Below are 240,094 nucleotides of genomic sequence, written 5' to 3'. Positions count from 1 at the left end.
TTATTGTGACCGCTGTATTATTACTGATTTGATTTCAAGCATAGATCAGATCTATAGAATGTGAACTGAAGAGAACCCACGTTAAGGTCTCTAAGAGCAGGTTCCTGTGCAGCTGCTTACTTTATTTTGGCTAGCAGGCAGTGCTCATCTTTTTGAGCAGCAATTTGTGCAGCTGGTGGTAATATGCTGCTTATATTTAAGCAGTTGTCTTAATTGGTATTTCTAATGAAATTCTTAATAATATTTTTTGCAAATAAAATTTGTAAAAAAAATTGAAGGCAAATGAAAAGAAGGAAAAAATGGTGAAGTGACATGTCATTTTTCCCATCTGGCAGATGCTGCTTCATTTTAGCTCCTCATTTCTAAGCTTATTTTCAATCTAAGCTATAGCTGCTCTCCTAAAATAAAGTATATGAGAACACTTTATAAAGTGTTTAAATTTAAGCAGATTTTTTTTATAAGCAGCTGTTTGGGGATATGGGGTAAGAAAAATAGATGTAATAACTTAAATTGTTATTGTTTAGTATAGATGTAATTGTTTGAAAAGTGAACTGAAGACAATAGGTGCGAAGAGTTTGGGTTGAAATTTGTTTTTCTTATCAAGCAAAAGCATTGCACATGAATACAAGGGTCATATTGCACCCATTAGGATATAAAAAATGGACATACGATTTCATCACATCATGTTTAACACGTAATACATTTGTTATATATCGTACGTACAAAGTAAAACAAAATATGTAGGAATATATTGTTGGCCATGTATCCAAACACTTATCAGTTGTGTTGCAAAGTAATGTTCACATCAAATTTTGTACTTACATATTTGATGCCTTTAATAGGGATTTCAGTACCAGAAGAATGAATGAATGCATATTTATGACCTCGGTCTAAGGGCCCAAGATAAATACAATTAGCACGTCTAGATTTCTTCAGATGTTAGCTCTTCTATCATGAAACTGATCAAGAAGCTTATTGTTTTGTGAAGCTTTGCCTCTTCAAATAGCTTGTTCAAATTGTCCACCTTCAAATCACTTTCAAACTAATTTGGATATATCCTCATATGTTGCAGACTTTATAATGGAGTGCCACTTGGTTTCATCCACTCCTTTGCTACAAAAGGTGCTAGTTTTTTATTCTCTCTTCCTTTGGGACTATCCATCTACCTGTTTCATATCTAAGTTTATGAGAATCGACCTTTAATTGTACATCTAAATTTTAGCCTTTTCTTTAATAATGACACTAAATAGGCTTATTTAGCATGCTTCCATGTGAGGTTGAATTTTTTGACATAGTGTTTCTTGTCTATTTTGTCTACACGACAATCTTGCATTTTGTTAACACCAATTTTTTAATCTCCTTATTAGTCTTATGACATTCTTGTCAATTAATGTCTCATTTGTTCATCTACTTGATTTGCTTCCTTCAGGCCTTTTTTCATATGGTTTAACTCCTCAACAACCATTCTGGGCCAATGGTGCTTATTTGTGTTTTCAACCTTTTTTAAGTATCTTAACAAATGCATTATCATCGATGCCTCCACTGGGTATGTTTCTCAATTCGTTTCTCCAATGGTGCTTATTTGACTTCGATACTATTAGTAATTAGATGTTTCTCAATTTGTTCTAATTGTCTCCACTTGTGGTTTGACATGCTACTCCCCCAAATTTCACAACCATAGAGGACAATCGACACAACAAACAAACTAAAAAGGGTTTCCTTGGTCTTATGATTTCATAACTCCACTTTCCTATACCTGTTTTGAAGAAGGTGAAACTCTCCACCCTCCTTGAATCCTTTTTGTCCTATATGTTTCCCAGTTGATTGAAATCAATATTTAGGTACGTGTATTCTTCCACTATCTCTAAAGAACTTCCCTCAAAGATAAAGTTAATCTATTACTTCTTTCCTTTTTAATGAAAAGATCATGACTTTGGTTTTGTTGGTGTTCATTTACAAAAAAACTATGACAAAAAAGCTCTAAAGTCTTCAAATGTTATCCCAATTCTTAGGTAACTTTTGCAATTAGAATAAGATATTTTGCATACAAAAGCAATCTCACCACATAGCTCGCTAGGTGGATAGCCTCTCCAATGGTGGTGTTTAACCATTCTTTTAGCTTATCAATATATAAATACAACACCTTGGAGGAAAGAGGATAACCCTATTTGACTCTAATGTTGCTACCAAAGCCTTAACCTCATTTAGTGATGCCCTCTTTAGATTTGATTTTAGCTCTAACCTACACTTATAAAGTTTATGGACAATCTTTGTATACTCATTTGGAACCCCAAGTCCTTCCATTGTGCTTCGAAGTTTGTTCCTAGAAACAATGCAATAACTTTTTTTAAATCAATGAAACAATAAAAGGCCTGTGCACCTTGGGTGTCGTAAATCTTTTCAATGAAGTGCCCATTAGTGATGGATGGTCAATGGTATAATGCTTTGGCCTAAAACCAATTTGCCCTTTTCCCTTTTTACTTTCTTTTTTTGCCTAATTGCTAATTTTGCATTCTATTATGCTCCCAATTTTTTTTTTCAAAAGAGAGGATCGACCATGATAGTACGGTAATTAGAAGGATTATTGATATTACTACTTTTGTAAAGATGAATAAAGACACTAGTTCTCCACTCAATTAGAACTTTTCTTTGTGTGACATTGTTATAATTCTTTTGATGTGTGGGGCTAGGATCTGAAAACCCCTTTTAAATTTTTTTGCTTGAAACCCATCAATGTCTTAAGCTTTAGCACTTGCTAAATTCTTTATACCTTCTTTGATATCCTCCATTGAGAATAGCTCAGTTGTATTGCCAATTATAGGAGAGCTACTTTTCTCTTGTGCTTGTACAAAGGAGCTTTACATAATCTAACCAATGTGTTTTTGTGATATTATTTTCTCTTTGTTTTTTCTTTTGTTGTAGTTCCCATCAAAAGCCTTCAGGGTTGTGTTTTCTCGAAGAAATTAATTCTTTTTCTCTTAATATTTTTTTTACATAACTTTATTGTAAGGTTGAAATTGTTTATTTAATGATTTTTGTTGTTGTGCTCATTTTGGTCTCCATCCAGTAGGCATGCATTACATTTATTTGATTTGGTTTGTACTCATTATGTTCACAAAAAGGATAAAATAGGAACTACCTAATTTTAGGAATATTTTACAAGTTGCTCATGAAAGCTTGAGTGATTGGCTCCTCAAGTCACCAATGTTTTGTGTAAGTTCAGATTTTCAGATTTAATTATTGATGACAATTTGTGCTACTAATCTTTACTTCCCTTTGAATAAGACTTAATTATAGAGCAATGCAAAAAGCAACATATTGATCATTGAAGATTTGAAGCCCTTATAGCTGCTAAAGTCATGGATTGTTTGTGATCTTTAATCACATTCCTTTAATCCTCCATTATACTTATTTGGGAACTATCAATTACCATTTCGTCTCACCCTGGAAGCCACAACCCAAAATCCTTGACATAGTCTTCTCCATTCAAATTTGAATTTTTTCTCTGGAGTATTCCTTTTTTGTGATCTCCAACTCTCTTTTATAAATTTAAGTTTTAATTGTGCTTTTCTAGAGGTTGAACTATACCATTATAGGTAATCTTCTAAATAATACCCATTTTTCCTTTTCATTTCAACTTGGAATATCTCAAATTTGATGTATGTTTGCAGTTAGAGAAAATTAGAACCACAAAATTATGTACTCTCGATAAAGTACAAAGCAACATTGAAAATGTTTCATCAAGATATTAAAGAGGCAAGACACACCAAGCCCCCAAGGATTAGGATCTTATCAACCTAATATCAAGATAAAAGGAGCAACACATGAAGAGAAAAGAAAGCATGACTATGCTAGCCTAGTAAGGTTTTTGCTTACTATGAGTCATGTTGATTTGAAAAAATTGAATTAAAAAATCGGTGCAAAATATCACAAAGCAAAAGGCTTAGTTTGCAAAGTAAATTGAATAAGTGAACTTAACCAACTGCAAAATAGGTACTGCAACTTGTATCAAACATGTCATAGTGTGTGATCAAAACTGTACAAACCAAGTCTCATGGTGTGTGCACGAAGTGTATGTCCCCACGTTAAAGTGATCGTGTATGCCTTACCGGGGAGCAATAGCTTTAAGGTAGCATACATGCATCCAAAAGACAAGCATATTGCCACAATACATGCCCCCAAGCAAGGACAAATCAAGGACAATGGTCACAAAACATAATGTGAAAGCACATTAAGGATCCACTACCAGGGTCAATATGTGCATTTGATAAATCATGTATATCAAGTATGATTGGATTGAATTAAATTGTGTATCAAGTAAATCATGTATATCAATGGGAGAAGAGCACATAAGATATAAGTCTTTTTGGGTAGACATGGTAGAGACTACAAAGAGAGATATCAACGCTTTGCATCATCCCTAAGTAGACAACACAAAGACAAATTTATGAACAATAGCACATATATAACATAACATAGATATGACATATAGAAGAATTGAGATACAAATAAAAGAATGCCACAATAGATTTGGTCTCTTTATTACATTACTTTAATAGAGCAAAACGGGTCATCCAAAGAGAGCCTAACATAACATTAAGACATATCAAGCAACAAATAGCGAAGGAAGCACATTATGCACAAGCAAACACACATCAGAGTCTACTGCACAAGTAAATCTAGTCAAGCAAATTGTCTGCCTTCCAATCTTGATTAACATGATTTAGGGATGGTGGACAAGATGCAAGAGGAGTAACAGTGAACACAAAAGATGGAGCTACTACAAGTTCCAAACAAGGACCATACTCTAATGATGAGTCGCTTTGTTTGTCACTAGGAGCTAGGGTTAATGCTTTTGAAAATTGTGAAGATAACTAATGATTAACCTCAATAACATCATACATATCGTCAAAATCATTAGAATCAACATTGTTAGCATTAGCATCATTATCAAATCATCCCCTAAATAAATTACAATAGGCTATTTAACAAGTAAAGGAAATGAACAATCATTTGCATAAACATCTTTAACTTTTGACATGGTGGATTAAGTTGAAATTCCTCCCTATGGTTAGGTGAAGGTTGAACAAATGGAACCGAGTCAACATTTGGCATATTCGAGGAGGGTTGGTTTGGTAAGCAAGTTCATGAGCCTTGGCACAACTTCTCCATCAACATATTTTCACACTACAATTTCTCTAGTTCAACTCGAAAGTTGTGAAGGTTGAGGATCAATCAACATAGGCTTGTTTTCTTCTCTTGTAAGAGAAGGAACAAAAGAAACCTCACTAGGTCGAGAGATACGAGATGCTGGGCATTTTCCTTTATAAGATGTAGGAGGTGAGATTGCAACATATATAGGAGGAATAAAAGGAGTAAGAAGAATTCCAGGTCCAGGATGAGGAGGACGAATATCCATAGGTGACGAATCCCTAGTTTTACTCAAGGTCAATATCATTTCATTTTTTCATTTTTGATAAGATACAAATAGAGCATCATTTTGAGGTTTCAAAGGTTCAGGTTGTTGAGGCCAAAAGTAATTAAGGGTGAAATTCACAGTTCTTCGTGTTGTTTGGAAAAAGGCTATGATTGATTGTGATAATATGCTCAATTTGAGGGAACTTCAAACACTTATGGATGGTTGAAGGTATAGATTTCATGGAAGAGAGCCAAGGATGTCCCAACTTCACACAATATTGATCAGAGGTAGGGATAATGACAAAGGTAACATCTAAGCAATTGTACCAACCTCAATTGGAAGAGTGATTGAGCTTATAGTAAGACAAGTCAAACCATCATGCACCTTAATCATAACATCATATTTATGATAAGTATCTTGATGAAATTGTTGAGTATAAAGATGTTCTTAAGTAATAACATTCACCATACATATTGATCAGTGAGAACTCCTCATGAGAGATTTCCTTTAATTTTCCCAGTAATGTATAATGGTCCATCGAGTATATCAATAATCTCCCTAGAATCAAAGGTGATGCTAGGTTTAGGTTTATGTTTAGGTTTGGATTGTTTAATAAGGTTTACAACAATGCTTGATTATCCGCCTATATCATTAGGAGTAAGTTTAAGTCCATTAAACTCAACAACATTAGTAGACTGAGAAGACAAAGGTTTAGTAAATATTTGTAAATTTTGATTAGGAGGTACCACATATTTGTTTCCTTGATCATTCACACCTTCCATAGATATAGTATTGGAATCAATAAGGTCTTAGATCTTATGCCTTAATTTATAACACTTTTTAGTATCATGGTTGTCTTGACGATGGTATTGACAAAAGGTTCTATGGTCAAAAGAATTTGGCAAAGGCTTAGAGGTATCTACAGGTTTGACGGGAGGAAGTTGCAATACATTAGCATTCATCAATCTAAGCTACTATATAATGATTTAGATAGAGGAGTCAATTCTCTTCTAATTATTGATGATAAAGGGGCCACACTTGGTATTGTGGCTGCCACTTGCATATTAATATGATCGAAAGAATTATCATTAATTTTGATGAAACCCTTGTTTTGTTTATGAAACTTTAGGAATGATGGTTATGAAGCACTACACACAATTGTGTGAAAGATGAAAATTTAGAAAGTAGAAGCTTATCTCTAATATCCTTTTGCAAATTAGTAATAAAAATTCTTTGAACATCACCATCAAGTACACGATAAACAATTTGTGAATGCAAATTGATTATATCTGACAATGGAATTAATCACTTTTTCTTTAAATCCTTGCTTGCAATAAATCAAATCAGTCAAAGTAATTTGGGACCAATGTTATTTTAAAATTGTTGAATGAATTGATTAGCCAATTGCTGAAAATAAGTGATAGAATAAGGAGGCAAAGCACAATAACATTGCAAATCTTTATCTCTAGAAGTGCAAGAAAATTATTTTTCCATGAGTCTATTATTGTGGGAGAAATCACTACACAAGGTTTGAAATATTTTCACATGAGTCAAGGGGTTACCTTTTCCATTATATAACTCGAATTGGGGAATTTCCACATTCTTAGGAGTAACCACACGAACCACATCATCGGATAGTGAGATACCTACATCATATTTGGAGACATTGAACTTAAATTGCATTAAAGAAGTTGTTTGTTGTTGTAAAGATGAAAAAATTTGAGCTAGGCTATTGATAGTGGCTTCAGTGGATGAGTTGGAGTTTGTCATGTTGGATTGAGGTCGAGGTGTAACATTGTGATAGATAAGTGGAGGTTGAGAATAACGAGGTGGAACATTATGGTATGTTGGTAAAGGACATGTTTGCGAAACAAATGGAAGGCTAACAAAATGAGGTATGTACAAGTATTGATTAATAGGATTGCCCCCATGACTAACATGTGTAGGATTAGCATTTTGTGTAGATGTAGTCATGATAGAAGATGTATATGTAGACACATTAGGCAAGGATGTAGGCATAAGAATGAAATGCTCAACTTGATTTTTAGGATTAGAGTAACCAAGAGATGGTACAATTTTTTATTGGCATAATATTGGTATCGCATAATATTGGTATCAACAATATGAGCAATGCCATGCAACACTTCCATGCTATGATCATCACTTTGAATCATCCTCCTCAATCCTTCAATCAAGGGGATTGCCTCACTATTTGAGTATTCTTGACCAATATATTGTTGAAGTTTATCCAATCCTTTGTCAAGCTTCCCCAATTGGTCAATTATTACTTAAGTTAAGGAGTCATCCTCATCATGAGAGTTATGAGATGAATGACTCTCTATAATGCTAGGTATGTCTTGTGTAGGGTTAAAGGAATTGCCCAAATTCATGTGGAATAAATTATTCAACTCAAGCTCAATTCCATTGGAAAAAATCATGCACAAAGAAGGAAAGTTAGATGAATAGACTTGAAATCACAATACTTTTGATTAGGCAAGCTAAATAAATGATTAAACAATGCATTTTCTTTATAGAATGATATATTAACCAATGAATTAAGCAAATAGATGCTTCTAAATCTAAAAATAACATGCAATCGAAATCAAATATGAACAAATAAACCATGAATTATGCAACTGACAAGTCAATTTTTAATAGAATATTTAGGGTTTTTGTGATTTGAACCTGCAAATATTTGTATTTTAAGGGGACAAATGATTTATGATTAGATATGCAAACTATATTAAATGTGTAAACATTAGATTTGAAATCAAAATCAAAAGAAATTCAAGAACTATGATGGGTTCACCAAAAAATGTAGTGGTGGAAAATAGGGTTTACAAGTTTATGCATTCAAATAAGGAATTTTAACTTACTTTCCAAACATTAAACATTAAAGGAGAGTGAATTTAATTGACCCAATCTCACTTTAAGTATGAAATGGGTTGAATATAGAACAAATTCGCTTCCTTTGTGGAATTGAGTTGAATGTGTATTAAGAATTGAAATTGAAAGCTAGATATAGGGCCAAAGATGCAAAATTGACATAAAATGACATGAACAATAAGTTTCAAAAGCGGTATCCAGACACAAAGCTAGATTTGAGGTAAGGGAACAAAGAGGAACCTATGTCCAAAAAATGGCTTGAAAGTACAAGACAAGGTGGCTTTGAGTGATCCTATCCTCTAGTTGTCAGATGTGGATGAACAGGACACTTAGAATCAAAATGTCGCTCAAAATATTTTCACTCCTCATCTGGTGGAAGTTCAACCTCATAAGCAATGTTGCCAAATTCATCAACCTTGACTACAAGGTTGGCCAAACCCTCAACTCTCAATTACAAAATTACATCACACGATACATATGTGAACCACCAGACCATTATAATGATATACACAACATAACATGGACCCAAATCAAATCTCCAAACACGCATCACCACTGGAGATCTCACCAAGATCAACCGCAACACGCTATAGCACTAAGAATACTGCATAACACAAAGAATATCACCGAATCGATAAAATGAGCAAGAACGCGAACACGAATCAATGCGGACCACCAAAACAAATAGGACACGACCAGGAAACACCAACAATCACATTAGAACCATCTATAATAGCTGCACCAACACCACTTATGCAAATCTTCATCAATCAACATGCTAACTCACAAGAACACTCAACAACAACAATTTGAATTAGAAAGATAGCTTGTGAAGCACCAAATCATAAACCATCTGAACTAAATATACACATGAACATCCAAAAAACTCTCCCAAATCCACAACCAAAAATATGATCATACTAAAGCTCATCGGATCAAATACTGAACTCTACCAGCCACTGCACGGAAAGACTGAACTACAAACCGGATCAAATAATATGATCAAGAAATCTTTCGGATCATTGAAACCAATAAGGAATGAAGTATTCCAACATCTCAAATGGATAAACCATCCATATCAGCTCAATGCAATCACTAGAACGCCAAACAACTCACAACAACACAAGAATATTTTGACATCAATGACAACAACATATCGTAGCAGCAAAAACATCCAACAATCTCCCCCTTTGGCATTGATGGCAACATATGAATGTGAAAAACAATCAATGCAAAGGAAATAAATCAATGCCAACAATCTGCAACAAACTCCCCCTAAGATCATGCACACAAAGTTCCAAAGATAAATAAGTTTTTCACATGACTCTCTCCCCCTTTGACAACAATGCCAAAGATAGAATACACATTATGCTCTCTCTCTTCGAAAAATACATCTTCTAAGAAGGACAATCTCTCCCTTAGGATAAACCCACAACTGAACATCAAAATCACACACTGACAACTCCGGTTGAGTAGCAGCACAAACTCATCAACCCAGATAAAAGGATAAGGCTTTTGAAGTCCACCAAATTGATGCAACTTCAGGCATCTAGTTCTAACTTGTCTCTCAAATAAACAACTGTATCTACAAGAAAAGATTTAGTAAAAATATCTACAATATGATCCTTTGTAGATACATATTCCAATCTGACTTCCTCATCACTAACCTTCTCCCCCAAGAAATGACATTTTATACACATGTTTTGTTTTAGAATGCAACACCATATTCTTTGAAATATTGATAGCACTTGAATTGTCACAATATATAACAGTAGGCTCATCATAAATCACCCTAATATCCTTCAACATCTGCTTCATCTAGACTACCTGAGTACAATTACTAGCAACAACAATGTATTTAGCTTTAGTAGTAGACAAAGATACAACATCTTGTTTCTTGTTGGACCATGAGATCAACTTATTTCCCAAAAAGAATGCTCCACCGGTAGTGCTCTTTCGGTCATCAACATCACCAGCCCAATAAGCATCAGTGTAGGCACACAACAAGAAATCATCATTCTTTGAATACCACAAATCATAGTCAACAGTCCCCTTCAAGTATTTGAAAATCCTCTTCACAACAGTAACATGAGTTTCTTTAGGATCTGAAAATCTACCACAAAGACAAACAACATGCATAATATCTAGTCTAGTCTGAGTTAAGTACAATAATCCACCAAGCATAGATCTATACAAAGTCTGATTAACTTTATGAGATTCATCATTATTAGACAACTTGCATCCAGTAACCATAGGAGTTCCAATAGACTTAGAATCAACTAATCCAAACTTCTTCAACAATTCCTTCACATACTTAGATTGAGAAATGAAAATACCTTTATCGGTCTGAGTAATTTGCAATCCTAAGAAGAATTTCATCTCACCTACCATAGACATCTCAAATTCCTTTTGCATACCGTCAGAAAACTTCATACTCAAATCATCATCATCACCAAAAATGATATCATCAGCAAAGACTTCAACAATCAAAATGTTATCATTCTCAACTTTGAAGTACAAATTACTATCAGCAGTACCTTTACAGAATCCCAACTTCAACAAATATTTATTCAATCTTGCATACCAGGCTCTAGGGGATTGCTTAAGTCCATACATATCTTTCTTCAATTTGCATACCATATTTCCTTCATCTGATAAAGAAAATCCATCCGGTTGCTCAATGTAGACTTCCTCCTCAAGATCACCATTCAAAAAGGTTGACTTGACATCCATCTGGTACACCTTAAATTTTTTATAAGTAGCATATGCAAGCAACAATCTAACAACTTCAATTCTATCTACATGAACAAAAGTCTCCTCATAATCAATACTTTCCATCTAAGAACACCTTTTGCATACCAATCTTGTTTTGTTTCTGAAAACTTCATCGACTTCATTTAGTTTATTCTGGAACACCGATTTAGTACCAATCACATTCTTGTCTTTAGGTCTCAGAACAAGCTCCCAAGTGTCATTCTTTTCAATTTGATTCAACTCTTCTCCCATTTAGTTTAACCAATTTTGGTCCTTACATGCTTTTGCAACATCCTTAGGTTCAATCTTTGAAATCAAGCATATCTCTTTGGCATCAATCCTTCTCCTTGTCATTGCACCTTTATTCTTATCACCAATAATTTGATTTTTTGAATGATTCAGCCTCACATACTTCAGAGTCTTCTGATTATTCTGATTTTTCAAGATCTTGCACTTCTTCACTGGCAGCAGCAATATCCGGATTACCTGTCTCCACTAGATCAATTTGCTTCAAGATCTTTGTTTGCACAAGCTTAGGAACAACATATTCATCATCAAGATCATAACTGCATGTTCTGATCTACTTTCCAAGACATTCATCTACCTTTACATTTGCACTCTCAACTATCTTCTTCGGTCTCTTATTTTAGCACTGGTAGGCCTTGCTCTTAGTGGAATATCCCAAGAAGGTTCTTTCATCACATCTTGCATCAAACTTACCCAAATCCTCATCTCTCTTGATATAACATTTACTTCCAAATTTTTTAAAATATCTAACTGTAGGAACATGACCAAACCATAGCTCATAAGGAGTCTTACCGGAATCACGTTTAGTATAGACTCGGTTGAAAGTGTAAACAACAGTGCTAACAACTTCTCTCCAAAAGGTTTGCACAATATTTCCTTCAATCAACATAGTCCTTGCAACATCTAAGATAGATATGTTCTTCCTTTCAACTATTCCATTCTGTTGAGGGGTTCTAATTCCATTCCTCTCATAGAATGTATCAAATTCTCTTGATGTAAATTCTCCTCCTTTGTCAGATCTCGGGAATTTCAACTTCAACCCTGTCTCAGTCTCCACTCTGGCTTTGAATATCTTGAATTTCTCCAATGCTTTTGATTTCTCCCTTAAGAAGGTGACCCACATCATCCTTGAATAATCATCAATCAACAACATGAAATATCTGTCTCCCTGAATGCTTCTCACTCTAGTAGGACCACATAAGTCAGTATGAACTAGATCTAGCAATCCATTAGATTAATACAACTTACTCTTGAATGATACTTTTGTTTGCTTTCTCATCTGACATTCCTTACATACCGGATTCACAACCTTCACAATCTTAAGCATATCTCTAACAAATTGAGTAGAACTTATCCTTACCATGTATTCAAAATTAACATGAAACATCCTCATATGACACAACAAACTCTCATCAATATGAGCAATCAAACAACTTTTCTCACCCGCATTCAAGTGAAAGATACTACCTTTAGTTTTAGTACTTGATGCAATCTCTATAACGGAGGCATTTAGCATCTTACATTTAGCATTCTTGTATCGCAAATCATATCCCTTGTCAACCATCTATCCAACACTCAAAATATTATGCTTCAATCCTTCAACATACAAAACATCATCATTATTATGCTTACCATTGAAAGATATAGAACCTCTACCACGAATCATACAAGCTTTATCATCGCCAAATCTCACCATACCACCATCATACCTTTCCATATTAACAAATTTACTTTTATCACTTGTCATATGATGTGAACAACCGCTGTCAATCACCCATTCATCTTTCTCTTCAATCTTAGCAGCCAAAGCTTTCTCCTCAACAATGGAGCTTGTAGGATTCACTAATACCATATCATCTTCCTTGATAGCAATAAATACATATTCGTCTTCTGAATTCCCATTCTCTGATTCCTCATCTGTTACACCTTCATCAACAACATAATAGAATCTCTTCTGATTTATGTACTTCTGGTAGGGCTTATAGGGTTTATCATACTGATCGTGCTTCTCATATTTATCATTCTAATCAGATCTATCATGCCTTTCAAATTTATCATGCTTATCATATCTAGACATCCTCTAAGGGCACCTAGAAGCAAAATATCCTATCTTATTGCAAGAGAAACATTTCAACGGTAACTTTCCATCATACTTACCGGCTTCTTTAGGCAATCTCTAAGCAATAAGGGCTTCAAGCTTATCCAGTTCTCTTTCTTGCTCTTCCATCTCTCTCTTTTCTCTTTCAAATCTGGATACCCAACAAGAACTTTCTCCATATCATACTTTTGCTTCCCAGATACAGAGGCTCTAAATGCAGTCTCTGATTTACCATGTGATTCTCCAAATTAGCTCAACTCAAATGTAGTAAGCTTCCCAACTAACATGTCTCTAGTCATTGTAGTCACACTCTGAATCTCATCAATAGCAACTGCTTTATATTTATAAGCAGGAGGCAATGATCTCAACACTTTAGCAACAATCTCATCTTCTTCAAGGGTTCCGCCAATAAATATGATATTCATGACAAGATCATTCACCTTAGCCATGAAGGTTGATATATTTTCATCTTCTGCCATCTTCAATGCTTCATACTTTCCTTTCAAGCTCTGCAACTTAGCAACTTTAACTTGCACATCACCTTCACACAAGGTCTCTAGATTCTTCCAGATCTCATGTGAAGTCTGCAAACCCATCACATTAGTCATCTCTGAATCAAACAAGGCACTCAACAATGCTTCCTTAGCTCTTATATTATGTTCAACATCCTTGATCTCAGCAGTAGTAATCGGTCCATTCTGAGGAACATTATAAACATTCTTTGTAATATTCGAATACTCATCTCCAAGACATTTCAAGTGAACTTCCATCCGATCCTTCCATACAGTATAATTGCTTCCATCAAATCTAGGACTCTCCTTCTTGAACACATAAGTTGACATCCTGAATCTCCTCAAGCGGTCAAGCTTCTTCTGGAGGATCCATCTCTGATACCAATTGTTAGCAACAACCAAGAAGGAAAACTGAGAGGGGAGAGTGAATCAGTTTCCACCGGATTAAACAATTTAAGAACAATCTCATATCTAAACAATTGCAGCAAGAATAAAGATAAACACAATAGCACCAACACACATAACACCAAGATTTTGACGTGGAAAACCTAGTTAAGTGAAAAACCACGGTGGGAAACTACCCACAATAAGATGATACTCTGTAGTAGTATGTGTAAATATTGCAATGGGGAATGCACATGCATTCAGACACACTACCTAGAGCTCACTGCTCAAAATAAGATGACCCAGAAGGCTCCAACCCTCAGGGAAGGTTCACTACCTTACAATAATATTCAAACTACAATCCGGATTACATGAATTGCAAATATAGCATCTCCTTATGCATGATGACAGTTTCGGTTAAGCACATATGTTTGCCCTGCAACAATCTTTGCTCAATTCACCACACCGAAAGATAAATTCATTTATTCTCACATACACCATTCTTTGATAATACAAACACAACACTGATACCCAAATTATATGAATCTAACACCTATTTATACAATTCATCAACTTTGACTACAAGGTCGACCAAACCCTCAAACCTTAATTACAAAATTACATCACACAATACATAAATAAACCATCGAACCAATACAATGATATACATGACATAACATGAACCTAAACCAAATCTCCAAACAAGCATCACCACCAAAAATCTCGCCAAGATCAACCGCAACACGCTACACCACCAAGAATACCGTGTAACACGAAGAATATGATCAAATAACACTCTACCAACCACTGCACGAAAAAAATGAACTACAAACTAGATCAAATAATATGATCAAGCAATCTTCTGGATCACTGAAACCAATAAGGAATGAAGTATTCCAACATCTCAAATGGATAAACCATCCATATCATCTCAATGCAGTCACCATAACACCAAACAACTCATGACAACACAAGAATATGTTGACATCAATGAGAACAACATATCCTAGCAACAACAATATCCAACAAGTTTAGCCTTGCAGTGAGGTGGAAGATAAGGACTCAACATTATAGTTGTATGGAATACAAGGAGTAAGTATTAACTGCATAAAATTTGTACTTTATCTTTTGAAGTTTATATCCACACTATGAATTAGTGTTTCATTGATGAATCATAATTTTTTTATGAGTTCCATATCAAAGATATTTGATTTTGGTGACTAAGTTAGGTGTGATAGTAATTACAGATGATTGAAGTGATTTGCAGTTATCCAATGTTAGTTTGTTGTATCTCGTATACTGGAAAAGTGCAAAAGAGTTGCATACATTCTAAGGAAGAGACACAATAATTTGGTTTGCATTCTTCCGTATTGCTATATATTATCTTGCAATCTTAAAGTCAAGTCTAGAGAGTGAAAAAGATGTTATATCCAATGTTTGAATTCATAGCCTCTTCTACAAAGAAAGTTAGAGATGACAGTGTAGCAAATTGCTCTCAGGCAGTGTAAAGGGTCTCAAAGGACAAGCCCGAATACTCCACATTCCATCATAATAATTGACATGGTCATGCAGTTTGAGGGACATGATCATGGATGCCTAAGCTATGTTCTATTTAGCTTTAGATGATTTAGTGTATCTCAAGTTTAGTTTTCAAAGTGTTTAAGTGATAAAATTGAACTAGTTCGTTGTGTCCTCACTTGTACAGGTAATTATGTATTTGTGTTAGTAAAAGATTGTATGTTTCAGCCATATGAGCCTATCTAGACTCTTCACATATCTCACAAATGCTCATGGTTTGAAGTGCATGAAGGTTCTCCATGTTCTTAGTTCCACAAGTTGTTCATTATTGTTTCTCTACATAACTAATAGTTGATGGGCCGACTAAGTGAATGTTTTTTAAGCTTGTGTCATGTTTCTTTGTGTCTACACCACTTTGAGAGGTTGCATCAAGATGATTTTAGGCCCGATTGAATCTTGTCATGCATAAACAAGTTATCTCTCTTGATATTTTTGTTTTGTGGCCAACAAGCATTGCACTGCATATTTCATTTATAGCTTACCTAATTGATGTATTGATTACTGCATATTATGTGGTTGATTGGTGAAATCCATATGTATCTCATCTATACTTCATGTTGAAACTGACTTAGTTGATGTTTTGCACATTGTGAAGGATGTGTAAATAAAGAAGATCAAGATTGTTGAAAGATGAGAGTTTGTGTTGAGAATGAGCAGGTAAATGCTAAAGGTAGTGAGTCTAAAGTAGTTAATGCTATTGAGCTAATCAATGTTGATTTTTTAGTGGAGTCAGGCCATCAAAATAAATCATATTCCAATCCTATCAATTGTATATCAAGGAGTTGTTGCTTATGTGGGTTGATGCCCTAAAATAAAGTACTAGACTGTATTTCAGGGAGTTGTAGCTTCCTTAGGTTGCATCCCTAAAACAAAGTTAGAACATTGTATCATATTATTGTGAGGTTGGATTTCGGTAGTAGATCAAAGCAGCTTTCTCATTGTGGTTTTTCCCTTATTGGTCTTTCAATGTAAATTTGGTGTTATGGTTGTTTTCTTTTGTGTCCCTCTTCTTGCAATTAGATAATTACATTTGATGATTTATTTTTTATCAAATTAAAGAAATTGTTTATTTACTTACTCAACCCTTCTCAGTACTCTTGTGTTCAACAATTGGTATCAGTGCAAGATTTCTTTGTATAGCCTAATAGATAAGGTAGATCTTGGAGTGGAACAATTGGGATCTAATTGACTAATCAATCCTCCTGAAGATGATAAAGACATGTTTGACTTCAATGAATATGATTGTCAAGTTGATTATGAAGGAGAACTCATACATGCACTAGAAGATATAGATGCAACAAGAAAAGAAAATGGAGAGCTTAAAATCAAACTCAAAGAGTCAAAAGAAACAATCACCATACTAAAAGTTCAAGTTGAGGAAGGAAACATAATTGAAGACTGCCTAAATACTAAGATCAATGACAAATCAATTGAATGTTGAAAGCTTGAGGAAGAGATTGTCCTTCTAAGGAAAGAACTAGAGAAAGAAAAGGATCGGACTGATAAAGGTGTGAAACTCAAGAATAGTTTGAACATCCTTGATGAGATAATCAATAGTCAAGAATCCCAAAAAGATAAGGGTGGTCTTAGATTTGAAAATGGGTGAAACTCAAAGTTAGATGCTTCTAACACCTTTGAGATAAAGAAGAATGAAGGTTGTGTTGAGGTATCTAAGAATACCAAAGATGATAAGCAAAAGTTGAATGATGGTCATAATAAAGATAGAAATCAGATGAAAGACTTCAAGAAATCTTCTAGACAAGGTGCTAATCCTAGGTACATATAGAAGTTGATGATCAACCATAGGAGCCAAGAATAATCTACAATTAAAACACCTATCATGTAATGCCCCGCCAGGAAACCCCGAAGGGATAAGCCAAAAATACAAGATAGAGTGCAATAAATTTTTTTTTTTTTTTTTTTTTAAAGATACACCACATTAAGATACAACAAGATATCAAAGATTCAGATTACATAGCGGAAGACATCAACTAACACCTAAAGAGTTTCCCAACGAGATTACTTAAATTTCACAATTCACTTAACTCACACAATTAATCCAATAAGCTAATTATCTTAATAACGAGATAATTCTTAATCAGAATAATTTCTTTCAGAAGATGGAAATATAAATCACAAGCAAAGATTCATCCATTAAGATCTATTCATAATCTTCATTCAAGCTTTTCATTAAAAATAGAAGCCAAACATCTACTATTCTAACACACTAGAATTTCATCATAAACATATGAGATCTTTTCAAGCATACTTAATTTCCTTAACAACAACTGAATATATTCCATTACTCTAAGTTACATTCTTTCATATTCCAATTTAATACATTTTAATAGATGATTGCATACATGCATCTACAATAAATCTCATCTAAACCACTTATGCATTCGATCAAAATGGCATTCAAGAAAGAACTGCATATAAACTTTTAAAGTTAATTCCATCTTATCCACTTATACATTCTAATGTAAGCAAATCATACATGATAAAGCTGAATAAAGGAACATAAGAGAATAACATTACATAACACCATAATGATCTCAGAGTTCACCCCTAAAGGGCTACATCTCCGGGTCTGCTCAACTGCAAGACCCCTCTGATAATTAATAAAGATAAGAATACAAGAGGTTACACCATTACAATCCGGCCATCAAGGCGAAACATAAACAATATACAAGCGATCGCATTGGTCAATAATACATAAACGATCCTTGAAAAGAAAAGGATCCAGCTGAACATAATCAAAGCTAATACAAAGGTCCAGAAGAGCATCCATAAGACTGAGCCATCACCACCCAAGGTCTAACATGAACCGATACTCACAAGGGCAGAGACAAAAGGACGACCCACAAAGGTACTCCTAACAGGACAAAACGACAACACACTAGCAAACGTAGGGACAAGTGTCATCACACAACCTGGTATGGTTACCATGGCAAGTCTTCATAGGTCCCGACCCCATACACTAGGTTACCCTGGCAACCTAATCCGAGATTCCGGCCCATCCAAGCCTCATGTGGACCCACACATCCTCTCGTGAAGACAAGGATGATGGTTTGCCATTTCAGGCCTTCTCACAACATGTCGAGTCTGTGTTAGCACTCATCCCATGTGTGAGGCACAATTATCTTACTTAGATATTACATTCTAATCTACTGATAGGTTATCACTTATTAGACTCACTTTTGACGGGTTACCCAGCAGCCACTTTGGGCGCGGCCCCCAATCAAAAGCCACTTTCCCATACGACACTAGACTAAACTCAGACGAACTCAAAAACCAAGGAATAGACATGGCCAGACGAACGGAGTTCAAGAAGGAGGGAACAACCATCTGGTCAAACACGAATCACCATTCGACACCCACACAAAGGATATGACCACTATGACACCACCACAATACAACAGTCAACTCAGGACCGAGGACTGAAACAGGTACCCCAAATCATTCCATACGACAGGGTCCTGTCAAACAAAGCATGACTTGCCATTACATAAGCAAAAGCGAATACAGAAATTAAACTCGCATAGGCAATAATCGGGAAAGACAATATTTTCTCAAAATGATTAAACCAATAAAGGTCGATCAAGTTTTCTACATGACCTATGTTTCCAAAATACACTAGCAGGAAATCATCATTGCAAGGTGAATACAAAATCACAATTTGCAATCGTACCACTGTCTATTTCTCAAACAAAGGGAAAATATAAATTAACCATTCATTTTACTAAATGAGAATATCAGTAACTAACAATTTTCCCAAATGGTACTTAATTAAATTTCCAAAAGCACATCGTTTAAATGATCAAAATATCCTACGATAAAAATATTTCACTTACTTCTCAATTACTCAAATGATATGTTCTTGAATAATATTTAACATTATCAATTAGTAAATATGTCATATTTCAACAATTTTCCAACAACATAATATTCTATTTTATTTTTAAACAATACTTCCTCAATCAGACAAATACCCAAATGAGCTATTAATTAAGGTATGTATCTATTACTCCAAGATTAATCAAAATATAACCTACTAGTATATAATTGCGAAAATTGGCAACTCTAGAATTTAATTTGAAACAGTACATTAATCATACAATGAAATCGAATATTAATTTAACGTAAATATTCCCTCATACCATTGCTTAATATCCAGTTAATCATTATTTATAAACTCACGCCACATTAATCATAATTAAAACTCAATAAAATTTAACATTTGATAATATTAAAATATTATATATATATATATTTTTTAAAAAAAAATACATATAAAAAAAAACATTTAAAAAAAAAAACTAATAAAAAAAACATTAAAAAAAAGGGCGGCGAGGGCTGGGCCCACCTCCCAACGCAGATGGTTGGGCGCCCAAACCCTAGCCGCAGGAGAGCATCTCGCGCGGCGGCGCCACTGTGGTGCCCGCAGGTCCCGCGGCGCCCTGCGGCCACCACAGTGAGCCTGCGGCCACTGTGAGCAGGACAAGCGAAGGGGAGGGGAGGAGGAGGCGGGTGGAGCTCTGCGTCCGCCCTCCAAACCCCAAACCACAAATTTAGTTTGCTAAAAAAAAATACGATTTACATAAAATTTCGAAATAAACAACCAAAAACGCCACTCCAAAATTGATAATAAATTTCGATTTAATATCAATTCGGTTAAAAGGAACTATGTTTTGGTATCACATTTTTTGATGGGATTCATTTTATTCAACCACAAATGGGATTCAACACCCAAAATAGATTAAGGAACATCAAAACTCCAAATAAATTTATTTTTATTTAAGAAAAACCAGACATGACAAAAAGAACCATTTTAACACAATGGTTTATCTATGTAATTTTCTTGAAGAACACAAGCTAAAAGCATAGTTCTAAACCCACCATTCCAAATTTCAATCTGATAACAATTTTAAAAAGATTGGATTTTGACAACAAGCAATTTCATTTAACAACAGACTATTTCCATGGCAACAAGGGAGGCAAAGAAGGTAATTCCTACCTCCATACGCATTCCTGGAAGAACTGAAGGAGAGCCCACCTGCTAGATCCAGAATATCTCCTTCTTCCCAAAACCCCCCAAATTTCATCCAAAAAACTTTCTCCAACCAAATATTTTCCAAAAAATATCCCTCTCCCAAATTTCCCAAAATTTTAGGTTATAAGGAAGAGTTGACCAAAATTCCATTTTTTTTTTGGAATTAAAATTTTTATTTAAAATTAATTCTCAAAAATAATTCTTTTCTAACTATTACAATAAATTAAATTGCTTTCCAATTCAAAATCGATTTTCTCATTTAATTCAATTTAACCTTTCTAATTTAAAAGGCTAACAGAATACAATTAAATCTATTGCAATTAAATGCAAAACTTTCTTTTTCAACAGCGTATACAAAATGCATTTATTATTCAAAATCACCCATTTAATCGAACTTGCTCCCAATTTAAATCGAGAAATTCAAATCAACGATAATTCACATAAAGAAATCCTGATTAATTTAGTCCATTAATCTCTAATGCACGAATACATATTTAATCAAAATAATTACTAAGGACTAATTAATCAATTTAACCATACACACCAAGCACGCAAACCGAGAAGGTCAACCAAACAGACGACTCGCAAACCCAACCAAAAAGGGATTACCGACGGTGACTGACGATGCTCGCTTGAGCACGACTAAGGTCAACTAGGGTCTTACGACCACCTAATCCAACTCTAAGGATTAAAGAGGTACACTCAAACCTGCAAATCCAGGTGAAGACGAACCTCGCACTCATGCGGCGTTGTACCTGAAATCCCCTGCAACCAAGAGTCATACATGCATACGTATATAAACTTAATGAAAGCGTTAGCCCGATATTAATACCACGAAATAGGAACACTAAAAAAACTTGCATACAACTAGTGTGAAAACCACATCAACAGCTATGCATGAAATCAACATCTGACTATAACATTATATTATGATAAACTAACTAAGATAAAACTGAGATTAGAAATTGATTACGGCAGGGGTACTACATATCACACAAAAGAGATCAAGCAAAGATTGTATGCTCAATAACAATTAGAGAATTGTGTATTATACACCAAGAATGATTGAAAATACAATATTGGAGGTACAATTACAATGAATTAATGAATCCTTATAAAGGATGAATGAAACCATAGGTGCAAACCCTAATGCTAAAATTAGGAGAACTAAAGCAATGCAAAGTAGGAGATAAATTAAGCTCAACTACATCTATAACTAATGTTAGAAAAACAAACTCTAGATAATAAAATAACACCCAAGTTTAGCTTAAGTGAAAAAATGATTAAAGGACCTAATTAATAAATAATTATATGATTGTCCTAAAATCACTCCAACAACCCCCTTAATATTAACTTAGGGATTAACTAAAGATCTAATGATGAATACAAAATGCATGCATCAATGAGTCCCCATAATGAGGCCTAATTAGGTACTTGTGTACAAACCAATGCAATGCAATGCAACTCACACCAATGAGATCTCTCTAAATAGAGAAAATGAGAAAAACAACATGGGAAAATAACCCTCTCCAAAAGCGAGAGATGCAATGAAATGAAAAAGGTACTACATGTGACTAATATGGACTCCAAGTGGCCTTCCAAATGCAAAATTTGTCATAGAATAATGAATATCATCCCATAACAGAGAGAAGAAGAGACGATGTATCCCCCCATAGGAGAGAAGCTCTTATGTTGAAGATGAAGGCTCAAGGACATATGCTAATGAATATCCAAGAGTGAAAAACCACATGTCTCCCCTTAGGAAAAAACAAGTCAAGTTGTCAAGGCTTAAACAATTTCAAGAAAGGAGATGGAAGGAATAGACTCAAAATTTATACCATGGAAAATTGCTCAACTATCGAACTATCTGAATCATGATATGCCAAATCAACTGAAGCAAATCAAAACTATTGTGAAGTTACTTGTTGAACAACTTCTGAAGGCACTGAAGATGGGATGACAAGAATGCTCAAACTGCCATCAAGAAGGAATGGAATATCCTTAGTCATGTCCCCAATCTATGGAATGTGTGATGTATCAAAAAACCCTACAATATCTACCAAGTACTAATCCCACTCTATTGAAACTGGAAGGAAACAATCAACCTGCTAAATTGAATTGATATCTAAAGATGCAAGAAGTGGAGGAGGGTCAAAACAAGTCTCAAGAACTATTGTAGATGACTGAAGCACACATAGATTCAAGTGACCAAACCTCTCCTTAGATTTATAATCCACTTTCGATGCATGAGAGATAAGACCAAATAAATGCTTGATAGGAGGAAAATGAGAGAATCCATACAACCATGCTACATGATCATCTCTACCAACTACAACAAGCTCTCTACTATGCAAATCTTTCATGAGCATTGAATCAGGGATGAACTCAACTATCTTGTATGTCCCATTGTGAGTAATCTGGTAAATGGAAAGAAGGTTGGAAGATAATGCAGGGACACAAAACATTATTGAATGTGCCACCATCAACCTCAATAGAACCACTCAAATTAACACTCATGTAAGTGTTATTACCCATACAAATTTGTGGAAAAGGATGATGCTCAAAAGAAGAGAACATACCCTCTGATGATGCCATATGATGTGAAGCTCTTGAATCAAGAAGCAATATGGAGGATTGAAAATTTGTTCATGCAAAGAGAGCATGGACTTTCATATTGTCTTCACCACATGCCATAGATGAAGAACTAGAATGTCCATGTTTTGAAGTGGTGGAAGAGGATGCACTAGATGAAGGCGATTGAATATTCTTCTTCTGAAGAAGTTTTTTCATCTCATCAATCTTCTTTGCATAACACTGATGCTCATTGTGACCTGTCTTGGTGCAACCAAAACACTTATGCTTGCCCTTCCTAGACGAAGACCTCTTGGAACACTCTTGGAAGAGGTGGAAGAATTTGAATCATGTCCATGTGACTTTGAAGTTGGAGGTGGTTGATTAGACTATGTACCTTTGATCTTCAACTTCTTATTTTGTTTCCTTGTATGTAGGAGTCTGAGAAACCAAGGCCTAAGATTTGGAACTAGAAATTGAATCAAGTTGTGATAGCTTGGCCTGATCCCATGTCAAGCACTCGTTAGGGTTTAGACAGATATGGAAAAAATACAAATCAACAATTATATGCGGATACAAACACAAAAGATGAAGAAAAATACATAACACAAATAACACATAGATTTAACATGGTTCACCCAATATGGGCTACATCCACAGAACACAGTCGCCCAATCTTTTCTTATTATCTTGTAAATTAGTACAACACCATTACAATGCCTTTTATATTCCAATTACTTATAACATGCAATTTTTAGAGAAACATACAAAGTCGGCTAGGATACATAACGAGTGTACAATACTTGCATGGTCAATCGCCACATATCAACAATCTCCCACTTGGAGACTGGCTAGCCAAAGGTGCATCAACTATTTTTGCATTCTGCATGTTAAATCTTTTCAACAACTTCTTTATATACTCACTTTGGGACAAAGTTAATGTTTGTTTTTTCATGTCCCATGAAATCCTCATACCAAGGATTTTCTTAGTTGCACCCAAATCCTTCATAGCAAATGACTTTGCCAATTTATGTTTAAGTTCATTTATATGTTGCATGTTAGACCCAAAAGCAAGGATAATATAACTGCCATTATCCAATCTCTTAAAATAAACACAATGATCAGAATGACATATATGGTAACCTTGTAAAACCATGAAACTATCAAATTTCAAATACCATTGTTGGGGTGCTTGCTTTAGGTCATATAGACTCTTCTTCAACTTGCATACTAACTCCTTACCTTTGACCTTATATCCCTATGTTTGCTGCATGTAGATTTCCTCCTCCAAATCCCCATGGAGAAAAGTTGTTTTAACATCTAGCTGTTCAAGATGCAAGTCTTCTGCAGCCACAAGACTTAGAATAGTTCTAATTGAAGTTATTTTTACAACTGAAGAAAATATTTCATCAAAATCTATACCCTTTTTCTGTGCAAAACCTTTTACCATGAGTCTGGCCTTATATCTTTTCTATCCTCCATCCTCCTCCTTTAGCCTATAAAACCATTTGTTTAGCAAGGCTCTTTTTCCTACAGGTAATGAGACTAAGTCGCAAGTTTGATTCTTCATCAAGGAATCCATTTCCTCTTTCATGCCTAGCTCCCACTACTATTTGGCATCCACATGCATTACTTCTTCATATCCTTTTGGTTCACCAGAATCAGTTAATAAAATAGAATACAAAGAAGGAGAAAATCTTTTAGGAGGTTACTTAACCACGTAGAATGTCTAACACTTGTAGGAGTTTGTGGGATATTTTTTTGTTACTAAGCATTAGGTACTAATGGCATTTTATTTTCAGGAATCTCATCCAGCACCACATATTCCTTTTTGATCTGTTCATGCTTCGTTTCCTGCATTTTCTCTTTATACATGACCTTCTCATTGAATATAACATCTCTACTTCTAATTATTTTCTGATTTTCAAAATCCCATAACCAATAACCAAAGTCATCTATTCCTGATCAGGAAACAAGCAGTGATGGGAAATATCAAAAATATACATTTTTCGGTATTTTCTATGTTTTAGTAAATGTCATTTTTGGAGGTCTTCGGAGCATTTTTAGCCCTCAAAACTTTGGACACATGCCCATAAAGGACTGGAACTAGAGCTCTTGGAAATCTTTCCAACGATGAAAATGGTTTGTAGTTTTGAGTTCTGAGTGAAAAGTTATGACTTTTCAAAGTTGGACTACATTTTTATATAGTTTTTTGAGGCTTGGGCTTTGCTCTTGAGAACACAATCAATTCAGAACCCGTTAAAGGGAGGGTGATAGAAGGTAGGCGTGAGAGATCCCAATCAAGCGGCAAGACAAGACACTATCACTCTTTAAAGCCTTCAAATACATACAAATAAACTCTGGATGGGTAGGGTAGGCTCTTTCCTACAGTATAGCTGATGGAAGGGATGTTAGGGGCTTGCTTGGATTACATTTTTATATAGTTTTTTGATAATTTTGTTAGTTTTTGGTTTTTATTCTATAATAAATATTCTAGATTGTTCATTTTCAATTCCAAGGGGATTTTAGTGACCCTTTGGATCCCATGAAGTTTGTATATGGAACATTTTTTGAATAGAATGAATTGACTTTTTGGCTTGCTACAATTCTTGCTTAGTTTTGTTCTTGAAATCAAATTGACAATACCACAAGTTCACACCAGGTATTGTACTCCGAAACCATAATTCAGATCAATTCCATATCCAATCAAGGTACATTTTTTAGATTTAGCATCAAGCGTGGTTTTGTTTTCTTTATCAACATGGACAAAAGCTTCACAACCAAAGGTTTTTCAGAAAATAATAATTTACCTTTTTACCACTCTGTGCCTTCTCTGGAATGCCACCATCCAAAGGATTTGAAGGTCCTTTGTTTATCAAATAAGTAATAGCATGTACAACATCTGCCCAAAAATGTAGGGGCAATCCATCATGCAATCTCATGCTCCTTGCATGCTCCATAACGGTCCTATTCATTCTCTTAGACACACCATTTTCTTGTGGGGTTCTTGGAACCGTCTTCTTCCTTCGAATTCCATTGAAAGAATAGTAATCTTCAAATGGTTTTCTGCAATACTCACCTCCATTAATAGATCTGAGACACTTCAACTTTTTTCCCGTCTCATTCTCAACCAAAGCTTTCCATTTCTTAAAAGTTTAAAAAACATCTGATTTTTGTTTTAGAAAATATACCCATGTTTTCTTGGTTGCATCATCTATAAAAATAACATAATAACAAGAGCCAACAAGAGATGATACTTGAGCCGGTCCCCATACATTTGAATACACAAGTTCTAATTTCTCACTCTTCTTCTCTTTCCCAACCTTGAGAAATCTAACTCTTTTCTTTTTACCATAAACACAATTTTCACAGAACTCTAAATCAATCTGCTTCAATCCTGGCAACAAATTTTTAGAGTGATGAATTTTCATCCCTTTCTCACTCATGTGCCAAATTCTATGGTGCCACAATTTTGAATCCATCCTTACAACATCTAAAGTAGCAATCTCTACAGTAAATTTTTCTGTAGCAACTAAGGTAGAATAAGTATTACCAATACACAAATATAATGTGCCTACCTTTACTCCTTTAGCTACTACTAATGCACCTTTAGTGACCTTCCAAACATTGTCTATAATGGTAACTATACATCCTCATTGCCTAGTTGTCTTGCAAAAAATAAATTTCTTCTTAAATTAAGAAAATGCCTTACCTCATACAACAACTAGTCATTTCCATTCTACAACTTGATTTTATCTTTCCTTTTCCAACAATGTGACAAGGCTCATCATCACCCGAATATACCTGCCCAAAATCACCTTGAACATAATCTAGAAAATATTTTCTATGGGGTGTGGCATGAAATGAAGCCCCCGAATCTATTACCCAAGAATTATTAACATTATCTAAACACAAAATCAAGTCATCTTGCAAAGTATTACTTGCAACATTAGCTTCCTTACTATCATCTTCATTTCCATCTCCTTGTTTGATTTTCCGAGACCAACAATCTTTCTTTAAATGTCCTAGCTTTCCGTAGTACCAACAATCCTTTCTTCCTCTAGATTGAGAACGTCCTTTCTTTGACTTACATCGTGACTTCTCACGCCCAAGGCCTTTTCCTCTTTCCTTTTATCTTCCCCTATTCTCTACATTCAAAACAATACTCGATGATGTTGAATTCTCACCTGTGTTTTTTCGTCGTATTTCCTCGCTTAGGATAACACCAACAACATCATAAAATTTCAAAGTGTTTGTACCAGAGACGAAGTTACTTACAACCATAACCAAGCTATTCCAGCTTTCCGGAAAAGAACATAAAATTAAAAGAACCCTAACCTCTTCATCAAAGTTAACTTTTATAGAAGTCAATTGGTTGGTAATTGTATTAAATTCATTTAAATGATCTGCTACAGATCCTCCCTCCATCATTTTCATACTAAACAAACGCTTCATAAGAAATACCTTACTCGAAGTTGAGGGTTTCTCATACAGTTTAGCCAGTGCCGGCATTAGCTATGTAGCTGTTGTTTCTTTTGATATATTGAATGCTATAGACGGTGCAAGACACAACTGATAATGGCCGCATCATCTATAAAAATAACATAATAACAAGAGCCACCATGTAGTTATCTTTCCTTCTAATGGCCACCATAGATCCTTTTGATACAGGTAATCCTCCATCTTTATTTTTCATAACTGATAATTCTGGTCATTGAACTTCTCGACCTTGAATTTGTTTTCTTCCATTGCTCCCACTCAAATCTAAAAGTCCCTACCAATTTACACAAATACACGACTCTGATACCAATTGTTAGGGTTTAGGCAAATCTGGAGAAAATAAAAATTAACAATTATATATAGATACAAACACAAAAGATGAAGAAAAATACATAACACAGATAAACACAATGATTTAATGTGGTTCACCCAAGATGGGCTACATCCACAAAACATAGCCGTCCAATCTTTTCTTATTATCCAGTAAATCAATACAACACCTTTACAATGCCTTTTACATTCCAACTGCTTATAACAAGCAATTTCTAGAGAAACATACAAAGTCGACTATTTTTAGGGTTTTTTCAATGTCAGGTTTTTTCAACAAAAAACGACAAAACAAATTTCCTCAATCCTCGGCGAGGATACATAATGAGTGTATAGTACTTGCATGATCAGTCACCACATATCAACAACACTCACAAAACACCTCAAATGAAGGTATAGTGAATGCAGTAGCCAAAACATCTACAGTGGAATATAATGATAAATCAAAGAATTGAAATCATCATCTAAGCTTGGACAAAATCAAGAAGATCCACTCCTTATCAGTCTTCAACTTGCCACAACCCTGTAACTATGATATGATGGATTTGAAATTCTCTAAAAAGTCCTTGATGGAAGGAAATGAATCAAGTATCAATAATGTCAAATCTGTCTCAAGCTAAAATGCACAAAACTCATTAATACCCCCCAAAATTTGCTCAAATTTTGAGCCACATAGCCCTAGGAGTGGTGCAGGAATCAATATGGAATTAGAGATGGTCTAAAACACGTAGGCTAATCAAACCCATAGCCTGATATGTCTTGTTTGTATGCTGAATGATCTCGTACTCACTAGCCAAGTTGGGTTTGGTCTGATCTAAAAAAGGCCATAAAATTATCTAGTTGTTATAGAGCATACAATCTCTTCTTGATCTCTTTTGTGTGATAGGTGTTTTGTTTGCAATTGGTTCTTGGCTCCTATGGTTGATCGACTTCTACATTGTATCAGAGCTTCAAATTTGTCAAGTTCTTGTCTGCATGCTTGAGGGATCCAACTTGGGGTAATTTTTGTGCACATTAGGCTCAAACGAAGGTTGTCATCGTGTCCGCAATGTCAAAAACCCCTAAGATCGACTGTCGTTTCATCAAAATTCAACTAATTGAAATTTTGGTCAAATTGGTTGAGGGCATGAAAATTGAGGCAAATTTGGGGGTAGCTGAAAATGAAGGTCACCATCATGCTCATGAGGTGCGATGATGGTGACCTTCATTTTCAGCTACCCCCAAATTTGCCTCGATTTTCAAGCCCTCAGCCAATTTGACCAAAATTTCAATTAGTTGAATTTTGATGAAACGACAGTCGATCTTAGGGGTTTTCGACGTTGCGGACATGATGACAACCTTCGTTTGAGCCTAATGTGCACAAAAATTACCCCAAGTTGGATCCCTCAAGCATGCAAACAAGAACTTGACAAATTTGAAGCTCTGATACAATGTAGAAGTTGATCAACCATAGGAGCCAAGAACCAATTGCAAAAAAAACACCTATCACACAAAAGAGATCAAGAAGAGATTGTATGCTCTATAACAACTATATAATTTTGTATTATGCACAAAGAATGATTGAAGATACAATATTGGAGGTACAATTACAATCAATGAATGAATACTTATAAAGGATGCATGAAACCCTAGGTGCAAACCCTCATGCTAAAATTAAGAGAACTAAATCAATGCAAAGTAGGAGCTAAATTAAGTTTAGCTACATCTATAATAAATATTAGAAAAGCAAGCTCTAGATAATGAAAAACACCTAAGCTTATCTTAAGTGAAAAAGCAATTAAAGAACCCGATTAATAAATATTTAGATAATTGTCCTAAAATTACTCTAATGACACTCTCAATCCTTTCAAAAAAATTGTTATTCTTGCAATAAATTTGGTCATATGCCTATTTATTATAGAACTAAAGCAAGAAGAAATGAGCACATAACTAAGAAATCATTTGTGCCTCAAAGATATGATGTTATGACTTCACAATCCATTTATGGCTATTGCTATGCATGCAATAATTGGCCATACACGAGTAGATTGTAGCACTAAGGTGAGGAGAAATAACTTTGGTTTGGACTACAATATTGTTTGCTTCACATGCAACAATCTTGGGCATAAAGAAAAGTTTTGTAGGAGTGGTTTTGTAAACCACTTTCTAGATGAAGAAGAAGGGAACTACAAAAGTTTGGAGAAAGAAACAAGGGAAGAGTAATGAGAAGAATAATGATAGTGTGTTTGTGCTTGGTGTACAAGACCTCATAATGAATTTAGAGCACAAACTTAGGGGGAGTTACCATCCACAAAATCTTTCAACCCCCTTGAAAGTATAAAATAGTAGTGTTTACAGTATACAAGTTGATTTGTGGCAATTTATCTGAAGTACATGATTGTGAAGATCTAGTGGTTTTCTCAAAGTTGCAGATCAAAAGCACATTATGTAGAGAATTGTGGAGGGTGTTATGGATCTCTGTAAAGTTACAAAGTTGTTCAAGAATAGAATACCTAACAAGGACATATGTATTTATGACAAAAAGGCTAGGGAAAAATGTTAATGTATTTTTGCTTCATTCAACCAATATGATCTCATTTAAAAGCAAACATTTGAGTAAAGAGCTGAGAAAGAAGGCATCCAAGGATTCCAAGTGGAAAAGGTGAAACCTTAGCAGAAATATGTATAGGTATTTTACAATCTTCTTGAAACCATAAATTAGAAGAATTTATGGTGGCCACTCCACAAGTGTATAATGTCATTGGAAGACCATGACCGAAGCACAAGAAATTTCCCTTCATTGCCATGAAAAATGATAAGTGTGGGGCATTCTCTTCTATATCATTAAACATGGTATATACATAGGATGCTCGGATCTACATTCACTCGACTCTAAATGAACTAATTACACTAAGTTCAAAGAAATCATATATGAACTTTTGGATAATAATGACTATTACAAACTGGAGTATGTTAATGTGGAAGCTAAGTGGTTGCATATCTGGAAAGATTACCCTAACTTCTGCTATGACCATGAATGGGTTAGGTATGTGTTGAGAAGGATTCATGATGACTTTATTTATCTTGACAAACCCTATGGAATTACCAAGGGAGCTATCAAAGTTGTTACTAGTTTGTGTTCCACCTCACCAGTAATATAACTGATCGGTGCAAAATCTGACAAGAGAATTCTAAGTGTCAATAATATAACCGATCTAGGTGTTTGGTATGCCATTATGGGGACAGAATATAATATACTATACAAATAGAGAAGGGTGTGCTACTAGTACCACAGTTCACACTACATACTAGATGCTGAAATAAAATACTTTGATCTCTGCGAAGTCATGAAAGATTTGTTGGCAACAACAATGAAGGAAAACTGAGAGGGGAGGGGTGAATCAGTTATCACCCGATTATCAAACTTAACCTTAAATGCAAATTGGATAAACTGCAGTAACAACAAAGATAAGCAAATAGATAGTTAAACACACAACACCAAGATTTTGATGTGGAAAACCCGGTTAAGGGAAAGGTCCACGGTGGGAACCTGCCCACAATAAGATGATACTCTATTGTAGTATGCGTAAATATTACAATGGGGAATGCACCTACATTTAGGGTCACTGCTCAAAATATAATAACCCGAAAGGCTACAACCCTCAAGGAAGTCTCACTGACTTACAACATGATTCAGACTACAATCTGGAAGGAATGAACTGCAATAATAGCATCTGCTAATGCCTAATGATAGTTCCGGTTAAGCACATATGTTTGCTCTGCAATCCTCCAAAACTCTTCTCAATCATACTATCGAAGGATGAATTACTTTGTTCGCACATACACCATTCTCTGATAATGTAGACGAACCGCCTTCACACAAATTACAAGACTTTATCACCTATTTATACAATTCATCAACCTTGACTACAAGGTCAGCTAAACCCTCAACACCTAATTACAAAATTTCATTACACGATACAAAGATCCACCACTGGACCAATAAAATTATATACATGACATAACATAGACCTAAACCAAATCTCCAAATAAGCAACACCATCGAAAATCTTGCCAAGATCAACTGCAACATGCTAGACCACCAAGAATACTGCATAACATGAAGAACATCACTGGATCATCAAAACAAATAGGACATAATTAGGAAACACCAACATGCACGTTAGAATCATCATTAACAACTCCACCAACACCACTTATCAAATCTTCATCGATCAACATTTGAACCTCAAGAACTGGTGCAATCACCGATTAGGAGGGACCTCAAAGAGATCAATCCAGACCGATCAGCAAGAGTAAACACAACAGAAACACAAGGATATGATGGAGGCAATACAAAAATGAATGAATTATATCATAAAAATTATTTACAATCAACCGATAACAACCGGGTTACAAAAACCGGCTCACTGGCCTACTAAAACATGCTTAATTACAGAACAGGTCACAACCAAGACCTCAAATCTTAAGATATATCTTCTATGTTCAATAGCTTAACTGATCTACATTCTAGTGCTCAACTACAATGATTTATACAATTCAAGCGAATCCGGTCGGCCCAAAAAGGGATCAAATGTCGAAGAACAAGACCTAACATGTAAAAACAACAAGGTCGACCTCTGCCAAAGAGATTCCTCCAGAAAATCTAAAGGATGAAGTGCAGATCAAAGGGAAGGTCAGCCACATGCCAAGGAACATCAAAATCAACGCTCAAGGCTCTGCAAAATACAGAAGGGATCCGATAGATTTCGATAGATTACAAATGCAAATAGGTCCAGGCAATTGGTACCAGAAAACTGTCTCGAAAACCGATAGCGATAACTTGCTAGAAAATGATCCAAATGCTCCACGGTTTGGGAATAAGGTAGATTATCAAGTCCTCAAGAAAAAATCCAACTCCTTGAGATTTGGTGAGCCAATGCCAGAAAATGCATAATGAAATGTTGAAACTACAAAACATAAAGCAAAACAGAAAGGAAATATTTTTGGTTGATGCAAGATTGCTAAGAACATAGGATGCTCTTGCATCAGACATTCGGGGCCATTGAAAAAAAGTGAGTCTCTCACTTTGTTGGGCTCAGAGGAAAACCAAGGCGGTCTACCTCTGCCTGAGAAATCCAAGATGAATCTTCAACTGTTCAACCTTTCCACTTTACTAGATACTCCTTATACTAACTGCTCCAGGCACTATGCCCAATCCTACTGTCCAAAATGTCTTCAATATAATCTGGTTCCTTCCGGAACAACTCTTTCTCCAAGTTTGTAATATTGTTCTCACTAAATTCTGGTTCATGATATTGATGTAGGTCTGCAATGTTAAATACAGGTGAAATACTCAGACTATCTAGTAACTCCACTTCATATGCATTTCCGGAACTGATCTTTCTCAAAATCTTGCAAGGTCCAAACTTCCTCATCTGCAACTTGTTATAAGTTCCAACCGAGAATCTTTTTTTCTTAGATACACCATCACTTCATCGCCAACTTCAAATTCCTTATGTCTCCTCTTCTCATGTTCTTTCTCCTTATACTTGTTGTTCATGTCCTCCAAATGTTGCTTAACTTGAATATGCAAGTCTTTATGTGATCTGCAAATTCTTTTGCTTCTTCACTTCTCCGGTCTTCACTGCTGATATCTCTTAATTATGATATACCTCTAGGGTGTGCTCAGGTAACAATCTCAAAGGTGCCCTTCCGGTACTCCTGTTTACTGAATTATTGTAGGCAAACTCTCCTTGTGCAAGAATCAAATCCCAACTTCCGGTTTTATCTCCAACTAAGCATCTTAACAAATTTCCCAAGCTTTGATTAACTAATTTTGTCTGTCCATCAGTCTGTGGGTGAAAAGTAGAACTGAACTTCAAATCTGTCTTCATCTTCTTCCAAAGTGTTCTCCAAAAATAGCCAACAAACTTTGTATCTCTATCTTAAACTATGCTCATAGATAATCCATGCAATCTCACCACTTCCTTGAAAAATAGGTCAGCTATATGCATTGAATCTATCCACTACTACAAATATAAAATCATTCCCTCTCTGTGTTTTAGGCAATCCAAGTATGAAATCCATGCTTATATCTTCCCAAGGTCTCTCCGGTACTGTCAAAGGTTTATACAATCCCACATTCTGACTACTACCCTTTGCTACTTGACAAAATCTACAACTTTGCACATATTTCATAACATCCTTATGAATCTAGGGCCATAAGTAATTCTCACTCACCACTGCTACTATTTTATCAACACCAAAGTGTCTGGCTAATCCTCCACTATGTTTCTCCTTTATCAGATTCTCCCGCATATAACTCTTAGGTATGCACAACTGAACTCCTTTGAATAACATCCCATCCCGAATGAAGTAATCCAACCACTTGCTTATATCTATCGTAACTGGTTCTCTACATGCTCTCCAAGGTTCTGCAAAATCCGGGTCATAATCATAGAAGGTCTTCAACAACTCAAATCCTAATACTGTCACTCTCATCTCTGTTAGCAAATTCCTTCTTCTACTCAATGCATCATAAACTTTGTTAGATTTCCCACTTTATGCTTTAACACAAAGGTGTAACTCTACAAAAATTCTACCCATCTCATATGTCTCTGATTCAACTTATTCCGACTATTCAAATACTGCAAAGCTTGATGATCCGTATACAACACAAACTCCTTAGGCAACAGGTAATGTCTCCACTTCTTCAAGGCTTGAACTATGGCATACAATTCTTGATCATACACTGAGTATCTCCTTCGGGCATCATTCAATTTCTCACTGAAACAAGCTACTGCTCTCCCTTCTTGACTCAATACGGCTCCAATTGTTGTTCCACTTGCATCACAATCCACTTGAAATACTTTGTTGAAATCCGGTAAAGCTAACACATACTACTCACTCACTTTCTGTTTAAACAATTTAAATTTTTTGTTTGCTTCGGTGGTCCACTTGAATTCCTTCCTATCTCCCCTCATTGCCTTAGTCATAGGGTTACAACATGAACTAAAATTTCTAATAAACTTCTGGTAGAAACTAGCCAATTTCTGATAAACTTCTGGTAGAAACTAGCCAATCCATGAAATGATCTTACCTCTCCAATGCTTTCTAGTGTAGTTCATTCAACAATTGCTTTTACTTTCTTAGGTTCCATCTTCAAACCATCCTCAAATATCACAAATCCCAAATAGACTAACTCTTCCTTCATGAAACTACACTTCTTAAGATTTATCAGCAACTTTTCTTATCTCAACCTCTGCAAAACTTGTCTTAAATACAACAAATGCTCCTCTTTTGTCTTACTAAAAATCAAAATGTCATCCAATATACAATAAAAAACTTACCCAAGAATTTCTTTAATACCTCATTCATCAGCTTCATGAAAGTACTCAATGCATTAGTCAATCCAAAAGGCATCACCAACCATTCATACAATCCTTCATTTGTCTTGAACGTTGTCTTCCACTCATCTCCTTCTCTGATCCTGATCTGATGATATCCACTCTTCATGTCTATCTTTGTAAAGTATTTGGCTCCACTCAAATAGTCCATTATGTCATCCATCCTAGGTAATGAAAACCGATACTTAACTATGATCTTGCTTATTTCTCTGGAATCGGTACATATCCTCCATTCTCCATTCTTCTTAGGTGCTAATACTGTTGGAACTGCACAAGGACTCAAGCTTTCTCTCATCAAACCTTTCTTCTACAACTCCTGCACTTATCTATTCAACTCTTCATTCTCTGCCAGTGTCATTCGGTGTGCAGCTTTGTTAGGCAAACTAGCTCTGAGAATCAGGTCGACTGATACTTCTCACAGGTGGTAATCCATCAAGCACATTATCTTAAATGATGTCTTCATACTCTGTCAAGAACTCTTTTATCTCTTCCGGTTGTTCTTCTTCATGCTCTGGGTTCTCAGTCTTTTAAGGAACTAGGGAAAAACACACATTCTCATGTCTCATCCCATCCAAGAATTTCCTTCCATCCACCAAACAGATTCTAGCATTCATACAAACTTCACTCTTCAAAGGCTCCTCCAAGGAGAACAAGGTTTGCTTCATCCCATTGGCCAAAATAGTGCACGTATTCTTTCTCCCATCATGTATTGCCTGTCTATCAAACTGCCAAGGTCTACCCAACAAAAGGTGACAAATATCCATAGGCATAATATCACACAAGACTTCATCATGATAATTCCTAATTTTCAATTTCACCAAACATTGCTCACTTACTAACAACTTATGATCATCCTGAATCCATGCTATCTGATAAGGCTTAGGGTGTTTCAATATTTCCATATTCAACTTATTCACCATCTCTTTTGAAACAAGATTATTCAAACTACCACTATCAATAACAACTTTACAACACTTATCGGATACCTTACATCTGGTTTTGAACAAATTCTTCCTTTGCAAGGGCTCTTCATCTCCTCCGGTATGACACAAAGGTCTCCTCATCATCAACAGTTCTCCATCCTCTGGTTTATTAGTTGATCCAGTGGGGCTTTCTTCCACCACTGTTGTTCTCCCGGTATTCTGTCTTCTTACACTCGAAGGCATGATGTCCTTCCCATCCACATTTATAGAAAGTTCCTCTAAACACTCTCTTGTCTTGTCTTCTATCTTCTTTTCCAAAATTTTCATTCTGGTAGCCATTCAGCTCTCTCCTCCGGTAGAAATTTCTATCATCCTTTTGGTATGAACTACCTTCTTTTCTCACTTCCTTGTCCTTATTCTGATCCGTACGGGTTCCTTTACCTTCGATATATCCTCTTCCTCCTTGAAATCCTCCTTTGGAAAACCTTCCACCTCTACCTCTCTGCCTCTACTCATGTCTTTTGTTCATCTTCTCTTCTGCTTTCAGGGCATACTAGTAAGCTTCTCCAACACTCTGCAATTTTATCAAACCGAGTTCATCTTGTATAGTCATCCACAATCCATTCAAATATCTTGCAACTTGTTCAACTTCATCATCAACATGTCTAGATCTGATATTCAACTTGTAAAATGCTTCGGTGTACTCCTTCAAACTAGATTCTTTATGTCTCAAATTTTGCAACTTCCAGAATAGATTCACTTGATAATCAACTGGCATAAATTTTGATTTCAACTTAGCAACCATCTGATCCCATGTCTTGATCTTCTCTTTACCTCTTCTCTATCTATCAACTTGCAAATGCTCCCACCAAAGAGATGCATGACCCTTCAATCGGGTACAAGCATATTTCACCTTCCTTTCCTCTGCAATGTTCTCAAAATTAAAATATTTATCCATCTCTGAGATCCAATCCATCAATTCATCCGAATCCAACTTTCCATCATATTCTGGTGGGGTAAAATGAGGTTTAGTATTCTCCCTACTCAAAACCCTCAAAAGCCTTTCTTCATCAAGATCAATTGCTGGTGGGTTTAATTGTTCTATCGGGGCTTCTTCTCCTTCATCTTCACTCACATCTTCAATATGTTGGCCTCTTCTTTGGGTTGTCTCAATGGCTTCCAATCGGGATGCAATTCCTTGCAACATTTCCATCACAATAGGGTTTGCATTCCCATGCGCTCCACCATTCCTATTTCTTATTCGCGCCATCTTCACGCCAATCCTCTATAGCTGTAGGTTGGATCCACGGTTTGCCACCCTACAATAAAATTTCTCAGGACAATGCAATCTCCGGAATGAAATCTCTCTCTAATACCACTTGGTGTAGTCACTGGTTAGGAGGGACCTCAAAGAGATCAATTCGGACCGGTCGGCAAGAGTAAACACAATGAAAACACAAGGATATGATGGAGGCAATGAAAAATTGAATGAATTATATCATGAAAACTATTTACAATCAACTGGTAACAACCGGTTTACAGAAACGTGCTCACTGACCTGCTAAAACATGCTTAATTACAGAATAGGTCACAACCGGGACCTCAAATCTTAAGATCTCTCTTCTATGTTCTATATCTTAATTGATCTACATTCTAATGCTCAATTACAATGATTTATACAATCCAAGGGGATCCGGTTGGCCAAAAAAGGGATCAAATGTGGAAGAACAAGACCTAACACATAAAAACAACAAGGTCGACCTCTGCCAGTGAGATTCCTCCAAAAAATCCAAAGGATTAAGTATGGATCAAAGGGAAGGTCGGCTACACGCCAAGGAACATTGGAATCAACGCTCAGGGATCCACAAGCTACGGAAGGGATTTGGTAGTGTAGACCCCTAAAATTGTCATGTCTAATTAAATAAATATTTTATTTATTTAATTATCTAAGCCTAATTCTTCTATTAATTAAATAAATCTTTATTTATTTAATTAATTCATTTATCCTCTTCTAGCCTTATTTCTCATTTAAATATATACATTTATTTATTTAAATTATCCCTTTCCTAAATTAAATAAATATTTTATTTATTTAATTGTCCTACTTCTTCTATTAATTAAATAAATCTTTATTTATTTAATTCATTCATTATCTTTTTCTACACATGACACATGTCATTCATCTCTTAATTCCTACACTACCTACCTCTTTCATTATTTTGGTATTTCTTATACCTACCCTCTAATCCTAGCCGACCTCTCTTTTTACACCTCTCAATCTTAACCCTCCATTTCCTATTGTGTCTTCTATTTAAGGAGATGCTTTCTTCATTGTCAAACCCTAATGACTAATGACTGATTTTGGAGTACTTGGCTACACTACGATCCTACTCGCAACCACATTCCGTTCTTTGTTGAGCTCTTGTGCATATAAAAATCTGAGAGCAAATATATCAAGCAAGATCAATGGAGATAGGAAGAATGGAGATCAAAACCCTATTGGACATGTGATGGTATAATCTTTGTGATTTTGAGTTATTTTGCATTGTCTTAGGTTATCTTCATATGTTATGGTGGATCTTTGTTCATTGTTAGGCTAGGGTTTAGTGGTTGGATTCATTTAGCCTTTCAATATTGTTATTATTGTTATCCATTTTCACCATAAACATTTTGGCACGCCCGGTGGGACCCTTGTCCCTTTGCATTTAACATTTTTGTTGCAGATTTTGCATTTTTGAAGTTGCAGATCGGACAGTTTTCAACTACTTTTTAGGTTTTTCCGCGTCTGCGAGTGTTCGGATCGCGTTTTTGTGTTTCAGAAGCGTCTGCGATATTGAGAATCGCGTCTGTGTTTCTGCCAATTTTATTTTTTGCAGGTTTCTGGAATCGCGTCTGAGAATTTTAACCGCGTCTGTGATGGATCTTATCGCGTCTGCATTCGAAAGCCGCGTCTGTGACCTCTGATCGCGTCTGTGAATCATAGAACAACGTCTGTGTCGTCCAGACGCGTCTGTGTCTGGTATAAAGGCGTCTGTGCATTCTGTTTTGCAATTTTTCAATTTTTCTTTGATTCGGGTTTTCGGATTTTGTACTTAGGGTTTCAGATCTGGTTTATTTTCGGCTAACCCTTGCAGATCTAGCTAACCTGGTTTGTGCAGCTTGCTTTGGAGGCAAAAACATTTTTGTTGAAGGCCCCTTTTCACAAAGTCTTTTGGGTTTTCTAAAAATTTACCTAACTTGTGTGCTTGCAGGAAGGGGTGATCATTTGAAACAACCCAAACTACTAACAATTTTGTTGCAGGGCCTTGGCTAGGGTTTTGTAGTTTTGTTGTGTGCCTTGTTTTCATAGATTAGCAAACACTTCCATTGGTGCACTAAAATTGAATCATTGTCTTTTGGGTCTTGAGCAATAGGCTCTTTTTGTTTAATCTTTAGAGGGCCTATCTTCCCGTGTGGTCATTAGGACTACTAGTGAGAAGAGAACGACCCAAGTGGTAGCGAGGAAAACCCACCTCATCCAAACCACTATAATCAAATGTATTCATGGTGAAAACTATGGATAACGTGTGCTGATTAGTTCATACCGACACTATGTCTCCCCATAAACCCGTTTGATCAAATTTATTTGATCATTTGTAGGGCGTAACCCCTACCGGCTGGGAGCCTTCTTTATTTACAGAGCTGAAAGTGCCGCATATATGGCCACACGAGCGGATGCCCTTACTAGCACCTCTTTGTTTTAGATGCCCAAATCCTTCTAGTTGTTGAGGCAGGAGGTCGGACCTCTGGTAGCGGCCCACACACATACGGTTCTTAGTAGAGATACAAAGTTCACCATGGGGAGTTTTCATGGGGACTGATGCTTGGCTGACCCGAGAAGTGAGTGCCGAGGGTGGAGTCAGTGAGGTCAAGCATCTAAGTATCCGCTCTGAATAGCGTAGCCTCGGGGGTAAAACCCCATGTGGGATCAACAACTATTGTCTTGGCCAGCCATAAGGATTGTGCTTGACTTATTTTAAACATTCAAACATTCAAGACAAAACAACAAAACATTGTGTCTTTTGTGTCTTCAAGTGTATGCAAAAAAAAAACTTTTTACATCAAACAACACACTTTTGGAGTCTAAACAGTTTGCAAACATTGAGTCATCAAGATTGTGTCCTCTTGTCACGAAAAACAGTCGAAAAATCAGATTTGGTCACAACAAAACAACTTCATAGATAGGAAAAATTGCACTAAGGTTACAGAAACGCGTCTGTGTCTGTTCAAACCGCGTCTGCGTCGGATAAGCGCGTCTGTGAAGTACAGAAACGCGTCTGTGTTTTTGTCCGCATCTGCGTAAAACAGAGTAGCGTCTGTGTCTGGGAATCGCGTCTGTGAAGTATACAGAGGCGTCTGTGTCAGGATTTGAAAACTTTAATAGTCAAGCAAACAAAGAAAATCAGTTTCAGCATACTTGAGCTTCTTAGGTTGTCTCTTCAGGTTTCATCTAGCAGTCAGCCTGTCCTAAGGTCTCATACAGTCCATCATTGCTTCACACCTCACTTTACATTCATACTTGTCTAAACTTGAGTCAAAAGGTCACTTGCTTGTCCTCATTATACTCTTTCAACACACTACATACAACTACACTTTGCTAAGTGGTCCCTCATCAAGGTTTCTTACCTTTGGGTCTCATTTGGTCTTACTTAGAGTCAAGGTCAGCTTACCTCATCAAGAGAAACTATCCTCTCTTTGGAAGTCACACCTACTCTACTACATACATACTTGGTCTTACACTTTGGACATTGCAAGTACACCCCAAGATTCATTTACACTCCATACAACTCTTGGTCGTCCATACTCTTGTCATTTTTCATCTAGTTTCTCACATCTTGGTCTAACACCTAGTTCATGGTTGAAACCCGCCTTCAAAAATCTAGGAGAATAGCTAAGGAAGCTCAAGAATCCGTAAACATGAGTTCTTATGAGTATGACAATGATCTATTCTACAATCCTGAGCACACTACATTACCAGACATGAATGTTTATAGACACAATCCAAATGTGGAAAGCGCAAACACTATAAACAACAATGCTACACACAATGACACAGTTGACAATTCTTCAATACTATCAGCAGACATACAAGAATCCATAATGGATCCTCAATTCAATAGATTGGTTGAAGAGATAATGAGGAGAGATCGTCAATACTTTCTAAACATGATGGCACAAAGTGGAGCTAAAATACCGCATGATTTTGACTTATCTCAACTTATGGAAAGTCGACCCTCACAACAAATTCAACCCAACATGGATCAAAGGAGACCAAATAGTGGAGGAAATAGAGGACCGAATAATATGATGTCGGAGTCACCATCAGCTTTGCTTCAAAAGCCAGCAATCCCACATACACAAGCTCAAACATATGATACTTATACTCAAGGACCATCATGGAGGCCTTATGCTCAATCACATGCTCAAGGTATGAATCAATCAAAACAAGTGGATACTCAAGGACATCCTCAAAATTTTGACACAAGGAGACCTCATGTCAAAATTGGGGGCAACACAATGGAAAATGAAAGGCCTATTGAATATGGTTTATACACACAAAACAGATATGGGGTTCCCCAACAAGAAGTTATGCCAAGTTCTCCATACATGTCGCAACAATATAGACCTCCATATGGACATGTCTACGATCAGTATCATCCATACATGCAACAAGATCCTCCTCAAATGGGTATTTCAAACATGGGGTATGCTACAAGAAATCCATCTCCTCCCAAGAATAATTTGGAGCAACAAATTAGAGATCTACAAAAGAAAATGGAGGACATGAGTACACCAAAACCTACATACACTATGAGAGATATATGTCCTTATCCCTTTGATAAGAGCATTCCAATGCCTCCATTTCCTCCACACTTTGTGACACCAAAATTCGACAAATATAGAGGGAGAGGAGACCCCAAGGCACATATAAGACAATTCTTCACAGCTTGCATTGAGGTAGCGGCAGAAGAAACATACTTGATGAGGTTATTCACACAGAGCTTAGGCGACCAAGCTATGGAATGGTTTTCTCAATTACCTCCTGGTATTAAGTCATGGGGTGACTTAGCAGAGGCATTCATTCAGCATTTCTCCTACAACATAGAAACAGATGTCTCAGTTACTACCTTGTGCAATACTAAACAAAAGGAAGGAGAATCTTTTGCGTCATTTTTACAAAGATGGAGAAACTTAGCTAGCAGATGCTCTTGCGAAATCCCGTAGAAACAAATGGTGGAAATGTTCACACAAAATGTTAACAAGGCTATTGGCTATGATCTCAGAAAAGCTTGTTTGTCTACATTCAAGGATGTCATTGAAAAGGGCCTAGCAACAGAAAAGGTCTTAATTGAACAAGGAGTTATCAAACTATTCAAAGAAAACAAAGAGGACTTCAAAGGAAAGGACAAACCAAAATTTTGGAATAAGAACAAGAACACAGTTAATGACGGCGTTGTTGATGCCAATACAGTGAGACCAAAGTTCGTCTTTTCTGGATCAAGTTCTACCAACAATCAGGTGAACACTCAAACAACTTCTAGACCAAGAAGGAAGTACACCCCATTGGGAGAACCACTTGAATCAGTATTCAAAAAGCTTGTAGCAAACAAAGTAATTACAGTTCCAGATTTTCCTCCTTATGAACCAAAGGTAAAACCAAATTGGTGGAATGATGATGAGTATTGTGAGTTTCATAAGAGCAAGGGTCACAAGACAGGTAATTGCCATCGATTGAAAAACATTGTGCAAGATCTCATTGATAGAGGTGACATTGAGATTGAGGGACATTCATCTAATCAAGAGCATGAGATGTTTAAGGAACCATTCCCAAAACATGACAAAGGAAAAGGCAAAGTCACAGATGATCAAGCCAATTACACTAGAGCACCTTACAATTATGATTCTACTATCAATCACATTTCGATGGACAATCATATTTCTACTATCACTATCAAAAACAAAAATCCTGAGAATCCTTCTCAGAGACCCAAGATTGTCCTAAAAGGTGTGGGATCTTCCTCCGAATCTACCTCTGAATGTCATGTTACAACCCGTCGAGGTAAAATCACATTGCCAGGTACCTCCACTAAGAATACCAATCCTTTATCAATCAAGCCTGAGTACGACCTTGTAGAACAATTAGGGAAGACACCTGCACTCATCTCTATTCTTGAGCTCCTACGTATATCCCCTGCACATAAAGCTATCCTTGACAAAATCTTGAGAGATACTGTCGTCCCTACTGATCTGAACGTGGACCAGTTTCAAGCCATGGTGGGATACCTTTCCATTCCACACTCCCTTACATTCACAGAAGCCGATGACGCCTCCATAAGTCAGCCACATAATGCACCTCTACATGTTGAAGCCTTCATACATAAACATCGAATAAAGCGAGTCTTGATAGATGGAGGAGCAGGTCTTAATATTTGTACCTTGAGTGCCATCAGACAATTGGGATATTCTGACAAAGCTGTGAATGCTACAAACCAAATCACCATCAAGGCTTATGATGATGAAGAGCGCTCGTCCAAGGGCACGATCGCCTTACCATTAAGAATAGGGCCAGTCACAAAGGATGTGGTTTGTCAAGTCCTAGATCTAGATCTCACGTATAACATATTGCTAGGACGTCCGTGGATTCATGAAATGAGGGCAGTCCCATCAACATACCATCAATGCATAAAGTTCCCTCACAATGGAGTCGAGGTAACGGTCAATGGTGATCCAAATCCATTCATATATTGTAATAACTTGAGATCACATACTGAGACTATCATTCCCAGTAACCGTGAGGCTACTCCCTCTTCGGCATACATTGACCCTGAGTCATTAAAACCCTCGACATCCAAACAAGGTGAACTTAGAGGTAAGTTTCAAGACAAAGGCATGGGAGAATACACTTTGAATCAAACAATGTTTTTACGGCAAGTCATGACCTCTCCCAAGGAATATGGGAGGCCACATCCTAACAAGCAAATCTCTATCATGATGCTCAAATGGGATCCTACCATCTTTCAAAAATGGGGTGAACTAGAGGAAGAAAATTTATATAAAATGCTCTATAAGGACGTTGAAGAGGACACACATGATCAGATTATTATACCCTGTGAGGACTATGGCAAAGGCTTCAAAATTTTGCAAAGATTTGGGTATGATGGAAAAAGCCCTCTTGGACTACGCAAAGAAGGTGTCATGGAGCCCTTGCAACCTGAGCTAACTACAAGAAGAGAACGCTCCAAGGGGCTTGGTTTTCTAAATCCCAGACTACAAAATAAAAGAACAAAAGAGGTATGGCGAATTAAAGTTGCCGAAGTTCAACAAGAAGATTACTATTCCACAGATTCCAATGAGTGGGAATGGGGTTCAGACAAATCCTCCAGTGACTATGAGCTCACTGAAACATTCAGAGAGCCAGATGAACCCACAGAGGAGGAGGAATTTTACAAAAAGTTCAGAGTTGGTCAAGAACCAACCCATAAGGATCCCGCACAAGCTTCGTTTCAAGGTCCTAGGTCAAAATCACATAGGATGAGGACACCTGTCCCAGAAGGCTCTACTAGTGATGACAATTTGGATTCGCTCACGATCGAAACTGATGAGGAGAGTGCCATCGATGACCTCGACGATTACCTTGACATACCCGAATATAACCACATCTTCACTATTAGTCCTGCAAAATCTGAAAACACTAAAGACCTTCCCCTTGTTCACCCCCAACTCATTGACTGGGATCATGAAGGACCAGCGCAATTTGATACATTTCAAAATGACGAAGCTATTATCGACTACCTTGGCATTCGAGATGATCTTCCCCCTGGAGACCACAAAGCAGGATACGCCATAGAGCTCAACAACATAGCATACTTTGGTGAGGGTGTCGGGCCTTCTAGTCGCAAAAATGTGAAAATAAAAACAAAACAAGGGTCTTATGGCGAAAACCACATTGTGGCGCTATCTGACCCCAAAAAAGTAAAAAGAAAGGACGTATCTGAGGGTGAAAACCTCTCTGAGGCGCCCGAAGATGGAAGGCTCGACATTCTCCCAGCATCATACGAGGAAAAATCATCCATGTTGGTAGAGGAGACTATAAAGACAAACATTGGTACAGCAGAGGTTCCACACAACATATTTTTGGCTCAATCATTGACAGAGGCCGAGAGAGCAAAATTCATAAGCTTCTTTAAGGGACGACAAATCAACTTCGCATGGTCTTACGCGGATATGCCTGGGCTAGACCCGGATTTGGTGATGCATCATTTAACAGTCAAACCGGGGGCAAAACCAGTAAAACAGAAACTGAGGAAAATGCATCCACAAGTGGCATTGCTACTCAAGGCAGAGCTGGAGAAATTATTGGATGTCGGATTCATACGCCCAATTGATTATCCTGAATGGATTTCCAATTTAGTACCTGTCAGCAAACTGGATCGCAGCATCCGAATATGTACAGACTTCAGAGATATCAACAAGGCTTGTCCAAAGGACGATTTCCCATTACCAAACATTGACTTGATCGTTGATCTCACAGCAGGCCATGAAATGTTATCTTTAATGGACGGATTTTCTGGATATAATCAGATCAGGATTGCACCTGAAGATCAACATAAAACATCATTCACTTGTCCATGGGGAACCTTCTGTTGGAATGTCATGCCCTTTGGGCTGAAAAATGCAGGCGCCACTTATCAAAGAGCGATGACCACTATCTTTCATGATCTCATGCATGTAACAGTGGAAGATTATGTTGACGACCTTTTGGTTAAATCAATAGACAGAAATACACACTTGGACATACTTTCAGTTGCTTTTGATAGGCTGGAAAAATACAAGGTAAGATTAAACCCAAAGAAATGTGTCTTTGGAGTAACCTTCGGGAAGCTCCTAGGATTCATTGTGTCTAAAAGAGGAATAGAAGCTGATCCAACAAAAGTCAAGGCTATCTTGGACATGCCGCCACCCAGAAATATCAGTCAACTTCGATCTTTACAAGGGAGACTCCAGTCCATACGAAGATTCATAGCACAACTTGCAGATAAGTGTAACCCTTTCCAGCACCTGCTACATAAAAACATCAAGTTCAAATGGGATGAGAACTGTCAACAAGCTTTTCAGACGCTCAAAGATTATCTTTTGAACCCACCAGTTTTGATGCCACCAATTCCAGATCAACCATTGCTACTTTACATATCGGCTACTCCGACAACACTGGGGGCACTCCTAGCACAGCAAATACCTGACGGCAAGGAAAAAGCAGTCTACTATATCAGTCGCACATTGGTGGGATATGAGCTAAACTACACACCAATCGAGCGTGCATGTCTCGCTGTGGTCTTTGCTTCACAAAAATTACGACATTATATGCTCACTCACAAAACTAAGTTGATTGCAAGAATTGATCCACTAAAGTATCTTCTTAACAAAGCTACACTTACTGGGCGGCTGGCCAAGTGGGTAATGATTTTGAGTGAATTCGACATTGAATACGTGGACAGAAAAGCAATCAAAGGACAAGCCATTGCAGACCAACTGGCAGATGCTCCCATGATAGATGATGCTCCTCTACAGTCAGAATTTCCAGATGAGTCCATTCTAACAATATCACCTGCAAAGCCATGGCAATTATATTTTGACGGCTCATACACACAGCACGGGGCAGGAGTGGGTATACTCTTTATAACTCCCCAAGGCGATTCTATACCAAAGTCATACCGTTTGTCATTTCCTTGCACTAACAATATAGCGGAATATGAGACATTAACAACTGGGTTAAGAATTGCAGTTCAATGGAAGATCCAAGAACTTCGTGTTTTTGGGGATTCTCAACTTGTCATCCGTCAAGCAACTGATGATTATCAAACAAAAGATGAAAAGCTAATGCCTTACAAACAACTGGTAGATGATCTGAAACAGCACTTTGCAAAGATAGAGTTTGAGCAGATACCAAGAGAACAGAATCGCGCTGCTGATGCCATGGCTACAATTGTTTCGCTCATTGATCTACCGCAAAATGAGACCTGCTATGAATTCCTGGTAGACAACCTACTGATTCCGTCATATGAGATCACTCCTACGGAAATGATATGTGTTGTTGGTCCTGAATCCCAATTATATGGTCCCATATTCACATACCTTCGCGACAATATCTTACCTCCCGATCTATCGAACAATCAACGCCGCACTTTCATTCGCCAATCCTCTCGATACGTCATTTTAGCAGATATCCTATACCGACGAGGTCTAGATGGCACCCTTCTTAGATGTTTAGAGAGTGATGAAGCTCAGATTGCGTTACGCGAAGTGCATGAAGGGATATGTGGTCCGCATACTAGTGGTCCTACCTTGGCCAAGAAACTCATCAGGACTGGATACTACTGGCCTACTATGGAAAAAGATGCATATCAGTTTGTCAAGAAGTGTAAGCAGTGTCAAATTCATGGAGACCTCATACATGCACCAACACAGGAACTGCAACCACTTGCATCTCCTTGGCCCTTTTGTCAATGGGGACTTGATCTCATAGGCAAGATTCACCCTCCTTCTTCCAATGGACATAAATTCATTATCACAGCCACAGAGTATTTCACAAAGTGGATTGAAGCCGTGCCTCTCACACAAGTTACTGGGAAACAAATTGCTACCTTCATCTTGAACTACATCATTTGCCGATACAGAATTCCTACTTCCATTATTACTGATAACGGGCGTCCCTTCAAAAATCAGGATGTTCGTGAACTCTGTGAGCGCTTGCATATCTCCCATCATTTCTCCACACCATATTACCCCCAAGGTAATGGCCAAGCTGAGGCGTCTAATAAAACAATTCTCAAAATCCTTAAAAAGACAGTCGACGACGCTGGCCGTAACTGGCATATCCAACTCAATCCTGCACTCTGGGCCTACCGCACAAGTGTCCGCACACCTACAGGAGCTACACCCTACTCACTTTTCTACGGCTCTGAAGCCATCTTGCCTATTGAGGTCGAGTTACCTTCTTTACGGGTCTCCTTGAGAAACATAATCAACGATGAAGACTACAGGGTCTCTCGCTTACAAGAACTAGAACTGCTGGAGGAACGAAGGCACACTGCTTTTAATCATCTCAAGGCTTACCAACAACGAATGAGTCGCAGTTACAATCACAAAGTCAAGCCTCGCACATTTAAGGTAGGTGACTTAGTCCTCAAAGAGAACCCCAAGAATCAACAAGACAGAGATAAGAAGGGCAAGTTCGAACCAAACTGGCTTGGTCCTTACATCATTACAGCGGTATATGGATCTGGGGCATATCAGCTCTCAACTACAGAAGGTGAACCTTTGGAGGATCCTATCAACAGCATGCACCTTCGCAGGTTCTACACATAGCTCGTCGGAGTATCCTAATTCAAAAATACAAAAAAAATCAAAAAAATTCAAAAATACAAAAAAAATTATAAAACAAAAAAATCGTTACTTGGTGAAAACCTGGCAAACAGGCGCCTTGTGACATAAAAAAAATAAAAATTGAAAAATCGGAAAAAGTAAAGAGAAATAATTTCGTCCAACGGTGAAAACCACTTCGGTGGCGCCCTGGGCAAGTACCATGGTGAAAACTGGGTCACCAGCGCCATGCGTAGAGACTTTGCTCCTCTCTCCTTCAGGATTCTCTTTCATCTTTCACTTTGCACACACTCACAACCTATTCACTCACAATAAACTTACCCATTCCCATCATGGCTTGTTATTGATCTACCCAAGATTGGTTAGCCATTCATAATAAACCTCCCTTTTCGCCTCCCTTTCCATCCATAATAAATCAAATCCTATCTGTGGCTAAGGCAAAATCCTACGTCTAGTGATGGGTGTGGAACTGAGAACATCACATGTTTCAAGGAGTACAGTTTCTTCCAGCTTCCTTCAGTCTATCTGCGCACAATCCGCAATAAAGCAACATTTGCATCACAGATCCAAAATAAATTTTCATCTTCTCTGCAATAAAGTATCAGTTTCATGGATTCAGTCAGTTTCAGATGAGACACAGCAGCAACAATGAGCTTCAACAAAATCAAATCTTTCAACAGACTCAGACAACATTATGGTTCAGTGCTATCTATCCTTTCTGTGAAAGTAAACATTGTGACCACAATCAAACATGACTTATACAAGTGACAAGGGACATTAAACTTGAGGACTACAGTGGATGTTGGTGTCGAGTCTTGGTTTTCTTTTGATTTCATCTTTTTTTGGTGACATGTCTTTTAGCTTTTCCAGGATGTCTTTGACTAGAGATTCTATCTCCAGGATGTCTTTGACTAGAAAGGCGAGGATGGGGTATCGTCACCTATTTGCATTTGCTGTCTGTGGATTGTCTTTTAGTAATGCTATGACTTGTCCAAGGATATGAGGACACTGTGAGTCTAGTATGAACTGGGGCATTCCTTGTTTGTGACTGTCTTATCTCCATGCAAACAGGTACAATGACTTTCTGGGTCGAACAAATACCTCGATTGTCATAACCTACTTGCCATAATAAAGCTCAATGATGATAACGCACAAGAAGCTCTTTCACGTTCATATCTCCTGTCTTCCATCCCCCCTTTCTTGATTGACTTCCATTGTCCTTCTCGAGTCCACGTAGCCTGCTATCACATGACTGAGTATAATGACACACCAAAAACATTTGCATGTCATATAGTTACACCTGCATCACCACATATAAGCATTTCATACATACATATAGATATCACAATTGCATCACATCCTGCATACAACACATGTTAACACATCTCACATTTTCATTCTGTAAATAATCATTTGCATAATCATATTCATTTGCATTACATACATTCACATTTGCATCATGCATCACATATACAACATAAAAGAACAAAAATATATTGCATTGCATCATATAAGCATCCATATCATAAAACATGTATTACACAAGAACATCTCATCACATAAGGTACACATGCATATAGCTGCCGCAAAAATGGACCATCTCTCATATATAATCAAAATGTGTCATGATACAATGATGTCAAAAGAATCATATGGCTACAAAAATCACCCGTAGGTGTCTACAATACAAAAATAGTACATATACTGATACAAAGGGGAGCCCTCTATGGCTATGATGAACTCCCTCCCTCGGAGCCGCCTGGCCTCGACGGAGTCTGAGCTATAGATGGACCCACTCCAGGATCCCCCTGTCTCTCTGGTGGTGGTGGAGGACCCATGACCCCACCGCTGGATGCCTGCCTCCTGCGACTCCCTCCCATAGCCGTCGCTGTGCGCGACGATCTATGGAAGCTCCTCGCCCGCTGATCCGCTGGCATGGCACCATAGTACAGATCCCTCCAGTAGGCGATCTCCTCCCCGGCTCGCAGCACATATGCATAGCCTGCCCCTGTATCCTCTGCTGCCCGCCTCCCTGCCCTCAGAGCTGTCTCGGCCTCAGTATATCTCTGGATGGCCTGGTCCCTCTCCCACTCTGTGTCCCTGAGCCTGATCCTGAGGCGATCCCTCTCCCGCACCAAATCCTCAATCTCATCTGCCTGGCCCTGGCATATCTCTCGCAGCTCTAACAGCTCATCCTCCTCAGGATCTCCGCCCTCAGCCTCTGCCTGTGGATCCTCCTCTGCAGGTGCCTGTACCTGTGCCTCCGCCTGCACTTGTCTAGGTGCCTGAATAGGTACCTGTGCCTGTATCTGTCCCTGTCCCTGCACCTGTCTCGGTCCCTGTGCTCTAGGACCCTGTGCTGCTGGTACATGTAGGGGCAATCCACCCCGACCTCTCACCACCTGAGCTGCTCTCTCCTGTCCTCCCTCCCTCCGAGGTGCTACTCGCCTCTCCCCCACCACTCCTCTCCGCCTCCGTCTGCCCCTGCCTCCATCTCCTCCACCATCATCATCATCATCCCCCCCGGCCTCTCCCTCCAACAGCTCTCCCGGATCTGTCAATCTCGGAAAGGGATGCTCTGCCCAATACGCAGAGTACTCTGCGTCCATCCCTGCATCCTCTACCTCCGGCCACATGTCCCATGGTAATGGCATCATCTCCGCCAGCTGTGTCATGGCTTGATCATATGATAACAGCGGCCCGAACTGTACCTGATCTCTGACTGTACGGGCATACATGCCCGAGCCTCGTGGCATCCGCTGAATACGGCCAAACTGCCTGCATACCCTGTCAACAAGCTGCCTCTCCAGAATATAGGGCGTCCGCCCAATCAGATACCTGCTCCTGAATGCATAGGGTAGCTCCAATGTGTCGTCATCCCACTCCTCGCACCCCAGGTACGGCCTCCAGATAACCATGTCAATGTCATCTATGACGCGCCTCCAATGCTCCAGTCGACCAATCCGAGGCTGTGATGTAATCATATCGTACAAATGCACGAAACTCCGTCCATGCCCTCTGCCCCTGAAGTGAATAGGCCGTGTGATGGGAAGGTGCTCATATGCCCACACCTGAAGGAGAGTCACTCCGCAGCCCAAGCCCACTGATCCATGATACACAAACTGATGCAGCTCATAGTATAAATGTGCCAAGACACATGGCCCCCATGCATATCTGGTGTGCTCTGTCATCAGCGTCTCCAGTGCCCCTCCCCAGCCAACTGCCAATCCCCGTGTGGCTCTGTCCGGACACAAGTAACCACTGATGGCTCCTCCAATAACCGCTAGCAAAGCTAAACCTGTGGCGGTCATGGTATCCCAGGCTACGTGACCTGCCCTCATCTCCAAACCGGGATCCTGAAATACCCGTCTCAATGCCTCCCTGTCACCGTCACGATCGTATGGAATCAACTCTCCATCGATCGGAATATGCAAAATCCTGTAAACATCCTCCAGTGTCACTGTCATCTCACCCATCGGCAGATGAAACGTGCACGTCTCAGAGTGCCATCTCTCAGCCAACGCAGTCAGCAAACCCATGTTTGCCCGGAACTCGGGCACAAATAGCACATGTGTAAGACCCATCTCCTCAATGGAAATCCTATCCTGGATCGACAACTCTGGTCGCAACCTCTGAGTCGATGGGAATCTCTCCCGTGACTCCAACATAGGCAGATACTCCTGCAGTCAACCAATCAATCATGTCAGTTATCGTGGCATTCACTGTTCATCACAAAATGCTACTTGCTATCTAAATGCATACGCTTACCTATCCTAGTGACACTCACTGTTCATCACAAAGTGTTGCTATCTATCCTAGTAGTGCTCCCTGTTCATCACAAAGTACTACGTGTGTGACATTCCCTGTTCATCACAAAGTGTTACTCACATTCGCACTCCCTGTTCATCACAAAGTGCTGACTATCTTGGTGCTCCCTGTTTATCACAAAGTGCCTTGATCTATCCTAGTCTTCCTAGAGGACCTGCTTGAGTGTATCCTCTCAGCAGCTTATCCAATCGACAGTGTATGTTCATCACAGAACTGCCGATTTGACCTAGAAGACTCAAACTATGCATTTTGACACACAAACACGCTTTAAACTCCTAAACGCGCTTATAGACTACACAAACGCGCTTCTGCAACACAGACGCGTTTTCTGAACACAAACGTGCCTATACCATGCACAAATGCGACCAGGGAACACAGACGTCCCTGCATGACACAGACGCTTCTACATTTCACAAACGCGTCCGTATTCAGCACAAACGCGGTTCCAGGCATAGACGCGCCTGGACCCGACACAGACGCGCCTGTCCGACACAGACGCGCCTGGCACTGACACAGACGCGGTTGCGCGTTTTTGCATTTTTTTAACTACCCTATTCCTAGCGCATTTATTGCTACCTATTGAGCATTAATGACAAAAACTTGAAATGCGTGAAAGTACGAGGAGGTTTTCTGGTACTTACCGGCTCTCCTGCATCGGCTGGTCGCTGGAATCGGCGAACACGGTCGAATCTATGAATGAAAGCCATCGCTGCTGACTGCTGCTGCTCTTTTCTCGCTCTGCACTGTGATCTTCTAAGGGTGTGGATGACAATGAGGATGTCTTTTGCCCGTGGTCTATCTTATAGCCTACTCCTAGCCCTGGCCTTCATTTCCCGAGTCAGTCTTTCTCATCCCGTGACTTTGTCACTTTATCCGATCAATCCATTCTAGCCTTTCTTTCTTATCGAGAGATTGTCTGCAATCTTTCCAGACTTTTTCATCCAATCTCTCGAGGGGGCATATCATTCCCATCCTGGGGCAACTCTGTATCAGTTCATCTTATCTTCTTTGAAACAACGCGACAAGCCACATTGTCTCAAAGAGGGGCAAAATGTAGACACCTAAAATTGTCATGTCTAATTAAATAAATATTTTATTTATTTAATTATCTAAGCCTAATTCTTCTATTAATTAAATAAATCTTTATTTATTTAATTAATTCATTTATCCTCTTCTAGCCTTATTTCTCATTTAAATAAATACATTTATTTATTTAAATTATCCCTTTCCTAAATTAAATAAATATTTTATTTATTTAATTGTCCTACTTCTTCTATTAATTAAATAAATCTTTATTTATTTAATTCATTCATTATCTTTTTCTACACATGACACATGTCATTCATCTCTTAATTCCTACACTACCTACCTCTTTCATTATTTTGGTATTTCTTATACCTACCCTCTAATCCTAGCCGACCTCTCTTTTTACACCTCTCAATCTTAACCCTCCATTTCCTATTGTGTCTTCTATTTAAGGAGATGCTTTCTTCATTGTCAAACCCTAATGACTAATGACTGATTTTGGAGTACTTGGCTACACTATGATCCTACTCGCAACCACATTCCGTTCTTTGTTGAGCTCTTGTGCATATAAAAATCTGAGAGCAAATATATCAAGCAAGATCAATGGAGATAGGAAGAATGGAGATCAAAACCCTATTGGACATGTGATGGTATAATCTTTGTGATTTTGAGTTATTTTGCATTGTCTTAGGTTATCTTCATATGTTATGGTGGATCTTTGTTCATTGTTAGGCTAGGGTTTAGTGGTTGGATTCATTTAGCCTTTCAATATTGTTATTATTGTTATCCATTTTCACCATAAATAGGTAGATTCCGGTAGATTATAAATGCAAATAGGTCCAAGCAACTGGTACCAGAAAACTATCTCGAAAACCAGTGGCGATAACATGCCGAAAAATTATCCAAATGCTCTGCGGTTTGAGAATAAGGTAGATGATCAAGTCCTCAAGCAAAAATCCAACTCCTCGATATCCGGTGAGCCAATGCTAGAAAATGCAGAATGAAATGTTGAAACTGCAAAAGAGAAAGCAAAAGAGAAAGGAAATATTTTTGGTTGATGCAAGATTGCCAAGAACCGAGAATGCTCCTGTATCAAGAACACTCAAACAACAACAACTATCATGGGGAAAGATAACTTGCGGAGCACAAAATCACAAACCATATGAAATGAAGATACATTTGAACATCCCAAACAATCTCCCAAAATCATAACTCAAGATATGATCACATCAGAATATACCGAAGGAAATACCAAACTCTGCAAAGTACTGATAAGAAAAACCAAACTGCAAACCGGATCATATGATATGATCAATTAAGCTTCCCGGATCACTAAAACCAATACAAAAAGATAAAACGACACTAGGAATACTCCATATATCGAACCATGATCCCAATAAACCAATCTACAACGGTGGTTGCAATAAATCATAGGAATATGTTGACATCAATGACAACAACATATCCTAGCAGCAACAATGTCCAACAATATCCCCCTTTGGCATTCATGGCAACATATGAATGTGAAAAACAATCAATGAAAAGAAAGAAAACATCTCCAACAAACTCCCCCTAATATTAAGCAGATAAAACTGTTTTTCACATGGTTCTCTCCCCCTTTGACATCAATGACAGAGGTCTTCAAAATAGAAAACCAAACTCTCCCCTTGGCAAACAAATCTTGATTCTCTCCCCCATAAACATATAACCAATTCAACCACAAACCGACTACTCCACCAGAGGAGCAACATAAACTCATTAATCCAGACAAGAAAATAAGACTGAGGTCCATCAGATTGATGCAACTCAATGCATCTAGTTCCCATCAGGAGGGGTAGATACCCCTAACTTGTCGTTCAAATAGACAAATGTGTTTGCAGGCAAAGGCTTAGTGAAAATATAAGAAATTTGTTCCTTTGTAGACACATATTCTAGCTTCACTTCCTCTTCATTGACTTTTTCTCTCAAGAAATGATACTTGATTGATACATGTTTAGTCTTTGAATGTTGCACCGGGTTCTTTGACATAATAATAGCACTAGAATTATCACAGTATATGATAGTAGGCTCATCATAGATAACTCTAATATCCTTCAACATTTGCTTCATCCAAATTACCTGAGTGCAGTTACTAGTAGCAACAACGTACTCAGCTTCAGTAGTAGATAGGGAAACTTAATCTTGTTTCTTACTTGCCCATGAAATCAATTTCTTACCCAAAAAGAAGGAACCACCAGAGGTACTCTTCCGATCATCAACATCACCAACCTAATTAGCATCAGTGTAAGCACATAAAATGAAATTATCATTCCTTGGATACCACAAACCATAATCCATAGTTCCTTTCAAGTATCTGAATATCCTCTTTACAACAGTGACATGACTCTCTTTCAGATCAACTTGATATCTAGCAGCCATGCACACAACATGCATAATGTTAGGTCTAGGTCGAGTCAAGTATAGCAATCCACCAACCATAGATCTGCACAAGGTCTGATTAGCTTTCAGAGATTCATCATTTTTAGACAATTTACAGCCACTCACCATAGGAGTTCCAACCCATTTAGAATCTTCTAGCCCAAACTTCTTCAACAATTCCTTCACATATTTAGTTTGAGATATAAAAATACATTTTCCAGTCTGTAAAATCTGCAATCCTAAGAAAAATTTCATCTCTCCTATCATAGACATCTGAAATTCTTTCTGCATATCACCGACAAACTTCATGCTCAAGTTATCATCTCCTCCAAAGATAATGTCATCAACAAAAACTTCAACAATTAAAATGTTATCATTCTCAATCTTGAAATATAGATTACTATCAGCAATACCTTTATTAAATCCCAATTTCAACAGATACTTATCCAATCTAGCATACTAAGCTCTAAGGGCTTGTTTCAGTCCATAAAGAGGTTTCTTCAGTCTGCATACCATGTCTCCATCATCTTGGTAATGAAAAATCCGTCAGGCTGCTCAATGTAGACTTCTTCCTCAAGATCACTATTCATAAAGGTTGACTTGGCATCCATCTGATATACCTTAAAATCTTTATAAGCAACATATGCAAGCAATAGTCTAACAACTTCAAGTCTAGCTACTAGAGCAAAAGTCTCCTCATAATCAATTCCTTCTTTCTATGAAAATATTGTTTCCATACCAATCTTTCTTTATTTCTGACAACTTCACCGGCTTCGTTTAATTTGTTCATGAATACCCATTTAGTACCAATTGCATTCTTGTCTTTATGTCTAGGCACAAGTTCCCATGTGTTATTCTTTTCAATATGATTTAATTCTTCTTTCATAGCCTTTATCCAATTTTCATCTTTGCAAGCTTCAACGACATATTTAGGTTCAATTTTAGAAATCAAACATACCTCTTCAGCAACTAATCTTCTTCTAGTCATCACGACTTTTTTTTATAACCAATGATTTGATTTTCAGAGTGATTCAATCTTTCATACCTTGGGGTCTTCTGATTATTATGATTTTCAGGTTCCTGCACCTCTTCACCGACAACAACATCATCCGGATTAACTGTCTCTACCAGATCATTCTTCTTCAATTCTACTGGTTGAATTTGCTTTATGACAACATCCTGATCATCATTATATCAGCATGCTCTGATTCCTTTTCCACAATTCTCATCAACCTTCAGATTTGCACTTTCCACTATCTTTCTCAGTCTCTTATTGTAGCACCGATAGGCTTTGCTCTTTGCTGAATATCCCAAGAAAATTCCTTCATCACTTCTTGCATTAAACTTTCTTACATCCTCATCTCTCCCGATATAACACTTGCTAACAAAAATTTAGAAATATCTCACAGTAGGAACGTGACCAAACCATAGCTCATAAGGAGTCTTACCGGTATCACCTTTCATATGCTTTTGGTTGAATGTGTAAACAACAGTGCTAATAGCTTCTCTCCAATAGATATTTGGATCATTTCCTTCAATTAGCATAGTCCTTGCAGCATCCAAAATAGTTTTGTTCTTCCTTTCAACAACTCCTTTTTGTTGTGTTGTTCTAGGAATAGATAATTTTCTTCTAATTCCATGCTTCTCACATAATGAATCAAACTCACCGGAATAGAATTCTCCTCCTCTGTCAGGTCTCAAACATTTCACCTTCAATCTTGTCTCAGTCTCAACGTTTGCTTTGAATATCTTAAATTTATCTAATACTTCTGATTTCTCCTTCAAAAAGACAACCCACATCATTCTGGAATAATCATCAATCAGTAATATAAAATATCTATCACCCTGCACACTTCTAATATTTGGAGGTCCACATAGGTCAATATGCACAAGATCTAGCAATCCATTAGATGTATACTGCTTAATTTTGAAAGAAATTCTTGTTTGCTTTCTCATTTGACATTCCTTACATACCAGATTAGCAGGCTTAACAATTTTAGGCAAATCTCTAACTTGTGTAGAGCTGATCTTAATCCTTGAGTCAAAATTAACGTGACACATTTGCCTATGCCACAACCAACTTTCATCAATCTAAGCAATCAAACAACTTTTCTCACCATCATTCAAATGAAAGATATAGCCGTTAGTCCTAGTTCCAGATGCAATCTCTATACCAGAGGCATTTAGGATTTTGCACTCCATTCTTGAGTTGCAAATCATAACCTTTTTCTACCATTTGTCCAACACTTAAAATATTATGCCTCAAACCTTCAACATACAAGACATCATCACACATGCTTTGTCATCTCCAAATATTACTATTCCACCATCATACCTTTCCATATTCACAAATTTGCTTTTATCATCGGTCATATGATGTGAACAACCACTGTCAATCACCCATTCATCTTTTCAACTTTAGCAGCTAAATATTTCTGCTCAATAATACAGCTTGTGGAATCAACAGGTATCGGTCCATCTTCTTTAATAGCAATAATCACAACTTCATTTCCTTCTGATTCTTCATCTATAACACCTTCATCAGCAACATAATAACAGTTCTTTTGATGCTTATACTTCTGGTTAGGCTTGTAAGGCTTATCATACTTCTCATGCTTCTCATGTCTATCATTCCTATCATGCTTATCAAATTTATCATGCTTGTCATATTTAGACATTCTCTCTGGGCATCTAGAAGCAAAATGTCATATCTTATTGCAAGAGAAACATTTTAGAGGCAATTTTCCATCATACTTATCAGCTCCCTTAGGCAATCTTCGGGCAATCAGTGCTTCAAGCTCCTCCAATTCTCTTTCTTTCTCTTCCATCTCTCTTCTCTCTCTTTCATATCTGGATATTTTGCATTATTCAAGATCATACTTTTGCTTTCTAGATACATATGCTCTAAATGTTGTCTCAAACTTCCCATGTGATTCACCAAACTCGCTCAGTTCAAATGCAACAATATTTCCAACTAGCATATATCTTGTCACAATAGTCACACTTCGGATCTCATCAATAACAACTACCTTATGTTTTTAAGCAGGAGGCAATGATCTCAACACCTTAGCAACAATTTCATCTTCTTCAAGGGTTTCATCGACACATCTGATACCTAGGACAAGTTCATTCACCTTAGCCATAAAGAAATTTATGTTCTCATCTTCTCCCATTATCAGCATCTCATACTTCCCTTTCAAACTCTGCAACTTAACAACTTTGACTTGTTTATCTCCTTCATACAACGTCTCAAGATTCTCCCAGATCTCATGTGCAGTCTGAAGTCCCATTACATTAGTCATCTCTGAATCAGTCAGGTCACTCAACAATACTTCCTTAGCTCTAATGTTATGTTTAACTTCCTTGATCTCATCAGCAGTAACTGGTCCATTCGGAGGAACATAATAGATATTCTTTGTAATCTTCCAGTAATCCTCTCCAAGACATCTCAAGTGCACCTCCATCTGGTTCTTCCATATAGCATAGTTACTTCCATCAAATCTCAAACTCTCCTTCTTCAAGATAACACCTCTAGTTGCCATCCCGGATCTCCTCAAGCGGTTAAGCTTCTTCCGAAGGATCTAGCTCTAATACCAATTGTTGGCAACAACAATGAAGGAAAATTGAGAGGAGGGGGGTGAATCAGTTTTCATCGGATTATCAAACTTAACCTTAAATGCAAATTTGATAAATTGTAGTAACAACAAAGATAAACAAATAGATAGCACAACACACAACACACAACACTAAGATTTTGATGTGAAAAACCCGATTAAGAGAAAAACCACGGTGGGAACCTACCCACAATAAGATGATACTCTGCAGTAGTATGTGTAAATATTACAATGGGGAATGCACCTGCATTTAGGCTCACTACCTAGAGCTCGCTGCTCAAAATATAATAACCCGGAAGGCTACAACCCTCAGGGAAGTCTCACGAACTTACAACAAGATTTGGACTACAATCTGGAAGTAATGAACTGCAATAATAGCATATGCCAATGTCTAATGATAGTTTTGGTTAAGCACATGTCTTCTCTGCAATCCTCCAAAACTTTGCTCAATCACACTACCGAAGGATGAATTCCTTTGTTTGCACATACACCATTCTCTGATAATGCAGACACACCACCTTCACACAAATTGCATGACTTTATCACCTATTTATACAATTCATCAACCTTGAATACAAGGTCAGCTAAACCCTCAACACCTAATTACAAAATTTCATTACATGATACAAAGATCGAACACCAGACCAATAAAATGATATAAATGACATAACATGGAACTAAACCAAATCTCAAAATATGCAGCACCACTGAAAATCTCGCCAAGATCAACTGCAACACGCTAAACCACCAAGAATATCGCATAACACGAATAACATCACCGGATGGTGAGAATCACCAAAAAATCGCACAACAATCAATGTGGATCATCAAAACAAATAGGACATAATTATGAAACACCAACAAGCACATTAGAATCATCATTAATAGTTGCACCAACACCACTTATCAAATCTTCATCGATCAACATCTGAACCTCAAGAACATTTAAACAACAACAACTGTCACGAGGAAAGATAACTTGTGGAACACCAAATCACGAACCATCTCAAATGAAGATACACATGAACATCCCAAACAATCTCCCAAAATCATAACTCAAGATCTGATCACACCGGAATATACCTAAGGAAATACCAAACTCTACAAAGTACTGATAAGAAAAAATAAACTGCAAACTGGATCATATGATATGATCAATTAAGCTTCCCGGATCACTGAAACCAATACAAAAAGATATAATGACACTAGGAATACTCCATATACCAAACCATGATCCCAATAAACCAATCTGCAATGGTGGTTGCAATAAATCACATGAATATGTTGACATCAATGACAACAACATATCCTAGCAGCAACAATGTCCAACAAGAGAAACTCCTTGAAAACCTAAAGAGAACAAAAGAAACAGGGTACAACTTTAAGTATGAAACCCTCATCATCTATTTAGCATTCTAGTTCTTGAATGAGCTACCCGAGTTCAAGGAAAAGTTTTGGTGACCACACATTCCTATTGTCACATAGATTAGGAGCCATATGAGAGAATTCAATGATGATAAGGTGTCTAATACTATGTATTGGGGTTTCTTCAAAAATTTCAAATTGAGATGAAAGCTAGGTACAAAATTTCCTTTGGTGTTGTAAGGCAATATGACGGTATAATCACTTTTCTAATGGATAAGGACAATTGCTACATGGAGAGCTAAGAATTGTTTGGATTCCAAAACTCCCTTATGAGGAAATTGAAGAAGAGATAATTGGTTATGTTGATATTATGCTCACCAAACTAAAGGATCCCACTGCAAAAATATTTGGAACTTCTGAGGAGATAAGAGACAAAACGAACAAAAAGAGTGAGAATGGACATATCAGCAAGCATAGAGATGAACTTCATAAGAGGTGGCATTCTGAAGCATCTTCTACAATGAACCCTTAGATTATTTGTGCTCATCTACAAGACATTCAAGGACCTAGAAGGTCTGGTAGATCCACTTTTACTACTACAATTGCTTTGCAACCCTTTGGAGCCATACAAACATCTTCTACCAAAATAAGAGCTACATCTAAAACTTCGAAGCGGATGAAAACTGCAAAGAAAGGGCATGCAAGACCTAAACAATTTGCCAAAAGAAAGAAGGTAAAAATTGTAAATATTGAAGATGAAGATGAAGAAGAAGAAGAAGAGGAAGAAACAACAAGGTTGAAGAGGAGAGTAAAGAAAACCAAGAAAACTCCTTTGGTGGCACCTCCACATGAGCCCCTTCAATTGGATGCAATCCTTATTGGAATTGAGCAATATGGGATTCTTAAGGAGTCTATCTAGAAGTGCCTCCCTCTCATCAAACTACCATTGAAAAGGCAATTGTTATGTATGTGATCAAATATAATGTGCTTCTTAGTGATATAATAGAACAAAGTCTCGAAGAGCCTTGCTCAAGTACTGAGACAGAAAAGTGAAAAAGTCACACAAGTGAATGAAAAATTGAAGCAACAAGCACAAGATACAAAAGGATCCTCTGTCTCACAAAAGGAAAATGATGCAAATAAAGCACATCCACCTCCTTCGGACTACACTAATGAACAAGACTTGAAAAAGGAGTAGGCCATACAAGAAGAAATATTGAATCCATTAATGTTTCCCTTTGGATGCTCTAGTTAAGGTAGATGAGCTTGAAAATCAAGATGAGCAAGAGAAAATAAGTATTCCAAAGAACAAACCCCTTGATCAGCAAAGAGCACGAGTACATACTAGCACAAAGGAAAGCTCAAAAAAAGGGGAAGAAGATTCCTCCTTTACTGCTCCAAATGATTTTGTCAAGGATATAATGGCACAACAAATGCAATTCCAACCGGTAATTACTGCCCAATTATTACAACTACCAACACATTATGGACAAGTCAATTTGTCCAATATATCTCCTCTCTACGAGTTCCAACTAGGAGTCATATTTCATTCATCCACGAGAAAGGAGATTCTTCAAAATGTTGAATGTGCAAAATTGTTAAATGATGCCATAAGAATAATCCAAAAAGGATTGCCTGAGGTAACAATTGACTCATCTCTGCCTCATATGCAACAAATGAAGTTTCTATTGGAATCATTCAAAACCCACTCATCTAGCATAGATAAGTAGGCATAACTAATGGCAATCAAGAAAATAAATGACAAGAGGTTAGCTGATGCTTCTAATAAACGTGCTAAAGAACATAGTACTTTGTAAGAGAATACAGAAAAATTCAAAAATGCTTAGATGATGCCACCCATTATATCAATATTGTCTAAAATGGCCAATATCAACAAAGAGCATAAAGGATTAAATAGACTCTATTGAGTCTCAAATAACTCAACTGGCCAACATCTATAATCCTATGAAGGATAAGGATGGAATTACAAGAGCACAAATTGGAAACTTGCATACTTAACTCAAATAGCTTTCAAACCAAAAAGAGCTTATCACAGGAAAGATTGGTAAGTTAAGGGAAAAGGCGAGCCTGAGGCTAGCATCCTTGACCGATATCTCAATAATTGAGGCTAGCATTCTTGATTGGGACTAGCTATAGTGGAAGAAGCTGAACAAGTATATGTTCAATCTAAATGTCGTATTCACATTTTGACCTCTGGAAAGAAACACTCGGATACTACTCTTGCCCAATTAAAGTTAATTTGCAAAAATATCTTGCCTTCCAAGTAATTAGAAGGACCATTGTTGTAGAAAGGACAATTTTGTCATCATGTGGATATGCAAAGAATAAGTATACATTAAGCAGTGCCATTTTTTACAATGCACTATACATATTATTGAAGCATGTCCTAATGCATTTGAAGATTTTTTTGATACATTAGTCTTGAGGTTACCAACACTACCTCTTAGGGGGAGCATGTAATGAGTTAATAATGCTAAGGGAACATGTTTTTGTTACAAATTTAAATGAGGACCCCTTACCCTTTGCCCTTGATGTCGAAGGGGGAGAGAAGACATTTCGTGAATAGTATTGTCATCAATGACAAAGGGGGAGATTGTTGCAGGTATGGAGAAGTATGTTGTCATTGAAGTCAGCCCATGATATATCTACTTAAATACACGTGTATGACTTAGGAGAGACCCATGACATGACTAAAAGGTAGATTAGTGCAGTTATGACATTCACATGTTATCATATGGTGTAGTTCAACCTTGTGGTGGTGTGGAAGACAATGACTCAACATAACAGTGGTATGGAAGACGAGTAAATATTAACTACACAAAAGTTGTACTTTATCTTCTTAAGTTTATATCCATACTATGTATTAGTGTGTCATTGATGAGTTAGTTTTTAATGAGTTCCATGTCAAAGATAGTCAATTTTGGTGACTAAGTCAGGTGCAAGGTGTAGTAGTGAATACACATGATTGAAGTGATTTGCAGTGATCTATTGTCAGTTTGTTGTATTTTTACATAATGACAAAGTGCAGAAGAGTTGTATATATTCTAAGGCAGAGACACAATAGTTTGGTCTGCATTCCTCCACATTGCAAGATATTGTCTTGTAGTTTTAAAGACAAGTCTAGAAAGCTAAAAAAAATGTTATATCCAGAGTTTCAAGTTACAACCTCTTCTACAGAGAAATAGGATAATGTACCTGTATGCGGGAAAAGTGGGCGAATAAAACTCAATATGTGAAAATATGTTATAATACTAGTCCACACACACACACAGGACTTCTTGGTGCAAGCTATGGAGTAATAACGTATTACTCAGCTTCCCAAGGAGGGTCCCATGGTTCTCTATCTCACAATGTCCCTCAAACCAATGTTTTTGCTCTCAGATCACTGAGCAAAATGGTTTAGGGATGGCAAATGTAAGAACGAGGGATGCACTGATAGTTTTTAGGATGAGACGTGTTAAGCTATGTATGATCTTAGAAATGCAATAGACTAAATGATAAGATGACAAGATTAGTATGAATACTATCCTAGCATACTATATTTAATCTATGATTGAGCTAAAATGATAAAGAAATTATTCTAAATATGCATATTAGTCTAATTCCTGATCTAAAAGAGGCTAAATGAGGAGCATATATGAAATGAGAAAGCTTGAAAGAATTTGAGCATAAGTATAATGCTTCAAATTTGAAAGATGATTGTTAAGAATGGAGGAATGAGAGCTCTATTTATAGCAAAAACAGGGCAATGGATGGTCAGGATTGAATGGTTTAATCAAGGGTTGAGTTTGAAAGTTGGGGATCCATGTGCACAATTGGCACCAATGAAACAGTGACAAGTGTCAACATAGGGTTGGGTTGAGAGAAGAGGTTGGAGGCATTAAAGGCCTGAGAAGACCTCATGGTTATCTAGAGGCTAAGGGTCAAGTCTAAATTAAGATTACCCACTGGATTAAGAGTTAATCCAAGGATAAACCTTTGTGCAAATGATTAAGAGATAATCATGGTCAAAGCATTAATGGCCTGATGAGACCCTTGGGTTGGATAGAGGTTGAGTCAAAACAAATGTTTTAACCATGTAGGAGGGTTTGAGTTAACCATTAATGGTTATTGGAGACTTTGGGGATTAAGTGGTTGAAGGTTGAAAGCCTTCAATGGTTTTCAAAGACTTTGAGCCATTTAGTGGTTGAAGGTTGAAAGCCTTTAATGGTTATCAAAGACTTTGAGGTTTGAGAAGTGACTTCCCTTTGCTTAGGGATGTGACAAAGTTTAGAAGAGGGGTTAGGTTAATTAGAAGCGATTAGAAGATTCTAGAAGGGATTAGAAAGGGGTTTGGGATTTTGCAAGTGGATGGAGGGATAATAGGATTTAATTGAGTAATTTAATTCAATTTGGTTGCAATTTGGAGAAATTAAATAAATTAGATTTATTCAATTTTAGGATAACTATTTAATTAAATTTGAATTTAATTAAAAGTGGATAGGGGGGATTTAATTGAATAAAATGATTTATTCATTAAATGGTATAGTGAATTTAATTTAAATAAATTGAGTAATTTACTTAATTAAATAGAGGAATGTGGATAATTAAATTAAATTGGATTTAATCAAATAGAGAAATGAACATAAAATATTTATTTAGGAATATGGTCATTTTTATACGTCTACATTTTGCCCCTCTTTGAAGTGACGTGTGTGCACATGTTATTTCAAAGAAAATGATGCTTTATCATGATTTATGATCTAATGCAATTTTTGTGTCGCTCTTTTGATTTGTCAGTCGTGCCCCAGATTCGATGTGATGCCCCAAATTCGATATTTGATGGTGATGCCCCCTCGGGAAATGAATCAATATTTTGAAAAAAAATTTGATTTAATTTGATGAGTTGCGTACCTTGTTTCAAGTTCAATGTGTGAAGCCTGATTTGTGTTACAAGCTGATATGGGTTGGAAACTTGAGTTGTGTTACAAGCTGATATGGGTGGGAAACTTGAGTTGTTTTACAAGTTTATGTGATTGTGGAGACTTGAGTTGTATTACAAGTTTTGATATGGTTTTTGATAACTTGAGTTGTTTTACAAGTTGATATGAAATGATAGGATTTTGAACTTGATGTAGATGAGCAAATTGTTTCATGTTGTTGATGTGAGTTTGATTTTGATAGCTTTGTTTTGATGTGGAAACTGATATTGGATTTGATGTTGAGATTTGATATGATAATGCCCCCTCGGGAGATCGTTCGTGCACACAAAGCATGAATGATCTCTCGAAAGAAGAAGAATGTTGTTTGAAAGATAGAAGAGTAGATAGTGATGGCATGCATGGGTTTGATAAGATTGATTAGATTGATTGGAATGAGAGCAAGTCTTGTTTCAGGTATGATTCCTTCTGTATAAGACATGGATGATCGAGCGTATGGTTTCAGGAATGATACCACTTGTATAAGATATGGATGATTGAGCGTCTGGTTTCAGGAATGATACCGCTTGTATAAGATATGGATGATTGAGCGTCTGGTTTCAGGAATGATACCGCCTATATAAGACATGGATGATCGAGTGTCTGGTTTCAGGAACGATATATCCTGTATAAGACTGATCAAAACGCCTGGTTTCAGGAACGATATATCATGTATAAGAGCTGATCAAAACATCTGGTTTCGGGAACGATATATCCTATATAAGAGCTGATCAAAACATCTGGTTTCAGGAACGATATATCCTGTATAAGAGCTGATCAAAACATCTGGTTTCAGGAACGATATATCCTGTATAAGACATGATAGAGGATAGTTTGGAAGAATGATAGAAGATAGTTTGGAAGAATGATGAAGATAGTTTAGAAGAATGATAGAAGATAGTTTGGAAGAATGGAAGAATGATGAAGATAGTTTGGAAGAATGATAGAAGATAGTTTGGAAGAATGATGAAGATATGAAAGTGAAGAAAGATTCCATGATGATGTGATAGATATGCATGCGAGGGATGCAATGATGAATGATGAATGATATTTTGAAAATGAGATGTATGATATGATATGCAACTAATTGTAAAATGATATGCAACTAATTGTAAAATGATATGCAACTAATTGTAAAATGATATGTAAATATGTGTAAAATGATATGCAACTATGTTTTTGGTAGCATCCTCATTCTGCATTTGCCATCCGATATAGCCATTTGTTTGCTTTCTTTGTAGATATCATCATTGAGCATTGATTTGTTTAGGATATGTTGAAAATTTATACAAGCATAATGGTATAATTGAACCATAATGACCTGAGAAAAATTTACATGATATTTGATTTTGCAAGATAGCACAAGCGTCAAGGTATAATTGAACCAGGACGACCTGAGTGCGTATTGCGTAAACAGACAAGATTAGATCATTTATATGCATGAAGTGGAATCAAGCCTTCAGTGATATTTGACGTATCACGTCTCGAGGCATGTATTCACACAGTACAAGTGATCGCCTCCCAGATAGAAGACTAAGAAAATATTGGAAATTCCGCTTGACCTCCAGCTGTGAAGCATGTAGTGAGACAAGGAAGAGAATCCAATAATTCAAAAAGTTCAAAATGCAAAACTAGTCAAGCCTTTATGCAAGAATGCAACATCTAGTACTTCAAAAAATCATCCATCCTTGATATTTGTGTGAATTGTTTTTGTTTTGGTTTTGGCGATGAAGCATAGTGTTGTGTGTTGGATGCCATGCTTCTGAGTTGTGCGATATTTTGTGATGTTTGGAATGTTTGCAAGTTTTTGAACCAATGAATGCCCCTAGCTGAGTGTGCCTCTTGATATGATCATGTATAGTGATTACCAAGCCATGGTGGGATGTGGTAAGAGGATAGATACAAATGGATAACCTAGGATAGTGACTACATTAAGTATATGCTGAATGAATATATGCTAAGTGGCGGGCAATGGCCGATAGTGTTTTGATGGATAAAATGGCATGGAGATAGATAGAGAATCCATTCTTTCACAAGGGCGCCTGTTTACCAGGTTTTCACCATTTGTTTTTATTGTACTTTGTATTTTTGCTTTTTCTGGATTTTTGATTTTTTTTTTTTTTGACTTTTTTCGTGTATTAGGCTACTTTAAGTATAGTACTTCTTCAGATGAATGTTGTTAGTTGGGTCGTCGAGCACATCTCCGTCTGAAGTTGTTAGCTGATAAGCACCTGATCCATAGACTGATATGATAACATAGGGACCCAACCAGTTAGGTTCAAATTTCCCTTTCTTTTCTCGATCTTGCTGATTTCTTAGATTTTCTTTGAGGACTAGGTCACCAACCTTGAAGTTGCGGGGAATGACCTTGTGAATGTAGCTTCTGCACATGCGTTGCTGATATGCTTTGAGATGGGTATAAGCATGTTGGCGTCTTTCATCTAATAGTTCAAGTTCTTGCAATCGGTTAACTCGATATTCTTCATCTGGGATTAAGCCTTTCAAAGAGACTTTGAGAGATGGGATCTCTACCTCCAGGGGCAAAATGGCTTCTGATCCATATACCAATGAGTATGGTGTCACTCCTGTAGGTGTGCGGATGCTGGTTCGGTATGCCCAAAGTGCTAGATTGAGTTGTACGTGCCAATATTTGCCTGCATCATTCACTGTTTTCTTGAGGATTTTCAGTATTGTCTTGTTAGATGCTTCCGCTTGACCATTTCCGTGTGGGTAGTATGGTGTAGAGAATCTATGTTGGATTTTGAATTTCTCACATAGTTCTTGGACATCTTGATTCTTGAAGGGTCGTCCATTATCTGTGATGATTGAACTTGGAATACCATATCTGCAGATCAGATAATTTAGGATAAAAGAGGCAATTTGTTTCCCAGTCACTGTGGTCATGGGAACTGCTTCTATCTATTTGGTAAAGTATTATGTTGCTGCTATAATGAACTTGTGTCCATTTGATGATGAAGGATGAATTTTGCCAACTAGGTCCAATCCCCACTGACAAAAGGGTCAGGATGTTGTAAACGGCTGCAGTTCTTATGCTGGTGCATGTATTAGATTACCATGGATCTGGCATTTAGGACATTTCTTGGCGAAATGATATGAGTCTTTCTCCTTTGTAGGCCAGTAGTATCCCATCCTTAGAAGCTTTTTAGCAAGAGTAGTGCCACTTGAATGTGTGCCACAAATACCTTCGTGAAGCTCGTGTAAAGCCAAATCGGAATCATTACGATCAAGGCAACGAAGAAGAGTACCATCGAGACCTCGATGATACAAAGTATCAGCGGTAAGGGTATAACGGGCAGCTTGTCGGATAAAGTTACATTTTTGGTTACGGGATTGGTCAATGGGTAAGATATTATGCTTGAGGTAGTCGTATATTGGTCCATATAACGGAGAATCTGAACCAGTCAAGGCATAGATAACATGGGATTCAGAGTGGTCATAGGCGGGGGAGAACAGTTGCTCTACCAGGAACTCGTAACGACTCTGTTGCTCTGGAATTTGTAGTAGTGAAGCGATTGTAGCCATTGCATCGGCTGCTTTGTTATTCAACCGTGGTATTTGCTCGAAGGTGATGTGCACAAAATACTGTTTGAAGTCATCCACCATTCGTTTGTAGGGCAGTAGCTTATCATCCTTTGTCTGATAGTTGTTATTGATTTGATTGATGACCAGTTGTGAGTCTCCATAGACTTTTAATTCTGTGATTTTCCATTCGACGACCATTTTGATGCCTATGACCAATGCTTCATATTCAGCCACATTATTTGTACATGGAAACATAAGCCTATATGATCTTGGCATAGTGTGTCCTTCAGGAGTAATGAACAAAATGCCAGCCCCTGAACCATGTTGTGTATAGGATCCATCAAAGTATAGGGTCCAGTGTTTGGTAGAAAGAGCAAGAACGTCTCTGTCTGGAAACTCAACCTCCATGGTTTGTTTTCCTGGTAGCGGTGCTTCAGCCAGTTGATCTGCAATTGCTTGTCCCTTGATAGCTCATCTGTCTGTGTACTGGATGTCGAATTCACTGAGAATCATGACCCATTTAGCCAATCGGCCTGTAAGAGCGGCCTTGCTGAGTAGATATTTGAGAGGATCAATTTTTGCTACTAGCTTGATGGTGTGTGCTAGCATGTAATGTCGAAATTTTTGAGATGCAAAAACCACTGTTAGGCAAGCCTTTTCAATGAATGTATAGTTGAGTTCATAGCCATTCAATGTCCTACTGATGTAGTATATGGCGCGTTCCTTTCCTTGTTGATCTTCTTGTGCCAATAGTGCCCCCAGTGAAATATCTGTCGTTGAGATATATAAAATAAGAGGCTTTCCTGCGACTGGTGGTACCAAAACTGGTGGATTCATCAGGTACTGTTTGATTTGGTAAAAAGATTCTACACACTTAGCCTCCCATTTGAATGGTACATTTTTGTGTAGTAAATGGTTAAATGGTAGACTTTTATCGGCTAGCTGAGCGATGAATCGTCTGATTGATTGAAGTCATCCTTGTAGAGATCTGAGTTGACTGATATTCTGTGGTGGTGGCATGTCCATAATGGCTTGTACCTTTGCTGGATCTACTTCAATACCTTTAGCTGAGACTATGTAGCCTAGTAACTTGCCTGATGTAACCCCGAAGACACACTTCTTAGGGTTAAGCCTGACTTGGAATTTCTCCAATCGATTAAAAATTTTTGCTAGGATGCCAAGATGTTCACCTCTAGTGAAAGATTTGGCTAGTAAATCATCCACATAGTCTTCCATAAATGTGTGCATCATGTCATGGAATATTGTGGTCATTGCTCTTTGATAAGTGGCTCCTGCATTCTTTAAGCCAAAAGGCATAACATTCCAACAATATGTTCCCCAAGGACAAGTGAACGTTGTTTTATCTTGATCTTCTGGAGCTATTTTGATTTGATTGTAGCCTGAGAAACCATCCATTAATGAGAGCATTGCATGGCCTGCTGTGAGATCTACAATTATGTCGATACTTGGCAGAGGAAAGTCATCTTTTGGACAAGCTTTGTTGACGTCTCTGAAGTCAGTGCATATTCTGATACTACCATCTGGTTTTGATACTGGAACGATGTTGGAAATCCATTCTGCATAGTCAATGGGTCGAATGAATCCGACATCTAATAGTTTCTTTAGTTCAGTTTTGACCATGAGTGCCACCTGTGGATTCATCTTGCGTAGCTTTTGCTTGACTGGCTTAACTCCTGTAGAAATGGACAAGTGATGCATGATTAAGTGTGGATCCACTCCGGGCATATTAGCATATGACCAAGCAAAGTTAATTTGCTGTGCTTTAAAGAAGAGGATGAATGCTGATCTTTCTTCCTCTGTGAGAGATTCTGCCAGGTGTATGTTTCTGGCTGCTTCTGTAGTACCAATGTTGATTGATTGAGTGGGCTCAATCAAAATGGGTGATCGCTCATGAAAGTGCTCAGGAAGAGTGTCAAGTCTCCCATCGTTAGGTGCCTTAAAAAGGATTTCACCCTCCGATGTGTCCTTTATTTTTACTTTTTTATGATCTAGAGCTGCCATTGACTGGTTTTCAGCATTAGATTCTTTATTTGGTTCATTTTTGTGACTGAGAGACTTGACACTCCCTGATTGACAGATATCGTTATTTTGTTCACTAGTAGAGCCTGTTTCGGGATTTACGGTACATAAGTAATGGATAATAGATGCATCATTTGGGAAAATTGGTATATCATGTGTTTCAGGTTCGTCCCAGTTGATGAGGTCAGGAAAGACAAGTGGTAAGGAATCGTTGGGCGGATCAAGCTCTGCTACTGTAAGTGTTAGGATAGAGTTTTCATCGTGATGGGTTTTTGGTTTAAATAAATTTAGGATTTCGTCGAGGTCCTCGATGGTATCATCTTCCACATAGACTTGTTCATAATGTTTCTGTTCACTTTCCTTGGCGTCATAGATATTTTGTGGTCCAAATTCAAGAGGTCTATCTTCTGCGTTATGTTCTTCCTGAGAAAGGGATATAGAATCAGTGTCATCCAGGATATCAATAGTAGCATTGGAGCAGGTACCCCATTCATATTCATTGGAATCTGTCTCATAGGTATCATCCCATATTCTATCTGTGCTGTAAACAGGTGTGTTGCATGGTGAAAACAAATCTTTGATGATGGATACCATTTTGATGGTTTTTGTAGATTCTGTATCAGATCCGTCGTCTACTTGCTGGATTTGTTCATAGATTGTGCTTCCTCGGGGAGGAATAACGGTATCTGGAGATGACCTGATTTGTTCTTGAGATATTGGTGTTTGAATATGAGCTACTGCTGCAGATAGGGCCTTCTTGTGACTCAGAAGCTTTTCCTGATGTAACTTCTGATCTTGACGTGCCCGTGCCTTGCGGATTGTTTCTGCTGATTCAAAAAGTGCTTCCTGCCAGGATTCTTCTTTCTACTTCTTCTTTTCCTTCCATTGAGGTTTTGTAGTTGTGTGTGTTGGCCGTTTCAATAGGAATGTGAGTTTAGAACCCAATCCTGCTTTGTTTCTACTAGGTTGTGAAGGAAGATCTATAGGTTCCGTGACTCCTTCCTTGCATTTCCCAATAGGTCCTTTACCGCCATATCCCATTTGCTTCATGATTAAGTAGCCTTTTCCATACAGGTGTGTTGGTAGAACAATGTCTAGAGCGGTTGCTCTATGATCTTCTTCCTCATCTTTGTATAACCAGCTAAGAACGTCCTTGTCCTCTGATTCATGTGCTAGAGTACCCAATTGGATGAAGGTACCATCAAATTTAGTGATGGGCTGAGTAGCCAGTTGTGTTGATGTAGTAGGCAAACCATGCGATCTAGGTGAGGTTGGCAATTTTGCCAAACATAAAGGCTCCAAAGAGTATTCTCCCATGCCTTGGTCTTTGATTTGCATTTTTTGCTTGAAGTCTCCCCATAAGGAGTTGAGCTTTGCTGTTTGTAGATCTGATGTCAAGGATTGCTGCTTTTCTCTATTATGAGGAACCAAACTATCTTGGGCTGCCCCCATTGCGTTGCAATGTTGAAATGGATTGTGATCAGCTGATATGGAGATTTCTTGTCCTTCATAAGGAAACTTGACACACTGGTGATATGTAGAAGGTACTGCTTGCATTTCATGTATCCAGGGTCGTCCTAATAAGATATTGTAGGTGAGATCAATATCTAAGACCTGACATATAGTATCCTTTTGTACTGGTCCTACTTGAATAGGTAATATCACTGTGCCTTTAGAGGATCTTTCCTCATCATCATATGCTTTTATGGTAATTTTCTTGCAGGGATCAATAGATTCTTCTGAGAAGCCTAATGCACGGATAAGCTTTAAAGTACATATATCAAGTCCGGCTCCTCCATCTATTAAGACTCTTTTTACTCGGTGTTTGCAAACAATGACTTCAATATGGAGAGGAGTATTATGTGGATGGCTCAAGGAAGTATTATCATGCTCTGAAAAGGTGAGGTTATGAGGTTCTGTCATATGGGCGACCATGGCTTGAAATCTGTCTGTATCCAGATTTTGAGGTACATTTGTTTCCAATAGCGCTTGCTCCAATATGTCTTTGTGCTTGGGTGATAGTTTCAATAATTCTAGGATAGATATCTGAGCGGGAGTTTTGCGTAGTTGGCTAACCAAGTCATATTGGATTTTTGGTGTGGTAGTTGTAGGTGCAGTATGTCCCTTTAAGACATATTTCTGGGTTCGGGTTGTGACATTGACAGATTCATGATCATGCCGATCTCGAATGGCGATAACATTGACTTGATGATCTTCAGCGGATATATGGTTGATGGTGTTATTGTAGATGTGATTAATACGAGCTCCGCGTGTATCATCTGAAGTTGATGCTCCTTCTTTGTTGTAATTTGGAAGAGGATTTTTGAAGGCTCCGTGATCACCATTTGTTTTGAGACCATCGACTGTTAAGTCACCTCAATCAATCATGTCCTGTACTATGTGTTTCAATCTCATGCACTCGTTTGTTCTATGACCCTTATTGCGATGGAAATCACAATAGTGTGAATCATTCCACCAAGGTGGTTTGATCGGGGGCTCATAGTTGTTGATTGGAGGCAACGAAAGAGTCTTGTTTGCCAAAAGTTCTCTGAATGCGGATTCTAATGATTGTTCCAGTGGTGTGAAGATACGTTTTTGAAAATTGTTCGTGTTGTTGCGTGAATTGTTGTTAGGTCCTGGATTCATGTTTTTGCTTTGAGAATCGTTGGTGTGGTTCGTGTTGAGTTGTCCTTGATCAATGTTTGGTGCATATGTGTTAGCACTAGGAGTAGCATTTTTAGGATTTTGAGGATTTTGAGGATTTCCAGATAATGCAAGCACGGGTTGCTTAGATTTGGGATCATATGATTCATTGTGGCCTTCATTTTTGTTTCGGGTCCAAAATCGAGATTTGTCAAGGCTGGTGTTGTTTTGATTATTGTAGTTTGATGAGTTCGTTCCTTCCTTGTAGAATTTGAGTGTTCCCTTTTTGACACAGGCTTCCTCTACTTGAATGCCATTTTCAATCAATTTAGCGAAAGATGGTATGCATTGAAGTTTTAGTCTGTAACTCATTTCACCATTCAAGTTATCGATGAAGATTTCCATTTTCTCCTTTTTAGGAATATCTCGAGGATATCTAGATACCATGCGTCGCCAGCGTTGAAGGAACACCATGAATGTTTCATTGTTCTTTTGTTTGGTGTTGCAAACATCGAGCATGGTTATCGCATGTTGAATGTTGTAGGAATAGTGGGTGATGAATTTGTTAACCAATTCATCAAATGATCTGACAGGTGGCGAAATTTTGGATAACCATTCCATGGTTTGTCCTCCCAGGCTCCTGGAGAATAACCTCATTAAATAGGTGTCATCATGAGCAAATTCAAGGCTCAGTGTGCAAAATTCTCGAACATGATCCCGGGGATCACTTTTCCCATCGTATTTATCAAATTTGGGAACATCCGAGTTTGGAGGAAAAGGCACCATGTTCAATCTTCTGTCAAATGGATAAGGACAAATTTCGTTTAAAGAGTACCGTACTGTTGTCCCTTGTTGCATATCTTGTATTTGTCTTTGCAACATTTGCATTTGTTGGGTAAGAGCAATCAAAGGCGCATTATCTTGCTGAGGGAAGAGTTCTTCCCTCGTATTTGTTCTTAGCTGAAAAGGTGTGGTAAACGGTATGTTTTGTTCTGGAGTTTCGAGCTCAGGTACACGCATTTCTGGTATGTGTTGTTCTGGAATGTGTTGTTCAGGTATGTGAGTGTCTTCTTCTCTTTGTTGTTCTTGATATGTATATTGTCGAGACCCAGTTTGAAAAATGTTTGCGTCGAAATCTTCAGGAAGTTTAACGCCTTTACTTGTAAGCATGAGCAGATACTTTTCTTTGTCATTTTCCATGAGCTTTTCTACAAGTTTTTGGAAGGAAGGGTTTTCTTGACATTCCCGAAGAAGTGCTTCAGTAATTTCAGTTTCTTCTATGGGTGGAACTTCAAAAGGATTTGATAATCTGTGATTCATACTTGATTCTGCGTGTGTCTTGCTTTGTTTGTCTCGTTGAGAGCGAGTGACAGGCATTTTAGTAGAAACTTTCAGTGATGAAAGGAACAAAATCCTCTTCGATGTGTTGCTCGGGGGTTGGTGGTTCTGGTCGGGATGTGTTATATGTGATGCACTCGTCGGGTAAGAATGCTGGATTGATCTTTCCGCCGTGGTTTATAGTTTGATTGAAAGCAGACTTTTGACAGTATGCTCTTGTCTTCAAGGGTTCTTTGTCAAATTCGCTAGATTTGTTTTGGATATACTTTTTGACGTGATGAAGGAATACCCGATGAGATTTGAAGAGTTGACGATTGATGTATAAAAATTTATTTCTCTTGATGAATTTGGAAAAACTAGGTGGTTGTTTCTTCAACGTGATGTTACGATAGAGGTTCTTTCTTCTCAGAATAAGGGGATTAGTCATGCATGAGTGATCAATGGTTTCCTTTGATTTGTTTGGATTCAGTTGAATCTTGTTTTTGAAAATTTCAAATCTTACTTTGTTAGAGTGAAGGTTTAGATGTCCCTTCACGACAAAGCGTATCAAATGATATGGATAAAAGCTTCCCGATCTGGAAACTGGATTTGACAATTTGAAAATTCTAAACAAGTGTATTGAGATAAAAATCCGTAAGATGGTAAAGGATTCTAATGACACTGATGATGAAATCTTTCCAGATTATGATAGGAGAGACATCCTCTATTGTGCGATTTGTTTAGGATTCTGACAACGTTTGTTTGACACAAATTTAGCTTGAGAAAAAGTTTTAATGTTTTGTTTTTGTCACTCTGTTTGATGAAAACTGATGTCTGATGAAAAAGGCTTCTAAAAGGTTTTTGAAAAATGTCAAAATTTTCTCGGTTTTGCTCTCTGTTTTTCAGCCTTGGATCACGCGCTAGACCAGAGCCTACATGCGCTACTTAATTTACTCGATGCGCTAAAAGAATAAGCACACGCGCTAAACTGCCCCTAGACACGCGCTAAAGTTTGGATTCATCGAAAATTGTTGTTTAACTGATGTAAAAGTTATGCGCTATCCTGGGTCTTCAACGCACTGATTGTGCGACACTATGCGCTAATGTTTCTATTCCACGTGCTAAGCTGTTTCTTACACGCGCTAAAGTTCAGACTGTTGAAATTTGTTGTTGAATTTGTTTGGAGAAGCTACGCGCTATACTGGGCCTGTCACGCACTAAATTTTACACTCTATGCGCTAGTTATTGGTTTCTACGCGCTGAGATGTTGCTTCCACGCGCTAGACTGTTGTTAAGATGCGTTAAAGAATTTTGCACTGTTTTGCCTTAAGATGAAAACGCTACTGTTTTGGACTAACGCGCTAACTTGAGGTTTTGATGTGCTGAAAAAGTTGTTCCATGCGCTAAGAGATTGCTCTTATGCGTTAGACTGCACTGATTTTTCCTTTGGTTCGGTTTTTTTGTTGATTTTTGAAAGTTTTTGTGGATTTTTCAAGCTTGATGGATGATTTTTCAAGTTTGAGCCATACGGTGGGCGCCAGAAATGTATGCGGGAAAAGTGGGTGAATAAAACTCAATATGTGAAAATATGTTATAATACTAGTCCACACACACACACAGGACTTCTTGGTGCAAGCTATGGAGTAATAACGTATTACTCAGCTTCCCAAGGAGGGTCCCATGGTTCTCTATCTCACAATGTCCCTCAAACCAAATTTTTTGCTCTCAGATCACTGAGCAAAATAGTTTAGGGATGGCAAATGCAAGAACGAGGGATGCTTTGATAGATTTTAGTATGAAAGGTATGCTAAGCTATGGATGATTCTAGAAATGCAATAAACTAGATGATAAGATGACAAGGTTAGTATGAATACTATCCTAACATGATATATTTAGTCTATGATTGAGCTAAATGATAAAGAAATTATTCTAAACATACATATTTAGACTAATTCCTGATTTCAAAGAGGCTAAAATGATGAGCATAAAAATGATATGAAAGCTTGAATGTATTTGAGCATAAGTGTGATGCTACAAATTTGAAGGATGATTTCTTTTTGGATACTCAAGCTTACTATGTCGAATAGATAAATTCTTGATCACTTGGTTTGATATTCCCCTAATCTTGTTGGATGAAAGTCTTTCCTAAAGATAGTTGAAATGTTGATAACCATCTCAAAAGATGTTTTGTTGGATATGGAAATCTTCTCCACTTTATGATTTTTCCTTGTTTGAACTGACTTTTGAGTTTGATTGTTGTATACTTTGCAAGATATTTTAACATTTGTGACAAGAATACATAGCACACATGAAGACAATGATCATCCTAATGCTAAACATCGAGTGCATGTTCTTTTGAGGATGTGTTCAAATCCTCGATGTTATCACTGGTTTGATTTACAACAAAAGACACATCAGATAGACTCTTTATTCAAAGGTTATTGACAATATCATAGCCCACTAGTCTCGATACTCCGTCAGCTCAAACAACCTTGTCACCCCCTAGAGGGCGCCCATTTTTTTGTCTTTTGCCAGAAATTAACCCAAAGTGAATCGCTTCACAGTTGAGTAGTTATCTTGGGAGCGGATTCTTCCCCACCCTTGCACTATGATATTGTCAATATTTGACGACTGACTCGGTTCAAGGTTTCTATTTCTAAGGTTCGTAATCAGGCTTCCTGTTCGGCCGTCAGTAATAAACTCCCTCAGGAGGCTTCCCAACCTTTAGAACAAAGGCTTTACGTATCATAAAGATACCGGGGGAAGGCTAATCACTGCGCGCAACCGTTGAAAGGGACTTTCGTCACCTTCCACTTTTGATTATAGTGGGTTGGAACACTTGGCTTCAAAGTCGTTCCCCACTTAGGTCGTTCCCTTCACACCGGCCAAAAAATGGCTTTAAGAGTTTTTCAACCCCTCGGGAAGGCAAGCCTGCTAAAGGATGTAAATGCTTGAAGTACAGAAAGTTTAAGAGTGGTTTGGTTTTTTGGTCACCCAGTTATGGGGAGAGCATATACCTTCCACTTTCGAGACAAGGCAATCAAGTTGTTCTTTTTAGCCTTCAAGACAATGATTTGCTAACTTCTATTTGGAGATGTTGCTCCAAAAAGCATGATGTTCTTTTTAACCCTTCATAGCAAAGTGTGTATTTCCAAAACTTTTGTAAAACAAGCCTGGTCAACAAAGTAAATCGTGATGTTTGGTCAACAAAATTAAAGTCGATAGGGAAAACTTTCCCTCTTTGCCTTGCACAAAATGAAGATGAGGTTCTTTTACTTTTGCAAAATGAAGTGAATCCTTTTAAACATCAAAGGATGGTGAGGTTCTTTTTAAAACTTTTGCCAAAGTAAAGATTGTTGGTTCTTTTTACAGCTTCCAAAATGAAGTGTTTTTCCTAACTTGCAGGAATGAAAGGTTTGCTTTGTTGTTCTTTTTACCATGCAATAAAGAAAGATGAATTTTCTTTTAAAACACCAAAAGAGAAGGCATGAAGTTCATTTTATGCATCCAAATGAAATGATGAGATTTATTTTAACTTGTGCAAACAATGAGAGTGAGTTCTTTTTAACCAACTTTTGTTGAAAGAAAGTAAAAAAAGAGACTTAAACCCTCTAAACTAACTCCTTCCCCTGCACAAAAAAGATTAGAACCTGCACATAGTAGGTGATCAAATGTTAGTGTGGGCTTACACAAGCCTAAATTCTGATCTTGGTTACAAATTTTACAATTCTGATCCTGAAATGCCCTGAAATTTGTCTAAGTCTGAAATTTGGAAGATCTTCCAAAAACTAGATTTTGCATTACAACTCCTAGAGGTCTGAAACCCCTCTCAAACATCCTGACAATATATATGGAATATAACTTAAAGTATAAGAAAGAGAAAAGAGAAGAGGAAATGTCACTTATACTTAAATGTTATATTCCATATATATTATGCCTCCCACAAGCCTAATTTTTGACTCTGTCATAAATTTTTTTTTTTTTTTGGGCTCTGTCAACTCTATGCACTAAACTATTGCACGGATGCGCTAAGAAAAAGCACCCACGCACTATTATGTGCCCCCAATGCGCTAAGCTGTTTTCCCGATGCGCTATTCTATTTTTCTCTCATGTTGATACCTACAGAAAACTGTTAGAATATGATGCGCTAAAGAAAAGACTTTACGTGCCATATAATAGACTGCACGCGCTAAACAGTGAGCCGGATGCGCTATCTAACAGACCTGATGCGCTAAACTGTTTTTCAAATGCGCTACTCTGTTTTTCTCTCGCGTTGATACCTACAAGAAAAAATTAGTGGAAGTCATGCGCTAAAGAAAGGACTTCACGTGCTAGAGTATAGACCCCACGCGCTAAACAGTAAGCGGGATGCGCTAGATTGTTAACCAGATGCGCTAGGGAATGTTTCCCACGCGCTGATTCATGTTTCCTGTGGACCTGCAAAAGTGGTTAAATTCAAAAACCGATTTGATATATGGGGTTTAGCCCCACGGTGGACGCCAGAAATGTATGCGGGAAAAGTGGGCGAATAAAACTCAATATGTGAAAATATGTTATAATACTAGTCCACACACACACACAGGACTTCTTGGTGCAAGCTATAGAGTAATAACGTATTACTCAGCTTCCCAAGGAGGGTCCCATGGTTCTCTATCTCACAATGTCCCTCAAACCAATGTTTTTGCTCTCAGATCACTGAGCAAAATGGTTTAGGGATGGCAAATGTAAGAACGAGGGATGCACTGATAGTTTTTAGGATGAGACGTGTTAAGCTATGTATGATCTTAGAAATGCAATAGACTAAATGATAAGATGACAAGATTAGTATGAATACTATCCTAGCATACTATATTTAATCTATGATTGAGCTAAAATGATAAAGAAATTATTCTAAATATGCATATTAGTCTAATTCCTGATCTAAAAGAGGCTAAATGAGGAGCATATATGAAATGAGAAAGCTTGAAAGAATTTGAGCATAAGTATAATGCTTCAAATTTGAAAGATGATTGTTAAGAATGGAGGAATGAGAGCTCTATTTATAGCAAAAATAGGGCAATGGATGGTCAGGATTGAATGGTTTAATCAAGGGTTGAGTTTGAAAGTTGGGGATCCATGTGCACAATTGGCACCAATGAAACGGTGACAAGTGTCAACATAGGATTGGGTTGAGAGAAGAGGTTGGAAGCATTAAAGGCCTGAGAAGACCTCATGGTTATCTAGAGGCTAAGGGTCAAGTCTAAATTAAGATTACCCACTAGATTAAGAGTTAATCCAAGGATAAACCTTTGTGCAAATGATTAAGAGATAATCATGGTCAAAGCATTAATGGCTTGATGAGACCCTTGGGTTGGATAGAGGTTGAGTCAAAACAAATGTTTTAACCATGTAGGAGGGTTTGAGTTAACCATTAATGGTTATTGGAGACTTTGGGGATTAAGTGGTTGAAGGTTGAAAGCCTTCAATGGTTTTCAAAGACTTTGAGCCATTTAGTGGTTGAAGGTGGAAAGCCTTTAATGGTTATCAAAGACTTTGAGGTTTGAGAAGTGACTTCCCTTTGCTTAGGGATGTGACAAAGTTTAGAAGAGGGGTTAGGTTAATTAGAAGCGATTAGAAGATTCTAGAAGGGATTAGAAAGGGGTTTGGGATTTTGCAAGTGGATGGAGGGATAATAGGATTTAATTGAGTAATTTAATTCAATTTGGTTGCAATTTGGAGAAATTAAATAAATTAGATTTATTCAATTTTAGGATAACTATTTAATTAAATTTGAATTTAATTAAAAGTGGATAGGGGGGATTTAATTGAATAAAATGATTTATTCATTAAATGGTATAGTGAATTTAATTTAAATAAATTGAGTAATTTACTTAATTAAATAGAGGAATGTGGATAATTTAATTTAATTGGATTTAATCAAATAGAGAAATGAACATAAAATATTTATTTAGGAATATGGTCATTTTTATACGTCTACAGTACCAAACTACACCTAGGCAATGTAAAGGATCTCAGAGTACAAGTCAGAATACTCCACATTCCACTATGTATATTAGAGTTAGTGTTATGAATAATATTAAGTTGTTAAGAAACAACTTAATATTATTGTTAGGAGACACATGATCATTATTTATTATGTTTGTTGCAGTTTGTTATATAGGTAATAGGTTAGTGGTACACATGAGTTTGCATTGTGTTGGTTGAAAATTTTGTACACTTGGGGGAAATATACAAAATTGTGGTTTCAACCACAGCACACGAGTAAAAACTCTCCTAATTAAGGAAAGGCTCCCCATATCTAACTAAAACAGAAATAAAAATAGGATGGGACAACAGTCTTCCTTCTTTCTTTAAGAAAGACAATATCCTTTTCTCTTCACAGAAAAGGATAGCGATTGAATATGAACAGTAATAACCACTTTTAAGTAAAATGAGAGAAAGGAAATGAAGTTTCCTGAAAGCGCAAAGACTTCCGTCACTTCCTTCGGGACGGGACAACAATATCAAGCTCAAAGACTTGACTATTGAAAGTCCTATCTACCTTTTGCTATACTAAATTTTACAACGAATAAAAGATAACAGCTCAAATAATGGAATAATCTATTCTTTCAACACAAAGACAAGAACTAATGCAAGCTCAAAGACTTGCTGTTATTTCTTATCAAACAATAATTTTTCTCAAGAATGAACGCAAGCTCAAAGACTTGCTGCTCCTTCTAGAGATTTTCCTATTTTAATTAATCTTCTCTACTTGCAGCTCAAAGACTTCAAATCAGATTGGACTAAGCTCCTTTAGAAACACTTTGCATAGAAGATATAAAAAGATTCAAACTCAAACATGTAGCTCAAAGACTCAAAACTTGAGTAATCCTTCTTTATTATTCTTCAAAAACTTTCAATCCACATACATAAGCTCAAAGACTTCTTGCTGTAAATTTGGTAGAGTTTTTGCTTGCCTTCCAAAAGATAAAAATTACAATAGACTCCTCCAGTATTTATAGAAGAGGAGCCTTGAGAAAAAGGTGGGAGGATCCTAACTAACTTGAGAGATTCTCTCAACCACCAAGACTCATTCAATAACTAACTAAGACTTCATTAACTAACTAAGACTTATTCCAACTATAGTCCTAATTGGACACAACTTGTAGTTGCCTTACATGTAATTACAAAAGTGCAAGTAATGTGTAACTTGCGTTTTACAAAAAATACTTTTACATGTAACTTGTCAAAACGAAATTACAAATGCATAACTAAAATTATTCCATGTGTCTAAAGACACGACTCTAACTGCATCATCCTTTGTTTGTGATGATCTTCATGTCGCTTCAGGATGCTAGAACTTGAAGTATTATAGATTGGTAAAGACATCTTGAACCGGAACGGGAACTTGCATCCTTGTCTTCTTGCTTGGGGTAGTACTAGCTTTTCAAGAGGGAACGGGCTGCCTTCCTCTTTTCATGTTATGGCCATCTTTGTCTTGAAAGCATTCTATGCTCTCAACCATGAATTGTTGTTGTATCTCCTTTGTATCATCCTTCATTCTTGAAATCTTCTTGCAAAATAAGGCCCATGCCTTAATCCATTGATTTGGTAGATCGTGTGTGCAAACCGGACTGACAAGGGAAGGGATAAATTGATGCAAAAATGGGCTCACAAGTGAATTTCGGGTTTTGGAAGCTGCATTACATGTGTGGGAAAAACAAGAGCATTAACTTGCAAATGTGGGAACAAACATGCAACTTCATATGCGTAATGGGTAACTACAAGTTTGCACTTGTAATTGGACCTTTAAAACTCATTTTCAAGTGTTTTTTGAGTGCATTTTGGACCAATTTCGGGTTCTGGATGGCTGACTGCAAGTAGACTTTAAATGGGGAAAATGAATGAAGGTGTGAAATGAGTGGATGAAATGGTATGTACGGATGATGGAAATGAATATGAAAATATTTTGGGAAGATCATCTTCAAGAAAATGGGAAGAACTTTCAACATGTAATCCGGTTCTAAAAACCCCATTTTGAAAGGATGGGTATTTCTCATCTTTGCAACTTGGAATTTCAACAAAAGATGGTTAAATCTTTTATCCGTAAGGGAAGAACAATGATTTTCATCCAACTTGTAATCGGGATTTAAAATCCCGAATACAAGTAAAGAGGGAAAATGGGGAAGAACAATGCAATTCTAAAATTGCTATCAAAGGGGAAAATCTCTCTCACAAAAAACCGATTTTTGGGGAAGAACCAACCATTTTACAAATTTACAACTAGAAAGGAAAAACAAGAAAACAAGAAAACAAGAAAAATGAAACAAGAAGAAAATAAATCTTACCTTGCTCCAATCTGAAAATGCCTCTCCAAAAGATGATCAATCTTTGAAATAAAGAAGAATATCTCTTAAAAAGAAACTAACCGTATTCCAAAACTCTAGCCACGTTTTTGAAAAAATGCCCAAAACTGAAAAACGTGGCAGCAAATGCATGAGAAATGGCATGGAAAATGGCCAAGACTCTTTCTAACCTCAATACCTTAGCATACCAAGCCAAAACGATTCATAACATTGCTGATTCGTGGCATTTTTAATGAAGAAAAATGTGGTTTTTTAGCAAAAACGTGTTTGCTGTTATAAACCTAAAAACCCGCAATCTTAACCTCAATGTGGCGTGAAAGGTGTTTGAAAATGCATAAAAATAGGGAGGAATCCAAAACGCCTTCTATCTCCCAAAAAATCTCCACAAAAAATTGCTAAAAATCTTCAAAAAACATGTTTTTCCTTGCAATTCGGGTTTTTTGGAACAAATAGCAAGTTTAAAATGTATGAAACAATGAAAATCGGGTTTTTGGAGGATATGACAAGTTTAAAATTTCACTTTTTCAACATGTTAGCAAAATCGGGATTTTTTGGCCAAATAGCAAGTTTAAAATGTCAAAAATGCACTTTATGAGCAAAATCGGGTTTTTTGGACCAAAGTGCAAGTTTTAAATTGTCACCTTTTCACTTACAAGGCAAAATCGGGATTTTTAAGACAAATAGCAAGTTTAAAATTCACTTTTTCACTTACCAAGCCAAAATCGGGATTTTTTGGACAAATGACAAGTTTAAAAATTGTCAAAAATGCACTTGCAAGGCAAAATCGGGTTTTTTGGAGCAAACTGCAAGTTTTAAATACTTGTAAATGGGAAATAAAATCCCTACAAGAAGTTATACTTGCTTGCACATATGTAATGGGGATTTAAAATCCCTATTACATGCAAAAACATTTAAAGTAGGGGTTTTTTTACCAAACTGCAAGTTTACTTGCACATATGTAATGGGGATTTAAAATCCCTATTACATGTGAAAACCATTAAAGTAGGGGTTTTTTGACCAAACTGCAAGTTTACTTGCAGTTGAGCCAAAAAATCCCTATTTTAACTAAAAATGACCAAAAAACAATAAAAAGATAAAAACAACAAAGGGGAAACTTAAAATAAATTACAAGTGACATATTTAAAATAAAAGTGCACATGTAATTGATCAAAAATTCCCCTACAAAGACCATAACAATGAATATCATTAAAGCTTGTAGTTTAAAGAAAATTCTCCACCTGCAGTCTGGGTTTTAAAACCCGAAATTGAAGGAAAGGCATAGCAAACGAACCCAGAATTGGACGAAATTCGAAACGTAGTTCGAGAATGAACCGAGGATTAACCCAGTCCAAGGATTAGTCAAAATTCTGCCTCGGGAAGCATGCCATAAAGTAAAAATTTTCATTTTTTCATAAAAATTTCACCGTAGTGGTCCTTCATTTTTGGAAACAAAAATGAGGACAACACATTGAGTTGTTAAAACAACTCAATATATTTAGTAGAGTTATTGTGGGAGTTTCCTAAATAATAGGATATGGAAATCCTGTGTGTGTGTGTGTGTGTGTGTGTGTGTGTGTGTGTGTGTGTGTGAGAGAGAGAGAGAGATGAATATTACTAAGAAATTTTTTGTTTGTGTTGACAAAAATATTTGTATAGATTGCATAAATTAATTCAACTTATTAAAAATTTAAAACTCATCATCTCCATCACTAAATGTTATATCCAATGTTTCAAGTTACAGCCTCTTCTGCAGAGAAAGAGGACAATGTACCAGACTACACCTAGGCAATGTAGAGGATCTCAAAGGACAAGCCAAAATACTCCACATTCCACTGTACTAATTGACATGGTCATGCGGTTTTGGGGACATGATCATGAATGTCTAAGGTATGTGCTATTTAGTTCCAAATGATTTTGTCTACAACAAGTTCAATTTTCAAAGTGTTAAAAAGGTACAGTTGAATTGGTATGTTGCGTCTTCACCTATACAAGTGATTATGTATTTGCACCAGTACAAGATTGTGTGTTTCAGCCATATGAGCTTGTGTAGACTCTTCACATATCTCATAAATGCTCATGATTTGAAGCACATGAAGGTTCTCCCTGTTTTCAATTCCACAAGTTGTTCATTATTGTTTCTCTGGGTGACTAATAGTTGAAGGGCTGACTGAGAGAAGGTTGTTTAAATTTGTGCCATGTTTAATCTTGTCTTGCACAGCAACATGTTTTCTCTCTGGATACGTTTGTCTTGTGGCCAATAGGCAATGCACTACACGTTTCATTTACAGCCAACCTAATTGATGTTTTGATTAATTGTGGAGGGTATATTATGTGGCCGATTGGTGACATTCAGATGTATCTCATTTATACTTCATCCTAAAGGCGACTTAGTTGATGTTTTGAAGATTGCAAAGGATGTGTATATAAAGAAGATCAAGATTGCAAAGGATGACCGTGTGTTGAGAATGAACAAGTAAATACTGAAGGTAGTGAGCCAAAAGCAGTTAATGTTACAAAGCTAATCAATGTTGACTATTTAGTGGAGTTAAGCCATCAAAATCAGTCATATTCAATTTCTATCAATTGTATTTTAGGGAGTTGTTGCTTCCTTGGTTGGTGCCCTAAAACAAAGTTCTTCCAAACTGTATTTCAGGGAGTTGTAGCTTCCTTGGGTTGCAGCCGTAAAACAAAGTTGTAACGCTATTTCATATTATTGTGAGGCTAGATTTGGACAGTAGATCCAAGCATTTTTCTCACCATGGTTTTTTCCTTGTTGGGTTTTCCGCGTAAATCTGGTGTTACGGTTGCTTGCTTCTATCTCTCTTCTTGCAGTTAGATAATTACATTTGATGATTTGTTGCTAATCAAATTAAAGAAATTGTTTATGTACTACAACAAGAACCAGCTCAAAAAAGTTCCAAAGACATATATTAAAGAAATTCATTATAATTAACCTGTATGTATTGCCCAAAAGTATAGTCCAAATTCAACCATACATTATACTACATAAACATGGCCATAATTCCAAATAAATTTAGTAATGTTTTAGCTCTCCAAAGCTTGTGCAATTGTACTCTGCAAAGATGCAATGGAATCAACTGCAGATTTTGCCAACCAGCTAAGACCAACTTTAATTCTGTGTGCATCAGTAGGCATTCGATACAGGTATGCCAATTTCCTTGCTGCAATAACCAGAAAAATGTTAGATAGCATTATTTGAGCATGTTTAATAGATAACCACTACTGCACTGGTAGTAACTGAAGACTGTTTGTATAGCCTAATGCACAGTAATCCAAAGCTTATACCTGCATAACCTACGCGGTCCTCTAAGACTAAACCCTCTTGAAAGTTTAAGGTACATACTGCATCATTCTTTCCAAGAGTCATCAACTCTCCTAGATTTTGAAACCTGATAGAATCAAAAGGTTTAAAAATGAGTGGATAAATTGACCATCTATCTTTAACTTGTAAATGACGATGAATCATGTATAAAAATGGAGCTTTATTAATTTAGAAAAAAGATAGAATCAGATATACTCCAAAAGAAAATCAATAGTCTTATTAAATTTGTAAATTTATTTATATGTACAGCTGTGTTCACACAATAGGTTTAACAAGTGTTGGCAACATCTGCAAATCTTGATTCAAGCATGCAAATTCCCATTACTTTGTCACATCTTTTTCACTGATCCATCTAACAAGATAACTGCTGCTTAAATACGATACATGGCCAAGGAATATGGCTTCAAAAAAAAAAAAGTACCTATATTCCCATACCTGTACCCTAAGTCACCAGGTTCGAATTCGAATTCGAAGTTCGACAACTTTGAAATTCGAATGAAGTTCGATGAGGGAAAAATTCAAAATGTATAAAATTCGAATTAAATTCGCCATATGTAATTTTTAAATTGTTTTAATAAATATATGTAATATATCTATAAAATTGCCTAAATAGTTTAACATTGATGGATAGATTTGAAACCGTTACAAAAGGATGACATATTTATAAAATATAAACCATAGGAAACATATGCTAGGGCACGAACGGCTGCAAAAACGGCAGGCAAACTTCTCCTGCAGGCTGCGACTATCACGGGTCCGCGACTACTTCTCCTGCAGGCCGCGACTCACGACAGACTGAAGATGTGTTTAAAAAATATTAACAGAAGAAGAAAGCCAAAAAATTTTAAAAAAAAAAAATTAAATTCGAATTTCAACGATTTTTTTTTTTTTTTGAAGTTCAGCGAATTTCGAACTTCAAGGATGATATTCGGCCGAACTTGGTGACTTAGCCTGTACTCAAGGAAAAAAATTGCTGTACCACTGTACTGGGTTATGATACCTTTACTGGAACTGGTAACTTAACACGTGTGATTGTATGTGTGTACGTGTGTGTATCCAAAGTCCCTCAAAATTTTGGGCTACTATGTCCAAGCATCTTTATTGGCTAACTCATAAACTTACAATGAATTCTAGTGCCATCTAATGCTTTTAGAGTGTGGTTGGAAAATGCAAAGTTGTGCTCAATTGCTATACCTCCCCTTTCACCAATTTCAAGTTGTAAACAAACTGTACTAAATATAAATTTTGAAAGATTGTCCCCAACTTCTTTGAGCATGGCTCTAAGATATTCCCTGATCTTTAGAGCATCCAAACACAATTATTATGACTTCAAAGGAGACATGACATGATAATCATAAAGCTCATCTTCACAATTTTGAATTATCACTCCTTTAGCATGTAGTCAATTTTATTATGTACTTATTGCCTCATTTAATTAAGATATCTTCCAATTTAGTGTGAGCGCCATTTGAAAACATGAGGCATACAATGTCTAATCATCTACATTTAAAAACAAAGAATATCACTTCCTCCGTCTGTTAGTCTCATATTCATCTTGCAATTCCATTTGCTGGTAAGTAGAATAACCTCACTCAAAGACAATTTTTTGAAGATGTCTGCCAATTGCCAAAGATATGTTGGGCAATCCAGATGGATCGTATGATCTGAAATGGATTGAAGTCATGACCCGAAAAATGAGAACCATAAAATGGCCATAAAAATCTTCATCTTAAGTCTTATTGGCATGAAATCTAATAAAAGGCATCCTTAGAAAGTCCCTAAAGTGCTCAATACATTGCAATTCAAACATTCACCATTTGAACCTGCAAACATGCTATGGTCCAGATCAGCAAAATATATTTTCACCATTTTGGTCATAATTTTGTCAGATAAGTTGAAATGACTTGAATTTTCATATGTATCATGATACCCACGAAAGATTCAGATTAACTAATTTTTTCACCCCTCTAAAAGGAAAAAGATAGATCATAAAAAATAGAGAATCTTAATAGAAATTTCCATTTGTGAATAGAAAAATACATCATTTTTTATCCATTTCATTCCCCAAAAGGTCTGCTCATATTCCTGGAAAAGGAAGAAACCTTGTTCAAATACATATATTCCACAAAGAGATGACAGTAGAAAGGAACATTAAAGCATCATCAATGTGCATGGATGAGGAGGTTGCAACACTTTCCATAACAAAGAGGAACTGCAGATGTTTTCCATGCCCCAAGAGACCACCTTCTTTGTATCACATAAATAAAACATATCTTTTGCTGGAGTTATTCCCTAAACCGAGTTTCTCTAGGGTAAAGGAAGCTTTATTATTAGAATCTAAAATGACAAAACTGCAACATACAATAGCATGGGGAATGTATTATTCATAAGGTGTTTTTAATGTGTCATGGCAATTTGTTTTTGACATAGATATTGTTTAATCTTGATGATTGTGTCTGTTTCCCCCTTTCAAAGAAAGAAGATTAACAAAAAAAACAATGTTCCTCAATTTTCTTTGGCATTTGGAGGTCCTTTATTGTGCGAAAGAATGCCCCTAATTCACTTTGTAAGAGGCATTAAGCTAGCCAAAAATCGTCAATATAAACAGTGTGACAGGAGAATAGAAGAAATATAGTTAGTTGTAAGAATAAAATTTGCTGCTGCAAAGAGTTAATCGCACCCTTAATTATCAGATATTTTAATAAGGAGGAATCAAGAGATGACGAAGATGGCCAAAGGTCAAAGATTGGAAAGAAGAGATGGCTTATTAGAAGCAGACTTGAGATTCATGGAAACCCAAGAAAGACTCATCATACAACAAGAATTGTTTGCAAAGAATCTAGCATCATGGAAGCGTTTATAGGGCAAGAAGATAATGAGATTGTTGATAAGCGGATTAAGAAAATGAGGTCTTGCTTTAGAGTGCATGAAATCAGTGAAGTACAAAAGATTTCATTAGCATGCCTCCAAATGGCAGCTCATGCTATAGTTTAAGAGGAATGATATTTAACCACTTCTAAGAAGGGATAGACCAATAATACTGAGTTAAGAAGGGTTCCACAATTTGCTTAAGAAGAATTTTTATCCTATTAGTATTGCACACAAAACTAACCAAAATCTAAGTTGTCCTGATCTCAGTTTGGGTTCAAGGGTTCAATTTGTGGATCTTGTTAAATTTTAATCAGATTAGATAGACAAATATTCACACACAATTACACAATATATACCCTAGGAAAACCTTCCTCTTGAAGGTGAAAAACCCAGCAATGAATATGTCTTTATTATCTCAATCATGCCAAGAGACTTTACAAAGATTTTTGCTTCACACTTGAAGCTATATATATATGTGGAAGGCAACAAATCACTATAGAGAATATACAATCTGCTTATACAATTGATCTTCCTTAGTTGATTCTCAAACTGCTGTACATAGTCTTCTATTTGTTGTAGATGACCTTGATGAAGATACACAATTCTCACGATCTGCTGGAGTATGATTCGCTGAAGAGGAAATGCGAGTCTGCTGAAGATTCGATCTGCTTGTGATGAGTGAATTCGAATTGCCAAAGGAGATGAAGTGCTTTGATCTATATACCACACCACGTTAAGATCTAGCAACACGACTTATGCCAAAAGTCGGCTTTTTACCAACCAACACGCCTCATTTAATAGACATCAGTTATGTTATAATTAACCCGACTTTTCACAAAAGATGGCAGGATTACATTAAGTTACAATATCAAAAGCAAAATCGGCAAGAGTGTATAAGTATCAAATCAATACACATATAAATCGATCTAATAAAATGTCTAAGGCCGAAAGGCCAATTAGACATTTAGTTTTGCATTGTCGGCTTAGAGAAGAATACCGACCGACACTATAAACATCAACACTCCCTCTTAGCTAGGGAGGAATTCTTCTTGATATTTGAGTCACGTAGTGACATTCACCATGGCTACTCCCAGAGGGTGGGTCCATCATGGCTACTCCCATGTATGGAAATGCAAGTGAACATAAGTGCCCATTACGGAGTCACTCAATGTGATGTCGTCATATCATCATGACATTCACCATGGCTACTCCCAGAGGGTGAATAAACACAAGTGCCAAGTGATGGAGTCTCTCACATGACATCCACCATACCTACTCGCAGAGGGTGGAACAAGGGCTTACACCTCAAACTTCTCTCACAGAGAAGAATGCATTAACAAGGGCTTGCACCTCAAATTTCTCTCACAGAGAAGAATGCATTAAGGGCTTGCACCTCAAACTCCTCTCACAAAGAAGAATGCATTAACAAGGGCTTGCACCTCAAACTTCTTTCTCACAGAGAAGAATGCACCATAATACATATCAAGTAATTACTGATGCTGAGACTCCCTCTCACTAGGGCTTCATTCTCCACAACTCCAAGCTTGTCTCGAAAATGCACAAACTTCACTTTGGCAAGAGGCTTAGTGAGAATGTCAATCGTCTGCTCCTGAGTACAAATGTATCTCAGCTAAACAACATTCCTCTGTACCATATCTCTGATATAGTGGTACTGAATCTCAACATGCTTTGTTCTGTCATGGAACACTGGATTGACTGAAAGTTTCACACGGCTTTGGTTATCACAATGAATGGTAGTAGGCTCCAACAATTGTCCAAACAATCTTGCAAGGAGCTTTCGAAGCCACACTGCTTCACGAGTTGCCACACATGCTGCAATGTATTCTGCCTCTGCGGTGCTCAGTGTCACTGAAGACTGCTTCCTGCTACACCAGGAAATCATAGCAGATCCCAAACTAAAGCAACAACCAGAGGTGCTCTTTCGATCAGTAACACTCCCTGCCCAATCAGAATCAGAATAACCTTCTAAATTAACGTCCACACTGGAAGAGTATTTCAAGCCATATCCAATTGTGCCACGCAAGTATCTCAAGATATGCTTGGTTGCAACTAGATGTATCTGTCTCGGTTCACGCATGAACCGACTCAGTGCACTCACTGCATAACAAATATCTGGTCTAGTGTTGACAAGATACATCAAGGATCCAATCTACTGTTTGTACATAGTAGGATCCACAAGATCTGAACTAGCTGCAACTTCCCTCAATTTCTTCAAGTTAGTTTCCATCGGTGTGGACATAGATTTGCACTCTATCATTCCAAATCTCTTCAAGATATCAATGGTGTATTTCCCTTGACTTAGGATAATCTCATTGGGCCTCTACCATACTTTCAGACCTAGAAAGAAGTGCATGAGTCCTAAGTCCATCTCGAATTCTAAAGTCAACTCCTTGCATCTATGGATGAGATGATCTTCCCCGGTGACAAATAGGTCATCAACATAAAGTACCAAGATCAACATTTCACCATTGAATACCTTGAAGTAGAGATTTAGATCAACATCATTCTTGCAGAAACCCAAGCCCACTAAGTATCTGTCAATTCTCTTATACCAAGCACGAAGTGCTTGCTTAAGACCATATAAAGCTTTCTTCAATTTACATACATGAGACTCTTTCCCATGAATCATGAACCCCTCATGTTGCTCGATGTAGACCTCTTCCTCAATCACACCATAGAGAAAAATTGTCTTCACATCCATCTGATGTAACTTCCACCCCTTAGCTGCTGCAATGACAATGATGGTCTCGGGAAGTGTAGTGAGCAACAAGAGCAAATGTTTCTTCATAGTCTATTCCCTCTTTCTGAGAGAAACCACGAGCCACAAATCTAGCCTTGCACTTTTCAATGCTTCCATCAGCTACCTGCTTAATCTTGTACATCCACTTGGAAGATACAACGGACTTCCCCTCAAGTCTAGGAACAATATCCCACACATCATTCTTGATAATGGATTGAACTCTCCATCCATTGCATCTTTCCATACTTGTTCTTTTGAGGCTTCATCAACACTAGAAGGTTCAGTCTCAATAAGATTACACATCAATGCAACATAGCTAGAGAATCTTTGTGGTCTTTTACTTTCTCTGAATGTGCCTCTAGGAGCTGCAAACTGTTTTGCCTCCTGCATAGTGTTTCTTGCCTAAAGAGGTCTCTTTCGAGTCACAACAATATCTCTTGGCCCATCAGTAGGATCCAAAGGTTCAATTGGATCATCATTCACTTCAAGTTCTGTAGACTCCCTTTGAATTTCAAGAGCATGATCAACATCCATGTCTTGAGGAGTCTCATGATTTTCATCATCTATCTCCATGCATGAACCCTTTGATTTTCTGAATGCAATATCTTCCTCAAATGTGACATCCCTGCTTACTTCTATTTGCTTCTAACCAAGAATGTAAATACGGTAAGCTTTGGAGGTTTCACTATAGCCCACAAATATCCCTCTCTTGCCAGAAGTTTCCAACTTGGTCCTCTTGTCCTTGGGAATATGAACATACACAGGACAACCAAAGATTCTCAGGTGACTGATATCAGGCTTAATCCCTGAAAAGGCTTCTTCAGGAGTCATATTTTGCAATATCTGGTGAGGACATTTGTTTTGAACATACACTGTTGTTCTAGAAGCTTCTCCCCATAAAAAAACTCTGAAGGTCTTGATCATAAATCATAGCTTTTGCAGCTTCAACAATGGATCTGTTCTTTCTTTCTGCAAGCCCATTTTGTTGAGGGTTGTAAGGGACACATAACTCCCTCTTGATCCCTTCCTCAATACAGAAATCACGAAAGCTACCTAAGGTGTACTCACCTCCATTTATCAGACCTTAAAACTTTAATTCTCTTTGCAGATAAATTTTCTACTAGAGCTTTAAACTCTTTAAACCTACCTAAGACTTCATCAAACTCTTTAGACCTTAAGAAATAAATCCAAGTCTTCCTAGAGTAGTCATCTATGAAAGTTACATAATACAAACATCCACTTAGGGATGGAATTGACATTGGACCACATAAATCTAAATGTACAAGATCTAGAATTTTTTTAGACCTACTTTCACAGCTATGAAAGGACTCTTAATATTTTTACCCATAGCACAACCTTTACAAGTACCATCATGTACATGATTAAGTTTAGAAATACCTTTTACCATCTTCTCTAGTGATGGAAGAGCCCTAAAATGAAGATGCCCAAATCTTTTGTGCCAAAGTTTGCTGGAACTGGAAGAATCATGAAGAAGAGCTTGGACTGGAAGAGTGGAGAGCTTATACAAACTCTCATGTCGATTTTCGATCACACGAGCAATCTTGATGCTAGAGTTCTTTGGCCATGCTAGAACTCTTCCTTCAGAAAATGCAATTTGATAGCCCTTATCCTCCAAGGCTGAAATAGACACAAGGTTTCTCTTGATCCTCGGAACAAACAAAACATCACTTAGGTGTAGTGAGAATCCAGATTCTAGGTTTAGAGGTGTAGCACCAAATCCTCTTACTGAATAGCATGCATCATCTTCAATGATCACTTGAAGATTAGACTCCCTTCTCCACCAAATCTGAAAGGTGCTCTCGATAGCCGGTGGTGTGTCTAGAGGCTCCACTATCAATCAACCAGGTATCATTGTCTGTAAGAACATTGCTCGATAATGCTGATATGAAAAGAAACCCATTTGAGTTATCTTTTGCCTCCTTCTAAGATGAAACTTCATTGATGTTTGCCCCTTGATGCTTAGGTCTTTTCAAACAATCCCTTGCATAGTGACCAAACATGTCACATCTAAAATACTAGATGTGAGAGAGATCTTTCTTCTTCTTCTTTGATTCAGGTGCGGAATCTGATCTTTGATCTCTATTCCTTTTGAAGTTGCCCTTCTTCCAATTCTTTCCTTTCTTGGTAGATTGAGTGGCAAGAACATGAGTATCTTCGATTTGAGAACATTTGACAATTCCCCTAGCTGCCAATCTTGACTCTTCTTGAATGCAATCCGCACGAAGTCGATCAAACTTAGGTAATTGTAATACCCTAGTAATTTTTTTTTTGTTTTTAGACCAATAACAATTCATCCACAACAAATAACCCGTTAAGGTTAGAGGAATAAACCAAACAACTAAAAGGGAACCCTTCCACCTTTTGTTCACCGAGAGCCCAGACTGGGAGGGTGAGAGCATACGGTGTTCCGGGGATCGTTAGCAATCATAATCGAACTGAAAAGTACAATGCATGGGCGGCAAGCCAGCCCCTTCTGCTTATCCAACAGGATAGAAACCAAAGCTCTTGGCGGTAAACCGACCAAGGGAAAATTACAATAAACTGAAGTTCAATCACTCTACCGCGTATTTCAGCGGGAGGACAGTACATTAAGCTATCACTCTACCGCATATTTCATCGAGAGGACCATTGAATTGAACTTATCACTCGACCACTTATTCAGCGGGAGGATTGAATTACAAAACTTAGAAGGCGGCAAGCCAGCCTCTTCCACTTATGCAGTGGGTAATTACAAAAGAAAGCAGAAAGAAGGGGATGATCAGTACTACTGAAACAACCTTACAATATAGAGATGAGATGAGATGAATAATTGCAGATTTCTACAACATGACTGTAATTTTCTGTTACACTGATCTGTAGGCTGGAAGTACAGTTTCAGCAGCCTATGGAAACATCAAAACACTCATAACTCACTCATTTTTTGCCCGAATCAACTCAAATCAATCCCAATCCCACCGTACATCAAATGCAATGACAACCAATCAAAGCCACATCCCAAAAAAACCCATTTTTATTTTGCACGCATCCCAATGCAAACAAAAAAACCCACGTCTAGCCTAGGAAGTTCGATTTTGTCTAATAAAATCATTGTTCAATCAAAACAGCTAAAAACTCACACATTGTATTGCCATGGCATGGAAGGAAGAATGAGCCGGTACCCAGATGGATGGAGTCGCCTGGTTAAGAGATATGAGCAAATTTCACTTTCAGCAGTCCCGCAACCAGCAACCAGAAACAATCAAATCCAACATCAATCACTCCATAATCTGCAACTCATTAACCAATCTGCAATAGGAACACAAGGGCACAGCTAGGTACTATATTGCAAGTACGAAACTGAGACTCAGCTAGGAAGCCAACTTTGAAGCTCAGATTTTCAGTAGCCAAACCGGCAACATAACGATGCAATTTTCAAAAATATCAAAATGGGAGCCCAAGTCTCATACTTATAACTCCACACACCTCAAACCCAAATGCCATTTCCTTGAATTTCAACGTTTTTCCTTTGCATTTCGCTCCACTACATGTGGACCCCAAGAGTGGCGCCATTCCCCACAAGTCAACTCCCACGCTAAAGCAAGGACCCACGCACTTTGGCAAATATTAGAGATAAGTTATAAAAAATATAATATCTTTCTCAATATTTCGATATCTCTTTAATAAACATGAATTTGCCAAGAACTTAGGAAAAATAGGCATTAACCCCAATTTTAATAAATCAGTCGTCAATAATCAGATTAATTAAATATTAAACCTTAGGATAAGGAATTAATATTCAATTATTTCGCATATGGCTCTGATACTGATCATTAACACTGCTAGGATGAAACTGAGCCAGGACAACCACCAAAACTGCTGTAGAATCAGAACCCTGTCCACTGCCAATAACAAAATTGTGCCACACTGCCACTTACTAAAAATAGTAAGTCAAGAACTAATGCTCCGAAAAGCATGATCATCGCGTCCAGAGGCAGAACATGGAGAGCTCAGTAGTATAGTAACACCAAAATGGCCATTCCCTGACTTACTAAAAATAGTAAGTCCTTGTTTCATCAATGCTAGACCCTCATTCCTCATTCCACCTAGCCTACGGGTCTCAGGAATAGGCTAATGGACCACTGAAAGAGCATCAATGAGAAGGGGACATTATAGTAATTTGGATCTCCCACTTATGTTTTGGATAAATGGCTCCCATGAATGAGGAAGGCCATTCAAAGACAACATGACAAGGTCTTTATCTATCACTTGATCTCCAATTGCGCTTAGTTGATCTCTCAATTCTGAAATTTTCATGAAGAATGATATAACTGATTCTCCTTTTGCCATCTTTACTTGCTGGAGTTGTTGCCTCAAGGCAAGAGCCCTACTTGTGTTGTTAATCTCATATAAACCTTCCAAGGTCTTGAACATATCTCTCGCAGATGTCATCTTAGAGATGAGAGGCACCAAGTGATCCCTCACGGAGTCGATTAATATCTTCTTTGCTTCGATGGCATTTTTCTTAAATTGAAGTTTCTCCTCATGATCTTCAGGTTCGGATAAATCCTTTTCCTCCACAAATTGAAGAAGATCATTTTCTTCAAGAGAAATGAGTGCTCTAAACTTCCATAAGATGGAGTTAGATGCACCTTCAAGTCTATCCTCAACTTTAAGACCGTTCACCATTTTCGAGGCTTAGTAGATACTTCTTGAAGGAGAGAGAGAGAGAGAGGAGAGAATACTTAGAAGTTGTAGAAAATCTGATCACGATCTTTCTTTAACCTGGCTCTGATACTATGTTAAATTTAGATCAGATTAGATAGACAAAGATTCACACACAGTTACACAATATATACCCTGGGAAAACCTTCCTCTTGAAGGCGAAAAACCCAGCAATGAATGTCTTTATTATCTCGATTATGCCAAGAGACTTTACAAAGATTTTTGCTTCACACTTGAAGCTATAGATATATGTGGATGACAACAAATCACTATAGAGAATATACAATCTGCTTATACAATTGATCTTCCTTAGTTGATTCTCAAACTGCTGTACATAGTCTTCTATTTGTTGTAGATGACCTTGATGAAGATACACAATTCTCACGATCTGCTGGAGTATGAATCACTGAAGAGAAAATGCGAGTCTGCTGAAGATTTGATCTGCTTGTGATGAGTGAATTCGAATTGCCAAAGGAGATGAAGTGCTTCGATCTATATACCCCACCACGTTAAGATAAAGCAACACGACTTATGCCAAAAGTCAGCTTCTTACCAACCAACACACCTCATTTAATAGACATCGGTTATGTTATAATTAACCCAACTTTTTGTTAATTTTATCGATCAGATATAACAGAATTCAATGTAAACTGAAAAATGCAATGAAAAACACAATGCAACATAAACACAACACAGCAATACCCTGGGAAAACCTCCCTCTTGGAGGTGAAAAACCTAGCCTCAAAAATCCAATTGTATTATGTCAAATATGAAGGCAATTACAAGACATGAAACTTATCTCCAATATAAGAACAGTTTGCTGCCAAAACAGTCTTCAACCAAATTCACTTGATCTATGTGGAGACTGAAATGTATCAAATCTGCTTTGTTGTCTTGGAGATGTGATACACTAATATGTAGAAGGAATTCGCTTGCATAGGGATGATTCGCTGGCCTTCCAGAAGTCTGTCTCAGACTTAAGGTGACTATTGCAGACCTAGCAACATGTATATTAGACCTGCCAATGGAGAAGGATGTGCGCTAACCTTCAAGAAGATGAATATGCTTAAGGTAACAATTTCGTTGACTTGAGGCTCATTACAAATTCGCCGACTTGAGAGATGTGATTCGCATGATATGATTGTATCTAATGCCATACAATTGACTTGATTATATAGTTGACTTGAGGTGTCAAGTTAGCAAGTCGGCTTGCTTATATGTTTTACATCTTACAATAATATTATTAGACCACTCAATAGGTCTTGCCTCATAATGAAGTTATTGCCTTTATTTATTATAATTGATTTGGGCCCAGCCCCAATAATAAATTGTACAACATTTTAGACAAATACAATTGGAAATTGCCTTTATCCAAACTAGCTAATTTTCAAACCTCCCTCTTAGCTAGAGAGGACAGTAATAAGCAGCCACAACTTGTCATGAACCTTTCATGACTTTTCATCTTGCATTGCCCGCAGAGGATGGAATCAAAACATCATTGTGCACACCTGCAAGAAAACATATACAAATATACATCATGAACATCTTTCATGATATCCATCTTGCATTGCCCGCAGAGGGTGGAATCGGTTTTACACCTCAGCCTTCTCCCAAAGAAGGATACAATGTCACCTTGCATTGCCCGCAGAGGGTGGAATCGGTTTTACACCTCAGCCTTCTCCCAAAGAAGGATACAATGTCACCTTGCATTGCCCGCAGAGGGTGACTCCACCTTGCATAGCCCGCACAGGGTGGAAGATGCAACTTAATTGCATCACTGAGATTGAGACTCCCTCTCAATCAAGGTTGTGTTCTCCATAATTCCAAGCTTCTCTCTGAAGTATTCAAACTTCACTCGAGCTAGAGGCTTTGTGAGAATATTTGCAACCTGTTCATCAGTGCTGATGTATTTCAGCTGGATGGCACCTCTTTGTGCCATATCACAAACATAGTGATAATGAGTTTCCACATGTTTTGACCTGCCATGAAACACAGGATTATTAGACATCTTAATACAACTCTGATTATCACAATTAATAACTGTTGATTCTCAAGGTTGTCCAAACAACCCAGCAAGAAGCTTGTGAAGCCAAACTGCTTCTCTTGTTTGCACACTTGATGCAATATATTCATCTTTTGCAGTACTCAATGCAACTAAGGACTGTTTCCTGCTAGCCCAGGAGATCATGGCAGAAACCAAATTAAAACAAATTCCTGAAATGCTCTTCCTGTCAGTAACACTTCGTGCCCAATCAGAATCAGAGTAGCCTCCCAAGTTGATCATGGTATTGATTGGATACTTCAGCCCGTAGCCAACTGTTCCACGCATATATCTCAGGATATGCTTGGCTGCAATTAGGTGAACATGCTTCGGTTGGTTCATGAATTGGCTGAATGCACTCACTGCATAGCAAATATCCGGTCTAGTGTTAACTAGATACATCAAGGATCCAATCAACTGCCTGTACTCCGATGGATCTATAAAATCAGAGTTAGCTACAGAAACACTCAATTTCTTCAAGTTAGTTTCCATAGGAGTAGACAAAGGTTTACAATACATCATACCAAATCTTTTCAATATATTAATGGTATATTTTCCTTGACTAAGCATAATTTCATTAGATCTTTGCCATACTTCTAATCCTTAAAAAGTAATGCATTAGGCCTAGGTCTTTCATTTCAAATTCAGTAGCTAATTCTTTCTTACATCTAATGATGAAACTATCTTCACCGGTTAGAAATAAATCATCCACATATAAAACCAGAATTAACATTTCACCATTAAATACTTTAAAGTAAAGGTTAGGATCAACATCATTCTTACAAAATCCTAAACTAACCAAATACTTATCAATTCTTTCATACCACGCTCGAGGAGCTTGCTTGGGGCCGTAGAGAGCTTTCTTCAATCTGCATACATAAGATTATCTATCATGAATCTCATATCCTTCTGGTTGCTCAATATAGACTTCTTCCTCAATGACACCATTAAGGAAAGCAGTCTTTACATCCATCTGATGTAACTTCCAACCTTTAGCTGCGACAATAGCTATGATAGTTCTAATGGAAGTATATCTAGCAACATGAGCAAATGTTTCTTCATAATCTATGCCTTCCTTTTGAGAAAAACCATGAGCTACAAACCTAGCTTTATGTTTGTCAATATTACCTTCAACAGCATGTTTAATTTTAAATAACCATTTAGAAGAAACAACAGACTTACCTTTAGGTCTAGGCACAATATCTCAGACATCATTCTTGATGATGGATTGGTATTCTTCATCCATAGCTAGCTTCCATGCATGCTGACCCATAGCTTCTTCTGTACTTGATGGTTCAGACTCAATGATGTTGCACATCATTGCAACATAGTTGGAGAACTCCTGAGGTCTCCTACTTTCTCTAAAAGTGCCACTAGGAGCTGCAAACTTTTCTCATTCTTGAATTGTGCTTCTAACCCAAAGTGGTCTTTTCTTGCTCACTGCAATATCTCTAGGTCCATCAGTTGGATCTAGAGGCTCAAAAGTATCACCATGCTCAATAGGTTTGGGAGGCTCAGTAGAATCCCTCTGAATCTCAGATTTAGCATCAATATCCATTTCTTTATCATTATCAATAAGGGAACTTTTAGATTTCTTGAAAGCAATATTTTCTTCAAAAGTAACATCCCTACTTACCTCAACATACCTTTGTCCTGGAATGTAGATACGAAATGCTTTGGAGGATTCACTATATCCAACAAGGATATCTTTCTTCCCGGATGGCTCTAGCTTAGTTCTCTTTTCCTTTGGCACATGAACATAGACAGGACTTCCAAAAATCCTTAGGTGGCTGATATCCGGTTTGACTCCAATGAAGGCTTCTTTGGGAGTCATGTTCTTCACGACACGGTGAGGGCATCTGTTTTGAATGTACACTGCAGTCTTGGATGCTTCGGCCCATAAGAAAGTCCGTAGATCCTGATCATGAATCATTGCTTTAGCCGCTTCAACAATGGCTCTATTTTTTCGTTCAGCCACACCATTTTGCTAAGGATTGTAGGAAACGCACAACTCCCTCTTAATTCTTGTCTCTACACAAAAGTCATTGAAACTATTTGAGATGTATTCACCTCCATTGTCAGATCTTAACACTTTAATCTTTTTACCAAACATGTTTTCAGCTAGGGCTTTAAATTCTTTAAACCTACTTAGCACTTCATCAGATTCTTTAGATTTTAGAAAGTAAATCCAAGTCTTTCTAGAAAAATCATCTATAAATGTAACATAGTATAGAAATCCACTAGGTGAAGGAATGGACATGGGTCCACATAAATCAGAATGAACAAGTGCTAATTTTTCCTTAGCTCTACTTTCACTTTTATGAAATAGACTTTTAGTGTTCTTACCTAATGCACAACCTTTGCAAGTATCATCCTGAAAATGACTAAGTTTAGGCATACCTTTAACCATCTTTTCAAGTGAGGGAAGTGCCTGAAAGTGAAGGTGGCCAAGCCTTCTATGCCATAGCTCGCTAGATTCGGGAGCTTCATGAATGAGTGCTCGAACATGATTAGTTGAAAGCTTACACAAACTATCATATCTATTTCCAATAACACGAGCAGATTATAAACTAAATTTCTTAGGCCATGCAAGTACTTTACCCTCAGAAAATGCTACTTGATAACCTTTATCTTCTAGGGCAGAAATAGAGATTAAATTTCTTTTAATTCCAGGAACAAATAAAATATCACTAAGATGCAAAGAGATACCAGATTCTAGATTTAAATATGTATTGCCAAAACCTCTTACCTCTTACCGAGCATCATCACCAATTACCACATGAAGGTTGGACTCTTTCTCCATTAAGTCTGAGAGGTGCTCCCGGTATCCCGTGATATGCCTGGATGCAACACTGTCTATCAACCAAGTGTTGCTATCAATTGGCACATTGCTGGATAAGGTAGAAATGAAGAGGAAGCCTTCATTATCCTTTGAATCTGTAACTTCATTTAGGTTTGCTTCTCCTTGCTTGGGCAGATTTTGACATTCTTTAGCATAGTGTCCAAACTTAATCACATCTGAAGCAACGGATACGTGAAAGATCCCTTGGCTTCTTCTTTGAATCATGAGCAGCAAGAGGTCTGTAGTCTCTATCTCTTTTGAAGTTGTTCTTCTTCCAATGACCACCCTTTCTTTTGACATGTTGAGATGTAAGCACATGATGGTCACCTCCATGAGTGCCCTTGAGCATTCCTCTTGCAGCTAGGCGTGATTCATTTTGAATGCAATTAGACCGGAGGCGATCAAACGAGGGAAATTCAGCTCTTCCGCTTATGCTTTGAATGAATGGATCCCAAGAATCAGGGAGACCATTTAATGCAATCATGACAATATCCTTGTCCACAACTTCACTTCCAATGGAGCTAAGTTGGTCCTTTAATTCTGAAATTTTCATGAAGAAGGACATGACCAAATCTCCCTTGCTCATCTTGATTTGAAGAAGTTGATGTCTTAAAGTAAGTGCCCAACTGATGTTGTTGATTTCGTACATACCTTCTAGGTGTTTGAACATCTCCTTGGTTGAAGGTAACTTGGAGATGACTAGAACAAGATGATCCTTTACAGAATCAATTAGGAACTTCTTTTCCTTAAGAGCATTCTTCTTGAACTGCTTTAACTCATCTAGATCTGAGGGTTCAGGCAGATCCTTGTCTTTCACAAACTGTAACAGCTCAATCTCTTCAAGGGCAAGAAGAACACGGACTTTCCAAGAAGTAAAGTTGAGAGCACCATCAAGTTTGTCCTCTACCTTCAGTCCTGTAACCATCTTGCAAAACTAAAACAGCAAACTGAAAGTGAAGGATAACTGATAATCTAATTACTTTATAATGAACCTAAAGCTCTGATACCATGTTAATTTTATCAATCAAATATAACAGAATTCAATGTAAACTGAAAAATGCAATGAAAAACACAATGCAACATAAACACAACACAACAATACCCTGGGAAAACCTCCCTCTTGGAGGTGAAAAACCTAGCCTCAAAAATCCAATTGTATTATGTCAAATATGAAGGCAATTACAAGACATGAAACTTATCTCCAATATAAGATCAGTTTGCTGCCAAAACAGTCTTCAACCAAATTCACTTGGTCTATGTGGAGACCGAAATGTATCAAATCTGCTTTGTTGTCTTGGAGATGTGATACACTAATATGTGGAAGGAATTCGCTTGCATAGGGATGATTCACTGGCCTTCCAGAAGTCTGTCTCAGACTTAAGGTGACTATTGCAGACCTAGCAACATGTATATCAGACCTGCCAATGGAGAAGGATGTGCGCTAACCTTCAAGAAGATGAATATGCTTAAGGTAACAATTTCGCTAACTTGAGGCTCATTACAAATTCGCCGACTTGAGAGATGTGATTCGCATGATATGATTGTATCTAATGCCATACAATTGACTTGATTATATAGTTGACTTGAGGTGTCAAGTTAGCAAGTCGGCTTGCTTATATGTTTTAAAGTTTACAATAATATTATTAGACCACTCAATAGGTCCTGCCTCATAATGAATTTATTGCCTTTATTTATTATAATTGATTTGGGCCTAGCCCCAATAATAAATGGTACAACATTTTAGACAAATACAATTGGAAATTGCCTTTATCCAAACTAGCTAATTTTCAACACTTTTCACAAAAGATGGCGGTATTACATTAAGTTATAATATCAAATGCAAAATCGGCAAGAGTGTATAAGTATTAAATCGATACACATAAATCGATCTAAATCGATCTAATAAAATGTCTAAGGCCGAAAGGCCAATTAGACATTTAGTTTTGCACTGTTGACTTAGAGAAGAATACTGGCTGACGCTATAAACATCAACAGATCTAGTAAAAACAAAATTTGGTTTTGAGTTCATTCCATACAGAGTGTGTGTGTGTGTGTGTGGCCTGAAAGCAGGAATTATGTTTAGAATACCACACAACATCATATAGTATTTATTATTTAACAAACAAAACCACCACAAATTGGAATGTCATGATAAATATATATACTATAAAACATTCATTGTTCAAACTTGAATATTAAAATAATAATGTTAAGTTCAACAATAAAGTTTCAAATGTCACATGGGTTTTCAAACACATCATCATCCTCATTGACATTAGATGATGTAGGAAACTTTTGAAGAACCAAAAGCAATGTCACTCACACTCACACTAAAAGTGTGTTCACTATCTAGCTCCTTCAATGCAACATGTTGGAAAGTGGAAGCATCCAAGTCATTATGCTCTAGTGTTATACCCACAACCTCGTGTCCCTTTCTTTATAGTCATGTTGTTTGTGTGGAGGGGCGTGCAAGTTGGAATGCACATACACTAAATTCTTCACCTTTGCTAAGTGCAACCAGTTTCAATTTACTGATTGAATGGAGTGTGTGCTCCAATGTCATGTCCCCTTCTTGATCATTATATATATAAAACCTAAATGAAATGATTATTATTAATATAATATTTATTAATGAAAGATTAATGGAAATCATTAAATACTTGTTTATTTATTAAAAATTATTATTTAATTAATATTCATTAATAATAATATTCTGAAAATAATCAAATAAGAATAAATCAATATTATTATAAACATTACAAATTGAGATAATGAATCAGATTGTCATACGTAAGAAAGTTGAATATTTTAGATAATCTGTACCATCAGCAAAGATTATAATGAATGGTGGATTGGTCATACAAGAAGCCAATCCAATCAATGAAAGGTATAAAGATAGCAACTGCAGATCGTGGTTGCAAATCAGTGGAATTAAGGCATTAGAGAAGGTAATAACCTCCATGAAATCTTCTTGTTAAGAATCTATTAATGATAAAGTGATTAACCAATCCAACGATTAGTCATGATATCGATAAAGGTTAAGAAAATGATTATGAAAACAGCGATTTAGAGCATGTGCTACAAGGGAATAATTAGAAAATAAATAAACAAATCACAGTTTGCATACAAACCGATTCACATATATTCTGGGAGGTGTGATTAAGACGCACCGTGTCTCTTAGGCCTTCAAGAGATGCGACCCTTTAGTGTTGCAACATATATATTGAGGATCCATCTCATTCTAGGAGGACACGGAATTCATCTCTGAAGATTAATGATTTTGGAATAAGTATGTTTAATATATGAAGCCCGATAATGATTTTATGCAGAATTTGACTCATCATACTAACATAGTCTGAAATATGTATTATGGTAATATATAATTTCATGACAGTGGCAGACCAGATCTGACATGCGTCAGTTCTGTTTGCCATTAACAGCTACTAAATATATTAATAACCAATATTTTTAAGCAGTGGTAATATTAATAATTTATAGAATAGGTAGTTAGCAAGTACATAAATTATTGGTAATATTATTTAATTCATTTATTTATATATATATATATATATTCCAATTAGAATAAGAAATAATATAAGGGTTATGAATATTAGTTATGAACAACAATGATTGAAAAGTCACGATGATAGATATTAGTTGAAAAGCCACGGTGATAACTATTGGATCTGTTTCCAAATGCCACGAGTTAATAAAGGTGACTCTTTGACAAAAGACATGCTGTTCCATAAATGTATATATGGGTGCACACAGCAGATCAAAGGAATAAGGAAGAACTTATTTTATTTAATACCCAGTTTGGATTGCTGGTTATATCCTTGTTCTTGGTGGTAAGCACAGGATGTGCTTAATATGCATACTTAATATATGGAAGCCCGATAGTATTAACAGTCTGTAGTCTGTATGATGGTAATTAGATAATTTAATTAAAGTGGCAGACCAGATCTGACATGTGTCAGATCTGTCTGTCTTGACCAGCCACAATAGATATATTAATGATTAATGTTTTTTAAAATCAGTAGTAGTATTAAGGATTTATAAAAAGGTAATAATAAAATTCATAATAATTGGTTATATATGTTGATTGTAACTAGGCTTATAGGGGTTCGGATTGCCTTCAGGCAACATCCGAACCCCCCCCCTTTAGGACCGGGTCCTATCCTAGGGTAACGTGACCCTTTCTCACTCACATTGCCACGCTATACAAAATACATGCCATTTAATTATTGGCGCCAAAACCAAGGAGGCCGACTTGCATTTCAAAGTGAAAAAGATACATATAAATAAATGACAAATTGTAAGTCATAATCAATCATCAAGTTAACACGCAAAGGCGATTTAGCTCTGCTGTGCGAATTCAAGGAAGAGTGCGAACTATTTCAGATTGGTGCTAAATTGTATTTCAGATTGGTGTGAAATTGTCCAAGAGGACATAGTGATTTTTATGCAAGGCTTTGAAGCATTCAAGGGACAGATCTGATATGTGAAGATCAGATTCAAGCTAACTATTGTACTTATATTTAGAGGAGAATATATAATCTGACCTGTGGGTCTTTCATGCTGGGTTTTTCCTCTTTGGAGGTTTTCCCAGGTATGCTTGTTTGTCTACTGTTTTATTTCTGATTTATGTTGGCTTATTAAATGCTGCAAATCTGATTACAATCTAGGGCATAATTAATCTAAGTTGATTTACTAAAATACTGCAAATCTGATTACAACCTAGGGCACAATCAATTATATATGTCTGATTAATATACCTAGGGTTTAAAATTACATGGTATCAGAGCTATAGGTGTCATTAACTTCTGATATTAGTAGATCGATTGTTGCATATAACTGTTGTTTGTGTTCAGATTAAAGATGTTAGGTTTGAAGGCTGAAGATAGGTTTGAGGGAGCCATTGACTTTGCTGCTTGGAAAGTTCGTATTCTGTTGATCCTTGAAGAAAATTACCTACTGAAATTTGTAGAAGAAGAATGGCTGTCTCCTCCAGAAGATGCTGAAGAGCTGAAACTATTCAAGAAAGATTCCCTCAAGGCTAGAAGGATTATAATTGAGTCCGTCAAGAATCATCTTGTCACTATCATATCAAAGTTTACATCTGCCAGAGAAATGATAAAACACTTGGAAGGGATCTATGAAGTCAACAATCTCAGCAGGGCCCTTGCCCTAAGACAGCAACTTCTACACATAAAAATGAAAGAAGAAGACTCAATCATTGCCTACTTCATGAAGGTCAATGAACTAAAGGACAAGCTAAGCACTCTTGATTGCCAAATCTCAGATAAAGACCTTGTTATGATTGCATTAAATGGTCTACCAGATGAATGGGAACCATTCATTCGCAGCATTGGTGGAAGAGCCGATCATCCCAACTTTGAGCGTCTTCAATCTGATTGCATCGAAGAGGAATCTCGAATTGAGGTAAGAGGAAAACTCAAGAACTCTCTCAAAGATAATCATGTTCTCTTATCTAAATCTAGGAAAGGTGGTCATTGGAAGAAAGAAAAGAGTAGCAAAGATTTCAAATCCTCCTCCTATGATCCAAGGAAAAAGTCAAGAGATTCCTCTCACATTCATTGCTTCAGATGTGATAAGTATGGTCACTATGCCAGAGATTGTCAGAATGACCCAAAGGAAAGGGAAGCTAATTCAAATGAAGTTGCCGAACAAAGTGAAGACTAGCTTTTTATCTCTGCTCTTTCCAGCAATGTTCCTACGGACAGCAATACGTGGATACTTGACAGTGGTGCCTCCAGACACATCTCAGGATTTCGTGAGCATCTCTCAGATCTAATTGAAAAAGACACCAATTTTCATGTAGTTATCGGTGATGATGCTCGATACTCGGTAAAAGGTTCTGGCTCTACCTCTTTAAAACTAGACTCTGGTATTTCCTTACAACTCTGTGATATTCTATTTGTACCTGGTATTAAAAGAAATCTTATTTCCATTTCGGCTTTAGAAGATAAGGGTTTGCAAATAGCATTTTCTGAAGGGAAAGTACTCACTTGGTCTAAGAAAGCTAACTTCAAATCTACTCGTATTATTGGAAATAGATGTGATAGTTTATATAAGCTTACAGCTAATCCAATTCAAGCTCTCATTCATGAGACCCCTGAATCATGCGAGCTATGGCATAGAAGATTGGGTCATCTTCACTTTCAAGCTCTTCCCACTCTCGGTAAAATGGTCAAAGGTATGCCTAATCTCAGTTTATCTCATGATGATGCTTGTAAAGGTTGTGCAATGGGTAAGAATGTAAAGAATCCCTTTCATAAAAGTGATAGTAGGGCTAAAGGAAGGTTAGAGCTTATTCATTCAGATTTATGTGGTCCTATGTCAATAGCATCTCCTAGCGGTTTCCTATACTATGTTATCTTCATAGATGATTTCTCTAGGAAAACATGGATCTATTTTCTTAAAACTAAAGAGTCTGAAGAAGTCCTAAACAGATTTAAAGAGTTCAAAGCCTTAGTTGAAAATACTACAGGAAATTGAATTAAATGTTTGAGGTCTGACAATGGAGGTGAATACACCTCAGGTAGCTTCTATGACTTTTGTGTTAAAGCGGGAATTAAGAGGGAGTTCTATGTTCCCTACAACCCTCAACAAAATGGAGTTGCTGAAAGAAAGAACAGGACCATTGTTGAAGCTGCAAGAGCCATGATACATGATCAGGACTTGCAACCTTTTCTATGGGCAGAAGCATCCAAAACTGCAGTTTATATTCAGAATAGATGTCCTCATCGAGTCCTAAAGGATGTGACACCTGAAGAAGCCTTTTTAGGAATCAAACCAGACATCAGTCACCTAAGGATATTCGGAAGCCCTGTGTATGTTCACGTGCCTAAAGAAAAACAAACCAAGCTGGATCCATCTGGAAAGAAAGGCATCCTAGTAGGATACAGCAAATCTTCCAAAGCCTTCAGGATCTACATTTCAGGTCAAAGGTATGTTGAGGTAAGTAGAGATGTAACTTTTGAAGAAGATATTGCTTTCAAAAGATCTAAAGGTTCATTAATCAACAATGATGATATGGTGATGGAAAAACAAGATTCAATTGTTGATGCTAACCCTAAGTTACAGGAGGAGTCTACTGATCTTCCAGATCAGGAAGTTCAGAATGACTCATCAGAACCCATGCAATCTACTGATATACCTTAGGATATTGTGGTCTGCAAGAAGAGACCACTTTGGGTCAGAAATACAATTCAAGATGCTAAAGGGTTTGTTGCTCCCAAAGGAACCTTCAGAAATAGCAAGAGTGTCCAAAATCACGCCAACTACATTTCTGTGATGTGCAATATAATTGAGTCTGAACCCCACAATATCAAAGAAGCTATGTCCCATCATGCTTGGAAATTAGCCATGGATGAAGAGTATGGGTCTATCATCAAGAATGATGTCTGGGACATTGTACCCAAACCCAAAGGTAAGTCTGTCGTTTCCTCTAAATGGTTGTTTAAGATTAAACATAATGCTGATGGTAGTATTGAAAAATATAAAGCTAGGTTTGTAGCTCGTGGTTTTTCTCAAAAAGAAGGAATAGATTATGAAGAAACATTTGCCCTTGTTGCTAGATATACCTCTATTAGGTCTATAATAGCTATTGCTGCAGCCAAAGGTTGGGAGCTGCATCAAATGGATGTTAAGACAGCCTTCCTTAATGGTGTCATTGAGGAAGAAGTCTATATTGAGCAACCAGAAGGTTATGTAATCCATAAAAGAGATTCTCATGTTTGCAGGTTGAAGAAAGCTTTATATGGGCTCAAACAGGCTCCTCGCGCTTGGTATGAAAGAATTGATAAGTACTTACTAAGTTTAGGGTTTTCCAAGAATGATGATGATGCTAACATTTACTTGAAAATTTATAATGATGAGATGCTTATTTTAGTTTTGTATGTAGATGATTTATTTCTCACGGGTGAAAATAAATTAATCATAAGATGTAAAAATGAATTAGCCTCAAAATTTGAAATGAAGGATTTAGGTCTAATGCACTACTTCCTAGGGTTAGAGGTATGGCAAAGAGCTAATGAAATCTTTCTAAGTCAGGGAAAATACACTATTGATATTTTGAAAAGATTTAGAATGATAGATTGTAAACCTATGCGTACTCCTATGGAATCTAACTTAAAGAAGTTAAGTGTTTCTGCAGCTAACTCGGATTTTGCAGATCCTTCTGAGTACAGGCAGTTGATTGGCTCCCTAATGTACCTAGTCAATACTAGGCCAGATATCTGTTATGTTGTGAAGGCTCTTAGTCAGTTCATAAGCTCACCTAAACATGTTCACCTGGTTGCTGCCAAACACATTCTAAGATACCTACGTGGCACGATTGGTTATGGGCTGAAGTATTCACTCAATACCCCAATCCTCCTGAAAGGCTACTCAGATTCAGATTGGGCAGGAAGTGTCAAGGACAGGAAAAGCACTTCAGGCATTTGCTTCAACTTGGGTTCAGTAGTGATCTCTTGGGCATGCAGAAAGCAATCTTCGGTAGCATTAAGCATTGCAGAAGCTGAGTACATTGCCGCATCTGTTGCATCTAGAGAAGCAGTGTGGCTTCATAAGCTCCTTGTTGGATTATTTGGTCAAGTCAATGATCCTACCACCATTCATTGTGATAATCAAAGCTGTATAAAGATGTCAGTAAATCCTATATTTCATGATCAGTCCAAACATGTGGAAACTCACTATCATTACATTCGGGATATGGTGCAGAGAGGCGCCATTCATCTAAAGTACATTAGCATAGATGAACAGATTGCTGACATCCTCACCAAACCTTTATCCAAAGTGAAGTTCGAGTACTTCAGAGATAGACTTGGTGTCATGGAAAACGGAACCCTGATTGAGAGGGAGCTTCAATCTCAGTGACTATTGGTAGCACTTTGAATCATTCTTTGCTTGTGTGCAAGAATGAACTACATCCAATCTATGCTTGTGTGCTAGATGGATAATTGTAATAATGTAAAGACCCACTGGTGTATTACACTTTCTATGCTTGTGTGCTAGAACCATCCTATGCTTGTGTGCTAGATGGAACTTAAAGGTTCAGATTATATATTCTCCTCCTCCCTAGTTAAGAGGGAGTGTTGATTGTAACTAGGCTTATAGGGGTTCGGATTGCCTTAAGGCAACATCCGAACCCCCCCCCTTTAGGACCGGGTCCTATCCTAGGGTAACGTGACCCTTTCTCACTCACATTGCCACGCTATACAAAATACATGCCATTTAATTATTGGCGCCAAAACCAAGGAGGCCGACTTGCATTTCAAAGTGCAAAAGATACATATAAATAAATGACAAATTGTAAGTCATAATCAATCATCAAGTTAACACACAAAGGCGATTTAGCTTTGCTGTGCGAATTCAAGGAAGAGTGCGAACTATTTCAGATTGGTGCTAAATTGTATTTCAGATTGGTGCGAAATTGTCGAAGAGGACATAGCGATTTTTATGCAAGGCTTTGAAGCATTCAAGGGACAGATCTGATATGTGAAGATCAGATTCAAGCTAAGTATTGTACTTATATTTAGAGGAGAATATATAATCTGACCTGTGGGTCTTTCATGATGGGTTTTTCCTCTTTGGAGGTTTTCCCAGGGTATGCTTGTTTGTCTATTGTTTTATTTTTTATTTATGTTGGCTTATTAAATGCTGCAAATCTGATTACAATCTAGGGCATAATTAATCTAAGTTGATTTACTAAAATACTGCAAATCTGATTACAACCTAGGGCACAATCAATTATATAAGTCTGATTAATATACCTAGGGTTTAAAATTACAATATATATATATAGAGGATGTTTTGATAAAAGTAATAATAATATTGGGTCAATAAAATTATTAGAAAGAACTCTTAGGAAATATTCAATGGGAGGAATAACGAGATTAATCATCTAACGAGGAAAAATACACAAGTACTTGTTAATAACTAATTGAAGAATATCAACGACTGGCTCCATGTTTAGTCTTTCAATCAATTTTAATATATTGAAATTAATTAATTATGTTAATCAGATAGGGGACATTACATCCTATTCTGCTCAAATGCAAATGAACTAGTAGTCTATTCAATATTGAGACAATGCTAGAGAGAGAGAGAGAGACAATAAAACTTCAAACTTGAAAATGTTGTCTTTTTAAAATTTAACTATAGCATCTAGATAAAAAATTAACAGAACTTACTTCAGTTAAAACTTTGATCACATGAGATTGTTGGTGAAAAATTTGTTAGGCATGGAAGTGTCATCAACTATAAGCATCTTTCTTTAACTTGTTATAAAGAGCTCCAACATTTCAACCATTGGAGTGTATAAAATCAATGAAATCAATTGTGACTAAATCCTGCAAATCAAGATTAGGTTAGAGTCTACTACATGTTGCCTTTTATTGCCTAACAACTTCAAAATCCCTGTATGGGGCAATCCTCATTGATTCAAAAAAGATCTAAACACTAGAGTATTTTGGACTCTATGCAAAAGCAAGATGTAGGAAGGTGATCCTTTTGTCCCATCTATATTTAGTACATCATGCACCTATTTGAAACCAGGGAGATATTCCACATGATCCCATCAAATGTCATCTAAGATCATCCATTTAGTATTTGTTGGCTTCTCACTATTGGACTGCCTCTGTATGGACCAATTGTGATGAATGACGATGTTAAAAAGTGCCTCCAAAACCTTCATAAGTTGTCACAAGATGGTTGTGTTGCAAGCAAAATGGGTTTGAACAACCTTCACAATACAAAATTATAATTAAATAATTAAAAAAAAAAACTTCTAATGGAATGATGTAGGCTACAGTGGTGTTAGTGTTTCTGAAAATTGTAAAGATTCCTCTTCTACGGATGAGAAAAATGTTGTTCCTGATAAAGGTTTTGATGAGGATTCAGTTGAGGCCCCATGAGGAACACCTCCCAACAATAATATGAATGTTAAAAATTCTGATGTAACCCTGAGAGGTGCCACTGTCATGAATAAAAAATGTAACAAGTTGACCCCTAGTAAGGGATGGGCTGTTGAAGATTCATTTGAGGCCTTAAGGGGAACCCCTATCAAGGATAAATATGTGGATGTGAATAATTCTTTGATATTTCAGCGAACCCTGGATTGGGTCAATTTCAAACCTCCATGACTTGTGTGACAGCTTAAGTCTAGCTTCTGTTCAGCTGTTTGGTTTTTCTAGGACTTGTTGATGTTTGTTTTATCATCTACCAAACATTAGGATAGGATACCCGAAGGTATTCTATCCTCTCCTGAAAAAGCACTACTGATTCCAAGGTCTATATGTGCGAACAAGCGACTTTATTGGAATAGCTTCTTGGGTAGTGTATGCTGAAAATCTCAAGGGGGGCTTACGTTTAACATACATCTCAAGGGGGACTTACGTTTAACAACTGTCTTGAACGGCTAGACTTAGATGGATTTAGCAATTTTAGGCTCTCTTTTTTTTGGATTTTCTGGGGTTTAGACTTTCAAAAGAAAAGGAAAAAGGGATAGGGTTTGAGAAGGCTAATCTAATCCTACGAACTTCAGAGACGGTATCAATTGGGTGCTCTCGAGAAACCAAACTTTGCTTCGCCACACTAAGGACAACTACACAAAGTCGGTGCAATCTTCAATGTATTGTGCTTATGATTAAGATGTTGGGATGCATGGGATGCACAGAGGATGGGCTCACACTAACTTTACACAGTGAAATGGAAATCATCCATTCACCAAAAGTATGAGCGGAGATACACCATAGATTGACACTTATCAAATCCTTCATTCAAATTAACAACAATGAAAGCAAATCTAAATTAATTTTAACTAAGTGTTGAGGAAATTGAAACCATGCAAATCATTCAAACAATAGGGATTACAAAGCAAGCGCACATGCAATATATTATCTGGAAATGACCTTACGCAACAATACATCAAAAACCTCACACTCTCCAAATGAGAAGAGGTAGCCTTATATAGTTTTTCAAAAATAAATGAACGGCCGAGATCAATCAGTGATCAAGGGCCCAGATTGAAAGCTACAAACCCTAATTAGGGTTTCCCAAAACTAACTACCCTCGACCAATGAGAAAATTACATTTGGGACACTTGTCCTTCTTGCTAAATATGAACCATCAATGAAAATAGAAGGTTGTTGCATTGTGAAGTGTGCCCTTCTAGAAGCTTCTGGATAAGTCAAATTCATCGAACCTGGACATGTTGACTTGGAACAATCTGATTGGTTGGAAGATGATGAGGCGCCACCTCAACGTGTTGGATGTCTTCCTTGAATTCTCCAATTTGTGTAAAGAAACTGTCTAAGTATGGAAATTTGATTCCTTCTTGTCACCATTTGATTCTACTTGGGAGCTTGTCTTTTTTTTTTAATTTCTTCAGGAGATGAAATCCTTCAAGAAGTTTGGAGATTTATTTAACTTTTCCATATTTTCACCAAGTCTGAGAACTTTTCTTTCTTGATGCCTTGAGATTCTTTCAAGTGCCTCGAATTTGGAGAAGAAATCTCTTCGCAAAGTATTTCTCATACTTAGCCAAATTTTGGCCCTCTCTATACTCGGACGAACCTTGCTCATGGTCTCGTCTTCAATTCTGAATTTGGCTTGAAACTCCATTTGTGTTTTTTGTGACGATCCTGCCTTCAACTGCCAATTTATGTTGCGCACGAGGATGGTAAAAGCTCTAGATAACCCTTTGCAAATATAAAACGATAGGATCAAGCTATTCAAACATTCGTTGTGATCATGCCTTCCTTCTTGATACCCTGACATTTGGAGAAGAATTTCTCCATGCTTTCATCATAATTGAGGAAATTGGAAGAAACATTTCTCATACTTAGCCAAATTTTGGCTATCTTCATGCCCGGATGAACCTTGCCTGTGAACTTGTCCTCAATCTTTCGTTTGGCTTGAAACTCCAGTTGCGATCTCTATGATGATCCCGCTTCTATTTCCTCCTACGACCTGTAAAACCAAAGGAAAATAAGTTAGAAATGTATCTTGGATTAAAGAAAATCGAGGCTGCGAACGGCTAAGTGTTTGGAGATTTTATTTCATTTTCATACTTAGCCATGAGAATGGGATTTTCACATGTAAATTCTCCAACCTTTTATAACTTCAAAACTTTCATTCCATTTAGTCAACAAAATGATTATTCCCACTAAAAACTTGAACAAGTCCACAAAAATCATCTCCAACGGATTTTCAAATCTCAGAGAATGTAATAAATCTGTACTTAACCAACTTCACCTTCGATGGGGAGAGAAGAAAAAGACAAGAAGACAAAAAGATCTTTAGAAAAACTCAGAAAATCCGAATGATCTGCCTCCTATTAGCTGGTTATACTCCAAAATCTGCGGATTCTTTGACAAGAAGCTCACCCAACTGCAAGCAATATCAAGATTTCCTACAGATGAACTCCAATCTGCAAACACTTCACTATGCTCTCCTTAAGAATTTCAAACTTCTTGGTGTAAAAATGAAGTCACAAATGAAGTATTTGTAAATGAAGTTGAATTCCCAATTAGAAACATGCAAACTCCTCCAACTCATGTTTCTAAATCTAACTCGAACCTTTGGGAAAGTGTTGTCATCTTCTCTAGTTTGAAAATCCTTTACTTATGCAAGTTTCTAAATTGTTTTTAGTTTATTAATTCGAACTAGGCTCATAAAATAGTATCTTCCAAAAAGTTTCTAATCTGGAACTCAATATGAAAATCCTTTTGATTTGTAAATATCTTCTTTCCAATTTTAATTTTGAGTTTCCATTTTGACTTTTCAACTCAATGATCTTTGAAAATCTCTTTTTCCAACTTTCTAATTTGATTAGTGTTGTGACCATTTCACACATCACCCCATTAGGATGGGGACCCCCTCTTTTTTCTTAGGTTTTGCTTTTCCCTTAGCTAGGTTTTCTCCCTGCTTGCTAAGTTTTGAGTGAGTGAGTGGTCGCCTGGGCGGGGTTGATTAGGGTTTCCTTCAAAGCTCAGTGTAGTCTGGATTTAGGAAGTCAGATATTGTCTACCTTGAACCCTAAGGTTGTCACAAGAGTTGTTTTACCTTTCAGAGGAATAAAGATGGATAGAATGAGTGAAGAAGTAGTAGGTCTCAGGTCAAGGTAGGTCTGGATTGATGGTTTTCTTGTCAGAGTCTTGTTTTCCTCCCGGTCAAAGCCTATTAAGTAGAGTCAATGGCCAACGGGAGACTCACGAGGTGATTTCAAGGGCTGGAATGCATTTTTGCCTTAGGAAGAAGGTTTGAAGCGATAAAATGATGGAAGTTAGCCTAAAATAGGAATTTCGCTCCTGACCCTTCCAGAGGGTCCAGAGCGAATTCCTCTACAAGACACTCCACCTTGACCCAAACTATGAGCTAACCCATTCCTAGGCTTGAATGAAGGTAAAAACACTTGTTTGAATGAAGAAAGGTGAAAATAAAGCCAGGACTTGAGCTCAAAGAGGAATTTCGCTCCTGACCCTTCCAAAGGGTCCAAAGCGAAATTCATGTAAAACCTTACTTTCTACAAAAACTGGAGCTATATGTCAACCTAAAGGATAAATTTGCATGATCATGATGGAAGGAAGCCTAACAAAGTGTGTCCAAGGCATGAAAAGGAGGAAGCAAGTGGAAGATTAGCTCAAAATGAGAATTTCGCTCCTGACCCTTCAAAAGGGTCCAGAGCGAAATTCCTAAAATCCATCTTTTCCTCTCAATTTTGTGTGTAGCCAAGTGTGGATCAAGATCGAAGAAGTCCTTAGGCATGGCTTTGAGTTGCTTATGATCACCAAAAGTGAAGGAATTAAGCTAAAATTAGAATTTCGCTCCTGACCCTTCCAAAGGGTCCAGAGCGAAATTCTTGAAGGACAACTATTTTCCCTTGGAGATGGTCGAATCCTTGGTTTTTATGGCATAGATAGGTATGCGGTGACGTATCCTTGCCTTTTGAGGTGGATTGGAATTGAAAGAATGGAGAAATGTGCTCAAAATTAGAATTTCGCTCCTGACCCTTCCAAAGGGTCTAGAGGGAAATTCATATTTCCTCTATTTTGCTCCTTAGCTTGACCAAGTTTGGAACTTCTAAGGCATGGTTTGGTAGGTTTTGATGCATGTTTGCCTTAGAGAAGAGGTTTTAGACTTTGAGATGATGAAAATCAACCTCAAAGAGGACTTTCGCTCCTGACCCTTCCAAAGGGTCCAGAGCAAAATCCTCCATTTAGCCTTCTTTTGGCCTTAAAAACCTAGTTTGACCTTGCCTAGACCCAGTTGGATGGAGGATTGTCTTGATCATGATGAGAGGATGTTGAATTGATCAAGTCTGGAGGAGAATGAGATGAAAGGAAGTAAGAAACTAGCCAAGAGTGAGGATTTCGCTCCTGACCCTTCCAAAGGGTCCAGAGCGAAAATCCTTGAAGACCTCAATTTCTTCCTTGTCTAAGCTAAATTCTTAGTTTCTAAGACATGTTTGGAGGTGTTTTGAATGTTCTAGCCTTAGGGAGTGACTTGAGGTGGAGGAGATGAAGGATTTTGGCCAAGAAAGTGAATTTCGCTCCTGACCCTTCCAAAGGGTCCAGAGCGAAATTCTTCAAAACACTCATTTTCCCTTAGCCAAAGTCAAGACCAAGATGGAGATGAAAGGAGAATGATCTATGTTTGCCTCCCAGAGAAGATTGAAGGTGAAAAAAATGAACAATCAAGCCAAAATCATGATTTTCGCTCCTGACCCTTCCAAAGGGTCCAGAGTGAAATTCCTTACAAACCTATTCTTTTAACCTTGCTTGAGCTTAAAACCTTGTTCCTTGGATGAGAAATGATGAAATTTATCTTGTAAGGAAGAGTGAGATTGAAAAGATGAAGGATCAAGTCAAGAATGAAAAATTCGGTCCTGACCCTTCCAAAGGGTCCAGAGCGAATTTTCTCAAAACCACCTTTTTTCCCAATTTTGTGCCAAGTCTAGTGCAGACTAAGGTGAGTTCAAGAAAGAGAAGTCCTTAGGAATGATTTCAAATTGCTAATATTTATCAAATTTGAAGGAATTGAGCCAAATAGTGAATTTCGCTCCTGACCCTTCCAAAGGGTCCAGAGCGAAATTCCTAAAATCACTTATTTTCCTAGCAAAATCAAGTCAAACTTGGGTTTTTATAACTTGGATGAGTGAGGAGAAGTGTTTTCTTGCCTTTTGAGATTGATTCAAGTTGAAAGGATGGAGGAAGAAGCCTAAAACAAGAATTTCGCTCCTGACCCTTCCAAAGGGTCCAGAGCAAAAACCCTAAAAACCATCTTTTCCTCCAAAATGTGAGTAAAGTCAGGCCTAGACCTAGGTGAGATAAGCTCTTTTGATTGCCTATGAAGGATTTTTGATCATCAAAAGTGTGGATTTTGAGCTAATCAAGAAAATCGCTCCTGACCCTTCCAAAGGGTCTAGAGCGAAATTTTGGATAGGTCCTGTCCCTGGCTAGGTTTTTGAGCGAATTTTCCTTTTTAGGCCTCGTGAAGATCAAACCAATGTTGCCAAGTTGAGAAGTGGATTCAAAATGAGGGATTTAAAGTGAAAAAAGTGAAATTGAGTGTGAATAAGCAAGCAAAAAGTGAATTTCGCTCTTGACCCTTCCAAAGGGTCCAGAGCGAAATTCTCATTATCACCTAATTTGCCCATGTGAGAAGCTAAAAGGATGGATCCCTAAGCTTTGTTAAACTAAAGCAAGCATATGCTCACCTTCCGGATGATTTTGGAGTGAAAAAATGAGACAATTGAGGCCTAATCAAGAAAATCGCTCCTGACCCTTCCAAAGGGTCCAGGGCGAAATCCTTGAGGAAGCCTATTCTTCACCTTGTTTGGGCTAAGACAAAGACAAGTTGCAAAATTCTGATGATAAGAGCATGAAGTGATGACAAATCAAGGTTGTGAGGATGTTGATTAAGGGGGTAAATAAACCTAGGTTAGAAGTTCAAGCAAGCCTCCTTGGAATAATTTAAGCCTTCCTCATACTTTGAACATTTTAGTGCCTATGGAGAAAGTGAGCCTTCATCAAACCTTGATCAAACTCTAGCATCCATCTTCTCACTAAGTTGCCAATCAAACCTCATTTAAGGAGCTAAGACAAATTCGCATGAGCTAAGGCACTAATAAATTGATTAATTTATTTTTTCTAAGCCTTAAAATAAAAATAAAAAATCAACCTTTAGGCTTTGAAATTATATTAAAAATAAAAAATCCCCACTTTAGCGCTCAAGACATCTTATTTTTGCTTTATAAATCAAGTCGGCCAGCTTGTAGAGGGGTTTTTATTTTATTTATTTAAGCATTTACCAAGTCGGCCTAGGGGTAAAGTGAGGTGAGCGCCCTATAAAGGAGAGGTGTGTTTTGAAATCATTAATCAATTATTCATTTTCTCCTATGCGAATTTAGAGAGCAGACCTGAAGGTGCGAATTCCAGCAGATTTAGGGGTGCGAAATTGAGCGGATTGAAGGCAAATTTCCAGATTTTGAAGAATACTTGAAGGCTGGTCGAAGGCGAACTCCTTGCAAGAAGCTGATTGAAGGTTAATTCATCCAAGGGAAGAGTCTGAAATTCAGATCAAAGACCTCTTATCCAGCAAATTCTCATTTTCCTTTATCCTTTTTCAAGGCTGATAGCTAGAAATCAAGGAAAAGGTATGTATAATCGGATTTTTGAAAGCTTATTCAAGATTTGATTTAATTTTCCATGTCAATCCTTTGTAAGGTAAAGTCTTTCACGATCTGATTTCAATTCACAATTAATATTAATTTCAAAATTCATAATTCTAAGGATTTATCACATTATTTTCAAATAAATATTTATTTATTTCCTTGAAAAGACTTAAATCCCATACCTTAAGGTATTATGCTCAAACCTAACTTTAAGCCTTTTGTGTAGGTATCAAATGATGACCCCCAAAGCCAGTGGATCCACTACCCGGCAGGCTCTCATCAAGGAGGATCAGAAGAACGATGAATTGGAGACCAGGATCGTGTCCAAGTGGAGCAATATCGGAGACACCAATCTAGGAAACTTCAATCTGAAGAAGTTTCAGGAAGCACCTTACATCGGCAAGCCGTCACCTGTTGCGAAGAGGATAATTGAGAGTGGCATCATCAAGGCCGCAGGTTTCCCTCCTGCAGTCAAGTGTCACGAGTTGATGATCGAATGTGCCCGGCACTATGATTCACATTCGAGGACGATCGTAGCTAAGGATGGAACTGTCTTAGCCTACCTTTCAGAGGAAGCTATAAGTGAAGCTTTTCATCTCCCGGAGTAGAGAGACATGATCTACAAAAGTCTGGAAGGAGCTAGGTCTATCTATGAGGATGATCCTGAAACCTGTCTGAACTTCATCAACAAGAATTGGTTACTCAAGAGTAGACCTCGCTTGAACAAGATTCCCAATACGCTGCACAGAATTGATTTCCAAGAAGAATTCAAGGACTTGATAACTATGCTCAATCGGGTTACCGGTGCCTCTCAAGCCTTCTTCTTCGACAAATGGATGTTCTTCTTCATACAAGTGATTGTGCAAGGAAAAGGAAAGCTCAATTGGGCCAGAATCATTAGTAATAGCCTGGACGTGCAGTTGAGGAGGCTAGCCCCTACCAAGTCATTTCACATGAGTTCCTATGTCATATATTCCTTAGTCAGGAGTTTTGAGTATGCAGGACTACCACACAGAGGAGTTGTTGGAAGAGGACCCGGAGAAATAAGAGTTTGTGATTTGTATGTTCAACTACATCATCCGCTAAGGAATGATTACAAGCTAATCAATGACACCTTCACGATGTATATCACCAGGACATTGCAAGGAGGGATTCATCATCGATTGTCTGCGGAGGCACAAGAACTCGTGCAGAAGCATGGTGCATGGTTCATTCAGTTTCCAAAATTCACCTATATCAGGGTCCATGGATGCCCTTCACCTCCCTATATGTTGCCAAGGTATCCTACAGATAGGATAATATTACTTGAGGTGACCAAACAGTTGGCAGCCTATGCTAGAGCATCAAGACATAAGCATGGAAATGGAATCCCTGTACCTATTCTACTAGGGAGTTCAATTGAAGTATGCCCTAACTCTCAAGCCGCAAAGGATGCAGAAAAGGAATTATCTCTATATTCGTTCACATCCTTTGCCTCAAGGGAGAATTTTGATCCTCATGGTCACATGAAAGAGACAGTCGGGAAGAAGTACAAGCATGAGTTTCAAGTAGAGGACTTTTGGATGAATATTCAGGATGATATAGAGGTGAAAAGAAAGATGCATTCTAGATTACCCTTGGATCTCATCAGGAAATGTAAGGTTTATAGAGTAGCTGATCAAGCCCAGGACAGTGGTAGATATCTCCAATCTTCCTTTGAGAAGGAAGATAAAGAAGTGAAGGTAGATTGGAACGAGCCCGAAGTTGCAGACTTAAGAGCATTGATGGATCCCATTTTAACTTGCACTCGCAGATGGGTGGACATACAACATCAAAAGTTGAAAGAGCAGAATGTATCTATGACATTCACCCTGGAAACAAGAACAGAGGAAGGAGAAGCAAGTGTGAGTGAGAATGCTTCTCATTCCAAGGGATCGAAGAGAAAGGAAGGACCTGAGAAGAGAGAACCTTCCAAGAAGAAGCAAAAAGTGAATCCTGACCATCCACCGAGTACATCTTCTAGGCATGAGAAGGAAGCAAGTCAAGGAGAAGATCAAAGGCAGATAGTGTATGAAATTGATGAGTCTATGGAATCCATGGTGCAGAATGATAAACAAGGTAAAGGGCAGACACCTCAACATTCATCGAGTCAATCTCTCCAGGTTGGTGCTAATGAACAAGAAGAAGAAAAGAATGATGATGAAGCAACATCTCCTTTCAGGGAAGATAGACCTCTGCCTAAAGAAATACAAGTGAGGGAAAGGAAGTCTTCCATTCCAGATTGGCTAAAAGAAAGGCTGACAAGGGTAGTTGTAGTCGAAGAGGAAGAACAAGTGTTCGACTTGGAAAGTCTCATACGAAGTTCTCATGAAGAGATCGAAAAGAGGAAGGCCACAAAGATGTCAAAAGTAATTAGAGATGAAGCAGGATCCAGAAAGGTACAAATAGCTACACCAGTGGTAGACAAGTATGAGGATGAGATTCTAGCAGAAGAATATGATCTAGAGACAGTTGATCTTGGTCCACTTACCTCCGAGCAAGCTATGGAAGAAGCAACTGATTCAATGAGAGCACTTAATGACAAACTCAAAGAAGAAATGGAAAAGAATAAGAAGCTAGAAAGAGAGGTCAGTGCTTGGAGGAATTATTTTAGCCATCTTAATCAACCTTTGAGACGACAGGATCCAGCAATATCTCCTTTGCATGCACTTCCTCTTGAATCAATAAATGAGGCAGAAAGGGTAAAGAGCTTGGTCCAACTCATGAGTTCTTGGATTGATGAATCTGACAAGGTAGCCATTGAATTTGCAACAAGAATGATGAAGACAGTCCATCGAGCTATCTAGGTCCTTGAGATCATCCATAATCTAATGATAACTGTGGATGCATTCACTCACACTAGAGACGTTATCATCCCGGTCTTGCAAGTGATAAGAAGGACACCGAGACAGATTCTAGCACAAGAGAAGATAATGGATGGAGAAGCCCATAGCCTTCTGCAGTGGTCAACTTTGCTCCAGATGAAGGAAGTTCTTTTCGAAGATATCAATACCAGATGCAGCCGAGTCGAAGACACCATCCACCCTATTCAAGACAAGGTGTTTGATGTATTATGTACAATCCTTGACAGAAGGATAGAGATCGAGACAGATGTGGATGTCCAAGAGTTGGAAGGCAGGATCAAGAGCATTTTCTGCAAGGAAGAGAACATTGTCACGGAAAGGAAGCGAGATCAGATGAATGCTACTATGTTCCTGATTGAGAAGACAAAAGAACTTGAGCCTGGATGGGAGCCGACCCTTCTCACAGCTTTTGATCAGGTCCTTCACTTGGAAGAACGAATGAAGAATCTTCCTGAGATTCCCATTGTTGAGATTGAGAAGATTACATCCAGATTCATTGAATATGCTAGAAAAGAGCATAGGAAAGGAAACAAAGTTCTAGATGAAAAGTTGTTATAAAATGATGTGGCAACTTAATTCCTATTGGGCTATGTATCCTCGTTATTTGTGCCAATTCCTATTGGCTATGGATTGATAATGTTTATCTAAATGGGGACTTTTTTGTAACAAACCCTAATTAGGGTTTAGGTGTCAAAATCTCAGCCGTTGATCTTCTTTTGATCCAGGTTGTTCATTGTATTTGAGAGTGCTATATAAGCCCTCACTCATTTCATTTCAGAGAGTTAGAGAGTTAGAGAGAGAGATTTAGAATTTATAAGCTTAATATTGTCAGCAGCAGAGAATTAGTAGTGAAGAGAGAAAGTTGAACAATTGTTGTTTTATTTGGCTATGAGATCAATGAAATATTGAAGTTATGGTGTTTTATTGCAATTCTTGTGGCTATTTTCATGTTTGTTTATCTTCTTGAATCACTCTTAGTAGAAATAGCATTTAAGTTTTAAGTTTGAAGGACGAATGTTGTGCTTGATCTTTGATAAGACTCATATTCCAAACCACTAGCTCCTTACTGATTGTAAGAACGCCCTGTGTGGTCAACTGGAAACATTGAGATTGTTTAAGAAGTTCAATCATTGTTGGAGGCATTGATATGTATCTTACTGATATTATCTATCCCCTTGGTGATTTGAAAATCATTGAATCCCCTTAGAAGATCGCACCAATTCCAGTGGGGTTGTAATCTTTTGGCAATACTGAATTTGGTAGAGTTCTATCAAGACCAATCATCACTGAGTCATTCTTAGGATTAGTTTAAGTATAGCCTCCTTAAAACCTTTATCTTTTGATCTTTTTGAAACATTAGTTAGTTTTAAGAGAATCCTGTTTCTCATTAGAAAAGCAATCACGCGAACAAGCTTTCCTTGAAAGTACGTAAGGCCCCTTGTAAAATAGTAAACACAAGAACCACTGGTGCTTATCCACGAGTAGAGATCCTACATAACAGAACCTTGAAGTTCTTCCGATTGATCCTTCTGCGATATCTTCAGCATTCGGAGACTTTACTCAAGAGAGGATAAGATACCTCTGGGTATTTTATTCTGTGTTTGGTCGTGTACAAAATACACATCAACAATTAGGAGTTTGATTTTTGGGAAGATTTGATGACATTACTCACATTCTTGTTGACTTTATTTGACTTCCAAGAGTAGGGCGGAGTTTTGAATGTTCAACTTCATGCTTGGGCGGAGTTTTCATCTTCTAACATGATGCTTGGGCGGAGTTTTATGACTTCTATCATCATGTTTGTTTGCTTGCCTTAAACTTCATTCATCCCATTCATAGGGCGGACTTTTGGAGGCTCTCTCCTTTGGCGGACTTTAGACACCTCACAACATCTTGCATGTCCAAGTGTAGGGCGGACTTCTACTTGGCACCAAGTATCACTTCATACTTAGCTAAATTTCTGTCATCACTTCTCTTTCATATTGCATCATATTAACCTCTCCATTTACTGACTTCCAATCTTCATGTTGCCATCATTGATGTCTCTTACATAAGGCGGAGGTTTTAGGTTCTTTGACACTGCACTTGGAAGTGTTTACTAGGTAGGGCGGACTTTCTAGCTCATGGAAGGCAGACTTTCTTTCTTGTTCACTTCACATGCCTTCCTCCTAGGGCGGACTTTGAAGCACCTCCATCATCTTGCTTGGGTGGAGTTTAGGAAGGACATGGCTATCTTCATCAAACATGGCGGACTTTTGATGACCTTACTACCTTCACCATTAAGTCTGGGCGGACTTTTGAACCATCTCCAAGGCATGGCGGAGTTTAGGAAGGCTCCCACATGGCGGACTTTGATGCTACCTCTACCAAGGCAGACTTTCCAACTCCCTCTTCAAGGCGAACTTTTGATGGTCTTCATCATGGGCGGCCTTTGATGCTACCTCAACACATGGCGGAGTTTTGAACATTCTCCTAGGGCGGACTTTGGAAGGTCTTCCTTTACCTTGATCATGGTTGGGCGGACTTTTGACTACCTCTACATGGCGGACTTTGGACATTCCCCATGATAGGGCGGACTTTGAGAGGCCTTAAGAGGCTTACACACCATCATGAGCGGACTTTAAACATCCCTCCAATATGGCAGAGTTTGGAGAGGCGTCTCCTTAGGCGGACTTTGATGCCCCTTCCATCTTGGGCGGAGTTTTATGACCTCTCCACCAAGCATGGCGGACTTTGGAAGGCCTTCATCCCATCCTCTTCATGGCGGACTTTTGAATGACCTCCATCATGGCGGACTTTCATGAGACATCAAGGAGGGCGGACTTTTGAAAGCATGACTACCAAGGCAGAGTTTTAGACTAGCTCCTCAAGGCAGACTTTAGGCATCTCTCAACATAGGGTGGAGTTTAGAGCTCTCTCTTCAAGGCGAACTTTTGGAGGCTCTCAAGAGGGCGGACTATATATGAAATATAACATTTAAGTATAAGTGGTTCTTATACTTAAGTTATATTTCATATATATTGTCAGGATGTTTGAGAGTGGTTTCGGACCTCCAGGAGTTATAATGTAGAATCTAGTTTTTGGAGGATTCTTCAATTTTCCAGACTTAATCAAATTTCAGGATCAAGATGACATTCCAGACTTAGCCAAATTTCAGGACATTTTAGGATCAGGATGACATTCCAGACTTAGATGATTTTTTTGAACTGATTATCCTTTGAATGCGCCATGACTCCCTAAAATATAGAAACTTATCTTTTTGGGTCAAAATTTGAAAATTTTCAATCACGGTCAAAGTAGGTCAGTGGTACCAGTGCAAACCCTAGGACCCATTCCGAAAAAGCAAAAAGTAGACATCCCTAAAAAATAGGGAAAACTTTCTAAAAATAGCCATACCGGGGATTGGGCTAAAAATGCCAAAAACGAAACTTCCTAAAAAATAGGAAAAAGCAAAAAAGCAAACTTTCTAAAAATAGGAAGTCGTCCAAATTCGTCCAAATCAATTGTGATCTTTGTCCTTTGGCCTTTCTAGGCACTTTGACAGTATCCGAACTCTGGTATCACTTGGCTTGCAAAAACTAGCTATCAATCTCTAGGACTTGAACTGTTCAAAACTGAGCAAGGCTTGGCAAAATTGAAGCGGAAGGCCACGGGACACTAACAAAAACCCTAGAAAGCAGGAAAAGAGAGGGTCCCATTTGCAATGGGGCGATGTGTGAAAAAGGTCACAACAAGACTTTCCTTTTGGCCCAATTTCTAGTTGTTGGTGCCTCTTTGGTGGTTTTCAGTTGGCCTTCTATCTCAAGCGCCAGTCTTCCTTTCTGCTGTTGACCTGTTGTGGGTTTGTGGTCAACCATCTTTTCTCTGGTCCTTTTTTCTTAAGCTTCTGCTGTCACTTTTCTTAGTGGATAGCTTTCTGTAGAGGGTTTCAAGGTCCCTTCAAAACTTGCTTTTCCCTCTAATAAAAAACAAACTTCAAACAAGAAATTTACAATAAAACTAAAATAGGTTTTAACAAAATAAAGTTATAAGTAACTAAACTGAAACATAAAAGCTCACATTGTTTCGCTTACCTTCAGTAGGTTACCCCGAGTTTCCAAGACAAGGATGGCAGGAGATGTTGGGACGGGTTTCCGAGGCGGTGAATTTTTTTGCCAATTTTGGGGATGGCTGGGGGACAGCAAAAGGGATGGTTATATAAAATATAGGGAAAATTAATGCTGGGTATGATTCCCTCCATTTCATGGCCCCTTTGTTGCTGTTTGGTGGTGCTGATGGTGTATGTTGCTGCTGGGTAATGTTGGGAGGTGTTCTCTGACGTTTTTGGAAGGTGTTTGATGAATTTTGTGGCTGTTTTGACCTGCATACATTAGACCTGTCCAATGTTGCAGACCTGCAACCACTTTTTTACACGTTACCAAGTTCTAAGTGTTCGTGAAATTTATTAATAGGCTTCTCTTCATTATTTCTAAGTGCTTTTGGCAGTGATTTAGACATGTTTGCCCCTCATATCAGTTATAAATCCAGTGTTGTAGACCTATAACCGCTTTCATATGCATTACCAAGTTTCGGGTGTTTGTGAAATTGAGTTGTGCTTGCTGCCCAAATCTGTTGCAGCACCTATCTTCAGTGTTTTCCAAACTTCTTGTTGTAGTTAGAATTGACATATGTAGTTAAATGTCTATGAAATTTATCAAACACTTATGCACTATTGCTGAGGTGTGGGGGCCTGTTGATGTGTTTTTTAGACACCTCTAACACAGAATACAATACCAAAGTATTTTACCCTCTCTTAAACAAAATCACCTCGGATGCTAAATATATGATCAACCAAGACGACTCCAAGGTTCCTAATATCAATTCTTGACATGTGGGTAACTCAATGGCCACTATAATTTGCTGTTTACACAAGGGACTTATACAATTGTTCTAATCAAACCAAATCCTCATGAATAGAAGTATATTTGCCACGGTTTTGAAATGACTTATGATTTAGCTAGATGAGCACTTGGTCCTATCTCTAACAAAGATTTTGAAATAAAATGCAAAAGGAAAGGGTTTACAAAGTTCTATTCTAATCCTGTCTAATCCTAGAATGCAAGAGATAGTGAATGACTCAATGAAATTCAACTAGGCTTAGTTTTGTCATACTATGAACAACTCCACACAAGCTTAGTGCAATCTTCTAAGGTAAACAACACTAACACCATCCATTCAATCAATATCAATGTGCAAGTAAAAACAAAAGTTAAGCTTAGATAAAATTCCAGTTGATCATACAAGGCAAATTCACAATCAGAAAATAGCTAGTGGTATGGATAAATGAATTTCATATAGATTCATTCAACTAAAAATGCTTAAAGCAAATTTCTAAACTAAATTGGAGATAAGAGAACCACACAATACTCCAAGATCTCATAAAAATCACCAAGTTCAATGATTAAATTCAATTTTGGCAACATCTAAGTGACAATTCTCAAAATCTCTCCCTTACAAATGAGAGGGAAGGGGTTTATATAGAGTCTCAAAAGGAAATGAATAGCCAAGATTCATTTAGAATCAAGGGTCAAGATCATGCCAACACAGTCCTAATTACGGTTTACATCAAAAAGTGGAATCTTATCCATATCACAAAACTCGAGGAATGAGGTCCAATGAAATGCCGCCTAGTCATCAAGCAGGCTATCCTCTAGAAGATTCCTTCCTCCATCCCTCTCTCTAGCTGCATATTCAACGAATCTAGACATGACTGAATTAAGCTCCTCCATTGTGATACTTGGCAAACCATCTAGCTGCAATTCAATCAAATCCAAGGCATCCAAGAAAGCATCGAAAATGTTTTCCCAAACTGGTTTAAGCTTTTGCAAGTTGCTGATGTGGATCATAAGGGAAACCAAATTGTTCAGCTGATTCTTCCTAATAGACTCCAACTCTTTTAAGTAAACAAACTTCATCTTTTCTTTCAATCCTTCTACATTCAAAGTGCTAGAAGTGTGGACGTCTTGTCCCAATAATTCTTCAATTGATGTGAGGATCTTAGATTGTATCTCTAGGATTGATCCTTCCATCTCCATGCACTCATCTTTTGCATGATCAAATATTGACTTCTTCATGGCCAAAGAACAATACCATCCATGGAAATCATACACATTTCCCTCTTGAATAGCTCCCTCCTAGATCAATGTAGATGTAGGAATCCGCTTCAACAGCTTGAGGCAAGGAATAGTCTTGTCTTGCACTAGTTGGAACTCTTCCCATACTCCTTCCAAGCATTGTATCTTGCTTATAAGAAGCATTGTTCTATGATAGGCTTGGACAAATTGGACTAGGAAGTCATCTACTTGCTTTGAAATATCTTCTATCCATCTTCCAACCTCTTGGTATGTATTCCTCATCGCCTCATGATCACCTAGTGATCCATGAGCAATGGCAATAGGTGAAACAAATGAAGGATCCTCACGCCTTAGGGGATTCGACCCCTCAATGTACTCCTTGAGTCTCCTGTTCTCCATTTTTTGCATTTCTTTCTTCTCTTCAACTCTATTCTATCATGCCTCAATAGCCTTGGCAGAATCATTTAGCTCTTGCAACTCTTGCTGCTTCGTGGATGGCCCAATATCAATTGTGGTGACCTGATAGTCCATGGGAGTGATCACATCTCTAGGCTTATCAACAATTGGGACAGCCACTTGCACAATGCATGTTCCTAAAACATCTCTAGTAATCTTAGAGAACTTCTTTGCCTTCTTTTCTTTAGCCTTAAAAATCCGGGCTAAGAAGTCATCTATATCCTCAATAGGTTGTGCCTCCATGATCATCATCAAGTCCTCTCAAGGCTGAAATTACCTCATCCTTTGCTCTCTTCTTACTTAAATCCACCACATCATCAACTAAATGGACCTTAAACTGAATGGTAGGAGATCCTAGTTGCTGCTCTTCTTACTATTCTATTTTGTGTTGTCTTGCAAAAGACAAATCAAAACCGTTACACATTGGGGACAGAGGCAACAAAGTTGATCTAGATGGCACCTCAATCTAGTGTACTCTTCAGCATACACCAGCCCCATCCAAGACATCTTTTTTTTCCTTATTCCTTTAGGTGCTGGCATGCTTGTGGGAGCAAGCTGGGTATGAAAGTTAGTTGCAACAAACACATGTGCATACATCAATGGCAGCAATAAAATCCAAATAATTATTATTAAAAGGCATGCTAAAATCATGCAGGTAAGAAGTGTATAATATTCAATTTGTGTACTTATACTTGACCCTCAATACCATAATTTGAAGTGCAAGTAGATAGTCTAACCTGGTAAAGCATTTGAGGCTCTAAAACTATAGATTATCCTCTAAGTAATAACACAGGCTATTATATTAATCCTCACAAAAGAACTAATAACAATACTAAAAAATTTGAGCACTTAACTATTTGTCAGGGTTGTCACCTTTTTCTTGTCATTTCTACATTACTTGGCACTGGCTTGTACCATATTTTTCAAACGTCTTTACCAGTCTCCTAGGATCTAGGAATTGTTATGAACTGCCATGCCAGAAATCCTTTACACCAAATTTCTGGTGAAAATAATAATAATAAGAAATCTTAGCTACTAACAAACTATGTTTCCATTGCAGCTTGGCATAACTTATACCTGGAAATCATGGTTACCTTCTCTTTATTGTATTTCTATTGTACATATTTCCCTTGAAACCTCCATAACTCAATATGGTCTCGTGAATTAACTCATCCAAATCTTATTTAGAGTGGAAATGAGAAAAAAAAAATTAGAGTCAAAATCAGATAATTATCCTTAAGAGGCAATTAATAGATGACCGATTCAGTAAACATTTGTTCTCTTCTAGAAAACCTGCTTGAAATGTTTTAACATAGTTCTAACAATGGAGTGTGGAATCATTACCTAAGCAAATGGTACTATTAAAACAAGTGGATAATACCTGAATGGCAGAAGAGGCCTGTTATTGATTGCTGCCCAAAGATTCCAACCAGCAAAATCTGCCTGCTGAAATGCTACCTGTAAAACAAGATGATTGCTTATAAAAAGGCAGTTCCAACTGGACATTAACTAATTATATTTACACATAATGCTACTTGCAACAACTCTAAAAAATTCAATTAATAATGGCAACTTACCTGTGCTGTAGATGGAAGAAGTCTTCCAGAGGGGTCCCTCAAACCTGCTAAATCCCCAACTGCAAATGTTCGATGATAGCCCTTTACTTTAAGGGTTTCTTCAATCTCTACCTGTCCCATGCCATTTAAAGGAAAAGCCTGGCCCTCAATAGATGGAATCTGAGGTTTGGATCCCACAGTCCAAAGTACTAAATCTGCTTCCAGAATCTGACTTTGCCCACCCCTTTCTGCAGGTTGAAGATCCAATAAAAATGTGTCTTCTTCTTCCCCAGCAGGTACTTTATGCATGACAGAAGTTTCTTCATATTGTTCATCATTTTTAGAGCTGCCAGATTTTCTTACACTTTTCACAAAATATCCTAAAAAAAACTGGACATCTCTGGCTTGAAGAACCTGTAGATTATGACATATGACACAGGCATTAGACTTGCCTGGAATGTTTAATGATGTAAGTATGCACTATTTTTGTGGGGTACAAGTCAAATTCTTATGACTCATGAAAATTAATCTGATTGAAAAATAGTGTAACTATTGAGAAATGTAGGGTAAAGCTTGTCAAGGAAGGAAAGTTTACAAATCTATGATGTAACCTAAATCTATAACGAAGGAAAGTTTACAAATCTTGTAAAGTAGACACAATGAGCTAAAGTGTAACCTCAGAATATAGACCATTCACCTGCCATAACAGTAAAATACTCTAAATGGATGGAAGCCACACCAAAATAAAATAGATTTGACATTTTTTATCTTCTTAATTTATATTAAAAGATCCTTGTGATGTGTACATTCAAAATTTTGTTTTAACATTCAATGTAGATAAGAAGTAGACACAATTAAATCATGTGTAACATCCTATTGATGGGGTATTAACAGAAATCCTAGCATCTGAATATAGATCAAAGTAAACCATGATAAAATAGACACAAATTATAAAGTATAAACAGTGAGCGAAGATATAACCTTTGAATATAGTTGTTGAGAAATGGACCAGCTAGGACTCGAACCTAGGACCTTCCATACGCTGCTGGAGTGGTCTACCACTAAGCTACTGGCCCCTCTTGGACCAGTCCATCGTCGCTCCGAGTGTGGGTTATTTCCAGCACCAACACCCCCCCTTAAGCCACACCTCTCGTGTGCTTGGGGCTCCTAGCCTGTACCTGGCTCTGATACCATGTTGAGACATGGACCAGCTAGGAATCGAACCTAGGACCTTCCATATATAAAAAGTAAGGTGCCTTTTCTCAAGCAAGGCGACTCTTCACAAGAGTCAGCCTCATTCAAGAACCAAGGTGACTTTTCATCTTGGATTGGCCCTTATAAATATAAAATAATAATTTGCAATCGGTTGACTTACTTCTAGAAATACCCCCAGCAGCTATAAAACACTAACAATAGTCCATTCATGTGTCATAACATTAAAATACCATCTCTTTAGATGGAAGTCCAGCCAAAAATAGATTTAACATTTTTATCTAGTTAATTTAAATAGAAAGATTCTTGTTATGTTGAAGAGCACACAAATATGCTGAGCGGGGAGGGTGAATCAGTATGATGCAATTTTTTACCAATTTAACACTTTATCAATCACAATAACATCTTTTACTCAACATCAATAATCATGCACATGAGAAGAACACAATGACACACAAGATTTACATGGGAACCCTTACGAGAGAAAACCACAGCACAATATTGCTCATATATAAAATCTTCTTACAACTTTGTAGGCACCAACCCACGGGTGACACCAATCCCCTCCACTAAACACCAACTCAGCAAGAGACTCCAATCTCTTTAAATGGTAGGCTCGAACCTCTTGCCCTTAAAAAGTGAGAGGCACCAACCTTTGAAAGATAGGATGATTATAAGGATGTTGGATCTGTTTAGGATCTCTTCAAGAACTACAATATCTGCCTCCAACTATTCTCTTAAATCTGCAAAAAATGCTCCCACTCAGATCTGCATAAAAATCTTCTATAAACTCTCATAAATCTGAAACATATCTTCCCATAAATCTGCTTAACAAATCAGCTCACAACTTTGCTAAAATCTGCTCTCAAATCTGGATAATGTCTGCTTATGAATCTGAAAACAATTTGCTCAATTAGTCTGAAATTAACTGCTCATCATCGTCTTCACAAATTTTTGCTCATCAATATTCCTCAGATCTCCTCATGAGGATGCTTAACTCTGCCTTAAATTGATAGGATATTCAAATTATTTTCTTATTTTTGATTTGCAAATGATTTCATATTTATATCCAACACTACGCCCCTTCAACCGTCACAACTCCTTGAAACAGGTCGGCCAGCATGCAAATAAAATATATATTTTCTTATTCATTCAAAATGCATTAACAAGAAGGTCGGCCAAGGCACAATTCATATTATTATTAATTTTGTTTACAAGCCTTCTTAAAGGAGGTTAGCCCTATTAGGAAAAATATATTTTTATTTTTTTTCCTCATTTGCACAAGACAAGGGTCAGCCCTGCATCTTGTTTATTTATTGCAGCCTATATATGTTGCATTAGATTTTTAATCTTTCCTCATTTTTATCTCTGCTCCTTAAAGCTCATAAATTATATCTCTGCTCCTTAATTATATCTCTACTAATAATCAATGTAATGACTGTCCTTTAACATCAATGACAATATTCCAACAGATGTGCACATTGAAAATTTTATTTAACAATTTATTCATCTATTTGTATGTGCTGGTTGAAATTTATGTAAATACTATTTATATGTTATAGAATGTATTTGAGGCAAAAAATTACCTACCTTTCTATTTCAAATGAAAGGGAGACTCTTACGGAGGGGAAAGTCTGGAGAAATTTTTAGAGAGATACTATTTGATGACTTTTGTATTTACACTTTGTACAGAAGAGTTTTTGGGATTGTATAATTTCATAGAGATAATAAAGAATACATTTGTCTCATCCATTCTAGATGTACTTCCGAATTAACATTCTGATTTTTTGTACGTCAAACCAGTAATCCCTTTTGTCTTTGTGCAAATCATCTGTCATCTATTGAAACGTTTATAATCCATGCAATTGATGTAATGAAACACAATCACATCTTAGTATCTTGGTTTGAATGTGTTGAAGCAACCCATCTCTTCATATGTTGAGATTTGTCATCTTCTTTCATCATCATTGTACATTAAAACATATTTTGTGATGAATCCCCTTGTAATTTGTTATCAATTGGGAAGTCTTGGCCAGTATTTGTATGTCTATTGTTGGGGTTTCTGAGATTTAACTCTTTAGTTTTATGTTTTCACCTTTCTGTACTTTAAGGTTAAAAGTGCAAGAAAACCCCAAAAAACCCCATCTTGTGAGGAAGCTGCCCCTCTCAAACGCAGAGGAAGATTGCAAATTCATAGCAATCTCTCCAACTATTGGGACATTTGTCACTGCCCGTTGAGCAAGTCACTTAGAAATCTGTTTACCAACAAGGTCATAACAATCACGTGTTATACTTCATGGAGAACCTCTAAATTCTAAAGATGTTGGAAGATGAGAAATTTGAAGAATTCTTGATGTGACTAATAGACATCAAGAAACATTTCTTTGAGGTTGAAAATAAATCAAAGAAAAGTAACCCACAAGCACTCTTCCTCCATATAAATTTTATATCATGTAAGTATGTCAAATTATGAAGTTAACTATGTAGAACTAGTTGCCTTACTTTAACAAGAAGCAACAAAACATGTTGATGACAATGTACATAAGCACTCCCATCCAACAAATGAGAAGGTTTTCCAGCAAAAGCAAAAGCGATGATTCCAACACAAAGCATAAGGTATTCTGTAAGAATGGCAAAGGATCACAAAATAAGATGCATCACATCTATGCCAAAACCAAGGACACTAAAGATTGTTGGTACAATGCGATCATACTAACAAGGGAATCAACAAAAATAAAGGTTCCAAGATCACAAATTTCAAGGCAATGTCATCAAAAATGAAGAAGAAAATAATGACAATGAAATCATCTAAGCTAGCCCTATCATACATGGATGCTAAGGAGGTGAACAAAACCTAGTACATTGATTTAATGTAACAAAGCACATGATAGGAGGAATTCTGTTACACATTTGAAGAGTTAAGGTATCACTGGGTCTCCAATTATAAGAAACTCTATTATACATTCATTAAAATATTGAATTGAAGTTCCTGAATGGTTCATTTGGCTCACTCACTTTTAAGTTTCTACCATAATTGTTTGAGTTGGATGCTAGCATTAACAATCTCACCATATTTTACCCAACTGGTTTTTAGATCCTACAACAAGGTTAAGACACCATCTGTAAACTAATTCTTAAATAGTAAAATGGAATAATCTACAAGTCAAAGCTTTGTGCTTCACGCCTAATATTTTGAGGGCAGATTTAAAGGCCATCACATGTTCCTTAGTTGTGCAACGTTTCTCATGCTTGTACTAAGGTACTTTTCTGCATTTTTTGAGCAAGGGATGGACATCCCCTCAAATATTTAGAGTTGTTACAACAAGACAAGAAAGTTGATGTTTCATTAGGCCTATCACGTATCCTTTTTGGGTTTCCTATGTCTCTCTAGGAGTTCAAGTAAGACATATTCCAAACCCAAACTTTTAAGGTACGACTTTGAATAGATTCTAGTGTGTCACATCCCCTTTTCCATAGTATATGTTGTGGTCCAGAATGCCCATTTACTATCCTCAGCATTCCCTCTGATCCAGATTTGTGTATGACTTCTTCCCCTTCATCCCCCATCCATGTGCTTAAGAACCCCAAAACCTCTAAGTATGGAGGCATGGCCAATTGTCTAAGTGTAAGCCATTGAAGTTACAAATTCTCCCTTCCCAACATGACTTTCCTCCCAAGTCTTCTTTCTTCTATACTTCTATAGCTTTTCAAACTCCTCATTCAAGCATACCTCCTGACCATTGCCTACGTTCATTCCCTTCAACAGTCGAGTTATTGGACTTCTCCATCCTGTCATACCTCTACCAAAACCTGCTCTTTAGCGAGCCTTTGTCAAGGAGTTGAACTTCCTCTTACAAGCATGCCTCCCTTTCAAACCCCAATCCCTAACTTGTGGTATGAGTCACCAGGTATCCTTGATACCCCAACTTTGACCACTCCCACCATTTCCCACTATTCCTCCCAACTAGCGATTGACACATCAATGCATCATGATGCTTATAATCAACACGTGTTTCCAAATGTGGTATCATATCACCATCAACATTATTTATTTGGAGGATGTGGCTACATGTGTATTTCCTGCTGCAAGAGTTGAGTATACTATTTTATCCATTGTTAATGTGGTAGTTAAGGTTTGTGGTTGAGGATCTTCATGCCATTAATGCTAGGAGTTGTTGCAATTTTCAAGTATCTTCCTCCATACCTCTCCAATGCCTTTATATGCACACGAACGCAGATTTTGGATGCAATTCAAAGGAAAACGGTGCCAAAAGGCATGGGCATTCTTTGTCGCTGTTACGGTTAGTCAGTCATTGTTCTTATTTTTAATGTAGCTGTTATGGCTAGTCAGTCATTAATCTTATTTTTATTGTTTACTGTTATGGCTAGTAAGTCGTTCTTATTTTTATTGTAGCTGTTACGGCTGGTCAGTCATTGCTGTTGTAGCAGAATTCTATAAAAAATTTCCAACCCATTTAATACAAATACAGTTTGCAGTTTACCTTCCATTGTGGGTCTGATTCATGACTTGAGTTATCCATGTAAATGGATAAATTGTGAGGGATTTGAGATTCAAGTTACAATGTCAAGTGCTAAAGTTAATCATACTTGTAATGGTTAAGCCAAGTCCCTTGTGCATGCTACATCAAAATTGGTTTAACAGTTAACACATATGCCCACATGGATTTGCATTTTAACTCATACATCTGAAAGAAAATTTGAAAGACTGCCATCTTGATTGTATATGTTGATAATCCTGTGATAACTATACACAATAAAAAAATTGAGACGATACATCTCACATTGTTGCAATCTTTTTGAGATGATAGATCTCGCATTGTTGCACCATGCCTTGGCATAGAGGAATGCAAAAGAATAATAATGTTTTTGTTTCAAAGACAAAGTATACCAAGGAATTGCTTCTGAGATTCCGAATAAATGAGTGCAAACCCATAACAACACTCCATGTAACTAGGGTCAAAGCTTTCTCAATTAATGAGTCGGAAAAGATTAATGAATCTCTTTATAGACAGTTAATTGGGAGCTTGATTTATCTAACCACCAAACCAGATCTAGGGAATTCTGTGAACTCTCTTGAGGTTCTTGACAAACCTAAATTGTCCCACTAGAAAGTTACTAAACAAGCACCAAGATTTGTGCACAAAACTCTTAACTTTATACTAGAGTACATAAAGGATAACAATTTCTGCTTTAATTGATAAACAAATGCAGATTGGGTAAGCTCCATTGATGATCACAATTTGGCATGTAGGTAGGTTATCCACATGGTTTCAAGTACAATATTTTTGTTCAATAGGAAGCAGTTAACCATTGATATTTCTTCTACTTAGGCAGAGTACAAGGAATATCATAGGAAGCTGTATGCATCAAAATTCGGCTTCATAATATCTTGAGGGGTATGGATGTACTAGGGCATCAGCAGATTGCAGAGAGTAGATTGGAGGCACAGGATGTCCAAATACATAGAGGTCCACTGCCACTTTATGAAAGAGAAGTTCCCACTCAGGATCAGCTTGTGGATGGATTCACAAAGGCTTTGTCTAGCATCAAATTCAATAAGTTCTGAAACGGACTCTGTAATAGACAATGTACACAAATTGGATATTTCATATGGGTGTTAGGAATATCTACCATATCCAATTAGAATCTATAAACTATTTGTTAGTAGTTTCTAGTAGTTAGTTGTTGTACAGCTGTACTGATCCCACCTATAGAAGTGTACAAGAAATCTTCAAGGTTAATGTAAATCATTGCATTCAACTCTTTTATAATTATCTCTTTTGCATCTTTCAACTATTACATAATAAGCATGTTGGCTAACAATATGTCAAGCATGATTGAAATACAAGAAGCACACATACAAAAAAATGCATAAAAATTGCATCTACACAGACAAAAAGACAGACACGCACATACACACTGATGGATGGATATCCACATTTACAGCACAAAAGGGTAATAGTGAATAAATTAAATGCAGGGACAGAGGAGAATGGTGTGAAGATTCAATATCTTGAAACAAATAAACCTTCTTGTGTTGATAATTCAATGTCTTGAAATAATTAAACCTTCTTGTGTTAGAGGCTGCACTTCCAAAAGTTATATTTGAATGTGTGTTTTTATCGTCAACTATCTTAATTTTTGTGACTACAGATTATCAATTTTATGCAATTATTTTTTTTATTTGGTAAAATAATACCGATAATCAAAATATGCCTCCCCTCTGAAGATTCTAATCCACTCATTAAAAAAATAGGTCTTCAGTATGTTTATTACAAAAGACAGAGGAAGAATCTGAGTTGCCATTTGAGAAATATGAAGCAGTCAATTCAAGAAAACTTCAAAATAGTACTAATGACAAGTACAAAGAAAAAAAATTCTAGCACCTTCTTTCTGCAAGAGAATGCATGAGAGTCCATAATCTTTAGTCTATTAAGTTGCTCTGCACAGCACAACCCTGTCCCAGACAGGGGGCCCCCCTTTCCGGTGCTAAGAGCTAGAATCGGGCATCCCAGTCGACACCAAAGAGAATAAAGTTCGGGTATTTGCCTTAAAATGCAAACGATGTCTTGCTATCGGGCTTTCTTTTGAAAGCCAATAAAATGCCAAGCAAGGGTCGAGGTCCGGTTGCGCCCTAATTTCGCCATCAAAAATCCCCTCGAAAATGCCCTCTTATTTCACCGAGGAAAGCCCGATAAGGGAAAGCGCCCACATGATGATAGGAATCAAAACGTAGAAAATGTCGAGATCCTAGTGAATCGCGAAATCTGCATATCCTCCACATGCCTTTGAAATCGCCGAGCATATGGCAACATAGTGATAGAAGCCAGAATTGAAAATGTGAGGGTTTTGTTATTTCCTTCTTAAAATCGACGAATAATCCCCTTCACAAAGGCCAAATCTATCTGGGGTAAGGTTCGATGGATATCACGCATAATATAAGCCCCAAACTCGACATTTTTAAGTCCAATGAAATTTGTTTATTTTATTTTCGCCCCAAAAGGCCGAAAATATGCCGAGAAATACCCGAAAAGCCCTCAGAGAGCAAATACGAATCCTGCCTTTGGACGATGGGGAGGGTAGTATTAAGATCCAAGACAAGTAAAAAACAAATTTCGAGCTATTGTGGTTAAAATACAAGGTTCTGTAAATGTATTGTAATTTCCAATTTAATAACAAGTTATATGCAGGGTGATATATTTTCAATTTTGATATTATGACTATGATACTAATATAACTATCTTTCTTTTGCTGCAGATAAGGAGGATGAACATGTATCGATTTCAATGTTCTCTCCTTTGATTTGCATGGTGTATAAGTAGTAGGAAGGCCACGATCAAGTGGCACCTTGATCGGACATGTCCTTTAGACATGTCCGACCAAGATGTCACTTGGTCGTGACCCTTACTAACATAAACCGATTCATAACCATTCGGTGCTACAAACATACACGCTAGTGAATCGGTATCATTGCTTTGTCATAACCGATAGTTAATCGGTATTATTGCTTATAGAACATAACCGATAGTTAATCGGTATAACCGATAGTTTATTGCTTATAGAACATAACCGATAGTTTAATCGGTATCATTGTTAATTGTTACAGATATAAATCATGCCCGATAATGAATCGGTATCAACGCATATATGTAAAGTAAACAATAACAATAGTAGTTAGCATTATATGCTATCGGGTTAATACCCTGATAACATATTAATGCCAATTATATATGAATCGACATTAATAGATTGACGCTTAACATAGTTAAGTAGATCGTCAATCTAATTCATTATTATCCAATATCAATATCATAACTATGATCAATGTTATAATCTGATAAACATAAAGCATGAATGAGTTTATCTTGCAGAAGCTACTAATGCATTAACACTCCCTCTTAGCTTTGGAAGATAGAAAAATTAACCTGCATCACATTTCTTTTCATAATGTCAGTCTCCAAGAATATATATCAACTATACATATGATATGAAGTATCATCAGAACATGGGATACAAATGTAATACATTAAGTATGTGACATAGTGTATCACCCAACCATGTGATAAAAAATGTTTCATCATTTTATTATAACAAGATATCACCTAGACACGTGATATTAGTGTTGCCTAAACATGCAACATTGAGGATAAACATATGAGGATGGTTAAATTCTCATCTTATCCATATTGTGATATGTGCACAAACATTCAAATGTTTTATCACAACATCATCATGGCACATCCATGACATACCAGAGATCCAACATGATAACTGGTTTGAGAATCATAAGATCGTCACCTTATGATATCTGCATACAAGTGTTCATGATCTAAGAGATCATCACCTCTTAGATATGAATACAGGGGGTATAAACCCAGAATGTCTCAACATGACAAAAGAAGTTTACATTTTCAACATCTTTATTTACAAAGCAGATTACCTTTCTATCATACCTAAACCCTTTCTAAAGTGATCAACCTTTACTCTGGAAAGTGGTTTGGTCAGAATATCTGCAGTCTGATCTCCCGTACTAACATATTCTAATTTGATCACATTTTTGTCTACCATGTCTCGCACATAATGGTATGGGATCTCAATATGTTTGGATCTATCATGGAATACTGGATTCACTAAAAGTTTTATGCAACTCTGATTGTCGCAATGGATGATAGTAGGTTTCATCGGATTACCAAACAATCCCACAAGCAACTTCCTAAGCCATACTGCTTCTCGGGCAGCCATGGAGGCTGCAACGTATTCGGCCTCGGTGGAACTTTGCGCCACAAAAAACTGCTTTCTGCTGATCCAAGATATCATGGCTAATCCTAAACTGAAGCAGCACCCAGAGGTGCTTTTCCGATCAGTCACACTTCCAACCCAATCTGAATCTGTGAATCCGTGCAGTTTAATATCAATTTTCTCATACTTGAGACCAAGGTTTAAGGTGCCTTGTAAATATCTCATAATGTGTTTTACTGCTACCAGGTGTATCTCCTTTGGTTCACACATAAACTGACTCAAAGCATTTACTGCATAGCATATATCTGGTCTTGTATTTACTAGATACATAAGAGACCCAATCATTTGCCTGTATAGAGTGGGGTCAGTAGAAGGTGATTCTGCTACTGCTTCTTTAAGTTTATGGAGATTGGTTTCCATTGGAGCGGTCATAGGTCTGCAGTTGAGCATTCCAAATCTCTTCAAGATGTCTAAAGTATACTTGCCTTGGTTTAGAACAATGTTGTCAGGATTCTGCCATACTTCCAACCCTAGAAAATAATGAAGGAATCCCAAGTCCTTCATATCAAATTCTTTGGATAGTTCTTTCTTGCATGAATCTATAAGGTGATCTTCTCCAGAGATTAATAAGTCATCAACATATAAAATTATTATTAGCATATCACCTTTATTCTATTTGTAGTAGAGATTAGGATCTGCATCATTTCTAGAGAAGCCTAGTTTTGATAGATATGTGTCAATTCTTTCATACCAGACCCTAGGAGCCTGTTTGAGCCCATATAGAGCTTTCTTGAGTCTGCACACATGAGATTCTGCATGATGGATCTCAAACCCTTCAGGTTGCTCTAGGTATACTTCTTCAGATATTTCTCCATTAAGAAAGGTTGTCTTTACATCCATTTGATGTACCTTCCATCCCTTTGCTGCTGCAATGGCTAGTACTGTCCTTACTGAGGTATATCTGGCTACAGGAGCAAACGTTTCTTCATAGTCTATTCCTTCCTTTTGAGAAAATCCTCTAGCTACAAATCTTGCATTATATTTCTCAATACTGCCATCTGCTGCATGTTTGATTTTAAAAAGCCATTTAGAAGAAACAACAGACTTCTTAGTTGGCCTAGGAACAATTTCCCATACATCATTTTTCTTTATGGATTGATACTCTTCAGACATAGCATCCTTCCATACTTGATGTTTAAGGGCTTCTGTCACATTGTCAGGTTCGTTTTTAGATAGATCATTCATGAGAGCAACATATCTGGTAAATTTGTTAGGTCTTTTGCTTTCTCTGAAAGTTCCAGAAGGAGCAACAAAACTCTGAGCTTCTTCTACTGTTTTGGTGGCCCATAGAGGTCTTTTCTTGAGATGTCTAGGTGAGTTTTCATTTTCATTTTCAGTCTCATCTAGATTCTCCCTCTGAAACTCAGTAGCAGGATTTTCATCTAAGTTAGGGGTAGGTATATAGATTTCAGGTTCTATGAAGTTCTGAGCTCTTTTGAAAGCCAGGTCTTCTTCAAATATTACATCCCTACTTAGTTCAATATTTCTTTGACCAGGTACATAGATTTTGTAGGCTTTGGAGGTTTCACTATATCCTACAAGCAATCCTCTTTTTCTAGAAGGCTCTAGTTTTAGTCTCTTTTCTTTAGGTATATGGATATAGAGAAGACATCAAAATATCCTAAGGTGACTAATATCAAGCTTAATCTTAGTGAATACTTCCTCAGGAGTTTTGTCCTCAAGCTGGGAGTGAGGGCACCTGTTCTGTATATATACAGCGGTGCTGGATGCTTCAGCCCAGAGATTTGTGTTAAGGTTTTGATCTAGGATCATGGCCTTGGCAGCTTCAACTATAGTCCTATTTTTTCTTTTTGCTACCCCATTTTGTTGAGGGTTATAAGGTATAGTAAGCTCCCTCTTAATCCCATTATCTCTACAGAATTCTTTAAATGAATCTGATGTGTATTCTCCCCCATTGTCAATTCTTAGGGTTTTAACTTTGTTTCCTGAGTGGTTTTCAGTTAGTGTTTTAAATTCTTTAAACCTAGAGAGGATCTCTCTTGATTCTTTACTTTTCAGAAAGTAGATCCAGGTCTTCCTAGAGTAGTCATCAATAAATATTACATAATACAAGAATCCCCCTAGGGAGGATACAGACATAGGTCCGCATACATCAGAATGAATTAATTCTAGAATTTTGCTAGTTTTCCTAGTACTATTTTGGAATGCACCTTTGGTATTCTTACCTAGAGCACATCCTTTGCATGCCCCTGAATGATCTTGCTTTAACTTGGGTAGACCTGTGACAAGGTTTCCCATTGAAGATAAAGCCCTAAAATTCAGATGGCCTAATCTTCTATGCCAAACTTCATTTGCATTAGTGGCTTCATGGATTAGGGCTAGATTGGGTTCTGTGCACAGCTCATACAAATAGCCTCGTCTTTGTCCAATGGTGTTTGCCTTCTTGATGGAGGAGTTCCTTGGCCAAGCCAATACTCTGTTGTCCATGAATGTCACTCTGTATCCGTTATCTTCCAATGCCGATATAGATACTAAATTTCTTTTGATGTCGGGAACATATAGTACTCCTTCAAGCCGTAGAGCTATGCCTGTCTTCAATTTGATGGTGCAGGTTCCTATTCCTCTGACTGGATATGTGGAGTCATCTCCGATGGTTACGTCCTCATCACTTTCCTCTGTCATGGAATCAAGTACTTCTCTAAATCCAGTGATGTGCCTGGATGAACCACTGTCAATTACCCATGAGTTGATTTTGTTAGAAGCTTGACTTGTGAGTGCTGAGTAGAATACGTATTTCCCGGAGTCATCTTCCCTTTTAGTCTTTCCTGCTTTGACAAATGTAGCATGTTTCTTGGTTCTTTCTGGGCATTTTGCAACGAAGTGTCCGAACTGATCACATCTGTAACATTGAATGTGAGATAAGTCCTCCTTTGAAGTATTCTTGCCTTGACGACCTTTTCTCTTTCTAAACTACCTTTTCTTATTTTGCTTGGTGGAGTTGGTATTTAGAACTTGTAGGTCTTCATCTATATTCTTGTGTTTCATTCCCATTTTGTTCAATCTTGATTCTTCTTGGAGACAGTCATCCCTTAGTCTTTCAAACTTAGGATATTTGGACCTTGCACTGATGCCTTGGACAAATGTGCTCCATCCACTAGGTAACCCATCTAAAGCAATGAGTGTTAATTCTTTGCTTTGGATCTCGTAGTCTAGAGTTGCAAGTTCGTCTTTTAGAACTGATATCCGCATAAAGTAGACGTTGATTGTCTCCCCTTTGTTCATGGTGATATGATTTATTTCTCGTTTTAATGCTAGAGTTCGACTTGCATTCGATATCTCAAATGTGCTTTCAAGAGCTTTGAACATTTTGTAGGCTGTCTGATGTTTTCTTATGATGGGCATTATGTTGTTTCTCACCCCATCAACTATAATTTTAATCGCCTTTTCATTTCCCTCAATCCATGCTGTTTTGTCAGGTTCATTTTCGGGTTGATCATTTTTAGTTTGAACAAACGAGTCCACTTTGTTCTCTTTTAAGATCATCTGAATTCTGAATTTCCAGGCCGAAAAATCATCGCCACCTCCGAGTCTGTCTTCGAATCTGATAGCACTGGCCATTTGAGGAAATGTGATGTCGTATATAAACTTGTTCTTAAATTTGTTTCACGAAATTAAATAGCCTCAAGTTCAATCAACTTGGCTCTGATACCATGTAAATGTATTGTAATTTCCAATTTAATAACAAGTTATATGCAGGGTGATATATTTTCAATTTTGATATTATGACTATGATACTAATATAACTATCTTTCTTTTACTACAGATAAGGAGGATGAACATGTATCGATTTCAATGTTCTCTCCTTTGATTTGCATGGTGTATAAGTAGTAGGAAGGCCACGATCAAGTGGCACCTTGATCGGACATGTCCTTTAGACATGTCCGACCAAGATGTCACTTGGTCGTGACCCTTACTAACATAAACCGATTCATAACCATTTAGTGCTACAAACATACACGCTAGTGAATCGGTATCATTGCTTTGTCATAACCGATAGTTAATCGGTATTATTGCTTATAGAACATAACCGATAGTTAATCGGTATAACCGATAGTTTATTGCTTATAGAACATAACCAATAGTTTAATCGGTATCATTGTTAATTGTTACAGATATAAATCATGCCCGATAATGAATCGGTATCAACACATATATGTAAAGTAAACAATAACAATAGTAGTTAGCATTATATGCTATCGGGTTAATACCCCGATAACATATTAATGCCGATTCATATATGAATCGACATTAATATGCTATCGGGTTAATAGCCCGATAGCATTTAGATTGACGCTTAACATAGTTAAGTAGATCGTCAATCTAATTCATTATTATCCAATATCAATATCATAATTATGATCAATGTTATAATCTGATAAACATAAAGCATGAATGAGTAAACTAATAACAGAGTAAAGGTTTAGGAGAGTCTTATCTTGTAGAAGCTACTAATGCATTAACAGGTTCGACATTTATTTTTCCTCAAAAGTCCAAGTAGTGAATTTAAAGGAGGCATTCCAAAATTCTAAGTGTCTTTTGACACTTTCACCTCAAAAAGCCAAGTTTCTCCCCTCATCGGCTAAATCGTGATTTTGCAAATAAAGGAGGGGGCGTTTTGAAAAAGGAATCACATTCCCATTTTGCCTCAAATGGCCAAGTTTTTTCCTTAGCATGTGACTTAAGAACAAAAGGTGAAAGTTTGCACTTCTACCTCTCATTGCCTAAAAATCCCTGTGCGAAAAGTTAAGTTAAAAGAAAAGAACAAGGAGGGAAAAGCGTTTCTGCAAATTCGCCTCAAATCACCTAAGCTTTCCCTTAAGGAGATTGAATGAAATTTTAAAAGGCTTCTCGCACTTTGCCTCTAATCGCCTAAAGGTCCCCTTGAAAGGAAAACATTAAATCTATGTTCCACAGAGTTTCGAGGACAGAGACAGCAGGGGACGCCAGGACGTGTTTCCAGTATAAGGGTACTTTTGGATCATTTTCGGGGGGACAGCAAGGGACGACTGTTAAAAAAATAGGGGGGGGTTTACAAATATAGAGAAATTTCAAATATGCATATCTTAACAATGGTAAAGCATTCATCATAGACATTAATATATTGCATTAGACTTGAATTGAGATTTCACAAGAGAATTGACAAACATTTTACCAAAATTCAAATGCTTTTATCAATCATTGCCAACAAACATATGTCATAAACATCCATAACTAAGAGATGACATAAATTGTAAATAGAAAAGTTAAACCGTAGAAGTCCATAATCAACTGTCTATAATAATATCAAGACTTAGGATAAACTAAGAAAATATATGGCTGTCCATAATCAGCATATGGTAGGTCTAAGACTAAGAGTCTAAATCAAGATCAGAGCTAGAGTCTCTGGCTGAGTCACTATCAATATGAGGGGCTGCCTCCTCAACCAATGGAACCCCAAGCAATCTTGGAGGTGTCTCGTCCTCCTCAATTTGCATAGCATCTTCAGGATTGACATCCGAACGTAAGGCTAGAGTCTGACGATACTCAAGAGTTTGGCGATTCTGTATTTGCAATGCACTGTGAACGACCACTAACTTCTCTAATCATCTAGAGGTAAGGTGATTCCTCTTGACTGATTGGATGAAGCTATATGTGGACCAATTCCTCTCTACAACAGAGGAATTGGACCAATTCCTCTTTCACCTGTTGTTCACTCCTTAACCAGCTGCTTCTTCTCTTCTTGCTGCTCTTTTCCTATTTTGCGAATGTCAAAATGAGTGTCTTTTTCTTCCTTTTGTTTGTTTTATGCATTAGATTAGGGTTTTTTATATTTTAATGTTTATTTGGGGTCTTGGTGGGGCCAGCCGAACCTCTATTGTAAATTAAAAATGTGTTTTTTAATTTATTTTGGACATAAAAATTTTGGGCCATAGGGGATGGCCAGCTGTCCTAGGGACAATCAGAGGATGCCTAGGCATCCCTTGATTGTCCCGAGGACAGTTGGTCGCCCCCTGTCGTCCCCTACTACCCACTAGCCATCCCCAAAACATCCCCTGTGTTTTTGCCAAAAAGGGGACGCTTAGGAAACAGCAAATTCCCGTCCCCGTGTCCCCGTTTCGTCCCCGGTATGGGTATGAGGGAAAAAGGGCAGGGGACACATCCTCATGGAACATAGCATTAAATTAAATTATAAAGGAAACATCTTGCACATTTGCCTAAAATTGCCTAAGTTTTCCCTTTTAAGGTGGCGCGATCTTAAGTTGAAAACGAAATGAAGTAAAGGGAATTCAAATTGTTTTAAAAGCAAACATCTTTCATTTTCGAAGCTCAGCGTCGCCTTGAAAACACTTAATATTTGTCAAAACTATTTTAATTTTTCAAGGTGATTGATTCAATTTGAATTTGCTTTTGTAGATTGATGTCGCTGAAAGGAATCAGGAGGAAACCTAAAGCGCAGATTGAAGACGCGATCGCGATCAAGTTGGAAAGTGAAGGCGAAGCACAAGCATGGTGATCATCAATTCAACCAGACGAAGAATACAACCACAATGCAAAAATATCAAAGCAATGTTGTTTCGAGATTAAAGGCTGGTGATTACACTCAAAATGCTACAGAAGTATACACACTCAAAAATCACCAGCAGAGAATTCCAGAAAAACAGTTTATTTATTAAAACTGAATTTTTCTTTATTGTAAAAGGATTGCTTGTGTGCGCCATTTAAAATGCATTTAAAACAAGGTTACACAGGGCAATTATTCTTCAGCTACCTGATTGACCAAATTGATGCCAAATAGTTGTAGGTAGCTGAGAAGGTGGTTGGGAGGACAACTGAAGATTACTAGGCATGGGTTAAAGCTGCCAGGCTTCTAGAAGGCAGATTGTAGCCGTCGGATGTAGTCAATCCTAGCCTTTGATTCAAAATTGTAAAATCTATAAAAGGCAGATGCCTCTTTTTTGTAAAGGGTTAGATTCTAGAGTTTCTAGATAGTTAGAATTTGTTAGATTTTTAGGGGTTAGACTCTTAGAAGTTAGATTTTTTTCTTTAGGAATTAGAATAGTTAGATGCAGTTTGTAGATTAGGAGTAGAATGGGACTGCTGTAAGAAATTGTTGTAATGGTAGTTGGAATCAATATATGAACATTGAAATATGGTGTTTGTTATTTTGTTTTATTTTGTTTGCATGGTTTCCCTTCAACTGGTTAATTAGAGTTCAATTATTTTAATAGCGAAGTGTGAGGGTATCTAATGAGGTTTCTAATTCATACCATTGGCTTATTGTAGGTCACCGTGTATGGTTAGTTTGAACATTACTATTGTGCTTAGTTCGAACCTTACTATTGTGCTTAGTTCAATTGTAGGTATTCGCCTTAGGCTCGCCAGAATCAGACGCCTAAATGAGTACCTCTAGTCTGAAAATCTTTCATTCCCTTGGAGCTTGCACTATCCTTGTGAAGTTGTGAGTATATCTCTCGCAAAGCAGGGGTTAGTTTATGGAAATCTGTCTACCCACAGCATCAGCCATTACAATGGCTGTACTTAGGATCCCTAAAACCTTCTTTTTTGTTATTTATTTTCCGCAGTCTTAGAATCGCAGCATCGTCGGATGCAAGCCAGCTTGTTGTAAACGTAAGCCCCCTTGTGTTACCAGAAAAACACATCAAACCGCTGAATAATCCCATAGTCAAGACTTGACATTTGGAACCTTGAGGTTGTCCCCTTTGATCATCGAAAACAGCATTAAGGATTCCCTTATTCAAGAGAGGATAGGATACTCAGCATTCTATTTTGTGTTGACTGGAGAGAGTTGAAGCACGACTTTAGCCACGTCAACAAGTCCAAAATCTAAAGTCTATTAATTGCATTGTTTCTAAAAGCCAATTAGATAGATGAATAAACCAACATACATCTCACACAGCCCGTCAATACATCCATATTGATGGAAGTTGCAATGGAGAGCTTTGAATTGTTGATACTGAAATTCCCACTACAAATTCTTTGCATATTCCTACTTCTTATGTATTCAAAAATGTTTCTCAAACCAAAACCAAAGCATACATATACCAAAATAGGTATCCTCTACAATTTTTTAATTGAAATGTTTTTTGCCCTTATATTATAAAAAGGAACAAAAATAGTAGATTCCATGAACATCCTTACTTTAAGAGCAGCCTCGCGGTTGGAAGCTGGAGCACTTGGGCAAATAGTTGATGCCACATTGACAACTTGCACCTTGCCTCGATCTGCCAATCTCTCTGCAACAGTTGCAGCTAACTCAACCCCACAGTAGCCAGATCCAACCACTATGACACGAATAGGAGGCTGTCCCTTCCCAAATTTTTTTCGTTCCAAAGTTCTTAGATGTTTGTCCACTTTCTGCAAGAAACATCTCAAGATTAGTAGTTGACAGTTTGATCCAATAGAGATTTTAATATAATAATACATAGATAGTCTTTGCATCATGTATATTTTATCATGAACAGAGCCATTGCAATGAAATGATGTTAGTAATGCCTGACCAATTGAGAAACTACAGGGGATTATGTTGGTGAGATTGTTAAGGGTTGACCACCCTCAATCAGAGGTAGGTAAGTGCTTATTTATTTCATGAATTGTTTGTATATTAAAATAAGAGATAATCTGTCAACTGTACAAACTTTATTCTCGGAAATGATAAATCAAGTATTTAAACATGCCAATCTCATACTTGCTTCTTGTAATGATTTAGTTGTTGAAGTTAGCTAGAAAATAACTGGCATAAAATATTATCAACAGATCACATATTGAGTGATGCGATACTTTAGCATCATCATTAGTCTACTATCTAATGACAGTTCCAAACTTTCAAAGAAGGGTTTTGCTGAGAAATTCACTGTGTGAGAAGAGATAGATTACAAGAAGTTTCCACAGTATAGAACTGTATAATTTTATAAGCAAAGTGTATTAAGCTACAGAGTTAATAAATATATTGTAATTCAATATTGTTGCTTACATATTACATATGAATTTGCATATTAACTATTGGGCTGCTAGTTTAGGTTCGTCTTATATTAGACTCCCTGGTCTAGGCTGCATTAATTTTGTAATTGTATTTTACATTAGATTTATGTTTTTTAATAAATTTAAGCTTCATTTTTTCAATTTGCTCAGTTTTTCCCAAGCTGCTGAGTTTTGCCACAGATAAATGATGACCTTGCATTCCTCTAACAAATAGACATAAAAGCTCATCCTCAATTAACACCAGAACAAATAAACACTACCTATATTACAATAACCAATTAGGGAAATTCTTAACAGCTAGAAAGAAATGCTTACAAGAGTATCTTCCAAAGATGAAAATGGTATAGCAAATTCAGAAGCACCCGGAACATTCATTTTTGCTCCTGCACCAAGTGCCAGAACCAACCTGGCTGTCCCATCATCAGAATTTCAAACTTTTAGGTGTCAGTTGTCTACAAAAAGCAGATACGCAAATCTAAATAACAGAAGGGAATTGCAGCTACAAGAACTCAAATAAAGCCCACTCAAACATTTTTGATCATTGAAGGGGAAACACTATACATTACAAAATCAATAGAAGCCTACAAAAACATTGTCCGATAACTACAGTATCAACATTAACATTGCTGTTGTAAAAGAAATTTTCAATTGATTCACTGTCAGAATCTACGTCAAGGACCAAAATTTGAAATTAACATACCAGTCATATTCAACTTGCATTCCACTTTCAAGATGAACAATTCCACCAATACCAGAAGTTGGTGAAGCATTACTTCTTACACTATCACAAGGGCATATAGCCTTAACTTTATCTTTGCAAAATAGCACACCAGTATTTGCTAGTAGTTCTGAAAAGTAAGGTGCTATTTCGTATGCATCGACTTCTGTAAATGATCAGAAATTTTACAAGCAGATACAAGGACTCCAGAAATTAGGTGTTAAGTTAAACACCATAAACTTGATAGATCAACAGAAAGGTGTACATCAGCCTAGGCATACCAACAAAAATTCATGATTTGAAATGCTAACCTCCAGAAAGGATTTCATATAGCATAGGCTTAAAAACAAAACGATCTGATTGATCCACAATTAGTATCTGCATCACATAATAAATCATGATTTAGTAGCATTCAAAGGCAGCCAACACAATTGTGATTGATCTAAAAGCTATAGAAAGAATAACAGATAACAAAATGCAAGCACAGAAATGAGAAGAGTTGAGCAACTATAACATCATGATCAATAAATATGAGAAAAAAATAATGATCATAACAGAGTTGCAAGCGCATTAACATATTAACATTATATAGCAAATAAGGCCTGGCTATAGAAAATTAAGTGATCTTTACTTTTAATTTTTTAAGCTTGCTTTTAATAATTTTAATTTGCATTTACATGATGTTGTAGATTTGTTTACTATTTTTTAATTTTATTTGATTCATTCTTTAATTTTAGGTGGTTTAATTTGATTCTCCTCACACACAAATGTCCATTGAAACAACTATAAACTACAATTGACAATTTTTGGAGTGTGTGAAAGCAATCAAACATGGAGATATCCCAAAAAGTGAAACAGCTGATCCTAAATGATGACTGGTGGGATAATGAGGATTACTTTCTTAGTTTTATCAAGCCCGTCACAAGTATGATCCAGTTTGCTAATATGGACCAGCTATGCTCATGTAAGATTTATGATTGCATCGACTCCATGCTTGGAAAGAAGAAAAACATTATATAAAGGAAACAGCAATATTCTTTACAAAATTTAACAATTAGAAACTGTTGTGTTGTGGAATGGTGGAACAAAATGACCTCCATGCTATATCTCCTTACTTTTATTTAAAATCCTAAATACGACACACAGCCCTAAGTTACTTTCTTTGCATCAATAGGTGGCAAGATATATGGACCATAAAGTTAGTGACAAATATAACAAGGCATTCAAAAGACTCTTTCCTGGTCCAAAAATAGAAAACAGGTTCTGTTGTGAGTTTTGAATGTTCATATACTTGGAAAGCTAAATGGAAGACTAAAACTTTTATTTTCTATACAATTTTGTTTTAGGTTTCAAAACATTTGGTTAGGGTTCTATAGTTTGAAGATGGAAAGAAAAAACCTATGGGTGTATGATATAGAACAACAAGCAAGACCTAAGAGCCTACAAAATATTCACTCCATAACTTCACATAAATAAGAATTTAAATATTAGGTAATCTTAGCTGCACGACCATTCTACAATCAATGAGCTCCTCTGAAGAAGATATCATCCCACCCACTGTATCATATCCCCATCAACAACGCTTAACTTATTAATATTCTTTTATAAACCAAACACCACTGCTGGGTGTTACTCGATTAAAGACTGGTGTTGGCAGTGAGTAATAAGGTGGGACAAATCAACTCAGACTCATTATTAACAAGGTTCTAATTAGCTACAGCTGTGTTGCAAGATCAAAACATCAGCTTTGGAGGTGCAATTAAGAATGACTATAAATCCTATTAATCCTCACTTTGATCCTTTATTTTATAGTTGGAGTTCACTTTATTGGTTGGAAATCCATTGCTAAGATTGGAAATATCATGTGAGGCCTCTGTAAGGCACGAGTCTCTCAATTGGTCTCATTCAAGAGAATTGATAATAACTAAATTAAACAAGTAGACATAAATCTGGAGATTATTGACTCTTGATATAAGTGTAGAATCTATCACAACCAATAAAATACATTACAATTATATTATTAGAACAATATAATAATACACATATTATCACATTCTAATATGATATAAATTAGCAATATCACCCTTACGATTATATATTATTATCATATGATATAGGGATGTATTAATAAGGACACTGCAATGTAAGGAATGATGTTTTTTAATTACAAATAGGATACACCACATACATGTACATAATTTTATGATTAGGAAATTTGTGTTATATATATTTTGATGAGTACTACCAAAGATGTTACAATCAACCACAAACTCATAAATTGAATGAACCTAAGAGATATGTTGGGAAAAGTATCTTCAATCATATGTGACACGAGCTTAATTTGGATACGTAGATATTCACTCTAGGAAACTTAATTATCCCTTACAATTGATTATTAATTACTCGGAAGTTAGTATTCTTGATCAATATGATTAGCTCAAGGAAATGATTAATGATTATCTTGCCTCACTAGATGTAGTTTTATTCCCTGTAAGATAGGTTCTTCAGCTTCTAAAAACCAAGGATGGATAGGTTATTCAGCCTTACAATGGGATTAAAGGAGGACTTAGTTGACAAGTAATTGTCTAATGTATCAACTAGGTCACCATAGTTATGTCATCAAAGTTACCATCTTGATTTTTGTAACTTTGTATTATCTTATTTCCGTGACATATGTTAATTGTCAACGTGAGAGAGTGGATGGGTGTCAATTATGGAGACTACAGAATAGTAGGTATGTGAGCCTACAACCTATGTACGGAATAGTACAGGATATAAATGCTTTGGCCAAAGCTCATCCAATATGAGTTTGATTGGATTGTTTGTGTTCTCTATCATATCATGTTATTAGATGGACATATGCATTTAACTAGACTTGCATGAACACTAGTATATGAATGCTTGGATACCTAGATATACATACTGCACCATATTCCTTTGTGCTCTTCGGCTTCAAACTACTAGATCCTTCGTGAAGGGTCAGGCTTCTACAGTTGGGAGAAGACCAAGAAATCATTTAGCTTCATGGTTGGGTGGAAAAGCACCCTACTAATGCTCTCTCTCACTCTCCAACAACTCAGATCATGCACTTCATTCCTCTCCAACCTTTTAGGTTTCGATCATTGTATTCTTGTATTTGAAATGTAATCAGTTCTACTATAAGATATTATATGTTGTAAATTTATGTGTAATCTGTGATAATGTATGAAATTTGATTTAAACTTTCCATAGTGAACATATTGATGAGTTGTAAATTTTATCTAGTTAACATGATATTTCATTTAAATTGTTTAGTTGCTTCTTATCATATATGAATATGTTGTTATTTAGTATAATCTATTACATTGATTAGATCTGAAGAGTGATCTATTAATGAATAAATTGTGTTTATTAAGTTGTTATCAAAGTAGGTCTTCACATATTGGTATTAGAGCTCTAGGTTCAACTCTAGGGTTTAGAGCCTTTTATGCTTACAATACGATGATGTTTTGACTTTGTTCAAGTCAACTAAACATATTCTTTCTCTTTGCTTTCATATATGGGAAAATCTAGATTAGGCAAACGAATCAAGAAAAAGAATAAATATATAAAACAGACCAAAACTAACGAGATTTGGCTCTCTAATAAAGAGACTCTCACAATAGCTATGGGTCGAGTTAAGTTGGAAAAAGGAAGACAAGCAATCACCAAAACGGAAATTAAACCCAAACAATTGAAACCATCAACATTTCATGACATGCATTTTGGGTGTCATTGCAATGTGTCAAGTATGACTAGGGAGATTACAAGAGTACCTGCATGTACATCTACCTCAAGTAGTATAAGGAAGACTCAGAGGATGAAGAACTTGAGGAAATTGAAACTAAGTAGAATCTATGAAATATATTCAAGAAATCAATTATAATAATAAGAATTTGTAAATCCATCAAAGTTATGAAATAAAACAATACTAAGTTCTATTTTCTTTCAACGTGTATGGTTAAGTTTTGATCTAATTGAAAATTTAAATGAATTAAATGTTTTCTTAACTAACTTACCACAAATGGATTATTCAACAAGATAATCATGGTTCATACAAAAACAACTAACCAATAAGGTCCAAACAATGTCAATGAAGTTATAAACAACATGATAAGTTGGATCAAATATTGACTCTTTTAACTGACACGAGGAATATAATGGACACCCTAGAACAAGAAGTCTGAGAAAACCATGTAGATCAAGGGGAAAATCAAGAAAATCTTGTAAACCAACAAGGTATCAAAGAATAAATTCCAAGAGAGTAGGAAGCAAGGCCTGATGGAAGGCGTGCCAAAATTCAAATTGAATTGACCAAAGATCTTAGGAAGGTTGCACCTCCTAAATTTGATGGCAAGACAATAGGGGATGGTGCAATGGCCTCCTAGATCATAGAGATGGAAAAATACTTTGAGCTAAGGCATCTCTCAAATGAGACTAAACCAATTTGGGCAGCGTATCAATTAACTGGAGAAGTAGCTACTTGGTTGGATAATGAAAAGTTAGAGAACCAATTATAACCAAATAACATCGCATAGGAACTCTTTTGACCTTGTTTCGGAAACATTGGCTACCTCAGCTATACTTTGATAGGAAAATGATGGGAGTTTCAAAATTTCAAACAAGGAGAAATGATCGCTACAAAATACTGGGAGAAGTTCACCCAATTGCTGATGTTTCGCAATACAATTGGATGAGCGCTTCAACATTAGAAAATTCATTTTGGGGTTGAAACCTCAAATCAGAACTAATGTGGACATTCATAGTCCTTTGACTATGGATGAAGTGTTTGAAAAAGTCATTAAGCAAAAACAAAAACTTCTAAACATAGCTAACAACAAGAAGGAAAATCGAGACAAGGTTAAGACTCCTAATCAAATTTCCTCAATCTCTTCAAAACAGAAATTTGAAAACGGAAACAAGTTTAATTACAAATCATTCAAAAAGAACAAGTTCTTCAAAGGAGGCCAACAAGGTAAACAGATGACAAATTCCAAAGGATGCAATGGAAATGGAACAGAAATTAACAAGGGTAAACCACCTAGGTGTTGTGACGTTTTCACACATCACCCCATCGCAAATTGGGACCCCCTCTTTTTGCTGAATAAACCAAGTCTTTTGCAGTCTATGTTGTCTCCCGACCCTAAGGAATGAGTTGTAAGGTCTTGTTGGTCTGGATTCTGACCTTTGGAGGTGATGAAATGACTAAGTATGGAATGGATTCTTAAAGAATATATAGCCTAGACGGGATACAGTCTTAATGTTGTCATTAAGTCGAGAATTAGGGTTTTGATGTATTGAGAAATGCATTGTGCCTATTGTTTTACTTTTATCCTTCGAACTTTGCATTTTTCTAACTATGAACTTATTTGATACTTGTACTTCACAATGTTTCCTTGTCTTTTTCAGGTACATTGCAAGTAGCAAGTCTTTATCCTAAGAGAAGGACATAATTGAGTGGATGATATCATCATCCAAGGAAGAGATTGCAATGATAGAACAAAGAATGCACGTGCAGAGGAATGGAATGATGGATATTTGGCTAAGTGTTAGAATAACCCTGAGAATTGATATGAAGAAATGAAAGAGAAACAACCAAATTTTGGCTGTCTGGAAGCTTGTGCTGTCTATTTTAGGGTTTTTACCCTTCAAACTTAGAAATGAGGTCAGTAACTTATGGTTTTGACAAATCTGAATAAAGCAATGAAATAAGAACCCTTCAAGGAAACTACCAGTGAAATTTGAGTAAATTCTAAGAACTTACTATTTTTAGTTTGTCTTTTTTATTTTCACTGCATCCCGTATTGGCCTAATTTTGCGTTTAAACAAACTTACTATTTTTCGCAATGTCTACTTTTAGTGTCATTGTGCCCTGATTTGCCCTAATTTGATGTTTGGAAGAACTTACTATTTTTAGTAAGTATATTTTTGGCAGGTCTATTTCTGACAGCTGCGAAGACACTGATGGCAAAACACTCCTGAAAATCCAAGTTTTGAATCTGGAAAAGTTGAAAAAGCAGGCAGTTGATCAGAAATTTGGCTAAGTCTAGAATTCTTTCCTGAAATGACAGAGGCATGAAAAAAAATTTCTTAAGGCACAAAATCCAAGCAATCATGGAAGAATTTTCCTTCATCTCAAAATCCTCCTCTACCCTTGAAATGCGCTCAAGGATAGTGCATGAGTGCCAAAACCATGTTAAGAAGGAATTTTTCTCTCCAAGGAAATTCCTCCACTACCCCAAAAATGTGCCCAAGGTTGGAGAGAGAGCATGGATTCCAGGTCAAGGAGGCTTTTCCTCCCAGGACGAAATTCCTCCACCACGGCAAAATTGTGCCCAAGTGTGAAGAATTCCAGGAAAGTGAAAAATTGACTAAGTAATGAGAATTCCTCTCCTCCGAACTCTAGACTGGACAAAATTCTGGAATGATGGAAAAAGTAATTGAATATCAAAAAATTATTCCTTCAAGACAAAGCATGCACGAGCATTCACAGAATAGGAAATGGCAAAACTTCACAAGGAAAGAATTTTTCCTTCTCCAAGGTTGATATGCGCTCAGGAATTCCTCAGAAATGGAAAAGATCATGAATTTTTTTCCAAATCAAAGATATCCTTCAGTTCCTCTCAAATGCACCCAAGCACTTTCAGGGCATAAACAAGATGAAATTTCAACAAGAAAATTCCTTCTTTCCCTTCCAAATGCGCCCATCTCCAAAATGGCAGGATATGAAGAAATTTGACTAAGCATGGAGAAATTCCTTCTCCAAGCTTCAAGTGCACCCAACTTCATGAAGTCATGTTATGAACGAAAATTGGCTAAGTATGAAAAATTTCCTCCTATCCTTCTAGGATGCACTCAAGTACTCAAGACATGAGAATTTGGCTAAGGCATTGAAAATTCCTTCCACCTGTCTCATATGCACCCAAGGTGGAGAAATGACATAAGGCATGGAATTTAATGCTTAAGGTGGCATTTGTCAAGTCAAAGGACAAAATGGGGGCATCAAAGATTCATCTCTAGAGCATCATTACAAGGAAGTTTGAAAAGCATAAAGAAATTCCAATTCCAGAGAATGTAAGCTGAAAGACCTCAAGATTCAAACAAGTACAGATGAGAAGAATTTACTACCTTGAATTTCCTCCGGAAGTCCAAGATCCCAATCAGGAAAGAGCAAGGAGGAAGAATTCCAGTTCCAAACGTTCAAGGAAGACATTCAAAGTTCCTGAGATCTAGTTTAAGTATGAAATGTTCATGAAATGCAATGATATTATTAAAAGAATTCATATGTACGTATAGCATCCATGAAGACGGTGTTTCTATTAAGAAACAATCGTAAACTAAAGAAAAATAGAAACTATCTAAATGTACAATAAATTACATACTTGACCATTAAATAAACATAAAAGATATTATTCTAATACCCTCCCTTAATGGTCAATATATCAACTACACTAAGTTGCCCCCTAAATTTTACAAACTTGTCTGGGCTCAGAGACTTGGTGAGGATATCTGTTGTCCGATCCGCCATCAAAACATACAGCCACTGAACTGATCTGTCTTCAACCAACTTCTGAATGAAGTGACAATGAAGTTAAACATGCTTGGTTCTCTCGTGGAAGACCGGATTCTTGGCCAGTTTAAGCACACCCTAATTGTCACAATAAAGGGTAGTAGGACCTGCTTGAGACATTTGCATGTCTAAAAGCATCCGTCAAAGACAAACCGCCTCACAAGTTGCCTTAACTGTTCCTCGGTACTCAGCTTCTGTCGAGGAAAGAGCCACCGCTTGCTGCTTCTTGCTAGACCATGTGACTGCACTAGATCCCAAACTGAAAACATACCCAGAGGTTGATTTTCTATCATCAACGGAACCTGCCCAATCTGAGTCTGTGTAACCAGAGAGTCTAGGATCGTGACTCCTGCTGTACAAAAATCCAAAATTAGAAGTGCCCTTCACATAACGCAGCACACGCTTTGCTGCTACCCAATGATCGGCCTTTGGAGCTGTAATGAAGCATGAAATGTAGCTCACTGCAAAACTGAGATCAGGTCTAGTAGCACTAAGATAGATGAGACTGCCCACCAGTTGCCTGGATGTTGATTCATTCACCACAGGTGAATCTGATTTGGCTGTCAACTTCAACCCTTTCTCCAAAGGTGTGGATGCAAGTTTGCAGTCTTGCATCCGAAACTTGTCCAACAAAATGTGAGCATACTTTGACTAAGATATGAAGATACTACCCTCAGTATGCCAAACTTCAACACCTAAACAATAGTGCAGAAGTCCCAAGTCTATCATGTCAAAAGATTGACACAAACTCTATTTGATCTGATCAATCAAAAGTGCCGAACTACCAGTGATAATGAGGTCATCAACATAGACAACAAGAATAAGAATATCATCACCAATGTTTTTGACATACAAATTCGAATCAGATGGACTCCTCTAAAAGCCATTATCTGTAAGGTACTTGTCAATTTTGATGTACCAAGCCTGAGGAGCCTATTTTAGGCCATATAGTGCTTTCACCAATCTGCACACTTGGTGTTCTTTTTCAGCAACCTTAAACCCTGGAGGCTACGTCATGTAGACCTCTTCCTGCAACTCACCGTTGAGAAATGCACTCTTAACATCCATCTAATGGACTTTCCAACCAAACTGAGCTGCTAAGGCAAGGACAAGCCGTATGGTGCTCATTTTGGCTATAGGAGCAAAAGTCTCCTCATAGTCAATGCCTTCCTTCTATGAGAAACCCCAAGCAACGAGATGAGCTTTGTACTTGTCAAGGGTTCTGTCAGCTTTGTACTTAACTTTATACACCCATTTGCAGCTAATGGGCTTCTTCCCTAATGAAAGATCAAAGAGGACCCAAGTGTTATTCTTCTGAAGACTCTGGTGTTCAACTTCCACAGCCTTTTCCCACTCAGGAATCCCTTTAGCCTTAGAATATGTTTGAGGCTCAAAAATACTATGAATGTTGGCCATGAGAGCAAAATTGACTGTATTTTGCTGCTTGCTCTTATTTCTGGAAGATCTACCCTCAATGAGCTCATCAAGACGAAGATCATTGATGGTCTTAGCCCACCATTTAGGCCGGAGAGTAGAAGAGCCAACATCAAATGCAGGAGGAATAACTCGAACTGGAGGTAGAACAAGATCTAGAACAAGTGGATGATTAGCATCATCCGGAGGTAATTCAGGTAGTGCATCATCAAATTCAAAATCTACATCATTCCTCCCATCAGGTGAACCAAATGGAAGACGGACACCTAAATCAGAAACCTTCAAAGGCTGATCCTCAAAATTCTGCTCAGACGAGGAAAGCTGAAAAGGTCCTCTTTCTTCATCAAAGACAACATCACGACTGAAGATAAGACAATCAGTGTCTACATCAATCAACTGGTAAGCCTTGTGGTTGTCACTATAGCCTATAAATAAAAATCGCAGGCTACGGAAATAATGACGCGAGTGCAGAACAAACACGCCACAAGTCGCGATTTGCAGGCCAAGAAAATTTTGCATGAGAAAGAACAAAAATTGCACCAAATAAAAACATGACCCTGCAAAGAGAAAATCGACAGGAGAAAATCGGCCCAGTAAAAAATTTGCCCAAAGGAATTCCTTTCGAAAAAGGAAAATTAGAATTAACCCAGAAGATTTTCCCGCTCTGATACCATGTTCATGAAATGTAATGATATTATTAAAAGAATTCATATGTACATATAGCATTCATGAAGACAATGTTTCTATTAAGAAACAATTGTAAACTAAAGAAAAATAGAAACTATCTAAATGTACAATAAATTACATACTTGACCATTAAATAAACATAAAAGATATTATTCTAATATGAAAGACTTCAAGAATGACGAAATCGTCAAGGAAAGATTTTCCAAGAAGGTGAATTCCCAAGCAAGTGCATGGAAGGAAGAAAATGATCAAGGAAAGATAATTTCAAAAAAGTTAATCAAAGTTAGAACCTTGATCACAAAATGATGCAAAATGGAATATTCCTTGTGATGAGTCACCGGATCCACATGGTGTCCAACATGCTAAGGTGGTGCCCCGTCATCTTCTCCAGCCAATCACGTGTTTCCAAACCATCATGACCAAATTCAATGCATTTGCCGCCAAGAAGAGGGAGTGGGCATGCTATTTTGGGCGAGAATCTATTTAATGCTTGATGGAGTGGCAATTCATTTAATGCATAGTGGCCGCCTTACTTGGAATGATGGATCATTTAATGCAAAGGGGGTGTGATGCCTTATTTACTACCAGACCCACTACTTGGCGCCACAAAGGGTTCATTTTTTGTCAAACCCTAATTAGGGTTTTGCATCTTGTAATCTCGACCCTTGATTTCAAATCAATCTTGACCGTTCATTTATGGGGGGATCTCTATAAAAGGCCCTGCCTTCTCAATTGTAATTCATTAGATAGTTAACTCATTAGAAGTAGAGAGCTCTTGCTCCTTAGAGTAGTAGAGTAGGAGAAGGAGAAGACATTGTTGTAAGACTTGGAGAAATAAATTTTGATTCCATTGAAGACATGGTGGATTCATGTTTATTTCAACTTGTTGCATGGTGTTCTTCCAATTTCTCAACTGTTAGATAAAGTGCTTTGATTGAATTTCCATGGCTCATACTTTTTGCATCTTATTGATTATAAGTTGCATTGTAAAGTTAGCCTAAGCCTTTTATATGGATACTTAACTTCAATCATTGAATGTGCATTGTTCGTTATGATGGTGTTCATTATGATATGAAAATTCTTTGCATAACCCTTGGAAGATTGCACCAGTTCTTGTGGAGTTGTAGTTGATCTTAGCGAAGCAGAATTTGGTTAATTTGGAATTCATCCATTAGAGAACTATCCATTGATATCATTGTCCTTAGGAGTAGATTTAGATCCTTCTAACCCTTTCCCCTTTTAATTTCAGTTCATTCCACTTCAGTTCATTCAAAGCAGAAGCATCACAGAATTACTACATCTGATGATGAAGTTCCAGTATAGCATTGAGAAGTGAAGAACGATTCAAACGTAAGTCCCCCTTGGATTACCAATAAAACATCAAGCCAAACGAGCTCATATCCAGCATAAAGCCGCAAGTTCGCAGTAGGAACCTTGGAGTCGCCTCTATGATCTTCGCAATCTTAGCCCGCGAGGGGTCTTTGCTCAAGAGAGGATAGAGTGACTGTTGGAAACTTTATTCTAAGTTGGTGTGGTCACAAAACACCCGTTAACACTAGGTAGAAAGAACCTAGAGATGGAAGCTATCATGTAGAGGTGATCATTATGCAAATCAATGTCTAAACAATCATCTAGAAGGAATGGAAAGGAACCAGCTCAGCATCCCATCCATGCTGCAATGGTCTGTGGAAGAGTAGATTTTCAAGAAGCACCTATCCAACTATTATGTAAGCTTTTTAGACATCCGGTTAATATCAAATAGACTAATGCAACTGAATGTTCTGTAGATCCTAGAACTATTTTGAAGTTCCCTAGGAGAGCAGGATATATGGCTAATTCTTGGACAGTTCAATATGGGAATTGGGCAAAGAAAAGAGTAGATCTTTTGTCTAGCATGTAGTGAGTTGGAACTTCCAAGCTTTATCATACAAGTCAATTTGTATGTTGTCCTGTTACAATATTATGATGTTATTGTGTAAATCAATTGGTTCGCACAACACAGGACTGTAATGAATTGTAATGACAAGTAATCCAACTGAGATTAGTGGTGTTTTGAAACCAATACATCTTGGGCAAATTTCTGCGATGTGAATGAAGAAGGCATGGAGGAAAGGATGTCCTCTGTGTACCATTCAGATTGATAGTGCCAGCATTCTGTTAGTACCATTCCCATTTCATTGTTGGTAGATCAAAAATATTAATAGCAATCCTTTGACTTTGATTTCCTTTTCCATTGATGTCTGAATCTAATTCATTAAAACACTGATTATGTTCCTGGCTGATTTTTTTTGTTGAATAAACTGTATGATATCCAAATGATAAGGCTACTGGCAGATAAAGCAAAATGGCATAAGGTTAGAGACCATGAGATGTATGTCCTGGTGTGGAGGCATACCTATGACACACAAAGTTACTATTTGTCTAGTTTGTAGACCATTCAACATACAGTGTGTGAAGGAAAGAAAGAGACTTTAGTGTGATTTATAAGATTTGCAGACAGAGAGTAGCATCTGAAAGGAGTGAGGATGTTTTTTAGGGTATGATCTAGCCAAAAACAACAAACAAGTCCTGTATAACAGCACTTTAGATCATTATGATATTTTAACTTGGTGCAAAGGCAAGGACCTATGTCACCTGTTTCATATCTGCCATTTTCTTTCTGAATTTAAATGATATACATGTTGTGTCCACTTAGGTCACAGGGTTAATTGAGTAGCTGTTTTATGTTTAAGATATTTCATATTTTTTTGGCTCCTTCAAAAAGTGGTTTTAAAAGACTAGTTATTAGTCTCATAACAGAAAATAATACATAGGAGAGTCGGTGATGAATGCTTAAACAATATTGCAATAATTGGTCATATACTTGAATCCCACCTCTCCCATTATTTTGTATAACATGTTCTTTTGCTAAGATATATGCAAAACAAATAGAGAAACAAGCAATTTTTGTGTACATGTTCTATTGTATTTGGAAATACAACAGCTTTATCATAAAAGATGCATTTTCAGTTGAAACCAACACCTTCAAACCTAAAAATCTCAATGTCATCTATCATATTTAACATTTTTTTAAGAAAAGCAGTAAAAGGAGCAGCAAACATCAGTCTTTTTCACCCAGAAATCCCCTTTCCTCTATCATTTGCCAACCTTTTAAAGGTGGAATCAGACTTCCGTACATCAGCAGAATGAAGAAAAAATAGTCATGATTCTGATCAAATCAGACATAACAGTGCTTCATGTTTTTCATAGTTTTTGTAGTTGTGAACTCCAAATAGGATTTGAATCGTGGTTCAATGAGTTTGACTCGAAAACTACACAGTTGAATCCTGATAGCAATATCACAACAGGATTTGAATCGGCAAGATCATGAAGGCTGAGTATTCAAAGTTGTGAACTGCACCAAAGGATTGGTGTAAATGTCAACAAAGTGAACAAGGGGTGTTTTTCAAAAGCAACAAAGTGAGATTTCAGAGTCTCAGAGGTCTTTAGAGGGCTTTCTAGACTTTGTCAAAATAGAGGAAAACTTCATCATCATCCAAAGCCACCTATCTAAAATTCTATTGTTTTAGTCCACACCAAAAATAGTTCACACTATTTACAGTCATCAACATTTTCAGAAAGGAGCATACTCTGAGATTTGTTATTTTTAGTTGGTGCGATTCATACTCCATACCATTTTTAGCTACCTTAATTTTTAGCAATCTCTAATTTTAGCTTAGAATCAGCTATTTTTAGATCATATATCTTTAGATATCTTGCCATCAAAGAGATGTGAATTCCAAGTGACAATGTTAAAAACTGTGGCCCACCAATCTATTTGGTAGCCACCTGAGTTTGGTTTTAGAATTAGACAATAGGGTTTTGTAGTAAAGAGATATAAATTCTAAGTGACGTAATAATGTGAACCTCCAATCTAATAGGTAGTTGTATGAGTTTAGTCTTAAGAATATAGGATTCAACCTATGTTACTGGTTCCTATAGGGAGATCCTAGGTTCAGGTCCAGTGCATGCCAAATCCAGAACCCGGTGCAGTGTGGGCAAGGATGCATACAAGGGGACACATTTCAGCATATGGATTCATCTAAGACAGACTTAAGTGAACCCAAAACAAACCCAGAGAAACTTTGAGGAACCCATGACAAACCTAGATCATTTTGTATTTTCTTAGATTTTTTTTTCTTTAAGATATTTGACTTTGACTTAAATGCATTGTAACCCTAAAAACCTCATTCCAAGGCATTTGAAAGGTAAAAGCAATGTAGTTTACCTCATTGTGTATGAGGAACACAAAAGTCATTCATTTTTGTTGAATTGTCATTCTTTCTTGCCATCAAACAAATGGAGTTGAAGATTGAATCAGTGAAAGTTTCAAAATGATTGGTGCAGTTAAAAAACACTTATAGTTTTATGCAACTTAAACACCCTAAAAAATACTATAAAGATCATAAATAGCAAGCACATATTGTTCATAGTAGGAAAGTTTTTGTTTTACATGGAGCTTTCTCTTTTGATTTGAAGAACAGTTCTATTGCACATATGTTCCATTTTGTGTCACACCAAATGATGCGAACTAAAACACTAACATCATCTCACATAGAACTTGCATTGTTCGAACTTTCAGAGATTTCCATGATGTCTCTAGTTTTTAAAATCTAGTGGAGCTCAAAGAGGAAGCTGGAGTGTACCCACCAAGAGAATGGAGGATCATTTCTATCTCATGTTAGCTTCTTCCTCAACAACTGGGTATAATGCTTGAGAGACAATTTTGATAGGAGTAGATGTTTTTCCTATTGTTAGCATGATTTCGGTTTTTCAATATGATAGTTGTAGTTCCAATTTCATGTGTTGTAACAATATTGGTTTTCCAATTTCAATTTGGTGTTATTGTGCAGTGTAGTCTTCAATGTTTGTAGTATGGTGTCCCCATTTCTTATTTACAATTTTTTGAGTGTTAATGTAAGCAAGGATTTGGCAAGTAGTAAAGCCATTCTATTTGATAGGTCTTCATGATCAGTCTACAAGTGGTGTCCTCTTAATCTTATTTGATATATTAATGTTGTGATAAAGGTAATCCACCAGGGACATTGGTCATCACAGTTGGGCAATGAAACATCTTACCCATATTATAATGTTGACAAAGGCATCTTGAATGATTTACTTCAATATGACCATGTCAAGGAAGCACTGAATATATAGATTGACTAGTGTTGTTCACTGTGGGTAAGAGCAAAGAATCAAGCATCAAGAGGATGAGTACAGGTTTCAACACAGGCTAATCAATATCAAGAGACAAAGGACCAACTTATAGAGTGGCAAAGTTGGGTGGTTGACCAAATTCACTGTTACTCCAGATCATCCCAATTAACCACTTCTGGATCAAAGGGGGTTGGTTAGCTTTTGTAGTTGGTGTGATCCAAAAGCATGTTTTGTATATGTTAGTGTTATTATGTCTAAAGTGTTAGTGGGTTAGTTATTATATCCGTCCATCATAATGTTAATAAGTTAGTGTTTATTATTGTTAATTTGGTTAGCTTCTCTTAGAACAGGTGGTTAGAAAAGTTAAAAGGTGAAGACCTTTTATAAAGGTTGGTGTATGATGTAATTTTTCCATTCTCATATAATACAATATTCTTACTATGAGTTCGTATATTTGTCCAATACGTGAGTCCTCCATTTCTGTGCAATGTGTTTGCTCCAGATTTCTGCAGTCTGGAGTCGAAGTTTAATTTTAGTACCGCCAAGTCTGAGTTTTTGAATTATGCCTTGAGATCTAAAATTAAATCAAGCTCGAAGTAAATATTCATGTGAGAGCCATATTTAGTTTAATATTTCCTAAAAGACTAAAGCCCTACTAACATTATTTTTGACTTCCATATAACTTTGTCTTGGGTTGCATGCAGTTGTACTCAACAACTTAATGTTTCGCATTCTCATTTTCTGCTTTAGGACAACTATACAGTATATCTCTACAATAAACATTAAAATTTGTCAACTGCATGATTCCAAATCAGTTTTAAATATATAAATTATTTTAGACAAGTTACTTTTGGCTCCAATATCCTTCGGAATAAACTGCAGTTGATTTCTACAAATAATAGAAAAACACATAAAAGTTGTCAATCTGATCCCTCCTTCCTCAACATTCACATAAGTTATCTCACAAATAAAGCAACAACATAATACTGGGTAAAATCTAATCTTGACAAATCTTAGAAATAAATGAGGCCAATAACATAAAGTTGCTTATAATAATAAATGTCATAATCTATACTTGAATTTAAACAAAAAATTACATGATACAATGCAAATGTATACCAGTAATCTCTTATAGTTCATCAAAAGATAATCATTACCTGAGGTCTCTTATCAGAGGGCCACAAAAGGGATTCCAAACGTAAAGCAGTATAAAGGCCTCCAAATCCACCACCTAGAATACATATTCGTTCCCTCTACAATACATATTAGTAATAAACATGAGAAATTATCCAAATAAGTATGACATAATGTCCTAAGAGAGAGTAACAAAAATTAACAAGAGCTAGTGCATAACTAACGAAAGAATCATAATTTTTCAAATGTTAATGGTTAAAACACTTAGAAATCCTAAATAGATTCATTAATTATCTCTACTGAATTCTAGGGGAAAACACCCAGAAAATCAATCTAAGCTATTTTAACGAATTTGCTAATAATAGGGATTGTACCCAACTTGAATGAGTCCTAGCTTGAATACAAGCCTAGTTCATGACTAGATATGCACAAAGTTTGTAGATTCTTAACCCAAAAAAAAGCCAAAAAAACATTTATGGTAATAGCAACCGAAACAAAACTTTTTAAATCCATCCCTGGGTAGTTTTGCTAAAGAAACTACCATTTTGCGCTTTACTCATCATTTCCTTAATAGCATCAAAACTGGGATCAAAAGAGGCTCCAAATGAGCTATCGGGTTGAGCAAATGGATCTACAAGTGATTTAAAGCAGTTAGTAAGCAATCTCACTGTTGTCTTCAGTTCTTCTTTGTCATGTTTGTCCTTCTCTGTTCTTTTCATCAATTTGGTGGCAGTCACTTGGAAATTATGTGCGTCCCCATCTCTACTTGGAGGTCCCAAGTCTAGCCTAGTCATATTAAAATCAACAACTATAGTACCCCTACTCGTTTGAACTTATTAGACTCATATTTTATTATTGTTTACTTTTAGTGGATACATTACCATGATGTGTTATTCAGACTTATATGACATTATTTCATGTTTTATCTGGATATGAGATGCATAATTTATTTGCAGTATTTCAGTACTTGTGTTTTATGACATTTTATGGATTACTGCTATGTACTGACACTTTACTTTATCTATGCAATGTGGAATTATATGTTGTGTGTCTGCAAGTGTATTGGATGCAAGGGGACGATTTTCCTTCACTCATTTCGGTGAGACAGGGAACGTCGTGATTCTACTTCATCGGTGTGTATGCCGTGTTTTCTATATTGTATATATGCATGTGTGGTTCGGTGATGCAGGATATTGCAGGTACAAGTACCGGGTAGGTACGGGGTATCGTCTCCACCTGGCTTCACAGGTCTGAACGTGCCTTATATTTTCCGATGGAAGTGGAGGAGGTAGTAGTTGACCCTATTTTACTCAGTTACACTCCTGTGAGTGTCGTTAGTTGGTCGTCTTGTCAGTTTGTTCGGCCTTCGTGTATTATCGTTTGACTTTTTTTGAGTCTTTGCTTGGGGTTTGTTCAGTTTGTGTGTTTTAGTGGATTTAATTAATTAATTAAATTTATGGAGTTATCTCATAGTTGGTATTTTTGAATTATGTATTTTATGCATTGAGATTATAAATTTAATTAATTAAAATAAATTATTAAATTAAGTTGCAAGCTGCATGATATTAGAATATATTTTATTTAAATTTTAGTGAAAAATAAATTAGATTAATTTCATTTATTGTTTCCTAGAATTTTAAATAAATAAAAGAATAAAAGAATTAATTAGAATTGAAGTATTGCTTTAATATCTTTATTTAGAAAATTAATTAATTTGCATGAGAAAAGAAAAGAAAGAAAAATGATTTTTACTTATTGCATGTTAACTTATCCTTTGTAGAAAATTAGAAAATAAAATAAAATTGCTTTTATGACTAAAATTAAATATTAGGGTTTTGGGAAAAATATATGCAACCTAGAATTTTAGTTTAAAAGGAGAATAGGTCTTTTATTTTGGGGGAATCACAGGAAACAGGTCAGCGGATTTAGGTGAAGAGAAATTTATTTGGAAACTTGTTGAAGGATTGGTTCTCTTCTACAAATTTCTTCCAGGAAAGCAATACCAGGTTGGGTGGCTTCGTTTGATTGTTTGTTTTAAAGAAAATATTTTATTTCTTTCTTCTTTCTGAATGATGTGTGTGTTAAGATGTTTGTCAAATCTAAAATCATGTCTGTTTATTTCTTGTTCTTGGCTAAAGTTCATTCCTGAAGTTAATTTTTGGTTTATGGAAAGAAGTTATTTCCTAAGTGTTTTTAGATTAAAATTTTGAAAAAATTGGGAAAAGTTAATGTGGCAAATTTTGCCAAGATTTTTATTGTGCATGGAAATTGCAAGATTTGGGAGGAATGGGATTTACTAGAGAAAATATTCCCTCTTGTTTGATTTTTGTTTCGATACTTGGCTATGGCAGTCCTTTTTAATATTGTGTATCTCTATAGAATTATTTAGTTATTTTAGAAATAAATTTAATCATTAATTAAATTTATTGTGTTATTAAAAATTAAGGGAAATTGTTTTATTATATTATTTTGGAGAAATTATGTATTAATTAATTTTCCTTTTAATAAATTTGATTGAAAATAAATTTTGGTTGAAAATAGAATTTACTGGTTTTTGGGTTATTGTATGTTTTAAAAAAATATATAAAAATAAATAAATAAATTAAAAACCTTCAGTAGTGCCTGCTACCGTGTGGTAGCAGTGCTACCGGGGGTAGCACTTGCTACCTACGGTAGCATGGTTATATTAGTTCACTGTTTCCTAGTTAAAATTTCGTGCAAACCGAAATTTGATATTTCGAATTTCCGTGTAGAATTATTAAATTTGATTTTTAAATTAAATTATTATATATGATATATATATATATATATATATATATAGGTTTATTTTATTATGGGCATTATGTTATTTAGTATTATTTTAATACTGTGAAAATTAATTCATGAGTTTACATATATATTTTGTAATATGATTATAAGTATATAATATATATACGATGTATATATATATATATATGTATTCAAATAATTATATATATATATATAATTTAGAGTTTGGTAATTTCCGGAAAAGCTTATAATTTTAGATTCTATATTTATGTTTGGAAATACATTATGAGATTAATTTTATGTGATTGATTTAACCTTATTGGACAAATGACAAAACTGATTTTTTTGTATTAATATAGTTGTATTTTCTTATTTTCTGGAAAATCTTTAATTGCAAGTTATTTATGCTTTTGGTTGTTTAAAGAAAAGATTGTCTGTATTAGGGTCTTGTGTAAATGGTGTTTGCAGTCAAGCTTAATTTCGTTGCAATTCTGGTTGAGTTGTTATTATGTCATATGTTATTATATCTCCTTGGTCAGGTGTTGTTGTGTAACCCTGTTGATGTGAGTCATTGTGCGTCTTGTTCCAAATGGTCGATCCTGGGTTAATGATTGTGTATCCTTCATCTGTGATTTGTCAGGATTAGATATGGCTGTCAGTTTCGCAATAGAGTTCTCGTAGAGAGACCTTTCCTGTTAGTGTCCTATGAGAAAGAGTGGCTTTCGAGCGGGGGCCGCGCCCGAAGTGGATGGCAGGATAACCCGTCGAAAGTCAGTTAAGAAGTGATAACCTAATAATTGATTAGGGGGTGGGTAGATTAAATATTAATTAAGATAATGTACCTCGTGCATAGGTGAGTACTAGTACAGGGCTCATAATGTTGCGAGAAGGCCTAGAATGGCAAACTTACCACCTTGTCTTCACGAAAGGATTGGTAGGGTACGCATGAGACTTAGATGGAGCCGGAGGTTCGAGAGAGGTTACCAGGATAACCCAGGATGGGGGCCGAGACCTATGGAGGCCTACCAGGGTAACCACCGTAAGCCATGCGATGACACTGTCTCCTTAGAGTCACTAGTGTTTGTGAATTGAGTCATATGGATGTTTACGGAGTCCTGTAGTTCTTTCATACTTGTCTTATTTTGCTTGCTTGAGGGTTTTCTACTATCTCCTAGCACGGTGGGGTGGTTCCATTTTGGGATCACATGGTCGGGTGGTAGTGCCACTTCCCATCAGATGTTCTAGATTGTATCTTCAGGTGAGTAAAGGCTTCGCTGGTGTTTCTTGGTTTGTGGTTCATGTACCAGCTCTTGTTCGTGATCATTGTTCAGTTGAGACTTTGTGGTCATTGAATCAGACTTTTATGTAACCTTGATATTGTAACTTTTGGATTCCGTGGTATTTTTGGAAGCCATGTAATTATGGATATTGTAATATTATGTCAGTGGAATGTATGTTAATTCAATTGCTTTGGTCTTATGTATAGATGGTTTATGGATAAATAAATGCATTGGAATACTTTGATTCTTTCATTATGGAATTTAGATGTATGTGTAGTTTTAAACTTAAACATTTAATTTATCTAATTAAATGGACAATTGGATTAATCATGGTGTTAATATAATCTACGAATTAATCTTCATTGGTAACCCTTAGGAAATCATGTGTTAGACTTCCGTTGTGTTATTAAACGTGCAATGGTTATAATTAATGCACTTAATCTTTTAAAAAAATATACATTTCACCCTTTAGTTGCCTAGTTGTGTTGTTTTTCCTTTAGGGTGCCTAGCGGGGCATTACAACAACAATGACTTGGCTAGGCTCCTTTTGTACTAAGGGATGTGCAATCTCTATAAACAAGTGCTCAAAATTTTCATCTTCCATCAATCTGGAAGAAGTTTTCAACTTTTTGGCCTTGGGAGATCCCTGCAACAATTGTCTTACAATATCATCAGTTGGTAATTTCACAAGTTCAACTTTCCTCTTTTTCGACAATGTATTCTTAAACCATAATGGAGAAGAGGGAGAACCAAGAACAATTTTCAAAGAATCAGGAGAAAGCTGTAGGGCTCTCTTAAGCGGGGGAGTTTTTGTGACATTTTGTAGATTGAAAGGGAAAGAAGGAGCCCTATCCTTTTGAGGGGTTCTTTTGGATTCTTGTGGGGGCTTGGAAAAATCTATCTCCACTATTTCAACTTATTTCTCTTGCTCCTCTGTCTCTTCTTCCTCTTTTTTTGCATCACTTTCTTTCTCCTTTCCTTTGCCTGCATCCTCCTTTGCTTGTTCACTTGCTCCAATATCTTTAGGCAGACCGTCCCCACATTTCTTTGGAATTTTTTTCTTTTCAAGTGGCTCATCTCCACCTCCACTTCCACCTAGAGCAACAGTTTGTTTAATTGGGGTAGCACTATCGAGGAAGAAGTTCCTGCAAAGATAGGATAAGTTTAACCACCTGCATTTTGTCCTCCTTTGGTGTAGATCTTTGATGTCTCTACCTTCTTCTTGGCCAGCCATATTTAGGTCCTCCTTAGGACTACAACAGTCCTTGTTTGAAGATCCTTGGGCTCTTGTAGCCTACAATCGATAGGAACTATGGACTGCATCAAAATGCTAGAAGTATAAATGGGATCAATGACATCCAACTCATCATCTTCTACTCCATCTATGTCCCAACCTAATCAAAAGGTGACAATTTTCCCCAAGCTCATCCTAATCCAACTCCTTTTCCTTACCTCATAATCATCCAAACAATCTACCCAATAATTCTTCATATCTGGCATGTGATGGAAAGTGGGACCTAGGTGTAGATTATTCTTCACAAGATCTTTACTATCAAATGGAAAACTATAGTGATCATAAGTAGAAACATTGTATTTTATCACGTCTATTTCAATATTCAGGGCATCTGATTGTGACTTAAATTTATTGTGTCCAAGCCCAATAGGGAATTGAATCCCTACCTTCTTTCTCCAAGCACACCTTTTATTCACCTCAATGACCTGCCTGCAAACTTCAATCCGAATAAACTTATCTTCAGCATGCTTGGGCAACTTGTGTGGAAATCCATGTCCTATTCTTATGTAGGTGAAACATTGAAAATGTAAGAAGTGGCTCCCATAATAAATGATCACTTGGATAGCTTCAGGCAAAAAAAATTTGGCCTAAGTCTCCCTTTAACTCCTTAACCATTTTTTCTCATTGAATTGTGACTCTAAAATTGCTAAGTCCCCAATCTACGTATATTGCCCTTTCTGGAAACCTAAAACACCCACTAATCATGGCTTGCTCTAGAATGATTAAGACTTTGTCATCGTTAGTCTTTACCTCCCTGGTCTTCGGGTTATACCTGTTTATGCATTTGAGAACTAAATTTGTACATTGCACTGCAACCAGAAATACAACAACTTCAAGCAAGCCACTCTTGAGCAACCTCTGTGTAATGGGGTGTCTATTTGGCCGATTAACCCTTTCCCAAAATTCATCTAAAATATTGTGCCCCAATCTGGTGTCTCCAATTTCAAGCAGTGTACTTTCTAGCCCAGAAAGATGTTTGTAGCCCAGATATTTATATTTCATGTTCGCAGATTTTAACTTCAAAATCAATGGTTTTAAATTTTGGGAAAAAAATTGACAGAGTTTCCCTTTGTTTTGGCCGGTTTCACGTCAAGAATTTTGGAAGAAACCACAAGTACCAATGTAAGACTGATTTTCTAGCAATTAAGAACAGATACTTCTGGCGTGACTATAAATGTGAGGATTCTTTGCTATAAGTTATGCACAACATTTCGCTTCAATTTCATTATGGAGCTCTCTAAAACCTTCTTCGTTACTTGCAATTGCCTCCAAAATTGACTCATTAGGACATATAATCCTCTGTACGCTACTGTATTAAATTATTAATTACACCAACTTCAGCTCTGACACCATAAATGCAGGATGAGTTGGCACCAAATAAAATTTTGCTTTTTGAAACCCTGTCAGGGACTGACAGGTTTCAAAACCATTCTCTCCTGCCGCCTCTTTATTCTCCTTTTCAGTTTGTCTCCTTTGAAACCTTTGTAAATTGGGCTTTAGATTATATGTCAGCTATAGACTAGGTTGTGGAAACCTTGTTGGTGGCCAACGAGGTTGTCACAACCTCTAAGTTCTCCACCTCAAAAACTTTGCTTTTCTTTCTGAAACCTAGTCGGCTCCCAACATTGGTTTTGGAACTCCGAATTCTGGTTGCCTTAAAGAAAAACTTTCTTTTTCTCTCCTTTCCCTCTAAAATTGGAAGCTTTATTTTTTGAAAGAAAGAACACTTTTGGAAACACACGGGTTGTGAAAACCCCACCAAACTCTGACATAGTTATTGTAGCTTGATTTACTACCAACACTTTAAGAGGGAAAGACTTCATGAAACTTTGAAAACTTTTGAAAGAGCAAAAAGACTTGTCAGGCCTGGGATAAGTTGCTGTCGGACCCCGACATTAGTTCTAAAACCTTGAATGCCTGACAAAGACTTAAACTTCAAAAACAAAGGACCTTGCTTAGACTTAAATTCATCAAAATTCTTATGGGTTAAGAGAACCCTGTCGAAGTCCAACAACAATTTTGGAACCAAGGAAAAAGCCTGAAAATACATGAAATGACTATTAATTTTAAGTAATCAGATGTTAATTTAACCAATTTGATTATAATCAGACTGTGCATAAACATTAACAGCAATAAAACACAAGACACCAATACCCTAGGAAAACCTCCCTTCTAGAGGTGAAAAACCCAGCCTTTAAATGTGATATGTATTATCTCAAATATAGACAGTTTACAAGGCAATGACTTATCTCAGATTGCAGTTCAAAAAATCAGTGATGAATGCAGCCCTTCATTAACAGCAGATGATAAGGCGGAGCAGCATATGTCTAGATCTGATTTGCACAAGAGACCTTGAGATGAACTTTGACAACTTCGCTACAATCAACCTTGAACAGTTTGCATAATCGCCTTCCACAAGTTCGCATTAGGAAGGATCGCTGCTAGGAGAGGAGATAGGAGAATATAAAATGAATGTGTATGCAAATGACTTCATCTTGGAGTAGTTATATATCAACCTTAGGCACTAATCATCCTAAATTCCCACATTGGACATTGGGTCCAGCCCAATAGTTATTGGATTGCCTTTGCACGTTACATTTTGGGCCCAACCCAATGACACGTTGTATTGCCTTTCCACGCTACATTTGGGTCCAGCCCCATAACACATTGAGTTGACTTCCACGTTAGATTTTGGGTCCAGCCCAATGACACATTTACATAAAAGATAATACAAGTGTATTTTAATTGTCATTGACAACATTAAAATACAATAGGTATCCAAGCTAGCTACTATTTCAACACTCCCTCTTAGCTAGGGAGGATAACTGCCACATATCATGATCCATTCATGACTTTCATCTTGCATTGCCCGCAAGAGTGAATGTATAAGCTTCATAGAGTATACCTACAATAAAACACATAAATATCATGAACTCATTTCATGATGTCCATCTTGCATTGCCCGCAGAGGATGGACCCACCTTGCATTGCCCGCAGAGGGTGGAAGAGGTCTTACACCTCAGCCTTCTCCAGAGAAGGACACACTGTCACCTTGCATTGCCCGCAGAGGGTGGAAGATGCAAACTGAATTGCATCACTAAGATTGAGACTCCCTCTCAATCAATGTTGTAATCTCCACCATTCCAAGCTTCTCTCTGAAGTACTCAAACTTCACCCAAGCTAGAGGCTTGGTGAGAACATCAGAAACCTGTTCATCAGTGCTGATATATTTCAGCTGAATGGCACCTCTTTGTGCCATATCACGAATATAGTGATAATGAGTTTCAGCGTGGTATTTACTCCGAGCCGTTAATAATGGTCCAGCGGAATTTGACGGTCCGCGGAACTCTTTTTCCGCTAGAGGATTATTAGACGTTTTAATACAACTCTGATTATCACAATAAATAATAGTGGATTCTCAAAGTTGTCCAAACAACCCAGCAAGAAGCTTGCAAAGCCAAACTGCTTCTCTAGTTGCCACACTTGAGCCAATGTATTCATCTTTTACAGTACTTAATGCAACTGAAGACTGTTTCCTACCGGCCCAAGAGATCATAGCGAAACCCAAGCTAAAACAGATTCCTGAAGTGCTTTTCCTGTCAGTAACACTTCCAACCCAATCAGAATCAGAGTAGCCTTTCAAGTTGATTGTTGTGTTGATTGGATACTTCAGCCCATAGCCAATTGTTCCACGCAAGTATCTCAAGATGTGTTTGGCTGCCACCAAGTGAACATGCTTTGGTTGGTTCACGAATTGGCTAAGTGCACTCACTGCATAGCAAATATCTAGTCTAGTGTTGACTAGATACATCAAGGATCCAATCAACTGCTTGTACTCTGAGGGATCTGCAAAATCAGAGTTAGCTGCAGAAATACTCAACTTCTTCAAATTAGTTTCCATAGGGGTAGACATAGGTTTACAATCCATCATACCAAATCTTTTCAATATATCAATAGTATATTTACCTTGACTTAGAATAATTTCATTGGGTCTTTGTCAAACTTCTAACCCTAGAAAGTAATGCATTAGACCTAGATCCTTCATTTCAAATTCAGTAGCTAATTCTTTCTTACACCTAATGATGAGACTATCTTCACCAGTTAGAAATAAATCATCAACATATAAAACTAGAATTAGCATTTCACCATTAAATACTTTAAAGTAAATGTTAGGATCAGCATCATTCTTATAAAATCCTAAACTAACTAAGTACTTATCAATTCTTTCATACCAAGCTCTAGGAGCTTGCTTGAGGCCGTAGAGAGCTTTCTTCAATCTGCACACATGAGTCTCTCTATTATGAATCTCATTACCTTCAAGTTGTTCAATATAGACTTCTTCCTCAATAACACCACTAAGGAAGGCAGCCTTTACACCCATTTGATGTAATTTCCAACCCTTGGCTGCAGCAATATCTATAATAGTTCTAATAGAAGTATATCTAGCAACAGGAGCAAATGTTTCTTCATAATCTATGCCTTCCTTTTGAGAAAAACCACGAGCTACAAATCTAGCTTTATATTTCTCTATACTACCATTAGCAGCATGTTTAATTTTAAACAACCATTTGGAAGAAACAACAGACTTACCTTTAGGTCTAGGCACAACATCCCAGACATCATTCTTGATGATGGATTGACACTCTTCGTCCATAGCTAACTTTCATGCTTGCTGGTTCATAGCTTCTTCTATGCTGGACGGTTTAGCCTCAATGATGTTGCACATCATTGCAACATAGTTAGGGAGCTTCTGAGGTCTCTTACTTTCTCTGAAAGTGCCACTAGGAGCTGCAAACTTTTCTACATCTTGAATTGTGCTTCTAACCCAAAGGGGTCTTTTCTTGCTAACTACAATATCTCTAGGTCCATCAGTTGGAACTAGAGGCTTAGGAGGATCATCATGCTCAATAGGTTCAGGAGGCTCAATAGGCTCCCTCTGAATCTCAGGGTTAGTATCAATATCCATATCTTGATTATCCTTAACTTATTTATTATTATCAATAAGAGAACCTTTAGATTTCTTGAAAGCAATATTTTCTTCAAAGGTGACATCCCTACTTACCTCAATGTACCTTTGACCAGGAATGTAGATGCGAAATGCCTTGGAAGATTCACTATATCCAACAAGGATACCCTTCTTCCCGGAAGGCTCGAACTTAGTCCTCTTTTCCTTCGGCACATGAACATAGACAGGACTTCCAAAGATCCTTAGGATGCTGATATCTGGTTTGACTCCTGTGAAAGCTTCCTCGGAAGTTATGTTCTTCAGGACACGGTGAAGACATCTATTGTGAATGTACACAACAGTCTTGGATGCTTCAGCCCATAAGAAGATCTGCAGGTCATGGTCGTGAATCATAGCTTTGGCAGCTTCAACAATAGTTCTATTCTTTCGTTTAGCTACACCATTTTGTTGAGGATTGTAGGGAACGCAGAACTCTCTCTTAATTTTTGTTTCTGAACAAAAGTCATTGAAGCTACTTGAAGTGTATTCAACTCCATTGTCAGATCTTAACACTTTAATCCTTTTACCAGACATATTTTCAGCTAGAGCTTTAAATTCTTTAAACCTACTTAACACTTCATCAGATTCTTTAGATTTTAGAAAGTAAATCCAAGTATTTCTAGAAAAATCATCTATAAATGTAACATAGTATAGAAATCCGCTAGGTGAAGGAATAGACATAGGTCCACATAGATCAAAATGAACAAGTGCTAGTTTTTCTTTAGCTCTACTTTCACTTTTATGAAATGGACTTTTAGTGCTCTTACCTAATGCACAACCTTTGCAAGCATCATCATGAGATTGATTAAGTTTAGGCATACCTTTAACCATCCTTTCAAGTGAAGGAAGTGCCTGATAGTGAAGATGACCGAGCCTTCTATGCCATGGCTTGCTAGATTCGGGCGCTTCATGAATGAGTGCTCGAATGGGGTTAGCTGAAAGCTTATACAAACTATCATATCTATTTCCAATAACACGAGCAGATTTAATACTAGATTTCTTAGGCCATACAAGTACTTTACCCTCAAAAAATGCTATTTGATAACCTTTATCTTCTAGGGCAGAAATAGAAATTAAATTCCTCTTAATTCCAGGGACAAATAAAATATCACTAAGATGCAAGTACATACCAGATTCTAAATTTAAAAAAGTACTACCAAAGCCTCTTACCGAATACTGTGTATCATCACCAATTACCACATGAAGATTGGACTCTTTCTCCATCAAGTCTGAGAGATGCTCTCAATATCCCGTGATGTGTCTAGATGCACCACTGTCAATCAACCAAGTGTTTCTATCGGTTGGCACATTGTTGGACAAAGCAAAAATGAAGAGATAATCTTCATTATCCTCTGAGTTTGCAACTTCATTTAGGTTGGCCTCCCCTTGCATGGGCAAATTCTGACATTCTTTGGCATAATGTCCAAACTTGTCGCATCTGAAGCAACGGACACGTGAAAGATCCCTTGGATTCTTCCTTGAATCGAAAGCTGGAGGTCTGAAGTCTCTATCTCTTTTGAAGTTGTTCTTCTTCCAATGGCCTCCCTTCCTTCTAACATGTTGAGATGCAAGCACATGTTGATCTCCTCCATGAGAGCCTTTATGCATTTCTCTACCAGCTAGGCATGACTCCTCTTGAATGCAATCTAACCGGAGGCGATCGGAGGAAGGGAATTCAGCTCTTCCACTTATGCTTTGAATGAAGGGATCCCAAGAGTCAGGAAGACCATTCAACGCAATCATGACAATATCCTTGTCCACAACCTCGCTTCCAATGGCGCTGAGTTGGTCATTCAATTCTAAAATCTTCATGAAGAAGGACATGACTAAATCTCCTTTGCACATTCTGACTTGAAGAAGTTGTTGTCTCAATGTGAGTGTCCGGCTGATGTTGTTGATCTCATATATCCCTTCTAGATGTTTGAAAATCTCTCAGGTTGTCTTCAATTTGGAGATGACTGGAACAAGATGATCCTTCACGGAATCAATAAGGAACTTCTTTGCTTTGAGAGCATTCTTCTTGAATTGCTTTAGCTCTTTCGGATCCGAAGGTTCAGTCATATCCATATCTTCCACAAACTGTAACAGCTCTAATTCTTCAAGTGCAAGGAGGACATGAACCTTCCATGATGTAAAATTGAGGGCACCTTCAAGTCTATCCTCTACTTTCAGACCTGTAACCATCTTGCAAAACTAAAACAGCAAACTAAAAGTGAAGGGCAACTAATAATCCGATTATTTGAATGAACCTAAAGCTCTGATACCATGTTAATTTTAAGCAATCAGATATTAATTTAACCAATTTGATTATAATCAGACTGTGTATAAACAGCAACAGCAATAAAACACAAAACACAAGACACTGATACCCTGAGAAAACCTCCCTCCTAGAGGTGAAAAACCCAGCCTTTAAATGTGATATGTATTATCTCAAATACAGACAGTTTATAAGGCAATGACTTATCTCAAATTGCAGTTCAAGAAATCAGTGATGAATGCAGCCCTTCATTAACAGCAGATGATAAGGCGGAGCAGCAGATGTCTGGATCTGATTTGCACAAGAGACTTGTTGATGTGTTTTTTGTGCACAAAACATTTCAAAATTAAATATCAAAGTAATTTACCCTCTCTTGAACAAAATCACCTCAGATGCTAAAAATGAGATCAACTAAAATGATTCCAAGGTTTCTACATGTCAAGTCTTGACGAGTGGGTAACTCAATGGTCGATGTGAATTGTTGTGTTTCACTTGGGGACTTACGCAAATGTTTGGATTATCATGAATGATGCGGAATAGGTGTGCTGACAACTTAAGATTTATCAATATGGCTCTGGATTTACTTCTTTCTAAAAAAAGGACAAAAGGAATAGGGTTCAAGAAATCTATTCTAAACCTAAGAATGTAGGAAATGATGAATGGATCTGGTGGAGTCAAACCAGGCAAGGTCTCACAATCAGGTATTGACACAAGCTTAGTGCAATCGTCTAAGGTATACCTAAGGATTTTTAGGCTATCACCATCAAACGTTGACACCGTCCAAGTTGATGCTTATCAAGGGACGCGTAATAGTTGAAGTTAAGCTTACTTAAATTCCAGTTGACCACACAAGGCGCACTTACCAGTGGCAAGAGGCTAGTGGTATGGACTAAGGATTCCACACAAATGAATTCAACAAATCTTTCACTCAATCTAACATACATGAAAATAAATTCTAATCTAACTTGGAGGAATTGAGAACCATGAATGCAAATACAACATTTGAAGAGCAAAATCACCAACAATTGAACAATGATTAGGATTCAAATAGCTGCAACATATACCAACAATTCTACAAAAACTCTCTCTTACAAATGAGAGACAAGGAGGCATATATAGAGTCTCATACAAAATGGATGGCCCAGATTGATCTAAGATCAACGATCGAGATCATGCCAACAAAACCCTAGAATTGCCCTAATTAGGGTTACATCAAAAATGGTGCCACCAACATATGGCCTAATGAAAAGATACCTAGTCATCAAATAGGGGATCTTCCAAAAGATTCCTCCCTACATCTCTCTCTCTCTCCTAGCATACTCCAAGAATCTAGCCAATACTGAATCTAACTCCTCTATGGAAATGCTAGGCAAGGTATCCTGTTGTAAATCAATCACGTCCAATGAATCCGAGCAAGCATTCAAAGTGTTCTCCCATTCTGGCATGAGCTTCTGCGAACTATGAACATGAATCAACAAAGAGACCAAGTCATCTATCTGACTCTTCTTCAAAGAGTCCAACTGGCAAAAATAAATTAAATTTCATCTTGTCTCCTAATTTGGCTAAGTGTAAACCACTAGCATCACTAACATCAATGCCCAATAATTCCTCAATCGAGGCAAGGATCTTCATCTGAATGTCCTGAATTAATCCTTCCATCTCCATACAACTCGACTGGGCGTTCTCATAAGATGATTTCTTCACGGCTAATGAACAATACCAGCCATGGAAATCATATTTGTCTCCACTATGCACAATGTTCTCGCTGACCAAGGTGGAATTAGGAATCTTTTTCAAAGCCTAGAGGCGTGGAATAGTCTTCTCTTGGATAGGCCGGAATTCTTCCCAAACTCCCTCCAAATACTGGATTCTGAATACGAGCCCTATTGTCCTATCATATGCGTGGACAAACTGAGTGAGGAAATCATCTGCCTGCTTTCTTGTGCTCTCAATCCACTTTTCTACCTCCGAGTGTGTACTTCTCGCCACCTCACAGTGTGAATGTATTCCATGGTCAACTGCAATAGGGGAAATAAGGGTGGGATTTCCACGCCTTGTCCCTGCAATATACTCTCTAAGTCTGATATTCTCTTCTCTGTATCCTTCTTTCTCTGCAACCTCTCTGCCTAACCTCGCATCGATTGCCTACAGGTTTTCACCAATCTCCTGGAATTCCTGCTTTTTGGATGTACGACCAAGGCAACTGAAGTGATCTGGAAATCCATAGGAGTAGCAATGTCCGCTGTCACGCCTGCAATAGGAACAGCAATCTACGCAATCCGCATTCCTGTCTCATCTCTAGCTATGTACGACAAAATCTCCGCTCTCTTGGGCTCCTTCTCCTTAGCACTCCTAGCTAGGTAGTCATCAATAGGTTGTACCTCTATCATTTGTTTACTTTTCTCCATACTTCTCATCAGCCATTCAGGAATAGTGGCCATCTCCATAACATCATCGAGACATATTTCTCGATCAAGTCCTCTCAATGTCGAGATAACATCATAATTATCATCAAGACTATTCTCAGTCCAATCATATACCTCATTTCCCAAACTAACTTCCAAAAGGACAGTAGGGAATTCCAGTTGATCATTATTATCATTCGGAGGTGCAGATGTTGTTGTGGCATGGAACTCTTGGATATTCTCTGGTAGTATTACTGTGTTGGAACACTGTTGAGTCTCCTTGTTCTGTTCTGTTACTTCAATCACTTCGATTGATGAGACACTGGGAGGGGGTGAAGGAATGATAGTCTTATGTTTCTTCTTCACCTCCTCAATCTTCTTCCCTTTGGCCTTGACTTCTCCTGACGTGTTCTTCCTTCTCTTGGGAGCTTGACTCTCTTCGTCTGCATGAATCCTGACATCACTGATAGTCCTCTGATCATCCTCGGAAGTAGACTCTTCTGGCTTCATATTTTCATAAGTGAAGGGAACACCCATGTCAACTAACTTATTCATCTATATATCCACCAATAGGCGGGAGAAATTCAAGACCTCTCTCATCAATATACTCAGGTCAATCTCTTCTGACTCTGACCAATTTGGCAATAGGATTGCCTTCTTCATTTCACTCTCATACTGTGAGTGTGTATGATCTCTATCATCTAATACCTTATCAGGAATGAGGAAAAGTCCACACTTCCTCATGAAATCCACTGACATTCTGGACCACATTCTTCTCTTCACTGCTTGCTCGTCCATCAGGTTAGCCCAGTAATCTTCTATGTCAATTTTGTGAGTGAACTTCTCTCCCCTGATCCTTCCGACCTTCTTGTCTGGATCAAATCTTTCTCTTTTCTTGTATGTAGCAAATCGGTAGAATGCAAGCTCCTGACTCGCAGTGCTGGCGGCTATTGCGAACTGGCAAACCTCTGATGTCTTCCCAACTGAAATAAGGAATGTCATGCTTGTCCTGTGCTTCTCTCTCTGAATAACATCGAACTCTAGAAGTTGTCTCACAACTTCCAATAAGATCATTATGTCGGTTGGATACCTAGGAAGTCCGTAGGGTTCAAATTGAAACCCATGAATCCTGAGGTATGTGAAAGTGGGAAACTGTATATACCACGATCCATACTTTTCTATTAACTATGTTGCCTCCCTGGACAATCTTCTATGGATTCCGCCTTGCAGCATCCGTGTAATGTACATAGTGAATGCATCATTCACTCTCTTATAGTCTTCAATTCTATACATGCTTAGCTGGGGGTAGCATTCATGACTCCGAAATTGTCCTTGCCCATTCCCAATTTCACCTTTGCATATTAATCCTCTATATGAAACAAATCGTGCAAGCAGGTACACCAGGTAGGAAGTCATGGCGAATGACTTGGACCGCTCTACATTCCTCAGCGGAAAATCCAGGTTATCACTTATAATCTTGGACCAATTTATTAGTGTTCCTCTAAGATAATCATGGATGAAGTAGAACATCCATCCATCGAATATTGCTCCCTACGGCATACCCATCACTCTGTTGAGTAGGAATATCAAATCACTATATTCCTCCTTGAAATCTATGCATATGAGTGTCTTGGGAGCCTTGGAATGATGAGACCTAGGCTCAATCATCCACTCTTTGTTAATTAAATTCTTGCATACACCCATCTTCTTCGTGTATCTTTCTGCATAATCCTCCTTGGTCACATCCTTCATGTCTGTTCCGTGCGGAATTCCGAACACCTCTGCAATAGCATCCTTAGCAAGGTAGGCGATGACAACGCCCTTAGGAGTCTTGATCATTCTTGTGAGCGGATCGTAACATCGTGCACACTCCAGGATAAGTTCACTGCATTGTATGGACTGTGGAAATCCAGCGGCATGGAAAATGTCACTCTTCATAATATTCGCATATGCTGGGGAAGGAACCTAATCTCCGACTCCAAACATCCGACACTGCATCTGGTCGAAGTCCAGGAAATGCATGTTTGTATCAGTGATCTCCTTCCATCTGGATGAAATCTTAAGCTCTGGATAGAATCCAGTCTCCAGCATCTTCAATAGTTCTTTCCTTTCCTTATAACCAAACTTTGACATCGCACCTATACAAAGCTCGAAGTTAGACTTAAGAAAATAAATAATGTTCTTAAATAAATTCCTGACTTTCTAAAGATTTTAGCTAATTCAGAGCATGGAGTCAGGAAAATAATCCATACACTTCGTAAATTTTAGCAATTAAGTTCAAAGTGTGACAACACTAAGGCATGGAAGCCTTCCATAAAATTCATGAATACCTCCTTATGCTTAGAAAATATGCAAGCTAAAATGCAAAGGAGTATACCAAATTAATGATGACTAAGGAAAGGTGTGAAAGATTATGTTTTCACACAATATATGTCTGAAGACACCTTCCGCGGTCAACAATGGAGGTCAACAATTTTGAAGACAACTTGAAAATCAGACTTTTTAAAACATGTTGTAATCTTCAAAAATGTGCATAAACTCGATAAAAATCAGTTCTAAATGATGAAAACAATCATATTCAGGAATGTAAGTGTGGCTGGTAAAAATTTAATTTCTGAGGACAAGTCTGAAAATTGAATACTTCAGATTTACCAGCACCTTGCAAACTAGTTAAAAATCCCTAAAAAATGACGAAAAATGGCTAAGGAATCAGCTCCAAGCAAAATCGCCAAAATGGTTAGGTGGCTGGAAATGAAAATTTCTGAAAACAACCGCCTAACAATGGAGTTTTTAGACCTGCAACAGCGATAAGATGGTTCTAAAAATGCATAGAAAACTCCACAAAATACCTCCAAATGCAAATCGCCTAAGTTGGAATTGGCTGGGCAATAAAAACTTAAGTCTGAAAATTAATGGAGGTCAAATCTGAAACAAACCTCAGATCTGGAGCGAATCAGCAGACTGGAAATGATGGCAGCCACCAAGCATGAATAAAAATCCACCAAAATGTGGCACAAAACACCTCTCCAAACAAAATCAAAATTTTCCCAACTATGGCGCCATACTAAAATTCTGAAAATGTTATCAATGGCAGCCCGGATCTGCAACAATGGAGGTCTGGAACAGCAAGCAAAAAATGGAGGAAAATATTGCCCAAGTCTCCAAACACAAAATCGCCACTTTTCACCAAAAAACGCCAAATTTGGAAGAATCGCCAAACTTAGCAAAAATCGAAAATCTGGAACTGGTCTTTTATGGCAGCAAAGGGGAATAGATCAGCAAGCTGGAAAAAATAGAGGAGGAAAGAATCCTCAACCCAACACTTCACTTCAATCACTTGCTAAAATTCACCCAACTTGGAGAAAAATCGCCTTTCATGGAGACACCTGGCAGATTTAATAATAAAATAATGCTAAGGCTCCTCTCTTATACTTGCTTTCACCTCTCACTTTTACCACACAAGCAATGTGAGATAAAACACTTGCTTAAATACTTGCTTGGTAAAAACCTAACTTGCTTCTAGAAGGTTCAAATATTAAATGATTATTGCAAGTTATTAAATTTTGCTTTTAAAATTTTAAATAATCATTAATCATTATTTAAAAGCAATAAAATGGGGCTTATTTATTAAAATATTGTAATTTAAGTCCAAATTAAGCTTCCAAGGGAAAATCAATTTAAGTTCGGATTGAAAAATCCCTTTAAAAATCACTAAAATTGCCAAAAATTCCTCATAAGGGAAAATTGATCCTAGCTTGGAAAAATAATCCCTGGTGGAAAATCGACCTCAGTCTGGATGAAAATCCGAACTCAAAACTCTTCAAAATACTCCCAATGGAAAATCGATCTCTGTCTGGATGAAAATCCGGACAAAAATCCTCACTTAGTTGTCACAAAAATCCTAGTGGAAAATCGACCCAGGCATGGAATCATCCTTAACGTTGCTTGCACTTTAGTCCGCACTCCAGTCCGCACTGCTAGTGGAAAATCGATGGCAGTCTAGATAAATCCTGACACTTAGCCAAATTTTAGCACTTCCAGGGGAAAATCGATTTGGGTATGGATAAACAGTGGGGGAAAATAGTAGCCAGTATGGATTTCAGGGGAAACCCATGTGTAGTATGGATTTTGAGTGGGGGAATGGGTTGGGTAGTCTGGAAAGTGAGGGGAAAAGCACCTCTAGCATGGAATTTGACCCTCTAACCCTTGAAATATGGATTCCCCTTAGGAATTTGACATTTTAATCACTCAAAATCACTTAGAAACATTAAATTTAGACTGGACTTAGGCAAATTTTCCAAAAATATGAGCAAAACGCTAGGAATATATTGGAATAAAGTGCGAAATCAACTTAAATAATACCTTAGGAGCGAGAAAACAACTCCAAAAGGTATGTGAATACCTTGTCACTTTAAAATCACTGATGCGCGTGTTTAAAAACACGTTAACGCTCAAAAGGTCAACACAAAATTGTCCACTAAGCAACCAAAACCCTAACCTAACAACGCAGAAAGCCGGAAAAGAGGGGGTCCCCGTTAGCAATGGGGCAACGTGTGAAAAGGTCACAACAAGACCTTGAGATGAACTTTGACAACTTCGCTACAATCAACCTTGAAGAGTTTGCATAATTGCCTTGCACAAGTTCGCATTAGGAAGGATCGCTGCTAGGAGAGCAGATAGGAGAATATAAAATGAATGTGTATGCAAATGACTTCATCTTGGAGTAGTTATATATCAACCTTAGGCGCTAATCATCCTCAAGTCGGCTTGCATGAATAATGTTATATTGTTATTGTATATTTCCCACATTGGACATTTGGGTCCAGCCCAATAGTTATTGGATTGCCTTTGCACGTTACATTTTGGGCCCAGCCCAATGACACATTGTATTGCCTTTCCACGCTACATTTGGGTCCAGCCCAATAACACATTGAGTTGACTTCCACGTTACATTTTGGGTCCAGTCCAATGACACATTTACATAAAAGATAATACAAGCGTATTTTAATTGTCATTGACAACATTAAAATACAATAGGTATCCGAGCTAGCTGCTATTTCAACAATGACTAAGTGTTGAAGGTTACAAAGGGGGTTTTGAGGCACAATTGCATTTCTCAAATACTTTTAAGCCTCAAGGCTTCCAATCATTGATTTGACCTACTAAATGGGTAAAATTGATGGTTTTGAAAATATGATTTAAAAACCATGACAACACTAATCAGGCATTTACACAAGTCTGCAATCAATTTCCTTTTTATTTTATTGCAAGACTTTGAAATGTTGAATCTTTATGCAAAGAGTATGCTTGTAAGTATCTTTATGTTTCTGTATGAATCTGGAATAAAGCAAGCCTCACCTTCAAATAGAGGAGGGACTTTGTGCCACAAGTTGTTGCAAAACCAAATTTGTCCCCTCAACAAATTTATGCAAAGAGTATGTTTGTAAGTATCTTTATGTTTCTGTATGAATCTGGAATAAAGCAAGCCTCACCTTCAAATAGAGGAGGGACTTTGTGCCACAAGTTGTTGCAAAACCAAATTTGTCCCCTCAACAAATTTACTTGCTAATAGATCCTCATCTCCTCCCTTGGCAGTTCACAAAGACTAATCTCTTGCTCACTTTGTGAGCTTCCCTAATTGGCTGTCAACATCAGTAGGACTAAGTTCATAATCTTCAACACCTACAAGGATGCTCTTTTTTTATTGCAATTCCTTTACAAAGGAAGCTTGAGAGGATAGCAACAACTTATACCTACTTAATTGTGCAGTTTGATCTTTAAAAATGTAGTGTTAGCTCCAGCCAACCACTAGTTTGCATCTTTTTCTGAATATGTATACAATTACACCTATTTTTCATCCTTAATGATTGGATAGCATAAAAGTGTATGGAGGATCATTAGGGCATTGTGCACAAATCCTTATAGGTTGGGTACACATAGATGATTACAATTACTTTCAACCTAGAATGTAAATTGCTTTCATAAACCCTCTTATTCTGATTTCTTAGGTGAAAAATAATATTGTTTGTTGTATTTTGAAAACTCATTCACATGTTGTGGTCATTTTTGAAAGGTAATTCAAATAATTTCTTCTCTTTATTCCACTCAGAAACACTTGTCTTACACATGCATGCTTGACTATATACACATTAATTCCATCAATTCTTATAGCAAAACAAGTTCGCTATAAAATGTTGCATATACCATATTTTAGGAAGTCTAATACAATCAACAATCATTTAATGACTCAAAATAGTAATCCACACATTTATTTGATCTATGAGGATCCCAGAAGATGTAAAGAATAAGAATTGAAAGCTTTTCCAAATTTTTGAACTAGAACAACAGGATGAACAAGAGATTGGATTCACAGGTGGCAAAAGAAAAGAAGTTTATTGAGAGGATTCGCCAAATCGAAGGCGAGATAAAAGGGCGATTAGAGAGGTATCAGTTGAAGTATAAAACAAGGCATGATCAACATCATGTGGAGCATCATCTCAAAGTGGGAGATAAGGTGTGGCTGTCCCTAGTCAAAGAGTAATTACAAGGACAAGCTAAGAAGACCAAATTTTTGAGGTATGGGCCACTTAGCATCTTGGAGGCAGTTGAAGAGAATGCATTCAGATTGGACCTAACTTTTTTCATGAGATTCCATTCAGGGGTTGTGAATACCTCTAGTTGTATGAGCCATCCATGTTGGATGAAGAAGACTTGGTGCTACCTTTGTTGGAAGACTTGGTTTATGACAAACAAGTAATTCTTCCTAAGAAAGCAGTGCTACAACAAAAATAAAGAGACAAAAAGGGAAGTCCAAGAGTCTTGGCAAAGTAGGACTCAGGACAAACGATCAAGGAAGGTTGGTGATGCTTGAAGGAAAGAGTGGGGGGATTCTTTCCTCAATTGGTGGCTCAGTGAGCTTTCATGGGACCAAAAGCCTATCTATGAAACCTGGTTTGATCCAGAAGGATCCAAAAAGATGCAAGGAATAAGAATTGAAATTTTTTCTAGGTTTTTGAATCGTGCAAATACTCACTGTTTTATGGCAGTTGAAAGTGTCAATTGTCAGCAGGCAACAGTTTCAAAATCAACAGCGGCAGTAATGTTACCATCAGGACAGTTTCATAACCAACAGGGGTAGTCATAACTGTCAGAAAGTGGTAGTTTTGACACAATGCAATCAACAGTTAGAGGAAGTGAGCAGGCACAACTTTTGGCACTTCAATTCCCCAAGAAGGCTTTCAATGCACAGGAGGACCCCAAACAGATTCATATAGGATTTGAGGAGGTTGGAGACATGTTTGTATGAATCTGTGAGAAGGGAAAACTCTTCCAGTTCATAGAAAATTTGACAGAGAGCAGGAACAGTTGTAAAGTTGTAATCCACTCTTGTACTTGATTTTCCAAACAATGTAATCAACTTGGCATGCAATCAGCACCACTAGCTTCTTTTTTCTCCACTTTGGATGTTTTCCATGGTAAAATTGAGTCCCCAAGGTTCTACTTTGTTCATTTGCTTTAATTGTTTCAGTTGTTGCACAATTTAACTTCCAAGAGCAATTTTATAGTTCGCTGCAATAAATTTTGGTGATTCGTAGTTTGCAAATAAAGTGTTTGACAAAATTAGATCACTATTGTTTAATTTGCACACACAGAACCTCCGAGGGTGTAGTTAAGATAGCATGAATAATTTGCTCCTAAGCTTTTTCACAAGGCCAACATTTGTTAGGGTACGGGAATTAAAACAAATATTGATATGGGTAAAGTGAAAACTTATTAATATGAATACAATGAGGGTCTCATAAGCCAGGCAAAGGTAGCAACTAGACTAATGCCTGTCTGTCTCTTTTACCACTCAATAATAGTTGTACAAAAAACATAGTGAGCGAACCTATTTCTCTTATCAACAATGCCATATTAAATTTGATAAGAGAAATACGAACTGTGAAATAATAACTTCTATATCATCTTTATGTACATTTAAAATCTGCTTAACACATGTATTCCAAAACTGTAGCCTCATACCCAAAAACCACAAGACCAACCACACTTAACATTTACAAAATGGTATCAAAGCTGACATAAATTACTAGAAGGCATAAGAACAGGTTTGGAAATTGAAAAGTTTGTAAACTTGGTAAATAAAATATTATGGTTGGAAAGGCATCCATCTATAAATGGAAGCACTCCCACCTCCAAATAAATAAATAAATAAAAACATTTTTTTACAAGATTATCTAGCAAGTGATCTCACCCGCAAGTCAGGCCAGGTAAATGATTTCATTGGAGATTCTTCTTCAAATAATTGAGTATCATCTCCCACACCCCGCCCTGCCATAGTTGCAAATCCATGGAAACGACGTGGATTTGTGTCAGAAATCATTTGGTTGACACTTTTGACTCTGATCTTAATAGACATGAATTTTCTTGATGTGTATTGCTGAAGGAAGTTTCTGCAAATCCTTCTTGAATTAAGAAGTAATGGGTAATGCATGCTTGACATGAAAGGCACATCTGTGAAATGTTTTCTATCTGCAAGACAATAGAAAAATAAACAATAAAAGGTCAAACAATTCAAGAACTGGATACTGGGAATATGTTAGAATATCAAATATTATCATAGAATTCTATCCAAGCATGCATATGGTAATTAAGATCAACGAAGAGAATTTGAACTTAAGAAAAATGGTCCAAATGGTCCTAATGAGAAGCCTTCTTCAAGGGCCTAATAAGCTATGTTCCCAAAGAATGTCCCAACCCTTGGTTCAATATCCCTGTTCCTATGCTATTTTTCTATTCAAATGCCATTTATAGAATCATAGGAATACTTATATTTATATTTCTTTTTGCATTTCTATGTTTCTGTATTCCATCTCCTTGACCATAAAGGAACTTGATGGAACAAAGCTAACAAGCACAACTGAACAATTTATATCCTAATAAGAAAAATTCTCAAGCATTTGAAAAGACAAGAAATATTTGTGTGAAGGATAAAATATAAGTGCTTGCAGAAACTGATAAGATCAAATGTGACAGCAACCTAAAGTCCATCAAGATGCCGAGAGAGAATGATCCAGTGTCAACATTTCTACGAGTAAGCACATATCACAGAGCAGATATATTCCAAACAAAGAAAATAAAAATAATTTTATGACTCCCAAATTTCTTAAACCTCTCATTTACAAAGAAACGATTACAAAATGACCAGAATTTTTTACTTTTGTGTATAGGGACCATAGATGGCATCAAATCTCTGAACAAGGTGAGGGATCATAGAGGGTGGAAACAACGCATACATGGCAAACTACTAATAATTTGGTGAAGATAACCAAGTTGGGAGAGAGAGCAAGGGACAAACGTCCCCAAAACAAACCTGCTTATATAGAAAGCAGAGATTTAAATAAAAAAAAGTTGCAAAAACCAGTGAATTATTGGAAGAAAACAGAATGCTCTAAGTGCAAAAAACAAAATTGGAAGAAGGTATACATGTGCAACTAGAAGCAAACCTTGCATCAGAAGGGAAATGCAGATACAAATTTGATAGATTAGGTAAACAGAACAGACATAATGCAGATCAAAGAAAACTAAACAATAGACAAAAGAAAATAACCTTAGAAACCAGCAATAGAAAGCTGAGATATAGATAAAAGTAATGAAAAAACCATCAAACAAGCAAAGGGAGCTAATAGAAAAACAGGTGGTACAGATATAGAGGGCTGCTAAAAGGCTCGTGCTATTATTATTTATTTGGGCAAACATTTAAAAACAATGCAACGAGAAGGGAAAAGAAGAGAATAGGATAAGGAAGAAGCAGGAAGTATGAAGGCAAACACTCAAGACTGAGAAAGCTTACAGTAGATGTTACTCGACAGAAAAACAAATATGGGGTCAGGCCACCCTATGAGCATTGAATGCCTTTGAGCTCGAATTGCAGAGCTTATCCATGGAGTAGAGGACCCAAGTTAGGTCCCACAGTGAATGAGAGGGAGAGATAATTGCACTGATTGAAAGACGTGAACACGATGGCTACAGAACTGCATAAATTAAAGAGTATAAGAAGTTATCAGTGTGGAATGAAATCGTGGAAGTCATGGAAAAATAATGCTATTAACAAGACAAATTTGGGGCAGAACTATAAAGTGAAGAAATAAGACTTGCACAAACAACAAGCTTGGATAAAGATAACTCGAAAAGGAAATCACATTTGGATCACAACTTGTTACTTCGCATTGCAAAATCAAATTCATATAAGAGACAAATCTGGGTTGTGAAAACCCATCTGCTTCAGTGGAAAAGAGTATCTCAGTGGATAGCACATTAAAGAAGATTGTGCCAGTAGGCAACTTCAGTACAAGAACAATAAAAACAAAGTCAGATTTTGAGAAACAAGGCTGCCATAGAAAACAATCCTCTGTGGTTAGAAGAAGAGAAAGGCCAAAGATAGATACAACTTGTAGAACACAGGTTTACAACTGAGAGAGGGGATGAATCAGTAGTAAAAGAATCTTAAAACTTTTTAATCAATTAAATCCTTTTGTAGAATTGCTTTTAAACTTAAACTGAAATAACAATGCAAAGCAATCACACATGGAACAACTGCACCAACCCTAAGGAGTCACCAACTCTTTCAACACTCTAACTCCACAATCTGAGCACCAACTCAGAATCCTTATGGCACCAACCAAAAGGATATTACAAACAAAACTTATTATTTCTGATTTTGAATCTGCAAACCAAGATATTACAACTTTGAAGATACACCAAGTGTACAATGTGTTACAATCTGAATGATACTATTTTTCAAAAATACTGTTCTGATTCACACACTACAGATAGTTATAATTTGCAAATGTATATTCTGAAAATATAAACACACTGAAAAACCATAAACTGATTTGTATATCAAATTTCTTCAAGCATCTGCAAGAGAATGTTCTGAAAAAGACATTGAATGTCTCCATGTATTTGCAAAGTGTTATTCTGAAAATAGTTATCAAAAACCTGTCTCTACAAAATAACTCAGAAAAAAAAATTAAAGATCTGGAGATTATCGTCCACCTTCAGTAGCCCTGTCTCAAATCACTTAGAAGAGATATTAATCTGCAGTTTATACTCTATCACTGTTATAATCAAAACTCAACCCAGATTTGAATCAGCAAGAATGAAAAGAAACAATCTGAAACTATGATTTAGTCTCACCACTGGATCTGCAGCACATACACATGAAGATCCATGCCACCCTTACATACGTCATCATCATTTTGTTTTTAGATCTTCCAAAATACAATCCTTTTTATAGCATGTCACTGCCTTACAAATATCTTCAGAAAAATATGTTATTTTCTCCAACGTATTACCCAGTAATTACAACCCAATCAAAACACAAACTGCCCACTCAATCACTTTATATAAAAAAACATCCAGCATAGAGATATTTAAAAAGGAGTTATATGGTTAGCCAAACTACCCATGGTAGTTATAACCAAATCCAAACTGCCAAACTGCCTTGTCTTATCTTCCGTCTAAAAGCTTTAATCCATTTTTATGATACACACTCAATGATATTCAATTATGTTTATTCCACACCAGAAATACTATGTTACTCTAACATTGATGGCAAAGATTGTAACAAAGATTAGTTGTGACTCAGTTACAACTAACATATAGTTATAGTTGCCAGCAACCGATTCCAAGAGAGATAAGAATATGTTGAAACTTAATCTTCAAATAAATAATATTATTATCAACAGAAGAATGATTATCACGTGCATGAAGAAGACATAAATATCTGAGCGCAATCTTCATAGAAATGATGCAGACTACATAGAAATGAGAGATGCAGAAATACCACATACAGGTAATATTAAAGATGCAGAAGATTAGTACGAGTTGCTGCAATATATGAACTGATAATATCATTCTAAATAAATATCTGTGTATGTGTATAATGATCTGAAGAATGATACTGTGCTTGCAGGGTGACATCAATGACAAACATGCCAACAGGACTATCAAAGGATGGGTATGGGATGGTCCACTGAGGACATCTAATATATATAATATACTATAAACACATGGAAGAAATCAAAAAAGTTTACATTTAAAACATAATATAGACAAGGTGTAGTAGACTGTATCATCTGCTTACAAGAATTTATATTGAAGCTAACAAGATCAAGGTTAAGAATTCTCCAATAGAAATGAAACCTGGTCACAAGCCAATAAACACAAAGATCCACATGCAGGGAGATAAATAGCATGAAGAGATGGTTTGATCCAATCAAGAGAAACCACCAATGCAAAGAAAAACTATCCACGACTCTAGAAAATAAAAAACCCTTCTGAACAGCTTAGAAAAATAAACACAAGAAACAAAGAAAAGAGGAATTTATGCCACTGTATCCCCATTAATATAAGCAAATAGATGAACATCATTCAAGAAGTATTGGGTACATGCAAAAGGTCTAGTTGCATGAGGGAAAGAAAAAAAAAAAAGAAATCCAGTAAATCTGTGGTATGATGTGAATTGTGAGGCAACAGAAACAGCATTCAAGGAAAAAAAGGATGACGGAGAAAACAGCTACGGGTTGAAACACTAGTGGAGGCATGAATACCTAGCATCCCTTATTAGAGACACATTCACACCACAATGGACAACTAGTTATCATAATGCCTTTCAAAAAAAGAGATGTCAACATCTTCTCAAATGAAATGACTATTATGGTCCCCTCCTCACAAAACCATTTAAGAGTTTAAAAAAACATAGGATCAATGATCGAGTGGAGAAACAAGGGAAGGTGACAAAAGGTAAGGCAGGACTTGGACCAAAACACCCAAGAATTGGTCCTAGCATCACTCTTATGAATCTAATTAAAAGCATATGGAAGAGACAATAAGAAGAAGCCTACTAATGCTTACCAAATTTAAGGAAGCCTTTTGTTAGAGATTGTAATCTTGACTCAGACCTCTTACCTATAGATCCCATTGAATTACCAACATCCAGTACACCTTTGGGTTACCTGTTTCTATTATTTTGGGACTTTGTGCTTTATATGGGGCGTACAGGTGTTTTTAAGACCACTCTCATTAAGTGGCCCACATGTCTATGGTTAACATTATATTATATCGGGATATGTGCCTTGACTAAGTCAGCCTATTCTCCTTTCATGTGTAGAAATGATGTATATACTATAAATAGAGGGTATTCCCCTCACCATTTCATCTAATTCATTGTGACTTGATCATTCCTTCGTTCACAGTTTTCACTGCCTAGGGGTACCCCTAGTGCCTAGAGGCAGCAAGAATTTCTCTGCAATATTCAAACCTCTATAGCAAATGCCACAGATTTTCAGTCACCAAAGAACAATAAAACACCAATTTGTAAAGATGCCTAACATTACCCATCATCTTTTTGTGCTTCACTCAAACGCATACGATTTATTGTGCATATATTCGGCATAAAAGGACCGTATTTGACTGTTTGAGGTATTTGCAACTCTTGTAGTAATTGGCTACATCCTAGCGTTTCTAAAACATCAAGTTGCGGATTTGTCTCAGAGGGATAGGATTCCATAACATTTTTTCATAGCAGTGACTATAATTTATAATCAAACTTTTACCCAATAAGAAAAAACGATAGATTGTAAGGTTTTCCATCTTTGGCAAGGCCAAGGATTTCAAAAAACCGACTTTTGCAAATTTGCAAAAGTGACAACGGTTTACAAGTGCAATTTCAGTAAATCAGATTCAAGTCACTCAGCTTATCTGGTGAGTTGTAAATGGTTACTGTGGTTTCAAATTTCTTTCATGGGTCTATCATTTTTAGAACAAAAAAGCCAAGCTTGCAGCATAAGAGTAACTAAGAGGAGTCAATCAACGTCAAACTGGCTACTTTTAGCTGTTGCTACTATTGGAGGACATTTGTTGTTAGATGAAGAGGTTTATCTTGGGACGTAACATGTTTATCTGAAATCAATTTAAAGATATCTTGTCTATGATGATTTGTTTTCAGACAATTTGCTATTTAAGGCTCGCTTTGTGTGAAAGCGAACTATCATTAGCAAAGAAACTTCAGTAGTTTGCTTTTGGTTTATCTTGAATAAATTGCATTACTAGAGCATTAGGAAAAAAAGAATTCATATCGCCACCATTAGAATTGTTACGTGTAAAAATTAAATAAGAAATGGAAAGATGCTCATAACAAAATTGAAGGCAAGTTCACAAGACAAGAAGAAGAACATCAAAGGAAGCATAGGGGAAGAGAGATAGTTATTTTATACATAGGGGATGCCAGAGATTGGATGCATTACATCATGGAGCGTCAAGCGAGACGGGATAACATTACGTCATGATTGCCCGTCCTAAAGTGGCATGCAAGCCAGGTACACTGAACCATGAGAGCTGAATCTTGGTACACATTCATTGATGAAGGGAAATTGGCAAGTGAGCAAATCTTGACTAAATTTAACAACAAATATTCCACCCTCAAAAAGAAACTATAATGCTTCAAATTTAGCCTTGCTGCCCTTCCACAATTCTTGATATACCGTCTAGCTCTTGAAAAGATGCATCCAAATTCTCGGAAACGAGCATAAAATTCTGTTGATGCTTTGAAATTGGATTGACTATTTCTTTACTTCGTGGATGTAAATCAAATTTTCGTCTTCTTCTAATTGTCAAAAAAATGCCCAAAGGGGCGTGGTGAAATGGTGATTGGCGTCATTAAAACGATACCAACCCAGCTCCCAATCACACCGCAACAAAGTGGCTCATAACCAGGAGGACACGTTATAATAACTGTGGACTACTAAATTATAAAAACATTGAGATGCACTGCCCATGTGGTAACAAGGAGACTAAGTCTGAGCGCCAAGCAGAATTCTCAAGCAAACTAAAATTGTCGTAGAGAGAAAAAACAATCAATGATTTTCGAACAAAGCATGGAAGAATTTTGAAAAGCCACTACAAATGAATCAGAACCGTTGTAAGTGTCATGTTACATTGGTCAAGAAGGCATAAAAAGCATTAAGAGAAGGGTTGCTTACTTATTCGAGCAGACGACATTGTCAAGGCCATTGAACAGGAATTGAAGGCTTAAAAAAACTGATCAGCGTAAATGCATAGAAATATACGGTGTGGTGTCTGACCTACCCTACCGATTGTTGTGTGGATAAAGAAGCGGGAGCGTGTAATAACCCACCGTATCAGTTTTTATTTGTGGCTATTTGAGGCAGCTACTATCTAAACAGATTTAATTTGTGTGATTTGAGGTCGGTAGGGAAGAGCACCAATAGTCGTCATAGCTAACTTCACATATTTATAGATCCTAAACGATACATCGAATTTTGATTTCTTTTGTTTAGTTGTCTTTGCATGTGACTTAACTTCTTAAACCTATTGATCTGGCTTTTGGGTAGTAATGATTCGATCTCTAGGGGTCGTTATGCGTCGAGAGGTCAAAAAGTGGTCATTTCAAAGTGTCGCCTGATACTTGACCTCTTTTGCGCCAATACCCGCACACCAAAAGGCCAATATCCATTTATAAACTACCTAAAAAGTAATTTACTTTTCACCTTTTTATAAAAAATTTAACTTAAAAAAAAAATCATATGCATATAATTAAAATGGAGATGAATATAAAAATGTTTAAAATGGGTGGTCAAAAAACATTTTGACCACCCATAACCCCCTTCCCGCGTATGTTTGTTGGCCCCACGTGGCACGAACTCCCGCTATCTTTTTTGCCCTAAAAACTTAGGGAAATGAAGGTTTGTGGTTGCATTATTTACCTTGTCTTCCGTCGGCGGCCTCGTCTGCGAGCTCTTCTTCACTCGCAACCTCGGCCTCCTCTGCAATCTCCTCATCGCCTTGCTCCCAAGTAACGGTCACTCTTCTTCCTTGCATATTGGATGTCCAATGATGGTTTTGCTCCTTCGCAGCTGCATTATGCTTTGTCTATTGATGATTTCTTCGTATGCGGTTTAGGGTTTCGTTTCAATGCTTTGTTACAGTTTAATAATTGTTCGAGACCCCTTCATTATTTATCATTTATTTTTGTGGGTGTGTTGTTAAATGGTGTCTCTCTATTTATATTAGTGAAATCATTACAGTGAATGTGAAATTAAAATGATTATTGTTCATAATTGTTCGAAACCCCTTCATTATTTATCATTTTCTTTTATGGGTGCGTTGTTGAATGGTGTCTCTTTGTTTATAATGTCGAAATCATTATAGTAAATGCGAAAAAAAATGATTATTGTTTATAATTGTTCGAAACCCCTTCATTATTTATCATTTCTTTTTATGGGTGCGTTATTAAATGGTGTCTTTCTATTTATAATGTCGAAATCATTACAGTGATTGCGAAAATAATTGATTATTGTTTATAATTGTTCGAAACCCCTCCATTATTTATGATTTAATTTTATGGGTGCGTTGTTAAATAGAGTCTCTCTGTTTATAATGTCGAAATCATTACAGTGAATGCGAAAAATATTGATTATTGTTCATAATTGTTCAAAACCCTTTCATTATTTATCATTTATTTTTATGGGTGCGATGTTAAATGGTGTCTCTTTGTTTATAATGTTGAAATCATTACAGTGATTGCAAAAATAATTGATTGTTGTTTATAATTGTTCGAAACCCCTTCATTATTTATGATTTCGTTTTATGGGTGCGTTGTTAAATAGAGTCTCAGCTCTGACCTTGGGGAAGCTAGAGAAGTTGGCTCCTACTTTCAGAGTGTTATTGGATTAGTCCCTACCGCCTACCCTTCCTTCACCCCCTGTGGGCAATAGGAAAGAGCCTATAACCGGGGATCCCACTATGGACAGTGTTCTTGGGGCGGGGGGATGATCCCGATCCGGAGGGAAGGTTATACTAGGTAACCTGAACATATTACTTTATTTCATTTCCTGGGCTAGAACTCCCTGCCTCCCAATGAGCCCCAGAGCTAGATGTTGTTGGAAGCTATGGCCCCAGGATAGTAGTTGAGTTCAGAAGGAGATAACGATGTTGAGTTCAGAATGAGATAACGATATAACGTATGTAAGGATAGAACATCCTATCCAGTATTTCTTTTTATGGGTGTACTGTTAAATGGTGTGTCTCTGTTTATAATGCAGAAATCAGTACAATGAATGCGAAAATAATTGATTATTGTTCATAATTGTTCAAAACCCCTACATTATTTATCATTTCCTTGTATGGGTGCGTTGTTAAATGGTGTCTCTCTGTTTATAACACCGAAATCATTACAGTGCATGCGAAAATAATTGATTATTGTTCATAATTGTTTGAAACCCCTTCATTATTTATCATTTCTTTTTGTGGGTGCGATGTTAAATGGTGTGTCTCTATTTATAATGTCGAAATCATTACAGTGAATGCAGAAATAATTTACTATTGTTCATAATTGTTTGAAACCCCTTCATTATTTATCATTTCCTTTTATGGCTACATTGTTAAATGTTGTCTCTCTGTTTATAATGTCGAAATCATTACAGTGAATGCGAAAATAATTGATTATTATTCATAATTGTTTGAAATCCCTTCATTATTTATCATTTCCTTTTATGGCTGCGTTGTTAAATGTTGTCTCTTTGTTTATACTGTCGAAATCATTACTGTAAATGCAAAAAAAATGGACTATTGTTCATAATTGTTCAAAACCCCTTTATTATTTATCATTACACACACACACACACACACACACACACACACACACACACACACACACACACACACACACACACACACGTGCGTGCGTGTGTGTGTGTTAAATGGTTAATGGGTGTGTTGTTAAATGGTGTCTCTCTTTTTATAATGTCGAAATCATTACAGTGAATGCAAAAAAAATGATTATTGTTCATAATGATTTGAAACCCCTTCATTATTTATCATTTCCTTTTATGGTTGCGTTGTTAAATGTTGTCTCTCTGTTTATACTGCCGAAATCATTACTATGAATGCGAAAAAAATGGACTATTGTTCATAATTGTTCAAAACCCCTTTATTATTTATCATTACATATACACACACACGTGTGTGTGTGTGTGTGTTAAATGGTTAATGGGTGTGTTGTTAAATGGTGTCTCTCTTTTTATAATGTCGAAATCATTACAGTGAATGCAAAAAAAATGATTATTGTTCATAATTATTCGAAACCCCTTCATTATTTATCATTACATATATACATATATACACATGTGTGTGTATGCGTGGCATGAACTCCCGTTATCCTTTTGGCCCTAAAAACTTAGGGTGTGTGTGTGTGTACACATGGCATGAACTCCCGCTATCCTTTTGGCCCTAAAAACTTAGGGAAATGAAGATTTTTTGTGGCATTTTCATTGTTTGCTCTGCCTTCAATTTGTTAATATACTCACTATAAATAATATTATCAGGCATACCATACATTACATCCAATAAATTTCATATGAGAAATACAACAACATCATTCAGCCATTTACTCATTTTATTTTCAGCTATATGGTTATTGTCTATATTATCATGCATACAGAAATAGAGACACAATACCATTTTATTTTGTTCAAAGATGTTCAATGAGGAGTTACAGAAATAGATTTGTTTTTCATCATTTATCTCAATGGCATTGAGGGTTTCATTTCAATGATCTGTCTCTGTGTATATATTTATACGGTAGCATTTTTTTTGTTGTTGAAAGATGTTTAATGATGGAATTGTTCACTATCTAATAAAATATCGACAATATCCAGTTTTCAATCACATCATAGTTGCATATTTTACTCCTGCATATCATGCTTTTTAGTTTGTCTCCTTGTTATATACAGTTTCAAGTTCTCTGCCTATATCATTCAGCCATTTACTCATTTGAGAAATGAATCTTCATATTAATACTATATCAACAATATCCACTTTTTAATTACATCACAATTACATCTTCCACTGATGCATCTCGTGCTTCAAGTTTCTCTCCTTGTTATATAATGTTTCAAGTTCTCTACCTATATGTGTGTGTGTATATATATATACACACACACACGACACCATTTTTTTTGTTGAAAGATGTTCAATGATGTAATTGTTCACTATCTAGTAGAATATCAACAATATCCGATTTTCAATCACATCACAGTTCACTATCGTGTGCTTCTAGTTTCTCTCTTTGTTATATAATGTTTCAAGTTTTGTACCTATGTCTGTGTGTGTATATATATACACACACATCACAGTTACATACTTATAACTCCTGCATGGCTTTTTTGAGTTCTCTGGCTATATGGTTATTGTTATATAATGTTTCAAGTTTTGTACCTCTGTGTGTGTGTGTGTACACACACATCACAGTTACATACTTACAACTCCTGCATGGCTTTTTTGAGTTCTCTGGCTATATGGTTATTGTCTATATTATCATGCATACACAAATAGAGACAATGCCATTTTATTTTGTTGAAAGATGTTCAATGATGAGTTACAAAAATAGATTTGTTTTTCATCATTTCTCTCAATGGCATTGAGGGTTTCATTTCAATGATATGTCTCTCTATATATATTTATACGATACCATTTATTTTTTGTTGAAAGATGTTCAATGATGGAATTGTTCACTATCTAATAGAATATCAGCAATATACAGTTTTCAATCACATCACAGTTACATATTTTACTCCTACATCTCATGCTTTTAGTTTGTCTCCTTGTTATATATAGTTTCAAGTTCTCTGCCTATATGGTTCTTGTCAATATATATGTATACACATACATATATATACACACATATACATATATATGTGTAGACGTATAAAAATGACCATATCCCTAAATGAATATTTTATGTTCATTTCTCTATTTAATTGAATTCAATTTAATTAAATTATCCACATTCCTCTATTTAATTAAATAAGTTACTCAATTTATTTAAATTAAATTCACTATACCCATTTAATGAATAAATCATTTTATTCAATTAAATCCCCTATCCACTTTTAATTAAATTCAAATTTAATTAAATAGTTATCCTAAATTGAATAAATCATATTTATTTAATTTCTCCAAATTGCAACCAAATTGAATAAAATCATTTAATTCAATTTAAATCCTATTATCCCCCCATCCACTTGCAAGATCTCAAACCCCTTTCTAATCCCTTCTAGAATCTTCTAATCGCTTCTAATTAACCTAACCCCTCCTCTAAACTTTGTCACATCCCTAAGCAAAGGGAAGTCACTTCTCAAAGCCTAGAAGTCTTTGATAACCATTAAAGGCTTTCAACCTTCAACCACTAAATGTCTCAAAGTCTTTGATAACCTTTGAAAGCTTCCAACCTTCAACCACTTAATCCACAAAGTCTCCAATAACCATTAATGGTTAACCCAAACCCTCCTACATGGTTAAAACATTTGTTTTGACTCAACCTCTACCCAACCCAAGGGTCTCATCAGGCCTTTAATGCTTTGACCATGATTATCTCTTAATCATTTGCACAAAGGTTTATCCTTGGATTAACTCCTAATCCAGTGGGTAATCCTAACTTAGACTTGACCCTTAGCCTCTAGATAACTATGAGGTCTTCTCAGGCATTCAATACCTCCAACCCCTTCTTTCAACCCAATCTTATGTTGACATTTGTCACCATTTCATTGGTGCAAATTGTGCACATGGATCCCCAACTTTCAAACTTGGCCCTTGATTAAACCATTCAATCTTGACCATCCATTGCCCTGTTTATACTATAAATAGAGCTCTCATTCCTCCATTTTGAACAATCATCTTTCAAATTTGAAGCATTACACTTATGCTCAAATACATTCAAGCTTTCTCATTTCATATATGCTCATCATTTAGCCTCTTTTAAATCAGGAATTAGACTAATATGCATGTTTAGAATAATTTCTTTCTCATTTTAGCTCAATCATAGATTAAATATAGTATGCTAGGATAGTATTCATACTAATCTTGTCATCTTATCATTTAGTTTATTGCATTTTAAGATCATGCATAGCTTATAATGCATCTCATACTAAAATCTATCAAAGCATCCCTCGTTCTTGCATTTGCCATCCCTAAACCATTTTGCTCAGTGATCTGAGAGCAAAAACATTGGTTTGAGGGACATTGTGAGATAGAGAACCATGGGACCCTCCTTGGGAAGCTGAGTAATACTACGTTACTCCATAGCTTGCACCAAGAAGCCCTATGTGTGTGTGTGGACTAGTATTTAACCAAATTTTCACCATATTAAGTTTTATTCACCCACTTTTCCCGCATACATTTCTGGCGCCCACCGTAGGGCTTTACCCCAAATAACAAATCGTTTTTTTCAAATTGATCACTTTTGCAGGTCCGCGGGAAATAGGAATCAGCGCGTCGAAAACATACAGTAGCGCATCCGCCTAACAGTCTAGCGCTTCTAGCTCTGTTTTAACGCGTGAAGTCCTTTTCTTAGCGCATGAGTTTGTTTAACAAATTTTTCCTGTAGGTCTCGACGCGGGCAAAACACAGAGTAGCGCATCGACCTGACAGATTAGCGCATACAATATCCATTTTAGCGCTTGTAATACATAGTCCAGCGCTTTGAACCCAAACACTAGCGCATCAGATTTAAAATTTCCTTACAGAACTGTTCGCAGAAAAAAAGACAAACACAGAGTAGCGCTTCCAACACCCAGAGTAGCGCATCCAAGGAACAGAGTAGCACGTCTATCATAAAGTTTAGCGCATCACACATATATTGTAGCGTGTACAGTTTGTTCTGTAGCGCATCAAAAAAAAAAAAAAAAATTATTGTAATCGAATTAAAATTTTAGACTTGTAGAAGTCCTCCAGAATCACCTGACATTTTATCTCTTTCTTTGTTTGCAAGATTCTAACGGTTTCTTGCAGGTAGAGCGAGGAATTTTATTTTTTTCAAACAACAAAAAAAAACGATTTCTTTTGTTGACCTCCAGAACGAAAAATTTGCTTTGTTGACTATTTCCATTTTTCTAGATCAGAAAATCTTTCTTTAAGATTAAAAAGAACATCATGTTTTTGTGGAGCAACATCTCTACATAGGTTAGCAAATCACTGAATTGGAGGTTTAAAAAAGAACAATTGATTGCTCTGTCTCGAAAGTGGTAGGAATATGCTCTCCCCTTAACTGGGTGATCAAAAATCCAGACCACTCTTACTACTTTCAGTTATTTCAAAGTATATACATCCTTTAGCAGGCCTGCCTTCCCGAGGAGTTGCAATCAACTCTTAAAGTCGTTTATGGCCGGTGTGAAGGGAACGACCTAAGTTGGGAACGGCTTTGACGCAAAGAATTCCAACCCACTATAATCAAATGTGGAAAGTGACGAAAGTCCTTTTCAACGGTTGCGCGCAGTGATTAGCCTTCCCCCAGTATCCTCGAGATACGTAAAGCCTTTGTTCTAAAGGTTGGGAAGCCTCCTGAAGGAGTTTATCACTGACGACCGAATGGGAAGCCTGATTACGAACCATAGAATTAGAAACTTTGAGCCGAGTTAGTAACCAAACATTGTAACATCATAGTGCAAGGGTGGGGAAGAATCCGCCCCCAAGATTACTCACCATATATTTCCCAAGATAACTACTCAATTGTGAAGAAATTCACTTTGGGTTAACTTCTGGCAAAAGGCAAAAAAAGGGCGCCCCCTAGGGGGTGACACGGCTGTTTGAGCTGACGGAGTATCGAGACTAGTGGGCTATGATGTTATTGATGACCCTTGAATAAAGAGTCTTTCTGAAGTATCTTACTTGTATCCAAACTTGTTAAAACATTGGGGATTTGAACACATCCTCGCAAGAATATACACTTTCTGTTAGATTAAGCAAAATGATTGTACTTTGTGTGCCGTGCTTACATTTGTTATTTCAGAAAATCATCCATCACACTTGAAAATTTCTCAACAAAATTCAAAATCCACAAAACAATCTCCTAAACAGAAAAATCAGGGCAGTCTAGCGCATAAGAGCAACATCTTAGCGTGTGGAGCACTTCTATTAACGCATCCAAACATCAAATTAGCGCGTGCAGTTAAAACAGTAGCGTTTCAATCCTGAGGTAAACCAGTATACAATCCTTTAGCGCATCCACAACACAGTCTAGCGTGTCTCAGCGACCTTTTAGCGCGTAGGAATCAAAGATTAGCACATAAAACAAAACAGTTAGCGCGTAGCAAACCCAGTGTAGCGCGTAATTTTTTAAAAAAAATTCAACGCAATTTTCAACAGTCCTATTTTAGCGCGTAGCAGCCACATCCTAGCGCTTAGCATACATACATTAGCGCATCCACTCAAACAACTAGCGCGTGTCAGGCACAGTGTAGCGCGTAACTTTTTCAAAAAAATTCAACAGTAACTTTCAACAGACCTAACTTTAGCGCGTGAAAGAAACATCTTAGCGCGTAGAAATCATATTATAGCGCATATTCTCCAACAGTTAGCGCATTTGAAGCCCAGTCTAGCGCGTGTATTTTTCACCAGTCAAAACAAAAATTTTCCAAAATCTAAATTTTAGCACGTATCTTGGGGCAGATTAGCGCGTGTGCTCTTTCCTTTAGCGCATCAAAGCAATTAAGTAGCGCATCTAATCTCTGTTTTAGCGCGTGATCAAAAACCGAAAAACAAAAAGTTGAAACTGAGAATTTTTGAAAATTTCAAAAACATTTTAAAAGACTTTTTCATCAAAAATTCATCTCTTTTTCAAACCAGAGTGACAAAAACAAACCATTGAAAACTTTTCTCAAGTTAAATTTGTGTCAAACAAAGTTGTCAGAATCTGAAACGAATCGCATAATAGAGGACGTCTCTCCTATCATAATCTGGAAAATTTTCATCATCAGTCTCAATCAAATCCTTTAACATCTTACAGATTTTTATCTCACAAACACTTGTCTAAAAATTCTCAAATCGTCAAATCTAGTTTCCAGATCGGGAAGCTTTTATCCATATCATTTGACACACTTTATCGTGAAGGGGCAGCCTTCACTCTGATAAAATAAGATTTGAAATTTCCAAAACAAGAATCAACTGAATCCAAACCAATCAAAGGAAATCATTGATCACTCTTGCATGACTAATCCCCTTATTTTGAGAAGAAAGAACCTTTATCGTAACATCACGTTGAAGAAACAACAACCTAGCTTTTCCAAATTCATCAAGCGAAATAAGTTTTTATATATCAATCGTCAACTCTTCAAATCTCATCGTGTATTTCTTCATCACGTCAAACATTATATCCAAAACAAATCTAGCGAATTTGACAAAGAACCCCTGAAAACAAGAGCATACTGTCAAAAGTCTGCTTTTAATCAAAAGATAAACCGAGGTGGGAAAATCAATCCAGCATTCTTACCCGACGAGTGCATCACATATAACACATCTCGACCAGAACCACCAACGCTCGAACGACACATCGAAGAGGCTTTTGTTCCTTTCATCACTGAAAGCTTCTACTAAAATGCCTGTCACTCGCTCTCAACGAGATAAACAAAGCGAGACACACGCAGAATCAAGTATGAATCGCAGATTATCAAATCCTTTTGAAGTTCCACCCGTAGAAGAACCTGAAATTACTGACGCACTTCTTTGAGAATGTCAAGAAAATCCTTCCTTTCAAAAACTTGTCGAAAAGCTCATGGAAAATGACAAGGAAAAATATCTGTTGATGCTCACAAGTAAAGGCGTAAAACTTCCAGAAGATTTCGACGCAAACGTCTTTCAAACCAGGTCTCAACAATATACATATCAAGAGCAACAAAAAGAAGAAGAGACTCACATACCTGAGCAACATATTCCAGAGCAACATATACCAGAAATGCGAATACCTGAACTTGAAACTCCAGAACAACACATACCATTTACTACACCTTTTCAATTAAGAACAACTACAAGGGAAGAACTCTTCCCTCGACAAGATAATGCGCCCTTGGTTGCTCTTACTCAACACATGCAAATGCTGCAAAGACAAATACAAGATATGCAACAAGGGACAACAGTGCGGTATTCTATAAACGAAATCTGTCCTTATCCATTTGACAGAAGATTAAACATGGTACCTTTTCCTCCAAACTCAGACATTCCCAAATTTGTTAAATATGATGGGAAAAGTGATCCTCGGGATCATGTTCGAGAATTTTGCACCATGAGTCTTGAATTTGCTCATGATGACACTTATCTAATGAGGTTGTTCCCAAGAAGCCTGGGAGGACAAACAATGGAATGGTTATCCAAGATTACACCACCTGTCAGATCATTTGACGAATTGGTTAACAAATTCATCACCCACTATTCTTACAACATCCAACATGCCATAACCATGCTAGATGTTTGCAACACCAAACAAAAGAACAATGAAACATTCATGTTATTCCTTCAGCGTTGGCGACGCATGGTATCCAGATATCCTCGCGATATTCCTGAAAAGGAGAAAATGGAAATCTTCATTGATAATTTAAATGGCAAAATGAGTTACAGACTCAAACTTCAATGCATACCATCCTTTGCCAAATTGATTGAAAATGGCATTCAAGTAGAAGAAGCTTGTGTCAAAAAGGGAACACTCAAATTCTACAAGGAAGGAACAAATTCATCAAACTACAATAACCAAAACAACACCAACTTTGACAAATCTAGATTTTGGACTCGAAACAAAAACGAAAGCAACAATGAACCACATGATCCTAAATCGAAACAACCAGTGCTTGCATTATCTGGAAATCCTCAGAACATGAAAAATGCTAAAAATGCTACTCCCAATGCTAATACGTATGCGCAAAACACTGATCAAGGACAAATCAACACCAACAACACCAACGATAATCGAGGCAAAAACATGAATCCAGGACCTAACAACAATCCACGCAACAATACAAACAATTTCCAAAAGCGTATCTTCACACCACTGGGACAATCACTACAATCCGCATTCAGAGAACTTTTGGCAAACAAGGTTCTTTCTTTACCACCAGTCAACAATTATGAACCCCCAGTCAAACCACCTTGGTGGCATGAATCACACTATTGTGATTTCTATCGCAACAAGGGTCATAGAACAAACGAGTGCATGAGATTGAAACACATAATCCAGGACACGATTGATCGAGGTGACTTAATGGTGGATGGTCTCAAAACAAATAATGATCACGAAGCCTTCAAAAATCCTCTCCCAAATTACAACAAAGATGGAGCATCAACTTCAAATGATACACGCGGAGCTCGTATTAATCACATTTACGATAACACTATCAATCATATATCAGCTGAAGATCATCAAGTAAATGTCATCACCATCCGAGATCAGCGTGATCATGAATCTGTCAATGTAACAACCCGCACTCAGAAATATGTCTTGAAGGGACATACTGCACCTGCAACTACCACACCTAAAATCCAATATGACTTGGTTAACCAACTACGCAAGACTCCAGCTCAGATATCTATCCTGGAATTATTAAAACTATCACCCAAGCACAAAGACATATTGGAGCAAGCATTATTGGAAACAAATGTACCTCAAAATCTGGATACAGACAGATTTCAAGCCATGGTCGCCCATATGACAACATCTCATAACCTCACCTTCTCAGAGCATGACAATACCTCATTGAGTCATCCGCATAATACCCCTCTCCATATTGAAGTCATTGTTTGCAAACACCGAGTCAAGAGAGTCCTAATAGATGGAGGAGTCGGCCTTAATATCTGTACTTTAAAGCTTATCCGTGCATTAGGCTTATCAGAAGAATCTATTGATCCTTGCAAAAAGATTACCATAAAAGCATATGATGATGAGGAAAGGTCCTCTAAAGGCATAGTCATATTACCTATTCAAGTAGGCCCAGTACAAAAGGATACTATTTGTCAAATCTTAGATATTGATCTAACCTACAATATTTTGTTAGGACGACCCTGGATACATGAAATGCAAGCAGTCCCTTCTACATATCACCAGTGTGTCAAGTTTCCTTATGATGGACAAGAAATCTCTATATCTACTGATCATAATCCATTTCACCATTGCAATGCAATGGGGGCAGCCCAGGACAGTTTGGTTCCTCATAATAGAGAAAAGCAACAATCTTCAACATCAGATCCATATACAGCAAAATCCAACTCCTTATGGGGAGACTTCAAGCAGAAAATGCAAATCAAAGACCAAGGCATGGGAGAATACTCTTTGGAGCCTTTATGTTTGGCAAAATTGCCAACCTCACCTAGATCGCATGGTTTGCCTACTACATCAACACCACTGGCTACTCAGCCCATCACTAAATTTGATGGTACTTTCATCCAATTGGGTACTCTAGCACATGAATCAGAAGACAAAGATATTCTTAGCTGGTTATACAAAGATGAAGAAGAAAATCATAGAGCAGCTGCTCTGGACATTGTTCTACCAACACACATGTATGGAAAAAGCTACTTAATCATGGAGCAAATGGGATATGACGGTAAAGGACCCATTGGCAAACGCAAAGAAGGAGTCACTGAACCTATAAATCTTCCTTCACAACCTAGCAGAAACAAAGCAGGATTGGGTTCTAAACTCACGTTCCTATTGAAGCGACCGCCTCACCTACCTATCAAACCTCAATGGAAAGTAAAGACACCATACAAAGAAGAATCTTGGCAGGAAGCACTTTTTGAATCAGCAGAAACAATCTGCTAGGCACGGGAATGTCAAGATCAGAAGTTACATCAGGAAAAACTTCTAAGTCATAAGAAGGCCCTATCTGCAGCAGTAGCTCATATTCAAACACCAATATCTCAAGAACAAATCAGGACATCTTCAAATACCGTTATTCCTCCCCGAAGAAGCACAGTCTATGAACAAATCCAGCAAGTAGAAGATGGATCTGATACAGAATCAACACAAAATATCAAAATAGTATCCATCATCAAAGATTTGTTTTCACCGTACAACACCCCTGTTTACAGCACAGATAGAATCTGGGATGATGCCTATGAGACAGATTCCAATGAATATGAATAGGGTACCTGCTCCAATGCTACTACTGATATCCTGGATGATACTGATTCTATATCCCTTTCTCAGGAAGAACATAACGCAGAGGATAGACCTCTTGAATTTGGACCACAACATATCTATGACGCTCCGGGAAGTGAACAGAAACATTATGAACAAATCTATGTGGAAGATGATACCATCGAGGACCTCGACGAAATCCTAAATTTCTTTAAACCAAAAACCCAGCACGATGAAAACTCTATCCTAACACTTACGATAGCCGAACTTGATCCACCCAACGATTCCTTACCACTTGTCTTTCCTGACCTCATCAACTGGGACGAACCTGAAACAAATGATATACCAATTTTCCCAGATGATGCATCTATTGTCCATTACCTATGTACCGTAAATTTAGAAACAAGCTCTACCAGTGACCGAAATAATGATATCTGTCAATCAGGGAGTGCCAAGTCTCTCAGTCGCAAAAATGCATCAAATAACGAATCTAATGCTGAAAACCAGTCAATGGCAGCTTTAGATCACAAAAAAGTAAAAATAAAGGACGCATCGGAGGGTGAAAACCTTTTTAAGGCACTTAATGATGGGAGACTTGACACCCTTCCTGAGCACTTTCATGAGCGATCGCCCATATTGATTGAGCCTACTCAATCAATCAACATTGGTACCACAGAAGCAGCCAGAAATATACATCTTGCAGAATCTCTGACAGAGGCAGAAAGATCGGCATTCATCATCTTCTTTAAAGAACAACAAATCAACTTTGCTTGGTCATATGCTGATATGCCTGGAGTAGATCCACACTTAATCATGCATCACTTGTCCATCTCTATCGGAGTTAAGCCAGTCAAGCAAAAGCTACGAAAGATGAATCCACAGGTGGCACTCATGGTCAAAACTGAACTAAAAAAATTATTAGACGTCGGATTCATCCGACCCATTGACTATGCAGAGTGGATATCCAATATCGTTCCAGTATCAAACCGGATGGTAGTATCAGAATATGCACTGACTTCAGAGACGTCAACAAAGCTTGTCCCAAAGATGACTTTCCTTTGCCAAGTATCGACATAATTGTAGATCTCACAGCAGGCCATGCAATGCTCTCACTAATGGATGGTTTCTCAGGCTATAACCAAATCAAGATAGCTCCTGAAGATCAAGATAAAACAACATTCACCTGTCCTTGGGGGACGTACTGTTGGAATGTCATGCCTTTTGGCTTAAAAAATGCGGGAGCCACTTATCAAAGAGCAATGACAACCATATTCCATGATATGATGCACACATTTATGGAAGACTATGTGGATGATTTACTAGCAAAATCCTTCACCAGAGCTGAACATCTCAGCATCCTAACAAAGATCTTTGATCGATTGCAAAAATTCCAAGTCCGACTCAACCCTAAGAAGTGTGTCTTCGGGGTTACATCAGGCAAGTTACTAGGCTACATAGTCTCAGCTAAGGGTATTGAAGTTGATCCAGCAAAGGTACAAGCCATTATGGAAATGCCACCACCACGGAATATCAGTCAACTCAGATCTCTACAGGGATGACTTCAATCAATCCGGCGATTCATCACTCAGCTAGCAGATAAAAGTCTACCATTTAACCATTTGCTACACAAAAATGTACCATTCAAATGGGAGGCTAAGTGTGCAGAATATTTTTATCAAATCAAACAGTACCTGATGAATCCACCAGTTCTAGTACCACCAGTCTCCAGAAAGCCACTTATTCTATATATCTCAACAACAGATATTTCACTGGGGGCATTATTGGCACAAGAAGATCAACAAGGAAAGGAACATGCCATATACTACATCAGTAGAACATTGAATGGCTATGAGCTCAACTATACATTTATTGAAAAGACTTGCCTAACAGTAGTCTTTGCATCTCAGAAGTTCCGACATTACATGCTAGCACACACCATCAAGCTAGTTGCGAAAATTGATCATCTCAAATATTTACTCAGCAAAGCCGCTCTTACAGGTCGATTGGCTAAATGGGTCATGATTCTCAGTGAATTCGACATCCAATACACAGAAAGACGAGCCATCAAAGGACAAGCAATTGCAGATCAGTTGGCCGAAGCACCGCTACTAGGCAAACAAACCATGGAGGTTGAATTTCCAGACAGGGATGTACTCGCTCTTTCTACTAAACAATGGACCCTATACTTTGACGGATCCTATACTCAACATGGTTCAGGTGCCGGCATTCTGTTCATCACTCCTGAAGGACACACTATGCCAAAATCATACAGACTTATGTTTCCATGCACAAATAATGTGGCTGAATATGAAGCACTGGTCATAGGCATCAAAATGGCCGTAGAATGGAAAATCACAGAGTTAAAAGTCTATGGAGACTCACAATTGGTCATTAATCAAATCAATAACAACTATCAGACAAAGGACGACAAGCTACTACCTTATAAACGAATGGTGGATGACTTCAAACAGTATTTTGTGCACATCACCTTCGAGCAAATACCAAGGTTGAACAACAAAGCAGCCAATGCAATGGCTACAATCGCTTCGCTACTACAAATTCCTGAACAACAGAGTCGTTATGAGTTCCTGGTAGAGCAACTGTTCTCCCCCGCCTATAACCACTCTGAATCCCATGTTATCTATGCCTTGACTGGTTTCGATTCTCTGCTATATGGACCGATATACGACTACCTCAAGCATAATATCTTACCCATTGACCAATCCCGTAACCAAAAACGTAACTTTATCCGACAAGCTGCCCGTTACACCCTTACCGCTGATACTTTGTATCGTCGAGGTCTCGATGGTACTCTTCTTCGTTGTCTTGATTGTAATGATTCCGATTCGGCTTTACACGAGCTTCATGAAGGTATTTGTGGCACACATTCAAGTGGCACTACTCTTGCTAAAAAGCTTCTACGAATGGGATACTACTGGCCTACAATGGAGAAAGATTCATATCACTTTGCCAAGAAATGTCCTAAATGCCAAATCCATGGTAATCTAATACATGCACCAGCACAGGAACTGCAGCCATTTACAACATCCTGGCCCTTTTGTCAGTGGGGACTGGATCTAGTTGGCAAAATTCATCCTTCATCTTCAAATGGACACAAGTTCATTATAACAGCAACAAAATACTTTACCAAATGGATCGAAGCAGTTCCCATGACCACAGTGACCGGGAAACAAATTGTCTCTTTTATCCTAAATTATCTGATCTGCAGATATGGTATTCCAAGTTCAATCGTCACAGATAATGGATGGCCCTTCAAAAATCAAGATGTCCAAGAACTATGTGAAAAATTCAAAATCCAACATCGGTTTTCTACACCATACTACCCACAGGGAAATGGTCAAGCAGAAGCATCTAACAAGACAATCCTAAAAATCCTCAAGAAAACAGTGAATGATGCAGGCAAAGATTGGCACGTACAACTCAATCCAGCACTTTGGGCATACAGGACCAGCATTCGCACACCTACAGGAGCAACACCATATTCATTGGTATATGGATCAGAGGCTATTTTACCCTTAGAGGTAGAAATTTCATCTCTTAGAGTCTCTTTGAAAGGTTTAATCCTTGATGAAGAGTATCGAGTTAATCGACTGCAAGAACTGGAACTATTAGATGAAAGACACCAACATGCTTATACTCATCTCAAAGCATATCAGCAACGCATGTGCAGGAGCTACAATCATAAGGTCATTCCTCGCAACTTCAAGGTTGGTGATCTAGTCCTCAAAGAAAATCCAAGAAATCAGCAAGATCGAGAAAAGAAAGAGAAATTTGAACCTAACTGGTTGGGTCCCTATGTCATCATATCAGTCTATGGATCAGGTGCCTATCAGCTAACAAATTCTGAAGGAGATGTGCTCGATGATCCAATTAACAACATTCATCTGAAGAAGTACTATACTTAAGGTAGCCTAGTGCACGGAAAAAGCCAAAAACAAACAAAAAAATCAAAAAATCCTGAAAAAGCAAAAATACAAAGTACAATAAAAACAAATGGTGAAAACCTGGTAAACAGGCGCCCTTGTGAAAGACCGGCTTCTCTATCTATATCCATGCCATTTTATCCATCAAAACACTATCGGCCATCGCCCGACACTTAGCATATCTCCATTCAGGACATACTTAGCGTAGTCACTATCCTGGGTTATCCATCTGTATCTATTCTCTTATCGCATTCCACCATGGCTTGGAATCACTATATGTATTCACAATCAAGAGGCACACTCAGCTAGGGGCATGTAAATCGTATCAATCTTGCAAACATTCAAGACATCAAGACTAGATGCAAAACTCAAACAGCATGACATCCAACAAGCACAACTACGCTTCATCACAACAACCAAAACACAAACAATACACAAGAATCTCAAGGATGGATGATTTTCTGAAGTACTAAATGTTGCATTATCGCATAAAAGTCTTGATTATTTTGCATTTTGAACTTTTTAATTGTTGGAATCTCCTCCTTATCTCATACAAAGCTTCAAAGCTAGAGATCATGAGGAACTTCTAGTATTTTCTTAGTCTTCTGTCTGGGAGGCGATCACTCCTACTGTGTGAATATTTGCCTCGAGACGTGATCCATCGAATATCACTGAAGGCCTGATTCCACTTCACGCATACAAATGATCAAATCTTGTCTGTTTACGCAATACGCACTCAAGTCGTCCTGGTTTAATTATACCTTGACGCTTGTGCTATCTTGCAAAATCAAATATCATGTAAATTTTTCTCAGGTCATTATGGTTCAATTATACCATTATGCTTGTATAAATTTTCAACATATCCAAAAATCAATACATGCTCCATGATGATATTTACAAAGAAAGCAAATAAATGGTTATATCGGATGGCAAATACAGAATGAGAGATGCTCCAAAGATAATTAGTTGCATATCATTTTACAATTAGTGGCATATCATTTTACAATTAGTTACATATCATTCTTATATCATTCATTACATATCATTTTGCATCATTATTACATCATTTTTTACATCATATCATATTACAATTAGTCGCATATTAAATCATACATCTCATTTTCAAGATACATCTCACAGCATATCAAAGCATACATCCTGCATCATACATTACATCATCTATGTAAACATTACATCATCATATGAAAAGGAACTAGCACACATAAACATGCATCCATCTACACATCACATGATCAAAAATGGTGCCATCCATATATCTCAAAAATGATCCAAAATGTACAAAATATATCAAAACTGTGTCCAGTACAAAGAGTACAATGCTCAAAAATACAACAGAGACCATGTCTCTCAAGTATGACTATCTCCTGACGGAGATGGTCTAGCTCTAGATGCACCCGCCCCTGGATCTCCAGGAGGGTCCTGTCTCGCTCCCGATACACTCGCCCCTGGATCTCCAGGAGGGTCTTGTCTCGCCGGCCCCATCACTCCTCGGCTCTCAGATCGTATACCAGCAGTTCGAGATCGACTCGATCTCGACTGTGCAAAGCTCTCCACTCGTCGATCTCGAGGTACTGCCGCCTCATAATGCCGCCTGTAATACTCAACCTCCTGTACTCTCCGTGTCAGCTCTCTCAGGGTGTCTCTCAATGGACCACCCGCCGCTGCTCTCTGTACACTCACCAAGGCCTCCTCCGCTCGTCCTCGCCGCTCTATCTCAGTATCTCTCTCAGTGGTCAACTGAGAAATCTGCCGCTGATAGGTCAAAATCTGCGCCTACAGCTGCTGAACAGTAATCTGCAGGGTCCGGATCTGTGCATCCTCCACATGACCTGGCACTCGAACCCACAGTGGTCCCTGTGCTGAAGGAACCCCTCCCACTCGCCTTGTCCTCGATACTGGAGGTGGGAGTATATCTACCCTCCTCCTCTGAGCTGGTCTCACCATCTCCTCCTCACCCCCCACTGCCGCCAAAACCTTCGTCACTCTCCTCTCTCTCCCGGCTCCGATAGCCAATCCTCCTCTCCCCCTCTCAATCCTCCCCTGCCGTACCGCTCTCTCCACACCTCTACCTCCCCACCTCCCTCTAGCTCCTCTACCTCCTCCATCCTCTCCATCATCTCCATCATCCCCCCCGTCTCCCTCCTCCCCATCCGACTCAAACGCTGGCCTCATCTCCTCTGGATCTGAGATCCTCACCACTGCCCGCGCAGCAAACAAAAGGGCAAACTCCTCTGTCATCCCAGCGTCCTGAATCTCTGGGGCATAGTCCCAGACCTGCCCAGCTAACCCTGTAAACTCCTCTATCGCCACCGCACTGTCAATAGTCGGCCCCCAATCAGCCACATCCTGCTGCCTCCGTGCATAAAGACACGCTCCCTGAGGAATCCCCTGCTAGCGCCCGAACTGCCGCAAAACTCGGGTCACCAAAAACCGCTCAATGACGAATGGGGTCCTCCCAATCAGATACCTCGTCATGAATACAAAAGGCATCTCTATCCCATCTTCTGCCCATACCTCGCAATCTGTATACGGTCTCCAGGTGACCGTATCAATATCATCAAAAACCCTCCTCCAATGCTCTAGTTTGCCCAGCTTACGCTGGACAACTAGACCTCTATATCCGTAGGTGTATGCTGCACCTACAGGCCTGTCTCTATCCACCAATGGCCTCGTTGCTGGAATGTGCTCCCAGCACCATACCTGTAATAGGGTCACACCAACTAATAAACGGCCATAACCGAGGTACACTACCTCATGAAGGCTCCTGTAAAGATGGGCCAGCATCGCTGACCCGCATGAAAATCTCTGGCCCTGTGTGACCATTTGCTCCAGAACCAGCCCCCATCCACTGAAAATCCCTTTGACCTGCGATCAAGACAAAGGAATCCCCCAATGAATCCTGCCAATACAGATGGCAGTGGTGCATAATCCAAATCCAGAAACTCCTGCCAAGGAATCTCATATCCACAGACAGTCTCATCATGAAATATGCGGCGCAGTGCCTCTGTGCCGCCCTCCTCTGACTGCTCGTAGGGTAGCAGTGCCCCTACCACAGGAATGCACAAAATCCGGTAGCAATCCTCCGGTGTCACTGTCATCTCTCCAGTGGCAAAATGAAAAGTGTTCGTGTCGCTATGCCACCTCTCTGCCAACGCTGTCAAAAGTCCCCGGTTCACAGTGAACCGAGGCATATCTAGAAGAGAGGACAATCCACATCTCTCTATAATGTCCAAGTCTGCCTGTGACAATCTCGGTATCAGTGTCCATGGTCTCGGGAATCTCTCCCTCGATTGCATAATACCCAATCACTCCTGTCGACAAACAAAAACAAATCCAATATCAGTTTCCACATCAACACAAAGATATCAAAAATCAAACTTACATCAACAACATGAAACAATTTGCTCATCTACAATCAAAGTTCAAAATCATATCATTTCATATCAACTTGTAACACAACTCAAGTTCTTCAAAAACCATATCAAAACTTGTAAAACAACTCAAGTACCAAAATCACATAAACTTGTAAAACAACTCAAGTTTCCCACCCATATCAAAACTTGTAAAACAACTCAAGTTTCCAACCCATATTGGCTTGTAAAACAACTCAGGCTTTCACATACATTGAACTTAAAACAGACCACGCAAAAACATCATATTCTGATCACAACAACAGATTGATATCTATACATAACTTGGAAAATTGCACATCAAAACAAGTTATACAAATACTCATCTTGGGTAAATTCATCAAAAACACGACAGGCACACAAAACACATTTTCACCTCGGCCAAAACTGCAAAATTTTTCTGATACGCTAAAACAGATCTTCAATGCGCTAAAACACCCCCACGCGCTAGGCTGTTTCTCCTACGCGCTAATCTATCTATCCTATGCGCTAGAATCTTTCTACGCTTTACTCTTTTCCTCCACTGCGCTACCTAACCTGTCCTATGCGCTAGACTCTGTCTACGCGCTAATATATCTCTCCTAGGCACTACCCGTTTAGCCCTATGCACTAGGTCATCCCTACGCACTAAATCCCCTTCCCTATGCGAACCCCGGCGGCTCCTATGCGCTAGGTTAGTCCTATGTGCTAACCTGTGGATGCGACGTGCTACCCGCCACTTTACATGCGCTGTTCTACGTGCACGCGCTAACCTAAAAATCCTATGCGCTAACCAACATTTTCGGACGCGACCCCTAAATTTTCAGTTGATGCGCTACTCTACACTGCGTATGCACTATAACAGACCCTAAACGTGCTACGACGAAATATCCGAACTTTGAAAATTAAAAAATGCCTAAAAACGACAAAATAAAAAGTCAAAAAGAGGTCAAAAACGTTGACTTACTGGTGGTCCACGCGCTACAGGCCTCCGGTACCTCCGAACGCGCTCAAAAAGGTGTCTGTGATAGGGAATCGACATTTTCTCTCCAGAGCAAATTCTCTTTCTTCACAATCAACAAAGCACAAATGAACCTAATTTGACCTCTTTTCCCCTTTTATAAAAGGAAAATGAAATTAGGGTTAGCCAACTGGCCCTGTAATATGGTCGCGGTCTCCCCTATACCAAAACAGCTATAACTTATCAGGAGATGAATCAATCTACACACTTTTTTATACACAACATCCTACACATCATACGAACTTTATCACATTAAATCAAAAATTTTCAAAATTGATTCATCTCCCGAGGGGGCATCACACATCAAATCTGGGGCACAACTTGCAAATAAAAGAGCGACACAAATTGCATTTGATCATAAATCATGATAAGGCATCATTTTCTTTGAAATAACATGTGCACACACGTCACTTCAAAGAGGGGCAACAGGAAAGAGCCTATAACCGGGGATCCCACTATGGACAGTGTTCTTGGGGCGGGGGGATGATCTCGATCCGGAGGGAAGGTTATACTAGGTAACCTGAACATATTACTTTATTTCATTTCCTGGGCTAGAACTCCCTGCCTCCTAATGAGCCCCAGAGCTAGATGTCGTTGGAAGCTATGGCCCCAGGATAGTAGTTGAGTTCAGAAGGAGATAACGATGTTGAGTTCAGAATGAGATAACGATATAACGTATGTAAGGATAGAACATCCTATCCAGTATTTCTTTTTATGGGTGCGCTGTTAAATGGTGTGTCTCTGTTTATAATGCAGAAATCATTACAGTGCATGCGAAAATAATTGATTATTGTTCATAATTGTTTGAAACCCCTTCATTATTTATCATTTCTTTTTATGGGTGTGATGTTAAATGGTGTGTCTCTATTTATAATGTCGAAATCATTACAGTGAATGCATAAATAATTTACTATTGTTCATAATTGTTTGAAACCCCTTCATTATTTATCATTTCCTTTTATGGCTACATTGTTAAATGTTGTCTCTCTGTTTATAATGTCGAAATCATTACAGTGAATGCGAAAATAATTGATTATTGTTCATAATTGTTTGAAATCCCTTCATTATTTATCATTTCCTTTTATGGCTGCGTTGTTAAATGTTGTCTCTTTGTTTATACTGTCGAAATCATTACTGTAAATGCAAAAAAAATGGACTATTGTTCATAATTGTTCAAAACCCCTTTATTATTTATCATTACACACACACACACACACACACACACACACGTGCGTGCGTGTGTGTGTGTGTGTGTTAAATGGTTAATGGGTGTGTTGTTAAATGGTGTCTCTCTTTTTATAATGTCGAAATCATTACAGTGAATGCAAAAAAAATGATTATTGTTCATAATGATTTGAAACCCCTTCATTATTTATCATTTCCTTTTATGGTTGCGTTGTTAAATGTTGTCTCTCTGTTTATACTGCCGAAATCATTACTATGAATGCGAAAAAAATGGACTATTGTTCATAATTGTTCAAAACCCCTTTATTATTTATCATTACATATACACACACACGTGTGTGTGTGTGTGTGTTAAATGGTTAATGGGTGTGTTGTTAAATGGTGTCTCTCTTTTTATAATGTCGAAATCATTACAGTGAATGCAAAAAAAATGATTATTGTTCATAATTATTCGAAACCCCTTCATTATTTATCATTACATATATACATATATACACATGTGTGTGTATGCGTGGCATGAACTCCCGTTATCCTTTTGGCCCTAAAAACTTAGGGTGTGTGTGTGTGTACACATGGCATGAACTCCCGCTATCCTTTTGGCCCTAAAAACTTAGGGAAATGAAGATTTTTTGTGGCATTTTCATTGTTTGCTCTGCCTTCAATTTGTTAATATACTCACTGTAAATAATATTATCAGGCATACCATACATTACATCCAATAAATTTCATATGAGAAATACAACAACATCATTCAGCCATTTACTCATTTTATTTTCAGCTATATGGTTATTGTCTATATTATCATGCATACAAAAATAGAGACACAATACCATTTTATTTTGTTCAAAGATGTTCAATGAGGAGTTACAGAAATAGATTTGTTTTTCATCATTTATCTCAATGGCATTGAGGGTTTTATTTCAATGATCTGTCTCTGTGTATATATTTATACGGTAGCATTTTTTTTGTTGTTGAAAGATGTTTAATGATGGAATTGTTCACTATCTAATAAAATATCGACAATATCCAGTTTTCAATCACATCATAGTTGCATATTTTACTCCTGCATATCATGCTTTTTAGTTTGTCTCCTTGTTATATACAGTTTCAAGTTCTTTGCCTATATCATTCAGCCATTTACTCATTTGAGAAATGAATCTTCATATTAATACTATATCAACAATATCCACTTTTTAATTAAATCACAGTTACATCTTCCACTGATGCATCTCGTGCTTCAAGTTTCTCTCCTTGTTATATAATGTTTCAAGTTCTCTACCTATATGTGTGTGTGTATATATATATATACACACACACACGACACCATTTTTTTTGTTGAAAGATGTTCAATGATGTAATTGTTCACTATCTAGTAGAATATCAACAATATCCAATTTTCAATCACATCACAGTTCACTATCGTGTGCTTCTAGTTTCTCTCTTTGTTATATAATGTTTCAAGTTTTGTACCTATGTCTGTGTGTGTATATATATATACACACACATCACAGTTACATACTTATAACTCCTGCATGGCTTTTTTGAGTTCTCTGGCTATATGGTTATTGTTATATAATGTTTCAAGTTTTGTACCTTTGTGTGTGTGTGTGTACACACACATCACAGTTACATACTTACAACTCCTGCATGGCTTTTTTGAGTTCTCTGGCTATATGGTTATTGTCTATATTATCATGCATACACAAATAGAGACAATGCCATTTTATTTTGTTGAAAGATGTTCAATGATGAGTTACAAAAATAGATTTGTTTTTCATCATTTCTCTCAATGGCATTGAGGGTTTCATTTCAATGATTTGTCTCTCTATATATATTTATACGATACCATTTATTTTTTGTTGAAAGATGTTCAATGATGGAATTGTTCACTATCTAATAGAATATCAGCAATATGCAGTTTTCAATCACATCACAGTTACATATTTTACTCCTGCATCTCATGCTTTTAGTTTGTCTCCTTGTTATATACAGTTTCAAGTTCTCTGCCTATATGGTTATTGTCAATATATATGTATACACATACATATATATACACACATATACATATATATGTGTAGACGTATAAAAATGACCATATTCCTAAATGAATATTTTATGTTCATTTCTCTATTTAATTAAATTCAATTTAATTAAATTATCCACATTCCTCTATTTAATTAAATAAGTTACTCAATTTATTTAAATTAAATTAACTATACCCATTTAATGAATAAATCATTTTATTCAATTAAATCCCCTATCCACTTTTAATTAAATTCAAATTTAATTAAATAGTTATCCTAAATTGAATAAATCATATTTATTTAATTTCTCCAAATTGCAACCAAATTGAATAAAATCATTTAATTCAATTTAAATCCTATTATCCCCCCATCCACTTGCAAAATCTCAAACCCCTTTCTAATCCCTTCTAGAATCTTCTAATCGCTTCTAATTAACCTAACCCCTCCTCTAAACTTTGTCACATCCCTAAGCAAAGGGAAGTCACTTCTCAAAGCCTAAAAGTCTTTGATAACCATTAAAGGCTTTCAACCTTCAACCACTAAATGTCTCAAAGTCTTTGATAACCTTTGAAAGCTTCCAACCTTCAACCACTTAATCCATAAAGTCTCCAATAACCATTAATGGTTAACCCAAACCCTCCTACATGGTTAAAACATTTGTTTTGACTCAACCTCTACCCAACCCAAGGGTCTCATCAGGCCTTTAATGCTTTGACCATGATTATCTCTTAATCATTTGCACAAAGGTTTATCCTTGGATTAACTCTTAATCCAGTGGGTAATCCTAACTTAGACTTGACCCTTAGCCTCTAGATAACTATGAGGTCTTCTCAAGCATTCAATACCTCCAACCCCTTCTTTCAACCCAATCTTATGTTGACATTTGTCACCATTTCATTGGTGCAAATTGTGCACATGGATCCCCAACTTTCAAACTTGGCCCTTGATTAAACCATTCAATCTTGACCATCCATTGCCCTGTTTATACTATAAATAGAGCTCTCATTCCTCCATTTTTAACAATCATCTTTCAAATTTGAAGCATTACACTTATGCTCAAATACATTCAAGCTTTCTCATTTCATATATGCTCATCATTTAGCCTCTTTTAAATCAGGAATTAGACTAATATGCATGTTTAGAATAATTTCTTTCTCATTTTAGCTCAATCATAGATTAAATATAGTATGCTAGGATAGTATTCATACTAATCTTGTCATCTTATCATTTAGTTTATTGCATTTTAAGATCATGCATAGCTTATAATGCATCTCATACTAAAATCTATCAAAGCATCCCTCGTTCTTGCATTTGCCATCCCTAAACCATTTTGCTCAGTGATCTGAGAGCAAAAACATTGGTTTGAGGGACATTGTGAGATAGAGAACCATGGGACCCTCCTTGGGAAGCTGAGTAATACTACGTTACTCCATAGCTTGCACCAAGAAGCCCTGTGTGTGTGTGGACTAGTATTTAACCAAATTTTCACCATATTAAGTTTTATTCACCCACTTTTCCCGCATACAATATGTATATGTATATATATACATGTGTACATGTATGTACATATAATATGTTCTATAACGATGGTTGATGCGAGTTCTTTGGCTATATGGTTATTGTCTATATATATTTTTATATGTATATGGACAATAACCATATAGCCACAGAACTTGCTGTAATCAACAACAGTTTCCTTATTCAAGGGCGGTCATTCAGATTAGTACACATTGAATAACTAAATTCCTTCTACAGTCAATGTTAAATGTTATAAATCTTTCAATTTAAATTATACTATTTTCAGTAAACCAACATTTGTTTCAATATAGTCACTGTAAATAATATTAACAGCCATATTGGATGTCCAATGATGGTTTATGCTCCTTCATAGTTGCATTATGCTTTCTACATTGACGATTTCTTTGTATGTGGTCTACAGTTTCATTTCAATGCTCTCTTATAGTTTAGTGTGCCTATATGTTTGTCGTCCACACACACACACACACATATATGGTTATTGCCCATACACACATACACACACACATATGCATGTGTGTGTGTGTGTGTAGAATAAAATTGAACAATTCGAAGCAATGGAAGTTTGCATATTCAATATGACATGAACGACTATTTCCCACAAAAATTCAAATTTGAAAATTGCTAGCTCCCACAATTGAATGCATTGCACATTTGAATTATATTATAAGACAAAATTTTCCATGTCACTTTGATTACAATCCAATTCATTGCATATTTCTAAGTTCTGCAAATTCCCTTTGCACATTCCTTAGGTAACTATTTATTTGCAATGTGTATGTATGTTATACATATGCATATGTATATGTGCATATGTATGTAGTTGGATATGTATATGTGTGTACTTATGCATTCAATAATGTATGGATGATTTGTTGTTACAACGTTACGTTACCCTCAATTATTGTTGTTTTTTGCAGGCGTGCTAGAGCATGAAGGGAAGAACCATACTTGTGGAAGATCATCATATCAATGTAAATGTGTTTATTAACACACTTCAATTGTTTGGAGATTATGCTTGTAATGCTTAAATTTTATATTAATTTATGTAGATATCTTAGGTAGTTATGCATTTCTTATTAAATGTGTTTCTTAACACACCTTAGTTTGTTTTGCATTTTGTTGTGATTGTTATGGAAGGCAATGATCTAGGACTCACTATGTCAAAGACAACAAGCATTCCTCTCAGGTAAAGTCCATATGACTTTACTTTGGCAATGATCTAGTAGACAATGCAATTTGTGAATTGTTTATGTTTCAATTTCCGAATTGTTTGTGTTTCAATTTGTTTAAAATTTTCACTTAGTTCATATGTTTCAATCTTCTCTTTGTTGGAATTGTACTTTCGCAATGATCTAGTAGACAATACAATTTCTGATTTGTTTATGTTTTAATTTCAGAATTTTGTTCTTTTTCAATTTGTTTAAATTCCTCACTTAGTTCATATGTTTCAATCTTCTCTTTTTTTTATCCGTACTTTGGCAATGATCTAGTAGACAATGCAATTTCTTATTTGTTTATGTTTCAATTTCTGAATCGTTTGTGTTTCAATTTGTTTAAATTCCTCACTTAGTTCATATTAATGCAAGAAACACACTTAGTTCATATTGATCAAAAGGAAGTGTCATATTTGAGAAAAAGAACCAGACAAAGAATTGTCTTATATTGCCTTAAAAGATGCCTTGTTAGATACTGCCAAGAAGGATAACTTGGCAGCTAACAAGATATCTTGTAAGGCAGTAGAAAATAGTTATTTGTCTAGTGCCTTTTTACAAATGGGAGACTTCCTTTTATCATTTCGATGCAATGACCTAGTAGACATATTACACACTGTAATTTATATATGATGACTGCAATTTGAATACTTATAATATGTTGACTGCAACTTGAATATTTATAAGTGTTCAAATTTCTCACTATCAAAAGAGGACATACCAGTGGCATCTGAATATTCAAATGCCATTGATATGGCCTTTTTGATAGTGAGTAATTTGAACAGTTATGTGGCCTTTTTTGATAGTGAGAAATATACAAGCTCAATTCAACTGATATATGAGAAATATCACATCACAAAAAACAAACATATGAGATTTACAATAACACCATCAATTCATTGGAATATCCATCTGAGATATCTGAAAACAACGAAGTTCTGAACACATTACAAAATATGGCAGTATGCCATTCTATAATCACATCACAGTTATATCGAAACTCAAAATCTGCTCTTCAGAGGACTCACAAAATATAATTCATCATACTTGATCAATTCTCCATTTGGGTATTAAATGGAGGAGGTGTGACAAATCCAACCCCAATGGACTGTGGCCTACTAGGGTTTGGCCCAACAAATTGTTTTCTTCGCTGGAAGGGGTTTGTAAGCAACTTGCTATTTGAGCAAGGAATGTCTAGTTTACACCTGAAGTAAGTTGCATGGTGTCTGAGGATCCAGGTGCAGTCCCAACTTACATAGTATTAATAGCTGCAAAGGCTAGGGACAAGAGGTTCATCATTTCCATGAGAATTGGGTGTCGGATGGGTAGAGGTTCTGCGACTATGGCCACATCTTTTGTCCTCTTCGCATGCTTCGCTGCCTTTTCATATTTTATCCTCTCCTTCTCAAGCTTTGCTTATGCATCTTTCTTTGCCTTGTCTTGTCTTCGAATGAACTTGTCTTGGGAATCCTACAATTTTTTGGCCTGTTTTCCACCCTCATAGCCTCCTTTTCTATCGCTTCTGCTTCACGTTGTGCCTTCCTTTGTCTCATATGTTCTTTCTTTCGCTCTGCCAATTCCTCTTCTCTTTTCCTTTCAGCCTCTTTATCTTTTTCCCTTTGAATGTACTCATCAGATCTCAAGATCTGTGACTGGCTACTAAGACGTAGAACCCCTTTCTTACCTCCACGTGAAGATTGATTCATTCTCTGCACTGGAAGGCTTAAGAATTTGTTGATTTGCCTTGGCACTTTCTGCCCATCCTCTTGTGTGCATGGCACAAACTCAAGTTCATCTTCACTTATGTGAACTTTGTCTTCACCATTAGCACCATCTTGATGCTCCCAGTTGACTGCATTGATGAAGTAATGAATGACATATGCTAGATCAATTTCTGGCAGACTTGGCATGGAAAGCGTTACATCATCACAATTGGTTGCTTCTTGGGTCCACTCTGGTATGTCAGCTTGTGTTGGCAAAGACATGCTTGTTGATGTATTTTCAAAACCCTCATTTGGCTGGCTGGTTTGTGGGGGAAGACCTGCTTCGACAGTTTCTGGTGTCAAACTTGTACCCTCAACCGTTGCTTGTGTTCTGCTATGGAGCTCTACAAATTCTTGAATATGTTCCTCATTATAACCTGCCAATCGCAAGCACGCTTCCGCTGCCATATACTTTGGTTCTTCATCCCTTGAAGCGGCATCATGTTCTGTTCCAACCTCAAATGCCTCACTTGGTCTCATATCATTCTGTAATGCATTTCGGTTAAGTGGCCAAATCCCTGTCCTACGGAAGCCACTAATTATATTAGTCGGTGTCAATGCTTGGGCAAAGGCCTTGCTCGCAAGAGTTGCCAACTCTTCCCTTCCAATTTCAATTTGTGGGAACTTAGACATCCATATACTCCTTTGTTGTTTGAAATAATTTTTGAAAGGCGAGAATACAGAGACATCAAGGGGCTGCAGTTTGTGGCTTGTATGAGTCGGAAGGGTTACCAAATCTATACCTATCCGCCTTGCTTCTTCAATTGTCTTGAAGGCTACATGGCTGCCATGACCGTCGAAGATCAGTAGGGCCCTATGTGAGGGTGAAACTCCACCAGGGACTGAACGTGCAAAATGTTCCAACCAATTTAAGAATAGCTCCTTTGTCATCCCTGCATGTTCTTGGACTGTCATGCATGCTCCTGGCTCGCAGTTTGCTATGTAGTTTCAGATATGCCTCTTAGATTTGAACAAATAAAATCCAGGAATGTTGAAACCACATGCACTAACACATGCCAAAATAGTGATCCACTCTCTACTCTTCGAAATTAGGTGTGGTACACACCTCTGCCCCAATTTGGCTATCACTCTCATTCCACAATTCCTCCCAACTTGCACACCAGTCTCATCACAATTCCAAATCTGACTGCTACCATAGTGATTGAGGTTATACGTTACCTCCAAGTTGTCATAGAAAGAGGCAACAATAGAAGGTCGAAGCATAATAGCCCTATCGAAGTCCACTCCTTTTGTTGTTCTCATTGTCGGATCAGGGTGCCTTCGTCTAAAACCTGCCCACCATGACGTCCCTGGCATCCCATTTTTGAATGGATTAGGCCTATTCTCGGTAATTTGGGCAACAGTTGATTGAAGTTGACTGATTTGGAGATTGTGACCAATTTCAGTCGTGTCTTTGCACCATTGGACAACTGCATCCTCCTCCTCTGCTGATAAAATGGTGCATGGACCCCTCATAGTCGTAGTTGTGGTTCCCATCAGCCATGCCCTCAAAGAGGCAATAGGGACACCATATTTGATTGATGTGCCTCTAAGAGACATGTGCATGTCTTCTATGCATGATATTGCCTCTTTCATGTCAGATATGCTCCATTTTGGTTTGGGATCCTTTGACGCTACCTATACTTGTGGTGTTTGTGCAATAGGATTACAATCTGCAGTAGGATGGTCATGTACAACAACAGTTTCCACATCAGTTGCATTGTTAGGTGAATGGTCATCTACAATAGGAGTCACTGGGTCTTCAATTTGAACAAAATTATCTTCATTAGGGAAGTGCACCCCACGAGTGACTCTAACTGTTCAACATCTAATAGGCCTGTTTCCCTTTCTACCTCGTGTCATTATGTTCAGTGAACCTGCAATAGATCATTGAAATGAAACCCTCAATGCCATTGAGATAAATGATGAAAAGAAAATCTATTTCTGTAACTCATCATTGAACATATTTGAACAAAATAAAATGGTACTGTGTCTCTATTTCTGTATGCATGATAATATAAACAATAACCATATAGCCAGAGAACTCAAAAAAGATATGCAGGAGTTCAGTATGTAACTGTGATGTGATTGGAAATTGGATATTGTTGATATTCTATTAGATAGTGAACAATTACATCATTGAACATCTTTCAACAAAAAAAAAATGCTACAGTATAAATATATATACAGAGAGAGACCATTGAAATGAAACCCTCAATGCCATTGAGATAAATGATAAAAAACAAATCTATTTCTGTAACTCATCATTGAACATCTTTCAACAAAAAAAAAAGGGTACCATATAGCCATATATGTAGAGACAGATCATTGAAATGAAACCCTCAATGCCATTGAGATAAATAATGAAAAACAAATCTATTTATGTAACTCATCATTGAACATCTTTCAACAACAACAAAAATGCTACCGTATAAATATATATACAGAGATAGATCATTGAAATGAAACCCTCAATGCCATTGAGATAAATGATGAAAAACAAATCTATTTTTGTAACTCATCCTTGAACATCTTTCAACAAAAATAAAAATGGTACCGTATAGCCATATATGCAGAGACAGATCATTGAAATGAAACCCTCAATGCCATTGAGATAAATGATGAAAAACAAATCTATTTCTGTAACTCATCATTGAACATCTTTCAACAACAAAAAAAATGCTATCGTATAAATACATATACAGAGACAGATCATTGAAATGAAACCCTCAATGCCATTGAGATAAATGATGAAAAACAAATCTATTTCTGTAACTCATCATTGAACATCTTGCAACAACAAAAAAAATGCTACCGTATAAATATATATACAGAGACAGATCATTGAAATGAAACCCTCAATGCCATTGAGATAAATGATGAAAAACAAATCTATTTCTGTAAATCATCATTGAACATCTTTCAACAAAAAACAAATGCTACCATATAAATATATATACAGAGACGGATCATTGAAATGAAACCCTCAATGCCATTGAGATAAATGATGAAAAACAAATCTATTTCTGTAACTCAACATTGAACATCTTTGAACAAAATAAAATGGTATTGTGTCTCTATTTCTGTATGCATGATAACATAGACAATAACCATATAGCCAGAGAACTCAAAAAAGCCATGCAGGAGTTCAGTATGTAACTGTGATGTGTGTGTGTGTGTGTGCATATAGACAAACACAGACATAGGTACAGAACTTGAAACATTATATAACAAGGAGAGAAACTACAAGCACGAGATAAATGAGTGGAAGATGTAATTGTGATGTGATTAAAAAGTGGATATTGTTTTGATTAAGTAAAAGCAGGTATTTGAAAGGTACCTGAACCTTGTACAAGCCAGGAGAACATAACTGCTAGAAAAAAGTGTCTGATCACTTCAAAAAGACAAAATGATCCTATCGAAAGGGATCAACTAACATAACATATCATTAAAAACCCGGAACAGACAGCGAAAGGAAAGCACAGAGACAACAAAAAGATAGAACCTAGGACACCAACAGAGACCTAAATACTATTCATAATTTCCTCAGCATGAACAACCATTTGTTTCATGTTGTTCGCTGAGGTCTTCAGTTCCTCCAGCTCACGACCTTTGATGTCGCCCTTGATCTTTGTGTTAGCTCTAGTCCTCCTTTCATGACCCTTCTTGTCCAACTACTCTTTATCACCATCCTTCTCAGCATTGTTCTCAAACCTGTTGATAAGGATGTTCATGTTGTCCACCGACGATTTGAGGATTTGGAAATTTTGGTTTGCAATCTTCTTGATGTTGAGTTCCAACCTGTCAATTCTGCTATCGAAGTCATTCATTTTATTTTCCATTTCCTTTCTATCTCCCATCTCATTGACCTTTTTTTCCGTAGCTATGATTTTTCCAACCATACATTCAATAGCTTCCGCATTATGCAGAACGACAACCAATTCTTTAAAAAGTGGATATTGTTGATATAGTAAGAAGATGCAGATTCATTTCTCAAACGAGTAAATGGTTGAATGATGTTGTTGTATTTCTCATATGAAAATTGAAGGTAGATTAAACAATGAAATGCCACAAAAAATCTTCATTTCCCTATGTTTTTAGGGCAAAAAAGATAGCGGGAGTTCGTGCAACATGGGCCCATAACGTGTCCGCGGGAAGGCTGTTATGGGTGTTCAACATATTTTTTGACCACCTATTTTAAACTTTGTAATAAAAGTTGGCTGGCCTGGTGTGTGTGTGTGTGTGTGTGTGTGTGTGTGTGTGTGTGTGTGTGTGTGTGTGTGTGTGTGTGTGTAGCCAGTATATAGTCACTGTAAGTAATAGTATCAGGCATACACATTATTGTAATGATAAATAATGAAGAGGTTTCGAACAATTATGAATAATAATCAATTTTTTTTGCATTCACTGTAATGATTTTGGCATTATAAATAGAGAGACACCATTTAACAGCGCACCCATAAAATGAAATGATAAATAATGAAGGGGTTTCGAAGAAAACGAAAAGATATTCAGTTGTTTTGCCATTCTTTGTGATGATTTTGGCATTATTAAACTATAAGAGAGCATTGAAATGAAATTGTAAACCGCATACAAAGAAATCATCAATAGACAAAGCATAATGCAGCTAGGAAGGAGGTAAACCATCATCGGACATCCAATATGGCTGTTAATATTATTTACAATGACTATATTGAAAGAAATGCTAGTTTATATTATTTACAGTGACTATATTGAAAGAAATGTTGATTTATTGAAAACAATATAATTTGAATTGAAAGATTTATAGCATTTAACGTTCATTGAACAGAGAGAATTTAGCTATTTTGTGTGTACCAACCTAAATGTGCACCCTCAAGTAAGGAATGTGCAGAGGGTATTTGCAGAGCTCAGGAATATTCAATGAATTGGATTGTCGTGAAAGTGACACAAAAAATTCTGTCTTATAATATAATTCAAATGTGCAATGCATTCGATTGTGGTAGCTAGCTATTTTCAAATTTGAATTTTTGTGGGAAACAGTCGGTCATGTCATATTAAATATGCAGTCCTCCATTGCTTCGAATTGTTCAATTTTTTTCCCTGCTTTGAATGAAACTTGGTTTTTTAAATTGGATTTTATGCAAATTCTTGGATATTGGGGAGCCTTACACTAGTTATTGCAAATGTAGGTACCAAATGGAGATCCATTTAATGCATGAAGTTGTGAAGTGATATTTGGAAGAATGTACACTTGAGTGTCTAAGAAGTTTACAATTGATTGTTTTTATGTCATGTAATGCACCAATAGCTGTGCATATGTAATTGTAATTGGAGTACATTTGTACTCTTAAGCCACTTGCATAAAGTGGCAAATGTAAACATTAAGTTTTAAAAAAAATAAAAATGTTTATTATTTGTGCAAGATGTTTTGTATTAAAATAGGAAATGTACCAGTAGTTGTTTATTTTTTTTACTTTTTCGTTTTCAACTACTAATTCATTTGTGAACATGTATTGGTGTTAAAATAAATATTTACTGGTATTTTTTATTTATGTACTGACAATTTTTTTTTTATGTTTTGGGGGGTCAACATGGTATTAAGGTGACGGTTATTGGAACTATTTCAGCTATTGGTACTCTTCCCCTAGCGGAAATGAATGAAGGGAAGAATTATTTATGAAATTTTCATTAATAGATCTTAATTTCAATTGGATTATATAAATTTGGTGGTTGAATTCATAAAAACTTTAATTTATAATTCGAAAAATTACTTGTTGGTTGTATAATTTTCAAAAATCTATTTTTTCAGATCTAACTTTTATGACATGTTATGTTATGTTTAGAGGCATTTATCTTTCAAATTCACAAATTACATTTCTTAATTAATTGGTTAATTAGTCACTTTTATAAAATTTTGTATTCTCTAATAATTCTCATGAATTATTTCAGATCTGATTAATTTAATAATCTTGTCAAAATAATTATGAATTATTTCGTAATCTTTTCTTGGTGAAGTTTTTTCTCGAAAGGGTTTCTCCATGTAATTTTAGTGTTATGTGTTTAATATTTTGTGGGGTTATCTTTTGATGTCATAGTTGATTTCTTTCACATGATAAACATTGTTAAATCTGATTTATAGTTTAATTTGAAGCTACATATATTGTTGTTCACCTCTTATATTCTAACATTTGGGATCAGACCCTGTGTCTTGGGTGGTAGAAGGGAGGTTTTTTGAGCTTTTCAGGGAGTTTTGGTAGATTTTTTTTTTATAGATTTGTGTTGATATCATGGTCACAACTTCATCTCATTTGGACATAGAGAAGATCAATGAAATAGGTTATGAGTTGTGGAAGCCGAAAATGGAAGATCTCCTTGAAGAATGAGATCAATGGGTGGTTGTAACAAATAAAGAGAAACCTGATAAACTTTCTAATTAAGATTGGGAGAAGGTGGATAAAATGGCACAATGTCCTATTAGATTGTGTCATTCAAATTCTTCTCTTTTAAATGTGTCAAAAGAAAAGACTGAATATGCTTTGTGGAACCAAATCGATGAGATCTACGAAGCCAAAAGTTTGGTAAATAAACTTTACTTGAAATAGAAATTATGTTCTCTTAAGATAAAGGAAGATGATACACTATTCGAGCATTTAAATTCCTTATATTTAATTTTGAGTCAACTAGTCTCTATTAATATTTTAGCTGAAAAGGAGGATAATGCATTATGCTTCTTTGTGCTTTACTCGATTAATGGGAATATGTCATTCTTGCTATTACTGCTAACCTCAAAGATCCAAAGATGGATGCGCTTGTTGGAGCTTTGTCAGCACAAGAAACGCGGAGAAAGGTTATGAATAGTTCGGGTGATGCTCTCAATGTTAGGGGAAGGCCTAAAGGAAGAGGGTCTAAAGGAGATAAGAATGGGACTAAAGACAAGTTTAAGGGCTTATCTAAATTTGTTGGTAAAAATAACAAAATGAAGTGTTGGAACTACAAAAAGAGAGGACATGTTAAGATAGAATGCAAGAATCCAAAGAAATAATTTGATTCCTTTGTAGAGAAATCCTCAAACTCAAGAGATGATGCTTTTATTTCTTCTCTTCATGTTAAGACTAAACAACATTAGTTAATTGATTCAGGATGCTCATACCATATGACTCCTCATAAGGAGCAACTTGGTTTTCCACATATGAGAAGTATGATGGAGGAGAAATATACCTCAGTGATAATTATTCATATCTTATTGTCAGAAGGAACAATATTTAGTTGTGTTTTAGTGATGGGAGAATAAAATCTATTTTAAGTGTTTTGCATGTCCTAGGTTTACAAGAATTTTAATTTCAGTTTCTATGTTGAATGATATGGGATTGCATGTAACATTTGACAAGCATGGTTGCAAGTTAGTAAGAGGAAACTTGATGGTAGCAAGAGAGACAAGGCAGGGGACTCTTTTTAAGCTTGAAACCACTACAGTTGTTATATCATCTAATGTAAGTGAATCATAAAATGCTTGTATGTTGTGGCACCATAGATTGGGCCACATTAAAGTGAGAATGTTTTAAAAAACATTTTGAATAAAAAAATTGTTAGACGGTTTTTATTATTCTGATGAGAGTTTTGAATTTTGTGAATATTGTGTGTTTGGCAAACAATATAGAAAGTCATTTCCTTTAGGCAATAATAAATCTAAGAGTAAATTAGAAATTATTCACTCAGGTGTTTGACTAGTAGATATTGAATCTATTGGAAGATCTAGATATTTTGTCTCCTTCATTGATGATGTTTCTATATATACCTATTTATATTTGATAAGGCATGAATCTAAAGTTTCTACCAAGTTTACAAAATTTAAGGCCTTAGATGAAAAATAAACATATTGTAAAATCAAGGTTTTAAGAATTAATAATGAAGGAGAATACTATTCTAAGGATTTTTATGAATTTTCTAAGGAATGTGGTATCAAAAATTTGATTCATTTCTCCTAAAACTAGGTTTTGTTAGAAGTGAATAAGATCACTATGTATACATTAAATGTATCGATGATCATATTATAATCCTTGTCTTGTATATGGATGATATGCTACTTATTAGTAATTCTAAAGAATTGGTTAGTGAGCTAAAAGCTCGAGTTTTAGGGGCATTTGATATGAAATATTTGGGAGATACAAGGTATATACTTGGTATGAAAATCAAAATAGATTGGGTAAACAAAAAGCTTTGGTTATTGCAGAGTAAGTAAGTTCACACTATTTTGAACAAGTTTAATATGTAGGATTGTAAACCAATAAGAATTCCTTTACAAGTTGGCACTAAGATTTCATTAGATACATGTCCTAAGAATGATAATAATTTAGAGGATATATCAAATATGCCTTATGCTAGTGTTGTAGGAAGATTGATTTATGCAATGGTTTGCACTAGACCAAATATTGCAGAAGTATTGGGAGTTTGAAGTAGGTTTATGTCTAAACTTGGTAGAGGGTATTAGAATCATGTTAAAAGTGTGTTTAGATATTTGAAAGGAATTTATGATTAATGTTTAGAATGTTCTAGAACTGATAGTGTGGATAATACATTAGGCATACAAGGATTTGTTGATGCAGATTGGGCAGTTGGCTTGGATAGTCGAAGGTCCACTAGTGGGTATGTGTTTACTTTGTTTGGAGGAGAAATGAGTTGGATGAGTAAAAGGTAGGCTACAATTTCTTTATCCACCACTAAAGAAGAATACATGGTTTCTACCCATGTTTCTAAGGAGGTGGCATGGTTACAAAGATTGTGTGTAGGTATCGGTTTTTATTACATAACAATTTTTAAGTGCAATTCATATAGGTAAGAATCCTATATATAATGCATGAACTAAGCAAGTGGATGTACAATACCATTTTGTTCGTGAGTATATTGCAAATGAATAGATTGATTTGAAGAAAATTGACACTTAGGTGAACATTGCAAATTATCTCACCAAACCTATCACCATAGAAAAGTTCACTTGGTGAAGAAAGACCACAGGCCTTGTTTCTTGTTCCTAGTTGATTCCATGATTTTGTGATTCCCCTAGCTCTTGCAAGGTATTTGACAAGTGGGCGAATATTGAGAATTAAGGTGTCTCAACCTTAACAATTCTAGATTATGTATTTATTATTGTTTTACATTTATACATAGTTATTTGGCATTCATATAATTAAATAATTATGCTCCCTCATAAGGGGTGTGGGTTTTATTCGTTACCACTTTTGCCATATGTCAATGCCTTAAAAATCAAGTTATTTGTTGTTAAAAAGATGCTTGTCAAATGGTATAACATGAAAAGACTATTTTTAGGGATGTTATAACAGATTCCATGACAATTATAAGGGCTAAAAGTGGTGTGAATAATTTTAGATGTGAGAATAACTTATTATGACATGCGTAAGAGGATCCTTGCATTTTTTATTATTGGTATGTGATGCATGTAAGAGTATCTCCTATATTTGGGGGATTCTTATGAGTTATAAGAAGGTGTAATATTGTGTAAGAGGCTATGTTTGGCATGTAGGGGTCATATGAATTTTTACCATGGTTTTTCATAACCTTGTTTTGGCCCATGGAAATGTTTTGTGGTGGTAAATTGAGCCCCCAAGGGTCTAATTATTGAGGGGTTGATTTGGAGAGAAGTATGAGTTTTCTCGAGTCTTGTTTTGCAAGGGTTATGTCGTTAGATTGAAGGGTGGAGTTTGAGAGTTGTACTGTAATATCATATTGCTACTAATACAAGTCTTTCATCTCTTCTTGGTGTATTTTTTACCACAAGGGTTTCTCCATGTAATTTTGGTTTTATGTGTTGGCATTGTGTTGTCATTGATGTCAACCGGTATAGGATGGCAACCGGTAGGGAGATTGATGTGCAACACTGTTATTGATGCATACCGGATGTGATGTCTTTGATGTCACCTAGCTTAGCAGGTCACCGGTAAGGAAGAGAAGATCATCTAGCATAATGGCCATTGGAGTCACCGGTACACAAGTTAGTTTGACTTGTGTTGAAGACATAAGGACTGCAGACCGTTAAGTGACATGTTGGTAGTGCATAGTTGCCAACCAACAAGAGAGCAGGATGTTGGGCAGTTGATTGTGATGGAGAGGAGGAATGTTACCTAAATCACATCAATACCGAAAGTGAAGTATGTGCAGCTCACCGGTATGTTGTGTGGATGTGAAACAATAGGACTCCCAACGGATAAAGATGCAGTCACCAAATGAAGAGATGAATGACAGTGAATGTGCCCAATCGGATCATATGTGCCTAATTCAAGATATGTTTCTCAAGTAGGGAAGCCACATTGGTGCATTGTAGGATGCAAATGACAAGGATCCACTCCCATCGGTAAGTGGGGCTTATCTCCTATTATGCATCGAATGCATCATAGTTCTTGGAGATAAGAGAAAAGAGTTAAAGGCTAGTGTTTGAAGGCTCACACCAAATCAACTGGTGAAACTCTAAGTTGCCTTAGGTGCATGAGATCAAAGATATGCACCGGATCAGTCAGATAGACATGTTGAGTTGTCGACACAGATATAAAAGGATATGGTTGTCACTTTGACAAACATATTAATAGCGGAGCCAGTCTATAGATGAAGAAGGAAAGTTGGAGCAGAAGCAGATAGATGGAGATTGGTGAAGGTTGATGACATGATGTCATCAAGGTGTTTACTGGTAAGTATGTCCACTAGTAATGCTGACAAAGTACAGATGTAGAAGGCTCCCATCTGATGAAGGTGATCATGAGGTAGGTTGGCATGTGTGCTAACCACTTTAGGTGCTCCATTGGAAGAGAAGCAAAGTGCAAGGTTCAAGGCAGACCGATTAGGGTATAATCGATAGGGTCTGTGATCCAGTAGAAGAACCCAGTCATGTGGTTGATCGGTGATCTTGTCTGGACCTGTTAGCGCCCCCACAATTTCTCAATTAAAATGTCCAAGCTTGCGAGTTGCCTTTTGGTGTCTCTATTCTTTCGGGTCTTTTGTACCTCTTCGTTTTCAACCTAAGTCGTTGAACTCTAAAAACAGTTCAATTGGTTCAAGGTTCAAGGCACTTTTAGGTAAATGTCTTTAGCGACATTTATCTCAACCAAAGCAAGCATGTTATTGTTATGCATTTTGAACTTTGAATTCGTGAACCTTTTTCGTTCAAGGTTCAAAACGTCTTTTTTTTGAGTCGCGACTATATAATGTTATTTAACGAGCGGGTGTCAATGTGTTTTAAGTCAGTTTTGAACTTGAACCTTGAACCTTGAACCAATTGTCTTTTTAGTTCAACGGTTCAATGGTTCAAGGTTCAAAGTTCTTGCTTGTTAGTCATGGTAATTGCTCGCTCCTGGTATTGTTTTGAGCCGCTAGTTCACTGTTGTTCTTCCCAGATGAACTTGAACCATTGAACTATTTGTACGATGGTTCAAGGTTCAAAAGGTTCACTTCAAGCTAATTCTAAAGACTTTTTTGACACTAGAAGCAGCACGACAAGAAGGAATATTCCCGACATCTAATAGTTTAAAATTCTAAATTTGGAAAGTAATCATGAGAACATTAACTATTTGTGCGGAAGTGATGGGCATTTAAGAAAGTGTCAGGTTTTCAGTCATTTCACTGTTACTTCATACATTTAAATGAATCATTATGAAGCATGTGTAGTTTTCTCGATTTTTTCCCATCTATTCAAAAAGGATATATAAATTCATCTTCATAATTTGTAAGGGTTGCAGCTGCTATAATTGACCGAATTGGAGACGTCGAAGGTAAATTTGGCTCTACTTTCCTGAGAAGGTTTTACAGATTCATGGTGGTAATGGGTAAGTTCAGACGATTCCCCTATGTTGTATTTCTTTAGTTCTGAAGATTTATCAGTGTAGGAAGAAAATCTTTAGTTTGTTGGAGTAGAATTCTACCCTGTTTTAGAATTGCTTGATTAAAAGTATAGATAGGCAGTATGAGGTCGGTATTGTTGAAGCTTGGTTGGACGTCGTGTTTAGTGAGCATATTACCAGAACTAGATGATACTTCCTTGGCTCACGCCAATCTAGGGGATTTCTTAGAAAGAACCAAGAACCCTCAAGCTAGTTCAATAATGAAGAAAATAGTGAGAAGTGGTCTCGTTGAAGCTGTTGCATTTCCACTTACTGCACCATGTCCAAATTTGGTGGTAGCTTGTATGAATAGGTATGACGCTGAGAATAAATGCATAAGAACCAGTAATGGTGAGTTGTTAGTTGGTATCAACAGGGAAACAGTAATGGCGCGATGGGAATCCCACACAAGGAATCATATGAGGATTGGTCAATTGGGACCTCATACGCCTTCTTTGAGAAAAAGAGTTGTATAGAAGTGTAATTGCAAGAAACTGGCTCCTTAAAGTTCAAAAGGGAGGGTCACGGCTGTCGAAGCCCCTTACTAGAGAGAACTTCATCACAAAAGTGCGAGACATTGTTATACTACTGAATAGGCTCAAAGGGATTTCACACTCCTTTTACTGGGAAGATTGGATGTATTTTTACATTCAGGTACTATTATCAGGTGACAAATATCTTGATTGCGTGCAGGTAATTGCAGAGAGACTCCATGAAGGTTTAAGTAACTTTGTGGGCATGTCTAGTTTTTATATGTCCTCTTATCTTTTCTACATATTAGCTTGTACCAGAGATTGGTCTGGCTTTCTCAATGAACCATGGGTGGATGGCATGAAGGTTTATGATTCCTATCCTTTGTTACAGCAACAGAAACATGTAGAACATATTGCCGGATGGAACGGTGTCTTCGCAAGGAGACTTGCTTTTGAACTACAGGGTAATGTGAACAAGAGAATAAAAGTTGAAGCAATGGAGTTAATAAGTATATAAGATAGCTTCTTCATTCAATTTCCCAGGTTCACCTATCTTCGGGTAGGTGGTTTCGAAGGTGAACCATTCAAGCTACCTAGGTATGCCTTCGATAGCTATGTACTCATAGAGGTGAGTAGGCAACTAACTCATATTGATAAAAGGTTGGGGGAAAAAGGCGAATCTGGATTTGCCTTTCCTATTGAACTTGGATACTACAGTTGTAAGTCCATATCCGATGCTTTAAATTTGGAATTGGAATTTAAGAGGATGAACCTGCAGCCCTATATTGCTAGACGTAGGTTTGATAGCAGAGGTTATGCTGTGGAAAATCTAAATGTGGATGATCACTTCTATCATGAACCCCAGTAGGAAGATTACTAGGAGAATTGCAACAATGAATATGAGGTAAGGAGGAGATTGTGGTCAAGATTTACTCTGCAGCAGATAATCACCATGAAGCTTCCTATCAATGTATCCAGAGTACAGGAGGAAACAAGGGAAGATATTTTGGATCCTGAATTCAACAAGGAAGTTCAAGGAAAGCCAATCCCTGAGATTGATTGGAATAAAAAGGAAGATGATAATATCCAAGCTAAAACTTTTAATGTTGTAAGGAGAACTGAGAAGTGGTTCAGAGACTAGAAATTTAAGAAAGGATCGCTCATATCCTCCCATGAACTAAGAGTTGATTCACATGTTGTGACTCAACTTCCTATTTCTTCCACTAATAAAATTATTGATGTTGCAGGTGGTTCAGAGTCAATTATTGAAAAAATCCAACCTAGGAGATCAAAGAGGTCACCATTAGGTTCTATAGCAGCCCGAGTAACTCGATCAAGGAGAAAGAAAAAGAGCAAAAAGCCAGCATTGACCCAGATTGTTGTGGACTTGGATCCAAGTGAAGAGGTTGAAGTAATAATGGATCAACAGGATTTGGGTGAACCTGCGGTACAAGAAATGGACATAGGTAAAGAAACAGAGAGTGAATTGAATCTAATGAACACTCTGGTTATTGTTAATTCACCAAGTACTCAGACAACTCCTCCATCCAAAGAACTTGCAAACACTCCGCGATGGTTAGAAGTTGTTGTTGGGAAGAAACGCAGTGTGGTACCGATTACAATCCCTATAGAAGATATG

General features: G+C 37.1%; 1 protein-coding gene across 3 annotated transcripts; it reads right to left on the bottom strand.

The window, feature by feature from the left end:
- Nucleotides 1-86,864: 86,864 nt before the first annotated feature.
- Nucleotides 86,865-197,243, bottom strand: LOC131076973 (alternative NAD(P)H-ubiquinone oxidoreductase C1, chloroplastic/mitochondrial). Of its 3 annotated transcripts, none has more exons than XM_058014336.2 (11): nucleotides 197,087-197,243; nucleotides 190,297-190,574; nucleotides 167,059-167,154; nucleotides 151,308-151,374; nucleotides 150,979-151,162; nucleotides 150,594-150,684; nucleotides 149,439-149,654; nucleotides 131,268-131,660; nucleotides 131,072-131,148; nucleotides 87,265-87,368; nucleotides 86,865-87,140 (listed from the first exon to the last, which is right to left on the bottom strand). In XM_058014336.2, exons 1-11 carry the CDS (start codon nucleotides 197,115-197,117, stop codon nucleotides 87,004-87,006), a joined length of 1,674 nt encoding a protein of 557 aa, XP_057870319.2. In that variant the 5' UTR covers nucleotides 197,118-197,243; the 3' UTR covers nucleotides 86,865-87,003. The 3 variants fall into 3 exon arrangements, with proteins under 3 accessions (XP_057870319.2, XP_057870314.2, XP_057870328.2); XM_058014331.2 differs by lacking the exon at nucleotides 197,087-197,243 and adding an exon at nucleotides 193,242-193,321; XM_058014345.2 differs by lacking the exons at nucleotides 190,297-190,574; nucleotides 197,087-197,243 and adding an exon at nucleotides 167,704-167,841.
- Between the last annotated feature and the right edge of the window lie 42,851 nt (nucleotides 197,244-240,094).

This window comes from Cryptomeria japonica, chromosome 10 (assembly GCF_030272615.1).
Source record: "Cryptomeria japonica chromosome 10, Sugi_1.0, whole genome shotgun sequence".
NCBI classification, from domain to species: Eukaryota; Viridiplantae; Streptophyta; class Pinopsida; order Cupressales; family Cupressaceae; genus Cryptomeria; species Cryptomeria japonica.
Note: the sequence above shows the minus strand (reverse complement) of the source record. Positions and strands in the feature narration are given on the sequence as shown.

Bases quoted from the DNA above. Each gene is read 5' to 3' on its own strand.
- LOC131076973 (XM_058014331.2), bottom strand. From the start codon at position 193,302: ATGATGATGACGTATGTAAGGGTGGCATGGATCTTCATGTGTATGTGC. The intron at 190,575-193,241 runs GTGAGACTAAAT...ATTGTCTTGCAG, and splicing joins TATGTGCTGCAGATCCAGTG to ATAGAAAACATTTCACAGAT. The intron at 87,141-87,264 runs GTATAAGCTTTG...TGGTTATTGCAG, and splicing joins GGACCGCGTAGGTTATGCAG to CAAGGAAATTGGCATACCTG.